At 51.6% G+C, this 278222-nt stretch overlaps 9 protein-coding genes and 1 long non-coding RNA gene across 24 annotated transcripts; 7 read left to right on the top strand and 3 right to left on the bottom strand.

Annotated features, from left to right (window-relative positions):
• Positions 1–66697: 66697 nt before the first annotated feature.
• Positions 66698–68321, top strand: POU3F1 (POU class 3 homeobox 1). The gene has a single exon (XM_074894332.1). The coding sequence runs from the start codon at positions 66698–66700 to the stop codon at positions 67829–67831; it is 1134 nt and encodes a 377-aa protein (XP_074750433.1). The 3' UTR covers positions 67832–68321.
• Positions 68322–99248: 30927 nt separating this feature from the next.
• On the bottom strand, positions 99249–104568 carry UTP11 (UTP11 small subunit processome component). Its single transcript, XM_074894476.1, has 8 exons — positions 104446–104568; positions 104300–104361; positions 103684–103786; positions 103323–103436; positions 102476–102569; positions 102046–102176; positions 100141–100251; positions 99249–99537 (listed from the first exon to the last, which is right to left on the bottom strand). Exons 1-8 carry the CDS (start codon positions 104506–104508, stop codon positions 99454–99456), a joined length of 762 nt encoding a protein of 253 aa, XP_074750577.1. The 5' UTR covers positions 104509–104568; the 3' UTR covers positions 99249–99453.
• Positions 104569–105400: 832 nt separating this feature from the next.
• On the top strand, positions 105401–135199 carry FHL3 (four and a half LIM domains 3). Of its 7 annotated transcripts, none has more exons than XM_074894736.1 (6): positions 105401–105560; positions 130609–130790; positions 130870–131044; positions 131651–131820; positions 131988–132174; positions 133290–135199. In XM_074894736.1, the coding sequence occupies exons 2-6, from the start codon at positions 130635–130637 to the stop codon at positions 133439–133441; spliced, it is 840 nt and encodes a 279-aa protein (XP_074750837.1). In that variant the 5' UTR covers positions 105401–105560; positions 130609–130634; the 3' UTR covers positions 133442–135199. The 7 variants fall into 7 exon arrangements, with proteins under 7 accessions (XP_074750837.1, XP_074750836.1, XP_074750842.1 ...); XM_074894735.1 differs by having other exon boundaries at positions 105439–105560; positions 130606–130790; XM_074894741.1 differs by lacking the exon at positions 105401–105560 and adding an exon at positions 105691–106029.
• Positions 135200–137926: 2727 nt separating this feature from the next.
• On the bottom strand, positions 137927–140360 carry LOC141954592 (uncharacterized). The gene is made up of 2 exons (XR_012632214.1): positions 139054–140360; positions 137927–138378 (listed from the first exon to the last, which is right to left on the bottom strand). It is a non-coding gene; the product is annotated as an uncharacterized LOC141954592 (long non-coding RNA).
• A 367-nt stretch (positions 140361–140727) lies between these two features.
• On the top strand, positions 140728–149058 carry SF3A3 (splicing factor 3a subunit 3). The gene is made up of 17 exons (XM_074894272.1): positions 140728–140878; positions 140989–141036; positions 141226–141278; positions 141775–141880; positions 142350–142422; positions 142822–142913; positions 143325–143407; positions 143792–143930; positions 144275–144343; positions 144701–144768; positions 145105–145212; positions 145531–145600; positions 146299–146463; positions 146575–146685; positions 147127–147217; positions 148138–148193; positions 148764–149058. The coding sequence occupies exons 1-17, from the start codon at positions 140783–140785 to the stop codon at positions 148839–148841; spliced, it is 1506 nt and encodes a 501-aa protein (XP_074750373.1). The 5' UTR covers positions 140728–140782; the 3' UTR covers positions 148842–149058.
• An 8617-nt stretch (positions 149059–157675) lies between these two features.
• Positions 157676–174400, top strand: INPP5B (inositol polyphosphate-5-phosphatase B). Of its 8 annotated transcripts, none has more exons than XR_012632222.1 (22): positions 157676–157801; positions 157925–158004; positions 158450–158547; positions 158921–159007; positions 159419–159529; positions 163039–163132; positions 164498–164668; positions 165380–165481; positions 165888–166002; positions 166659–166775; positions 167635–167822; positions 168398–168509; positions 168670–168779; positions 169660–169795; positions 170365–170475; positions 171113–171275; positions 171434–171669; positions 172237–172350; positions 172734–172841; positions 173131–173314; positions 173570–173681; positions 173979–174099. XR_012632222.1 is itself a non-coding variant. In XM_074894384.1 (22 exons), the coding sequence occupies exons 1-22, from the start codon at positions 157745–157747 to the stop codon at positions 174101–174103; spliced, it is 2592 nt and encodes an 863-aa protein (XP_074750485.1). In that variant the 5' UTR covers positions 157676–157744; the 3' UTR covers positions 174104–174400. The 8 variants fall into 8 exon arrangements, 6 of the variants coding, with proteins under 6 accessions (XP_074750485.1, XP_074750484.1, XP_074750483.1 ...); XR_012632221.1 differs by having other exon boundaries at positions 173128–173314; XM_074894384.1 differs by having other exon boundaries at positions 158921–158950; positions 163042–163132; positions 172734–172818; positions 173187–173314; positions 173979–174400.
• A 906-nt stretch (positions 174401–175306) lies between these two features.
• MTF1 (metal regulatory transcription factor 1) lies at positions 175307–197206 on the top strand. Of its 2 annotated transcripts, none has more exons than XM_074894766.1 (11): positions 175307–175392; positions 175755–176219; positions 183834–184072; positions 184475–184606; positions 185131–185204; positions 185728–185861; positions 186664–186741; positions 187789–187891; positions 188481–189037; positions 189912–189978; positions 191033–197206. In XM_074894766.1, the coding sequence occupies exons 2-11, from the start codon at positions 175755–175757 to the stop codon at positions 191419–191421; spliced, it is 2238 nt and encodes a 745-aa protein (XP_074750867.1). In that variant the 5' UTR covers positions 175307–175392; the 3' UTR covers positions 191422–197206. The 2 variants fall into 2 exon arrangements, with proteins under 2 accessions (XP_074750867.1, XP_074750868.1); XM_074894767.1 differs by having other exon boundaries at positions 191083–191297.
• Positions 197207–197976: 770 nt separating this feature from the next.
• Positions 197977–198621, bottom strand: C25H1orf122 (chromosome 25 C1orf122 homolog). Its single transcript, XM_074894765.1, has 2 exons — positions 198513–198621; positions 197977–198429 (listed from the first exon to the last, which is right to left on the bottom strand). Exons 1-2 carry the CDS (start codon positions 198585–198587, stop codon positions 198085–198087), a joined length of 420 nt encoding a protein of 139 aa, XP_074750866.1. The 5' UTR covers positions 198588–198621; the 3' UTR covers positions 197977–198084.
• A 26-nt stretch (positions 198622–198647) lies between these two features.
• YRDC (yrdC N6-threonylcarbamoyltransferase domain containing) lies at positions 198648–202033 on the top strand. The gene is made up of 6 exons (XM_074894764.1): positions 198648–198795; positions 198929–199124; positions 199345–199459; positions 199792–199911; positions 200620–200762; positions 201087–202033. The coding sequence occupies exons 1-6, from the start codon at positions 198648–198650 to the stop codon at positions 201148–201150; spliced, it is 786 nt and encodes a 261-aa protein (XP_074750865.1). The 3' UTR covers positions 201151–202033.
• Positions 202034–235495: 33462 nt separating this feature from the next.
• On the top strand, positions 235496–276634 carry EPHA10 (EPH receptor A10). Its single transcript, XM_074894274.1, has 17 exons — positions 235496–235632; positions 236486–236550; positions 237714–238383; positions 252882–253037; positions 253715–254056; positions 260508–260632; positions 262862–263024; positions 264389–264497; positions 264753–264808; positions 266203–266328; positions 268119–268304; positions 269085–269146; positions 269247–269450; positions 271193–271342; positions 271542–271735; positions 271813–271977; positions 272507–276634. The coding sequence occupies exons 1-17, from the start codon at positions 235521–235523 to the stop codon at positions 272619–272621; spliced, it is 3000 nt and encodes a 999-aa protein (XP_074750375.1). The 5' UTR covers positions 235496–235520; the 3' UTR covers positions 272622–276634.
• The last annotated feature ends 1588 nt before the right edge of the window (positions 276635–278222 follow it).

Below are 278222 nucleotides of genomic sequence, written 5' to 3'. Positions count from 1 at the left end.
CACCGTTCTTCACTTTTTGCTATACTTTCTTTCTGTCTCACTCTTTTTTTTAAATATTGCCAGGGAAATGTCTGTGGACACCAGATGCCCACCAAAGCTGCTCTATTACTCCCCCTCCTCGATGGTACAGGGGAGAGAAAATGTAACGAAAGGCTCATGGGTCAAGATAAGGACAGGGAGATCACTCCGCAATTACCATCATGGGCAAAACAGACTTGACTTGGGGAAACTGATTTAATTTATTAACAATCAAATCAGTGTAGGATAATAAGAAATAAAAAGTAAATCTTAAAACACTTGCCCCCCCACCCCTCCCTTCTTCCCCGGCTCAACTTCACTCCCGTTTCTCTACCTCTTCCTCCCCGCCAGTGCAGGAGGATGGGGAATGGGGGTTGCGGTCAGTTCATCACCCATTGGCTCTGAAGCTCCTTCCTCCTCACATTCTTCCTCTGCTCCAGCATGGGCTCCCTCCCACAGGAGACAGTCCTCCATGAACTTCTCCAGCAGTTCATAAACTACTCCCGCGTGGGCTCCTCTCCACAGGGCCACAGGTCCTGCCAGGAGCCAGCTCCGGCGTGGGCTCTCCACGGGGTCACAGCCTCCTTCGGGCATCCCCCTGCTCCGGTGTGGGCTCTCCACAGGCCGCAGGTGGATTCTGCTCCACCATGGACCTCCCTGGGCACAGGGCACAGCTGCCTCACTATGGGCTGTGCCACGGGCTGCAGGGGAATCTCTGCTCCGATGCCTGGAGGACCTCCTCCCCCTGCTTCCTCACTGACCTTGGGGTCTGCAGAGTTGTTTCTCTCACATATTTTCACTCCTCTCTCTCAGTTGCTGTTGCGCAGCAGTTTCTTCCCCTTTCTTAAATGTGTTATCCCAGAGGCGCTCCCACCGTTGCTGATGGGCTCAGCCTTGGACAGCAGCAGGTCCGTCTTGGAGTCAGCTGGCATTGGCTCTGTCAGACATGGGGGGAGCTTCTGGCATCTTCTCACAGAAGCCATCCCTGCAGCCCCCCGCTACCAAACCCTTGCCACACAAACCAAATTCAATGCTTGATTTCAAATGCCCTCATTATTTAGATTTATTCATGAGATTCCTTTCCCACTTGATATTTCTGTATCGTAAAAACAGTTTGTGAATAGTTTGTAGTAATTTTTTTATGTGAACTTTTGAAATTTACTTCCTATTAATTAATTACTTAACTTCGTAGAGTATGCTTGTTCCATGACTGGACAGAGGAATGTAAGTCAACAGCACAGTATGAAGTGTAAATGCCAATTTTTGCCAAATACTCAGCTCAGAACTTGGTGACAGTACATAAATTAATTCTCTTAGTCATGCATTCCCACTTAAAATATATGAAAATGTCTTTTGCAGATCTTGGCTCAGATATCCACAGAAAACAAATATGCCCCAGAACTACAGACTTGATCTTACTGCAAAACTGATCTTTAAATTCAAGTAAATAGTTGACAAATAATTTTATCCTATCTGGTCAGCACTAGCCTTGAGTGGACAATCCTTAAGAATGGAAAATTCCACAGTGTAGACAGGTAGATTACACTATAGCATGGTTGCAGAGAGACTGAAAATGAACCAAAAAACCCCCTTTCTTCCTCCATTGTTGGAGAAGAATAAACAACAATCCAAATTTCTAATTTAAAATTTGTTTGGCAAAGAAAGCCCGGGGACCACCCTTCTATCACCATAGTGGTCTCTTTCAAACCAAACTCATGAGTTCCCTACTGGGTATTTATCACCTGAATTAGAAAATCACAAGCCCTCCTCCACCCAGTGTCTGCAGCTTTCTCAGCACTCAGAGGATCATTTCCCACATGTAACAACTGCACCGCTCTCTTGCCCCGACTGAGTCTGTAGGGCCCGTGTGCCTGGGAGGGTCAGCTACTCTCGCAGCCCCAAGGCACATTATTCCTCTCAGATACAACATTTCATTTCAAGATTTGTGTTTTTTCCTAGTGTCCATCTACCAGCCTGTCACACAAACAAGGATTTAGCTCTTCCCCATGTTTCCCACACTGGACTTGTGTGCTGCTGGTTTCAGTCACTCTTTCACTCTCTGCACTGGCAGGAGGCCAAAACAAGCTTGTAGCAGCCTGACTTCTGTGTTGGCCAAGGAAATCAGCACAGTTCTGTGCAGCAGGACTCTGCTGCAAAAAAAAATGCACTCTTTTGTCTCAGTGGCAAGGTGGTAGTGAGCTGTGATCTGACCTTTCTTCCATGGAGGCCTGGATTCAAACTCTGCCAGCAACGCCAGTGGGAGAACTGCCGGCAAGTGGCTCCCCATCGGCAGTTTTGTCTAAGGGGAAGCAGGACAGAAGCAGCAAAGGGTGACGGGGACGAAGGGGAGCCGCTCTGCAGGGGCGATGCCGGGCCAGGTCCTGCTGCAGGGCTGGGTGGCTCGGCTGCACCCGCTGGGTGCTGGTCTGAGCTCAGCACAGCAGGGGTGTCTCCCCGGCTTTGCCGGTCCTTGGCAGCGTCTGCGGGTCGGCACTCGGGATCTGCAAGGACAGAACACGGTTGCTGAGGTTTCCTGCCTCTTCCTCGCAGCTCCGCAGCAATGGCTTCGCGCACAGGCAGAGCACAGGACGGATGACGCTCCTGGAGCAGAATAACAAGGCAGCTGCTGGCTTCTCCATTTTTTGCAGGACTGGGGCTGGAGAGCTGTGCTTACTAGAGGCTGTTTGCTCTCCCAATCCCATCACCAGAGGCAGCTGCCCTGTTCTGGGCAAAACCCTAAAAAGGGTAACATAGGAGAAAAATCCTTTCTTTGATTACTAGTTTCAAGGTTCTTTCAGAAAAGTGTAAGATAGAACGCTGAAACTGCTCTTTAAGTGTCCTGTTTCTTCCCAAAATGTGAGTTTGCAGATAGCTGAACAAACAGGTCTGCAGTGACCTGCTGCTGCTGGGATGTATGCGTCTGAGTGCCTGTCGGGAGGCACTGTGCCTTGTGTGATGTGCTGTATGTGTTGTAGGGTAGTTTTACCTCTATTTTTCTCTATTGAATAGTACAATAAATATGCTCCCTGACCTTGTTAGTGCACAGGCTAGAGTACCCTGAGGCTCTGCCATAGCATACACTTTTCTTGTCTTTTTAATTGAACTGCCAATTCTATATTTCAGTGAAAGAACTAGAAGTAAACAAGCCACAAATCTGGGGAAGGAAAATGGTCACTGAAGCCACATTTGCTAAAGCACGTATTTCCTCACCTTTTGTTATCTTTCTCTGGTGTTTATAAGCCTTTCTATGGGTTTTCTATACCTACTGCAGCTGTGGGAATTCCCATATTCTTATCCTACTTTCAATTTGTTCCTGTCATCTGACCTGGCCTTCAAATACATCTCTTTAGCTGGTCTCTGCAGAATAATTGTTGAGTGCCTCTGCTTTAGGCGCACCTCCGCAGTGCCCTACTGTGTATCCAGATAGCAAGTCCTGGTTGGGATATTTGTTCTGAGTGTGTAGAACTTGCAAGAAAAAGGCTGGGAATGGACATGGGCCCACTTCAGAGTTCAGGGAAGGAGAGTGCTTCTGACGAAGTTGTATGGGAAGAATGCTAGCCAAGACCACTGCTCTGGGCTGTGCTGACCAGGTTACCTGGATGTATTTGTAAGCTTTAATTTGTCTCAGTATATTTATCTGAGGTAAGGACTTGATAGTGTTGTTCAGTATGTCCCTCCTGACAAATACTCTCTTAGTACAGTGTCTGAGCAAGCTGAAGTTCCCAAAGTCATGAAGGGCAGCATTAAAGGGTTAATTGCAGTTCAGGCTTAATATAGATCTATCTTAACTATTTTGATAAAAAAGTTTTCAGTGTCTCTGTCCTGACATACACCAGATTCATATCTCAGAGTTCTGTACAGCTATCGGTAGGCAAGTGGAGTTCCTCTACAAGAATATTAGAGGTATAACTTTGCAGGACCAACATGCACATACATTATGTATAGTGCATTGTGTCATTCCAGAGGGTGCAAACTGCCATGCCACATCTCTTTGAGGTGTCGTACCATGGAATGCTTCTTCCTTTACAAGTAGAATATATTTGAGCTCTGAAGTCCAGCCTGAAAAATGGTGTGCTATACTAGAGAAAGTGATGGTGGTCCCTTGCCTTTCGTGATGGCAACTCTGAACATAAAAAGGGGAATTCTGTCTATTTGGTGCTTTGTATACAGCTGGGTATTTTACAGAGTATTTTACAGACTTCACAAAAAATACTCGAGGATCACTCACCTGTCATGGCATTCATTCTGCAAGTGTGACTAACCACGGGATAATATTTGTTATCATCTGCATAATATCACTGACAGCTTGTAGTGGTCAAGCGTGTCTCTTCTGGGATAAATGCTTCTGTTCTTGCTAAAAGAACACCCAGTGTTAATGTGATTTAGTTCTTTCCCTGCCTGTTATGTTGGCAGGAAGCTGCAAACATGCTCAGAGGACCGTAGAAAAAGCCTAGAGGAAAAATCTTGGGATTTTTTTGTAAATTGCCCCAGAGACCACATTTTCAAAAGCTAGTTTCTGGACTCTGTTGAGGCAGAAGCTCCCAGGAAAAGATCTGACACCTCAATTACTGTTCCTGCTTTCTACCATCCATCTAGCTCTTCATGTGAGTTCTCAATACTTAGGCTGCAAGCGTGCCATACTTCAGTTCAATACAAGGACCTTCCAGCTTAAGCACGGACATTGTCCAGTTCTCATTTTAAAATGAAAGAGAATATTATTTGCACATCAAATATAACATTTTGCACAGCTACTACTTGGGTAATAGGGAAGGGAAAGAAAGGGTAACAAAGTCTGCCTAGTACAGATTGCTCGAATCATGAATATTCATCAACAAAAGGGGAGACCTGGAGTTTTCATAGCAACTCCACCCACCAAATTGAAATAACTGTTACAGCCTTTGCCAATAAAATGCCAAATGAAATGGATAGAAAATGAAGCAATGTAGATTATGTGAAGTGGCTTTTTTCTACTCTGTGTATTTAGGGGACAGAAACAAGAGGTCTCCAGCAGCACAAAGCAGCTCTAGGTCTTGTGATCGAATCTCTTTTAGCAGACACTAAATGTGAGAGTGTGCGTGATCTGGACTTGCACTGCTGTTGCCTGCACCCATACACTGTGCTCACCAGCACCACGCGGGCACTCCAGCACAGGCTTTTCCTGGGGCCCAGTTGTTTTACGTGACTGTAGTGATCCCCTCCTGCTAGCTCTGCTTGCTTTCCATGTCGATTCTCTTGTATCAAAACACCTAAAAGTCCTCCAGTGCTGGTTTTAATTACAAGCGTGTTAGCTGCTTCTCCCCATGTAATTACTAAAATGAATGGGGAAAGCAGAGATGAGAGCGTGTAAATGCTCTTCACACAGAAATGCAATTACATCTGTGGGCATCTTTCCAGCTACTCTGTATGTTATGTAAAGTTTTGTGTATGTATGTATGAGTTAATGAGGATATTTATGTTTTCCCTTCTTACCTTCACAATGGATTAATTTCAGACATATTTTATAAGGTATTTGTGATTGTTAGGTAGACAGATCAGTATCTCCTTCAGGTACAGTCATATCTGCCTCAAAAACCAAAGAAAAGAGATTACATGATTATTGCAGCATACGTGCACTATAGGCAAATATCTGATCTTGTGTGCTTAGTGTGCTGCTAATCTTCTAAAGTCAGTCTAAGTGCAGAGAGCCTTTGGATAGCCTCCTGAAACACTTACACCTGTGCATCATTTCTTTGAGGACTTGCCTTCACTGTGAAGTTAAGTCAAGTTGTCTGCACCTGAGTTTCTTCTCCCCAGTTGGCCTCACTGGAAAAAAAGTGACTGCAGTTAGCAACTTTAATTCTTTGTCCTGAGACTGACTCATTGTTCTGTGAGCTGTTGTTAACTCTTCTTTGTCCTTTTAGGATGCATGATAGGAGCCAGAAGAAAAGCCTGGGGTACAATGGTATGTGAGTGTACCTACCCTGCGTGTGTGTGGTAGAGTGATTGTAACAGACTCTGACAAATGGCATTTCGTCAGGCTTTATTGGGTGTCTCCTGCTAAGGCAAATAAGCTGGACTGCGGCCACTGTGTCCAGGGTGAAGAGGTTCTGTGTATGGAGAGCACTCGCACAAGGATCGGATTTGTAGTGTGGCTGAATTCATACAGCTGTTGTTCTAGGACCTGCCCCTCCCTGCTTGCTCTCTGGTCACTACAGAAGTTTCGGGGAGAGGCGGTCGTTGCCTCCGCTGCACTTGTGAGAATCTTGGCATCAGAAATGCACTGCTGAGTCCCTTGTGAATGACGGAAGTGTGGGGTTGCTGCAAGCAGCCTTCTCATCTGGTTGTTCCTGCTAGGAAAGTCAAAGGAAGTAATCCTAGAATACTCACATGTGTTTCTCGAAGGTACCTACTGTGGCAGTGACCCGATATGAACACAGGAGTGAGTGAATTGTAGAGTTAGCTAAGCAAAAAAAAAAAAAAAAAAATATTTTGAGACTTACGAGAAAAAAAAATAAAAAGTTGAGTAAATACTTTAGGGGAGAAAAAAATCACAGATGCGTGTGATAAAAAGGTTTTCTTAGATGTGTTTGACTTAAATTTACATAATTTTTGCAATCCTTTTTTGAGTAGGATTTTTTACAGTACTTGCAAAAATGAAGTTAAAATAGCTCTTTCAGGACGCATTTGAACCTGAAAGCCTTTGATGCCTAGTAACTTGGAGAGAACTGGAGTTCAGGAATGGTGTCATGCAGCTCATGTGATCCAAATGGCAACTTTAGCTGTGGACCAGAAAGTAATTACAATCCACAGAGGGTGTCATAACATCATTAGAAATACAAAACAGTTTGTAGATAGATGTGTCTCTCTGTCTAAATCCTACAAACAGAGATGAAGAAAAGTGTGTGCATCACATACATTATTGTTAGAAGTCATTTTAGTAGGTTTTTAAAGAAATGACAATTGTCCTTTTACTGAGTTGATGCAAATATCATGACACACAGGGAATGCTGAAATAAGTGCAAGATATATTTGGGGACCATAAAATCACAAATCATTTTTATCACTCAAGACAGTGAAATCTAGCTTTAGTGAAGTCAGTAGCAAATTTCTTTTTGCTATGCCATTCTTTGAGGAGGCTCCGAAATAGAAAAGGAATTGGGTTGTGCACACACGGAACATTGTAATGATATTGTACTTACTAAAACATTCCAGAGCTTAATATACACTAACATTCCTTTTGAAGAGTGGAATATTTGAAGAATATTCCATTTGAGTGGAAATCAAATGAAAACTGATTTCATTTTAAAGTAAGTACACTATAAGATCCATGATAATGTGTCAAAAATGGGGAAAATATACTTAATAAAATACAGGAAGTTGCTACCATAAAGCAATTAAGATTTTTCAGTCAAATATGCTGTTTGTGCTGCCTCTGTTTTCCATGCTAGAAATCTTTGTTTCTCATTTTTGTCCTAATTTTTGGTTTATGTCATCACTCCTCAGGAGTATCAAGAGGAGGTTTTTATGCAAGACAGTGGTTTCTGAGATTTGTGTGACAAGCCTGGGTAAAATTCAAATGACTCTGTGATTTAATCCATTTGGAGCTGTTGCACTAAATCACTGTAGCTGTTGCTGACATACCAGCCCACAGAAACCTGGAAGCCGATGATATAAGTTTATCTGCGTATCTACAGGTGAAAACTCAGGCAGCCTTGAATTGCAGTGAGAAGTGTTTGCCTCTGTTCTGAATACATTTGGGGAATGAGCAGGGTCTGCTTCTCTGAGCACTCTGTAAGAAGCCTCACTGTGCTTTTCCCTGTGAAATAAATTGTCCTCAAGGTCATGCTATCTTTCAGAATATACAGTAGGAACTTTCCCTTTTATTAACCATGACACAGGCCACAACCTTATTTATTCAAGAAACACGGATCAGGGAGCCAAAAATATTCATAAATTACCTATTGCTAAAGTAAGTGTCCGCTTGAGAAATTTGTAGCTGGCCTCAGTCTCCTGCGAGGGAGGCTTCAGTTAGGATGACTGCAGGAAACTCAAGTTCCCATCTGTGTTCTCTCCTGTTTGCAGAAACCACTGACTTTCTGGGGTAGGACTCAGCTTACAGGTAAAAGGAAACAGAGAGTGAGGGAGGCTTTAGTCATCTGTATAAACCCTTTTGTCACGGCTTTGGGAAAGTGAGCAGTAGCATTAACCTTCCGCCGTTCTGATGCCCATTTCACATCTGCTGTTACTTTATTTATAAACTTTGAGGTCTCAGCCATACACCTTTAAGCTGATTGAATGTGTTACAGGACAGTTGCAAGATCAACAGTGTTTAGAGTTGCAAGTTATGAATTGCAAGAAATAGTTCATAGAAGCTAAGATTGAGAATATTAGAATACAACAGAAAATAAGATCAAACCAGGTATGTCACTTTCTAAATGAAGAAAGAAAATTTAGAATTTTCCATTCTTGGTTTTCCTCTCAAGAAAGCAATTTTTAACAAGTCCTGGAAGGAATGGGCATGAAGATTAGAGCATTTAGCTTGTAATGGATATGAAAAGTCTTGAGTGGCGGAGCAGCACGTGCAGGCAAATCACCCAGTCACCTGTTTCTGGCCAGAGAATTTTTCACTTCTTCAATCAAGGTGTATTTTATTTTCAGTTAAGGTGGTGTTTCAGAGGCTATCAAAGTGGCATTGCTCAAGCTGCTCCTTTTCAGGAGAGCGTGTGACTGACATCGTTGCTCACAACCCGGGGGGGGGGGGCCTCTGTCAGCCTCTGCAGAGCCTCGCGGGGACGAGGCCAGGGAGACCGTGCTCCTTCCCGTCCCCCAGGACAGAGGGACACGACCACACGGTGTGTCTGTGCTGCCTGTTCCCTGTGGGCAAAGAGGCAATTTTAGATCCAGAGTTGTCAGGCTGGCACCTGAGGCACCTTTCAGAATCCATTACAGTGACTTAAAAATCTATATAAAGAAGCAAAGAGGAAAAGCTGTGTTTCATGCAAATCGTCTGCAGAGTGATACTTTGTCCCGGTGGGGTTTAGCTCCTGCTTTGCTTTGGGTTTATCCTCCAAGGTTAGGAACATGGTGTATGGACGTTGTGAATAGGAAATGGAAGTTTTTGTCAGGTCTCTGTAAGTCACCAGATACGGATTCAGGAACTTGAGTTGCAGTATTTACCTGCCACACAGGATTATGCACAGGAGGCTTTTGGCTGGAAGAAATATGGTGTAATGTTAAGGTTCTGTTCTGTTCTTGAGTATATTCTTTCTGGCAGCTGCACTGAAGTGCAGCTATTGAGCTTCCCACCTTGTGCCAGAATCTCAGGCGTTCCTTCTGGCACAGAGGAGAGGACTGCAGAGACAGTTCTACTCATTAAACATATTTTTCTCTTTAAATCCATTTTCATAATTTTATTTTTGAATGAACCAATAAATAAAGGACTCTATTATGATAAACGAAGTACTTGTAGCAGCTATAATGCTCAAATTAAAGTTGGAGCAGAAGGTTTGAAATGTTTCCATATTTCATAATGAAGCTTTAGTCAGTTCTGTCATCTCTGTGCTGAGCCAGATAATGTCTGGGAAGAAATACGTGAGAGCTTCCCTGTCCTGTTTTGGGATAGAGGAGAGGGGAGTGCCAAGTTTGAGCAGGTGGAGGAAGGTTATTGCTGTTAAAACATTCCTGAGCCTGAGTGCATGCGAGGAGAGCGCAGCCCAGGCGTGGTGCTCCGGAGAGGTTCTGGTCACAATTGTAGTGCATATGCAATGGCCATTACATCATGTGGAGGGCAGCTGGGGAATGAAACTGGTGTTTGGACTGGGAGTGTTTCCAAAACAATACCAACTTCTTTCCCTTTGTCCTCTCAGTTATACCACCTGTGTGCCTGGGAAAGGCAAAGCCTGTGGAAAGACTCCAGTAAATTGTAGGTGTGGAGTGAAATGCCTGGAGAGCACAGAAAGGATAGGCAGTGCCAACCCTAGCCACTACCTTATTAAATTTAAGATGAAAGGCCTCAACTCCCTTCCAGTCTCTTTTCAGACAGCCCCAGATTAAAATTTTTGGAATCCTGCAAGCTACTCCGCTTTGCTTAGGAAAGTTAATAACATTTTCAAATACCTGCTTTATGGTGAAGGGACCCCTGAGAGAATTAGGTGGTTGGAAATAGATGCCAGATCAGGAGTGAACCAAATCCAGGCTGGCATAACTTCTTCCAAGTGTGAAGTGTCTTTCGGGATCTCTCTTGCCATACCCTGCAGAACTGGCAAGTAAAGAGAAAACCCAACCTCTGACTTTTTTTCTTTCTGTCAGTGGATATCCTCCTGAAATGTGCACAAATTTTCCTTTCTTTCCTGCATTACGTTCATCAGCTCCTATTCAAAAGCCACATCTTTTCTCAAGAGATGTGCAGCATCCCTAGAAATTCCCATATTATCACACTGTATGATTCTGCTGTAATTCCCATCTCAGGTGAGCTCTGCCAAAACAGGACCACAGTCAGAACAGGAAGATTTTTTTCAAGACAATTTCTTAGTAGCTGGCAGAAGTAAGAAGGTGAATTTTGTTTTGTTTTCCTCCCAGCCCCTGTGCCTTGGCCTTGTGCAGCAGCCTGCCATGAAGGAGAGCACAGGGCAGAGCTGCCTCAGGTGGGTCACGTTCTTGGAAGGGTCTATCGCATCACCTCCCCCTGATCCCATCAGCATCAGAGCAAACGCTTATTGGCAGTTCCAGTGTAGTCATGGCTGAGGTCTCTGCTCGGGAGGTGATAGCTGATGAGGGGCAAGCAAGTTCGCTAATGAGCATGCTGATTGGTCTACTTTGTAGAAACACTTCTTAAGCTAATTGTAGGGCTCTGAGGTAATGGTTAATTTCTGCCAGATGAAATAATCTGCTCTCTGGCATGGATTTGAGGTGATCCACCTCAGTCATATCCTACCTTGAGAAGGGAGGGCCAGGAGATGGGAGATTATTTCTGCCTGAGACTTGGTGTGAGGGGCCTGAACAGTGCTGGCATCCTCAGCAGTGTGGAAACGAGCTCATCCCAGGCTCAGGGCAGACACTGCCCCCCAAAAGTTACCTCTCCTGGAACAGCACTCAGAGGGGAAAAAAAAACATCTGGTGATCCTTTTTCCATGGAGTATTAGAAGATTCTGTCCCATGTGTCAGTTGTGTGAGCTGTTAAAAACTGTTAGCTTTTTTCTAGAAAAACAAAAATATCTGAGCTCTTACTGCAGTGAAATGGAAGACTGTTTTCCAGTGGAAGACCATTTCTGTGTTCAGTTCTCCTACCCTGGCTTTATGTGCAAGGGAAGCTCTGTTAAGAAAATCTTTCTACTGCTCTTTTTTGCAAGGAGATTTGATTTTTAAAATAATTTTAATTAAGAATGGAATAAACTAGATAGAAGAAATCTAGTGCCTCCCCTGCCTGTTGTGCCTCCCAAACCTGAGATCATTCTCATTTGAGTGGCAGTTTGGGTATTTTTGCTCTCCATGGTGCAAAATGCATTTTTCTCTTCTGCTCTGTCTGACAATGTATTTGCATCTCGTGCTAAACAAGTGAAACAAAGCCCTCTTTGAAGTGCATAAAGCCATTTATTTCAAAGGGGAAGCATGGAGTGTGGCATGTTGGCAGTGTGCTTGGCTTGAATTTATCTTGAAATGCTGAGATGTCTTTTGTGTGTTTTTATAATTACATCATTAGCACCTTTAGAGTCTATTTCACTATCTTCTAAATGTTCTGGGTAGAAATTCAGAGATGGAGAGGAGTATCTGAATGAATGGAAGAAGAAAATCAGTCATACTTCACAGGCCAATTTTCTTGAGCCATTAGACCAGCGGTAGCACCCAGCCCTTTGGAAGATAGAGCTGTCTACTAGTCTGCTTCACCCACAAGCACCATGTGCTTTTCCCGCAGGCTATTTCTTATACATACATAAGGGAAACTCCCTTAAAACAGTCACTTCCTTAACCTTCTTTAAGGCCCTCTGAAGACTCATCTTTGATGCCTGCAGATCCCTGCCAGCTGGCAATGCCTAGCTGTTGCTGAGCAGAGAGTTCTGCTTAATGTGCATAATGCTGCTTGCTTTTCCACTTCCTCCTCCTCCCTCCCCTCAAGTTTGTCTCCTCCACCTGCTGCATCTTGTTCTAATCTGGTTTGTGAGCACTGTGGGGCAGGGACTGTCTGATTTACAGCGTGTCTGCATGGCCCCTAGCACAAGGTAAAAGCTATTCATTCAAATCACCCTATACTTAAAGAAAGCTTTATGGGATCAATACAGCTGTGCTATAAATAAATAACACAGCTACGGTGTAGTAACTTCATACTGTACATCACCTTAGAATAGCCCCATAACCTATTACAGAAAGAGAGTAATTTCCTCAAAGCTACGGCTGTAACCAGGCTTGGGTTTTAGTCCTCCACTGAAGTATTTGTTGTGCCTCAGAATGCTAGTCACAAAGAGAGACCGGGCTGGGCACTGTGCTGGCAAAATTAATTTGATCTTTAAGAATTCCAGAAATGCTGAAAGTGCTAAGGATACTTTCTCCTCAGATCGCAATAAGACTGCATTACAATTTATTTAAAAGCTTTCTTATTTTCTGCTTTGAAGATGTGACTCATGTTTAACATTTCTGTGGTGTCTTTCAGATTAGAAATGATTAGCAATGTTTGCTCAGATGTTTCACTTGTGTTTTTTTGAAAATTCCTACACAGGTGTTGACTGAAGAAAAACAGTTAGAAAGAAGTAGTGTGGTACTTGCTTATTAACAGTCTTACCCTGGCGCTTTAGAACATAAGGTGGCGTGTGGCTGGCAGTGTGATGTTCCTCCTTGGCATCTATGGGGGTGAATCCTGCCCCAGCCAAGCATTTGCCCTGTGAGTGCTGCAGGCTACGGCAGGACTCCTGGCAAGTGGTCGTGCTGGTAGTCGGGGCAGAGGGGCAGCCCGTGACCGTGAGCCGGGAGGTTTCGGCTGTCACTTGGCCACACGAATCAGCGGCTGTGGGTTGGAGAAGGTACTTATCATTTGACCACTGAAAGCATTACCATAGCAGATCTGTGCTTCCAGGCTGCTTGTCGTATTGATTGGTACTATGCAGCTGTGACACGGTATCGTATCTTCTCAGGTTATTTTTTGCAGACTGCCAAAGGCTGTCTTGGTGTGACATTATATCTATGTTATTAAACGTTTGTACCCCAAGACAGTATTACAAAATGACATCCTCTGAGCACTGAATTCTAAGACAGCCCAGACAAATACATGAAAACACGATGCTGTAGAGCTTTTTGCGGTGGTGCTAGGCCCTGGACCTTGGGCGATGTGCCCCCAGACTGTCACACTTCACACCAGGAAATGAGGGTGCATGCAATTACACAAATGCATTGCTTTAAAGCCAGTAGGTGCTAGTGAGCTATCTGTGCAAGAGGCTCATTTACAGCACTCTAAAAGAGAAGGCATTTGTCCTTTGCTTTGACTCTCTGGAGAAGTCAGTCCCATAAAGCTTTAGCAGCATATGTCTGAGCTTTTAAGCTCTGCTGGAGGCCCTGTGGGTATTTGTGATTGCTGGACCGATACCTGCTCCCCTGCAATGTGCTGCACCCCGAAGGCGGGGTCTGGGAAGCCAGTGGATCTCTGTGCACAACTCTGACTTCCTGCCAGGTGATTTTCATGTCGAAAGCTCTTCTCCCATTCCATCTTAACTGTAAACTCATCACAATGAGGAAGTAGAAGCACATGCTTGGTTTGATGTTCCTACAATGTGATTAACTGCCTTGGAGAAACTGGCTAGGACCTATTTTCCTCCTGTGACCTCTTTCTTCCAGGGCTTCACAAAGCTTCTGGCACAACTTTGACATCCAACCTGAAGAGTCGGGGAGCTTCTGAGAGTGACAAAAACAACTGCAGAACTCTCGAGCTTTCCCTTGCTCCTGATGCTATGCAACCAAATCAAAAGAAAAAGAGGCAGGGGGAGTCCCTTTATGTCCTGGCTTCAGAGATTACGAGGATGGTTTTGCTTTCACGGTGTTTCCAGTAGAACTGGGAATATCTTGGCAATTGACAATTGATTTTGAAGGTGTAGTATAAACAATTGACCATTTAAAGATGAAGGGGACATTTATCCTCTGTGCGTTGCTGCTACCCCTTCCCCAAACATTATCTGAGACAAATCATTCATGTGTGTTAAACGTTTTGTTGGATGTGTTACATCAGCTGCAACTGATGACTGCATGTAGCTGTGCATACCAGCTGCACGTGTAGTTCATCTTTAATAGTTTATTTATGATTCAAACTGGGGCTTTCTGTCTTTTTTTTTTTTTTTCCCAGGTTATTTTTAAGTTGCTCAAATGGCAGGGCATGCATTATTTCCGCTAGATGATTACATTTTTTTGTTCCCTAGTAGATGTTTGAAAAAAGAGTGCAGTGGTTTACTGTCTACTGAAAGTGGCTAATTAAGAATTGTGTTTCTCAGATTAGTAGTTGGAGCAGTTCTCCTGAAGACTGTCATGGGAAGAAAATTATTTTAGTAATTTTTCCAGAAGGTGATAAAGCTGTAATAGAATGTAAACTTTTCCTATAGTTTCCTATAGGTGAAAGCTGTTGACAGATAAGCCTTGCTTTGTGGTCTATGCTTCAGGAGCACCTTTTTGAAGATGACTGTATGTATATATATAAAAAGATTGGTGTGATGCAGATTAAGTTTTCTGTACTTGGCTGTACTTTCCTTTTGGTTTCTGTATCCCAGGTATAACTGGCCTGTGAATGAATTTATTTTTTTAAAAAAGTAAGCACAGTCCATCCCAGCTGAAGAATATACATTCCATTTCAGTGTTATGAAAACATGTTGTGAACAAACTTGTGTACAGAAGAAAAGCATGGTGTGCTGGTGACTGAATAATGATTAATGTGTTGACAAAATCACTGTTATTGGGTAAAATCACTCAGTAAAGGACTGCTGTGTTTAACAACAATCTTAACAATGGAATAAACAGATCATAGTTTGGCTTGCATTATCAATGCCTGCTTTTCTTTTCACACTTTGTGATAACAAATATAGAATATCGTTCACCAGATGTAACTGTTATTAGACCATTGTGCATCTTAAGCTGCTGTTTCCAAACCGTTTCTGTAGTATGGGTTTTGTTAGGCAGATTCTGCAGCGATAGAACTTTTCGGTGTTCAGCCTTGGGGGTTTTGTGACTGAGGCTTTAAGTCAAAACCTGCTGAAGTCACTTCTGGCGCTTTGTTGTTAACAGATTATTGTGAAGCCCAGAAACGCAGGTGTAAATACTGGGCATGTGTAGGTATGAGCTGGAAATGCCATCCCGTCTTACGTGTCCTGTGTCATGCATACTGCCTTGAACAGAGATGTGAGAGCTTTCCTTTTAAGGGCAAATGTCCAGAGTTACTCTGCAGATGAAAGAAAAGACCAGGAAGTGGATGGCTAGCATATCAGAAACTCAAGGCCTGCATCTTGTGTCAGCAGTTACTGTCAGAGATGGTATATACAGTGGTGTTCCTCAGGTCTAATAAATACTTTTTCTTTCCTGGTCTCTCATATGCATTAGTAGGATAAGCAAGAACGTGGAAGCGTCTGTTGGCTTTCTGTCTGTATAGTCCTGGGACAGTGCATGTAACTGGCCTATTCTGATGTTTGTATGCAGAAGTCAGTTGAAATAAGATCACTAAAGACAAATTTTCAAAGTATCTACATCATTAAGAAGCCTAGTTCAAGACACTGTTTTTTACAGATGTTTAGCAATCGGTATTGCAAAGACAGAGCGATTCAGGAACTTGTGCTGCATTCTTATGAATTGCTTCCAGCTTCAGAGGCTTTAGATACACAGTTCTTCTGGAAGTCCACCTCAAAATTTGGCTGCAAAATGTAGTGGAACACCTGGACCTCAGCTATCCGTGTCATATTGAAAGTCACTGTGACCTCCCCTCTGAAGTGCCTACACTGTCTTTCAAGATACAAATTAAGACCCGGAATTACACAGAAACTCTTGAAGTGTTTGCACTAAGTGTCCATTTCATTCCACACTTTATTTGCTATCACACAAAACCTTTTCCTTCTGATCTTTACTTGTTAGACTTTCTGACTGACAGCCCTCTCTTGAAAGCAAATCATTTCCTCTGTTACATGAGGGGAGAGTTATATAGGGAACTTTACCAGATGAGCAGGACTCCTCCTGCTGCTATACCCTTCTTCTCTTGAAAAATAAACCACGTTTCTTCAAACAAAATGGTAACACTTACGCTTCCAATTCTGCTTACCCCCTGGCCTGGGCTTTGTAAATGTAAGTGCAGATTATGAATGCATGTGCAGTGTCTGATATTTCTAGGAAGAATACTTTATAACTGAAATCTCTCTTCTCCTGGGGATGAAAGAAAAACAAATTTAAGGATTAAATCACACAGAGGTATAATCCCCAAGGGAAACTTACTTTAGTTATTATGATTATATTACGATGTACGCCTCAGTACAGCAGAAGCTGTGCGAATACCATTTCAGTGGGGAATAATTTTTAGTCTTACAGCCTATAGTACATTATAATGCATTTCTGGGAGCCTGATGAATCATAACTGCAATCCTCAGACTTCTTTGCTTTCTTCAGTTATTTTGATACTCCTAACCTTCTCTAAAAGAGAAAGGAAAACATGAGATTCTTAAAATAAAAACTTACAATAATTTAGAGAAGTTTAATCATGCATTAATTGCACATCTCTATCTGTATTTCATGGTACACAATGTTTATACTGCTTATGGAAAAGTACAGGGTGAACCATTTCAAAGAGTCTGGTGCTGCTTTATGCTGGTGTAAGACCCAAGTGATCAAACCAGGTAGACTTCTGTGCTTTGTCTGTGGAAGTCAACTCTGCAAGGTGTAAGATGTGGGAAATGAGGGACTTCTGCATATAGTAGTTGCACACTCTTGCATATTTTTCACATGGTGCCTTGTGGCAGCAGATTAACAACACCCAGAGCCCACTGTGGACCTGATGTTGGGGTACGGCGCTGTACCAATAGCTTTATTAAGATGTAGCATTTTGCATCCCACTGTACCCTATAAAGGAAATCTACAATTCAGTTGTTAGAAAGCAGAAGTTTTAGGATTTCAAATCACATTTTTTTGTAAGATGCAACTGAAGCCTGTCCTGATGTTTGAATGAATATGCAATAAATGACTAGCTAAAAGTAAAGCAAAACGATGTTATCACAATATAGGAAATGCTACAAGTCACAGGTACAATAACTGACAAGCCACGTGTCTGGTACACTTCTGTCTGGTGTTTACCTGTACCGAGGAACAGCCAGATGTACTTCCACATCAATAGTGAATGAACTACACTAGAAAACTATTTGTTCAAGTGTTTGGTGTTTCCTGTCTACATAGCCAGATCCTTATCCTGCCCCACATACCATCATATTTCACTGTTTGTGTGTACCAAACAACACACTGTTTATAGATGCTTAACTAAAGAATGGGCTTGACCAAGGTACACACAGAGTCTCTTGGAGCAGGAACATGAGCCCAGGTCTTCAAAACCTAGGCTGGTGTCCTTACCATTAGATCATCCTTCTCGTGAAGACTGAAAATCCATATTGCTTGCATTGTTGCACTGTATACAGCTTCAGGACAGCTGCATCTAGAATACTGTGCTCCTTACAGAGCACTTCATTACCAGGAAGATATTGATTGACACATTGGAGGGAGTTCAGAGAAGAGCAACAAAAATAATTAGGCAGTGGAGAGATTGACTGGAGAGATTGATTTATGAGGGAAGATTAAGTGAGATAAATATGTATAGCTTGGCTCACCTGCAGCTGAGGATGGTACATAAGTCTGCAAATATTTAAAGGGTGTAAACAATCAGAGAAAGAATTACCAATACTGGTCCAGTCTATTCGTAATTTGGTGGTGCCACATGCTGTTGTACAGAGCTTTCTCACAGCATGGCTAGGCCACAGAGCCTGTCTCTGAACATCCTTCAGGGACAAAGTGGCTGTTGGAGCTATGGGGTTGGTGTGACAGTGCAGCAGGGATGCTCCTCCGGGGCCACAGCAGGGACTTGGGAGCACGCAGTGGTTTCACTTAACAGGGTCACAGACCCTACCTTGAGTGAGTTTGGAGGATGATTCCTGATCTGGAACAGAGGATCTAAAGCCAGGCCCATACCAGATGTGTGATACACTGTAGAGGAAATAGAATTGTAGCTAGTATCACTTGCATCAGTTAATGTCAGTTGCCATGGTAACTATGGTACTTGATTATTATGGAATAGCAGAGCAAGAAGCCAGGTAAAGCTTGTGGAAATTGTTAGTAAATCTGGATTGGATAATCCCAGTCTGATCAACCATAGAATGCGTTGGAAACAAGCTAGCTCAAATAAATCCCAAAATAACACCTGAAATTCAATTTTTCAAGTAGAAAGTGGATTTCATAATGATAAACCCTCCCTGACCCTGTAGCTTTAATAGTTTCAGGTGACATTCGCTGACTGCCATCAAATAACCACGGTCCAGATCTTGCTGGAAGCATTGCTTATTCAAGACAACTTCCATGTGTCATTCCATAAATAGAACAGGCAGGTCTCTTAGGTCGTTCTTGTAGCACGACAGTGCTGAGTGTTCCCGTGTCCTGGGGCAGCCTCTCTCCTTTCTGTGACTACATTTCATCACAAGCAGAAGTCTGGGGTCTGTTGGCTTATCAAAAATATACCCTGAAGCAGCACAGCTGTTCCTTATTTTTATGTATGTCCACTCCCTTTTGTAAAAGAGAAAAAAAAAATCTCAAAAACATTAATTCCCTTTGTTTTCCAAGTAGGTGGCCTGCTGCAATCAGGGAGGCGCACCCGAGCCTCAGGTACACTGTTATCAGAGAGCTGTTGTCAGATTAATTTTGTGATAAAAAGACAGAAGGGACGGGTATGTAGGAGCAAATCAGAAAGGAAAGGCATTAACAAAATGAGGATGGACAAAGACCATCTTGTTGCTCTTTGGAGATTGTGAACAGCAAAAGTCTGCTGAGCAACTATGAAGGCGTTGGCTGTATCAGACGTCGTGCGCCCTGGAGAGATGCAGAAAGGTCTTCTGCTGTTCCCCCTTTGGCTCAGCGATCAGCGTAAATCCTGTGCTGTCCTTGTAGCTTTGTCGGCTTTGATACAAAGTTCAGTAAGTTCTGCCTCCTGTGTATGCAACAGTCTTTGAAGGATGCGATGGCCGTAGTTCTGGCCACGTGCTGCTGGAGCAAAATATGGGAAAGAGGATCCAGGGCTCTTGGGTCCAAGGTCCAGAGTTACCTGACAGGAAGTTGCAGCCCAAAGCTGAAATGAGGTGACGAGGATGGGAAGAAAAAAAGTCTTTGCTATAAAAATTGTTCAAGCATGAGCAAGCAGCAGAAGGCCCCCGAGATAGGGACATTCTCCAGGGATAGGTCCCTTAGTCAGAAATACTGGGTGGTCATGGAAACCTTCCTGCATTATGGTTCTTTACTTGTTTCTTTGCACAGTGAAAACGGATGCTCAGGCAGACCCCATACCTTTCTTGGGCTTCTCAGCCCACGCTTCAGAGAACTGCTGTTCTCTGCGTGAGCAGCACCCGCCCTTGAGCAGCAGTTGGCAGGACCGCAGCGATCGCTCAGCCCGTGGGGAGAGCGGGGGCAGTGGACGGAGCCTGCAGCTCTGGCCACAGCAGGGAAAGGGAGAAGGCAGAGACCTGTCAGAAGAGGGAAAGGGCAGTGCTGCATTTTGCTTTGGATAAAGGAAACCAGAAATTTAAAAACAACAGAACCTTTATGGTGCTTCAAAATAAGTGCTTAGCAAGGTGTTGTTTTTCATGGGAAATGGGTGGTTTGCAGCATAGTAGGGGACAAAGGTTTCAGTGGTAAGATCTTGAGGAAATGAATAGCAAATGATCGTGGTTCTGTAGGGACCTTTAGTTATCTTTTCACTACTGTAACAGAATATATCGTCCTCGCTGTAAAATTCAGCAGAAAGGAGCCTCCTGCTCTGTGCTCAGGTCTGTAGCTCTGTGGCATTACCTTTATGAACCCTGCTGATACATCTGTGGGGGACTGCTGCGTGTCTGTGAGCAGACTCTTCTGCAAGGGACTTTTTTCCCAAGCTTTCAAAGAGTTTTTTGGGATTTAGGTTTTGTTTTCATTTTTTTCTTTTGTCTTTCCCTAGGGTTGTGCATATGTGCTAAAATCTGATCAAACTGAGAAGAGCCTCTTCTCATATACCGAAGTTTTCACTTCAGTATCATCACTCTGGGCATAGGCACAGGACTTGTGTCATGGACCCCACTTTTCAGCATACCTGGAAAATCTAGGAGGTTTGAAATTTTTAGGCCCAGCTGTCTGTGAAAGTATAAAATTTCACTGAAATCTCTGAAGATTTTCTACTGTGTATTTCAACAGGAACTTTGTAAAGGAGGACACAGAATGTGCTTAGCCCATGCCAGTGAAAATGGGGTTTTTTACCTGATGTTTTTAAATTGTACGTGTTAATGTAAAGGAAAAGTAGGCAAAAACTGCATTCAGATGAAGTCAGCAAAGGGATTGCTTGGTGTTAGTGCACAATAAATAGATTGGGGGCGTTGTTGGAGGTTTGGGTTTTTTAAACAGTGTCAGTTTACAAAGACTTAAGTATGCTGCTCTGTGAATATGTATCTGGGAATTAAGCATATCTACAGCAGAATTGCAGTGATGCGTGCGGCTGTGAAAAAGAAAGATGTTAACACATAGTTGCATGTACAGAACTTCTCAGGTGAGCTTTCTTGACACTTGTCTGCCCGACCTCTTCCTTCTGTGCATGTGAAAGAAAAGCCCACGGCTTGTGCTCCCATTCTGGCTACTGACTTGCGCATTCTCATTTTCTTTTCATTGCAAGCTCTGTTTGTAGTTATACAGTCAGGTCTCCACAGAGTAATTTACTGGCAGAATCTCTCCCAGAATCCAGCTTGAAACCAAGCTGTAAAAACAGCTGAGAGTGTAAATAATTCATGCAGACAATATGACTTTTTTATGTAAATTCGGTGCATTAACCCTCTATTATAATGATGGACGACAGATATGGGCGACGTTGCCTTGGTAAGAGCTAATGGATGGCCGCCATAAATTCACTGCACATTTTATTGTGTTGCTGGAAATTGTGCCTTCAGGCAATGCTGTTTACTTTTATGTAAAACTCAGGGTTCCCTAAATATTACAAATATTTTACATCCGACTCCTCAGCATTTGGGCACAACACACAAATCAAGCTTTCTTCATCTGAGTTGTAATTAAAGGTTTGGGTTTTTTTCAGGGACAATTATCTAAAACTATAAAGAGAAATATTTTTTCCCCTTTAGATGTTCAGTTGTTGATGTATTAGCAAAACCTTTGAAGAAAGATATTAAATAACTGCAACATATAACTTTGCATTAGGCTATATGTTGTATGCATACATAACAAATTTGGAAATAGTTTCTTGTTACTGGTTTTTATTTTTTACGATTTCTTGTGCTTAGTTACACATAAAATATTCTTTTTTCCCTGCACATATGCTTCTCTCCATAATTCAAATCTATTTCATCAAGGTAATTCTCTGAACTGTGTCCTTGAGGAATTCTGTCTCGGTAACACAGGAACTTCAGTTCATTTCAGGGTACCTTAAATAAAGAGTTTTTGGTTACTTTTTGGTTTCATATGTTACTGTTTTCCACAGACCTCAAGTAAATTGGGATGACACAGGTGATTTTTCTCACACAAAATGGTTTCAGCAAAACAGATATACTGAAGTATAATGTTTTCTCTATAGATTTTTTTTTTAGTATATAATTATTATAGTAAGTATACGATTAATTCACCTTAATCAGACCTTCAATTTAATCTCATAGTACACTGCAGCTTTGGAAAAGGAAAACAAGAAGAAAAGCAGTCATATGTAGAAAAGGATACTACTCCTTCCGGCAGTGTGAATTGAATCCCACTTGTAACAAAGGTAGTTAACATCAGGAATAACGGTGTGCTCGTCCCTTTGCGTGTTTGCCCAACACCAGTTGGCCAGAGGACCCTAATGACTAGAGCAGTCTCTTGGGATGCACCTGTGTAGGAGTTCATTGAAAGCTCTGTTGGATTTCTGAGGGTAATCTCGTAGATTAGTGGTGATAAAGGCATGTTCTCTCAGTCTCTTTTTCAGTGGAATGTGCCATTTTCTCAGCAGTCTTGTTTTGATACCTATATGAAAAAATGCTGCACAAAGTTGAATATGAGTGATTTCAACTGAGCAAGCTCAAGTGGAAATACATTATGCTTTCCAAAAGACCCTAATTTCCTGAAGACTAAATAGAAAGCACACTGTAAGAGAGGTAAAAAACACTGAATAAAAAAGGAATACAACAACTAGGGGGGGAGGGGGAAGGGCTAATTAAATCAGTCTTGTGAATCACATGTAGTATTAAGCAAAGGCTAACAGTTTAATTGCACATAAACCTATTTAATAATTGGATTTATTTTGTGTCCTGGCTCTCCATTCTCCTTTCAGTTCTATTAGGAATGTCACAAGATAGAAGTGCATAAGCTATAACCAAAGGCATTGACTTATTTTTTCAGTCTTTAATATTGACTGAGATTCCTAAATTTGGACTTTCAGATTTTGCACCTTATTCTTCTGACGTGCTTTACTGCCCTGAAGCCACTTTGTAAAATTCATAGCGGCTTTCACATGCTCTGATGCTTCTTGGGACCAATTCAATCTTGAACAATAGATGTGTGTGCAGTAGAGCCAGGAAATGTTACACAGGAGATCATGGGCTTATTCCCCAATAACATTTTGATTTGTAAAGTATTCCACTACACAAAACACACACAGGAGACAACATTAAAAAACATTAGAGACCACAGCCAGCAAGACAGAAAGGTGGCTTAAAATACAGATTGACAGCATGGCCTGGGATATAGGCAGGACACACTAAATAATCAGTGGAAATGTTATAGAAAGCGTTTCCAATATTTACGTTATTCAGCCGTTTAACAAATCTCTCCTGGGACAGCATATTGCCTTTTAAAAAAAAAATGACTAGTATCCAGACAATTTTTTTCCTATTGTTTAAAATAAATGTGTTTTCTGTAATTCACACATCCAGAGAAGACCGGTTTTCCAGTCTTGTTCCTTGTCCAGTACATTTCCATGCGGAGCAGGCACAGATGTGGAGCACTGGGAGGAGGTATGGGGCAGGTTTGCTTTTACTCCCACACCGGTTTGATCTCTTTGAAGGCAGTTTTGTCTATAATCCAGGACATACAAATGTTCAACAGGATCCCGTTCATCTGTTCCTTATGTAGAGCAGAGTATTCCTGGATCCATGGGTCAGTACCATGCTCTGGTTAATGATATGCAGAGCATAAGGCATCATTCTGTCCAGGTATGCAATTTAAAGGTCAGATGTTCTGAACTCTTGAATATTAATATATGGCTGTCACCCTGTCTTGGACAATTTGCTTTTATGTAATTCGTTGCAAGCATTTGGCTGCACTGGGGAAAAAAGCACTTTTCCTCTCAGTGCTGCTGGACCAGCTGCGTGGCAGTGTGTATCTCAGAGGTGATAAAAGGAAAGGAAGACGTATTTTGAGGTGGAAGGAGGGCTTGAAAGTAGATGGGCTGCCTTGTAGGATTGTGAAGGGAACACTTCCTAGGGATGAACAAATCCTTGGGTCAGTCCAAATACAATCTGCAATTACAGATTACTACAGATCAGAGTAGTCCAGATAGGACTCATCTATGGAAATTAAAGACCCTTTCTTAATAATTTGCTCCAGAATAGTAATGTTCTTGTATTCTTCACTGGGTGTTCATAGAATCATAGAATGGTTTGAGTTGGAAGGGACCTTTGAAGATCATCTAGTCACACTCCACTGCTCTGGGCAGGGACACCTTCCACTAGCCCAGGTTGCCCAAAGCCCCGTCCAACCCGGCCTTGAACCCTTCCAGGGAGGGGGCAGCCACAGCTTCTCCGGGCAACCTGTGCCAGGGCCTCACCACCCTCATTGTAAAAAATTTCCTCCTTATGTCCAATCTAAACCTACCCTCTTTCAGTTTAAAACTTGCCCCTTGTCCTCATTACAGGCCCTGGTAAAGTCTCTCTCCATCTTTCTTATAAGCCCCCTTTATATATTGAAAGGCTGCAATAAGGTCTCCCAGGAGCCTTCTCTTCTCCAGGCAGATGAACAACCCCAGCTCTCTCACACTTTCTTCATAGCAGAGGTGTTCCAGCCCTCTGATCATTTTTGTGTCACCCCTCTGGACCTACTCTAACTGATCCATGTCTGTCTTGTTCTGGTGCCCCCAGAGCTGGACCCAGCACTGCAGGGGGGTCTCCTGAGAGCGGAGCAGAGGGGGGGAATCCCCCCCTCGCCCTGCTGCCCACACTGCTGTGGGTGCAGCCCAGCACACGGGTGGCTTTCTGGGCTGCCAGCGCACGTTGCAAGCTCACGTCCAATTTTTCATCTACCAGTACCCCCAAGTCCTCCTCCACAGGGCTGCTCTTGGCCCATTCATACCCCTGTCTGTATTGATACTGGGGGTTGCCCTTGGCCTCTAAGAGGCTGTTTCATATCAGCTGGTAGGTCATCAGCCATGGAATCAGAGTTCAGAGGAGTTTGGGGTAAAGCTCACAGAGAATGTTTAACCCTGAAGACAGGGAGCAGAGCTGTAGAGCTATGGCTGCCGTTACAGCAACAGTCAGAGGAAACACAAACCTGTGTAGTGGGAAGGTGAGACAAGAAGCTGCAGCAGTGCACCTGAGAGCTGTCAGCAGGGCCTGGTGCTTCCTGAGCTGGAGCGACAGTGGGACAGGGGACAAGTTCTTCAGTGATGCTTTCGTAGTGCTGGATATACTCATCCTGCAAAAAACAGCAGACAACTGATAAATTGGGGCTTCAAGGTCAGGCCTCCACCTTCACTGTGAAATCAAAGAAACCTTAAAAATTGGGGTGCTGTCTTGCAGACAGCAAGAGTTGTTCACAGTTTTGTAGACGGGGAGGGACTTGAGTGCCTCTGAACTCTCTGGAGCAAAGCAAGATTTCTGCCCTTCCATTTCCAGAGCCAGCCAGTGGGTACAGTCCCCTCGGGCCTTGCAGCCGTCGCTTGCTGCTGGACAGACAGTAATTGCTCAGGGAGTGCAGCCTGCAACTTCAGGCCACCTGTACTCTTCCTCTCCTTGCTTGTCTTGCACAGATTTCCAGATTTTGCTGCTAGTTTGAGGTTCCTTAGTGATCTCACCTCAACAATGAGGAATCTTCAGGTTTTTGCCTTGTCAAAAAAAGATACAGAATTCATCCCACCCTTTGTCCAATGTCATCTGTCAAACCTAGAAGGTCTGTCCAACCACAAACGCAACCTAAACTCTGTCTCTGCCTTCTTTACATGAGTGTGATGGAAGTGAGGACCTCTTGGAAGGGTGCTGGGAGAATAGGATGTCATCTACTGTGGGAGATGAATCACTCGGGTTAATTTAGGGGTCATGAAGAGAATGACACCCAGGCTGGCCCACCCATTTCTCATCTCTAAACGCAGCATCGTCAATATAGAGTAAAGGTTTTTGCTAAACCTCTTCTTCTCTGTTTAATACATTTAAGTACTGCACTCTGCATATGAAGAATAGTAATGTTATCAGAAAGCATTCAAAAACATATGTTTTAATGAAATGTGTTGACAACTGCTGAAGTAAAGTTTTTGTTAAGTCTCAAGAGTTTAGCCATGACAAGCAGTATTAATGAATTGAATTAATTAAAAAGCATTTCAAGATGAAACAGGGCCTGTTCTATGTAAAATGCTCTATACATTAGACAAGCATTATGGAAATCACTGCTTTGTACTACACTGTAATGCAGCCATTTATAAAAGCTTCTCAAGATCCATGGATAGCAGTAATTTGGGTTTAGCGTGTCTTTGAAATTCATTTAATACAGCATGTGCTATTTAAAAGCATGAAATCTGGATGGTTCCACTGCCATCAAAGTTCGTATGGCTTGGAGAGGGAAGCGGGAGCCGAGCATTACTGGAACGAGCGAGTGGGCATAGGAACAGGGTGAGCCGAAGGCAGAGGCTGGTGCTGGTGCCTGTCAGGAGCAGGCTGGCGGACTAACAATAACCCGGGGTCCCGAGCCAGTCCGAAAGGTGAATCATTTTACTGAAAGAGTCATTTCTGTTGTCTCTGCTGTTCCTCTGTTTGTCTGCCATGAACTCCCTCCTTTACGGACAAGACTTGTTCTTCAGCACATCTTCTCCTTTTTAGGTTATTTTTGTGCCCTCTCTAAGAGTAATATCTTTAACTGTGACCAGTGGCATTACAAAAACTCCGTATTCCACATCAGATACCTCTGCAATGGGCAGAACAGTCACATGAGTGTGTGCCTGTGTGGGACCCTTCTCTTGGTGTGCGATGCTGTTAGCGTGAGCATCTGGCCATGGGCCTGAGAAACCAAGCATGAGTAAGGAAAGGGCAGTCCTGTAGCAGGCCCAAAGAGACGGGTGTCCACTGGCAGCCTGGAGCAAAGGGCAATTCTGCCTCACCTGGCTAAAACCAATCAAAATGAGAGTCCTTTGCAGGAAGCTTTTCTCAGTGGGAAATGTCTATATCTGTTTGCACACAGAGAGAAAACTTACTGGGTTGAGTTAGGATTGTGACTTGGATTTGGATGAGTAGGGTAGCAGCTTCAAAACATAACACATTAAAAGCATGTATCTTTAAAATATTATTATATATCTAACATCTTCACGATAAAAATATAAAGGGTGAAAGATGAGAGAGAAACTGTGAAAAACACATGATTTCATACACGCCTAGTGAAGGTTGTTTCATTTTACATCTTTTAGGATTTGGCTTGTAGCAGGTTATTTCAAATGGATGCACCTTTATCTATCTGTTTTGTAATTTGTCTAGGTCTTAAAAAAGGAAATTACATCCTTCAGGGAGAACTTGCCACAAAACTGTTGGTAGATTTCAAACGTTGTAATATATTAATACTGACCATTCAATCAAGAATATGACTCAGTGGAAAAGAAGAAAAAAATCCTAAGTACGAAATGGTAGTCAGGTTCCTCAAGCAATGTAGATAGACAAAGAATAATAAAGTTTGCTAAACACAGCTACTGCACATGCTTCTGAAAATTCATTTGAGACATTGCCTGGAATATCGGTAAATCTGACAAGCAGCCTAGTTGGTTAGCACAAGGGGTAGTTCATTTGGCCCTTGGTGCGTTAGGAAAAGAGCTGCCAACATTGCATCCCAAAACGCTTAGGGAGACTCATCCCATAAGCAGGTATGATTCTGCTCTGTAGAAAAAAATGAGAGCTTGTTCTGCTACTTCACTAAAACATGAGCAATGTGTTTGCACTTGTCACAGTTAACATTTGCATTTAGTATCTGCATGGTGAGAACTTCTAAGCTTGCTTATACCTGCTGAACAGGCACAGGTAGCGTTTGTGTCTGACCAGAAGAAGTCTCTCCCCCCGGCTAGATGCTGTGCCACATGTGGAGCGGTATCTGCCGAAACGAGGTCTAGCATGTTCTATTTCCCTTCAGACTCTGCTTGCTAACTAGACTCTAGAAAGGACCTGAAAGCCTTTTCTATGCAATCATGCTGTTTTTAAGGGCTGAAGCAGCCTGGCCTTGATTAACTGACTAATTACTGCCGAGTCATGCTGGCGGGTGGTACCTGTGAGAGGAAAACAGCTCACAAAGGTGATGGCACCTTTCTCCTTGTGTACAAGGATTGGTGGGGGCAGGTGGAAGAGTGAAATGGTGGCAAGGGTTTGTGTGGCTGCAGCAGTAGGTTTGTCGCTCCGATTCTTTACTGAGTTTTATTTAGTAGTGCAGGTAGTTTCTGTACAGGACAAGGTACTGCTGCAGGTCTGTGTGCTATTGTGGGGCTGGGTTTCTGTTCTGGTATAGCAAACTGTCTGTCCGGCGGGGTGACGGGGGAGACAGCCGGTGCACGGCACAGCTAGGGTGATGAAAGTAAAGGTCTAGGGTGCTGGGCCAGTGCCTGTTGCTGCTGACTGATGGTTATCGCTGAAGTGTCCTGTGGTGGTGCTGGTTTTGAAGAGCTTTACATTGCAAAACTCTATCCATGGGGGACCTACAGCTCAACCGAACCTGAGCTCCCAGAAGATACAGATGTTAAACCAGCTACTTACATAGCCAAATGGTCATCTCTAGCATTCCTTAACTAGCTGATCCTATAAATTATTTGAAGATACAAAGCTCAAGATAAATGCTGACTGATTCTGTTGCCAGTAATATTTGCTAATTTTCAAGCGATCAGTCTGTCTGCATACAGGTATATGTTTTCTCATTGTTGCTTTTGAACTTATCAATCTGTTTCGACTGTGGTTCAGCTCAGTTCTGTGCTGTTGGACCAGCATGTTCAAGTCAAAATGTCCAGTTGTTTCCTAATCAAATTGTTACAGCATTTTAAAACCCAAATGGTAACTTAGTCTGTGCACAAGTGGGGAAGTAAATAAAATAGGGGAGGTAGATACTTTTGGGAGAAACAGCAGTCAGAAGGGCAGAAAGACATGGTGATAATGGAATAAGAAATATCACTTGTACCATTTCATTACGGAGAACACTAAACATCTTGAACCCAGCCAAGATCAGCTGTAATCAGAAAGAAGGGAAGAAAATTGGTGTTAAGACTCTCTTCTTATTGCCAGAACCTCAAGGTGGAATTGTAGCAGCCCTGAGACAGTTGGCCAGACACAATACCCTGTATTGTCATTTACTTTTAAGAGTAGCAGAAGGAGTCTTGTCAATTGAGAACTATTTTCTCTGACTCTTGGGAAGGATGGCTAGCTTTGAAACAGTTTCTAAAGCATAAATTGGGGAACAGTTTCTTAATGCACTTGATTTTTTTTTTTTTCAGTCAGTCACAGCTGAGAATAGCATCTGTAATAATTAAATGAACATGAGCAGTAATCACTTCAAATGATGTGACATACCCAGGCTATGTAACAACTACTATTTGAATAATATTTTGCGAGGAGTGATATAGTTGCAGTTCATACTGAAATCCTGGCTGAAATCTGTATCTAATCCCAAGTGAAGTAGTTTTGTATTCTCAGTTCAGCATACAGTGGAACAGTAATCAGAATTGTGATAGCATCACAGAACGGCCTATAAGACACTGGAGTTTAATGAGCATTTTAAAAAAAATACATCCTTGTAGTCTTCTCCAAGGAGAAATTGTTGTATATAGTAAGGCAGAAGGTAACACTTCAAAACTGAGGGCACCAGCCAACCTTCTGTGTTTGTGAGAGGGCAAGTGGGCTCTCCAGACAGACACAGTCTCTCTCACACATATGCAACGTACTACCTGTGAGAAGAGGGAAGTCTGAGCACTTGCTGAAATAATGACAGGGAGGGTCATCTTGAGTGCTTTTCTGATCTTTAACCTCATGGTGCTGCTATATGCTTCTTCAAAATAGCAAATAAGCAGCAGCCTTGCCACACAGGCTTGAAGGTAAAGCCACAGTAGAGGTACCAGTTCTAAATAGTTCAGAACCTCACAATAATACAGCAAAAGTCTAGTCAACAGTCCCCAAAACAGGGATGAAGATATTCATCAAATCTGATGAGGCTCCAATTAATTAGGGCTGTTAAGTGGTAGTTACACTTTTGTTAGTGTTACCATTTGGAGATTTAACTAACGAACCAAATGGGGCTAGTCCTGCAAGATGTTAATTAGATATGGCAATTCCACTTACCCATGCAGCCTCGGCACACAACCATTGCATATCAATATTTAATTTAATTACTGATGTTGTGGTGCAAGTCACATCTGATTTAAGAGATAAATATGCTTAATTAATAATGAGATAAAACACATACAGTATGTCACTTTTTGTCATTTGAGCTTTATTAGGTATAGTAAGAAAGACAAATGTGAACATTGGAGAGGCCATGACATGGTGCTCTGCATCTCCACATGATCCTTGTCCTTCAAGTTACCTGAGCTCACACTGTATTATAAATAAGACAAACAGCTGCAGTGTGCAGGGCACCATTCTACATAAAGATGCACTTGTGTCTTGAGTAATTAATCATTTACTTCATTTTTTTTGAATTAATAAAAAAGTGAACATTCATCTTGGACTCTATGTAGCATCTACAAAAATTAGTTTTATCAGGTTTGATTACAATATTCTAATTTGTGTTGATGCAGCCTGGTACAGCGGCCAGGTGTGCAAGAAGTCATTCTGCAGCAGCATCCTTTGGAAGTTGGCCTTTCCATTGGCATTGGACATTTTCTATTCAGAGCTTCCTACAAGAGGCTGTTGAGAACAGTTTCCATGATTGGCATGCCATGAGGCAGAGTGCTGGAAAGGTGCATGCAGAAAGATTGCTTACCACTGTGTAAAGTATGGGAGGGAGAAAAGGACAGACAGCTAGGCCTTGAGGCTAGTTATGATGATTAACCGTATTAAAGCAGCTTCCAGCCAGGACTGGATCCCTATTTCATAAGGGGTCTTATAACCTGGACTGCCAGTTTCAGCCCCAAAGACTTACAGTTAAATACGAAACAAATGAGTAGACAGGTACCATACAACCAGTGCACCAGATCTGGTGAAATTAATTAAACTTCTCATGTTCATTTTTTTATGGAGGATCAAAGCCTTAGAAGGTCCCCCTCTATACGCAGTGTCCTTTGTAAACCTGTGCTTCCAGGGGTTCACAAGCTAGCACTAGAAGTTTGTGTGGGTTGAAACTTGCTATGCAAGATCTTTGCCTGGGGGCCATTTGGTTTGATGTGTTTGACAAAATTTTAAGAGCTCCTAAGTTAACTGTGCCAAACAAATAGTTTCCTAGAGGCTGAGAAGGTTTTTGGAACTTCCTCGAGGGAAAATTCCCAATTGGCAGACAATCTGTGAAAGCAAAAGCAACTCATGACATTGTAACCTACTGAAACATATATTGCTCTCAGATCCATCTGTAATCATTCTTTCTCTATTGTATGTAACTCTTCTAGCATTAATACTGGGAATAGCTAGTGTAATGGGAACCTGTTGGGCCATCAGGAATGGTTAGGGAAGGAGACCATTCCAGTATGGTCTGAGAGCCTCTCAGAAACAAAAAGAACCAGCCAACAAATCAAGACTGGGAAAGCCTTCAGCTGTCCAAGCCTGTTTTAATACCCACTCATCCAAAAGAAAACACATGGAAGAATAAGAGGGAAAACACTAATGCACAAAGCATAAGTGGAGCAATAGACAGGGAATAATGGAAGTACCAGTGATTGCAGTGAGGGAGACTCTTCTTCAGGGACAATGAAATAGAACTGCTGTTTTTTCAGCTCCATGGCCCAGTGCTGTAGGTGGTCACCACGGCTGGCACTGTGATCTATTGGTATGATGGATGTACTGCAGTTTCCAAAGGGTGTGACTGAGGTGTGGAATTCAGCAGTGCTGAGCTCACACCTTCTGTCAGCTGCCAGAAGTGGGAGAGGCATCCTGGGACCTGTTCCCTCTAATTACACTCCCTGGTCTTGACAAGTAAACGCATCCAGAATCAGAGAATGGGGGATGGAGGAATCTGTGGAACCCATAGCTCCACCAGCCAAACCTAACATTGAGGAGTGGTGTATTAGGAACGCTTTCCCCTGAGACCAGCAGCTTGGATGAGTAGTCAAGAAATGTATGGGAGACAAGAACTAAGCCTCTTTGAGAAGAACCTGTAATATTCCCCCAGGAGAGAAATAGTGCTACAGCTGGAAGGACAGGGTAAGAGTAGCACTGCCTCTAGCTCTGTCTGAGCATACTGCATATCTACAGCTGGCATGGGAACACTGAGGCTGAACATCGCCACAATACACGTAATAGTGTGTGTTCATTTGAAGAGAGTGGAGGAGGTAATAGTATAGCTCACCGTGATGTAGCTTTTGGAGAATATGCAACACCAGTTACACCAATACCACGGGTATGCCCTGGGCAGAGACAGACTGTGGTAGTTTTACCAGGATCCGAGCTAAAATGGAGGTTTAGCATAAAATTAAGCTCTTGTAATGAAGTTGCACAGGTTGATGGAGGCTCTGTCCTGCTGTGTGTTTAGCAGCTGTGTTGGTTTGTGAGGCACAGGAGAGTCCCATTCCATCTTCCTGTAGTGCTGCTTTGGTAAACATTTGTTTCTTCCCTTTTATTTCTGAGAGCTTGCAGTCTAATCCTGAGGTAGTCCTGAATGCTCCAGTTTTAGACCACCACGGGGAGATTTTAGAAGTACTCCTGTGGCAGAATGTGGGCTGTGTGTGCCACAAAGTATACCCATGAGCTGATGCAGAGTATTAGAAAACTGCCTGATCCTTCATGGAGCCAAAGGCATGCAGGAAAGTGTTAATATTCTTTGTCTCTTCTTTCCTCTTCTTCCTTCCAAATTCCTACCTGTCCTCACTGGGGAAAAGCTGATCACAGTCTGGCCCAGACTGATGATTCCAGCGAGCACATGTAATGCCACTAGCGCCTACATGTGTGAAATCCCCCTCTCACTCTTTCTGCAGAGCTCTTCCAGAACAGGGCCTGGGGCTGTCCCTTATGGTTCAAGCAGCAGCAGCCGCTTAGCACAGGCAGTTGTAGTACTTCTCACCTGCCCAGCCTGCCTGACTTTTCCAGGCTTGCTAGTGCCCGTGGGAGATGAACTTGATCCTCCAGCTCTCCTTGCCATTCGCATGCTTCCTAGAGACTTGCTCGTGTATGAAAGTGCCTGAGTCTGGTCTCAGGATTCGGGAAGGCAGCATGCCACTGATGATTACTGATAGCAATTACTGCAAATTAGGATATACACCCAGATGACATCCATCAATATAGGCTGAAGCAGATTAAAGATTAAAACAGTCATTTGACAAGGGAATAATAGTCACCCTCTCCTTTCAGTGGAGAACTGTTGTTTCTGGACTCTGCACTTTAGAGTACCTGCCCGATATTCTTACTGTTCTGTTCATTTATACTTGGACATGTTTCTGAGAAGCCACAACTTACTTAGACCTCCTTTCCTGTGAATGAGTAGTTTAAAATTGTTTCTTCCAACGTTCATTAGTTTGCACTTGTCTATACTAGTAGCTAATGGAGTTGTGTTGCAGAAGACTCACAGCTGGATATGACAGTCAGAACCAGATGTTCACACCCTAGGCCAGACACAGCTGTTCCTCTGTAGCTGGCAAGGGACGTAGAACAAGTAAATGCAGAGACAGCAAGTCTGAAAAAAGTCTAAGGTAATCAGGCTGAATATGCCTGGAGATTTAGGCCATCTGGAATATTGCCAGAGGGCTATTTATTTTGATGTCTACACCTGCTGAATGGGAATGCTTTGTGTGAACTCAAAGCTTTAAGTGATACTGTCTCTCTCCCTTTTTCAGCACTCCACTCCCTCTAGGCAGTGTTGCTTGCTTGATAAATTGTGCTCTACAACTTAGGTTTGTCTTTTTTTAAAAAAAAAAACAAAAAAACAAAAAAACCCAAAACTTATCTTGTTTCCTGGCTATTGATGAGGGTAGAAGGAAAGTGCTGCAGCTCTGGAGAATAGAAAGGGAACACAGTGTCATAGGCTGCCCCTTGGAGCGTTAAAGTCTGTAGGCAGTGTAATCTGCTAGATGTTTTGTGAGCCACTGGAACAATTTTCTTTGCCCCGTTTATAGTGAATTGGGAGAGATATTCCCATAAGCCTTTTACCTACTGTTCTGTGCATGCTACACCTTCATGTGCTCAGTGTAACAGATTTATCCCTCAGTGCCCCATCTGGCTCAGCCCTGCTGGCATGCAATCCCATCTTTACAGACAGCGTGTGCCTGCCGTCCTGTCATCTTGAAAGCTCTTGGGATTTTTATTTTACAAAAAGTTTTGGTGTTGATAGTGGTGATGAGCATGCTCCTACAGTGACAAACATTTGATTAGGATGATTTCTCAGGGCCAAGGCAGGATTTTTGAACAAGACAAAGAGGATCAGAGATAGAAGGACCACTACCTTGAAATTGCTTACAAGGTAGAGGTCTCTCAGAAGATGCTGGTTTCCCCAAGTCCCTGTGCTACTACTGTAAGGAAATGAGACCATCTCACAGGTGAGAGAGCAGTTACCTTAAGGACTGATCTCCACTGCTGCGATAGTAATCTCTTCTAAACACACACAAATCTGTCTTCTCTTGTATTTGATTTTTACCAGTATTTTCCTGGTCACTGTTCTGATGCATTCAGCATAATTCTCTGAGCAATCTTCTAGTCTCACACTCTCTGCAGCCATTAGCAACGGAGATTTTGCCGTCTCCCCAGCATGTGCTGAGCAGTAACCCTGTTGTAGTTGACATGCAACGTATGCAGCTGCACTGATGACAATTGTGCCCGCTGCTGTCAGTACCGTTCCTGGTTCTCAGATGTGCAGCAAACAAGCATTTTCTTTTTCACTCATTCACGTGACAGTTCTTCATGTGTTGTTATTGTTCTGTACTGGTTTTGGCCGGGCCAGTAGCTTCTTCATAGTAGCTCATATGGTGCTGCCTTTTGCATTTGTGATGAAAATAGTGTTGATAACACACCGATGTTTCAGTTATTGCCAAATGGTGCCTACACAGCACCAAGGCCTTTTCAGCCTCTCACACTGCTCTCCCCCAGCAAGTAGACTGGGAGTGGGGGAGAAGCTGGGAGGGAACATTGCTGGGACAGCTGACCCTAACTGACCAAAGAGATATTCCACACCATATGATGTCATGCTCAGCAATAAAAGCTGTGGGGAAGGAGGAGGAAGTTGGGGACATTCAGAGTTATGGTGTTTGTCTTCCCAAGTAACTGCTACATGTGGTGAAGCCCTGCTTTCCTGGAGATGGCTGAGCACCTGCCTGCCAATGGGAAGTAGTGAATGAGTTCCTTATTTTGCTTTACTTACACACGCAGCTTTTGCTTTACCTCTTAAACTGTCTTTATTTCAACCCATGAGTTTTCACACTTTTATGATCCCCTGCCCCATCCCACTGGGGCGGAGTGAGTGAGCAACTCTGTGGTGCTGAGCTGCCTGCCAAGGTTAAACCACGACATATCCCAAAGGCAATAGTCAATTCAGTGGATTATCTGAAAGTGCACCATAGTTCTCCCTCAGTTTCCTCACTTCCGACGAAGGATACAGTGGATTTCCCAACCTTATTCTTATGGAATATCTTGTTTCTTAACCTGACCCAGATAGTGGAAAACCTGATGTGTTATGCTATGATGCTTTGGCAGAGGAAGAAGATAGTTTTTGTTTGATTGTTTGGTTTTCATTAGCAGATAGGTGACCTGCAAAGAGTACTCGAGCTGACACCTTTGAAGGACACCAGATTTAAAACAAATAAAAGGAGATCTACTGTGTGTTATAAGCAATAATCAATGATTAAAAGCCTTGTTAAAGCATTGCTGAAGAGTACTTCAGAAGAAAAGTAGTTACACTGCATTTCATGGTTAATTCAATGTCAATTAGCTGATTGTTAACTTCCCTCCAGCTAAATCTTGTTCAGCACAGAGAAGAGAAATCAAAAGCATTCTAGCTTTAACAAGCCTAGTGTTTCAATCATTCATCTCTGCCCGCAGGCTCAAAATCAATGTCAACAGACGTTTCACTGCAATTTTATCAGCCGTTTCTGCATGTCACTTTTCTTGGCTGCCCCGATTGTCCCTGAAAACGGTCTGTGGAACTCGGGATCCGTCGGGAGCAGAAAGCTAAAGCTGGGCAGCTGCGCGTGCTCTGCCCCGTCTCGTGGCCGGCGTCCCCTTCGTCCGGGTGACAGCGAGCGCCGGTGCTCCCCGAACTGCAGCCGGGCTCGGGGCGCGTCCCCCCGCGGGGCCCGGGGACGCCGCCCCCCACCCCCCCGAGCGGCCGCTCAGCACCGCGGACAGCGCCAGGGCGGCCGCTCAGCACCGCGGACAGCGCCTCGCGCCGCGCCCGGTCACGTGGGTCTGGCGCCGCGCGGCCCCGCCCCTTGGGCTCGGCCGCGTCCGCGTGCGGAACGGACCGGGGGGGACCGGGGGGGGGGACCGGAGGGACGACAGGTTCCGCCGGCGTGGGCTCGAGCTGCCCGCCGGGGGCCGCGCAGCAGCGGGTCCCCACGTGAAACCCGCGAGGTGCCACCGACGCGCTCACCCGCGTCACGGCGGCCCCGTTGCAAGAGTCGCTGCCGTGGGGCGGGGCTGGAGCCGCCGGCGCCGGGGCTCGGCGCTGCTCCGGCCGGTGCCGAACCCGAGCTGGCGCCAGGCCGCTTCCCACCCGCCGTCGGGGCTCCCGCGCCGCGCTCCTGCCGAGCTCGGTTCGCGGCGAGTTGCGCTCGGGACCGGCGCAGGGGCGGTGTCTCAGAGTTGGTGCTGGTTCCAGACCTGGCCTGCGGTGCTTCAGCTTCACTCCTGTCTTACAGCGGTGTAGGCAACTGAGCCACGATAATGTTTTTCATCTTCTGTGACCAATGTGGTGGTTGCCTCGTCCGACAAAACAGTGGTTTGGGTTTAGCAATGCATGCCATTTTCATCTTCTGGCCGTACAGCATCAGTATTCTCTATCTGGCGAAAAGCAACCAACCTGCAGTAAGCTTAAAATACTACTGCAGCCTGGACTACTGCAAACGCTACAACAACATTGTCTTCTGGCCTTTGTGCTGGCTTTTCATGCTATTAAGTGACATTGTGCCCCAGCCAAGCCCTCAGTCCTGCTTTTAAAGGTACTCTACCCCATTTGCAACTCTGGGTTGAGGACCGGTTGTCTGCTCTTTAGACCAGATGAAACCATCCATCACAAGGCAGAGCTTCTGTCTTCACAAAGTTTTTAAGGTTCGGCTCACACTTTTGGGTGTTGCTTTCCAGGAGATGCAGACAGGTAGCATTTGACTTGGAGCTATGTCCACCGTTGCGTCTCCTGCCTTTCGTCTGTGTCGTAGAATTCTTTCTGGAGCATTGCATTATGTTTTTGTTCATTTAGATTCTGTCTGAAAAACCTACTGTTTTGGCACCCACAGTATGATATTCAGTAGTAGTACTGCCTGTTCTCTTGAATAAAAAATATAATTGACAAAACCAGTTTGTATCTGTATGAGTCACCTACATTTCTAGTTGCTGTAACTCTTTTATTCCTTCATTCATTCTCTCTGTCATGACTAATCGTTAGACAGGGTGTTGGTGGGTACGTGGATCTCTAGGACATGCCTACGAACTGTGCATCAGTTCATTCTAAAAGGAAATATATGTGGACTACCAGAACTGGATCTATATGTGTCTCTTCCCTGTTTTGTGGGGGGTGGGGGGGTGTTTATTTTTTCTCGGCTGTTTTGCCCCTCTTCTTTTTCCCTCAAAAAATAAGTTCATAGACAATACTGTGGGTATCAGCTTTACTTGTGTGATGTATTTGAAAAATAAGTTCTATCAACATTGTTATAGATGCTTAAATATGTGAGGGTTATGAAATTACTACCCTTGAAACAACCTCTGATTTATGTTCAGATAGGGGCCTGATTTTTCAGTGCTATTCTAGATAATGTTTTAGACATTAGATTTGTTCCTAACTCACAATGACCCAAATCAATGAATGTTTAGTTCCAGGCACTCTTGCCCTTGTCATTATTTTTGTGGTTCTCTTAACAGTTTTTTTCACAGGGACCAGTAGTTGGCCATGAAGAAAAGGCTATGTCATGCTAGCCTGCTGCTCATTAACAGTGAGTTAGTGTGAATTTGTAAGCGAAACCTTTATTTTCCCAGATGAGATGTCTTTCTTCCCCATCATTTTATGATTAATTCTGTTCCCTTGCCCCCATGGTCAGTTTAAAACTCTTGTCATCAAACATCTACTAGGCAACCTAGCACAAGCAGACCAAAGGTGGGATTGACCTACTCATAGCTCAGTTCAGAAATAACTTGGCTATAAAAATCTCTATCAGAAAGTAAGACAGACTACCTGAAAAAATAAAACATTGGCCCTGTAGGATAGAATATACATACTCCTAGTGTGTATTATACTTATTTTGAAAGAACTGATTCACTTTTGGCGTGTGTGGCTTTCTGCCTGCTTGCTCCAGGAACAGGGTGTCCCAGCCCAGCACCTGGTGAGAAGAGTGGAGTCACCATTGTAACCCTTAACACACGGATTGGTTCTTCAGCCGTTACCCTCATTCACCTTGGACGAAGTGACTTAGTGAAATGATGTGCTCTAAATCTGCTCACCAAGATTAAGAGAAACTTGGAATGTGTCCGGGTAGCATTTGGTCGGTGTTTCTACTGGGGTAAGTGGGAGCCAAGCCAACAAAATTGGGGCTGTTTCCCCAGCTCAGAGGTGTTTGCTAACACTGACACAATGCCTGCGGATCAGATAGAAGTTTCAGAAGTTCGTTAATTTTTATAATGGGCAGGAGGCCCACTCTGTTGCTCCAGTTTGTGTCCTGTTGTTGGGGAGGCATTTGCAGACAGGCAAAATAAAGTACAGGTCAAAACAAGCCCACACTGTTATACCACTTGTGTCTGAAGAGCTGAATTCTACAGTTGATCTTCCAACAGTTTCAAACAGACTTGCCTTAATGGCTAGCACTGAATTTATGATTCTGTTTTCCCAATTTTGCTGCAGGTTTGATGATTGCTTTTATGACATTCTGTTTCAGTGGGGTCCCTGATAACAGTGATGCAGAGGGAAAGTCCAGTTCCGGTACCTGCTACTCAGAAGGTACTTCATCACGGAACTACTTTTCTCTACTTCTTTCTTTTCTTTTTTTTAAGAGAATAGATGCTTTCATTCCTGTTGCAGAAAGGTAGAGTACTGTTGCCATAATAAAGCTTTGCTTTTGTGCTACTGTTCCATGCTGCCTTTCCTTTGCTTTTGGATGTTTTGCTTGACCCCCTCTTAGATATCCTTGTCCTTTCTTCCCATATTAGAATCAGTGGTAAGCACATACCATGAGAATTCCAGAGCAAGGATGCTTTATGGCTTCAGAATGCGTAATATGTAAATTCACATACCAGTGTCTGACCCTAGAGTCAGATAGGAGTTCAGAATGGGAAATAGGAGAGATAGGCTTCTGATTGCTTTGGTTCAAGAAAAATCCTCTGTAATAGAATTTTTGTAAATTACATACAGCTAACGTTAAAGGTCTAAGCTAAACAATGCTGCATGATATCAGGGATTAGAGCTAAAGCAAAGTTTCCAAGGACCTATTCCGTTGGGTAGCAGATTTCTTTCAGGCTACAAAAGGTCAAGTTCATGTGTTGTGCTGGGTCTCCAGTCACACAATACACATGAACTAGGCTTACTGGTATTCAGCCTTGCAGTGTGCCTTTACAATTGCGGGGGGCAGGGAGGACGACACGGACTGGAGGTGAATCAGAGGTTACTATTTCCTCCTTAGATTGAAACAAGATGCGTGACATGACCCCTCTCTGCCTGAAAACATGAATTATCAAGGTTGTAACAGCAACAATAATGGGACAGGATTGACAGGGAGGGAGTGAGCATGACCCATGAGGCAAAGGCAGGGGTGCGGGAAGAATATGACTTGACCAAATGCAGTCCTTGTTTTTTGTCTTCTTGAAACAGATATTCACTAGGTCATTTTACAAACATTCCTTCACAGAAACAGTGTTGCACCTTAGCTTGATCCCATGAGCATGTGATACTTCCTTTGATTTTTCTCATATGTTTTCCAGTGCAGCATCTCAGTTCAAACTGTGGTTGCGTGATCTTTGTCAGGAGATGCTCCTGGTGTTTGTAGGACCTAGCTATCAGGGTGGGAACTGGATGGCTGGGGCCTACAAGTTCCACCAGAATCCCAGCAATACCAGTGAAGTTATCCAAGTTTCATTGTCACGGTCCGTTTGACCTTGATTCTGTCTCAGAAACAGCTGAAATCAAGGCTTCTGTCAAGAGCTTGTGCTAAGAAAAAGCTGAAAGTGCAGGAGTGCAAAAAAAAAATATGAACACCCAAAGACTCCAAAATTTAAAAATGTTTTTCCTCAGGAAGATACCAGTCTTGCTGCCATCCATGAACCAGCAGTTTGCCCTGAACTTGATACTGCATCGACCTCTCTGTGGGCGCACATCTCTATCTTCATGCAGATATATCAAAATCAGTATTTGTTTTTCTAGTATAAACTTTTAAAGAAAGAGCCAGTCCCTTGTGGAAAGACGTTCATGTGAGCTGACAAGAGCCGTCCTCTCTTTTCAGGTTCTAAGAAGTGGTGTTTTCAGTGCAGGAAGGCAATTGTTGTCTCTAAGGATCTCTTTCTCTCAGGGCTGCAAAAACAGCAGCCAACTTCTTTTTAGCCTAAATTAGCTGAGGATAAAGAAAATGAAACACTCTGGGAAAAATTCTGAGGGAAACAAAAAGGGGGGAAGAAAAAAATCTTCCTCTGAAAAAAACTGAAACTTTTTAGAATACAGTAATATTACCCTATTTAGATTTTCCAATTTCTGGGACTTTAGGCTAAAAAAAAAAGGTGCCTTTCCCTATTAAGAAAATTGCTTTCACTTTCCCGCAATGAACATAGTTCTGTTTCTAATGAAGGAAGAAGTTGAGTGTAGCTGCTGAGTAGCTGGAGTGGGGATCCGACTATCAATGCGTCACTAGCTAAATGTGATTTGAGATGCAGTTTGCTTTTCTATATCTCAGATCTCGGGGCTAAACCACAAACTGTACATGACACAACTAAATTAATATTTAAAAATAATTACTTGCTGCCTGAAGGTAAACAGAAAAAGGGTAAATAATTGATAGCACTGGGACTGCCACACTGTAAGTCTGCTGAGCATTTATGATGTGCTGTGAAGGTTCAAAGGGATTGCTCATCTGCTGCCTCTGAAGGAGGGTTTTTGCTAATCATTCCAGGGCTTGTTTTGTCAGCCAGCAATGTTTTCAGAGTTTGAAGCACCAGAATAGAATGCCAGCTTAATTTAGGCGAATCTCTAACTTAATTTACTAACTTTCCTTCCAAGATTTGCATTGTAAATGATAAGGTGATTTTCATATATATAATTTTTTTTTTTATCCCATCAACATCTGAAGGGAAATTTCATGTGGTCTGCTGCCAAGAATGTAGAGTAACTTGCATTTAAGGAGTGCTTACATAACGTGCCACCCTATGACAATACCTGTCTGCAGAGCCTGGCGATGCCTTGATAGTTGGCAGCTATTCACTTCTCAGTGGTAAATATCTCTTCTCTTATAGCCCAACGTCAGAATAACCAGTGTTCAGAGTGGCAGATGGCCATAAAGAAAGGTCAGTTGATTTCAGATTGGTTCATTTTACTGCACAGTCAGAAAACTTCTTGCACTGATTACTGCATTGACAGTTTAAAAAAAAAAAAAAAAAAAACCAAAAAAAACAGCAAAATTGCTGCCTCCGCACAGGACTTCACAGTTTTCTGGTGCTAAAGCAAAGGATAAGAGATTAAACTGGCTGTATATGTGGAGAGTCAATAGCTACAGGTCTACAATGTCTTTAAATAAGGTGCCATACACCCCTATGGGGCAGTGATCGTTAGATAAAGCTTTTAAAAAGAAAAGAAGAACCAAGCAGATGTTAGGATCTATCAGCAGTGCCAGCTGGGCCGCATGATCAAATGACTCTCAACATGTTATTTGCAATACATATTTTACTCAGTGCCGGGGGTGGGAACAGGAGGTCTTGTCTTTGTGCCCAGTCAGACCTTCAGTAAGGGCAGCTACTTTAACTCCTAGCCCTGCACCACGCTTTACTTTCATTGCTTGAAAATGCAGTCTAAGCTCTCATTTGGCTTTTGCAAAAAAAATCAAATACCGTACTAAGGTGTACAAGCATGAGTGTAATTTGAAGATGCGCGGTAATTCTTACAGTCTGTTGAACAGCAGTAAGGCTTTACGTGGAATTTGTGAGACTTTTTTCCAGCTGATCGACATCTGGAAGTGAACAATAAGAACAACTAAATAGAAAACATGATGTGCGAAGAGGGACTGACAAAAGTATGTTTTGTTCAGTCCAGAGAAGACAAATGGGAAACAGTAGAGCAGCCATCATGTATGTAAAATGTTGCCACAAAGAGGAGGGAGTACTCTGTTCTCCCATATGTTTCTTATAATGACTTAAACTGGGCTCTAGAGGGGGGGAAACAGGGAAATGCTTCTGATGGTAGAGACAGGTCACTGTTAGAGGAGATTGCTGGGGGACGGGGCTGTGGGATCTCTATTACTAGAGATTAGCAACATGTCAAACACATACAGTCTATAAGGGGTGGTTTTAAGATAAGTACCTTAGTCCTGTCTCTCTTCCAGCCCTGGCAGTCCAGGGCTAAATAATTGAGACACAAAGAAGCCGAGCGCTACGTCTCAGGCAGGACATACGGGTCTGTGTATATCGGTCCAAGCTCAATGTTTGTGTGAAGCATTTTGTGGGGAGTGAGGTGGTTAGTTTTCATATCTTATAACTACTGTTGCAGCATTTGGATATTCCTATGTGTCCTGTCTCCAGAGGTCCTTACCTGAGAATCCTCATTCTCATTAATAAAAATAATACTGTTTTTAGTCTTCATGGTTTCAGAGGAAGGCCTAAAAGTGTTGCTGCCTACAGCCAAGAGGCTCAGAAAGCAGAAGGCGGCACATCTCTGAAATGCTTTCATTATAGCACTGGTGGGGCAGGGAACTCCTGCTTTTTCATGCTTGGGGTTCCCAATGCAAGGAAAGGCAAAACAAAAAAAGTCTACTGTGAACTCCGTTCCAACATTCAGGTCACCACCCTTCTTTCTTCCCCACACCCAAGACCACACACTTGCACTTGCACCTCCAGGCGTGCATGTCTGCCTGCCAACACAGAGGAGGTTACCGATCTCATCGCAGTTCTGGTTATCTTTCAAAGAAAAATGTCCTGAAAGAAACCCCAAGAGCGCAGTGGTGCAGCCCCACCTCTGCCATGGAGCACGGCCACACTGAGCTGCACACAGGCTGTGGAGAGAAGCGCATGTTTTCTTGTCGGGGAGATGGCCAGTGGGTTTTGTAGGAAGCAGCAGCTGGAGGCAAGTTGTTGTTGTTGAAGGGTTTGCTGCTTTAAGGGAATGTGAAGCACTGAGACAGACTGGGGCATCTCTGGCCAGTACAAGAATCATAGGGGGAATTTAATTTTTCTGACCTTTCTCTGAGAAGTTATTTTATGTTATTTGCAGGAGTGTTTTATGAGACCCAGGCCTTCATTGTATTACCAGCTTGAGGAATAGGAAAATGGGGATTCTTTCTTGAACACTGATGTGAACAAGCACAGGACAGACCCAGGATCTAATTACAGTATCTGCTGATAGCCGGATGCCCACCCAGGTGCTCTAGCCCTCTGTTCTCTCTGTGAGAGCTTGCTGCTCCAAGTAGGATGTCAGTTTTTAGCTTATTCATCTTTTCTGTTTGATGTCTCTAGAAAAGTGGCTCATAAGGTGTTCAGAACTGCTGCTGAGTCAAACCAGAGCTTCAGTCCATGTTTCCAGCAACAGGCCCAGCAAGGTCTGTGTTTCAAACACCTGTAACGCACAAGACGGACAAGGTTTGGCAGATACTGAACAGCTAAAGCTTCCCCGGGTGCCAGGATACAGTTTACATTTATTTCCTAATATATTTTACCTCCCACATGGGCAGTAGCCCCCCCAGTAAGAGCCACCCTGCTGTAGCTCTATCTTGCAGAATACTGTAAGTGTAGATAAATTCACTCGGAATGGGACAAGAAGGGGATGTTTTCTCCTTCTGTTTAGCAGCAATGAGGAATGATTTTCTAAACTGCCCACTTAGTACTGGACAAGACTGATCCTTCTTCAGCAAGTTCCCATCTGATCAGCCTGCTGGATGGTGAAGGAAGAGCCTGGAAGGATCCCTTTATTGTGAGTAGGTCTTGAATATAAGGAACACTTGTTAACATTTCCATCAATTGCCAAAATAATTTCCCCAAAGAATTTCAGTCTGAAGCAGTAAGGTGACGTTCTTGTCCTTCTCCAGCTCATAAATACAGATATTTAAAATTCAGTCTTTTCTGGGAACTCATTTTCAACACTGTTTTAAAGAAGGCCTTTTATAAAGGATGTGCTCACTCATGGTAAATATTAGACACACAGAGGAAATTATGCTTTTCATAAAAAAAGGGGGAAAATTTGCAGAAAACATTAGGTTTTTAAAAAAAATGCTCCATTTTGCAGAATTGGTAACATTATTTCAGTCAACAAATAAAATCTCTGGGAGTAGCTACTGGACTAAACAGTTTAACAGAGAATAAATTGGCATTTCTACACAGTGAATGGTATTGCTAATGCGAATCTTGTTTGACTAGCTTTCTGCCGGGGTGGTAATTTGGTGTATGACAAGGTTAGTCCTGTAGAAGGGACAGTAGTGAAAATAGCTACCAGCGTTGATTGAATCAAAAACTAAAAGCTATCACCTTGAAAAGAACTTGCCTCAAAAACCTTGAGGCTTTCGCAGGTGTATGCCAGCAGCTGTAAAGCCAGCAGTCCCAGTGAAGCTTCTCAGAGAATGCAGTAATACGTGCAGGAAAGAGATTTTGCTAGTGAAATACCCACTTGTGAACTGTTCATGGGTATAAGAAAAATGGATCTGAGGTCTTGCCACCTGAATTCCCTTCCTCTCCCTCAGTAGGTTATCAGCATGAAAACAGGAAATGAATTGGACACCATTAATAAAACATGAAGCCTTCGTGTTCAGGCTCTGTGCTCTGTCGTTCAAGTGTAGAAGACACTGTGTGCGAAGGAGACAGAGGAGTCAAATCCACAAGTTCATTTACTCTCTTTAACTACACAGCAAACTTTGGCTCAGACTTGGAACTAAACCTTTCTTTTCTTCCCCTGAATTTATTGAAAAGCTTTTAAACCCTCATACAGAAATCCTGAAGGATTGTTACTGAACTGTGAGTAGTCTTTCAGAACATAGAAGATTTTCCTAATAGATTTCACCAGTAGTTAGATATTGCCAATACTGTTGTTTACGCAAAAGCATCTTTCACTGTGATGTAAATTTTTAGACCTTGTTTTCATGCATTTGCTTTTGGAGCTGTTCACATGGCACAGATTTTTTTTACTGTGATAGATGCCCACTTTTTGCCAGTTGCTTACATTTGTGATTTTAGGAATGTCCCAAGATACGTACCTTGCTCTCTTTTGAGGGCTCGTTTTGCTAGAGGGGAATGTATGATTCAACTGCTCCATAAAAATGTTTTTTTCCACCAAAGAGCAAAGGATTAGCCTCAAAGAATAGAGGTCTATATGAAGTAGACTGAAAGACCCCCCCCACTGCCAGCACCACCACCTTTTCTGTCTGTGTTTTAAAACCATCTCATGAAAGCTTATGGTCACAGCAGTGTGCAGCCCAAGGATGAGAACTCACAAACCTGTTATGAAAAAGTCATGGGAACAAAAGTAGAAGACCCGGTTCAGCCAGACAGAGAGGCCTTCTGCAGCTATAATAAAGGCTTGTTTTGCTCTATGGGGGAGTTTAATTGCAAAATACTTAGCATAGGTGAATCATAAGGAGCCTAACCATAGGAAGAGGTTAACCACAGTTATAGGAAAGATTCATCTGAGGCTACAATAAACAAGTTCTTGGTGGGAAGAAACCAGAAGACTCCTCAGCTGTGGACAGTCCCACTCCTGAAACTCAAAGGTCGAGTTGCAAGTCCAATGCAGGAATTCTCCTCCTGGCCTTAGACAGTTCTTTTAGGAAATAACCAAGTACAAGGTCAGGTGGAAAGATAAGGTGTTTATTGCTAGTGGGAGTTTTTATCATTCTGCCATGGCTGGAACCACCAGTTCACCTCCCATGGGAGACAGTGCTTCGCAGTAAGGTCTACCACAACTGTAAGTGTAACCTGGGGATTATTAGACTTCCATATTTTTGAGGAAACTGATATATTCTCACTGTTAAATAAATGTGGAAGCACTGCTTCCTGGATCCTGACAGGAGCAAGAGGCTTCAGTCTCACAGAGATTTTAGGCCAGGTCCAAATTCCTTCAATTATTTCTGTTTAGCCTCTCTCGAAAGAACCTGTTTGCTAGATGTGCCTCTTGCTTAATTCCTGAAATGCAGAAGTAAAACCTCAAACTGGGTGAGAAACCTGGACAGTGAGACAATCCACATTCGGCAAAGTTACAAATTCAGTGTTATAGTTCAACTCAATTAAACATAATTCTCTTGGCTGCCATCTACAAGTTTGATGATAGGAAATTGGATTTGACTCATTACAATACAAAGGGGCAGTTTGGTAAATGTATGTTTTCAGCCAAAATCATTAGTCAGCTAAGAGAGTAGAATTATGTTTTCATTGAAGTTTATGTTACCATTTGGTTTACTTGGTTTTGCTGTCTGGCTCCATCCATAACAAGTGCAGCCAAGCTCTAATTCTCAACTGTTTGAAGTTACTCAGTTTCATGAAAGATATGCCAGACAATTCATTGGACAATATTCAAAGTATTAGTGAGGTTAATCCTAATTGCACAGAAGGATCTATATTAACATTTCTATTTCAACACATTTTTTGTTACTTGGGTGTTAGGTTATATGAATTGTTTTTCTACACGATTGCATTTCTGTTGTCAGAATGTCTAAGTATGAAACACTAAAATTGCTGTACAATCAGTTCGTATGCCAAAGAACTGATACCCGTTGGTTGTGTCAGAATATTTCTGGAAAAATTCTGAGCTCTCAGAATGAATCTGAAAAAAATCTGTGAAACGGTTCTTTTCCCTCTGAAAATGCCCGTTTCCAGTGTTCCCATCCAGCTCTAGCCCGGACTTGGCCCGTGGGCCACAGCAGCGCTTGAAGAAGCCGCGATGCTCAGGGTCGTCCCGGGGGGGGGGGGGGGGGGGGCACGCGCGTGCCGGGGGCTGCGCCACCCCAGGACATCGGGGTGGGGGGACCCACAGCAAGGGAGGTCCCCCTAGAACGGGTGTGGGAAGAGCTGCAGGGCCAGGTGTGAGCTCCAGAGAAAACCTGATCAACGGGCTCTGGGTTGGTGTTGCTCTGCGCACGGGCGTGCTCGTCTGCCACTGCCTCGCGCGTGGCTTCCACCCGCGCAGAGCTTCCACTTGGGACAGATGGCACCGCGGCAATGAAAGAAACGGGTGGGAAGGGAGATGCCGAAGGCGGAGAAGCACTTCTCTGAAAAACCTCTTTTGGACAAATCCTTCCTATCCAGGATCCTCTGTCTGTTTGCAGTTTGAGGTTATTGGGAATAGAAAGTGGAAAATTCTGTGAACAGTGAAGAATAGCACAGCTGAAGCCTTGCTGTTTGGGATCAGCTGAGTGGAAGTCTGAGTGAACATGATAATTATGTGGACGTCTAACTGGATGTGTTCGTGGAGGGGTGCCTTAATATGATGGAGGGGATGTGGGACCAAGCATGATTTATTGAGAGTAATCGAGTATTCAGTACTGGAGTAGGAACAGGGGTCACTTAACTTAGATTAAAATACAACAGCACCTGGTGTTTGATGCAAATACATTTTTCCTACAAAAAGAGATAGTTAGAAATAGCTTTCGTTACCTTTTTAGAGTAACGAAGGCTATTTCACCCCTTTAAACACCCCTTTAGAGTGTTTTCTAAATAACACATGTCTTGTTGGTTTTGGAATATTAATGTGTTAAATGTCTGAACAGTTCTTGCTGAAAATGATGCCTCTGTTAAATTACCAGCGTCCACTCATTTTCCAGGTAGAGGTACTAGGTACACAGGGCCATTTGGAAACCACTAGCAGATGACTAACCAGCGGGGAAGCCTGGGAAAGACCCTTGGTCGTGCCAGAGGGTCTGAGCCAGGCAGTCCCTGCCGTTGCAGTCATTCATTGCAGCTTTCCTGCTAACGCTGCACCTGACTTCCTTGTAAGTATTTCCAGTGACTAAGTTTTTAGCCTCTCCCTGTAGGAGTCTGGTTTATGCCAGTCATTTTTTATAGTATAATTTTTTTTTTTTTTTTTTTTTTCATCTAGCCTAAACTTTTCCTTCCCTAGCTCCAGGTCAGTGCTTCTCATGCTGGTGTCTCCTGCCTCTCCCTCTCCTCATCCTGCTGCTCATTCACATTAACTGCAAGATAATTAGAGACTGATCCTGTCCCCTGAGTCTTTGTTTCTCCAGACTGTGGCTTAAATCCTACCCTCCTGCAGCAAACCCCACTGAGATCCTCAGGTTTGGTCCTTTTGGGGCTGCTCTTGCTGTTGTATCTAGTTCTCAGCACAAAGTTCTTTGATATTATAATGTTGTAATGGCAGGAGACCCTGGTTAAGCAAAAACAGAACCAGCCCTCCCTCCCTCCCTCTGGGGGTTGCAGGTTATTAACAGCTTTCCTCAGCTGAGCAACATGGAACTGTCAGGTCTCTGCCCGCATTCCTGTCTTGCAGCTTCAGAATTCTCATACTATTTAAAAAAGCAGGAACAAAGCAGCTTATATGGTCCCAGCAGATCCTCATCCTGGCATTGCTGCTCATCTTTTGAAGTCAGAGGCTCACAAAATCCTGCTGTCCATCTCTGTTCCCCAAGAGGAACAGGTCAGGAACTAGATCCTCTGCGGGGTTGGCTTGCAGCCCGCTACTGGCTTGGCAAAGCGAGCTCCAAGGGGCACACACCCCCTTGGTGCCCATGCCCATCAGGGAGTCCTTGCTGTGAGCCCAGACTCCTGCCTGCTTGCCAGCCAGCCTGCCAGCCTCCACCTCTGCTCTGCCCTAGGGAGACTTTTTTTCTGCTTTCTTTAAGTTCATTATGCAGCAAGTGTTTTATTGGAATAGAAATTAATTTTGTCATCTGCAAAATCAGTGTCTTGACTGAAGAAGTCTTTTGGACTTGCTTGGCACAACCTACTTTTAATAAGCCCCTGTTACACAGTCATTGTTAGACGTTACTCCCAGGTGTTTCACACTGTTTGCTCCACTGTTGTGTGGAGCTGATATCAGGTTGGATGGTTTGCAGTTTCTTGCTTCTCTCTTTCCTGGTCATGCTGACAAGCAGCAAAGTTGCTTCATGTGCTCACCACAAACCCTCCAAAACTCATGCTGGACTGTTCCCAGTGCTGGGAATCCTGCCAGAGCTTCGCCCCCACCCTATGCTCTCCTCTTTGGGACGTGGACTGCTCTTCAAGTCACATTGACAAAAGGCACCAGATCTGTGACGCTTCTCAGCCCTGTAGTGGGGACAGGCAGCAGTATCAGAGCCAGATGAAGAGTTTGGTGCTTTAGAACCAGGTCTTGTTGGTTTGGGATCTTTCCATTTAAAGGCCTCTGGCACACTAAGAGCCCTCCCCTGAGTTTTTCATGCTCTTTCAAGCTGCTGTAATAACCCTCCTTTTCAGCTGGCGCAGGTAGCAGTCTGTGGTGGGTCTCCTGCGTTGTGCACATGCGTGCCCTGAGACCTGGGCTGAGCATCACCAGACTCATCTCGCGCACGCCCTGCCGAGAACCTGCTGGCCCACGGTGTGCTGCCGAGTTCAGGGGATCTGGCAGCAGCCTCTGAATGGCTGAAAGCTTTGTGTCACATTGCAACCTGCCGTGCACCCTGCTGTGCTGGAATTACGGCTCTGTGCAGCGCCTGGCATTTGTCTCCAGTAAAGCAGGCTGCGCAGCAGGGCGCGTTTCACCTCGCGCTCAGCGTAGACTGGGTGCAGTCCAAGACTTCCACATCTGCAGCTGTAGCATAACCAAGGGAGAAAATCCAGGAGGCTGCATCTCCCTGAACAACAGCACCACTCACAGCCTGGTCTCAGATGCCAGCCTGGGGCCGAAGCCACGGAGCAGCAGACTGCCAGCACCACAGAGGAGGCTGGTATCTGCTCTTTCTGTGTGCCCAGGATCAGTCCCCTCAGCTGAGCGTGTCCAGTGGCGTCTGTGCCTGTCTGTACACAGAGCATCTGCACCAGCCTATGCTGAGCTGGTCCCTCCTGGGGGGCTCTACCTGCCTGGGGCTGCGGGTGGCGTTGGGCTCCGCAGGTGCCTGTGCCCTGGACGGAGTGAAGAGTGGGCCAACGATTTGAGCAGCTGCTTAAAAACATCTCCTTGGAAAGCTTCTACCTGCTGCAGCAAAGAAGGCACCTAACCAACAGGAGAAAACAGCATTGACTGTGTCTTGGTTTGCTGTAGTCCAGGACAGTGGCCTGCCCAACTGTTACCTGGACATAATTTCTGGCATGAACTTGAGATAACTGGAACTGAGGGTCAGACTTCAGCCTCTTCCAGACAGTCCCAGTAGCAGAAAGTATCTGAAGAATCCCACAAACTCACACCCAGTGTTCAAGGCCAGCATTTCTCCCAGCTCACACAACCCTGCCCAGAAGGCTAGCAGGGTTCCATTATCTGGAGTTTGAATCTGGACATGAGGAGGCAGGTGCTGGAGAAAACAGGCAGGCACATGAGCAGTCAAAGGCAAGAGCAAGCGTTTCAGGTCTGCACACTCAGCACATTGCATCCCATCCAGGCAGAGCTGGGGATGTTGAAGTGAGACAGGGAGCAACCAGGGATGTGTTGCAGGGCTTCTGCCAGAAGAGCACCAGGAGTAAGGCAACATCGGTGCTCTGTGAGAGAGGGGAAGGGAACTGCCTAAGGTGAGATTCGAGGATTGAGAGGAAAATTATTGCAGAAAAAGCAAAGCATATTGGGCTGCAGTTCCTGAGGGCTGTGATGAGAGACCCTCTGGGCCCCTCAATGTGTTTGCACCATTGCTGGAGACGCACGAGTCTCAACAGACCAGCGTGAGGGAGGGCAGTCTCCCTGGAGCAGGTGTCCGCGGGGGACACTGCCAGGAGGTTGGGCAGGGCAGTCCCTCACGAGGGCTGCTTTTGTGATTGTTGTTGCTGTAAGTCATCTGCTTTACAGGAATGTGTAGGGCAAAGCACAAAGCCATCGGGCCTTGGCGTGTATGCGAGCAGGAATCCTCCAGATTCAGTTTCAGCAAAGAGAAAGCTGATGCAATTTAAACGGAGGCTCTAAGGGCTGCGCCACACTGGGAGGGGGCTCAGGCCACGGCTGGGGAAACGTCAGGTGAGTGGCAGAGGAGACGGTGCCTGCGCTGGGAAGCACAGCCAACACAAATCTCTTAATAGTCTTTCAGTCTCTGCAAGGCCTTAAAATCAATCAGAGGATTAACTAAGCAAAGCTGGTTTTACGATACATGATCCAGCTTTGTGCAATTGGATCTAACTTTGCTCGGGCCCTCCTTTGCCAACGTGCCGCCCACAGCCCGGGAGCCTCGTGGAGGAGCAGCAGGAGCCCAGAGAGCGGGGAGCCCTCCCCGGGGCGGCCTGGGGGAGCGGAGGGTCCCATGCCCTGGCATAACCTGCCCAGGAGGGATCCCAGCGAGCAGCAGTGTGGCACTGCTTGTGCAAGCCAGTCTTTCCCTCTCACTGGTGTCTTCTCTTAATTCAGCATTTCTTCTTGCAGAAGCTCTCTGAAGCCACTGACCCCTTCTCACTAGCTACCAGCTTCGTGTGGCTTCTGTGACACCTTCCAAGGAGCAAGGTATACGTTGCACTTGCCCTTTTCTCTTGCGGTAGCGGCTCCTGGGTGTTCAGGGCTGAACTGAAGCCTGCGAGCAGATACTCCCTTCTCCTGCCATGCGCACGGGTAAGCCTCATCCTTTTGACCACTTTTGAGATGTCACCAGTGAGGGGGATGACAAGCCTCCCTTAACACACACTCTGGCTCCTGGCAGATCAATACTTTAATTCATTTGATAACAACAGGACCCATTTGCCCAGCCGACACCAGGCAGCATCTCGGTTTCAAACCAGGTGCAGGAGTGTTTGTTTAGCCTTTTCCAAAGCAGTTTGCTTTCTCTCAGGCTGAAAGTTAGTCCTGGTGATATGTGGGTGAGAGCTCTTGTCAGGTCCCTGGCAGGAGTCCGAATCCCCCTGAACACGCTGTGGCTGCACAGCACGGGCAGATCGGGATGTTCCCACTGTACCTGTTAAGCAGTCATAGTACCAAAGTGATGTGAGGAATAATGAAATATCCCCTCCAGAACCGAGCAGTCTGTTTTCTACCAAAATTCTCCTCTGCCCCTTTTTTCCAGGCTGGCTGCCGCAGTCTGTGGCCACGCTAGTTTGATGCAGAGGTCGTGATGCAACATAACACAAAGTGATGCCCGGCTGCTGAATTATCCCACTCTCCAGTATCTGCGCTGACTTGCGAGCCTCACAGCTTTAGGCCTGTCAGCCACCAGGAGTTCATCTATGCAAATTTGCTACAACAAAATGAGGTCTATAAATAATAGACACCTTGGGCCTGCACGTCAGTACAAGGTAATCCATTGTCTTGCTTGAAATGTATCCGGTTGTATTTCATGCTTCTGTATGAAAGTTACAAGGAAAGAAAAGTACCCAGGACAAAATCCAACCTTTATTCACCTTCTGACCTAAAAAAAAGAGTGGAACTGTAAGAAACACTCCTGCTTCTTCTGCCTCCTTTGCAGTCGTTGCCTCCCTCCTCTATGTTTTTTTCAGAAGAAATGTGAGAAAGCTTATTTACACCATTTGCTTAGCAAAGGCCTACTTTAGATGTTAACAAAAACCAAACTGTTCCTAAGTTGTACTTGTTTAAATCTTTCTAAACTGAACATATTCATCTCACAGCAGTCTCAGCTCTTGGGAGGCACTTCTCTCCCAACTGCTGCTTTGGGTGGCCCAGTGTTCTTGGGAATATAGGCCACAGAAATCAGGTGAAATTATTTCATTCTCTTTCTATCCTACTTGTAGAAGCATTTATATACCTGGAAAATATTCAGAAATGTGCGGTAAGGCTGATCAAGGGTATAGAAGAGCTTCCATGGGAGGCAGAGCTCCATAGGCTGTGATTCCTCAGCCTGGAAAGTGGTGACTGCGGGACAAAATAACAGTCTCTGAAATCGTGAGTAGCATGAAGAAGTCACCCAGAGGTGATCTGCTCACTGGCTCTGGTTCTTCAAAGAGAAGAAGGTAGTTCTTTGCACAGTGTGTCATTAATCTGCAGAAATCTTTGCTGCAGAATATTGTGGATGCTGAAGGTTTACATAAATTTAAAAAAATTAACTGGACAGAGTCATGAAAGGAAAAAAAAAACCACCTAACAGCTACTGAATAACAAATCTCACTTCTGTCATGGGAAATCTCTGCAAACTGTCAGACTCTGGGACAGTATTCTGGAGATGCATTGCTGCGAGCTTTGTGCTGTTCTGACAGTCTTCCCTATGCCTCTGTTGCTGGACACAGGGTATCTTTGCTCTGACCTCCTATAGGCATTTGATGTATGTTTCTGTGCCTCTCCTCCCCCATGATTTCCACCCTATCACCTTTTTCTAAAACTCACAGATTTAGCGTTACAATTAAGTTCTGCACTGAATATATTTTTGCTTTGAGAAGCGTCCAAACAATTCTTTGTGAAAGCGCCTTCTGGCTGCCTGTGTAGCATTCTGAAAAGGACGAGCCTTTAGATAGGCTGGCAAGTCATATAAATAGTAAATACATGGTTCTGAGAACTGAAGTTTCCTTGGGAAGCCTGAATCTCTAGTTCTGTAACGGCTTGGTTATCAAACAGATGATTTACATCTTATTAGGTATTTCAATCTGTTGATAGAAAAATGCTCTATTGCGTAAGTGCCTTTCGCTCCTGGTTCAGTGCTCACCATTGCCAGAAGCGCTTTTGGGCCCCCAGACCAGCCTGTTTAAATAACTGGCTCGGGGCCAGTGACTCTCTGGGGTGCTGGGTCTGGTGGGCGAGCAGGGAGGGCCAGCGGCGAGGGCCTTGGCAGAGCCACCCGCCCGTGGGCCGCTGCCAGCAGGCAAGCTGGCTGCGAGCCCCGAGGACGGTGTCTGCCCGCGGCCCTGCCGCTGCCTGCCGGTGCAGCTCTGCAGCACCTCCCCCGGGGCTCGGTGCCCACTGGGCTCACTGCCACCCACTCCTGGGAACGGCTTTTTCCAAGCCTGGATGCAAATCTCGGTCGCTGCTTTTTCAGCATGTGTAAGGCTGTTCGCGTTTGGTCAGGCCTGTCCGACGGACAGAATGCTGAGTCGCGGGGGGACTTGGCTGTCCGGCGGTTTGCAGAGCTCCAGCGTTCAGCCACCAGAGAAGGACGGTGTGTGCAAACCCGGAGCACGTCTGGGTTCCTCTCTGTGCCCGTTCCACTTTGCCAGTCTGTATGTGGACCGCTCTGCTTCTGGAGGATGAACTGAAAACTAGTAGTGCATTTGTTTGGTGATACGAATCCTCATCTCCAAAGAAACCTGAGAACTTTGATTACTCCGAAGTATCCCAGAATGCTTTGCTTTGTAGCAGTCACTGGGAATATATTATTGTTATGTGTAAAACAAAGAACCTGGAAACTGTATTCAACAGGCAAGCAAAACAGGGAATATTTTAATCAGCAAAATGAGGGGAGAGTGCTGAGATGAGTGAGGAGAGGAGGCAAATACTGGGCTGAATGCCTCATTCCTAATCCCTAAACTGTTTTACTGTAGTATTGTGAAAGCCAGGAGGAATAAAACTAATACCACAGCTTCTTGCCATCAAGAAACTATGTATTAATACAGTACTGCTAAGGTAATTAACCAAATCAGACTTAGTCCAGTGCTGAAAAGGATTTCTTCCCCCAGGGATAAGCAGATGTCTCAATCTAATTATACAAGTTATTTAATCAGAACCAGAGGTTGGGTATCTAATGAAAATACTACCTAATATGGGGGAGAGAGGTTGTAACTCTGAAGCAGTGCAAGCAGAGGGAGGGATACAAGCTTCCAAACTGGTGCAGTTTCTAATGCTCTTCTGCCTTATTTCTATACACAGCTTTAAGATCTCAGGATAGGAACTGGGAAAAAAAAAAACGCACTTGTGAAAAGAACACATTCTAGCAAAAGTTCGTTTCACTGCCTGGTATGGAAGGAAAATTCTATAAATGTCATCAGTGCTTCACACCCCCCCAGTACTGACACAGGAATGAACAGCTGTGTTCTGTCTGAGGCAGTTGAGAGCTGTAAGCGTTACCATTTTCTTAGCCTTGCCTCACCTAGGTAAAAACTATAACAGATGCCTAAAACCTGCCAATTGTCTGTGTGCGTGTAGCTGACAGCGGGCGCAGCTGTGAACAACTGGAAAGCGCACACTCTGCGGGCTCGCAGGAAGGGCACTCACTGTGTTCTTGGGGACGGGCAGAGCCCCCGAACCTGTGATCCTTTTGATATGCAGGTGTCTGAAAAGCAAGTGGAGAGTCACTCGCAGCGGGAAGGCCAAGTTGCTGTCGCCAGGAGCCAGCGTGGGGGCTTACTGAACAGCCGCAGGATGGGATGCGTGCATGCTGCTGCCCCGAGAAGACAGAGGAGCTGAATTCCTTTCATTTTATTACAGCTGAAACCCAGGTACTCCTAACAGTTGTCAGTAACTTCACTGCGTACGAGGACCTTTCCTGCATGCTTGGAGGTAGCAGCTCCCAGGTGGAGCCGTGCAGTCTCCGAGGAGGGGCACGAGGCTGGGGCAGGACCCCTCTGTGCTGGGGGAGCACCCAGCTCCAGGCTCCTGCCCATCTCTCTCAGTTGAGCATGTTCCACAGATGAGGGTCTTCTCTCTTGATTTCTCCCCGACAGCTTTGCATGTCCACCCCTGCGGGTTCCTGATGCCAGCCGGGGCGTGCTGCTCCTCTTGCTGGCTTGCCAGCCCGCACCGTTTCGGGGCCAGGCTGGCCAGCAGTGCCACGTTGCCTAGCGATGTATTTCTGGCTGTCCCATCTCATTAAGCTGTGTGAGCTGCACGCACCCACGGGGGAGGCAGGGGGGAGTGCCGGGCCTGGCTGCTTTAATTGGCTTCTTGCGTGTGCATGCACATGCGCTGCCGACAGTGCCGAGCCTTCCCGGGCCATCACTGACGGGCAAGAAGTTAAAATGTGCGGCCCTGTGGCCAACCACCAGTCACTGCCTTGGAGGGTCTGTAACTGAGGGAGTGTGGGCAGCACCCCCAACGTTAGGATTCTGCCCTTTTATCATCTCCAGGGCTCTCTTTCCCCCCTACTTCTCCCAGTCGGTTTCAGCAGACTCAGTCCCACCGACACTGGGGTGGGTGTGAGGAGGCTCCAGCTCCACATCCTGGCGGTGAGCACTCGCGGGCTCCTCTCCCACAGGCAAGAGCCCAGCTGCTCCCCATCGCTGGGGTCCCCCCAGCACCACACTCAGCCAGAGACTCTCAGCCTTTGTAGGACAGGAGGGTGGTGCAGGCGCCCAGCGATGCCCCTGCACGTTTGCAGCCACGACAGAACCCAGCCTGGCTGCGCTGAGCCTGCGCGGGTACGAGTCCTGCTGAGCGCAGCCCACCAGCCTGTGCAGCCCCAGGCTGGGGGCTCATGGCGGATGTTGCCCTCTCCCAGAGAGGAAGGGAGAGAAGAGGAACACCACATCCATGTATTTTACTTTCAATTAAGTGAAAGTCTAGAAAGATCCAGAAGACTTTGAGTTAGCTGGCCATCTGTAAGGTTGTCGCGTTGCTGTTGGTTTTATGCTGCCACCTAAAAAATTGTCCTTCTGACGCATTAAGAGTTTAAAACAATAGCTGATGTTCACACTGACTAAATGAGGACAGAGGGAAAATGATGTTCAGCTGAAGGTTTCCTTCAGTTATTTAAATTTATGTGTATCTTTCTTGATTAGTTTCAGTGAATCTTAACCTTATATTTTGTCCAGTTTGTGTTTTCTCTGCTGTGCATATGTATGAAGTGACCTGTGCATCTAGAAAAAACAGGCAACCTTGATGCACATTCATCGTTCTGAAGCATAGAGCATCTGTTTGTAAGAGCTGATCTGAAGAAATACAGCATTTCTGAACATGTAAGTTGTAGACAAATGGGTTGTGATATGCTGTGAGACTGAATGAAAGAAGGGAGGAAAGCACAGGCCGTTTGAGTTTGCACAGGTATCCATTCCATCCTTTAAGAATCTGCTCCACAGAGACGTGTCTGCAAAGCGTGGTTTCTCTTTGTTCATGTAGAAATCTGCACACAAAAACTCAGGTGCAAAACTGGTCTGCTTTTCTACTAGCACCTACAAATGGCAAAAGTACAAATTGGGGGGTGGGGGTGCATCTTAATTTTTTTTCTGTGAGTTTATAGCTGTGCAGAAGCAGCTGAAGCTGAGGTGAGGCACTGCAGTCACTGAAAATCTGACCTTGGATATTAAACGACCCCCCTGTGAGGTAGTGTTCATCTGGGGGATTTAAACAATTCTGAAATGCCAAACCACGGTGCCCCGGAAGAGAATTTACTAGACAACAGGAAATGGATTGACAGAAAAAGAAATGTGATATCTGTTTAACCTATTTTTCTTCACTTCCGTACTTTGTTACATATTCTGATTTCTTTAATCAATATCTTATTGAGAACTCTATTTTTACATCCAACTTGAATGACTGAAACCCTGTCTGCCTTGCAGGCTCCCCCGCTCCCCAGCCCACTGCCCTTTCCCCGGGAAGGACAGACGTGTGCCTCGGCAGGCAGACCTGCAGCTGAGCGTCCCCGTGACGTGCCCATCTCTGCATTACCACCTCTGCGGGCTACAGCAAGAGTATGGCAGGTCTCCTGCGCTGCTGCTAAGAATTTTGTTGATGAGGTTCTAGAAGATGTTGACCCAAATGACCGGGACTGGGAAGAAGAGTGTTCAGTAGTAAGAGTGAAGAGGTGGCACAGTGCTGCAGCATGGCTCGAGAGAAAGCCCAGATCCTGAGGGCCGCTGACTGCAGTTGACTGCAGTGGGTCTGTTGGCCCACAGTGCAGCCAAACACACCACGAGCGATACAGGCTGTGGCACAGACCAGAGCTCGGACAAGACGGTCCTGTAACCAGTCTGAGAAGTGCTGGGCCCTCGCCAGTGAGCTCCCTGCAACACACAAGGAACAAAGAGAAATTTGACTTTGAACTATGCTGTCCTATATCCAGAAGACTAGTTGCATTTTCATATGCTTTATAAATAATACGCTTCTTTTATCACCTTGTGCCTGTTCCACACAAATACCTAAGAAATCTGCCTGTGAATAAAAAAACCAGCTGGTTATGCATTGTAGAGTACAAGGCATTATGGCATCGGACCCCGTGCAAAGACATGTCTGCAGTGTTGCACCAGGTGATGGCATTTAGCTTGTTCTTGTAACAAAGCAGGATCCGCTCCTGCCTTGTCAACTGTGCAGTCCAGTATGACACAGACAACCTGCTTTCAGTCCCATGACTTTGAAATGCAAGTAGTTTATGAAAAGGAGATTGAGGAATCGTTCTTTTCTAAGATTTGCCCACTTAAAACCAGCCTTGTGGAGCTGAGACTTAGTCCCTGCTTCTTCTTCTAGAAGGAAAACTGTAAGTGTTAGGGAATGACCTGAAGTCTGTCATTTCAGATGTGATGATCAGTCTTTGAAAATCAAATCAATTAAAGTCCGTTCAGCTTGGAAAGTGAAAGGCTCAGGATTTTTCTTTATAGAGAGCAGCAGAATAAATGATTAAGGTAAGACACAGGAGCAAGGTTTTGATGGTAACTAATACGTATGGCCTCTGGGAGGGTGGCCACTTGGTCCGTCGTCACTGGGACCAGCAGAAATCACTCTGCAGACAATGGATCTCCCTAAGGCAGGTGCTGATGGGGAAGAGGGACTGTGTTCAGAGGGACAGCGTTCAGAGGGACAGCGTTCAGAGGGACTGCGTTCAGATGGACTGCGTTCAGAGGGACAGCCCTCCTGGCAGTGGCACCAAGTGTGGTCATGCTCCAGGCTGAGAGCAGACGTGGAATTAATACCTCCTCCCATCCAAGTCTGTGGAGAGCTTTTTACTGGCGTCAGTGGCAACAGGATCAGAGTAGAGTCTTAAGGCTCTTCCCCTGGAGCTTAGAGGAGTTTAATGGAATAAAGTCTAAGTTGTAATTAATTGGCTTCTGCTTCTCCTGCAGGAAAGAGTTAATGAAGGCAAAGCTTGTCTGGCCAAGGGGCTGGTATGGCTCCAGTAGAGCGATGACTCACAGATTGAACATCCTGCCAAAGCACCCAGGCTCCTCATCCTCAGCTCCTCCTATCCCAACAGTAATAGTGTGAATTGGTCCAGGTTGTGGCTGGAAAGGTTTGTCGCTTACAGCACCTGCTCTTCCCACTCAGTTCAATACTATTTGTTTGCACAATCATTGTCTGCCAGATAGGACCTTACACGTCTGGCTGTATTGTGTTGTTTCTATGGTGCAGACACCCACACCCCCACACACACCCCTCAGTGATCTCGTAAGGGCTCTCTACAGGACTGAAGGAAGTAAAGGTTAACTTAAAATAGTAAGGAAATGGCCAAAGGGAGGACAGAAACAGACTGCTGGGAAGCCACACAGAAGGAGAAGGTACTGGGTGAGTTGGTCAAAGGTGAGTCTTGGAACTGATCAAGTTTGATATTTTCATCATTGAGCTTGGCTCAAAAAGAGGACTGGAGAAATGAAATTTATTGGTGGCATCATCCTTACAAAACAGCCCACACTTAGTGATGCGCTGTCCCAGGCGTGATCCTCTACCCCGATTGCTCACCACTTCCCTCTCTCTGGAGAGAACGAGGCCAGCAAAGAGCCACCAGCAGCGTCCCCTCTCCCCACTGCCGAGCTTCCGTCTGTCCTGCCAGGCCCCTGCTCCCACTGCGGAGGAGCACGGGGGGCGGGGGCCCATGTGCTGGGGTAGAGGCAGGGAGGCGCAGAGACGGGTGGTCTGAGGGCTGATGCCCGATTGCTGCTGTCCAGAAGCATGCGATCACCCAAGAAGTGAATTTCCTTAAAAATGGATGTTTTCCTTCCTTCTGAACTCTTGTCCTCTGCCTCAGTTATCACAACAGGGCTGATGACGAGTCACAAAAAGTGCAAATACGATAGAGTGATGGTGCAGACAGAAGGTAGGGAGGACTCGCGGTCTTGACAATGAGCTGAATGATACTGCCTTGAATCCAGGGTAGCAAGGCATAAATATATGGATTAGCACCAGTATAACAGATCAAAACCTGAGGTGGAGAGTTTAAACAAGGCATAATTTGTAGTAACAATAAAATTATAGGGATTCATCCCTTCGTCTCCCAACCCTCGCATCTCAGCCTTGCCACAAAGGCAATTTCTGTCTCCCCGTCCTTCTACATCTGTACGTTTTCCAAAACATCCCATTTTGGGTAGCCAACCTGGAAAGCGGATACTGTCAGTATCGAAGGACCAGCTCTCGAACTGTGCATCGTGAATCAAAGTGAAGTGGAGAGAATGAAGGAACACACATGACCTGCACCAAATATGTTTGGAAAATGAAAGAATGAGCCATTCTCTGTGCAATTCCCCTTCTCAGCAGTCGGACTTTGCAGATTGCTGTGCTGGCTCTCATCACCACTGGCTGGCTTTGAGGGACGAGCACATGAGAGCTCCTGAGTTCGACCAGCTCCAGGTGTGGCGATTCCTGAGATCCCGTTACTCACCACACGACAGTAAAATAACGGCTGCTTCTCCTCCATGTTCGAGTTGATATTAGATTGACAAGATCAAGTGACGGCACAGCCGTAGACACCTTTATCTGCTGTATGCATAATATTCCTTGCTGAACCCCCGCCAAACTCATCCCCAGGTCTTATCTTTTCTAAACTGAGTATTTATTCATGTGGTTGTTTTATGTAAACTGCAAAGAGCCTCATTAAATGGAAGCCTTAACTCAAAAGCTTCATTATTAAGGTGGAACAGAACTCTGAAAGCACAGAGTGAAATTACCTATCTTCTGTGTTATTTTGGGAAGAAATGCTTAGTGCTTCAGGCACCTGATGCAGTCCAGTGCTGAGCCCTTCTGCTGCCCCGTCCTCACTCAGGGAGCAAGTTTTAAGGCTTTAAGGTGAAGAGTTTTCCTGGCCATTACGCAGGAAGGTTGCCCAGGGCTGAGGAGGGCAGACCCCATCGGGGAGAGGCGGGCAGGGACGCCCGGCACTGCAGCTGGCTGCCTCGGCCCCTGCTGAACGAGACGCTGAGGGGACACGGGACCCTGCCCTCGCCCGGCAAACCTGAAGAACCCCCCTTGGCTCCTGAAGGAGGGCTGGGCCGGGTGGGGTGGTGGCTGGGGTGCAGCTGCGCATCTGCTGTTGCTCCCGTTGTTGCTCAGCGCTTGGTGCCTGCAGCACCTTCGCCGACAACCGGGAGCTCTGGGAGAGGATGAGGTTTTTGCAGACAAAACTCCGCATCATTCGAATGCTGGCATTGACTGAAGGTAAATACCAGCATTTCTGTGCTTCCATGTTCTCGTTTGTATTATAAATGCTAATGAAAGAGTTTGAAATGAAAGACACACACACATGGTTAAGAACATACAGGCAGTGAAGGCATTTCTCTGAAGCTGGAAATTAATTCTGCAGTGTTTTCCCTTTCTTGCTTTGACTGAATCCAATATATACTTTGCCCAGCCATCAGAACTGCGAAACTGGTGCTTCACCAGACAAGAGTAATAGCATTTTGTTCCTAAACAAGGGGCAGTTGCTAAACAGCATAAAATTAAAGAAGGTAACAAATCGGTATCCAAAATTTGCATTTCTTCAGGAGAATCAGCTTTTCAGGGACAGCTTGTTTTCCACAGTAAAGAACAGCTTTTTTTTTTTAATTCAAACCCTTCAGCAACATTAACATGCTTGGTGCGGATCTATACCCTGTCATACTTCTTATCTCAAGGACAGCACCTCCGACAGCAAAATGCCGCATCCATCACATGGGAATATTAGCAAATGTCCAGTGTCTTGAGCATGAATAAAACGCGTGACCTGCTGGCTTTGTGCCAAGTCAGCGGCTGCTACCTAAGTCCTGGAACATCAGCACAGGCTGTGTTTTGTTATGGTAGTGGGCATAGCCGATTAACCAATACTGTATTTTTTTAAAAGGCTAGGAAAGCTGAGGGACAGGGTGTGCAGGGACACTGCGGTATCATGCCCGTGCTCCAGAGCACGCGGAGCCACTTGCGGGGTTGTGCGTGTGTTCGTGCCTGTGCACATGCACAGACACTGTTGGGGGGTGGTGAGGAAAGCTGGCATCTCACCCCTACCTCCCGTCTGCCAGACGGCGGTGTGTGTCTGTGGATGTATGCATGTGTACCTTTTACTTCCCTTTGTTTTGTTTGGTACTTTTAATCCCCTGGGGCATATCTCTGAGCTGAAGAACTTTAGAGCTGATACAGCTTTTTAAAGTGGGGATTATGTAAATGCATATTATGGGGCTTTCATAAATAGGGATTATTTGTCGACTGTATTTGAGTGCTTCCTTTGGAGCCATTAAGGTCTGTTGTGTAAATAGGAATTTAGTGACTGCCTAATCTAAATTTCATTGATTCTATAAAAGATCACAACAGCATTTTTTGCATTCATTTTGGCCTTGTGAGAACATATTTCTGGACAATTCTCAGATAATTACAGGACCATATATGACTAAAGCCAATCACAGTGAGCACACCTCACACATCTGTATTAAGTGTTCTCCATGATTCACTCTCTATTTCTCTTCCTCTCTAGTTTTATGGTTAAAATCATTGTTGTCCCAGCCACTAACTTGATAATTGTCAGTCACTAAACTAAGAATTCTGCAAGTTGAGATGACCAAAGCAAAGAGAATATTTTGCCAAAAGATATAGCCATCAAAAAGTTGTAAAAATTTATTATCTGTGCTCTAGTCCTAGATGAAGGACATTTAGACGAAATGCTAAAGATGTGGGGAAATGCTGCCTCTCCCCAGGGGACTTTCACACTTACAGAGTTTACTCTGAGAAGACTTGACTGCTCGACTCCTTTCAGCTGACAAATAATGCCGGTATCTTTCCTTGCTGCAGAAATGGTGCAAACCCACTGATCCAACATTTGATCGAGTTGTTTCAACTGGTGTCTGAGGTGAGGCCCGGGCACTAACGGCAGCTGGCTTCAGGCAATGCTGAGCTGCAGGAGACCCAGACCCAAGGCACGGTCCCACCATGACCAGAGGAGCTGCAGCACCCCTGGAGACCCCCCCCAGAGACCCCCGGGTGTTAATGTCGCTTACAGGGCAATTGCCCTTCCCAAGAGTCCCCCTGGCGTGCTTGGAACTGGGTGACTGCTGAAGAAGTGGCCTAATCCTGTTCAGAGAGAGGCTGCAACCAAAGAGGACTTTCTCTCTTGATCAAAGATTGTCGGGGCAACCATGACCAGGTTTTCCTAAATGGGTGGCTCAAGGCACGCGGTTGCAGGGTGAGAGCCTCTCCCATAACTCTGTTGTTTGGCACTTGCCATATCTCCTGCACCCAAAGCTCACAGAATCCAGCTCATCTTCTTTTTTCAAATTGATTTTTGTCTACCGTGTGGGAGTCTTGTTGGCCTGGAGGTAGAAGCAGCGACGTCTTTGTTGTTTTGCCTTAGAAGAGGAAGCAGTCCTAACGCCAGGCCGGTTAAAGCCCCTGCAACACGTTTGACTTCACTGGGTCAGATGGGGCTCGTCCAGTGAGTGAGGACGTTGCATGCTCCCTCCGCAGGGTGTTGGTAGGTACATCGTTCTGCAGTGTAACTCCAGAACAGCCTCCCAGCCTCTACCAGTGCAGAAGAGAAAGCTGGCACCGTTCAATCAAACCGGAGGCTGGAGGGAGTCCCCCTGCTCCAAGCCCCTCCTGCTCCAGTGATTCTCCTACTGCACAGATGGCTCTGCAGGGTCAGGTGTTGCACCTGCTTTTGGCATTACCCGCTGGAGCTGAACCTAAACTGGGATGGGGCGGTGGGGGAACTGGCATGCCCGTGCATCCAGCGGAAAACTGATGGGGAGGATTCCTCCAGCTCCTCCGAGACAGGCTTCCAGCCGTGGTGTCCTGACACAACACGGCCCCTTGTCGCAGACTGTCCCCAAGCAGCGGCAAGCCGGCGCGTCCCCATCACCTGGACCTGGTCCGGGGAGCCCAGCGTGCACTGCGTGGCCAGAGCCCCCGGCCACACACAGCGGTCCAGGCTCCACTTTCCTGCGCGCAGAGCTCGCCTCGTTACCTCAGCCCTCCCACCAGCCTCAGACCCAGCTGCGTTAGGCAGATTTTGGTGCTGTCACAGTCACACAGAGAATGAATCATATCGAACGCTGCCCATGGAGTTGTTTATTCCTTAAAGAGGGAATGGACCGCATGCCACTGTTCCTGGTAAGGCGTAACGAAGGAACTGGCTTTTGCGGGGAAACCTGGATGCTCACCGACAGGGATTTGCTGGATGATACAGCTCTGGAAAAGCTATGTAAAAATAATAATACATACAATAAAAATAATTTTTAAAAAGCAAAGACACTTTCAACTTGATGAAGTATTGACAGGGTCTTTCAAGCAGCACACCTCCTCAGTAGCACACCTCGGTGGAGACAGGGGCACCAGGAACACAAATGTGCACATCCAGCTCTTAACCCTTCCTGTCTACTTTGCTTCGGGTCAGCACTCTCCTTTGCTCTTAAGTCCTTCCCATTGTTTTACAAAAGAGATACTTTGCCACCTGGCTGCTTCTAGAGTTGGAGTTGCTGAGGAAGGTGTTAAATGGGAATTTCTTGTCTTCCTCTGCTCTTTGCTGTTTCCAGTCTCTAAATTCAACTTTTATTAAGCAAAAGAAGCCCAGAGCACAATGCCTTGGTTTGAAAAGATCATTTGACTGAGCATAAACCAATACTCCTGTGTAAATGATCTGTGATAGGGACCTAAGTTGTCATGCACAGTGTGTTTTTTCCTTCGGTGGCTTCTGAAATACATAAACAGATAAAACTTTGAAACGCAATCCTGTCCTCAGCCTTTGGAAATGATTCATTTCTATTAATGATTTACTGATTTACACACAGCTTATTTTGCATAAAGTTAGAGCTGGGCACATTTATTCATTGTGATTCCCTTAAAACTGGATATAAATATCAAAAGCAATTGGCTACCAAAAATTTGAATATTATGGCACTGCATCATGGACAGTTGACATGAATATGAGTCTAGGTCAGAAAAAATATACAGAAAATGCTTAACAAAGTATGATATTTTACAGCATGTCACTGAATCATTTGGAAGGGTTCTATTCATTACAAACGTATGCAGTGTTTGCAAAGGATTCCTCAGGAAAAAAAAGGAGACCAAGTTCACCGCCGACACCAAGCTGTGTGGTGCGGGGACACGCTGAGGGGAGGGATGTGCCATCCCAAGGGACCTGAGCAGGCTGGAGAGGGGGGACGGGCAAACCTCATGGAGTTCAACAAGGCCAAGGGCAAGGTCCTGCCCATGGGTCGGGGCAATCCCAGGCACAAACCCAGGCTGGGCGAGGAGGGGATGAGAGCAGCCCCGAGGAGAAGGACTTGGGGGTGTTGGTGGGTGGAAAACTGCCTGTGAGCCAGCAACATGCGCTGGCAGCCCAGAAAGCCACCCGTGTGCTGGGCTGCACCCAGAGCAGTGTGGGCAGCAGGGCGAGGGGGGGATTCTCCCTCTCTGCTCTGCTCTGGTGAGACCCCCTCCTGCAGTGCTGGGTCCAGCTCTGGGGGCACCAACAGCAGAAGGACACGGACCTGCTCGAGCGGGGCCAGAGGAGGCTACGAAGATGCTCGGGGGGCTGGAGCACCCCCCCTGTGAGGACAGGCTGAGAGAGTTGGGGGGTTCAGCTGGAGAAGAGAAGGCTCTGGGGAGACCTTAGAGCAACCTCCCAAGACTGAAAGGGGCTACAGGAAAGGCGGGAGGGATAGGACGAGGGGCCATGGCTGGCACACCGTCTCGGGAAACGCCCCTCAGGAGGCGGCAGTTAATGTCCTCAACGGCCGAGAGTCGCCCTGCCCGGCAGCTCCCCTCGGCTGGGAGAGAGCAGGACACCCGCGCGGCATCGACATGTTACACTCGAACACGTATTGATCCGATGGTTCATTGTTCACCCGAGCCCTTGGCAAAGGTCACCGGCTCTGGAGCACAGCGGCGGAGATTAATTTTCAGAAGTGATTAATGTTCCTGGTGCCCATCCTGATTCACCTCGGGCCCCGAGCTCCCAGCCAGGTCTGGAGCTGGGCTAAGGAGGGCGTCGCTTGCCCCTCTCGCGGCACTGCCACGCACCCCCGTTCCTTGGGGTCCCACAGACTCCTCCCTCCTACCCGTTATCCCGCCCCAACCCTCCCCTCGGCGTCCAGACGCCCCTGGGGCCGCTGCCGGGCCCCACGGTCCCGCGATGCCTGGACGGTCCCAGGCCCGGGTCCGCCGGCCCGCAGAGCTCTGCCCCGCGGGGGGTTTAGGACGGAGCCCCCCCGTCCCCGGAGCCCAGGGGCCGAGTTTTGCGGAAAAGGGAAATCGGGGCTTTTGACGCCCGAGGGGCTCCGGTGACCGCAGGGTTCCGGGACCAGCGGCTGCCCCCGCGCTGGGCACTGCGCTCCCCTCCCCGCCGCGGGGCACAGCCCTGCGCTGCCGCTCCGAGCCGGGCCGGGCCGAACGTGGCCGGGCCGGGCCGGGCCGGGCGCGCTCGGCATGAATGGGCCGCGCTCCGCCAATGGGCGGCCGGGCCGCGGCCGGGCGCACGCGGGCTGCCCCCGCCGGCCAATCGCTGGCCAGCGGCCGCCCCGGCGCCGGCCAATGGCGGCGGGGGAACGCGGGGCGGGGCCCGGCGGGCGGCGCTGGCCTATGGCGGGGTGGCGCGGGCCGGCGGCCGCGGGCGCGCGGGCCAATGGGGCGCGGGGGCGGGGCCGGCGCGCGGCGGCCCGGCGCCCCGGCGCGCGGCTCTAAAGCGCGGCGCCGCGCGCCCCGGCGCAGACGGGCCATGGCCGCCGCCGCGCAGTACCTGCCGCGGGGCTCCGCGCTGCTGCATCCCGACGGCGACCGGCTGCACCAGGGCGCGGCGTACCGCGAGGTGCAGAAGATGATGCACCACGAGTACCTGCAGGGGCTGGCCCCCGCCGCCGGGCACGCCGTCGGGCTGGCGCACCACCAGTGGCTGCCCAGCGCCGGCACCGACTGGGGCAGCGGCGGCGGCGGGGGCGGCGGCGGCGCCGGGCACCTGCCGCCCGCCGAGCACAAGGGCGGCCCGCCGGGGCCCCGCGAGGAGCTGCCGGCCGCCGCCTTCCACCACCGGCCGGCCCTGGTGCACCCGCCGCCGGCGGCCCCGGCGGGCGGCGCGGCGGGCGGCTGGGCGCAGGGCGCCGCGCACCACCTGCCCGCCATGTCGCCGCCGTCGGGGCAGCCGCTGCTGTACGCGCAGCCCTACGCGGGCCTCAACGGGATGCTGGGCCCACCGGCACCCGCGCTGCACCACGGGCTGCGCGACCCGCTGGGCGCCGAGGAGGCGGGCGGCCATGAGCTGGCGGCCTCGCCGCCGCCGCCGCTGGGGCCGCCCGAGCCGTCGGACGAGGACGCGCCCAGCTCCGACGACCTGGAGCAGTTCGCCAAGCAGTTCAAGCAGCGGCGGATCAAGCTGGGCTTCACCCAGGCCGACGTGGGGCTGGCGCTGGGCACCCTCTACGGGAACGTCTTCTCGCAGACGACCATCTGCCGGTTCGAGGCGCTGCAGCTGAGCTTCAAGAACATGTGCAAGCTGAAGCCGCTGCTCAACAAGTGGCTGGAGGAGACGGACTCCAGCACGGGCAGCCCCACCAACCTGGACAAGATCGCGGCGCAGGGCCGGAAGCGCAAGAAGCGCACCTCCATCGAGGTGGGCGTCAAGGGCGCCCTGGAGAACCACTTCCTCAAGTGCCCCAAGCCCTCGGCGCACGAGATCACCTCCCTGGCGGACTCCCTGCAGCTGGAGAAGGAGGTGGTGCGGGTCTGGTTCTGCAACCGGCGGCAAAAGGAGAAGCGCATGACGCCGGCCGGGGTCCCGCACCCCCCCATGGAGGACGTTTACGCACAGGCGGACACGTCGCCGCTGCACCACGCGCTGCCCGGCGCCGTGCAGTGACTGCCCGGCCCCGCCGCCGCGGCCCCGACGGCGGCGGAGCGGGCGCGGGCGGCGGGAGACGCGCTTTAATTTATTCCTCAGACTGGGCCCGGCCGCGCCCGCTCCGCGCCCGCGCTGTATTTATTCGCCCGCCACGGGCGCCCTGCGCGCCGGAGCCGCCCGCGGCCGCAGCAGCAGTAGCCAAAGGTTTGCGATCTCTAATTTATTCCCTCCCTCGCGGGGCCGCCGGGGCCGCGGCGCCCCCGGCCCCGCTCCGCCCGCCCCGGCCCGGGCCCGCCCGGAGGACGCTTCCAAGTCACTTCCCGGCCCATTTCTATTTATTTTCTAACCGCGCGCGGAGCTCTCTCCCTCCCCGTTGGTGGGTTCGGTCCGGTCCATCCCCTTGGGTTTCGGTTTTTGTTTGTATCTTTATTGCAAAACCAATGTAGACTGCGAGGGTACGTTTCTATTTATGTTATAGTAAATATTTTATTACTTACATAAACCATTTACCCAGGAACCGGTCTCGTGTCGTCTTTGCGGGCTGCGGCGCGGAGCCCGGCGGAGCCCCGGGGACGGGAACGGGGCTCGCTGCGGCGCTTCGCCCCCGGGGCCCCGCCGAGTCCCCCCGCGCCGCTCCCGGGACTCCCTCCCGGTGGCCGCGCGGTTGGCACCGGCGGGGCTCGGCGGCTGTTGCCTGTCCCGTTACCGGCTTTGGCGAAACTTCGTGGCGCTTGTGCTCTGTCCGCGCACTATAAACGGCCAAAACCCGACCTTCGGGACCTGCGAGCGCTGGAGAAGCGCTGCAGCTCCGTGTTTGGGGGACTACGGTAGTTTACCGATCTTAACGTAACTTTTTGCAGTCTACAGCGTGAGCGGAAAACGTTCTAAACGTAACTTTCCTCCCGCTTATCGCAGAAGTAATAAATGTACACAGGACAGCCAAGAAGGTTCCTTCTTGCCACTCAAACCACACTCGGGTTTTCTGAAGTCACCAGTCTTCCCTTTCATGGTCTCGTGCCCTGATACTTTGTGGCTATGCCAAGAAAGGCTGTAAATGTCGTTATTGCATTCTCTGGAAGAATCAGCTTACATCTCTACTTTAAACCTCTTCTCTTCCAGCATATGTCAAGAAAAGTCGGCGTGTGAGCGTTGCGTTTGCTTTCACAGGTCCTTTGATTCCTGCAGCATTTTGTGTGTTGGGAGAACTTTGGAAACGTGCCTATACAGAGCTCTTGCACTGATCAAATACTCAGTCGAAATCTGGTAGTAAAGCACCAAATTCTTTCTTTGTATTTGGCGGAGAACTTGCCAGTGTTCTTGAACATCTGGCACTTGCTAGTTTCCCTCCTTTATTCTTGGTACAAATTAAATGCTGTGAACACAGCAGGCTTCAGAGGGGTTTTCTAGTGATAGCACTGCATCCTGCATAGGAATTTGTATATGATTGGTTTTATACGTATATAATTTTTTAATATATCAAATGTAACTTACACTTGATAATTTATATATGAAAATTGTCTTCACTGCAGTTTGATTTTGTTGCATTTTGTGCCTTTGGGGGTGTGTATAACACTTGTCTAAGCGAGGATGCATTTGCAGTAATGTTACAAATTATCACATTCTCAATGTCTCTTAAAATGTAGCTGTTCTGCATCAGCTAACACAAAACTATAAAGTTCTCATTCAAAACCGTAGTAAACCGTTTTTTGAGATTTAATAAAATAAAGTAACTTTGAGCAGTTATTTCATTAAATGCTATGTTTGATGCTCATAAGTATGTGAAGAAATGGTTCACTGTGGTCCAAGTAAGCTAGCAAATGCTGCAGTTTAGTGTATTAATAACTTAATAGAAAGGTCTCTTAAAGGATCCAGTGTGCATTGTATGTTTTGTCAGCTTTTGTCACAGACTTAGCTTCCTTTTTTGTAATGAGACTGGTTTTTATGGAAGAGCACAGAATTTTAGGGCTGTTGTAGAGATCCTGAATTCCAAAAGTTTTGCTGTATTTACTAAATATTTACGAATTTCTAAAGCTGAGCATCTGTAGTAGCTTAGATGATACATGCCAGTAAAAAAGTGGAGCATGATGATTCAAGGGTTTGAGTCAGTGTATCATGAAAGCATTTAAATTAATTTTCAACTCTGAAAATCTTTCCTTAGCTACGCTTTTGCATGTTTCGCACATGTGCCACCGTGTTTAATGCTTGGTAACGCACTGACTCTGCAGCCTTTACTGTGTGGTTTTTCTGTGTGGTAGCCAGGCTTGAAGGGAAGAAGAAACCAAATCAGAAATTGACAAAAGAGATTTATTTTTTTGTTGTTTTTTAAAGAAAACAGACCTTGTTTGCGTTGAATGATTAATTGTATTGCTTTTCCATACCAGGAGCGATTTCCGTAGCCTCTTCGTTGTGAACTACCTGGCTGGCAAACAGTATTTCTGTTGATACTTAGGAGGGAAGGGTCAGTTTTCACATTGCGTTCTCATAATGGATGAGATGTGCTGGGAGTGCTGGGGAGGACGAGCACCCTTGGGTTGTTTGGTTTGTCAGATTGTATAAGGCGCTGGCAGCCCCACTGCATTAGCTCTTTCATGCTGTTGAGCAGCAAAAATAAAATACACTTTATATATCTTATTTCTGCAGTGCCGCAGTGCTCAGCCATTCTAAAAATCAAATGCCCCAAAGGTTTGCCTCTCTTAGAAGAACTTGTTAGTTTTCTTGGTCAAGGATTAAATAGCAATTACCGGAGGGAGACTTGATTTTTTTATTTTATTTTATTTTTTTGCTGGTGGTTGTTTCTCATTAAAGTGAAAGTATGAGTCATACTACTACATCGGGGTAAAGCACAGGCAGGTAGGTCTGTGATGCTGGAACATTAAAGAAAAGCAAAGGTATGGATAGTTATTTAACAATGCACAAAGTATGTAGTAGAATATGCAAAGTAGGAAGCGTAGCTAAGGAAAAGGGGTTCTGAGCTTTGCCAGTATCAGAGGGGTTTAGGTCTGCCCGGATGTGAAATCCTTCCTTGTCACCCCAGGACAGAGGGAGCTGCGGGAGCTGCTGGGCACTGCCTGGCCCCAGCTCTGCAGAGCAGCGTTGCTTTGGGTCGTGGTTGGACCCCGACAGCATCAGGCTGCACTGGCCACGCTCTCCTCCAGCGTGCCACCTGCCCCCCAAGTGCCCGGTGACGTCCCCTGCGCCGGGTCCCTCAGACCGGTGGGTGCGGTGGTGGCCGGGGCTCTGGTCAGCTGGGGCAGTCGCGGCCCTGGGCGAGCTCAGCCCTTCCTTGGCGCCCGCAGACAAGGCTGGGCCGTGCCCTGGTGTGCTTCGGCCGTGCGGGGAGCGGAGCAGCCTCCCTGTGCTCCCCCGGCACCCCGGAGGGCAGCTGCGCTTTCCAAATGCTTATAGATTTCCAAAGTCTTATAGATTGGTTATTGGCAATTTTACGAAATTGCTGTTTTCTGTAAGGCAGGCAATATTCAGCAGAGTATCGCTTACTTTTTTTTCCTTTTATTTTTAAGAAGGTGGACGGTTGCTGCTCAGCTTTCCTGTGTGCTAAGGAAAAGGTGGTGGTGTTCCAGTACCCAACTTTCTTTCCAGATTTCGTGTCTTAGACTATTAGTGCTGCCACTTGCAAGGGCAGGGAGTGCTGGCTCTGTGACTGCAGAAGTGACTACAGCCCAGCGGTTTGCCTCGCTGGGCACAGTCACACGTAATTATTGATGCTGTATTCATCTTTCGCTTTCAACAGAATCCGGTCTCTTCTGCTAACTGCCATCCCCTCGGAGCCTGACCCCGGCGGCGCTGCAGACTGTCCCCTAACTAGCTAAGGCAGCAGCGGAAACACTATTAGCTCTTCTCATGTAAATTTGGAGCATCAGCGTTAACACCTTGGAATCTTGTTCCTAACTCTGCCCATCCCTGCTCCCTCCCTCTCCCACAGGGAGAGATTTCAGCACTGTCTGGTTGAGCATATATTTTAATTCTGTGCTAATGTTCTTTGCATATATTTTAATTTTATGCTAAAGATACCGTTGTTTGGTTGGAGCTGCATCAGCCGGGGAAAGCTCAGCGTTGTTGGTTCACAGGTATTGGAAACAGGCTTGGGTCGTGTCCCCAGGGCAGAAGTCCACAACTGTGGAATTGCTTTTCCTTCGCTGCCTTGTATTGTATCTCACACTTGGGTGGTTCACAATCAGCACATCCTGGCCAACAAACTCTAAGCTGGTGCTTGTAGCTTGTTGCCTGTGCTGAGGACAGGAGTGCAGCCCGGGGTGTTCCTGCAGCGTGCCCTGCCCGCAGCGGGGGATGCGTGCGGCTGGCTGCCCTCCTGCAGCTGCAGGCAGGGCCAGGAGACGTGGTGGGGGCTGCTTTGGTTTTGTTTTAAAATGTTAAATGTCCATAGATGAAAGTGTCTGGTCTCGCTAAGATTTATAGTGCTGCTTAGAGAGACCTGGCCCAACAGACGCTCCTGAAATGGGCAACTTCAAAGAACAGGATTTCTCCAGGAATACAATGTGGGCTCTGATCAGCATCATCCCTCTGTTTTACATGTATGTGCATATATAGAGAAAACACAGAGAAGGAGCTCATTAAGTCTTTCATGTGAACTCCCACTGCGCTTTGCAGAGCTGATTTATGGACATTCAGCATCTCTCCCACTTGTAATTTGTTGGTGAGTGTAACTGTGCGTGTGTGCACACACAGCTCTCACCTGGGCACAGCTACACTTAAGCAGGCGTTTTCCTTTGTGATCCATGTAAACTCTGCCCACAAAAGTTCCCCCTGGTTTCAATTTGAACTAATAAGACCGGGCTCCTCCGTGTAACCCACCATGCTGTGCGTGGGAATTAGAAGGTTGCGAAGGCAGCATTAAAGCATATAATACTGTACACAGGATAGAATGTCCATGTTAGATCTGACCTCATGAATATTTCATGTTCCTTGATACATTATTTTTGGTGTTGGTCAAAATGAGTGTTATTTCTTGTAAGCCTTGCAAAGGTGTTAGAGTTACACGGGTGCTCTGGCTTATAGACTGCTGAGAGCGCTTGCTGCAGAGGATGGTGCTGTCCATGCCAAATTTTAAAGACATTTTTTATTGGTTTTCCTCTTTACCACCAGCATTCTGCCCGATAAAGACATCTGTGCAACACCTCCAGCACCCAGGTCGCGTTTCCCTGTGGACACATTGACTTCTCGCAGCTCCACAGGGGGCAAGCTGCTTTTGATCGCTTTGCCAGATTATCATTCTTCCCAGTCTCCTTGCTTTTTAATCCCTGCAGCAGCTGCTCTAGGGCCAAAATGGACAGCAGTCACCACAGCCAAAGAATAGTATTTCTTTCATAATGTTTCCAAGCTGGCTTTTCTGTCAACACGTTTAAGAAAGGCGGGTGGCTGCTCGGCTCCATCGCAGGAGCTGTGCCCATAACAGCTGAGTGCCTTGAAAGTAAATGAATGAACAAGTGCACAGAAATCTTCTCGCAGATGTCACGTATATGCACAAGAGTTGTCGGATGCTCCGTGGAAGTGCCTGCTCCTCACTAGGGGATCGATACAAGGTATGAGAAAGCCAATGGGCATATTTTCATTTCACTATTTTTTTTTTCTGTGGAAATTTGTCCTGTGGTTTTCCATTACCTGGAGCTCAATGTGTATTAGTACCTCTCACTCACCCTGGAGGCTGTGCGACTTTGAGATTATTCTGGACCTTAATTTTGTAGCTAGCCAAAGCTCTGTGAAATGAATTTGATTTACATGTTTGCATCTTTTTGCAGGATTGGTTTTAAAGAGTCAGGCCATTGCATCAGACATCCTTATGTTGTTTTTTTTTAAATATATAATTAGTTTTAAATTGAAGAAGTTTTTTCAGTCATGTTTAAGACTAACCTGGTTAGAGACAAAAGAAGTAATGGCTTTCCAAATGAATCAGCAGAAGTACAGGCAGTGAGAGAACTGTAGTACAGAAGGGTGGTTATCAGATTTCCTACAAGGGAGTCTTTCCTCTAAAACAGTATCAGAGCTCCTCTATTTTACTCCCGGATCTCCTGTTAATTTCCTTGAGGACTATGAGAAATGTTTTTTTGTTTGTTTGTTTGGGGTTTTTTTTCCCCTGTGTTTTTACTTCTCATGAAGTGATGGAATAAGTCTTTCTTTAAGTTGCAAGGGTTAATTTGTAGGGAGTGCTGAGAGGACCTCAGCAAAAAGAGCTACAGGGGTGGGAGATGCTCCCTGGCTGGCCGTGTGAGTAGTGTGGGCTTGCAAATCGCTTGCTCGGTGGCTCCAGGGCAAAGAGCATTTCCCTGTGCTGGACTCCAAGGTGCAGCCAGGGACGCAAGAGCTGCTCTCCTGCTTCCCTCTCTCTCGCTGCTCTGTGTATGGGTATTTTCCTGGTCTAGGCAAAGTTCCTGACCCTGCTGCCCCAGGGCTGTGGAGAGCAGGACGGGCTTGCTGCATGCTTTGAGAATAAGTGCTGCAGAAGGGCATCGCCCACTGCTGAGATGGTCCGTGCCGGCTCGGGAGCCCTGTGGAGCTCCGGCTCGTGGTGACAGGCACAGCCGAGTGCCGTCTCTCCGGCTCCCGGCTGACTTGCCCCAGTGCAGGGGTATTTTTACTCACGCTGCCTGTGGTGTGTATCTGGTGGAGCACTGATGTGCCATGGTGGCTGGTCCTTATCCCCTGCCCGCTCTTTCACCCAGGTGGGGGTCAGGGTGCAACTTTCAGTTTCTCTTCTTCAGGACCAAGGTCCGTGTCCCTTACACCTTCCTGTCCTCTGCAGGGCTCAGAGTGCCAGGAGCTGGCAAATACTTAGTGCTCAGAACAGTTTTAACCACATGTCTTTTCTCACACCTTAGCACGGTCTCAGGTGTCAGAGCATTATTCAGGAGCAAAGGGATGAAAACTGTTGCTAAATGTGACCTCACGTGTTGCTTCCCGTGTCATCCCCCAGTGGTGCTCTCCCGAATGAGTCCACGAACTCGCGTGGCAGAGACTCGCAGGATCCGCTCTAGCGGTGAGGTTCAGGGGTCTGACCTGCTGTGCCTCAGCCCCTGCGGCAGCAGGAGGAGCCCGATGAGCCCGTTACAGGTGCAGAATTGCAACAAGCATGGGAGCGATCTAAAACCCCTCATCACAGAAAAGCCTCGTATCTTGTGGTTCAGGGTACAGATCACCACGGCACCTGGGGTTTTTTCTTTCTTTAAACATTATCACTTTAGAGAATGGAGCTGGAGTCATCTGCAGCATCTAGTTGGAGGAAGAGAGGGGTTTGCTGAACCCCAGGAGAAGCAGGCCAAGCAGCCCACTCGTCAGCCAAACCTTGGTGTGAAGGATGTTGATTCTTCAGCAAATAAGGGCAGGCCAAATGCAGGAGGCAGCTGCAGCGCTGGATCCGTTCTGTCCTGCACTGCTTTCACATATGTATGAGAATTCCCAGGAGGGTTATGACACAAAGGGGATTTGCTCCCGATAGGAGGATTCTTAGCTCTTTGTTTTCCTACAATTACTTCATTTACTCTCAGCAGCAACATGCCATTTTATTTTCAAATGAGAATATAGAACAACTTAGCTCATCACTAGCAGACCTTGCCGCTTCTGACTGCAGCAAGTCTGGGAGAGTCTTTCTTCAACAAGCCTCTTAGTGGCGTATTGAAGAGTTTTCTCAGCTTTCGAAGCATCCCACAGTTGTCCCTCACTTTCTTAGTCTTACTGGCTGCTGGATTGTTCTGCTGCTTGTGTGGCACCAGACACTTTCCAGCCCCTGGGTCATGAAGGTCAGTGTAGGGCCAAGCAGCAGTGCTGTCCCGCCAGCTGAGCAGCATCCCCATCTCCTTGCCTCTGCCAAAGTTGCAGCCAGCGGTATCTTCTGTTGCAACCCAGAAAATGGCTACACTCACCAGAAACAAAAAACCTGAAATTGTCCCCAAAGTCACTGAGATGCTTTTGCTTGTCTCATGGTGTGTTTGCCCTAAATATGCTTTTAAAGTGCAGACCTGTGTGGCGTTTGTGAGCCGGGGCTCTGCAGCACGGCAGCGATGGCTGGCATGATTGGTGTGCGCACCCCGACACTTGCCTTGCATTTGCTTTCCTGTTGCTATTCATTTTCAGCCATCACTTTCTAGGGCAGATGGCAAAAACAAAGCACTCAGCGATACTTTGCTGAACGTATTTGTCATCCAGCGTGCTCCCCCTCCATAGGTCACCTCTCCGTACTGGGTTTGGGGGGAACTAGCAGTGCTGGGGCATGGCGAGGGCTTGGGGGAGCTGGGGAGCGGTTGGCACAGGCAGGTGCCAGGGGTTTGCCTGGTATGGCGTTGCTCCTGGCCCGTTTGGACCCTCCGCAGGACACGGGGGAGCCAGCCTGGCTCTGTCCCCACGCAGCCTGTGGCAGCCGGCACTGCAGGGCAGGGCTGAGAGCCCGCAGCAGCACTGAGCCAACTTGCCTGGCCAGGAACTGGCCAGCCAGGCTGCTGCCCATGGCCACGGCTGCGTGTGGGGCTGGGTCTGCTCAGCTGCTCGGGACGGTCAGGGTCGGACTCAGGAGGTAAAAACCTCCTGACCCAGAGCCCTCCCGAGGGTCTGCACTGCGGCCGTGCTGCCCGCGAACGCCCGGGACAGGGGCTGGTGGTGCCCCCGGACAGGCGTCAGCTCTGGCCCCCGGGAGGGGACTGGCTGTGCCCCCCAGGACTGGGGGGAGCGGCCTTGCAGGCTGGCCCAGCCTTGCTGGTGTTGGGGACAGGCACAGGTCAGTGTCATTAAGAGAGAGAGTATCAAATCGATACCTGGAGTGTTTGATATTCTGCTTAGTGGAACACTTGTTATGTCTTTAATTACTATTTCTAAAAGCACCACGGGATGGAAAGCAAAAGGCAGAAATAAATAGCAAGGGGTGATCAATTGGGCATGAAACCCTTGTTATTGATCACCTTTAACCTCTGCTTAAAGTAATGACAGAGCTACCATTTAACTGTCCCCAGGCACAAAGCACATCAATTGTACAAGTGCCACATAAATCATGGAGGGTTGCAGTGCATGGCCGAGTGGCCGGCCTGCCCGGCGGGGAGGGCGAGGGTCTGCTCCGGAGCTGCAGGGGGGCACGTCCTTGTGCCAGCTGCTGGAGCACCCTCAGCCGGGTTTTGCAGGTAAGCTGCTGCTCCGTGAATGGATAGTTCACACAGAAAGGCTCCCAAGAGCAGAGCAGGGTCACAGCTCTGTAGTGCAGGGCTGCAGAAATGACAGTATTTCCCCTGCCTGCCTCTCTGCCTAAAGAGCTAAAAAAAAGATCCGTGCTGTTAAAGATCCCATTGACGCCTGCTCCTGACCTCCAGGTACCACAGCTGGGGGATGGTTCCTGAAGCACGGTGGGTTTGCAGGAGGAAGGGCAGACGGGACTTGGATGAACAGTGATCCCATATCTAAGCAAATATTCAAAGCAGCAGAGTTTGAGGAGGGAGTGATGTAGGCCAGGCGCAGAAAGGATCAGCTTTTCCCACATGCCCTCGGCGGGCTTCCCGAATGATCAGCTGTGCTGGAATCACCCTTTCTGTTTGGTATACGGGTGAAAAAAAAAATCAAGATGTGCAATTGGCAGCAGAGTGAAGTCAGCACAGCCTTTCCAGATAACAACAATAATATTCATTAACATTCAATCTACAAATTATCCCTTGAAACCCCAGCCTGGAGATTTGCCAGTTTTCAGCAGAAAACAATGTTGTCTGTTACATTTCCAGCATGGTAGCATTTCCGAGGCTGTGCCTGACATATGGCATCACCGAGCCATCAGCTGTGCATCCTGCCATGTACAGGGCGAGGGGCTACACCCTGTCTTTTGAAGGGGATGTTTGTGTTTCATTAAAACAGGATGGCTGTTCTGCAAATTCAGGTCCCCAAAGAATTAGGAGGTGATTTTTTCCTTGATGTTCCCTACTCTAAGTTGTGGTGAAAGCACTAGGCTTTTTCGGCAGCTTTCAAAAAGCTGTTTGTTTCCAGAACTGTTTAGTAAGCATTCACACAGCCCTGGGCAGGGAAGGGGGGGGGAAATCTCAGCGATTTGGAAGAGTCCCATTGAGCAGCGCGTCTGCGTGGTCATCCCTCTCAGAAAACTCTCAGGATTACTCCTGTCTCCACGGGGGCAAGGAAAAGGTCCCTCCTGTCTGCTGTTAAATGGGCCGTCCACAGCACGATGCTGAGCACATACTCTGCCTGCACATCCCTGGAGGACTTCCTCAGGAGACCTGGATTAATACACGCTTTGCCTTTGTGCTGCCATTTGGAGGGTTTCTAGTGAAACCTTAAAAATCATTTGGGTGTCCTCATCCATCAGCTATTGGAAACATTATCGATAATACAATCATTCCTCCTTTGGTCCCTCTGTTTCCCTTTTTCTCTGCTGCAGATGCTGTAATTTGTCACTGCTGTCCCCCTGGAACGTTGAGAGATTGGAATTTGCCCAGGTGCAGCAGGGGAGCATTGCAGATGCAGCGCAGGGAGCCCTCCTGCATCTCCCACCGCCCGGGGCTGCAGCGTGCCTGTCTGCAGCTGGGGGACAGGCGGGTATGGCCCCGGGGAGACCGAGCACCCCTCCCGTGTCTGGGGCTCTGGCTGGGCTGTGCCGGCAGGACCCCGCTCTGGGGTGTCATGGGTTTGGGTCTCTGCAGAGCCCGGTCCCCTCAGCTCTGGGTGTTTTGCGGGGACATGGCTGACAGGCGGGAGCCCAGGGCCACCCGCTGACCCGTAGAAGCAGCCCAAGCCAGCAAAGCTCCGGCTGGCACCGAGGGCAGCGCGGTGCCCCTGTCCCAGCCCACATTTTGGCCAGCACAGAGGAGCCAACCTGCTTCCTTGCGGCCAAGCGGTGAGCTGCTGGCTGCCAGCCATGGGGCTGCCAGATCATTTCGGGTGGGACGAGCCCGGCCCCCCCGCACCCCCGTGCTCAGGTCTGGCTGCTGCAGAGCTCCTGCGCCCTGTGCTTGGCTGGGCTGGCCCTGCGGGACTGCGGGGACGCCATCAGCACACGAGGATGGAACGGGAAAGGTCCTGCCCTCAGAGCCCTTCCTACTTCTCCTAAGACAACTAGTCTTCTCCTAGGGCTTCCCCGGAGTAAGTGAGCTCCATGTGCTGAGAGTGCAGAGAACTGGTGTCTCCGCTTCGTTCTGCCCTGGGACTAAAGGCCCCTCCGTGCCGCCCCGTTGTACTCCCTTGCTGTGAGGGTCTGTGTGGTGCCCAGCGTGATGGAGCCCTCACAGAATTGCTGCAGGCAGGTCCCTTCTCTGGGGAAGCTTCCAGCGGGGCTGACAGTGCATCTCAGCAGCCAGCTGTGATGGAGCCGAGACTGCAGAGGCCCCTTTTCATAGCATCGTGTAACAGAATGGTTTGGGTTGGAAGGGACCTTAGAGATCATCTAATGATCAACCCCCCTGCCACGGTCAGGGACACCTCCCACTAGCCCAGGTTGCCCAAAGCCCCATCCAACCTGGCCTTGAACCCTTCCAGGGAGGGGGCAGGTAGTACTCTCCTACTTTTCTCAGATAGTACTTTGCTTTCTGGCTCCCATCCGTCTGATGCTGGAGGGGTCACTGTCCCACTCTGCTCCTGCTCTGGAGCCCAGGGCTCCTTCAGGTGGGTCACCCTGGGGGTTTGCTTCAGGTCCCCAGGTTCCTGTTGGCTGCTGCTCTAATCACTACAGACAGCTATTGATACAGGCAGCGCTGCTGCTCCTCTTATGGTCGGTGAAGGAACGAGCCGTAGGTGTCCTTGGCTTTAAGTGGGTGCCATCCTGCAGAGCCCCCGCCCAGCCCCGCTCCTTGTGCCACACTGCCGGGGAGGATTCGCTCCAGACGCCTGCGGACGGCAGATGCAGGCACGGGGATGCGGGTGGCTGCATCCCTGTGCAGTGAGCGGCTGCGGCTCTGGCAGAGGGAGCGTCTCGGTGCACAATAAAATCTTCTTACATGTCAGTCCAGAGGGGCAGAGCTCCCCGCTGACAACAGCTGCGTGGAGAGCTTGGCATGGATTTGCATAGATGAAATGATTTCTCCTGCCATTCATTCAGTCTTTCTGTCTGCTGGCTTCCCTGCTCCTCTGTGGAATCTGGGGTCCACACAGGGAGCATTCAGCTGGCTGCGAGCTCTTTGCTCTGCGTTGCTTTGCACAGATGTCCCCAAGCAATTCCATGAATTGTTGCTCTATAGTCACTAAGCTGTTTGGGAAAACATTTCAGATAACTGTCCTACGCATTGGGGTGACTGAATTAATGGCATTTGAATGGTCAAAAAGATAGTGTGAATTGGAAACAATGCTGTCCCTGTAACGGGCAGCAGGAGAATTCCAGCTGGTATTTTCATTGTTAATGAGCAATCCCAGGGCACTGTGCGGCCTCGCTACCTTGAAAGGGGCTGGAGAAATGCACAAACCAGCCCGTCACTTCCCCTTCTGAACTTTTCAAATGCCAGGAAAGGAATGCTTTTCAAATTGTCTTTTAGAGCCCCTCAAGTGAGACACCACACCTCGGCTGTGAGAAGGGGAGGGCAGGACCGTGGTCGTACTGCCCAGGTGAGCACTGCCCGAGCTCTGCGCGGGGCCACGATGGCACCGAGGCCAGGAGCTCCTCTGCACCAGGGTGCCAAGGCCGCGCCTCTGACAGAGGGTGCCCAGGAAGGTGGGAGCGAACTCGGCAGCACCGTCACCCTTTGCCCAGTCTCACACCCCTCCCTGGTGTCCCCCACTGACTGTTGCTGGAGTTGAGGCTCAGGGCAATGGGGAGAAGAGGGAGCACAGCGTGTGCTGGCAGGACTGTGTGGGCAGCTGAGACTCCACAACCGCCGTGGTGGAGCCTGTTTCCCCTCAGAAATAGCGTGTTGACCACAATCATTATTTTCAAATACACTGCACACTCCCAAGCACAGCGTTTGCTGCGTGAGTTGACCGTTGGTGACAAGATGTCCTGGTGAGACAAGAGGTGCCCTCTGCGGCAGGAGGAGGGGCGAGCCCGCCGGTGCGTCCCGTGCGGCGGCAGGCACTGCTCCGAGGAGGGTGCTTGGCAGTCAGGAGATCTTTGTTGCATCTGGGCTTGGCAGAGCACAGCGATCCCAGCCATACATCATCGGGAAGAACGTGCGCTTGGGTAACACATTAGAATAATACATTATTAGAGCACTGTTGCTATGGTGATGTATTAGGGCAATATATCATTAGATACCTTCCATTGATGATGTATTACTCCAAACATGGCTCCTGCCAGCACCAGCACAAGGGCCACAGGGGAAGTCTTGTCTTTTTTGTAGAAACTCTACCACTTCCTTAAGGAAAAAAAATCCAAGTGTAATGGCTTCATTAAGGTGATATGGGGCAGGGGCTGGCCTGGGACACTTCTTCCTCTCTCCCAAGGCCCTTTATGGTGAGGCTTGCTCCATGCTGAGCCACTTGCTGTGTTGCCTGGGGACCCAGTACCTGCGTTTTAGTGCATCTGGGCAGAAGGACCTGCTGGGGTCTGCCGGGCAGAGGGACAAGATCTGCCCAGGTCCTGTGCTGAGCTACAGGAGCAGAGGCGTTAGTGGGTGCCTCCCCAAAACACCCACCGAGACCCTCCAGAGGGGGCTGCTCCAGGTCCTGTGGTCCCCGTGTCCATCACACTGCGCTCTCACGCAGGGCCCAGATCTGCTTGGGGCTGGAGCACGCTCCAGAGAAGCTCATCCTCTCCTGGTCCCCAAACATGCTGGTGGTGTGTGCTGGTGCCCCAGCCTGTGGCAGAGTAGACAGATGGACCCAAAACAGAGCCCAGGGCATGGATGACTGCTGCTGCTCACCTTCCCATGAGCCGCACCACTTGCTGTCAGCTGGGCTCGGGTCCCTTGGGCTCCCTCTTCCCATGCGCACGCTGCTGGGTGAACTGCACCTTGCTGGGCCGGGTCTGTCCCTGGGTAGAGGGTGCGGGCAGATGCTGCCATTTGCTGGCCCAAGGCAAGAGGGGCGTGAGCTGCAGCCATCGTGCCATTTGCAGGTCTCTCCGGGCACGGGTTTGTCACCCACTGGAGGAAGGAGCTGGCAGCAAAGACGTGAGGGCTGTGACACCGGCAGCAGCCGTCTGCTGCACGCAGCAACATGCACCTCCATGCCCAGCAAGCAGCACTTTGCACTCATGGGGCCACATCCCATTCACAGCACGGAGCGGAGAAGAATTAATGACCCGCTCAGTGCCAGAGGGTGGTGCAGGGAGGCGCTGACACAGCAGACTGGGGCTCATGAGGGTCCACTCTCCTCCCTGCTGTGCCCCCAGGTCCCTTTGGGCAGGCTCCTCCTGGGGCTGTGGGGCAGCTGGTAGTCAGCGCTGGCACTGCACGGGTGGCTAAGCATGGCTGGAGATCTGCCTGGGCTCTCGTGGCCCTTCACAGCCTCCGCTAACACCAGTCATCACCTTCCCAGCTGCTGAGAGCCTCCCCTCCCTGCCAGCTCAGAGCGTGGCTGTTTGGGTGCTGCACTGATGCGCTTCCTCTCGGCCCTGGGGGACCCCGGCCCCAGCCTGGTATGGACCCAAGCGGTGAGCTCAGGAGGGGCTCCAGCCAGCTGGGTCCTCAGACACCCCCGTGCTCTCTGCAGGGCTGCACTCTTTTCAGCTCAGCGGGCTAAATAAATTGCTTCGGCGACAAAGGCTCCAGAGAGCAGAATGGGAAAGCAGGTTGCTTTCACTGCAAAGCATGCAGTGTGCATCAGATATAATTTGATTTTAATTAGTGGAGAAGAAAGTAGCAGAGTTAATAAAGTATGCACTGTCTTTTGTAGGGATCTCAGTGCTGAATGCCTGAAAAATGCAACCAAATCAGAAAGACAAACGCAAGATGAGTGGAGTCTGACCATGCCTGGGCAGTGGCATGTTAACAGAGCACCAGGGGAGATTTCCAGCCCCTGTGATGTCCCGCAGTCGGGCTCACCGCAGAGAAGCAGTTCGTGGAGCACACGCTGTTACTGGGCGTGAAGATGCCCCAGCTCTGCAGCCCCGAGCGTTGTGTGTCAGCTGTGCCCAGGGACTTTTCACCTGGCTGCCAAGAAAGCGTCGACTCCTCTGCCCCGCACCACGGTGCAAAGCAGCGGCTGCTGCTGAGGCCGAGCGGGTGCCCAGCGCTCCCCTCCCACCCTCTCCCCACGCCTGCGGGGACCTCGGTGCCTGCCCCCCTTCCCTGGCCGGGAACAGCTGTGGTGGGGCTCCCCCAGATCCCCCCTCACCAGCACTGCTCGGGGTGCAGGTTTACAAGCAACCCTGGATGCAGCTGCTCATTCGTGCAGGCTTGTGTTTGGGCAGCAGGTTTTCTGGGCTCCATGCCCAGCAGTGTGGGCTAGTGGTTAGACCACTTAAGAGCCAGGCTGCCCCCACTCCGCCCTGCAGATGCACACTTCCTTCCCTTGAAATCCCTGTGGGAGCAGAGCCTGCCCACCGAGGGCAGAGGGGGCAAGAATAAGAGGTTGTTTGTGCAGACTTGAAATATAATAAATAATGTTCCCCTGGAACTGCTCTGCTGCTGCTGGTTCCTGTTCATAATAATGATGTGTGAGACACTTTAAGAGAGCAAGACTGTGTCTGCCCTTGATGCCAATGCTTTTAAGGGTTCAGCATGCTGCCCTGCTCCCAAGCACCATCTGCAATGCTCTAAGCCAGGGCTGCTTTTAGCTTCTCAATCAATTGGATTCAATTAAGTGATAACGTGAGCCCGTGGGTAGAAAAGTGATTGCTTATCCCTTAATCAGCAAATTCTCCCCAGGTAGGGCAGAGTGGTTTGCCACCCAGGGTCTGTGTGGTTTTAGGGCAGATGTCCTCTGCACGGGAGCAGGGGAGGAGAGTTCCTGGCTCCAGCTGGTGGTGGGGACAGGGGTATCAGGCTGCCATGGGCTTGCCTGGCTTTGCCTTCTGAGGGCAAAGTGCTGGGCCCCGAGACTGAGGGTGAACCCTTTGCCATCTGGGGTTGCTGACCCACATTCCCTGCGAGAGAGGATGAGGAGCACAGAGCTGAGGCTGGGGATGCTCAGCACTGCCCACACCGACAGGAGCGGCTGCCTCAGGAAGCAGAGGTACATTTATTTAAAGCATTCTCTTTTTTTCACTGTCCTCAATGCCATGTTTGCACTGGGAGATGCTGCCAGCGTCCACCCTGACACATCTGGGAGCAAGAGTGTGAGGGAGGCTGCGGGCATCTTGGAGAAGCGGAGCTGGCTCTGCCCCTCTCCCTGCTCCTGCCCCATGGCCACAGGATACGCAGGGCACCTCGGCTATCTGAGGCCAGACCTGGCTGTAAGGGATTTCAGACATCAATAAACATCAGTGTCAAAAAGGACAGGAAAAGGTTATTTATCAGAAAACAGGCCAAGAAACAGGATTGCAGCAGGGGTGACATGTGCTCCAGCCACGCTGCCGGGGCCTCATCCTGTGACGGCTCAGAGGGGTCAGAGCCACCAGCCCAGTGCTGCTCGCACCCCTGCACCAGCTGATAACCGTGGCCGGCCCCGCAGCCCCTGCGCTGTGCCTGGGGCACGGCTGTTGCCACCAGCCATGGCAGCAGCCCGATATTTCTCTCGCTTCCCCCAGTGTAATTAGGACTCTGTCGGAGTGACAGTCTCCCTGGAGCAAGGCAGGCTCAGAGGGGGCTGAGGTTTCAGCGTGAGCTCTGCTGCCCCGCGGTGCTCTCCCGGCTGCTGGGTTCCCCCGGCTTGGGGAGCTGCTGCTTCTGTGCAGAGACCAGGGGCTCTTTGCTGCAGAAAACTGTTTGTGGGTGCATGATGTAACATGGTGGAGATTTAGGAGAATGATGTTGTACAAAACAAGAATAGAAGAGGTTATTAATTTTCAACAGGAGGAGAATACTGAGTTGCTGTTGAATTGTTGATTGTTTTCTGGTGACCCTTGTGTGCCACGTGGCCTCATGTTTCTCCAGTGCTGGTGCCGGGGACGTGCGGGCTGTGTTGGTGCTGTGTGTGGGGCTGACAGGGCTCCACTGACTCCTTCTGGGTAAGCCCCATGGGGACGGACCCCCGGGGGCCCGGTGCTGAGGACTCTGGCTCAGGAGCAGCGCAGGGGACGGGCACAGGACGTCTGGTGGTGCTCCTGGTGCTAGGGCTGTTCCCGCGGGAGCACATAACGCGCCGAGGCCTCAGGAATGCAGTCAGCACATCCCTGGCATGGCTGGGAGGTTCTGCATCCTTCAAACCTGTCCTCATGCTGCAGTTCAAGGTACAGCCCCAGTGCGGTGCCCTCCCTCCCCCCCATCACCTACCTCTGATTAGAGCCCTCAGAACAAACCTGCTAATGCCTTTCCCAAGCTCTCGCCCCCACACTTTTGCCATATAAATCACTATAATTAAAGTGTTTGGAAAATGCTTTGGGAGCCCAGACAAGCATCCCCACATGCTACACACCCAGCTCGGCAAGCCCGACTTCCTGCTGCACCCGCCCCGCCGCCCCAGGCGCTGCATCCCTTCCCTCGCAAAGCACCCGGCAGGACAGGAGAGGGGACCGTTCCCAGGCTGTGCTCGCCCCGGGCTGCGGGCCTGCCCCCGACGCGGCTCCCGGCTGGGGCTGTGAGCTGAGCAGCTTCCTCCAGCACAGAGAAACTTGAGAGACAGGGCAGGACCCCCGCGGGTCCCTGGCACTGGGGGGGGGGCAGGGGGAGCCGTGAGGGCAGACAAGGGTGCTGGGGCTGCTGGGGAAAGCGCCGCTGTTCACGTCTCTGTTACAAGCTCAGAGAATCAGTGCTTGGCACCGGCTGCTGGCACCTGGGTGCTGAGGAACCTGGGGAGACAGCCCGGTCGAGAGGGCACAGAGGGCATGCCATGGTCCGCCCTGCACTGGCCCTTCGGCTAATTACAGGGAAATGAGCCCCAGTGGCCCATCCGCAGACCCTTTCTCGCCGACGCGGAGGAGGCAGCGGCGGTGAGCCCCGGGGGTGCGGGCACGGCTGGCAGGAGCCACCGAGTGCTGCAGCCTGGGCAGGGTGGGCAGGGCTGCTCCGGGGACTGGCAGAGCCTGCCAGGACAGCCTGGGCACCGTGGCACGGTCACCGCTTCCCCCGCGTCAGCACGGCTCTGCGGTGCAGGAGCAGGTCCCATCCTGCCCCGCACTGAGGCACGAGGAACCCAAGAGGGTTCGTCCCCATCTGTTTATCTCGGAGCTGAGCAGTCCTTCAGGATTTGGTGCGAGCCACTACCTGGGGGAGAAAAGCCATTTTTCAAGCCATGGGCAGCAACATCCATGAAACATTAATTTTTAACAGTGAGCCCCTGGAGTGAAGATCAAAGCAATTACGTGAGGAGGCAAAGGCAAAGGGAAGAAGCGGAGCGGCAGGCGAGAGCTGCCTGGGTGGGAGTGGTGCGGGCGTGCAGCAGCCCTCTGGCAGCCCCTGAGCGCGGCCGAGTGGGGACGAGCAGCCCCTGGCAGGGGTGAACCTCCCGGGACACCGGTGTCCACGCGCAGGGAGGTGGTGTTCTGGGGTCGACTCAGTAATTGCATCAACATGCCCCTTGGTGCAGGACGCGCTGGCCGGGGCGCAGGAGGACTCGGGGCTGGAGTGAGCCATCGGTGCCCAGCTGGGCCCCAGCATTTGCCAGGGCAGTGGGGGACATCTGCCAGCAGGAAGGTCCCTGACCCCGGGGCAGAGTGTGGCATCCCAGGAGCCATTCACTTGCTGAGCCTGTCCACAGGGCTGTGGGCAAAACGGAGCAGTTCAAGTCTCTCCATTCTCATGCAAAGTCCTTTTCGTCCTGCCTTGTGAAACAGAAACAACTGCAGCTCCTGATCTCGCTGCCCCTGGACCCGCCATTTCTCGGCGGCCTGGGCCCCTCCTGGCCTTCCCCCAGTGACCCTCTCAGACCACTTTTGCCCGGTGTTCCCAGGCCCCTTGTCCCTGCTCCTCAGCCCCACTGTTTTCTGCCCAAACTCCTCCCCCTTGTCCTCCTCTCTTGTGCTGTGCTCGGCTGGCACCAGCTGTGCCCTGTGCCAGGAATCTTTGAGTCACCCAGACTTTCCTGTTCTGTTCCCAAGAGCCCCACTGCTCCCGGGTGCCAGCACCGCCAGCCCTGCCATGGCAGCCCAGGTGCCGCCCCGCTCCGAGGGCACCTTCGCCCCAGCACCCCGGCGGCTACCGTCAGGCCGGGCTCAGTTCTCCCCTGGGTCCAGCTCCAGAAATGGAGCAGGTTCCCTTCCAGCCCCATATGCTGCTGGTGGCCGCGTGGCTGACGGCACCACCGAGGTGACAGTCGCGGTCCGAGGACTCCGGGCCCAGGCAGGTCTCAGCCGTCCCGCTGCCTGCCCCAGCCCCTGCCCACCCGCGCTGGGATCGCCGTGCACGGGCTCTCCGGCATCCTCTTCACCATGACACTCCCTCTCAGCTTTCCCAGCCACCCAACAAGGCTGAGACCCGCATGCGAGGGGCTGTGGCTGTCCTTGAGCAGTAGCTGTCAGCGGGTACTTCCCAGGCTGGCAGAGCCCGTGACTGGGTGAGGGTCTGGCTTTTGCTGCTCCCAGGCAGGAAGGGTTCAGCAGCCCAGCTCTCCGTGCAGGCGGAGCTCAGCCCTGCTCTCTGCTCCTGCTCAGCATGTATTTTTCACCTTTTAATGAAAGCAACCGAACTGTCTGAAGTTGCCTCTCAACTCTTCTCTGGGGCTTGGATTGCCAAGAAATGATTGACGCATTTAATAGAGGCAGTGGGTGCAGAGGAATTTGGCAGGAGTCCAGCCCCACCATACACAAAGGACACTGCCTTTCCTGCGCAGGTTTTCCGAGCTCCTGCTCTCTCGGAACAAGCTGTCCTGCGCGGGGATGTCTCGCACTGCCTGGGTAGCTCTGTGAGCTGGGAACAGGGCCCAGCCGAAGCCGTGGGGACGGTGTGGGGTATCCGTGCGTGTGCAGATGTTTTGGGCAGGCAGGGCTTTGTGGGTGGCGCAGTGCACAGTGCTGAGCGCAGCCTGGGGAAGCCGAGCCTCTCTCAGTGCCTGTTTTTATCACCACCGCGTTGAGATGTGAGCAATCGCGTACCCACACAGAGCGTGGATGTGTATGGCAGATACTTGCGTGGTTTTGCATATACATGCTCATGTAAGAACCTGCATGTGAGTTTTTTCTCACATTTCCTGCAGAGAAACCCCCCTGCCATGCACAGACTAGTTTGGGAACAGCCCGCACAGATTGCGTTCAGCGTAGCTCCCACCGCACGCGTACTCCTAAAGGCGCTCGTGTGCACACGCGTGTGCTCACACGCACGCGGGTGTTGGCCCCGCACGCCGTATCCCTGCAGACGGAGCAGCTGCCGCGCACTCTGCGGCTCTTGCAGGCAAGGCACGTGTCAGTCTGAGCTAACCCTTTGCTTAGCAGCAAATAATAGTCATTGCTGGACTCAGACGGCCTCCCCGCAGCAGAGGAACACTTTGTCAGCCAACGCCAAGGTTTAGGCCAGTACAGGCTGAAGGGTTTCGTTTCTCCAGCCTTCCTGGGAGGTATCAGAGCGTGACCCTTAGCCTTTCCTTAAGCTCAGGAGCAGAGTTAGGAACAAAGCCCCCTGTCAGTGCCTGACCACAGTATCTGACCTCGGCTTAGCTTTATCCCGTCGAAATGCACCGTGAAGCCAGTGCTGCTATTACTAATACCTCTCTGCAGCAGAGGGGGCTCCCTTGGGTATTTTCAGAGGGGAACCCATTTCAGATATCCCTAGAGAGGGACTTCCAGGAGCAGACTAGACAACGGGTTTCTTGTGCACTCAGCGTGCACATTGCTCACCCCCTGGCGCTTCCCATCTCCTACAGACATAAAGGGCAATTTGTGAAGCTTACACAGACTTATTAAAATATCATTGTGAAAGGGTGACATAAGTATCTGAACAGAAAAGAATAGAAAAGGTTTGTCATGTTAACCAGAGACTGATAAGTCTCGTTTCCTCTTCCTTGTGTCGTCTTCCCACAGGAGTGTAACAGTCGTTTATTATGATGCATGGTAAAAACCCCTTAGCTCTTTGGAGGACGTGCTGGTTTCTTGCGGAGAGCGAAGCCACTGTATCTGACTTGTGATCTGACGCAGGCAGGCTGGCGAAGCGAGCGTGCCGGGTGCTCAGATGCCTGGCACATTCTTTCAAATAATGCCAAATGAGCAGCATTATCCTGAAAGCAGTGCAGCCTGAACCTTGTTTGTGTGGCCATGGCAAGTGTGGGCTGGAATACAGCTCGGGCTATTATCATGTAATGAACACAACAATTACCCTGTAAGGGGGGAGAAAGGGTTAGGGCCAGATAGAGTCTTAAGAATAAAGGCTTGTTTGGAAGAATTATTCACTGGGTCCCTGCTGTAGGTGGACGGCAGCAGATTAGAAGGAAACATTATCTCTCAGGGCAAGTTCAGAAGGACAAATGAAGCCAAACTGGCACGGGCTGAGAGTCTCAATACATTATTCTCTTTGCTCTACAAATCTGTGAGAACAAAGTGCTCAGTGTAAATGCTCACCAGGGCCTTTTTTTCCCCTGTAGGACCACAAAAGTTCAGCATGAGACGAAGGGCCACGTGTTGGCTATTAGTCCACTACAAAGGGCATTTGAGTTTAGAATTTAGAGTCTCATAAAAACATTATTGTCTGCATCCTGGGACATTTGTTTGTTAGGGCAACACGGGCTGCAAAAATGTGACCCTCTGTGCAGCTGTGTGCCCCACCGCTCTTGTCATCGTTGGCCCACCTAAGGGGCTACCTCAGGCCAGCCCCTCCCCGCCCAGCTTCACCCCACAGATGCCCCTGTCCCCCCGCTCTGCCCCAGCCCTCAGGGACCCTCCCTGCTGGGCATGCCGCTCCTGGCCTTCCTCTCCCTGGCTCCTCTTCGCTGATACTTCTCTGTCCCAGGACAGCTCTAGCTCAGCTCCAGGGAGAGCCCTGAGGGGCCGCGCAGTCCCGCTGGTGCTGAGTGTCTGGTGCACTGCACCGTGGGGAGCCAGCGTGGCCGTCGGCCAGAGGGACACCAACCGCCGGAACAGCTCATGGGAGAGGCCGAGCTCATCCTCCCTTGGGTCCTCCTGAGACAGGTCTGACACCTGCTCCTGGGCAGCCGCAGTGGGAAGGACAGCCGGAGTCGGAGCAGTCCCTCCTGGCCAGGGACCCCGGGTCCTCCCCCACCTCTGCAGTGTTGGAAGGGAACAGGAGCTTTGCACTGCCCGCAGCAGGCAGGGAATGTTTGCAGCTTGTACAGGCTCATAATCAAATCTCCTGCTTTGAGGCTGTGTCCTGTCATCTTCAAAGGTGAAGGATTTTTGCCCCAAAGAACAGTTCACAGAATCACAGACAGGTTTGGGTTGGAAGGGACCTTAAAGCCCATCCAGTCCCATCCCCTGCCCTGGGCAGGGACACCTTCCACTAGCCCAGGTTGCCCAAAGCCCTGTCCAGCGTGGCCCTGCACGGTTCCCAGGAGGATCTGCTCTGTGATCTTGCTGGACACAGAGGTGAGACTGACTGGCCTGTAGTTCCCCGGGTCTTCTTTTTTTCCCTTTTTAAAAACGGGCACTGTGCTTCCCCTTTTCCAGTCAGTGGGAAGTTCACCAGACTGCCACAATTTCTCCAATATGATGGACAGTGGCTGAGCCACTTCACCCGCCAGTTCCCTCAGGACCCGCGGGTGCATCTCATCAGGGCATCCCGATGCTTTTTGCTGGGGCAGGTGGTTGCACCTCAGCCAGGCCTTTCACACGACGTGGGGCGAGGCACAGGACGTGCGCTATGGAGGGGTACCCTGAAGCCTCTGTCGACATTTCTGGCTGTGCTCTGCTCATCTATGTCTGTGGTTTATATGTGCACCAGGTTTGAGGCAAGGAAGAAGTTTAGGTCCAAGTGAAAATGCCAAGGACTATAGAGGTCTTGCCTTCCTCTGCCCCAGGGGTCATGATTTTGCTCTCGGGAACACCCAGGCAGCTTTACCCTCAGCACTTCTCTGCTGTCACCTGGGCAGGGGTGAACCTCCTGCTCGAGGCTGCTGTGGCTCAGCCTCCTCAGAACTAAAATGCCAAAGCCCAGCTGGAGCTGCTGGACTCAGTTTTGGCTCTCTGAGTGAAATGCAGTGGGTGGCAGCGTTCAGGCAATCAGAACACAGGATCTGACAGTCCCTCCCGGACTTGCAGTCTGGAATCAGCAAAGTTATGGACAAACATTTGCGAGTACATCTATGACACTTCTGGGTTGTAAGCTGCTTGCTGCCTTCCTGGTTTAGAACAATTTTGACAAAAAACATCCGTATGATTTTGATATAGTTAAGCCCACAGCCAGGCTTTATAAGATCATGGGACAGTTTTTAGAAGCATTTTGTTTTGCATTTGGGTTGCTTCCAACTAACAAGATAATCAGCTCTGGGCTTAGTGCTGGGAGGAAGGTTTTACAGACTGTCTCTCTTTTGCAGCAGGAGACATGGGACTCAGCAGGGCCACTCCAGGTCTGCGGCTGCTCGAGGATGCTGCCGGACGGTGCCATGAGCTGGAGGCAAGTGAAGGCAGTTCAGAGCAATCTGTGTTCCCCCCCAGGTCTGTTTGTCCTCCTCGTCTTCCAAGGCAGCCTGCACGCAGCAGCCACTGTTTCCTCCGACCGCGCTACGAGAAGGAGCATGTGCTTTTAAAAGGCTAAAAAAAAGGTGGAATATATTATCTGTTCACAAAGTCAGTGTAAATATTAAAGAGCCTGTGAGGGGAAATGTCTCTGATGATGTCTTTTCAGGAGTGTGGGAGAAAAATCCATCCAAAGGCTCTATTGAGGGGTATGGCCAAAAGGCAAGCAATGCTTTGAACTTGTTCAAAGCCACAGGTCAGCAGTCTTTCTGGGACTGCAATGGGAGGCAGCTGCCCACCTCTCCTCGGAGTCAGCTAAAAGGTCACTTCAGCAAATCCACTATTTAAATAAAAGAAAGTGAATCCCAGAGAGAGCCATTTGAAAATGAAAGGCATCAAATGTGAAGATAGATGCGGTACATCTGGGTGGCAGAGGACCTGGAGAGCTCTGGCTTAGGGAGTGAGTGTCTGTGCGGTCTGGGAGAGGACAGGTACCCCGGGGCTTCCGAGGGGTGCACCAGCAAGCACCTGCCCCACAGGGGTGGGGAAGGAGCCGCCATGCCCCTGTCCACGGGGTACAGTGCCGGGCTCCGGGGGACCCTCCCGCCGTGCCCCCCCAGAGCATTCGGCCTGGGGAACCTCATCCCTGTTGTCACGGACCAGAGCCACAGCCGGGCTAAAGGGTGACTCCAGAGAGTCGGGGGCTTGGGGGACTTGTCTCCTGTGCTCCCGAGCTCTACCAGGGAAGACGGACAGCAGGCCACTAAAAACACTGAGGAGATACTTTGATTGATAAAGGCAAGCAAAACAGTCTGTGGTGTTATGTAACGCGGCTCTGTTGAAACAGTGCAGGAAAGTTGCCTTGTGCCAATAAATCAGGTGGCGGCCACGGAGGAGCAGATGTGAATCACACCTTGCTTCATATGCCCTGCAGTGTTTTCACTTATTGTTCCAGTTTTAAAGATTAATGGCACTCAGAGATGAGTATTATCTACACTTCCATTTCATACTTGTTATCAGAAGGGCTTTTTTTCAGCATAATTAGCATGGATCACATTTTCCAAGTGGCTCGGCAGACTTGCTGCTGTACCTTGGCTGCCCAGGACACCTGGGACATCCCACTGCTGCTGCTGGGCACGCCGGACCCTGACTCCCCACAGCGCCGAGAGCAAAGCCAGGGCGGGGGCAACCCCGGTGTGCGGGAAGCCATCCCCCCACCCGTGCTGCTGCCTCGCTCCTCACGGCTCCAGGACTGACATCACCGTTGGAGGGGCAACAGGGCAGGGCGGTGAATGGCAAGCGGTCCCCTCTGCCCGGCCCAGCGAAGCCGAGCACCCTGCCCGCACCCTGCCCGCACCCTGCAGCCCCACAGCCCCCGGCAGCCCGCTGCTTGGCCGACCCAGCACAGGCAGAGCTGCCAACTCCGGCCACAGCAGAGCTGGTGCAGGCACAGCTCTGGGCCCTGGGCCAGGACATCCCTGAGGGTCCTGGGGGGTGAGAGCCGGTGGCACATCTTGCCTTGGGTCTGAACAGGGTGTAAACGTGGAGAGAGAAAGGTCACTGCCATCGCCTCTGTCAAGCAGAGCTGCTGCAGCCCACAAACAAGGGTTCCCTGACCTGGGCTGCCAGGAGCCCTCACGTCCTGACACAGCCCCCCTGCAGAGACAGCACTGCCAGGGGCTGACGGCCTCTCTGCTTCTGAACAGGAGGAGAAAGGGTTCTTGCTGTGGTGGGTGGACGCGGGGCAGGTGCTGGTGCTCACCCAGGACCGCCGGGGAAGCTGGCCAGCAGCTCTCCGCTCCAGGCTGCCTTTCGCTGTCCGGGCACCGCTGTCGGGGTGCGCACCAGAGCAGCAGGGCACGGAGTGTGCGATGCCCGAGGGGTGATGGAGGCCGGATCCTTGTCCCGGGAGCCTGGCCGTGGAGCAGGAGGGTCTGGAGAGGGCGGAGGTGGTGTGGGGGGCTGGAGGGGTGGTGGCTGGGGCAGGGAAGCCCACAGGCATCGTTCACCGGGCTCATCGGGTCAGGGTTCAGCACGCTGCCTGTGCTGCGCCGTGCAGGCAGGCGTGGGGGGGTGCAGGGGGTGGGTTGGTGTGTGCTGCTCTGCCTGCATGTGCAGGTGCCGGCCGCGTGCTGGGGGATTGGCGGGGAGCAGTGGGGCTGTGGGGTGCTTGTGTGGGGCTGCCACGGGGCTGGAGAGACCCAGGGAGCACAGTGCTGAGCTCCCTGCTACATACGATCAAGCCGTGATCGTTTCAATCATGAAGATAAACTGGCCATTGTTGCCAAAAATAAATGTTAGTGTTCCAAATCCACACTTCAATAGCACCAGCTCATTAGAGATGCATATCATTTGGCTCCAGTCCCACACCTTCCAGCTCGTTATAAATATGCAGTTGCTGCTGGCTCTACCCCAATCATCTCTGCAATCAGAGCTTTTAATTAGGTTAATTAAATTGTATCAAACCTCGCAGGGACGCAGTTCACTGATGCTGATGAGGCAGCCAAAACAGACCTTAACTCTAGCTCTAATGAAGGCCCTGCTGCCTGCTACAGCTAATGACAATGCATAATAAATTAGAGCTTCCCTAGAAAGGTGCATCAGGGCTTGTGCTTCAGTAAATGATGATCTATATGCACTAACTTACTATTTCAGTCTTTAGGTCTGCCAAGCCAGGGACATCTCGGGAATATGTTCTCACTAAATAATGGGCTCCTACCTGCTCGAAGCAACGCTGCTCACCTTGGTTCTCTCGAGGCACTAAAAGTTTTGGGTATGTAACTGCAGAGAGGGCAAAGCAAATATTTGCCGCTTTCACCTTGCACAGCACTTGGTCTGCTCTGCTGCTTGGCTTTGCCCAACAGAGGCGGCAGCAGATATTTATTTATTTGAAATCCTCTGTAATGGAATTTGGGCAGGAACATCTTGTTTGGAGGGGAACGGGGGGCTGTGTCCAAGCGTGCGGCGGCGGGGGGGGGGGGCAATTCCCTGTGCCCAGGCTGTTCCTGGCTGTTACCAGCCCCCAGGCTGCTCCCAGCCAGGTGGGGAAAGGTCCGGGTGGCCGAGGAGCCTGTGAGAAGAGGTTTAGGGCAGCTGTGTTGAGTAGCAATTAGTCATTCCTGATTTACATCCTGCGCTTTCAACTCCCTGCTGTAAAGCTGCTCTGGCTTGAGTGGAGGAACTCCACCACCCTTTTCTCCTTGGTGCCCTTGGGCGAGTCACCCCAGCTGAACCTGGCTGCGAGGACAGCGGGGTCCCAGGGACGGTCAGAGCCAGGGCAGCCAGTGCTGGCAGCTGGAGACGCCTCCATCCCATGCCAGGGCCACCGTCTTGCTGGGCTGTGGGACGGTGGCATCTGGAGGGTGAGCGGGAGCTGCCGGGACTCCGGGCTGTCCGACGCCAGGCTCACGATGAGTGGACTCAGCGCTCGCGGGCACGGCTGGCGGGATGGGGGGACCAAAGCCTCCCTGCTCCGCTGAAACAAAACAACGAGGAGGGCTCTGGGGGTTCCAAGTGTCCCTCCGGCTGCCGCAGACCCAGCAGCGGCTGCCTGCGGGGGCTCCGCAGCCTCCCCCAGCATGTCAGCTTCTGTTGCCATGCCCCAGGGACGGGGTGAGAGATCCCACTGTGCTGGTCTCCATCTGGTTCAGGCTCGGAAAATGGGGCCTACAGGAAACCACTCGTGAAGCCTAAGGGCTGGTGATGGTTCTCCTGCTAGTAGTATATTGTTGCAGTTGCCTGGAGATAATCCTGCAAGCATTTTAATGTAGCCTGCTATTAACTTTTATAGACAGTCATTATCAATTGAGTTTTTCAGCTTGAACAAGGAATTACATGAAATTATTATACGGCACAATATTATTCTGAGTCACCTGAAACCTGAGCTGTGAATCTGTGGGGTATTTTGATATCTGTATCTTGCAAGCTGCAGGGAATCTCCTTGCTAAAGAACCTGTTGGTTCAGCCTTTGATACTGTAATTATCACAAGCAGAAAATAGCTGTGAGCTGTTTCTCTCTGTCCTTCCCCATGAGGGCCCAGCTGGAGAATGGCAGATCCCACCAATGTCTCTTGCACTGCAGCCGAGTGGGCTGGGTGTTTTGCTCAGTTATAAGGTATTGACTCTTCCCAGACCCTTGCAGGAACATTTCAGTGCTTTAGGATGAGGAAACTAAGCTAGGGAGTCAAACCAAGAGTGGGGTCTGACAGATGAACTGGAGGGAAGGGTTTGGCCTTTGCGATGTGCCTGGGGGAGCTGCTGGGTCTGGTGATGACCCACAGGGACATCGCCCTGCACCAGGGCCACCTGCTGCCGTGCAGTGGCAACCGTGTCCTATAACCCTGGACACAAACAATGTTCGTTCTTAAATATCTCTTAGAGATAGAGGCTTTTCCAGAACCTCCTGCAAAACATCATTTCCAGCCCAAATTTGTTCCTGAGCAGTTCATACACTGTTGAGTCTGTGCCAGCACTTTTCCCTGCCATAAGGATTTTCATGCTGTTTGCTGTCTGGAGCTTTTGAAGGCACCTGTACAGCCTTTATCTTGCTAGGCTGAAGGAGCCAAGACCTAGTCCTGTTTGTAAGACACTCAATTCCCTTCTGCATCTTAGAGGCTCTTTCATCTGTCCCATTGTGAACTAATCTTTCTTGAATCTTGGTGACCTGCATATCATGTTCCAGATGAAGTGTCATAACAGTCCTGTAAGATATTTCCAGTATTGCCTCCCTGATATATCGGCTTTTTTCCTGTCAGCCTGAAGTCATTCTGTGATTGCACCCACAAATTTTGCTTCTTGTTTAAAATGTGGAGTTAGCATTGACAAGGATTTGTGCAAGTGCACAGATAACTGCTGTATGAATAAGCACCCAACTTCCCTATTAAAGGTTAATTGTGAAGCTGAGGGGAGAGTCCAATGCTCTCCGTAAAACCCTCCTTGTCCCTGTTTGTTGCCTCAAATCCTTAATTGTTTTGGAGTGTGATGTTGGATGTGGGAAGCTGTTTTTGGATAGCTCCTGTCCAGTTTCTTTCAAGATGTGAAATGGGACTGGGGATCTTCCTGAGAAATTGCCAAACAGAACCTGGGCACCATTTTTGCTGCCCACACTTTCAAAAACGCACTGGCTTGTCTGCCAAGGACAACCAGCGCAGATTCTCCCTTCCAGCAGGAAGCCCGTTTCCCGTTCGTCTGCCCTGCAGAGAGCCGGGTCTCGGCACCAAAAGGTAGTGTTTAGCCTGTGATGGCATTTTCAGCATTAACTGCCTGAATGTTTCTCTGGACATGGAGCCACAGTAATACTGTGAAACACGACAATGGATGTTGGTCAGATAAAAGAACTTTGTTTGGTTTTGCTCTTTGAGATGGTGTGATTTTCTTGCTGGGAGCTCTGCAGGGCAGTGGGCGTGAGCCAGCCCTATCTGCTAAGGTGGAAGTTCAGTGATCAACACCCATCAAATCCTTGAACGCTGCAGGCAGGAGTAGGTGAAATGTGTTTGTGCACGAGAGCTGGCACCTCCTTTCAGTCTGTTGTGGCCACAAGCTGATAAACCACTCCACAGCTGACTGGGTTTGTACCTGGGCTTTCGTGGTCAGGGTCCAGCAAGAATTCTGCTCGATATAACACCACGGATGTAACACCACGTGCTCTGGTTTGCCTTTAAGACCTTCGTGGTTTCCTGGGGAAAAGTAACTCAGACCAGGCACCACTTTTGCTCCTCATACCCTGTACAGTGAACACAAAACTGTCGAGTCTTCACTGAGAGCCTGCAGCCGCCACGTGCCAGCGGGCAGGTGAGAACTGCCACCAGGAGAGCAAGCGGTGCGGCACTCGACCCATAATTTTCCATGGTGAGAGCACTGACCACTCAAAGCCTCGCAGCTACCTACTGCATCCCATAATATCTTGCTCCTTCACTGGGAGACATGGCTCTCTTCCAGGGATTAGGTCATTTGTGCCCATTGCAACACTTGACCTACCGATGGGCTCAGAGCCGCACCAGGCGTCTGCAGCATCGGGCTCAGGAGCTCTTCTCCTTCGGGTGTCGCTTCCCAGCGCCCGCCGGCCGTGAGCCCACCGGGGTCTTCCACCGAGCCGCCGCTCTCCTTCCCCGCCCTTTCCAGTAACTCTCGCCTCTCGATGCAGGTGAAATTAATTAGGGATAAGGATCAGCTGTTCACCCATTTAAATCTCAGTCTAAAGGAGATTGCTCTTCAGACACCCAGCCAGTGGAGTGGGGACCTTGATGTACATCTTAAAAACAGTTAAAAGGTCCCCAAAGCCAGAGGTGAACTTGGCAGTTTTCTTACAGCCTGGCTGGCTCTCCCTGCCTCGTGCTTTCTGCCTTTCTCTGACTCTTGCCAGCGCAACCTCTCGAAGCCAAGGACGGGGCCTGGAAAACCTCCAGGTTCTGTCCCCGCGGTCCCGGCGACGCGAGGCTCCGCGGGACGGGCTCTGCCACCCGCGCCCGGCAGGCGGCAGCGGGGACGCGCCCAGGACCGCTCAGCCGCAGGCCCGAGCTCACGGCGGGCCGGGCCCACCCTGGGCTGCGGCGGGGGCAGCACCGGGCAGCGGGAACGCGCCACCGCCGGAACCGGCCGAAGCCCTTTCCCGGGGAGACCCGGGCGCGCGAGCAGCGACCGCCCCGCCGGGGCCGGGACGGCGGAACCGGCCGCACGGCGCGAGCCCCCCTCCTGGCCCCGCTCTCGGTTCGCCCCCCGGCCCCGGCCCCGGCGCGGCGCTCTGCTGCCCTCTGCCGGCCGGGCTCTCCCGCCTCTCTGCCGGCGGCTGAGACGGGATTTTCACCGGAAAACGCTGTTTTCAGTCGCGCGCGTTTTCCCGAGGAAGGAAAAGGAGAGACTCTTCCCACCGCCGCGTGTTTATTCCCCCGCGGCCGCCCGGCGCTGTCGGCTCTGCAGAGCGAAGCCCGGTGCCTCCCTTCACCCTCCCCAGGAAATTCACCCCGCGGGCGTCAGCTCGGGCTCCCTGCAGGGGCAGAAACGTCTGAAGCTGCATTTGAGCACGTAAGAAGTCGTGGTCTATCTCAGCGAAGCCTGGAAAACTCCCAAAGTGGGAAGAGCGTCTTTTTTTTCCCCCATCCTGCAGGGGCATGTGCTGCTCTTGGCCCTGCACCAGGGAGATAAGAGGAGGAATGTTGACGCCCAGGCTCCCTTGACTTGCCCGAACTGCTCCAGGACACTCAAGGATGCGCCTTCATTGTTCTCCCCCTTCCAGCTACCAACGTTGCCACAAGCACAATATAAACAGAGAGGACAAACTTGTGTCCCGCCCTTGGCTCCTGTAGCGTCTCTCCCCAGACGGGATTTCCAGCATCGCCTCTGTTGGGACTTGGTAGGCGACACTGGGAATTCAGCGTGGCACAGGCACTACCCCCTTGTGTGGGAGAAGACAGAATAAGCACAGACAGCTTCTCAGCTATGGAAATTATTCATAAAGGTGAAGTTTTCTTCCTTTTTGTACAGTGGAAGAAACAATTCCCCGCTTCCAGCACCATTCCAGAATAGGCTTGGGCTAATACGGTGCCTGAACTCAGCAACGCGCCCTTCGCAATCCATCTCTTGTTTTAAAGTGAAATACTGCGTGCAGGTAAAGCACAACGGGAAAATTAAAGAGGGATGGGGGGGCGGTGGTGGGGAGTGATATATTAAGACAATATTTCAACTTTAACTTGCTTGAAAAGATAGCTAAAAAAGCTGACCTGAAATCTCTTACGGTTTTGGACGTGTCACGGTCACCGGCCAGCGCTGAGCGTAACAATCCCACAGCACCTTCTCCATCCACGTGCTGTGTGCGACCCATCTCCCAGTCTCTGACTTGACCTTGACTTTTCAAGGATTGTTTATGGTGTGTATTACTAGGATGTTCAGGCACCTCTTGTGGCTTCCCACTGTAAATACCAAGAGAACAAACTCTCTGATTTATTAATCAATTCATTAGATACAATATATTTATGGCTACCGCAGGCCCACAGTAATTTGTTTTAACAAAGTGCTAGGCTGCAGTGAAAAACAGACACGGTGTATCAGTCCTTCTTCATGAGGAGAATCCTCTTTCCTTCTAATCAAAGACTGTAACAATTATTTAACAGCACGGCTAACGTTTCCGCTGAAATTTGAATTTGTAAATAGCTGGACCATCTGTTGTCTCCTTCTTCACCTTTACTTTATGAGTTTTGTCCTGGAAAAAAGAACAAGAAAAAAATATTTGCTGGCATGTAAGAAAAAACCCCAAAATGTCCTCATATAAATAAGAAAGTCCCTGTCTGGGACTGACAAGGCATTAGTGAGCAATGGTCACTTCCACTGTTTAGGTGGGAATTGTATTTCCATCCGCTCTTTCCACCTTTAGGCTGTCAGGCACAACCTGGTTTGTTCACAAGCACCAGTGAAGGGTGAGTCCCACTCAGACAATTTTTTGATCACTGGGATTTTTAAGGTCTCCTTGTAACCTACAGAAATGGGTCCTTGCCTCTGCTACTTGAAAGTATTAATTTAGTACTTGAGAGATGGCAACAGTATTTTAGAAAAGACTTGTGAGCACCATTTCAAAGCTGAGTCTTTGTCCTTGCTGACATGTTAAGACTTGGACTAGCAGATAAAATTTACTAGCCATGGCACAACTGGAATGCTTCATCTCCTCGGTTTTTCCATACTAAAAGAGGATTACTTATGTTCAGGACTTATCTGGAAGTGTCAGTATAAGATCAGGGCTAAGAAACACATACATAGAAGACTAGACCTAAGCAAAACGAATTGAAAGAACCAGAACTAAATCCCTCACCAACAGATCTTTACGTGTCTGGATTTTCTGTGCAACAACAAACATGGCCTTTTCTCTTTCAATGCGCTGCTTCAGGAGGTCATACTGATTCTTCCTTTGCTGGGCTAATTTCTGGAGAAAAAAAAAAGAAGCTGTTTTAAGACAGAGAGGAATAAGACACTATGGTCTGTAACTAATATATTCTGAGGCACTTGGACCTCACAAACATCTTTTACATTTTTAAATCATAATCATATTAAAGAATGCTGCTTCTATTCTGTGGCTGGATTCCAGAGAACCATTTTAACATCTTGATTCTCATACTAGAGATTTTCTAGTTAGGACTTAATCCTTTGTTCTTGATTTAATTTCCTAAATCCAAACATAAAAAACCCAAACTACTTCTAGTTTGGTGGATGGAATTTTATTTTTCTAAGTCCTCTGGATTTCAGAGTTGAGTGCAAGAGAACATTTAATTCCCTAACAAAAACACAGTTTATCCAGAGGAGGGGGGAAAAAAAAAAAACAAACAACAAAAACAGACAAGTTCCTGAAGTGCTTAGAAACTGCACAGAGGCCTCCCAAAATGCAACTTGTTTCATCACGTTTATCTACTAAGAGTGGATGGCTTTCCCAGCACAAAAATGGTATTACTGCAGGTGTGATTTAAGTAATTAAATTAAGGAGAACAGATCCCAACATGCTTAAAATATGACTCAAGACATTTAGAGGAGAAAACTTGTCAGTCTATGGTTTGTCCAACTGCTTTACTGACAAGCCAAACTGAGAAAGCTGGCAAGAAGAAAGGGACCACAGGGTGTTTGTTATCTGACATCTGATTCAGAAAAAAACAGGTTACAAATTTACCAATTGGCAGTTTTAGACAACTTTATTTTTACCTTATACATACCAACTCAAGCTCACAGGACTGTCTAATATATCTAAAATAATTAAGCTGTATTTACAGTGTTAAAACTGAGTGTAGCTACTTCTAGGACAGAAGTGCTGTGATATTAAAATATCAGAATTGAAGTTGATTGCATAAGCAATTCATCCTGAAGGATCATGAAACGCTTGAAATTAGGAAGTGAGACTATAGCTTAAATGTCTTTAAGAAAACTGGGGAGACAAATCCTGAATCTCAAGCCACTTCAGGCTCAGAACCTAACTGAAAAATACCATGAGATCGGAAACCCAACAACAGACCCATCTATGTTGGAATAAACTTCTTCACATCTCTATTCAGGGGGTGCAAGGGTTTTTGGGGAGGTGTAAAGGGAGACTTAACAGTGGATGCTGCAAAAAAATCACACTTAAAACTGCAGCAGTCTAATGAAAAGATAGTCCCATAGGTGTATGTTGTGTAACAGAGGAAAATATATCAATTTTGCCAAGGAAACTGCCTAATCAGATCCATTCCCTTCCTTTCAGGCCCACAGGTCACAACTCCTGATTCATTCTCCACCGTGGACCAGGACACAAGTGAACAAGCTAAAGGAAGCATTTCTTTACAGAACGGGTTGTTAGGCGTTGGAATGGGCTGCCCAGGGAGGTGGTGGAGTCCCCATCCCTGGAGGTGTTTAAGAGTAAAGTTGACTTAGCGCTTAGGGATATGCTGTAGTTGGGAACTGTCAGCATTAGGTCAATGGTTGGACTGGATGATCTTCAAGGTCTTTTCCAACCTAGATGATTCTGTGATTCTGTGAAGTTCTCTACGTCGGTCCAGGAGAAGATCTGACTGTAGGCTCTAGGCACTGGATGATTAACAGACATCCACTACAGCCTTGAGTCACCAACAAAGATGTTAAGACAACAGAACAACTCTGTTCTCCTCCACAACAGTCCAACGAATCCTCTTGAGTGCTTATTATATAAGATGTAAAAAATTAAGAAAACTGTAATACAAATAGCGGCACTACAAACTACCTTTAAGTGGGCGGGGTCAGTAGCTCCTTTCAGCGTCTCTTTCTGCAGTGTTGCGATGGTGGGTCGGTTGTACACTCTATCTACGAGCTCTGGAACAGTATCCAGGTGAGTTGCAATATCAAACTCCTGAACTGTAGATAAAAAGAAATTTAGGAATAAACTCACAGGGACTTCTTGGACTAACACTCAGCAAACCTTCCAAATGTGAAGCTTAAGCAGAGTCAGCGATGGAAGCCCCAGCAACACAGCTCCTGCAGAACTGAGGTCCTACCTAGTAATCAAGAGATTTCTAGAGCACCTCAGCTATCATTCCTGAAAAAAAGAGGGTTTTTTAATGATAACAGCATAAAGAAAGCACGATACTATATTAAACGGCCATCAATAAAACATCACAGAACAAGTTTTCTGATAAAACCTATTTAAATCTTACCTTCTTTTTTGCTATCAAAAAAGAACACGTGCTTGCTGGGATTCTTCCCGGCAGCGTCCAGCAGATGGAGCTCCGACTTCAGCCTCTCGATTTTCTGCAGGTAGAAAAGTTAATCTGTTGTGCCAAACATCCGGAACAAGGTAAATAATGTCTCCCCGAGGTGAATTCCTGTTTCTCAGGAGCTTCTCAGGCATCTGAACTCTTCCTTCCTTTTTAATCTTTGAAAATATATCTAGTCTATATTTATGTCATGTCTTCATAACCTTTTCGAGTAGAGGTTAATAGTAATTTCCAGTATTACCCAGGCAAATATGTACAAATCAATATTCAAACCAGTAAGTTATCTGTATGGCAGACAAAGTAGGAATGATTACCATGAAACCACTAGCAAAAGTATGAAGGAAAATTCAAAGCTGACTTTAATTTTTTATCTGCAGTGATGCTGTGTGGATCAACATCAGAGCACAAAACATTTTCAGAAGTGGGTCATATTTCTGTTGATTGCCTGCCAGCCATATTCAAACAACCCACTTCAGTAACAATAATCCTCAATTCTTTATAAACACGAGATGCAAGAGCACAGGTTTAATGTCTCAAATTTACATAAGAAATTGCCATGGTTTAAAATAATGCATAGTATAGTATCATTATTCAGCATACCTTTAGGTTCTACATACAGAGCTCCACCGGCACTTACATCTATCGTTTCCAGTATTACACAAATCAGATTTGTGTAACTAAATAACAGTTACTAAACATAAGCACAATAGCCAACAACAACAAAAAAACCCACAATAAAAAGAACCATTCTGAGCAAACTGGAAACACTAAAGAAGTGAAGCATTACCTTGGCTTCTGCCACTCTTTTCATTTCCACATATTTAATATCCTGTGTCCTCATCAATTTCACCTGCTCCGGGGTCACTTCATCCTTTGGCTGCTTTATTTTATGGACTCCATCCTGAAACCAGACAAACACAGCACTTAGATGCTGTTCCAGCTGTAGTGTTCCATGGGTCCTAATAATAAAAGCAAAAGAACCTTCTTGTCCTTTGCCCGTTATTTTCTTCAAAGCCTTCTGCAGGCACCAAACCAAATCTGCTAATTTATTTACTAATTCATAAATTAAAAACAAAATGGTAGGAAAAAAAATGATGTTACTTAGAGCACAGAGTGTAACCCTGCTTGAAGGCAATTTAGATTCTCACCTGGAGCTCTGCACGTATCATTTTAAAGTAGAACTCATCAGGATTCTTCTCCAGAGCTTTCTTCTGAAGTGCTCTGAGGGCATTCTGTTTCTTGTGATAGTCACTGGGGAAAAAAAATTAAAAAAACAAACCAGAGAGTTGTTCAGCGGTTTCTCCACATTCACACTCCCTGATGAGATGCTGAGTCCTTCAAAGTGATGCTCAGAGCTTTGAGACAGCCGAGAAGGCTCCACACGTAGAGATGGACATCAAGAAATGTCTCCAGCTTTACAGGTTATTCCTTAACAAAGCTGGAAATGAACAGCGTCCCACGGAAATGTTAGAGGAGTGATGGAAACACGTTCACCCGTTCTGCAAAGCTCCCCGAGCTGCTTGGGCCTCCCAGATCTTCTACGGAATCGGCCGTTAAAGATGGAAATGGACACTTGTAAGATTCGTATTAATCACAACGATAACGATTTTGCGGTGCCTTCGCCCTCGCGTTCCCTCTCCCCCCGACTCAGCCGCAGCGATCCTGAACCGCCCGGGCACGTTCCACCCGTCCCTGGGGGCTCGGGCGCCGCAGTTCCCGGCTCCTCCGCCGCCCCCCGACCCAGCCCGGGGCCCCCCGACTCACTTGGCGCGGAGCTTGTAGTCCTTCTTCTTCTCCAGCAGGCCCAGCTTCTGCCGGCGGGCGGGCTAGGAGGGAAGGCAGAGAACAGCATGGGCGGCCGCCGCCACCGGCCACCGGCGGCGGGGCCCGGCCCGGCCCAGCGCACTGACCTGTGCCCGCTCGCGGTGCGGGCGCTGCCCCGACTTGGCAGCTTTCCTGAAGGCGGACGACATGGCGGCAGCCTCCGCTCGCCTAGCCCGAGCTGCCGGTGCCGGTGCCCCCCCCTCGCCGCCCCCCGCCCCGCCCGGTGCCGCCGCCGCGCTGTGACAGGCCACGCGCCGCGCGCGGGCCGGAAGTGGCGGGTCTCGGGGTCAGAGGTCGCGCGCGAGGCTCGCCGGGAGATGGCGCCGTCTCCATGGCGACGGCGGCCCCGGGCGGCCCGAACGGCTCCGCTCGGCCGGGCCCCGTCGCCGCGGGCGGGGGGCTGGAGCGGCCCGGCCTGGCCTCCCCCGGGGCGGCCCCGAGGGCCCGGCCGGAGCGCGGGGGCCTGCGGCCCTGCCCGAACCCGCTCGGGGGACTCGGGCCGGGGCTGCCGGTGCCCCGAGCCCTGACAGGGCCCCGCCGCCGCCGGGGCCGCGTGGGCCGGGCTCAGCCGCGGCCTCGCTGACGGGTGCGGGACGCGGCCAGGCCCCCGCCCCAGCTCCACGCGTGTTTCGGCCGCGGGGTCGTCGCGGCTGCGCGGGGGAAGAGCCGGCGCCCCCAGGAGGGGGAGCCGCCGGGCTGCAGCAGGGGCCGGGCCGCAGCCGGGGCAGAGCCGCGGGGCCGCCTCGTGTTCCCCCGCCGCCCGCTGGCGGAGAGGAGCCCGCAGCCGGCCGGTTCCCCCGGGGCCCGCCTGGGCTGTGCCGCGGGGACGCGCGGCCCGGGGCGGGCGGGCTCGGCGGTCGCCGGGCTCCGGGGTGGCCGCTCGGAAGCGAAGGGGGAGGCGGAGGGGTTAGCGCCGAGCCGGCGGCCGCGGGAGGGGGGGTCCCCGCGGAGGAGCATCCCGCGGGGGTCGGGGACGCCCGGGCTGGCGGGCGCGTCCCGCTCGCACCCGCCGGCGGCGGCGGCGTGACCCGCTCCGGGCTCTCGGAGCGAGTGGTTGTGCGGGGCGGGCACCGGGCGGCCCAGCCCGCCGGCCCCGCCCCGGGCCGGGCTCCGCGCCGCGGGGCTGGGGAGCAGAGCCGCGCCGAGCCTGCCCACCGCCGGGCGAGCAGCGAGCGGGGCCGGGCCCCGGGACGGCGATCAGGTGGGTCGGGACGGGCCGGGACGGGCGGCGGGAGCCGCCGCTGCCGCCCGCTTCGGCCCCCGCAGCCCCGGGCAGGTCGGGGCGGGTCGGCGGGGCTCCCCCGGGGCGCGGTGTGGAGCGGGGGGAGCTGGACGGTGCCTGCGCGGCCGGGGTCGGGCGGTACCGGGGACGGGGCACCCCCGCGGCACTCCGGCTGGGTTTACTGTGTCGCTACTGGGGATGTGGCTCGCTCGGAGAGCTTCGCTCCGGTTTGTTCTAGGAAGCACAGCCTGCACCGTTTTGTAAAAGAAAGAGAGGAAAAAAAAAAAAAAAAAAAAGTCGGCCGTGTCTCTTTCCCAGACTGTAAAGTTGCAGCGCTTAAGCTCTATTTTATTAAGAAAGCTCTGAAACTTCACCCAGCCAACAAACTCGGAAGTAAACTTAAACCAAATACTCAAACGTAGCGTTGCTGCTTCCACTGAATCCCAGGGTAGGTGCGGGAAAAGACTCCTCAAGGCCTTGCTGTCTTGTGTGTGTGTTAAACAAAGACTCAAAAGTCACACTTTGAATCTTGCTATTGAAAAATAGCTCAGCATCTTTTCAAAATGTTGGTTTTTTTTTTTACTGAACACAGTTTTGTTTCAGATTGCTATGCTTTCTTACAGGTAACGTTTTCTTTTTTGGTTTCCAGTTTTGTCGGTATTTTGTGGTTACATTCATCGCTTTGACTCTTTCATGAGAACTGGTGGAAATGCTGGATATGGTTTATAGTTCGCCTGGGTGAGGCGTGTTAGTAGGAATGACTTTCCACTGACTCAAAGCTCTTCGGATGGCATGTGATGGTGGTAACTTACCTTCACAGTGCAGGCTTTGGTGCTGAGCTCTCTATACTTAGGTTTAATATGTTCACTGTTTTCCAGTTTTGAAAATCATAAAGGAAATCTTTCCAAAGTGGAAAGCCTATCGCAGGGGCGCAGGAGAGGCTGCCCTGGACCAGGCCCACAGTCTAATGGACGCAGCGTCCTGGCAGCAGCCCAGGCCACTAGTGAACAGTGAGGGAAGGGTGCGGGGAGATTTATTTTACTTTTCTGACTCCTACTGAGCATTAGAAATCTGTGGCTCTTCTAGCGACTACGAATGTGTGATTGTCAAATGTTCCTTTACTGTTAATTTTTGAGAAGTGTTTTCTTGGACATTTCCTTAGGAGTCTTTTCATATTTAAATGTTTGCCTTTGGCATGAGTAATATTTCTCTGGTGTTCACAAAGGTGTTGAAGCTGCCTCATTTCCCTCATTTGCTTTGTCAAAATGTGGTTTAACTTCCTGACAGGCAGGCCATCAGCAGGAAGGGGGAAGTCTGACATCTCTCCTGTCTTATTTTTGTGCCACTTTCTTTCCTTTTCCTAGGATGGACACCATATGGTTCTCTTGCTGGCCACTTCCTTAGAGGCACAGAGTTGTGAGCGTTAGTTTAATTCTTACCCGGCTGGGTCTGTAATTTTGTATAGTTTTAAGACTGGTGGCATAGCACAGGAGACAAAAATATCGGCAATATAGTTAGTTGTGGGCACTAATTATAGTGGATGCTCTACAGCAAAAAGTATGTTTTGGAATGACAACTCCTTAAACCTGCACATAGGGAGTGGTGGGGACAGACCAAAGGCAGGGTGGTGGTTGGAAGCATCCAGAATTCTGGAGCAGGAAGCCCTGTGAACAGCTCCAGGGTCTCACTGGATCTCCCTGTTGGGTGTCTTTGAGGTGCCTCCTAGGGAAAATCTGTGCGTCTTGCCTGCCTGCAGAGCAGCACCCACAGAGCTGAGCAGGGACTGGCGTGCTGGACACCAGGCTGGCTCCTTGGTCTCTGGGAGGACGGTGGGTCACTGCCGTTGCCTCTGCAGGATTTGCAGCCATCTGCAGCACGTCTGCTGTCAGCTCTGCTTCCTGTTTACACTGCACTTTGGTTTAGAGCCGGCTCTGACACAGCCGTGCTGTCCGAGGACACGGTGGCAGCTGGGGGGCTCAGCTTTCTGGGATCATCGTGGGGAAGAAAGGCAGGAGCCTCTTTCCTGGCCCGTGGGATTGTGGTTGCCCTGATGACACGTGTGTTTTTTTCTGTGGAGTACCAGCCTTGTGTGGCTGTAGGCAGCGTTCACTGGGCAACAGATTTCTGAGGGGTGTGAGCTCAGTGATGCTCTTTCGGGTTTTGGACCTAGCAGCTTTAAGACGGAGGTGAACCCTTAACTGACGGAGCCAGGAAAAGCTTCTCTGCGGGCAGGTTACTGAAATTCCCAGTGCACCAACTCTGGAAGCGCTTGGTTCTGTTGACAGCCAGGACTTCTTTGCTCTAGCAGGTAGGATGCTTTCTACTGTGCTCTTAATTGCAGCTGAGCTGATGCTGTTGCATGGCCTGCTGTTTTTTGAAATGCCAGCAGGAAAATTGAACAAATTGATCACTCTTGGTGCTCAAGTGATCCCCACCCCCTCTCCCTGGAAAAGGACTTTTATGGTAATCACAGCAGTGATACACAGGATTTTCCTGGTGGCCCTCGGGGGCCCTTGTTCGTGTCTGTGGGATTTTCCTGTCCTTGGCTTGCACGAGGTCATGCTGGAAGAGCCCTCAGTGCAGCAGTAGCCTCGGGAGTGAGGCAGGAGTGTAAACCTTTTCGCCTCTGCCTCACCTTTTGTGTGAGAAAGTTTCCACAGACAAAGCTGTTTGTGGAAAACTGGGGACTGGCTGGCTGGTCTGAAGAAAAGCCAAACTTCTTAATTGGACAAACAGCTTCATTATTTCTTGTAATTGCTCAGTAAGGAAACTGTTTCTCCTTCAGTGTTCAGTATCCCTGGTCAACACCCACTGTTCTTGGACTGCTTGTGCCCACCATGGAGCACCCACCTTGCTCCAGCAAGAGGTGGTGTGAATGACCTTTGTGGTTCTGTTCAGTGTTTGACTCCAGAGTGCAAGCTGCTACACCTCATTCCTTAGGGGACTTTGACTATTTCTGCTGAAATAGGTGCAATTTTGATGGCCAAACTGGAAAAATTCAGAGAGAACTTGACAATGTTTTGCCTGGTGATGTCATGAAAACAAATGTAAGCATTTCACTCTATTTTTAAAAAAAAAAAAAAAAAAAAAAAGGACAGCTATGACAATAGATAACAGCTGCATCTAGGAAAGGGAAAAGACTGGTTGTTAGGGGACAGAGAAACTTTACCAGTATTATTTAGTCTTCAGATGACTACCAGGAGTTTAGGATCACCTTTAAAGGACAGGGCATTCAGGTGTGAGGGCTGAGAGTCTGCAAGAGAAGGGGTTCAGCTGCACATGCTTTGCTGGGCTTGGGCCCCACAGCCAGACGACAGCTCTGCTCCCCGGGAAGCTGCCGCAGCGTTCTCCGCTCTGCTCATTCGACAGGGAGGAGGTGGCACTTCCCGTGAGGCTGCTATCTCGTTACTAGACTTTGTCCATTCAGAAGCAGTGGGTCTTTAGCTACAGTTGGAAGGAAAAATGCTCCGTTCTGTGGAGATGTAGTTGCTGAGAAAAGTCCTTGGTTTTTGTTCCTTCTCTTCCTTCCGTTTTGCACTGGTTTTGCCAGGTGTAAAATACAATTGTCAGCAGTTTACAGGGAGGGGGAGTGTCGGTTTTCCTGTTGAAGAAAATATCAAGGGTCTGATTGTGAAAGGAAAGGGGAAATTGATGAATGCCACATGGCTTCCACCTTCCTGTATTTCATCCTAGCAGAATTGCCTCTGCTGAGTGACTCACTTTGTGTCTGTTGGTATTTGCTAAATGGAGAACAGTTTTAACAAATGATTCTGCCCTTACTGAACAGGAGCCCACTGAGAGGATAATATTACTCTGGGAGGAATCAGAAAGACATGTCCATTAGGGCTAAAATCAAGAGTTATTTAGAAATGTTTTAACACAGAATCCAAATAGCAATGGAATAAAAATCCTGAAATTTATGTTCTTGTTCTTAGCGTCTTGTTCACTTTGGCTTTATTTGGCCTGTGGTCATCTGACTGTTAACTCATGTCATTTTTTATTTGCCTCTGCATATATTACCGTAGGCTGTCCTAGGCTTGCAAGTTGCAGAGGTCTTTTATGTAAAGTATTTCAAACCTTTCAAATACAAAAAAAATAATTCTTAAATCAGCACCATGGATAAATATTAACTCCAGATGTTTCTGATCGGTGTCATTGCTGGACAAAAGTTTATGTTTATGCCAACTTGCCCAGTGCCAGTTCTGTTCAGGAATATAAATCATCTTTCAGCACCAACCTGGTGGCTGATGCCAAGGACATAATCTTAAACTGCTTCCTAACTTAGTTTTGAACATCTGAGCTGTAAGCCAAAGGAATGTGCTGTACCTAACCTGGAGCTGTTAGCAGCCTCCAATGTCATAAATCCAGCGAGTGGAGAAGCCGGTGCAGGTGACTGGACAGCTGGAGCTGTTTTCCCTACACAGGAGGGCCAAAGGGACCTCTGAATAGCTCAAGGAAATGCTCGGTGTTGTTGGAACGGCCGCGGATCTGCTTCCCTAGTGCTTCCTTCAGCACATGTTACACTTGACCCTGCCAGTACTAAACGCCAATAGGAGTCAAGTCATTGTCCCCAGTGGCAGATTAAACTGCTTGGCCATTGTTGAGAGTCCAAGATTTTCCTCTCTCACCCTGTTTAAATGACTGCTTGGATGTGCAGCCAAAGTAAACATGAGCTAGTAAAAAATGTCGAGATAACATACAGACTAGCTGTTGTGGATTCAACAGGCATGCTGTAGCACAAAGATGTGTGAGTTTTGCTTCCATCTTTTCTGCTTTAGTTTTGAAGCTCAATAACCTGAAAAAGAGGTGGTGCAGTATAACTTCCTTTCTACTGTGCTAGGGGAGCTGTGTTTATGTGTATCCTTTGAATAAGGAAGGGGTCTGTCAGGCTGCGGGGGATCTCACGCCTGCCTTGCAAGGTATAGTGCGGAAACCCCAGGCTTGGCCCTTCCTCACTTGAGAGCTGGATGTGCCGTGGCAGTCCATGCAGCCTCGGAATATCTTCCTGTATTTCCCCACGGTCCATTTCCTTGTTGGCAATAAATGCGTTTTCAATTGACTTTTTACTTTTTCATTTACTCAGTACACAGCCTGTGAATGAAGGTCATTGTTGTGAGATAACATTGAGATCTGTAGTCTGCAGGGAGTTGTAAAGAGGTGAGGTATCTACATGGCTGTCAGGAGTGCCTAAACTTATGGTAAAGGAAAGAATGAGATTGGGAGGGGATCAAAAATCTTTCTGTGTGTGAAGACACTGTGGAGCGGTAGGGGTTGGGTTGTCCCTGTATTCCTGTGACGCAGTGCTGTTGGATACTGTGTTATGGTATAAAAGCTGCTGAAGCGAATAGCAGGAGAGGTACTAGAATTGTTTGGATTTACAACTGGTTTAAGTGCTTGTATGCTGCTAGCATACGTAACCGCTGTGTGTCTGAGGATGGCTGACCTGCCGAAGTCCTTTTGCAGTGGCTCTCTTTGCTTTCCTCTTGTGGGGTTGGCAGGCCTGTGGCTCTGGTGGGATGGCGTGGTCTTGCACTCTGTCCTCCAGCCTCTTCTGTAGCAGGATGGCAAGCGGTGATAAAAGGTTATAGAGAAACTGAGGGCTGAGAGTGTGATATGACATTAAAAGTTTAAAGGCTGCTGGGCAATAATTACCATAAATGATGCAGACAAGTCCAGATCTAGGAACAGTTTTTCCTCTTTCATCCCAAGCCAGTCATGGCTCATGCTGACAGCACACCTGGAAATGAGGTAACTGAATACTCTGCCCACACTGTTCAGATTTGCTGGGGCTTGGGCACAAGCGTAGCATGTGTTTTCTCTGCTCCTGGGCAACCTTTGTTCTCCTGCAGCCCGGAAGTCTTACTGATGAAATGAGACAAGACAGGGCGCTTCTCTTCCTTTCTCGGGAAGGATGCTCCTAAGCCACCCGTGGTGTGACTTTCCTGAGAAATGCCCTTTCCAGATGCAGAGATCTTGCTGCTGTTGGAGTATGAGGCGGAAATACTTCCAGTGCTGCCCGAACATGTTATTTAGGTCAATTGCAAGGAAGATGGCAACATGAATCAGAAAGGGAGTTGGAAGAGGAGGAAAGTCATTTGACAGCACCTTGACATCTGCTGCCAGTGCAGGATTTTTCTCTGCCAGCACAGAAGCAGTTAGAGATCACGTTCATTGCCTTCTGTGCTCTCTGTACGCTCCTGTAACTGAGTAGCTGGACTGGAAATGAAAGAGGAGGCTGCAGACAAAAGCCTTGCCTTTATCACTCTGCATCAGTGTACCTGTTTCCTGGTGTATAAACTAATCTCTCTGAAACAGAGAGATAGAGCAAGGTGTCCTCCTTATCCCTCTGGAAAACAAGATACATCAGAATAATTGTTCTAACTGCATTCATTTTGGGTGAATGAGTCTCCAGAAGATGCTTTTGTGGAGGCAGAGTCATCACATTTTTGTGGCAACTGCTCGCTGGCGGAGCGCTGGCCGAAATCACTGGGATGATTTTCCCACCAGGTAATGGGCAGGCGGTGCCTGGGGCCCCACGGCAGCACCCAGGAGCGCAAGGGGTGCTCGGGGAGTGAAGCAAAGCCAACAGCCGGAGTGTGCTGGGCCGGCTGTTGGGCCGAAGGGATGTCAGCGATGGTGGGAAACCTCCGAACAACGTCCCGTTGGGCAGGGCTTTGCCGAGCACTCTGCTTCCCTTCCCAGAGGAAGCAGCCTGAACTTACCCGTTGCTCTGTAGAGACCTGTAGGCTAAAACAAATTATTCTTACGCAGTAGAAAACATTGGGACCAACCTTAACTGATGAAGCAATTTGCCAGCTTTTAGCCTCAAGGTCCCTAGTCCCTCAGGGCTTTCCAGCGTAATGACTTGGGTCGGTTTCCCAGAAAGATTCTCTTGGATATGTGCTGTTGGCAATGCTCTGGCTCATTACTGGCCATTTTATTTTTCCAAGAGCCAGCTCTTGCTAGCTTCGTTCTCACAGTATTGTTTTCTTTCTAGAAGAAGCTTTTGCTGGCTCTCCTAAACTATCACATGGGAATTGCTTACTAGCTTAGATTTATTTTTTTTTTGTTTTGACCCAAAGCTGCGCTTCGCTCCCCTCTGTAACACTGCCAACATCATTTCCAGTCTCTTTTAAGCATATGTTTTGCAATAATATCTAAACTCTTGGCTCCAAATAACTGCCTTACAGAGAGATTAGTATCTTTTAACAAAGGAATTGAGAAGCAAATAGTGAGAACAAAAGCAGTGTCTTGAGAGCCTGTAAGACTGTCCTGACCTTTCCCGAAGGCCTCAGCCTAGACTTCAGCATTTAGCTAGCAGATGGCAGAAATCAGGGTGGACTTTAGTTTGAGCAGTCCTCTGCCCAGTCACTGTGTTTGCTGGAAATGTGCTCTGCACATTGTTGCCATCTGGTCTTGACTGTACTATTCTTATAATCTCCAGGGAGCCTTCTCTAGCAGAGCTCATCTCTGATGGAAGTCCTCTTTGGCTGACCTTGCACAGGGGCTAGTATTAGCAGTGTGGATTTTTGAGATTTGATAGCAGCAGTCTTCATAGGAAGAAAACTGGCTTGGGAAATGTTTTGTCCTGGCTGAGAAAGAAGGTCTGCCACTTGCCAGCTGCATTCTCCAGGTATCCAGCTAGGTACATGGTATTAAACTAGAGAGTAAGTCAATATTAACATTTTTAAAACGTCAAGAGAAAGTGCTACAGGAATGCAAAGGCCTTCAGAAACCCAGCTGAAAAATTGCCTTTGCTTTAGATGAGAGAACTAGAGGTAGAGGTGGGAAGGAAGTTGTGCAAGGCCACTCAGGAATTAGCAGCCGTGGTGGGAGTATACCCCGTATCTTCTGATGTTCAAAAGCTCCTCTTTGGTTCGCATCAGCGCGTGTCTGGGAGGCTGTGTCTGATCCTCAGAAATAAAGACTGATGGTTACAGAATTGGTGTCTTCAGAAGTGACATTTCTCTCCTAATTAGCACATTGCTCAATTTGGGTTACAGGTGAGTTGAGTTCCAGTTGCTCTGAGCATTTTTATGAGTTTGTTGCTTGTTAGTGCATATGACTATATATGAGTGCACAAAATAGCACCGGGATTAAATGTATTTGCTTTTGTTGAGTCTTTAGCTACAAAGTTTTGGGGCAGAATAGCAGAAGTGTGTAAAGCTGATGCTCTGATGGACGTTAAACGAGACTATCTACACTTACATTTCTAGCCTCATTGATTCTTCCTTTGTACTGCAGCAGTATCACAGATTTGGAGGTTGCAAATTTAAATTAAATTTGCACAAAATTACTTTGGGGCAACTTCTACTTGGGAATCTTTGGTTTTGTCCTTGTGAGTATAAAACCTGATGCACCAGACTAAAATAATGCAATCAGAATGGGTTTATTAGAAATGTTTCCTAATCCCTCTGAATTGTGATTCTTAAAATTTATATTCAAATGTCTTCTGCCACACAGGCGGAACGAGGGCTCCAAGTGGTATGAATAACTGCTCTTGGCAGCAATATTTACCAAAGTAGTAGCTCAGTTGCATCCTGTATGTTCTGACCTGCCTGGGTCACAGGTCGTCCATTTGTACCAGCTGCTGCAGCGTCCCAGAGAATTTCCTGCATTGCTTTTTAAAGATTTATATATGCAGGGACAAAAAATAGATCAGAAGACTTGCCTACACTGTGAAGATCCTTTCCTGCTGTTATGTGCTGTGTAGCCACCTTTTCCTCCAAGCTCCTTCCAGCTGGCCTCATCTCTCCGTGCTGTTGCAAGGTTTTTACCTTTATTTGCGTGAGTGAGCCTGGAGTTGTGGTGGTCTCTTCTGCTCCGCTTTGGTAGGACAGGCAGTTGAGATGTGTTGAACCTGGAGCTGAGAGTCAGAATTGCAGGGAGCTGGCTGACAAGTGGCTGCTTGCAGAGGGAGGCAAGAGGCGGGTGTGGGGGTCCCAGCACGAGGCAGAACCTTCACCTGAACCTGCTTTTCAGAGGAAGTGAGCTGGCTTTGCCAGAAATTATGAGAATGGGTAGGTGCCCAGCATCCCTGGAATTGAGAGGCCAAGATACAGGCTGCCAAATACAAAACCAGGGCAGGAACAAACCAACCCCCCTCCCAACCTCTGTTCTGAGGCTGTCACTGCTCTGGCTTGCTCACAGCGTTTCCGGGGTGGAAGGGTGTATCCCGGTGTGCGCGCGCGGGCTGTGCTGTCCTCTGGGAGCAGGGTGTTCCCCTGCACTCACAGGCCCCTGCTCCCTTCTAAACCACACCGCTCTGTGCTCCTGACGCTTTTATGACGGATTGCTGAACACTGAACCTGTGGCACCCCTTTGTCTTCTGCTCCCTCCTGCCTGTCCCCGTCCATCCTTAGTGAAAAGTCTTGTTCTTTCCTTGGCCTTTTGCACTCTCCAGCCGTGCACCATTTGGAGCTCACTTGAGGCTACTTTTGATACAAACTCCCAGGAGAATCTGTGCGATGGTCCCACAGAGGCTCCTCTCCACGTCTGTCCCATTGCAGCTTTGTCCCTTTGTCTCCCAGGCGTCAGGGACTCCTGCCTTTTGCAGCCGCCTCCGGCTCAGCTGGCCGGCCCTGGTTCAGCCACGCTCTTGAGAAATCTTAGTGGAGGGTTAGACCTGGCAGATGGAGGCTGTTACCTCATTCCACAAAAATGCTTTGTTATTGAGAAAATGGAAACTGTCTGAGGTTTGGGAGCTGAATAGAGTCATTGGTGTCTGTTTTAACCGCAGTTTGGTGGTGACTGCTGAAAGTTCCCCTTGCTGAGCATTCCCTTTTCCTACACCCATAATCTTCAAGTCATTGGAGAGCTGCAATGATTTAACTCATTAGCTGAGCAAGTGCTGAATACTGTTGCATACTCTGCACAAACCTTGTTAAAACCTCAGTATCTTCCAGCAAACAAAAAAAAAGCTGGCCAATAAATAACCCTTTGCAAACTATTGGCCAGAGAGTGATCCCTGTGGATACTAAGCAAAATTCGACTCTGTTTTTACAATCTCAGCTATGCCTCTTGTTTACTTGATGTTTTAGAAACTGTATTATGATTGTGCAGGAACTTCTTGGAGAGAAAAGGCATGCAGGGAAGCTTATGTTTTGTAATTCTTTAACACAGGTATCTGAATCCCAGTTCTGAAGAGAAATTTCTTTTCATCTGTGATTTTTAAAAGTAGATTTTGGCACTGGGGATTTAGGAGCATAGGAGAAATAGTTCAATCCCTATTTTTAGTCTTTGCAAGCTGGTTTTCATACTGCTGTGAATAATGACTTGGGTTAGTGCAGAAGAGCATTAACCTAAATACAAGACTTGTTTTAGTTCACAGTATTTGTATGCATTTGTGAAATTGAGGCATCTGATACCTCCTGCTAAGAACATTGCATAAGCATTATTCACCAAGCACCCTACTAGAGCTGAGAGCAGCAGTGTTAGCTTTTTGGAAATAAAATGAACACTTCATTTATGTATTTTTAAACTAATGAATCTTAGCAGGCCAAATGAATGTCTTCCAGCTGCTACAGATGGTTTTTACATGACTAAATATTTTGGTGCCTAGAAAAACCTAGAATATTGGAACCACAAGGTATTAAATATTTAATTATTACCCTGGAACATAAATATGACCTTGATATTTTGAATTTGCTTACCCAAATTTTGAGTGTTCACTTAGAAATTCATCATTTAATACGGTTCTGATCTTGTTGTGTGGGAAGAAGAGTGACTACTCAACATCTTCCCAAATTTCTTTAAATATCAGAGTGGGTTTCAGTAACAGGAATTTGCTTAACTGGAGAAATAATTCCAGCTGTTTCAGGCAGAACCCAGGATTAGTATTTTAGTTGTAATGAACTGTTTCCGTTCTAGATCCCTGCTTTCTGTGGGTTTACAGTGTAACCATAAAAGCCCTTTCCAGGCTGAGCTCTGCCTCCTGAGGTCTTTGGGAGGTTTTTTAATATAAAATGCAAATTGTAAAAACAATTAGCAGTTGATTTTCAGACTGTGTTTTACCAGTTTAGAGCCCATTCTGGACATGTGTTGTTCCTGTAACTGTAAAGCAACCTTATTTCTTGAATGATCCAAGCCCACAGGATTTCCCTCACGTCAGTGTATCAGAGGTTGGGTAATTTCTGTTGTAGTTCTGTGTGGCTGTGGTTCATGCCATTTTCCACTAAAACAGCGTGTATACTAAGTCAGTACTGCTGCTGAAAACTGTCTGGTTTTTAAGGCTCTTCTAATGAAACAAAAGCAATTGAATAATAATATAAAATGTCTATCTGAAAGGCCTAACTTCAGCATGGTTGAAGACAAAAATTCCTCTCCTGAGGTCCACATCTGATGGCAGTATTCCTGGATATTGCTTAGGATGTGAAGAATGTGAAGAAAGAACAGGATCCACTTTTTTTTCTTGCTGAACTTAAAGCGCAAGGACTACTTTTGTCAGCATTGTGATCCCACGTACTAGCCTAAACTGCTGACTGTTGCCAGGCTTTTGACCTCACCTTGGAATTCCACTGCCCTCATTTAAGGAAAACATGGCTTTTTCTATTCTTAAGAACTAACACAGTTTGAACTGGTGCGTAGCTCCTGGTGCTGCACTACTCCAGTGCCTTCTTCCAGCTCAGCATGCTCACTTTTAAACCCAAAGTTTAAATAGTAGGAGTGACTAGCAAAGGCATGGTGTTACTTGGTCGAAAGATCTGCAGTCTGGATTAACTGTCCCTTGTAACCGCGCAGTACTGTGTCTGTCTGTCATAGAATGGTTTGGGTTGGAAGGGACCTTAAAGATCATGTCCTCTTCTGTCCTTTTCCCCCTGCTTCTTACAGAGTTCAGTTTGTGGAATCTATTTGAATGTAGGTCTGTAACCTGCGTTAGTGGCTGTCAGAGTTTCCAGGCTGACGGGAGTATGTGCTGCATCTCAGAAGGAGAAGATGGACGGGGACTTGAATCTTGGTTCCATTTTTAGTTCTGCCAGGCTTGCCTTGTGCCAAAACCCTCCGAGGTGCAAATCCCAGGAGGGAGATAAAATATCTCCCTGCCCTACAGGTATTATACGGGTAAATAATGTTTTTGCTGGTGACAGCTGTTAGGGAATTGAGGAAACAACAATCCTGTGAGAGGTACAGGATGTCAGACCCGTGGAAACTGAGCGCTCTTGCATTTATGGTCTTGCACTGGATCATCATATCTATTTGCATTATTTGCAGTAGGGAGTCAGGGAGCTAAACTGCTTTTCAAGTAAAGAAACTAATCTTTAGTTTGTGTCCTTAAATGCGGATCAGTTATTCTCATCTGCTTCTTTTCTCAGCACATGGGAAATTTCAAATAGGAAAGTCAGCATTTAAATTTTAAGACATTTCAGTGGCTACCTTTAACTCAGTGAACACTTTGTATGAAGAAAATTGCTGCAGTGCCTAACTCAGAGGGTTCTGGAATATGTAGAGTAAAAGTGGTACTTACTAAAGAGTCATTAATAGCAAAAAGTACACAGTGTGTTGCATGTAACTCGGCCAAGAGAAGTTTTATTTCTAGTATTTCTCAACCCTATGCAAACATCGTGTAACTCACAGGAAGATTAAATCTGGCCCATCAGGCTTGTTTAGAAGTGTTGGATGTGTTGCTTTTGGAGAGCCCAAAGAGCTGTGTGTGGAAAATCACAAATTCACTTCAGGCTGGTGGAGGTGTTAGACCGTATGCACAGACCGTATCACGCTGCGTGCTCTGTCAAACAGTGACTCAACCAAAGAGTGGTGAAGTAAGTGCTCTCGGATCCTTGATAGCTTTGAGTGTTAATTTTAGAAGACACAGAGCAGAATTTTGAATAAGAGTGGAAGAGGGCAGTCCAGAGATTTTCAATGGCCGGGCCCCGAGTAGATCATGCTGTTGGAGTAACGCTGGCCCTTTACAGTGGAAATCAATGAGTTCTGCTGCTCACCTCATTAGCACCTGACTTAGTAAATCCGGCTAATTATGATGTTCATTAGCTTCTCTTTCTGTTAGGAGTTTTGCTTGTTACATTTTGGGTTTTTTTCTGTCATTGTGATATTGAGAAATAGGAGGGGTTTGGAAGTGAAATATATCTACACAAAATTGGAGTCACAATTCTTATGTGCCTTACGAAAATTTAGAGTAACTTGAATTGTAAATGTCCAATTCCCAGTCACAAGTAATGACATTTAAACCTCTGTAGGAAATGCAATCCCTGTGCTGATGTCACCCTCTGGTTTATGATGGGACTGCTTTTGTTTCTGGGCAAGCACTCGAGTGTTTTGCTAGTGAAGCGATGATTTACTAGCGAGAGTCTCTTGCCGGTCGCACCTGCTCGAACTGTCTGCGGTGTGAGTCACTGGGAGAGCCACGCTCGCGCTGCTGCTTCCAGCGCTGCTGCTGCTGGGACTTGGGTTTACTGGTCCGTCACGTTCAGCAATGCAAGGTAACAGAGAACTGGTCTTGAGTTTTTGTTTCTGGGGGGTTGCCAGTTTGGGACAAATAGCTTGTAAAGAGAGCATTTCTGTTCTGGTCGGTTAGAACAGAGGGAGGGTTATTAGGGCGTTGGTGGTGTCTTGTTGCAGTGAAGCCCATCATCCTCGAGCTGCCTGAGCATGCAAACAGCTTTGGAAAAGTCTTGCAGTCCGTCAGAGAGCAGGTTGCTGTTGCTTCCTTCGGTGAACGGCTGCGGAGCATCTTCTCTGTAGCAAAGAAGTGGGGCACTGCTTCATATCTGCTGCCTCAGGGGCTGAAACATCAACTCTTCTTAGTCTTTACCTGAAAGTCATCATGAGAGTAGCCTCTGTTAGTTAAAATTTTGACCTTCTGGTTCCTTCTTAATCTGTGACAAATCTGTTTCATGTAGGCTCCCTTGTAAATCTTAGATTTGAATGAGAGAATGAGGTTCTGTAAATGAGCCACAGGCCTGGATCAGGGGCTCTCTAATACCGTTGTTGCTTTTCTGTTCATGTGGGAGTTTTTCTGTATAGGAGCAGTTTTCCTCTCCTTGTGAGTTTTTAGGCATGGTCAGCACATGTGGGGTGCCATGCTGCCCGCCAGCAGCGTGGTGAGCTGGTCAGAGACAGGCACGGCCCCGGGCAGGGGCATAGCTGTTGGAAACTCAGTGTGTAGCTGCGTGACATAAAGGCATTCATGAATTTTGTGAGCATTTGTGCCCCTCAAAATAGCTGCTTGCACTTAGTCTTTTGGATGTGGCACGGGTTTTCCCTTTCATGGGTACCACCAAAGACTCTCTCCAAGTGTGGCAGCATGGCATGACAGAAGTTGGAAAGCATGTTGCATGTTCCGGATTTCTTTTCAGTGCTTGCAAGGTGTTACTTCTCAGAGATTTTACATAAAATATGTGACAACTGATGGCTTCTGTTGTTTAAAATGTGCAGTACTTAATTCACTTCTAAAAGTGACTCTTTACTTAAGAGTAATTTTTAAAGGAGAAATGCTTTAACAAGGAGACTGGTTTGAAGATAACCGGCTCTGTATAGTAAAAGTAAATGACACCTGATGACCAGATCACCTAGCAGAGAAATCTTCAGCCACAGAAGGGGGAAACTTGTTTCCCTTCCGTGTTGGGCAGGCAGTGACGATGCCCTGTCTGTCCCTGCTCTGTCTCTCGTGGGCTCGGCTGGGCTGTGCTTGCAGAGCCCTACCTTGTTTCAGGAGGGCTGCAGCTGGCACATACAGTATCTCCCCGGTAACAAATTATCTTAGTTTTGTTTCGGACCACAGGCAAGCAGTTCTTGGCATGGTAACCCGAGACAATTTGTCTTTGCCAGGATTCAGCCCTTCCCCAGATTTAGAAGCTGCTCACATGCTGCGGGCTCCAGAGCTGTAATTGCCTGTGCTTGCAAGGGACACCAGCAGCTGTAGAAAGTACTTTAGACTGAGACTGTCCATACCGCTGGTGCAAAGAGCCAGCACAGGTGGAGAGGCCCGCAGTCAGTGATCGGGACAGTGGGAGACATGAGTGTCATTGCAGTGTCTCCCCCGTCACCTTCCTGGCTTTCTCTTGACTCTATTGATTTTGCTGATTTTGGGGTGGAGGGCCCCAAAAGGCACAAAACTGCCTTTGGGCACAAATAACCCACAATGTGGGTTACCTTCCTCAGTATGTCTGCTTGTGTGCAACTACAAATGCTCGTGTTTGGGAGACAAAGAATCATATCAGAAAAGGGAATATTTTGACCAAATTTGGTGAAAAAATTCACTTTGCCCTTTAAGTAATAGGCTTGCATTAAATAAAACATATCTGGTTTATATATCTTTTTCTGCTACTGTAAGTCAAAATTGTTTATTAAAAAAAAATTGCAGTTGAGGAGAATTGGCACCAGAGCTGTCAGACTTTCTGGAGAAGACAGTTCACAAGGGGTCGGGCTCGGGCCGCGCAGGTTTGCTTTTCAGCATGTGCGCACAGAAGATGCGCGCTGTGACTGCGTCTGTCCCTGCAGCCTGTCCGCGGGCGCACGTGTGTCCTTGTTCAGAAGCAAGCTTGAAGCAGCCCCTCGACTGCCTTTGTGTGCAAAATAGAGGTATAATCTCATAAATCCCTGTTATTCAGGGACTACAAAAAGCTTTGTAAGCACCAACTTAAATTAGGTATCACCTCAGAAATAAGAATGGCTTCGTCCTCAATTTAAACAAACTAGCTGCCTCTAAGGGAAAGAGAAGTGAAAACTGCAGCATTAAGGCTAGAATTGTAAGAGCACTTTAGGGAAATAGAGCGAAATTCCATTATTTTGCAGTGACATCTATACTGAGATGTACAGACCCCAAGAATTAGCAATAGAGCAGTCAGATTATTTTTTCTGCATATAGGCTGTGATGTCTGTTTGAATTGCAAGATTCTTGTATGCTGAGCAGATCGAAGATGAAGGTAAATTGGCCTCAGTGTGCAGTTAGGTGTTTCCTGTCATGCTTTCATGTTTGAATTCTAGTGTATTGGATATGACCTTTATTTCATGGGGCAGAGAGATTTTGAAACGCTACTGCCAGAGCCCTGGGTTTGTGCAGTTGGGTAAGCAGTTAGGCATTTATATACGGCTGTGGGCCAGCTTTGCTGGGTTACATGGGCATAAATCAATTCCGTCCAAAATTAAACTTTCATTGCTAGATTATAATACAACATGGTTATTCTTTGGGACTCCCTTTTTCTTCCTGTAATAGCCAGGGCATTGTAAAGATCTTGCTGGCTTTCTGCATCTGGAAGGTTTAGGACATCCTAGGCTCTGTGCAACAGTTCTGTCTTTTGAGTTTGGGGCATGGATGCGTTTTCCCATTTGATCTTTGTGGTCACATGTTTGCTTCTGGAGAATACTGACCTCATGCAGGTGCCCTGTACCTCGCTGTAACTGCAATGGTGTGTGGTGTTATGAGGCTGTAGCAAAGAACGAGAAAATGTACACTGCAACAGCAAGCAACGTGCAGCACCTTATCTACCAACTTGTAGTTTCATGTACATGTCTATATACTCTCTTCAGGACTTTCTTGACAAAACCTCATCCATTTATGATCCCTTCTCACCACCTTTACTTGTCCATCAGTTCATGCAGAGAAGGTTCACAGATAAATTATACCACTTCTAAGCAATGGGCATTTCACTGTCCTAGACCTGGCGTGAAACCTGGGCCCTGGAGGCCAGCCACTGCCCATTAATTTGTTTTATATGGTTGATGACTATCTAGGATTTGTTTTGTGTTCTTGCATTGCTGTTTGTTGCCAGTAGACTGATGGTTAATGTACGGTCTGCTCAATATGTCTGAAAGGCTTGTTCAGCCCTGCACAAGCAACGAGTCCTCATTCTTGCCCAATTTTCTAGTTGAAAGAGGAAAACTAAGGGAACTTGTGGATTTGACATTGGCAGACTCTCATGATGCAATTTGTCAAGCACCCACTAGCTGATGGCATTTTTACCAGGGCTGTTGAGGCTGAGACACCACGAGCAGATGGGAGTTGTGTATGTTCCCGTGTTGGGGAAGTAGCGTGAGCTGATGGTGTGGTCCAGCCCTGGCAGCCTCTCTGCAGTGGCACTGGGAGTGCTGCTGCTAGGCTGGTGTGATGCCCACTGGCTGTCCCAAACGAGGAGAGCCTGGAGATGGTATGTACTCGCTTTCAGCGTGCACTCCAGTGTGTTTGGTGTCACTGTTCCTGTAACTGAGCGTCTCCTTCTGTCTTAACTGGGATGACTAACGTGCTTGAGAGGAGGAGGGAGTGAGAGTCCAGAAAGCAATTGCACGCCTGTTCCTTGCTCCTTTTTAAGAATTGATATGAGCGGCCATTTCCCTGGACTGTGGCTCCTGCTCCTCCGATCACACTGAAGCTCCTGTGATCAGTCACAACGCCCTGAAACTTGGCGCCAGCATCTTTCTCCCTATTATGGTCACCCTGGCCATGTGGCAGCTGCTGCCCAGCAGCCAGTTCCGAGCTGCTTGGTGCAGGCTGTTGGCTCCTGCCCATGGCAGGGGAAGGTTCCTGCAACGTGGGGCTTGGGCCAGGCTGTCTCTTCTCCCAAGCCTCTTCAGAGACTGGCCAGAATCTCTTCCGGCACATTTTTAAGCCACAGGTTTCTTAATCATCTGGTAAAAGGGACTTCATTTGGCTGGGGAGAAGTTTCTGAGGTGTTCATGTCTTACTCCTCTGCTCTTGGACTTCCTCCCTCAATTAAGTGGTCTGTTTGAATCATGACAGGTCCAAACTGCCCAAATGGTTTCAATTCCCGACTTCCTATTGAGTGCGCAGAATTTACTTACTTTGTATACATTTTGAGTAAGATTAGGAGCTGATCTCTTGAGCAAACATTTGGTTCTTGAGCAAACGTTCGGTTTTAATGTCAGCAGAATGGCGCAGGCTGCTTGTTCTGAATGTGTCCGAAGAGCTCTGCTGCTGGTAGCTGCGCCCTCGGTCGAGCTGCCCTCTGCAGAGGGAGGGTTTTGTTCAGAACCTGAAATAGTTAATTAACCCTTACAGGTGTTCAGAAATAAATTTTAAACTCTGAAATCATTCCCTCCTTTCTTCCTGGGCAGAGTTTTTCATTTTATGGTTGTGTAATAGGGACTCTTAGGCTTCTTTCTCTGGCCCTGGTAGAATTAACTTTCCCTAAAGAAAATAAATCTAGAGCAAGGGCTGAATTGTCTGTTGCCTTTCTCCTTCTCAGCCTGCACGCTGCTGTGCCTCTGTTGGGGTTTTGGAAGGTGGGTAGACACGGGATTGGCATTTCTCACTGGTGGTGTTTGAACAGATCTTCTGTTTCTCTTCCTCCAACCACATATCTTCGTGCTCACTGCCCAGATGCTTCAGCTCACAGCTGGATTCAGGGCACCTGCTCGGATAGGAAGGATGTGAGGAGGAAAGGGACAGAAGTAGCTGAAAACCAAATGCAAAGCAAGGTCTCTGCCACAAGAAATTACAGTTTGAATCTCAGATGGGCAAACCCGCTTGGTTTTCCACTGCAGCATGGAAAATTGGATTTCCCTGCAACTGCGGCCTCATTAAAAAGAGATTCTTTCTTTAAAGGGTAGAGAAGGGACAAAAGTCCCAGTGTGCACAAATACTGGCATAGAGTTTTGTCCCTTTACCTTGTATGGGGATGCTGCCTTGTGAGAGCCTGACTTATTAGCAGCAGGTTTTCCTTTCACATAGGAAAAGTTTTGTTTTGTTTCCTTATCTTAGGAGAAAGAATAAGGAATTTAGTACTAGAGGAAAAAGGTCTATGAACTCACTGGTGTTATGAAACCAGAGCAAAGTTTTGGAGTTCCTTAGGACCCTGAACTTCCCAACAGCCCTGTGCCCCCAATCCTAGGCACAACCGCTCACGGCCCGGGGCTGTGGAGGTTTCTTGCAGACCCAGCCGTGTCTACTGGCGCGTCTGTGAGCACATCAAGGCCAGAACTATTTCCATGTGCAGGTAGCTGACTCTGCGCATGGTCTCGCTAAGGTTTATTGGCCTTCCTGAGGGACCTGGCCAATCATTTATGGTAATTCAAAAATTTGATTTAAACTTTAAAAAATCATTGCTGCTTTCCAGATCCAGCAGGTACTTAGACCAGGCGTCAGTGGTCATTTTCCTCCCAGAATCAGTGTTACTGGTGTTACAAGGAAGCATGAAAGTGAGCCTGGCCTCCTGGAGATGCATCCTGTCACCTCCTCCTCTGTAGAATTATGCTGGTATAGAAAATAAATATTAGCATACCTATTGTGCCATGTCACTAATGTGTAAAGTGATAAAGATGCTTCCTGTCTCAAGCTGTGTGTCAGCTGTTTGAGGAAGAGGGCACCTCTTACTGTATTTACCAGAGTTGGGCTTCGTCTCTATTAGGTCTTCCAGTGCTCTCAAACACTTGTGACCTCCCTCCTCCTCCTCTCCTCTCCGTGGTGGGACGTTGCCTTTGGGCAGGGCTGGGCTCTGCCTACCTGCCCTTAGCAGCACCCTCCTGGAACCCTCTTGCTCCATGCAGGCAGTGCTGCCTGCGAAGGCACCGCTCGCCTTAGGCGTGCCCGCGCCCCTGCCCGTGCTGCCAGGTCCTGGTGTGGGTCCAGTGCGGTGGTGGTGGCCATGCCCTTTGCCGTTGCTCACCGTGGACCAGGCGCGATGTCTCGGTCATGGCTGTGCTGACAGCTGGGCTCCCTGCAGGGCGCCTCTGGGCAGGCTGTGGGCTCACATCGGGCGAGATTTTCTCACATTGGTGGGACATTTGTGCTTTTAGCACTTAATCTATATGCAGAGCTGTCAGGAGGAGTCCATGTGATGTGGTTTTGCTCTTTGGATGGAGGGCACCTCAGAGATCCCTTCTGAACATTAGGAAACCCTCAATTTGCTGTTCTAAGACTGTATTAAAATCGCGCAATGATCTAGGTCTACCTTGTGATTTGTCAGAGGCTGTAACAGTTTCTCCTTCCTCTCCAAGTTGTGGGCATTTTCAGGAAGCTGCCTACCTTGCTGAGCAAGGGTGACTGACAGCACTTACCTCATTTGAAATGCAGGGTGTTTCCTTACAACTGTGACAGCCATTTTGCTAAATCTGTTGCGTTTGGAGTTGGTCTGCCTGTGCTTGGGGATTTCCCTGCACTGCAGCTTGCTCAGTGGAGCTTGATGTGTGGCCTTACACCCAGCTGACTCTGAGAACCAGATTTTCCCTTCGTGTTGGAGAAATGGCCTAGGGCATCCTCCCGTTGTGCCGGGGGGGAGCTGCCAGGTGAGGCCCGTGACTGTGCTGATGGTCCCTGCAGGGACTCTGCTCCTCGCTGCGCCAGAGCCCCCCGAGCAGCCCTTCATACTGGAGATCTCCGAGCTGTCGGGGGAGGCGAGGGCCGAAGGCAGCGTGGAGGGGAGGTCTGAGGGCAGGAAGTGACTCAGTGGTGCTGCGAGCAGGCGGGTGAAGGTGTGATGCAACTCCTGAGGGTGCTCGTGCAGGCTGGGTCACCCTGATGAAACGCTCGGCACCTTTGTGGGAAGCTGCCCCCAGCCCTCCCCGAAAGCAGGGTCCGCTTTAACAGCGGGTGGGGACGTTGTTCCCCCTGCACCAGGTCTACAGCTGCGCTCGTGGGTTTGGGTACAGAGAGAGGCAGCAGCGTAAGGAGGTGCGGGAAACCCGTGTGGTGCCCCATGGGGCTGGACCCCCTGGAGAGCCCGGGCCGTGCGCCATGACCCAGAGCGGAGCCGCGGGAGCGGGGTCAGGAAACGTGGACCGAAAATGTTCCCGGCCTAACGGGGGGGCTGGAGCTGCTCCTCAGCAAGCAGCTGGTTTCCCTTTTAGGGTCGACGGCAGGCAGAAACAATTTCACACAGATTCCAGGACCCATAATGGTTCTGGAAAGCCAACGGGAACAAAAAGCGTTCTTCTCTTCTGACCTTGGAGTGTGTCAAGGACTGTCTTCCAAAGCCTTGTCCCTGGACGGTTTCGTCCTTACATGGGGAACGCTCGCCTGTCCCAGCGCGGTTGAGCTGTCTCTTCTGCGCGTCTCTAGGTGCGAGCTGCCGCTGCGCGAGGTGTGCTCAGGGCAGCCCAGGGAAGACGAGAACAGGCAGGGACCTGACAGACGGTCAGAGGCAGGTCTATTCCTGTGTCCTGGGAAGATTAAGTGTTTCCCTAGGAATAGCCTTACGGGTTGCTCTGGGATCACTTTGTGGAGCAGCTGGTTGTGACCTGACAACGAACAACAAACTGGTGTGAAGTTACACAGGGTTGTAGGTTCACCCTGTACGTGAGACCTCGCGCTGAAGGAGTTCATTGTAGCAGGAATCGTCTCAAAAGGCCAGTTAAACCCTTAAGTGATTGTGTGCAGCAGGAAGCCTGGCCCTGGACGGTCTGTCCTGTCTCCTTTGCATACGAGCTCCCTAGTTTATAGACACTAAAATTAATGTAATAATCTCCTGGGGCTGTTGCTAAGCCATCTGCTGTGTTGCTGCGGACAATGACACGGGGTGGTGTTAGGTGCATGTTACTCTCTAATTAGAAAGTGGGCTCTGCTGTGCGTCCTTGACAAATTGCTGACCTTTCTCATACGTGAAGCTATTCTGAGCTCTGTTCCAGACTGATCAGATTTGCATCCCGGAGCACTCTAAATGTTGTTTGTGAGAGGAGCTCTTGTTCCCAAAGCTGTTTGTTCATGGGCACAGGAGAGGAACTGAACTTCCTTTCCTCCGTGAGCACGACTATATCTGTCAAAGGGAAAGGGTAGGCAGCTGGCAGGCATATATCTGTTGTTTATTTTTGCCCTCAGACAGCCAGCGAGACAGCTGAGAGAAACCCCCCCATCCAGCTCCACTGTCCCCACGTACGAGGGACCTGCCTCAGGAGACCCGGTGCCCCAGGGACCACCGCCAGCTGGTAATGGGCAAGCAAACGCTCCTGTGGTTTCAGGGTAACACCTTGGTTAGTACTTGAAGGCTGTTGGTTCCCTCAGCCTAGCACACAGCTAATGTTTACAGGGTGGTGCAGCCTGCAGAGTGTGAGCACATGCTAATTAGCACGCATAGTGGCTGCCTATATTGCGCCTTCTAAATCTGAGCCTCAATTAAAGGGTTTTTTTAATGCATTTTAAAATGCGTTGAGACTCCACCTTTTTTCTTCATGAATGGAGACAATTTCCAGGTTCCTCATTACAATCACAGTAAGAACTGTGGGCTTTTGTACTGTTTCTTTTACGCTCTTTCTTTTGTCCCACCTTCCTCTTCCCTGTGCACTTGGTCTCTGGCAGTGCCATGTCCTCAGGGGTGAAGATGCAGAGTTTGCTTTGGCGTTGCAGAGGGCTTTGACACCGCTGCCCAGCGCTGCGTGTGAGACCAGAACAAAGAGAGCAAACAGCTTATCTAATATAAATAATCCTGAGCAAACTTCCTGGGCCTGTTCTTTTTTCTGTGGAAAAGGCAGCGTGGAGGCTGTTCTCGGAGCAGTCTCGGCCACGTGATGCTCCCGGGCCTCGCTCCGCTGTCAGTCCGTGCCTCTGCCAGCCCACCCGGCTGCCGCGGCCCGGGGAGCAGGAGCTGGGCTGGCGCAGCGTGCGACGGCCACGGGCAGACTTTGGGGAGAAGCTACTCAAAGCAGAGGCAAGCGTGGCACGCTGCTTTAGGGGCTTCCTCAGTATATAGTTTTCAGAGGGTTTATGCAGTTTTCACTTCCCCCCTCTGCAGTGTTGCTCAACGCTGCGGGCTCCCGCCAGTGCTGCCACGGTACCGCCGGTGAGCTGCGGCCAGCACAGGGCTACCTGTGGGTCCTGGTGGGCTCAGCAGGGCCAGCGGCCCCTCGCTACCAGGAGCCTGGGTGACAAACAGCATTTGGGATTGAAATGTTCCTATCCTGTCGCTATTTTTTTCGCTCCTCGTTTGGCTCATGGCGACCCCTCAGCCGCCTCAGGGGAGCGGGGCTGGCTCTGCCCATGCCACGGCCCCAAGCTCTTGCTGTGGAGCTGCTGCTCATGGGGTCCCAGGGGTGCCTGTGGGGCCGGGGGTGGTGCAGGCCCGGGGCAGCAGCACCTGCCTCGCGGGGTGTTCAGGGGTGCGAGCGCCCCGGCAGTCCTTGGCTAGGTTTTCCTTCCCTCATGTTTCCTGGCGTCCTCTGACCCCATGTTACAGGACCACAGAGATAAAGCGCAGCCCGTTGAGCAAACATGGCAGCTCTGGCGGTACCCTGGCTCCCAGGGTAGGAGTGCTCGTTAGAGGCCCTTTTATTACAGACACACCTTGGAAAGTTCCCTTCAGCAGGGCTGGGAGGAGGAGGGTTAGTAATTTGATTTCACTCTTTGCCAGAGAGAAAGGTCCCGGGTGGCTTCAGGGCGCGAAGGCAAGTGGGGTGGCAAAGGAGGAGGCAGTGGCTGAGGAGCGGCCAGGAGCCGCGTGGGGTGCTGGGGGGGGCACAGGAGCTGCTGCCCGGCTGGGCAAGCGCCTCGTGGGGTGCCCGGAGTGGGGGGTGCTGGAGGCCAGCAGTTTGGCGCCCTGGCACCCACCTGGCTCCCCTGTACAAACCTCCCCGAGTGCCTGCCCTGTCTCCAGTAACAGACTGGGAACTGCCCAGCCTGGTGCAGGCAGCAAGTCTGGGGCAGCCGGCTGGGCTCTGGGGCTCGGTGGGCTGGTGGCCCCAAGCCCGTGCTGCTCGCAGGGACGCGCCGTGGAGCCGCAGCCACGCGCGCCGGGCTGCCGCGCTGGGGGCATGGGGCGGTCAGCGGGGCAGGCAGCGGCCAGGGCAGCAGCTGGGTAGCGAGAGCGTCTGAAAAGAGACTTTGTTCCCCCTCTGTTGGTCACGTAGCCATGTGGGAACACTAGATTTATTCACCGGCAGGCCTATCGCACATACCAGGCTTGACAACAGCTGGGAGCTCTGTGGCTTGACCAAGAATAGCCCTGGGGAGCTCGCTGCCCTGAGTCAGAGCTGTCTGGATCGGCTCCTGCCCCGGAGGGAGACGGCCGCTGCGGCCGGGGAGCCTGCGAGGAGGGAGGCGCGGAGGCTGGCGGTGAGCTCCTGCCCCATTAAATGCTGAACTGGAGATTGAGCCACAACAGCTCTTTCTGAAGTGGGTGGGTTCTTGAAGAAAACTGCAGCGTGCGGCGCTTTGCAGCTGACGGCTTACATGTAATTCCATGGGCTTGTCTACACTTGATAGCAACCTGTATTAAAGAAGGGTGTGATTCTGCAAGTGGAAAACTCCATATTTAGGAATAACCAGGTTAAACCAAACAGAAGGAAGATACTCTTCTTCTGGAGTTAGTGCTCCAAAGAAAGCAAAATTGTTCCACAAACCTCTTGTCTGAGAGGAGACAGGGGGCAGCCGGGGATGTCCAATCTGCATGTGAAACCCCAACACCTCTACTGCTTGTAGAGCACCCACCCCCCCAACACTTTCTCCCTGAAGAGTGTTTGTAGTTGGACAACATGTGCAAAACAGCTTGCTGGGACGTGGCTTCACAGCCGGGCACGGTGTGGGGTGCCCGATTTCTGCTTCCCTGGGGAGCAGCTGCTTTAAAGTTCTGGAGAAATTCCAGAGTCTGGAGCGCTGCAGCCCCAGCAGGCTCAGAGGCCGTCGGGAGGAATCTTGCTGGTGGTGCAGGACCGTGCCGGTGGCTGAGCGGGGGTCTCTGCAGCGCGGCCTCAGGGTGGCTGCCTCTGATGTGACAGGGGATGTGCACCCGCGTGGCGTGTGCATGGTCCTGTTTTCGGTGCCAAATCAAAACTTTTCATGCAAAAAAATTCTCTCTTTTGGTCATCCTTTACACATTGCTTCCCAGCAAGGAGGCAGGCAGCGAGAAGCTCAGCTGCCTGCTGACGTGTCTGGGTTACTCTGAGTGGTGCCCCAGTGCTCCGACTGTTTGAACTGGAGCACAAACCTGAAGCACGATTCATTGCAGGCCCCGGGTGTGCGCAGGCTGTTTTGGCAGCACGTATGGCCCCAGAGCAGGTGCGGCAGCTCGGGTCTGCGTCCTGCCCTGATCGCAGCGGTCGCTGGCTGGGCGGGGGACGCGTGGCCCCTGGGGATGGCGGGGCCGTGCAGGGGCATCTCGTGAGCGGCTGCTGACCCAGCGTCTCTCAGCAGGCGAGGGAGGCCCTCAGACCGGCACCATGACGGAGTGCTTCGACTGCGACAACTGCAAGGAGTCCCTGTACGGGCGCAAGTACATCCAGATGGACAACGGCCCGTACTGCATCCCCTGCTACGACGCCCACTTTGCCAACACCTGCGACGAGTGCAAAGAGCTGATCGGCCACGACTGCAGAGTGAGTACGGGACCCCGCGGCCAGGCAGGGCGGCTCCTGGGGCGGTCGGTCCCCTCCTCACCTTGGCTGTCCTCCCCAGGAGCTGTACTATGAGGATCGCCATTACCACGAGCACTGCTTTCGTTGCTTCCGCTGTGACCGTTCCCTGGCCGACGAGCCCTTCACCTGCCAAGGCGAGGAGCTGCTGTGCAATGACTGCTACTGCAGCGAGTTCTCCTCCAAATGCATTGCCTGCGAGAAGACAGTCATGCCAGGTAGGAGCGGGCAGGCTCGCGAATGGCAGGTTGTTCCTGGTCCCAGCAGCGTCGGCTGGGGCTGCAGGGTCCAGCACCAGGGCAGCAAGGAAAAGCCGAATTTCTGCTCTCCTGCCTCCCTGGCACTGCCTAGAGTGGGTCGGGCACGTTGCTTGTCTAGCAAGACAGCAGGATCCAGAGCTGCAGTCACCACAGCAGCCCTGTCTGTTCCCCTTTTTCATGGGGAAGGAGCTGGGGAGGAGATAACAAAAGGTTTCCTGGGCATTTTCTGGTGTGTGCTGACGAGAAGGGAAGGAATGACTGAAGGCGTGTGAGCGTCTCTGGAGATGGCCCGAGGCAAAGGAGTGTCTTTGCTTGGCCATTCTGGCACTGTCTTCAGATGTAGGTTACGACAGGCGTCGGTGCTGGGCGCGTGTTCCCGCAGCCCTCCCCTGGCAGCAGTGGGGTGACCCTGGGGCCTCCCCTCTGCAGCTGCCTGCAGCCCTGTGCTGCCGTGGGTGCACCCCCTGAGCAGCCGGGGGTGCAGCTTGTCCTGCGCAGCCTCCTGTGTTCCCCGTGTGTGCCTGTGCTGCGTCCTCCTGTCACAGCCAACGGCTCTCTCCGCAGGATCCCGTAAGCTGGAGTACAACGGACAAACCTGGCACGAGCACTGCTTCATCTGCAGCAGCTGCCAGCAGCCCATCGGGTCACGATCCTTCATCCCAGACAAGAAGGATTATTACTGTGTCCCCTGTTATGAGAGCAAGTTCGCTCCTCGCTGCACTCGTTGCAAAAAGGTATGTCTGGACGGCCCAGAGCCCCCGCGGTCTCTGCTCCAGGACGTGTTTGCTCCCCGCTCCTGCCTGAGCCCCAGCAGAGAAGGGTTCAGGTGCCGGCGCCCCGGCTCGCCGCTGCGTCCCGTTTCCCCGTGCCCGCTGTCACAGTGCGCCCTCTCTCCCCGCAGACCCTGACCAAGGGAGGAGTGACCTACCGCGACGAGCCGTGGCACAAGGAGTGTTTCGTCTGCACAGGCTGCAAGACCCCCCTGGCCGGGCAGCAGTTCACCTCCCAGGATGACAACCCGTACTGCATCAAGTGCTTCGGGAACCTCTATGCCAAGAAGTGCAGCGCCTGCACAAAGCCCATCACAGGTGAGCAGAAGGGCCCTGGTTACGGGGCGCTTTGCGGAGTGGGGCACAGCCCCCCTGCCCTGCTTCCGGACAGGCAGCTGCCCTCTTGAGTGCGTGTGGCCCCAGGGTGCTCCCGCCCACTGCCACCCCGCAGTGCTCAGGTGTCTCCGGGCACTTCAGGCCTCCCCAGGACAATCGCTGGGTGGTGCAAGGTGCCCTCAGGCACATCCCCCACAGAAACAACTGCAGCCGCCTTCCGAGAAACCCCCTGAGAGAGGAGCTCTCTGTGGCAGTGCTCCGAGGGCCACTTGTGACCCTTCCTCTGCACCTTTCAAAGCAGCGACCTGTGCCCCTTGGGAGGAATTCCCTCTGCCCAGGGGAGAAGGCTCCTGAAATGACCCCTCACAGCATGATCTCCTGTCTCCAGCTTGCCTTGTTTGGGACAGGCTCCATGTCCTGAGGAGGGATTGCTGACAGACAGGGAAGGCCAGAGACTTCCAGCCGCAGCTGGAGCAGCAGCTGCTGCAGGGGAGTCCAGACTAAGGCAGGGGAAGCCGGGGGTCCTCCTCTGCAGAAACCCCTGAGAGGGTCTGGCCTCCTTCCTGTCCTCCCCCTCTGGACCTTTCCCTTTGCCACTCTGTTTCTTGCTGCTGGGAAGGCAGAAAAAGCCCTGACTCAGCTGGTGACTCAGGGGATGACTCTGGCTGAGGACAGGGCAGCTCCCGGGCACCCCCCTTCCTGTCTGGTCCTTATCAGTTTGTCGCAGTCCCGGGGAGAAGGGGGTCACAGCCCACAAGTCCGGCCGCTGCCAGCGGAGGAAACAAGCTGCCTGCTGTGATACAGCGCTGCGATGGTGCAGCTCCGCTCCCTGCTCCTCTCTGGGGAGAAAATGGTGATTCTGGTCTGAGGATCTCAACCCTGCAAAATCTGGTGTGAAATCGTTTTGGTCCTCTCCCCCACCATGAGTGGAGATTCGTGTTTCAGACGTGTTCGATACTGGGGGGTGTTTGGGTGCCGCAGCGCAGTGCTGCGTGTGAAGACCTGACTCGGAGATGAACAGGCCAAGACTTGGTCTGCGTGGAGAGCTCATCCCGGTTTCCCCAGGGTTCCAACGCTGCTCTCTGTCCCTCCCACAGGCTTTGGCGGGGGTAAATACGTCTCCTTTGAGGACCGTCACTGGCACCACAATTGCTTTAACTGCGCCCGCTGCAACACCTCGCTGGTCGGGAAAGGCTTCATCCCTGACAACGATGAGATCCTGTGCCGCGACTGCAGCAGCGACCTATGAGCCTCCGAGGACACCGCGGGGCAGGCGCTTTCTCTATTCTTCAGGGCCTTTGTGCCAGATGCCCCGACAACATTTCAGGGGCAGGGCACGAGGCACAGGAGATGGGGGCTGACCCCGAACCGCGGTGTGGTCAGGGGGTTCCTGTGCCCCTCCCTGAAGGCTAGAGTACGCTATGCTATGGCTCTGTGCAGAGTCAAAGCTAAATAAATTTGAAAAAGGAGCTTCAAGACCCCCCCATTATTTACTCTTTCCTTTTGCTTCCTGTCTGACCAGGCACGAGCTGAGCCCAGGGCCCCAGCTGAGCAAAGGGCAGGAGCAGCAGCTTCAGTGTTGGGCTGCTGGATCTGCACGCTGGCAGCACGTGTTTGCTCCCCCTGGCACAGCGCTGGCTCTTCTCTCTTCCCCAAGTGCTTCCCCTGCTCCGTGTGACACAAGGCAGCAGCTCCTGGTCGGTGTGGCCTGGCCCGCATGGCGGGCGGCTTCGCAGCGCAGCCTGGCCGGTGCGGCTGGCCCGTGGCCACCCGGGCGCGACGGGCATGCTCTGCCCCGTCCGGGAGGTCTGGGGACACCGGGCTGGAGCGTGGCCAGGAGAAGAGCAGGTGTCCTGCCAGAGAGGATCCACCTCCAGATTTCTGTAGCCAGCGGTCCACAGGCCAGGCCCTTTACTCTGCAGAGGTGCTCTCGCTCCATGTGGATGAGCAGCTCAAATCGCTCGCAGGTACGGTGCGTTCTGCCCCCGCCACCTCCCCGCCCCGTTCCCGGCTGCCTGTGCCGCGAGCTCCCGCAGCTGCCTCTGCGTTCCCTGGGCTGGAGCCGGTGGGTCCTGCCGCACTGGTGGTGCCCCCCGGTGTGCACCTGGCTGAGAGCACCGAGGGGTTTATTCCTGCTCCATCCCTCTGACGGGGAGCCCTGGGACGGGGGCACAGGTAACACCGAAGGCCTCCCGTTAATTTGGGGAGGGGAGTGTCACCCACAGGCTGTGGCCGTGCTGGGTGGCTGCCGGGGGGTCTGCGGGAGCTCGGAGATTGGCCATGGGGCACTTGGGGTGTCCACAGCCTGATCCTGCCAGGGCTGAGTGTCCCCCACCCCGCCGGGCTGAGAACGGTGGCTGCCCCCGCCATGCTCGTCCCTCGCTCTGTCCCACATGAGAGGCAAAGCCAAGGTGGCACCTGGGCTGCCCTAGGGAGGGGCTTGGCATCTCCGCGTGCCTGCATTGGCCCTGACTGTGCAGAATAGGACACCTGGAGCCATCCAGACTCGCACGAGGGCTTGAGCCGTCCTTGCCCCGTGGCTGAGCTGGCTCTGGGCCCCCCTACGGCCCCTCTGCGGTGGGGTGCTCGTGCCTGCCTTATCTCCACCTCCCTTTTGCTTCTGTCTCGCTGGGGCACTTATGCTGACCCTGCTTTCCTGCTTAGACACCCACGTGCTTTTCTGGAAGCATCTTGTGGTTTTTTTTTTCCTTTTGTACTCTTTCGTTATGAATATCTGTCATTTTGTAACCAACTACAGGATGAAGGGGCTAGCTCCCCCCCCCACCAGGCTTCACTTAGGAACAGAAAATGTTATGCATGTTGAAGTGTTATTAACTCTGTATGCAGATCCTTGTTGAACCCTCATTTGAAAGCTTTGATGCAGGCAAATCAGAGTTTGTGTGTTTGCTATTCTGAGGAGCTTGGAGCAGTCTCTAGAAGGAAGTGTCCTAAACCTCAGCCTCCTGTGTATTTCCTACGGCTTTATATAATAAACCGTTTTAGTGCCGCTTGCTCTCGTGTGTTTCTCGACCAGCAGGTGCGGGGCAGAGCGCTGTCGGTGTCGTGGCTCCGTGCTCAGCCTCGGCCTCGCCCCTGACCCCGCGCTCGGGACGGCCGATCCCCACCGGGCTTCACGCCTCCCCCTCCCCAAACCACTGGCCCGGCATCAGCCGTGCCAGTCCCCTGGGCCTTGGCAGAGGAACAGCAGCTCCCTCTTCCTGCCGTGGAGCTGCGGCGGGTGCCCGGTGCCCAGGCTGCCTGTCTGTCCGTGCCTGCCATCTGTCTGGGCAGGCTCTTCCGCAGGACGGGCCTGAGCAGGGCTCGGCCGGTGCTGGTGCTGCACGGGGCGATGCCTCCGGGCCAGCTGTTGGGTCGGGCTCGGCAGCTGCCGCGGGAGCTGGTCTGGATCGCTGCGATACTGGGTCGCATCCCACTGTGCAGACACGCTTCCTTCCCCCGCGAGACGCGCTCCCCAGTCCGCGCATGCAGGCTCTCGGGAGGAGGTTTGGTGGGGAAGTTGCTGCAGTCTCCAGTCGGGGTAGCAGTGGTCTCCTTCTGGCAGCCTTCCCGGACCGCTGTGTGCTCATTACTCACTTTTATCAGCCGGGGAGCCATTTATTCCCCTAACATCTGAAACTATTTTCCGCAGATTCCTTTACATTTACTAACAGCTGCCACGACTTCCTCTGGGCTTGCCTGCCTGGCCCCAGCGCCCCTCCGTGCCCCCTGCGCCCTGGCTCGGCTCCTGCGGCTGCTGCTCCGGCGGCACGACGGGCACAGCCTGCGGGGCCGGGTGGGACTGCGGCGCCGACTCTGTGCGTGCACCTTCCCGCTTCCTTCAAAGACTCCTGCCCTGGCGGCCAACGGGCTTTTCCAAGTCAGATTTTTGTTGCTGTTGCTGCCCTGTGACCTGGGCAGGGCTCTGGTTTTGCTGCTGCTCGGCCCCAAAGGGTGAGCAAGCGGCTCCAGGCCTGGAGGTTTCCAGCTGAGCCTCTCCTCCAGCAGCAGCACCACAAACCCTTGTTTCTGCAGCGCTGTTTCCAGGGATTAACCACAAAAGGTTTCTGTACAAAGGGCCCCCGGGCTCCTCTTTCAGTCAGCCTCAAGAGCCTCACGTTTTTAGCCAAAAAAGGAAATGACCCAGCTGCACGTAGCACTGGAACATCTGGATTTTATCCCTGTCATGAATGGGTCATGGCTATGCACGGCCCCGTGCCTGATTTACGGGAGGGGGAGGGTGATGTCATGCACAAACATCCCCCAAGACTCCCAGAGTGTGGGTCTAAAACAGTCATGAAAATATTATTAAGCACAGGCGAACGGTGCAGGGGGGAGGGCAGGGCCGGGGCTGCTGCGTGGGGTGAGGCGGGAGCGGGGAAACTTGCTGGGAGTCCAGGGCAGCACTGGGGGTTTAGAAAGAGGCCCCAGCATTACCCAAATGTGCCCGAGCTGTGCTCGCCCGCACCCCCAGCACAGGACCGGGGACTGCGTTTGCAGCCCCCGTGGGCAGAGCCGGGTCCAAGCCACTGCCTGCACCGGCCCCAGCAAGGTGTCCGAAAGGGCTGTGGGCCCCAGGCCAGGGCGAGGGCCGGGGCGAGAGCAGGGCCCTGCCATGGACTCGCCAGTGCAGCCGCAGGGATGGGGACAGGGACGGGGACACAATGCTCCCCTGGTCCTTGGTGCCTGGAAGCAGCTCCGTGTCACGGCCTGGGGCGCTCAGCGGTGAGGGCGGCAGCTCGCTGTGGGCCAGGCAGCGGTGCCCGTGCAGGGTGTGCGCCAGCCGTGTGCTTCCTGCCCTGGACACGGACACGGTGGCTGCTCCTGGCTTGGGCTCCGCCGCCGGCAGCGGTTTCACTTCCCGGGGTTTTGTTCTCTTTCCAGCCAGAGTTTCCCCGAGGAGAGCTGAGCTGCCGGTGTGTTGGGTACAGCCTGTGCCGGTGTCCGGGGGCTGATGGGAGATGCAGAGCCGGGAGCGAGCTCTGCCTGCTCCTGCCTGCAGTTGGGCAGGAGGGAAGGGCCGGTTTCAGCTCCCAGCTGCCGTCTGCCCCTTTTCTGGCTGTGGCTGCACAGGTTCAGACAGCGTGTCAGATTCCTGTGCCTTGTCTGAGCTCCCCGAACTGAGCATGAACCTGCCTTGGCTGCCCCTGCGTCCCCCCAGGTGACCGCTCAGGGGGCCACGCTGGGGCCAGGGCGGGGCTGGAGGCTCGGGCTTGGCCCCACAATGGGAACAGGCAGGTCCCAGGGCAGTCGCTGCAGGGCCCAGGGCTGGTGGGAGAGCCAGTGTTAGCTGCCCTTTGTCTCTGGTGTTAGGGTAGGAATGTGGTTACAGCCAGGCTGAACCCCGCAGGCATCCCGTGAATCCCCCCCAGAGGTTGTCCCTTTGTCCCCACCCTGCCAGGGCAGCCCTAGTGAAGGTCCTGGGGAGGTGGGGAAGGAGCCGTAGCTCAGCACAAGTGGGTTTGCCCCCATCATCCCACCTTCCCTTCCTGGAAAAGTGCCATGTCCCTCCCTGGTCTGTCCTGCCACCACGGGCACAAAGGCTGCTGCTATGGCACCGGGCACCGAGGGGGCTGCAGGGGCTGTGCTGCTGCCCGGGATGGAACGGGACCTCCCGGAGCAACCGCCACCCTCCTCAGGCCAGTGGCCACACGGCTGGGTGGGACATTGCTAGATTTCAACCCCTTCCCTTTCCAAGGATGAAGTTTCACGCAAAGGGAAATGGAAGAACACTAAGTTCAGAATCTTATCTCCATTTTTATTTTTAGACAGGCATTCATGAGGAAGAAATGACATACTTTGGGGCTGCCTGTAGTGTAAGAGAGTAATTAAAGACAATATTCTTACCGCCAGTATCATTCTCCCCTCAATGAACTGGCTGTTCCCAGGGCAGGATCATGTTTGTCTGCCACAATGAAGCCAAATTTTTTTGTTGTTGCTTTTGGCTTAAAGTAATTTACCATGCATGGTAGAAAAATATGAATAATTTATTTGTGTGCTAAAATCTAATTATAACTTTGCATTTGGCGAAATGGGGGCAAAGCCCTGGCATGATCTCTCCTTGGTGTTTAGGGTGGATCTGAAGAAGGTGATTAAAATCCAAGTGAAAGTGGGAGGTTGCAGCCACGGTTTCCGTGGGCCGACTCTGCCAGGATCGCGTCATTCAAGCGCAGTCACGTTGTTGAAAGCCTGTCAGGAAACAAAAGTCTGCGCTTCCCAGGTACCAAAGGCAAGAGCTCTGACCCATGAGAGACAGCGAGGGCTGCACACCTGATCCTACCTGCTTCCTTCTTCCAGGCGTGTTCCGGTCATGGAACGCTGCTGACGCCGTCGGCTGCGGCAGCCGCTGGCGTCCCTCTGGCCGCAGGGGCTTGTGCCGCGGTGGGGCCCGGGGCAGCACCCAGGTGACGGGGGCACCCGGCAGGGCCAGGCCTGGGCTCTCTCACCTGTCCCGCGCCCAGCCCTCACCCCACGCCCAGCCGCAGGAGGGGATTTACCAGCCGCGTGCCGTGGACAACAACCGTGTCCGGGCTAAGCGACCGCTGTGAGCGAGGCCCCTCCGTCCCCCTTCCCGGGCCTCCAGAGCTCCCGCAGCAAGAGGAGGTGGAGGTGGCCTGCAGGTAGCTCGGAGCCTGCGCGCCCCTGCCCTGGCTCTCAGCACACGGCGCGCTGTGGGCTGGAGCCCCGCACTGCCCCCGCGCTGCCCCTGGTGCCCCCGCGCTGCCCCCAGTCCCGGGGCAGGCCCTGGACTGAGCAGTCGCTCCCCAACAGCTTGGCCACGGCCCCGCCGCTGCCTGCGGCTGCCTTCTGCTGCCAGAGAGGTCCTGGAGCGCGCGGGGCGAACGTTTACTTGAGCAAGCTCACCGTAATTTTGATAAGGTGATTAAAGCCATGACATTTTCCAAGTCCTTCTCCCTGTTTTCTCTGTCCTTGTTGCCTGCGCTCCGGCGCCGCAGCAGAGGGGTGGGTGCGTGCGGGAGGGCGGCTGGCGCTGGATGGCTGGGGGGGAGGGGGGGGGGGGCGCGTGCCCCGCGCTTGCACGGGGGTACGAGCGAGTTTTGGAGCCGTTGTCCTTGGGGGGACTTCAGGCACGCGTGCGACCAGGCCGGATGCTGCGCTGAGTTTCCGGGACGTGCCGAGGCCGTTCCAGAGCACACACAGTCTGTCTGCGCACACATAACGCCCCAGGGAGAGCCCCGCTGGCAGCTCCGCACTCGTGGGTATCTGCTCAGCCTTCCCCTCCGCCATTCCCCTCTCTCCCACCTTCTGACACCAGCCCAGCCCCTTCCCACCCTCAGGACAGCCCGAGGCTGCTGCCCACCGAGACGGGAATGGTTTCGTGCTGTCTCCTGCCTTCAGCTTTGCCTTCCCCGCTTTGCTGTCGCTTTTTGAGAAAGGTCACGGTGCCTCCAAGGGCCGCCCCTGATCCCAAACCCAGTGCCAGCATCTCGGGGCAGCCTGTGCCACCAAATAGGGCCAGGGCTGGGCAGAGCCGCGGGCAGGGCTCCCGCCTGCAGAACCCCCCGGGGCTGGGGCCGGTCGCTGCCGGGAAGGACCGGCAGGACTCCCGGGAAGGACCGGCAGGACTCCCGGCAGGCGGGCAGGGCTGTGCAGCCGCGCCGCTCTCGTGGGCTCCGGGCTCGCCCTCCACTCCCGGCGGCTCCGAGCCCGGCTGCTCCACCCGGACCAGCACCTCCTCGGTGGCTGCTCCGTGACCTGGGCTAACGGCCTCACGCCACGCACCGCTCTCCTTCGCTCTGATTTACTGGTCCGGAAGCACAAGCGGTCGCCACGGCGGGCTGCCTGCCCCTCGCCGGGGGTCCCTCGCCAGCCCCTTTTCTCTCCTGACCCCAGACGTGTGTCCCCTCCTGTGTGTCCCCTCCCCAGAGACGGGCCCTGGGCTGGGGGAGGCGGGGGGGCACGGCCCGCACACACCTGCCCGGACGGGGCTCGGGGCTCCGGGCTCGGGGCCAGCGCAGGGCACGGGGTGTGCTGCCAGCGCGGGGCACGGAGCCCGCTGGCGACAGCGCTGGTGGAAATGGCGGAGGAAGGGGGTGCTGGGGAGCTCCGCCAGCCCCCCCGCGGGCTGCAGTGCCCACATTCTGTCCAGGTCACGCTGTCGGCACCTTTGGTTTTGTCGCTGCTTTCCTGGCACTTGTGCAACCACCTGTCCTGGCAACGAATCGTCAAAGAGCCGCTCGCAGCCGAGGCCTCGGGCCCTGCTCCAGGGGGACTCCAGCGCCTCAGGCCTCCCCGGGCCCCGCCGCCTCCCCGGGCCCCGCCGCCTGGGTGCAGCGCCCGGGGCCCCCCCGCGCCGTCGGGCCTCTCGCGGCGTCCCCAGCAGCTGCTCCGGGCGCTGACACCCCGCTCCTGCGCCCCGGCCCCGCTGCCGTGTCCCGAGCGGGCAGAGGGGACAGCGACAGCGGGCGGCTCCGCCGGGGGCACCGGCGGCCTCGGGGCGCCCCGAGCCCAAAGCGGAACCTTCGCGCCGGGCCGGAACCTTCGCGCGGGGCCCCGGGGCCGGGCCGGGCCCGTCGCGCCGGCGCGGGCGGGAGCGGAAGGGGGAGCGCGGCTTCCGGGCGGGCGCGGGAGGATGGAGACGATCCTGGAGCAGCAGCGGCGGTACCACGAGGAGCGGGAGCGGCTCATGGACGTGATGGTGAAGGAGATGCTCACCAAGAAATCCACGGTGCGCCCGGGGCCGCGGGGGGGGGGCGGCGGGCCGGGACCGCGCCGACCCCGGCCCCGCTCCTGACCCCGGCCCCGCTCCTGACCCCGGCCCCGCTCCTCTCCCCGCAGCTCCGCGACCAGATCAACTCGGATCACCGGACGCGGGCCATGCAGGACGTGAGTGCGGCCGGAACGGGACGGGACGGGACGGGCCCCTACCGCGGCCCCGGGCGCAACGCGGGCCGGGCCAGGCCTCGCCGAGCGTCCGGGGCCGGCCGGGCCCCGCCCCAGGTGCCCCCCGTCCCTGGTGACTCCCCCGTCCCTGGTGCCCCCCCGTGGCACTCGGGCGTTTGTTTTGTTTTTTAGCGGTACATGGAAGTGAGCGGCAACCTGCGAGACTTGTATGACGACAAGGACGGGTGAGTGCCTGCAGGGACCCTCGCCCGGCGCGTGTCCGCCAGCGCGTCCCGGGGTGTGTTTTGCAGATGAAGAGCTTGGGGGATCTTTTAAGTCAGTTGTAAATACGCGAGAAGCGATGCCAGTGTCTGAGACCAGGAGCCCAGTTCTGGGGACTAAACCTGCTAGAGCAGGACCCGGGTTGCGCGCTGGATGCGCCCGTGCTGGATGCGCCCGTGCTGGATACGCGCATTCGGTTGTTTTCTTGGTTTAAGTCACGGGGGGAGGCTCTGGGTTGCCTCAGAGGTTTGGAGACAACAGCCTGTCCGGTGGGAGACATGCCCCGGAGCCTCAAACCTGGCAGGTTGTGAGATCAGATGTGACTTTCTGAGGGTTTGCAGTCCGTCCTACCGGAGCTTTGTGTGACGGAAGCACAGCACTAGGCCTGGAAGAAGGTTGTATCAGTGTCAGCGTGTTTTCCTTTCCGCCTGTAATCTGTCCTTTTTCATGAACTTGTAGCTTACGGAAAGAAGAACTCAGCGCCATTTCAGGGCCAAATGAATTTGCAGAATTCTACAATAGACTGAAACAAATTAAGGAATTTCACCGGAAGCACCCAAATGAGGTAAGTAGTTACCTGCTTCATGAGAATTGGTGATTTGTGGTCTGCTGGACCTCATCCCTACAACGAATAGACTTTATTTTCCAGTTTAATTGCCTTAATATACAAGTATTAAGTACACAAAAGCATCAGTTGAGAAGAGAAGATGTCCGAGGCTGGGAGGTGCTTCGGGGCAGGGTGTAAGCTCCCGTGCGGGCGGTATGAGGAGGAGGAGGTGCAGGACATGAGCCCTGTTCTCCACGTGCTGCGCGTTAGCTCGGGAACGTTCTGCTGCTGAGCTGGGCTTTGGTCTCACCTTTCTCGTGCTGGCTAAAGTCAGGCTTTTCTTCTGTGCAAAAGTAATGGTGAAGAAATGCTTTGGATGGCTTTTCAGTTACCAGTTTTATTGTTTGCAACCTATTGTGGTTTTGTATTATTCTGGGCCATTAGCTGAAGTAATAATTGTTTCTGTAACTTCTGTCTGTTCTTAAAGATCTGTGTTCCAATGTCAGTGGAGTTTGAGGAACTGTTGAAGGCCAGAGACAACCCGAGTGAAGAAGCTCAAAGTAAGTTTGTAGTTTTTCTCTGAGGCCAGTTTAAATGAAAATATGGTGCTTACTTGAGAGGCGTTATCTAAGGAGCTGTTTGATCCGTTTTGCATGTTTCAGAGTTCCGCCTCCCTTTTAGTAAATGACTTCTGAAAATTGTTCTTTTGTCATTTAAATTCCTCTGAACTACAGCCCACTGGAATATTCCACAGCAGTGGTGCTTCTCTTGAGGAACGTTCTGGTGGTGCTTACGCAGAGCAGCACTCAGGTTGATCAACGAGTATCCCACTTCCACTGTAAACATCTTCCCTAAGGATAAATTAGTCCACAGTTAATCCTTTTCAAGTTCCAAAGCGTATGTGTAACAAGTAGGGAAGATGAAGCCCATAATAAAGCTCTTCGTGATCTTTCCTACAGATCTGGTGGAGTTCACGGATGAGGAGGGGTATGGACGATACTTAGATCTGCATGATTGTTATCTCAAGTACATTAATCTAAAATCATCAGAGGTAAGTGGCTGCACGTGTCTGGGCAGCTTCAGTGCTTAAGGCCGAGGTGTTTTTCTTTGGCTGATTCATGGTTATTTGGGTTTTTTCCTTATGTAAATAAGTTTATTTCCAAATAGCTATTTCAGAGTCACTTTGCTGCACATACAGGTCGGCAGCATCTGAATTCTGCTTCATGACTCCTCTTTTGTTCTCTTCAGCTGATGCCTCTCTACCGTTAACGTGACGATGGAAAAAGCCTGTTTGCTGCTGCCGGGTGTCTCAGGGCGCGTGTTAGCGCACGGAGAACCCCGGGCTGCTGCAGTCCAGAACCATGGCTTGAGCTAGTGCTCTCCTTTTGGTCTGGCAACTGCAAACTGGATGTTTATTGGGCTGCATGTGTATAAAGTCTGACTCTAACTTTTTTGTTCTTAGAAATTGGATTATATCACGTACTTATCCACATTTGACCAACTCTTCGATATTCCTAAGGAGAGAAAAAATGCTGAATATAAGAGGTGAGCCTTTTTGCCTACCTGCTTCTTTTATGACAGTTGACAAGAAGGCATTTGCTTTTTAAGTGTACAGCTGCTAAGAATGTAGTTAACAGTCAAACTTAACTCATGCAAATTGGGTCACTGAGCTGTGGTAACTCAGTCACATGTCTGAGCCCCGAGGAAACACGCAGTGCAGCAAAGGTGTGGAAAGCCACACTCTACTCTGTGGAAGGACCTTACTTTATCCTTATAACTGCTGCATCTAGAAACCATGTGTTGGAAACTGTCACCATCTTGATGACTTCCCTGTGGAGTACTAGAGGGTAATTACTTTGCAAAGGTGTGGTTAGAGAAATCTGTTAGAGGTTGATACTGAGTTACCTGTGCTCGTGATTACTCTGCCAGGTACCTTGAAATGCTTCTTGAGTACCTGCAGGATTACACGGATCGAGTGAAACCGTTACTGGACCAGAATGAACTTTTTGGGAAAATTCAGACTGAGTTTGAGAAGAAGTGGGAAAATGGAACGTTCCCTGGCTGGCCGGTGAGCAGTTGTTAAGCCCCTGTGAATGCTTCTGTAATTTGAGAGAGATTTTCTGCGAGTCATTTGTGTAAAGTCATCACTGGGGTTAAGCTGATCGCAAGGTGTGCAGCTGTGTATCACAGAGATGCAATTTCATACTAACTTGAGTTCGAAAACCAACGCAGCCAGTTTGAAACTAGCCCTTTTTAAGGTTTGCTTATTTTATATCTCTTCTGTTGTTCTATTGCTCAGTTTAGTGAGGCTTTTTCTCTGTGAAGTAACTGCTTTTCTTGAGGCTAGAGCATTACATTGCATGAAGCGTTGTAGGATGTCACAAAGATCTTGCATGTGGTTTTCCTCGACAGAAAGAAACCAGCAGTGCGCTCACTCACGCTGGAGCCCACCTGGACCTCTCAGCCTTCTCCTCTTGGGAGGTATGTTTTCAGTGCTCTGTGCTTACTGCTAAATTTTAGCAGGTAGAAGTTTAGTCATTTTGTTTCTTTTCATAATTTTACTTGCCGTGCTTTCACCTCTGGCTCTGTGCTCTCTGAATAAAACTTTGATTGTGCTGATGACTTACATCCCTCTAATGGGAGAAATTAATGTCAAAGATCTGTGTGGATTTGTCACATTCCTCATTTTTCAGTGACGCCCTTGATAGTCCTTTCTGGAATGCTGTTCGTTGTTTATGTTTTGTTTTTTTTTTTTTTCCTTGAGATAAAACAGACATGCATCTATATTGTATTTGTTTAATAGCTACTCTCTTATTGTGATTTACTTTAATTGAACAGGAATTGGCCTCCCTGGGACTGGACAGGTTAAAATCAGCTTTACTGGCCCTGGGACTAAAATGTGGCGGGTAAGGTGCAGTCTTTTTATATTTTCTTTTCAGTTTTTGAGGTCTTCCTGTCTTGCATTCCTTTATGGGATACTTGTTTTGTCATCTCTATTGTACAAGAATTACTTTAATGATGTTTGAAAGACAAACCTTGAGAAGCAGTCAGGGGGTGCTGCGATGTCCTCTACTGATGTCTCTTGTATAGAAGAACTTGGCTTAAGCAACGAAGGCAAAGATAATAGGAAATCTCATGATCTTTTTAAAAGATAAATTTAGAATTTTGTTGCATGAATTCAGATAGTTCTTGGGAAATTCAAAACTACGGTTTGGACTCATCTCCTCTGTGCTTCTCCGTAGGACGCTGGAGGAGCGTGCCCAGAGACTTTTTAGCACTAAAGGCAAATCCCTAGAAGCACTTGATCCCTCCTTGTTTGCTAAGAATCCAAAAACAAAAGGAAGCAAAAGGTGAGTTCCTGAAGGTCCTTCTGAGGTTGGTGGAGTTCTCACTTGGATGAGAAGTATTCTACAGGCGTGGCTCTATACAGTCGGGACGGATTCTTAGAGTATTAGAAGCTTTTCACCCTGGACCAAATAGTCCTGAACCAAATGGAGGATATCAGAGCTGGATGCGTGTGTGTGCACCGTCTAGTTTACACGAGCTGTTTGGTATTTTTTTCTGTTTTCTTGCTGTATACAAGTCAAGTTTCTCTTTAGGAGTTCAGTGTACACATGATGTTTGCAGTTCTGGAATGGACTTCATGAAGTTTCTTTATCTATTTCCAGAGACACTGAAAGAAATAAAGATCTTGCGTTCCTGGAAGCTCAGATTTATGAGTATGTAGAAGTTCTTGGGGTAAGGATTTTATTTGGTCTTTGAGCTTTTTATTTCAAAGCTATCAGATAGTGACTGGAAGGTTGTCCACATCTTTACCCCGTGCTTTCATAGTCAGCATGACAAGAAGAGTTACTGTCATGTCCAGAGTCATAATGTTTTAAAGTGCATGTTAGCAGACAGCTTTTTCTGTCAGTAAGTAGAATATAATGGATTACCTTTGTATTTCTGTTAGCTAATTATTTGGCAGGCTTTTGTGAACAGGCAGACCTTGTGTCTGCCCCAGTCCCAGATACGGAGGCTACATGTTCCCTTGCGGAAGCCTGTTTTTTTTCTTCTAGGCACCACATCAGTGTAGATAATTTCTATTTTATGCCTAAATCACAGGGTATCACAGACCTTTACTTGTTCTGCTTTGATGCTTGCCTTAAGTCCTTGCTTCAGTTTGGGGCGATTGCTTTTAGCAGGGTGGCTGTTGCTGTTAGCTTGTCACCTTGGAAGTGCTCATGGCAGTACAAGTTTTCAATTCTTTGGAAGTAGGAAATGTTATACTAAAAAGTTAAGTTGTTGGGCTAAGTAAAATGAGAGTTCTCTGTTTCGTACTGGTCTTCCATTCCCCTCCCTCTGTGCACTGAGGAAGTGTTTCATGCTGCAAGAGTTTGCCCTTATTTTGTTGCTGTCATATTTTGTGAACAATTCCTTCTCTTCTCACGCTCTAGGAGCAGAGACACCTCACTCACGAGAATGTGCAGCGTAAGCAAGCACGGACAGGAGAAGAGAGGGAGGAGGAGGAGGAAGAGCAGATCAGTGAGAGTGAGAGTGAAGATGAAGAAAATGAAATCATTTATAATCCTAAAAATCTGCCTCTTGGTTGGGATGGCAAGGTAACTGAGATTGCCAGGTCTGGGAAAGTGGGGGATGTCGCTGACTCCACACTATTCTGTTTGAACCTGCCTTGCCATTTGGCCTAATCCTTGTCTCTCTTCGCTTGTCAGCCAATCCCATACTGGTTATATAAATTACATGGTTTAAACATCAACTACAATTGTGAGATTTGTGGCAACTACACCTACCGAGGGCCTAAAGCTTTTCAGCGTCACTTTGCAGTAAGTAACGTTTTTCTACAAAAACGTCAATACTGTGTTCAGATAATCTTTATAATAAGTAACTAGTAAATCACCAGAGTGCCCAAGGGGCACTTCTTCCACTTCTGACATGTGGGTCTGGGCTGATGCTGCGGGGCCGGGCGGTTGGAACTGTAAATGATGTAGGAGGTGCTGAGGTCTCTTCTGCCGGCTCCTGTACGGCCTCTTGTTTGGACACGAATTCCACTATCCAGGCCTGACTGGTGCAGAGTGCCTGTTGGCTGCCAGTGGTTTGTTACCGTCTAAAATACAGAAAAAATATTTGTATAGAGGTCTTTAGGACTGGTAGATTTGTATGTTGATATTTGTGTCATCATGTCCGGATGTTAGTACGTCTTTTTGGCGGGGGGCGGGGGGGGCGGCGTTCCCTGCCTACGCTGACCTCTCCCCTCCCCTCCCCAGGAGTGGCGACACGCTCACGGAATGCGGTGCCTGGGCATTCCCAACACGGCCCATTTTGCCAATGTCACGCAGATTGAGGACGCAGTCTCGTGTAAGTACTGGTGGCAGAACGGGGAGCGGGTGGCATGAGAACGCTCATATTGGCTCTTGCCAAAAATATGTCTTGCGCTGTGACAAGAGACTAGTTTTGGGAAAGAGAGTAAGAAACACGGTGCCTGTGGGACGATCCTTCCTTGGACCATCCCTCCCAGCTCTTAGAAGGAGAATGGCCTTTTTTCTTTGGACGCCTGCAGGAGCAGATGCGTGCTGGGATTGCCAGCGAAGCGTTTGTTTGTTGCTGGCTGTTTTGTCGGTGATGCTTTGTGTATGAAATCTCAGCTGAGGGCAATGGGCCACCACTTCCTCAGGCAGAGTGTGGCTACATCCTCCCGTGTAACTCTCACTTAATTGATGTTCGTCAGTGTCTTCATGGGGAAGCCAGAAAAACCTTCATAAATGGTGGAGCCTATAGGCAGATGTTGAAAGCCTACGGTACTTAGGACTTAGAGTGGTTATAAATTAATGCAGCTAATCTGTGCTGATGTTTTGAGGAGGCTGCCTCATGCAGAGGCGGTTTCTTAGACCTGCCCTGCTTAGGTTAACAGATACAGGTTATGGTTCCTGGAGCTAAATTAATTCTTGCCTAGAAGAAACCAAAGAGGTAAAGCCTTAATTTCCCAAACAGGCTATTATTACCTTTGGAGCTGTATGTCTGAAGTAGCAGTTTTAGACCTTTGTCTTCTGTGTCCCATCCCGAACGATCACTTTAAAGCCCTGTTTGCTTTAGTTCTGTGCCTTTTGGTAAACCATGCCGAGGAATGATAAATTTGTAATGGATATTAGATACATTCCTGGACTGCTGAAGTGACGGCATTTAAAAGAAAAAAAAAGTTCATGTGTATATTTTACTAGATTAAAAACTAGTATCTCCAGGGAAATGGCATCACATCCTGTATGACTTTGTAATTACAGTGTGGGCAAAGCTGAAACAACAGAAGGCTTCAGAGCGATGGCAGCCCGATACAGAGGTGAGATGTTCTGGAGGCCTTTGGGAGTAGGGGGAGCCCCCTGCTGACCTTGCACGAACTGTCTGGCTCTGTCAGAATTCCTGAGTCCCTGCTTGCAGGAGAGACAGGCAGGAGCCTGCGCTGCTGGTCACACAGCTCCTGTTAGTGGCCAGGTGTGAAAAGCACTTCCCATGCTCTGTTGGAAAGTCGTTCTGCTGGGACAGACTCGGCCCTTTGTGTACGAATCCTTTGACACGCTGCTTTACAGTGCCCACGTCGTCTGTTTTGTGGGGGGAAAAATGAACTGTTGTGAGCAGTGGGTTCGTTGTACTGGTGCCTTTTCGTGAATGTCTGTCTCAAACCATTTTTCCACAGTATGCAGGGCAACTGTGGGAAATACAGCCTGTAGTGGAGCTTGTAATTATCCTGACTCTGAACGAGCTCTGCTCCTGGAGCCCGCCAGAAGATCCCCTGCGTGCGAGGCTCCTCGCAGGACGGTCCTGTTCAGTGGGTGCTGCTGGGGCTGCAACTCGCAGTATGGCCCGAGTCAGGCTGTGTCCGGGTGGCTCTAAACTGTTTGTTCCGTTCTAGGAGGAGTACGAGGATTCCAGTGGGAACGTGGTGAATAAAAAGACCTATGAGGACTTGAAACGTCAAGGCCTGCTGTAGCTTTTCCCAAGTGAAGGATTTCACATCTGAAAAGCAAGTGGAGAAGCATCAGCAGCTCTGACTCCTCAGTTTCTGGATTTTCTATGTGCATGAGTATAGATTTCAAGGATACTTTATAGATTCACTTTCTAGTAAGCCCCTTGTGAAAAACAGACTTGTGATGTTATTTTATATCAAAAAAAACCCCTTGAAAAATAAACCGATTTTAATTTAGGAAGTGCTGAGAAACTTGTCTCCTTTCGTATGCTGGAAGGAAGAGATTTGATTTATGGTGTTTTTAAAGCGCTTTTTATGCGGTTTGAATTCTCAGAAACAATTGTCTCTCTCTTAGTCCCATTCTGATGGAAATTCCTAGGATGAGGATTGACTTTCTGTAGAGCACACGTGAACGTTGTGTGCTGACAGCGACTAACAGTCTGTACTATATCTTGCTGTCAGCATTCGGTTTTCTTCGGGCTCCTTTGCAAAACAAATTTACTTGGCTTGCATTGCTGCTTTTACCTCAGGTCTGTCTCCCTGTGGAGCTTTGGCCACTGGGATTTTTTTCAGGGCATTAATTGAGCTTGGTTTAGGTTGGGCTGTGTGGGCGGCTTGTGGTAATTTCTCGAGCGTTGTTGTTGACTTGAGAGCTGCGGTAGATTCTAGTGCAGATCCCTTTGGTGACTCCTGAGCTGTGGCGCAGGAGGATTGCGGCAGGAACACACGATGCGTTTAGATGTGGCCGTTGTGACTCCAGGAGCGTTCTCGGGGCTCCTCAGCGCTGTGCTCAGAGCTGCCTGTACGTACCCCACGACGTTCTGCTGCCACACGCTTCGCGAGTCCGGGGAGGAGGAGAGGCATTGGGGGGGGCCACGCGTGCTTGCGCCCCTGCCAGCCCCTCGGGGTTTCCGTTTTGGCATTGAGTGGGCCTATGTGACGCCTCTGGCCTCGGAAAGGCCCTTTCCCCGTGGTCGCTCTGCGGGGCCGTTGGCGTCTCCAGCTGCGGAGGAGCAGCAGCAGGTAACCGCTGCTTCCCCGGGGTGCTGGTTTGCACAGCCAGGGGTTGGCAGGGGAGGGGGCTGGCGCTGGCTGCCAGCCTCTGCGGCGGGACAGCGGCGGCTGCCGGCGCTTGGACCCGCTCCTGGCTGTGGCGGCTGCAGCCTTCGCTGGGGCTTCGGGGAGTGGACGGACGGGGTGAGTCAGTGCCCTGGGCTCTTTCCTTTCCCTGCGCCGGGGGAAGGTCGTTCTTGGGGTGAGGCTGCGTCTGGTGGGCGCTCAGCCCTGGAGCAGCACCCGGCGTGGTATGGCCCAAATCCGCTCTGGGTGGAGGCTGCTCGGGTCTGGAGGTGAGAGGTGCCAGCCCGCGCCGTCTGTCACCCTGAACGAGCTGCCTCGGTGGCCGCAGTGGAAGCTTCAGCCACTCCAGGTGCTTGGGGAACACCAACGGCCTGGATCATGAGACGGGGGGGTGTTACAGTTCTCCTTGGGGAACTCGTCCTCGGAGCCCACGTGGAGTCATGTCCCCGCTGTTTGCCTGGCTGAGCCGGTAAAGATGGTGAATGGGAAGCAGAGAGAGTCCCACGGCAGAGAGCTGGGTGTGTGGGAAATGCCAAAGCGGGTAGAACCTCCCAAACCACGGGGGCGAGGGACGGGGCGAGGGACGGGGCGGTGAGAGGCTGCGCGGACACCCCCTCGTAGTCAGAACGTGACAGCAGCGTGGAGGCACGTGCAAGGACGTAACCAGGAGCTTCTTGGTGGAAAACCTCCGTCCGCTGAACCTGCTCCGTGGCGAAGCCCTGCGGCCGCTGGCAGAGCCCCGTCCTGCCCGCCGTGACACAGCAGCAGCTGCTGTGCCCGCGCTCAGGGGGAAGCCGCGGTGCCCAGGCCAGGCAGGTGGGAGACCCCGTGTGAACGGGGTGTGTGTGCCGCTCTCCTGGGCTGGGGGCTGTGGCGCGGCTGCAGGAGGGGAGCAGGACAGGTGGGGAGGATGCAACTGTTTATTGTGAGTTGACCAGAACTTGGCAGTGCAATGGCTGTTCATCATCCAGAGCATTTCCACCCCTTGCCAGGGAGGGCTACTGTAGCTGTAAATGTTCCTGTTTGTGCTCCACATGGGTTGTGTGCCAGAGCTAACAGGCCTGTGTGTTGCTCTCTGCCAGGTCCTGAGGGCTTGTTGCGTTGGCATGTCTGGAAACAGGCGTTTTTCACACCAGACTTTGTCCATCCCCAGCAAGAACTGCTGTGGAGGGTCCCCTGCTGTCCTGAGCTCTGGGGGCTGCTGGGCTTGGTCCCTTCCATGACGGGCGCTGCTGCCAGCAGGTCGCATCTTCATTTGCAAACAGCATCAGCAAACGGCTGCCTGGTGCCAGGTGTCGCCTGTAACCACCTGCCCCCGCGCTGCCTGCGAGCGCCGGTGCGGGGTTACCACACCAACGGGAGCACGTGGCTTCCTGGGGGGCTCCGCTCACCCCTGGGCCCCGTCAGCGGCAGGTGGCTGCGGCAGCCTCGGTGGCTTTGGGGAACCTCTCGGGAGGGAGCGACTGCGGGTGTCCCAGGGCTGAGCCCGCGCGGCTCAGAGCCTGTTGAGGCGACCTGGACTGCAGTTCTCAGAGGTGCTGTTGGTGGGTTTTGCTTTTCCTGCCTGGAAAGCATGTCCTGCCACTGCAGGGACCAAAACCAAAGCACTGAACAAGCTGGATTTCTCTGGCATCCAGAATAAAGGCTGCAGAATTTTCTAGGAGAAAGGTTTCTTAAAAAAAACCCAAAACCTTCAATGGGAAAAGTCTTTTTTATGTAACTTGTCCTGATGTTGTTCCTGCTACCTCACCCCGAGCCGTGGGCCGGGCAGATGCGGGGAGCACGTGCTAGAGCGACCCTGGGCTGTCCCCGCCCGTGCCCAGCTCTGACTGTGCCTCTCCCTGCCAGGTCCCAGGCAAAGCTGCTGGTGGATGAAGATGGGAGGTGGCCGATGGCTCGTCCGCCCCATTCAAGGTAGCGGAGGCTCTGCCGCAGCGTGGGGAGCAGTGTCTGTCCCGCCGAGCCTGGGACACCCGTCTCTGCCCCTGCTGTGCCAGAGGCTCCCTGGGGAGAGGGGGGTCTCTGGGCGGGTGGGGGGGCCTTTCTGCTGCGGGGCTGGTCCCCTGCGGCCAGCACGTGTCCCTGAACTCAGGTGTGTCTGTGGGGCTCCTCACGCCCTCCCTGAGGGGAACTGGCCGTTGCCCTGCTCCAAGGAGGCCGGTGGGGGCTGGATTTGGTGTTTGAGGGCAAACTGCCCGTGCTGCTGGGGGGGCTCTTTGGGCTGTGGTGGTCTCAGTTGTCCCTGCTCCGTTCCAGGCCTGCTGCTCTGCATCTTGGCTCTGCACCTCTGCGTCCAGGACCCTCTTGCCACAGCAGGTGAGCTCTGCACCCCAAGGGAAACCTGGGGGTCCTGTGGGGAGTGGGGCAAAGGCAGCGTGGTGCAACAGGGACTTTGTCCCTGTCCCCTCCAGGCTGCATTCTGTAGGATGGAGCTGCGCTGAGGAACCTTTTCTGAAGGTTCTGACCCCAGAAAAGCCTGTTCCTCACATGCAGCGTGGCTGGAAGGGGGAGGGAGAAGCTGTTGCAACATCTGTCCATAGTGCTGCTGCCGTGGCCTGTCTGACCTGTTTGTTGGGCTGCCCGGTTGCTGGCTGCAAACAGACCTTGTTTGGGACATCCTGGTGCTGCCTGATGTCCACATCCCCACAGCAATGTGACCGACGCTTCCCGCAGATTCCTTTGGACCGTGCTGTGGCACAGGAGGGGATTGCTGGGCTTGCTGAGTGCCAGGTTGCTGTTTCCTTCACCAAAGGGGCACTTTGTGTCTTCCAGAGCACAGCAGAGCCGCCAACGCCTCGGTGGCCGCCAACGCCTCAGTGAACCGTACAGAAGCAGCACCGGTAAAGAAGGGGGTGGAAAGAGGGCCTTTGGCTGGGCGGTTACAGATGTTACGAGCCCAGCTGGTCTCTCATGAGACTGGGAGCCCGTGACAGCATCTCTTGGGGTGGAAGGGGAGCACCTCGGGCATGGCGGGGGGGCAGCCCCTCCAGACAGCAAGGCCGTGGCTGGGGACAGCGCCCGGTGCCGTGTGAGGAGGTTCCGCTGCAGGGTGACACCCGGGTGTGTTCTCCCTCCAGCTCACCTGCCAGAGCTTTCAGTGCTCTGGGGAGAGGTGCTACCAGGATGATGCCCATGCCAACGAAACGGTGACCTGCCATAATCAGACTTACTGCGAGGTACGGAGGTGCAGGGGGGCTGTGACAGGGACAGTCTGTGTTCCCTTTCTTTATATCAGGAACCCACAGTACTCTATTAAGTCTGTGTCAGTCTCCTGCTTCTCTCTCTGTGGCAGTCTATCAGTTATTTTTGCTCCTTCGTAACGGCATCTCTTCACACTCCTAGCATTTTTTCCTTTGGCTCTGCTGTTCCAGCTTTATCGTTTCTCCAGCACAAACTACACAGCTGGGTGCAGCAGTGCCTGCGGCACGGAGCTGTGCAGGCCCAACAGCAGCGTCAGCACGCAGCCCTGTGCCCTGGACTGCTGCGACTCCCCCCTCTGCCTGCAGCTCAATGCCAGCTCCTACGGTAACTGCCCGTGGGGTCCCCAGCGGCGGTGCGAGGTCTGGGGTGGATCCTGCTGCACAGGAGGGAGATGGGTGGGCAAAACCCGCTGCAGAGGGCTGGCTGTGGCGCGTCACTGCATCCCCTCTGCCCTGGGGCTCTGTCTCTCCCTGGGAGGGGGGTGAGGGGCCACAGCGTGAGCCACGCTGGTGAATCTGTCTGGTGTGCGGCTGTGGGGGGCTCCACGCGGGCTGAGTGCTGGGCACAGCCTCACAGGGCTCCTCGTGTGTCTGCAGGTGACCTGCCGCCCGCCGCTGCGCCGCCTACGACCACCACCACCACCCCCCGAGCTCCCCCCCGAAACGTAGGTACCGGCCGGGCAGATGCTGCTGCGGCCACGGGCTCTCCTGGGGCTGCAGCCCCCACCTGAGGGGGGGGGGAGTGGGAAGGGTCCCTCCTGCACCTGCGTTACAGGGTCAAAAGCTGCCCCTGGAAGGGGAACAAATCCGTAACGAGCTTTGAAAGAAGAGTCTGTAATGAGTCCTGTCAAATGCGCCTGTGCCCACGCCCCGCCCTTAGATGGGTTCGAGCAGTCGGAAGCAACTGGGTGCTGAGCCTTGCTCGCAGCCGCAGGGAGGGCACTGCAGCCTCCTCAGCCTGCCTGGCGGGGAAGGTGCTGATCTTTGCAGAGCCCTCTTAAGAGGAAGGAAAAGGAGGCTTGAAACTTGTTTGCTGTGCGGGTGTTTCACTGAAGTTTCCTGCGGTTTCAGATGGGGTGCTGTTAGAGTTTGTATCTAAAACGCCTGAGATGGCACCAGCCAAACACTGCAGAACAGAGGGGGGTTGGAAAGGAGCCCTCAGGAAGGAAGGGCTGTCTGAAGTTCAGTTCTCGTCCTGGGAGTCCTGCTCTCCAACCCATGAACAGACGGTGTCTCCTCTGGCCCTCTCTTGTAGGGGAAAGTGTGCGCAGCGTTCTCCTGTCATGGGGATGGATGTTTCAGAGGCAAGAAGACTGTTGCTAGATGCGTTGTTGGGCAGGAGTTCTGTGAGGTATGGCCTTGGGCTAAAGAGCAGGACAGCCCAGGAGCTGGGGAGTGCCCAGGGGCCTGGTGGTTCCTGTAATGCCAGTAGAAAGGTTTGGCAGGAGCCTCAGGCTAATGTCTCTCTCCTCCTTCCAGATGAAGAAGATGGGCTTGAATTATGTGGCGGGATGTAGCAAAGCCTGCAAGGCTGCCAAACCAGTCTGTGCCGGGGGGATGAAGGCTGCCTGTTACCAGGAGTGCTGCCCAGCGACCCTGAGAGCCAGCTGTCTGAAACTGGACGGCAAAGTTCACGTCAATAGCGCTGGGCGGGTGACTCTGGCCCCGCTCTTGAAGGTCCTGGGGTGTGGGGTGGTCCTTCTCCTGAATTACAGGGTCTCTGCTTCCCTCGGGGGGTGAGCAGCCGTCCAGGTGCTCCACAGTGCTCCTTAGGATCCCTCTTGCTCTCTGACTTCAGCCAAGGCCGCTCTCAAACACCCTCTGTTACGTCCCCATCCCAGGAAGGAGGTGGCCCAGCTGCGGGTGGCTGCTGCTCCCCCTGCCCGGGCGCCTCTGGGCCTCCGAGTGAAGCACCGTGGCTGCAGGTTTCTGACGGGCTCCAGGCTCCGTTCCCGTTGTCCTGCAGCACAACGTTCCTGTTCTGCTTCGAGAAGAGGCCGGGGGCCGCCTCCTCCCATTTAGCAGCCGCTTGGTGACTGGCAAGTCCCGGCTGCGGGTGGATGTGGGGCTCCCCCTCGGCGTGGCGAGCTGGTGCTCTGCTCCGTGCCTCTGGGCACAGCGATGACACTGGCTCCCTGCCCAGGCTGCCCTGGGGGTGCCCTCCTCGGGGCTGCTCTCCCCTTTCCCCCTGCTTCCCAGTCCCAGTTCAAGCCTCTTCTGCATTACAACTGGAGAGGACGAATCCCAGGCGCTGCGGGGCCTTGTTGCTGCCTCGCTCACACGGTGTGAGCCGCCCTTTGGCCCCTACGCCCAGCTGAAGCATAGGGAGAACGCCAGATCTCCTCTTGTGCCCCTTTCCTGGGTGACTATTTGGGCAGGAAAGCCCTTTCATTAGGACACGTCAGCAGCAGCAGCTTTCCCCCCGTCTTTCCAACAGCAGCTCAGCAGCTGCCCTAAGGGCTGGGCCCCTCCCGAAGCCCTCGAAAGGAAAACTTTCCCCTGGGGATGCTCATGCGCCATGGTAGCACAGGACCACCACTCTTGCCCAACTGGCCAAGGGCCACCACCGTGGCTCCCTGGGGGTCTGCTCGTGGGCAGCTGCACTTGCTGCCCTGCACAGGTCCCTGCTGCTGATCCCAAACCCCACCTCCCACCCCCAAGATCCACTCTAAATCCTGCACCTTCCTGGGCCGGGCAAGTCCTGGCTCCTGTTTGGTGTCTCACATTTCAGTGAATTTTAAATACTGTAATCGAGACTCCCCCAGTGCATCCAGAGGAAAAGCACATTATCTATGAGCTGAGGAAGCTACAAGGAGGTATTCTTCTTCCCTGCCCTGCCCAAAACCTGTAGCCCTGGGAGACTTGCAGCTAATTACTGAGCGCTGCGGCAGCGCGCGCCTCTGTGCTGCTGGGACTGCAGATGCTGGAGTGAGTGACCTCAGGGGCAGGAACAAGAGGGTGTTAAGCCTGCTTAAAAACTAGAAAATTCTGCCTTGACTGAAGGCACAGGGCCTGCTCTAGTTAATAATCTGCTTGCAGTGCAGCCCTTCTGGGCACCCTCCTACTTGTTAGTTTAAAACTGCTCCGGTATTGAAATATCTCTTGTCTGGGTAGGTAGAATCAGTAACCGTGTTTCATCTCCAATTTTTAGGCAGGAAAATGGGATTAATGTAAACGTGTTGCATGCATTAGATGATCCTGTTTCCCATCTGTGATTCTCTGCTGCTCCAGGCAGAGCAGAGACCGCCCCCGGTGCTCCCCCCAGCCCGTTACTGCATCACCCCAAGCCGCCGTGTCACTCCTCGGGCAGAATTCACCGGTGCCAACGTGCCACTGACCCTGCAGACGCACCGCTGTCCTCTGCCGCTACTGTCTCTTGAAAGAAAAGATTGCAAAAATATAAGAACGTGTGTGTCAGGCCCCTGGCTGGTGACGGGGTGTCTCAAGTGCGGCTCACGGGAAGGGGAGGGAGAGCCCCGTGGTGCGGGGATGAGGCACAGCGCTGGCCGGCCCTTGGGCCCCTTGTGCGGCCGCCAGCCCTGCGGCTTCGCTCGCCAGCCCGGGCCAGGGGCTGTGGTGCAGCTGATGAGGGGCTGGATGAAGCCACAAGCCAGAACGTGACAAAGCAAGCCTGGCTGGAACCACAGCCGGCCCTTCCACGTTGCAGGGGCTCAGCCAGCCCCTTTCCGGTGCATCGAAACCCCGTGAAGCGTTCGGGGCCTGTTTTTGTCTCACGCCATGATGTCAGCGTGTCCCTAGCGAGTGAAAACAGGATGAAACCCAGGGACTTGCTATCTCAGAAATACCATCCAGTACCACCTTCCTTGTAAAAAGAGAGGTTTAGCGTTTGAAGCAGATATTTCGGGCTGTTCTTTCGTTTCCTCTTCGCAGCCGGGTCCGTGCTGGCGGCTGCGGCGTGCAGACACCGGAGCGGTTGTTTAACAGACCGCTGTCCTACTCTTCGTCTCCGGGCTTGGCTGCCGCTCCTGTACCTGTGAAGCAGCTGATTTAAGCCAAACTCTCCTCTCCCGCCGTCCAAGGCCAACCCGCGGCCCCGCAGCGCTCCCGCACCCCGCGGCGGTTCCTGCTCGTACCCAAGGGGCGGCGCCGGCCGGGCCCCGCCGGCTCCTGGGGAGATTCAACCGCGAAGCGGTTCAAGGTGCTGCTGAGCAAAGAGCCCCCCCCGGCCCCCCCGGGGCGTTCGCCCCCGCCGCGCCCCTGCTCTGCCCTGCCCGGCGGGAGGGGGCTGCGGGCGGGCCCCGGCCCCGCCGTTCCGTGCCCCGCCGTTCCGTGCCCCCTCGGCCGGTCGTGAGCCGCTGCCCGGGGCGAGTCCCGCTGCCGGCTTGTCCCCGGTTATTTCCGGGGGTGCCCGCGGCTCCCCCCGGCCCGGCCCGGCCCCGCCGCGTCATTCAGCGTCCGGCGCCGTCCCGGCGGGCGGCAGCGCCGGGCCCCGCCCGCGGCGGGGGGTTACCGGAGCCCGGCAGCGGCGGCGGGGGTGGGGAACCGGCCGAGCGGGGCGGTGGCGGTGCCGGGAGCGGGGGGGGGGAGCCCGGGGGTATCCGCGGGGCGGGCGCGACGCGTCGCGACATCCGCGCTGAGCGGCCGGGCCGGGGCAGCCGCCGCCGCGGCCCGGGGCCGGTGCGGAGCATGGACCAGTCGGTCGCCATCCAGGAGAGTCTGGCAGCCGGCGCGACCTGCCGGATTGTATCCTTTGCTTCGGCCTCGACGGGACCCCCCTCCCCCCCTCCCCCTCCCCGTCCCCATCCCCGTCCCCATCCCCCCCGCGGGCTCCCGCCTCCCGCCGCAGTTCCTTGACCCGGGCCGAAGGCGGTGCAGGGCGTCCTGGCCGGCGGGCAGAGCCTGGAGAGCCGGCTACTGGGCCTGGTGGAGAGCGGCGGGGAGCACGCGTGGGTACCGGGGAGAGCTGGGCACCGGGGAACACGCGTGGGGACCGGGGAGAGCTGGGCACCGGGGAACACGCGTGGGGACCGGGGCCGGGGGGGAGGAACCTCCCCAGGAAAGGCGAGAGCTCTGCGGGTCTCTGACAGGCCTCGGAAACCGCCTGAAAACTCCTTATGGCAGAGACTTGGTGCCGGGGGGGTCCGGGAGGGATGGAAGTGATGCGAGGGAGTTGTGTCTCCGCTCTGTCCTGGGCGGTGCGTGAGAAAAGCCCCGGCCCTCGAGGTTTTGGTCTGGTGCGTTTTGCCGGTAACATAAATACATCCGGATTTAAGCGAGGGGCTGAGCAGGAGGGTGGGCTCCGGGGGTCGCGTGGGGCTGTGCTGGGCTGGGCTCTGCCTGTCCCTGCGGAGGGGCCCGAATCGCTGCCTCCACCTCTGCCTCACCTTGCAGGATCCACGTGTACACTCACCGGCGCATGGCCATCGCGGCCGAGGACGTCTGGCTGGAGAAGGTTATCCCCATCACAGAAGGGTTTGCAGTGGAAGAAGGTACTAATGCACTTCAGTGGCTGGGGCCCCCTCCAGAGAAGGGGGTGAAGGGGTCTGGAGTCCATATTTTGTTGTTCTACTCGCTGAGGTTTGGGATCTATTCAGCCTTCGCACTTTTTCTTCAATTTGTAACGCCTGGTGACGCTTATGCGTCACATGGCAGAGCTGGAAGGGCCCTGCTAGATTATTGCTCTGCAACCCAGAGCGCCCTGCGTCCCCCCGAGCACCAGCCGTGGCCTCCTGACAGGTTTCTCCTGTCTCTGTTTGCACAAGGAGTATTTGGGGTTGGAGGAACTTGGCCAGCTCAGAGTGTCAGCGCGGTCTGCAAACCTGTCGCTGAGCTTCGTAACTGAACTTTGTTTTGCTTTTACAGTTGTACTTGACAGTGACCTTCGTGTCATCGGTGAGTTCCGTTGTCGCCTGTGCACGGGCGTCCCGGGCCTGCACCAGCTGCACTCAGGTGGGAGCGGGGGCTCCTGTGACCCGGCCCGTGACGGGGGGGACTTGTCCTGCAGCTGCTGGGGAGCCCGGCGTGCTTTTGCCGTGATTCCAATCATGCTAACGAGTGTTGTCACCCGGTTCAACCAAAGGAATGATTTTTCCAAATGCTTTTAAACTGAGAGATTTAAACTGAGCTACTGAGAGATTAATTATTGTCACTGAATGAGCAGGATAAAAATTATTATAACCGCTGACTCTTAGATTTTTAAATGGCATTCTGGTGTACACGGTGGAAAAGGGTCGCGGTAAGAAGGCACGGGGGGGTTTGTTGCTGAAGTCTGCACACATGCACCAGCTGCTGCAGAGTGGGGAAGATGCTGGGTTTCTGAGGGCTCGTCAGCCCTGACCACGAGATCTCTTTCGTCTTTAGGCTCTGACGTGACTATCCAGATAACTTCAAAGGACGATCGGCTCACGGTGCGGCTGCCTTTTGGCTCCCACACGCGCACGTTCCTTCAGGAGGTCGGCAGGTGCAGGCCAGGTACGAGCTCTGGCGGGTGCAGGAGGTGGCCCGCAGGTTGGGGGGTTGGGCAGTCTGGCCTGTCACCTTCGCACGTTTCTGCTCCGTGTGGAAGAGCAGCATCGGCCTCTTTGTGGCTGAGACTTGCACGGGACCGTCACGGTGACGGTTCCCCATCGCCAGACAGCGCAGCGGAGGCCGTTGGCGTTTTGGCTGAGCAGACGCAGGTGCTGCGACAAGGAACCTGCTGCCTGCGCGGTCCAAAGGCCAAATGGAAATTCCTTTGGGCCGGGGCTGAGAAAGACCAGGCAGAGTTCTGAAGGTGGCAGCTCGCTTCGTCCCTGCTCGCCCTGTCCTCGCGCTGTTCTTGCTGCCTCCCAGCTGGGCGCAGCCCGGCACAATTTTCACAGGGGGTGGCTGGCGCTGCCTGCTCGGTCCTGCCCCGACCATGCTCGGCGGGGCATCAGCCTCCTCCTCTTGCCAGGTGAGTGCTTTGCTGCACACCCCACGTCTCCCTCTTTGCAGAGCACACGAGAGCTACAGCAATTCCTGGAAGTCAGTGTGGGATTCAAAACCTGAATTGTACCATTTCTAGTTTGCCCACCTTCATTTAGGCTGGGCTCCCCTCAATTCATGAAGGCACAGTTTGGTGTTGCTGGCATTCCTTCTTTTGATTTCTGTGTTTATCAGTAGGGTATTAAAAACAAAAAAGAGAAGGGATGAACTCTGGAGCTCTGTCGGCAGCGTGGCAGGGGTTGAGCCAAGGTCAGGATCGGGGAACATCCCCTCAGATGTGGTGTTTTAACTTGTAGCTTACAACTGACTGGGGGCGACTTGGGCATATCTACGTGCTTAGGAGGAAAAACAGGCTGGATGAAACACAACCCTGGCTCCTTTGTTGGCGTGGTTTTGTTGTATCTGGAGCACAGGAACGCTCTTTGGCTCCTTGGGAAGTAGGTCTCCTATCAAATCACGCCTTTGAGCTTTGACAAAGTTGCCTTTTCAAGGCTTCATTGTGTTTTTCTTGAGTCAGAGGAGTCTAGGGATCTTTTTTTTCCCTTTGGTCTTGTATTAGCAGAAGAAAATGCTCTCTGCCATCATTTGGGGTCTTTTGGAACATGAATTGATACAGAATGAGGTTTTGTCTGCCCTTTTCCAGGAACAGCTGTAACTCATTCTGTCCTTAAATGAACATGCTCACTCGAGTCAGCACCTTTCACGCGCAAATCAAAGGACATTTAAATACTGTGTAAATGCTACGATTTGCTGGTAGAGTGACATTAGTTCATCATATCTTCTGTGAATTAAGGCTGGCTAATGAATGGAGCATCTACAAAGGGATTTAAACGTGCTTTAAATGTGCTTTACCTTGTAGTTTATGGTCACAGTTTCGGTGAAGACCCCGACCTAAAGTCCGACCTGTGTGCCTGCGTGTGCAGGCACAGTCTCGGCAGCTGTTGCTCCATTTGGAACCCCCAGAAGAACAAGCAGACTTCCCTCCAGGCCGGGGCAGCGTCGTCCTGCCTGGACTGTTGCTTACACCTCCGTTATGAAACGAGCAGGCTGGCTAAGAGTCAAATAACTAAAAATGGCAAGGCTAATTAATTCTCCCTTTTGAACACTAAGCATGGATCCTACTTTATCCAGAAGACATGATACGTTTTTCTGCTGTAGAACAGTACTATAATGTCACTGCACATTTTTAACAAGAATGTCTTTATTACTGCTTAAATCTCTTTTAACTGCAAATCCTGTCTGATTCAGGCCATACATATTCTGCTCTTCTGTAATCTCTGCGCACAGCTCTCTAGTTCTGTGCCCAGTTCAGTTATTGAACCAGGTCATTATCTTGCTAAAATATTCCGCTTCAGGTTGGTGACATATAGATCCCTCTGGCTAGAGCCATCTGTATCTAGATATAAATTTATCTAAAGGAAACAGCCCTTTTCCAGGGCTAATCTCTTTCTTGGGAGCATCCTGCCTAAAACTGATTTCCACCAGTGAGGTTGGAGTGCAGAAGTGTGATGTGTGACTGGGATCTTTGGATCACGTAGCGGCGGTGCCAGCAGCACGGAGCTCTGGCCGTTCTGGCACCTTCTCCGTGCTGGCAGGTGCCATTGTCCCGTGTGGGCCGTAAAGCCGGAGCTTCTCCCTTCCCATTCCAGGTGCAACAGTTGTCTGGTAAAGTCTGGTAAAGTGAAAGTTCCAGTTGGTTCTTGTTGCTGTCGAGGTACATTGCGTGGTCTCTACCGGGAGAGCTGGCAGAAGCGCAGGCAGAGGCGCGGGCAGCACTGTGAAGTCCTCAGTGCCCGTGGAGAAGAGGTGCGGCTCTGTCCCAGCTCCCCCAGACCTCGCTCCGCAGCGCGCTGCTGGCCTGCACCCGTCCCCGGCCAGTCCTCCCTGGCTGGCTGTGATCCGTAGTGAGTCTGAGCCACGTGCTGCCTCCGGCCACCCTCCCATAAAGCCTCTTATGCAGTCTTTATTCTCAGAGGGCTCTTGGGCAGAAAGGGTTTTCCAAGCTGAGAATGGGGCCACTTCTTGTCAGCTTGTTTATGTTCTGAGTGCTTAGGTAAAGTACTTCAAGTTCTGTTTCTGGTTTGCGCTCTCGTCCTGGACAATGTACTGTGACAGCGATAACATTTTAATTTTTCTGGATTGTGCTTACTGAAGAAGTCCAGCTGAATGACTAGAACCTTAGAATTTTAAGAACAATTTCTATATCATCATTAGCTTTATGTGCTAAGTAGCATAATCTGGAGCTTGCTGTTTGTGCATCTTAAACACGGAGACCCCCCACAGAATCCGCTTTTTTTACTGTTATTTTTCCACTTGTAGAATGTTGTAACTGAGACAAAATGCTGAAAGACTGGTCAAATTTTGCTAATGTAGTGTGATGTGTTTAGTGTCACACCTGTATTTAGTTGTACTTGCATGGTAGCAGCCCTGCATTTTTTTAGGAATGCGCAGTTTGGACTGAGGCACTTGTTTCTGCTGAGGTACAGAGGGCTCGCGGTGGCTCCGTTCTGTGCTGCCTCGAGAGGGGAGACGCTTGTGCTTTGCGGTGTATTTGCAGATAGGTAGAAACTCTAAATGGCAGTGTGGTGGGGTTTTTTGTTTGTTTTTTTTTTTTTTCCCCCCCCATTTACTTCCTTTCTTTGTACTTCCTGTCTTGCTTCAGAAAGGAAAAACCTGTTATTAACGTACATTTTTTGGATTCCCAGGATAACACCCTGGATTTTGTGCTGCTAAATCCTGGTTTGGCTTAGCAGGCAGGCAGCACACCGCAGTTCTGCTGCTCTCCGTGGCTGCACGGCGTGCTAGTGTCTGTTCTGCTCTGCCTCGTCACACAGCAGTCCTGTCAAAATAAGCTAAATCTATCAGATACAGAAAGAGAGACTGTGGGGCACTCTGTTTCTCCACACAAATCTAAATTATATTTTGCTCACAGATTTTTGCCAGCGTTTGCATAAGTGTGTTGATAAATTAAAGTACGCTTTGTGTTTAGTGTGAAACTTTCTGTTTTTTTCCAGAAGCAGTTGGCTCTGAAGGCGTCAAACAGAACGGAAAAAAGCTCGTAGTCAGTCAGAACCGGAGCCACGACAGCACCGATAGAAGTGCTCCCAGGTGAGGTATCTCCCTCGCTTCTCATGTAGGTTTGGTGAAGCAGTTGAAGGGGGGGGTGTGCACATCAGCTCTTCGTGGAAGGTCTAGTGAGGAATAAAAGTGGTGGCAACGTTTCTGTGCCGGTTTAGCTGTGCCTCCCCGCCATGGAGTATCTCTGTAGTGACAGTAAATATATACAGCACCAAAGCTCTGGGTGCTTCTGGGTGACTGCGTATGGATGGAATGAACTGTGGTGGGCAAATTGTCGATGCTTTGATGTCTAGAGGAAGAAAAAGAAAGTGCAGAGAGCTTTCTGTCTGGGCTGCCTGATTTTCAGCTGGAAACCGAGGGGGGAGGCTGGTCTCTGAGGTCTGTGCACACACCAGGGCTCAGCAGCCTTGCGGCCGCATTATCTGGTTCCATCTGCTGGCGACCGTGCCGGCTGCAGTCCCCAGGGGTGGAGGGATCTACAGCAGAGGTTGGCAACTTTTGGAGAAGAGAATCTGCAGATTCTAGTCAGGAGAGAAAAAAGTTCAGCGTAAGCACGCTGTCAAAACTTCAGTGGGAGTTTCAGCACAGTCTCTCAGAGATAGTCCTGCTAGTCCCCTATTTGGGCATATTTTTGCTGTTCAGTGGGACAGGACCCGCTAGCGTTGTTTATTTTGAATTCAGAGAGCTTTGGCTTAGGGCCACCGTGTCTCATAGATACACTCTTAAAATGTTGCAGTTTAATTTTCCAGTTCCCAGGACTTTGTGGACCCTGCTGCATGTCCTTCAAAGCCTGTCTGCGTGCTGTCCTTGGCACTGCTGTGCAGGTTGTTGACCTTAAATTTATACCATCCGCTTGCTTGTGGGAACTCCCAAGCTGTGGCATTATTACTGTTGCAAAAGGAGTTTGCAGAGCCATGAGATGATACTAAATAAAACCATCTCTGCTTCCACCCACTCTGTGCTGCCTCCTTTCTAGGCAGAGCTGGAGTTTTCCACTCAAAAGCTTTTTAAACACACACAGTTTTTCATTCTTCTGCTGAGGTCAGAAGGGCTGAGTGGAGGCAGCGGGAGATGAGATTGGCATCTCCTTGCTCCAGTAAGCAGGAGGGGTGGAGAGGTTTTGTATCGACACCCAGGTGTGTGTAAGGCCTGCTCGGAATCAACAGGCTGCACCAGGTTAGTGAAAAACGTTTGCTATTTCAGTTAGTTAAACTGTTTTTATCTAGAGATCTGAACTAAGAAATGCGCATTTCAGTCTTGTTTGCTTATCCCAAACACTGATTATTTAGTGAAACAGACTGATAAGTGCCAATCAAGGCCTCGGTGGCACAAATAAGCTGTGTAGGGTGTGTGTCTATCCTGAGTTCCATCCTGCAGTTTTGCTTTCATTTGCAGGCAAACCAAACTCAAACCTGAAGTGACAACTGAAATGGTGCGGTCCTCCAGCGTAATGATTTCAAACAAGGCTTCAATCTTATCAGAACCAAAGTTTGGACTAAGAGATACTATTGTTAAATCTCAGCTTGTACAAATGGAAGATTCCTACACACACATTCAGAGCTTCAGGTAATGATCATTCCTGAGAAGAACTGATTTTTGCGAGGAGTAAGTTAGCATAAGCTGTCAAAATAACTCATGTTCGTTATTTCATCTAGTGTCCCTGCAAATAGGTAATTGTAGAAGAGTATGATCCATACTTTCCAGAACAGCTTTCTTTCCTCATTTAGGCATTAGCAGAGAAGAATTTCATTCATGTCTCTGTCAAGGCTTGCCTTGTGGTTCTTGTTGAGAAAATGGCCTTTTTGAAATGACGTTTTCCTGTGCTTATTTCAGACTGTGTCTGGAAATGCATCAGTTCTGCGCACCTCTGCCTTCTCCCTCACTGCCTCTGTTCACTACTTAGCCATGTAGTTTTCCAATAAGCTCATAAAAGCTTGGGTGAAATACATGATTAGGACCAAAACTTTACTGTGGTTGAAATGCTTTTATGCATGTCATTCTATGAATTTATCATTTCAAACTGCTACTGCACAGCTCTAGCCTTCTTTTTTTTAATACTTCTGTATTTAATACTTCTGTAAAACATGTCTGCAAAGATGCTACTGTAATTAGATAATTTTAGGGATTTAAACTTTGTCACATTTTCCTGATTGCCCCCTGGAACATGTTACTCCTGAATAGCTACATGTAGTTATATTAAGTACATGGTTCAGTAATAGCAGTATTCCCACCAGCTCTACAATTTGCAGCTCTGGGATTTAGTTCGTTCCTTTGCAGATTTTTTGTTGGGACGTACAATGTGAACGGTCAGTCACCCAGGGAAAGCCTCCAGCCCTGGCTCAGATGTGACGCTGAGCCTCCAGACATTTACTGCGTGGGGTGAGTGTCTCTTTCTGGCCTGTCCTCCCAAACCTTCACCGTGGGGGGGGTGCTTGTGACTCTGCAGCACGGGGGTGTTCATGCAGGACCCCCCAGCTGAGGAGTGTTTGCATTGCCTCACCCCGTTGCACAGCCTTGGACTCTGTGTTTGCGTAGCCTGGGAGGGCTGTTGTTCTGGTGGTGGTTGGACTCTGGCACTGTAGTGTTACAAAACCTTTAACGCCATTCACTTTCATACTAAGAGTAATTTAACTTTACATTTAGCATAGCCCTAAAATCAGCATAACTGAATTTGAGTTTTCAGTTATAAATTTAGTGAGTATGAATTGATCTAGTTCTTTCCCAGAGGAAAGGGCTGGAGAGTTATAAACCAGCATGAATCCATGGGTTCCTTCCTCTAACACAGTTTCCAGGAGCTTGACCTGAGTAAAGAAGCCTTCTTTTTCAATGACACGCCGAAGGAAGAAGAATGGTTTAAAGCTGTAACTGATAGTCTTCACCCAGATGCCAAATATGCAAAGGTAAAGGTGGCTTGTGGGGAGGTTTGTGTGTGGAATCATTTTCCACTTGGGCCTCTCTTCCCTTTGTTTTCTCTTGCTCTCAGTTGCTGTGTCTCCCAGAGGCTCATTGCAGGCTTTGGCTCAGTCAGAAGGGCTCTGCAGCGGGTCGTGTTGCCGTGCAGGGTGCCGAGGCAGGGGCAGGACAGCAGACCAGAGCTGGGCATCCACACACAAAGGAAGCTCCCGCTGTCTTGGGGGAGGAGAATAGGAGTGTCTTAGCTTCCTCCATGTCTGTCTGCACAGTGTGTGGTGGAATGAGTGGTGAAGGTGTCTTGGCAGGAATGCTGCGTGTGTTTTGGCTCCTGCTCCTTAGGTCTGCTTTGTCTCTTGTCGCTGCTGTTGAAGGGAAGCTCCTTCTGAGGGCTGGGCCTGTGCTGTAGGTTTTGCTTTGGGCTTCAGCGCAGTTCTCTGGGGTGTTGGTCCCTGGCTCCTTCCTGTGCTGTGCTGCTGGGGTGCCTGTGTGCTGTGAGCCCAGCTGGTCCATCGGGTGAGCCTGGAACCCAGAACTGTCTTCACCTGTATTTTGGTGACCCCTGTTCTGGACTGGGGGGCGATGTGCCTTCTCTCACCAAACCTCTCCCGTTCTAGTATTTAATGGAACAGGATCTCTTTTTCAGGTGAAACTTGTGCGGCTTGTGGGAATCATGCTGCTGTTGTATGTGAGAGCAGACCTTGCTTTGAACATCTCCGAGGTGGAAATTGAGACTGTGGGAACTGGAATCATGGGCAGGATGGTAAGAATGGCAACTGTGCATGAGAAGGGGTGAGGTTAGAGGAGCCCTGGAGAGCCCCTCTCCTTAGGCCTAGTGGTTATTCCTCCAGCTGAGGGCTGCAGCTGCCTCTGGAAGCACACGGTCCTGTCCCTGTGCCAGCGCAGGGCGGTGCTCGAGGGAGTTGCCATGTGCTCGCAAAGCCTCCCAGACCTTGAGGGAGTATCTTCTCTGAGGGCTTTTTTTTCTGATAGCATGTGCTGGGCTGCATGGTGCCTTGCTCTCATGTGATTTTTGATGCTGGCTGTGATTTTGCCCAAATAACACAAGGAAACATGAGTAGAAGAAACATGTCTATTCACAGTAGTTTTCCTGAGGGGGACTTCCTGGCCTCTTGCCATTCCACACCGCTGGAATGAAGTCTGTGCCCTTTGAATGTAGTTTCTGTGAACATTGCAGCTATAACTTGTCAAAGGGATTTTTGACCAGCTAAGTCATGTGCTTCTTCCTCCGTTTAAAGTATTTTCATGGTTTGTGTTGAAAGATCCAGTTTGTTGCTAAATAGGTTTCGGGACTTGCTGAAGTAACTGACCAGCAATCTTACTGATGATTTTAATATCCTTTTGTATTAGCTAATTCCCGAACTGCAAACTGAGTCCCATGTGCTTGCTTGCTGTGTTCTGTCGCTGTGTGCAACCCTCACATGAGTTACTGACTTGATTTCATGAAGTAGTTCTCACTAATTGGTGTTTTCAGCCTTTTCCTTCCTCTGGAATTGTGGTCTGCCTCAGCATCTTCTGGCTTGTCCACTGCTAGTAACTCATTTGTGGATTCATCTCTTGTGTAGAAGCTTCTGACCAATATCTTTGTCTTTATCTTTCAGGGTAACAAAGGTGGTGTTGCCATAAGGTTTAAATTCCATAACACTAGCGTGTGCGTTGTGAATTCTCACCTTGCAGCTCACATGGAGGAATATGAGCGGAGGAACCAGGACTTCAAAGACATCTGCTCTCGGATGCAATTCTGCCAGTTGGATCCCAATTTGCCCCCTCTCACTATCAGCAAACATGAGTATGCATCCCGTCTGACCGTGTGATCGCTGCGGGCAAGGAATAACCTTATGAACGTCCTGGGGGCGGGTTCTCTCGGCAGGGATGTGAGGGGGGGTGCCCAGTGATCTAACCGTCAGCCTGGCAGGGCCAGAAACGCGTCACCCTAACCTTGGTTGTAAGAGTGGTCACCTATGCAGTTCTGACAAGTCACTTGCCTTCTTACGCTCTTCCAGGCCTTGTTTTATTTTCAAGCATGAAGTGGGAATGGGGCAATAACATGCATCGATTTCCCCAGTCGGTGGTGGGCTTTAGTCCGTGTGCAATATTAAAAGCACTAGTTATTAAGAGGTAGTGACAGACATGCAGAGCAGGAATTAAAAACAGCAAAAGTAGAAAATATAGCTTCTCTTTCAAGTTTTTGCTCTTGTTCTCTCTGCTGGAGAAGCAGGCCCAGCGTCCAGCTGGTCGAGGTGAGAAGAGCCCGTGCTTGCGCTGGCTGGTCTAAGGCACTGCTGTGCCTCCAGCTCATCGCCCGCTCACCCTTTGGACACCTTTAGGCTTCTGTGCAGACCTCTGGTGTACGTTCTCTTTCAGTGTGATCTTATGGCTGGGTGACCTCAACTATCGGCTGGAGGAACTGGATGTGGCGAAAGTGAAGCAGCTGGTCGATGAGAAAGCGTTTGTAGAGCTTTGCCAGTATGACCAGGTACCGACGCCTGCCTGCCCGCGGGGTGCTGAGGGTGCCACTTGGAAACTGCACACCTACCCCTTGGCCCTCAGTGCTGAACATCCCCCTTCTAGCTCATATGGGAACTGTGCTTGAGCTTATTTAAAATTACATTTTTTGTCTTTTTTTTCTTTCATAGCTGAAGAGGCAAATGAATGCAAATGCAGCCTTTGAAGGCTTTACAGAGGGAGAGATTTCTTTCCAGCCAACGTACAAATATGATGCTGGCTGTGATGACTGGGACACAAGGTACGGTGATCGCCTCGTACGTGATGCTGCCACTGGCTCATGTTATTGCTGAAGGGAGTAAAAACAAAGCTAAAAAGAACTGCAGATCTAACGGCTATAAATAGGAACAGTTCTGACATTATTGCTGTTCCTCTCCCTTGGCTCCAAATCCATCTCCAGTTCACTTCTATTTATGTTGCTTTTCTTCCACTGCTGTTTGTCAGATATTCCTAATCTTTTTTCCAGGAATAACCCACTGGGTTTCCTCTTAGTTAGAGGTGGAAAACATTAAGAAATAATTTTAGTTAGTTTAATTCTTTTGGTTTGGTTTGGTTTGGTTTTTTTTCCCAAGCAAAATTTTTAGGATCTTTTATTTGCTGACACCTGCTATACCTACTCAGGTCAGACCCGCTGGGGTTGGAAATGGAGCATCTGTCCAGCGTTCTCCAGGAGACTGCCAGAACCACCATCCCTCTAACGCACTGCACAGAGCGGCCGGCCTGTTCTTAGTAAAGTGGGAACATCGGCTCCCAGTGCGGGAATTAAATCTGTGCAGGAGTCAGTGGAAAAAAAAAAAAGTGAACTTTAAGTGTAGTGCCTGAGTTCTTAGTTTTCATGGTTCTTGTGGTCAGAAGTATCTCTGAGTATTGCTTTGTATGTTAATTGTATCAAAAGAACAAAACAAATAATTGCATCTTTGAAGAAGTAGAAAGCATGATATAGAGATACCTAATAGTAGTAGACTTTATAACTACTCAAAGAAACTGGAAAATACAACTTTGACAGAGAACTAGCTCCAGGGCGTGTCAGAAAAACAGCCTCTGGGAGAGCAGTATTCTGCCTCGCACTGTTACTCCCCCTGAACTGTGCCTGGGAGCTGTAATTTTTACCTCTGTTTCAGTGAGAAGTGTCGTGTTCCAGCATGGTGCGATCGGATACTCTGGAAAGGGCAGAACATTGCTCAGCTGAGCTATCGCAGCCATATGGCTTTGAAGATCAGTGACCATAAGCCAGTTAGCTCTGTGTTTGATATTGGGGTAAGTACGGCGGTGCTGGAGGAGAAAACTCTGCTGGCCTCTCCTCCGTGCGGGGAGAGGGGGGAGGAGGAGGGAGCTTCTCCTGCTGATTTCCCTCTCCTCCTGCTTTTATGGCATCCCCAGAGGACAATGGCTTAAAAGGTGGGCTAGATAAGACTGAGATAGGATTGTTGTTCATAGTAAGCTAGGGTTGTGTTGATACTTCGGTTAAACAGAATAATACATGAATACCTGTAGATGTTTCTTCAGAGGTGTTCTTTTGCCTTTTTTCTTATTTTCCTAATTTCAGAGAAACTTCCAGTGCAGGAATGCTAGATCATTGACAACACAGTAGTGTGTTGTCAGGCATTTTTAGGAAAAAAAAAGCTGATCGAGTCCTGACTGGGTGACTCTTGCTAGTTATGGCAAGGTCCTTTGCTGTTGCGCGCTGAGGAGATGGCTCTGTTTGTCATGTGCTGTGCACACTCGTGTGCTGCTAAAATCAAATCACCTCGCCCGTTGCTGGCCGCGTCACGGCTTGCCTGCGGAGGCCAGTAAATGCCACTTGGTGCAGTGTGTGTCCTTTTCAGGTGAAGGTTGTGAACGAGGACCTCTATCGAAAAGCCTTTGAGGAAATAGTCCGCTCCCTGGATAAGCTGGAGAATGCCAACATTCCCTCGGTGACCCTCTCCCAGAGAGAGGTAGGGTGTGTTCGTGTGCTGTGACTCGCTGGAGAAACTGAGCAACCCCAGACCCTAAAAGTGTGTTCCCGCTGTTCCAGACCCCGGGGTCTGGTTCCAAAGTAGAATGTTTTGACTCCAGCTGTTCTCTGTTTACAAGCCCTAGAAATACTTGTTGCTGTTTAGATGCAGGTAAATTCCATTCACAGTACCAAGCTGAAAGACAGGGCGTGTTACTCCCTGAGGTGGGGAGAGAGAGTAAAAGGGTAGTTTGTGGCCCTTGCTGTGACTTGTTTGAAACATAAAATGTAAAATCTGAAGGATTTGGAGAAGGTCACAAAACTGGCATTTGCTTTGTGTGTTGGGGACTAAAAAAGATAAGCAAATGAGACATTTGAGGCTACGGCTATCTTGTTCTCAAGTTGCTTTGAGGTTATTTGAGGGGAGCATTTGTTTTAAAGGGCCCACTGATGCAAATGACTTCAGCCTACAGAGTAAGCAAATGTAGTCCTTTGTAATCTGGAAGAGATGGGGTGCGGGAGCAAGAGGGTTAATCCGGGTATCTTGGTGCTTAATGATTAAACCACAGGACGGGAATTGCTGCTGGTGCTTGGCAAGGTGGAAATGGCTGATGATGTTGACTGACATTTGTTCCTAGTTCCATTTTGAGGATGTTAAGTACATGCAGCTGCAGGTAGAGAAGTTCACAATCCGCAATGGACCAGTGCCCTGCCAGTTCGAGTTTATCAGCAAACCAGACGAGGAAACCTACTGCAAGGAGTGGCTGATCGCTAATCCCAGTAAGGGCTTTCTGCTGTCAGGTGAGCTCCTCATTGTTCATCTCATGTTAGTGAGCTAAAATTGGCACCTTCTGACTTAGTTCTCTCTGCTGCTTTGACAATGTTATGCCTATTTGCAGGCTTACTGGTTTACTACCTTTTTTTAACTGAGTGTGGGTTTTTTTGTCATCTTTTGGCAGATGCTGAAATCACAATTGAGTTGGAGGTGTTTGTTAATAAATCAACAGCTACACACTTAAACTCTGGAGAGGAAAAACTTGAAGACATCTTGGTCTTGCATCTGAACAGGGGGAAGGATTATTTTCTGTCTGTAACAGGCAACTACTTGCCAAGTTGCTTTGGGTGTCCCATTCATACACTCTGTTACATGAGGGAACCGATCCAGGACATGTCAGCAGAATCCATTCGGAAACTTGTGAGTTAAAGGCAAGATTCCTTCTGAACCCACAAGAACCATTAAAACTAGATGTTCAGTCCTGTTTATTGCTAGAGAGCCTTCTTCCGCTTCCCCGATCCATAGTCTGAGAATGCTGATACAGCTCGTGCTCTCCTGGGCACCACCTTCACACCTCTTCACCCGTTTCATGTAGAGAGCACTGCAAGTAAGATCCCACGTGCTCTGCCTGCACATTTAAAAAAGGTGTGCAGCTTCCATGTGTAGATCTTTTCCCCAGAGCCTTTGGCTTTCTCCGCATTGAGCGGAGATGCGTGTGTATATGTGAGGTTTGATGGAACATTTCCGTAGAGCTGAGCGTAGGTGCAGCGTGTTTGTCAGAGCAGCCTGTTTCTTCTGTCTGGACTTTTGATTGAAATGTGCCCGTTGTACTAGTCTGGTGTGAAGACTGGTGAGTGAAGCCGCAGAGTTTCTTAACAAGTCTTAATCCTCAGGTATAAGCTCTGTGAAGCATTTTTGCAGAGCTGAACGAGAACTTGGCTACCTACCTTTTTTCTTCTCCCCCCTCCCCACACCTCCCTCTCTCAGACCCTGATGCCAGTAGAAATGAGTGATGACGATGTTGGAGCTGAAAAGCCTATGGACATTCCGAAAGAGCTGTGGATGATGGTGGATCACTTGTACCGCAACGCTTCCCAGCAGGTTGGCAGAGTTTCTACTGGAAACACAAAATTATTTGCCTGTGTTAGGTTTAGTTTTGAAGAAGATACTGGTAATGGCAGTCATGGCTACCTGTGGATGTTTGGCCAATGGTAAAGAGAGATAAAGGACATCTGTGATAAGTGACCCTGGTGCTGTGGGTGCATTGTTCCGTGACAGTGACCTTGTCTGTGTGCACATGCCTCAGCATGTCCTGCACTGCTCGCTACAGCAGTGCCGCAGCCGAACGAGAGCTGCTCAGGGTGGGATTTCTGCTGATAAATACCCATTTGGAGAGATTTTTACAGCCAGATTATGACAGCATTGCTCTATTTACCCAAATAACTTTTATCTTCCTCGAGACTGACTAATGGTTTGCTTTGCAGGAGGACCTGTTTCAGCAGCCAGGCCTCAGATCCGAATTTGAGCAAATCCGAGATTGTTTGGACAAAGGAATGCATGATACCCTCCGTATCCTTCTAGACTGGTGTCTGGTAAGGCTCGCTGCACCTTAGTGATCAAAGCTGAAAAAGATTTTACCAGTCTTTTATGCTCTGCCATGGTTTATAAGTTCCTGTCTCTCATCTCGGGGTAACCGAGATCTGCAGAGATCTCACTACTCCTTGTAACCAGTACAAATCCTCCGCTGAGTCCTTGCGATGTTGATGAGTTACCCAAGTGTCCAACTGCCAGCTTGCTGTGCGGGGTCAACTGATCTAACTCAAAGCTGTGAACAATAGGAGGAGTTCTCGGAGACCTGAGCAAAGATTAATGTTTCAGCAGAAAGACGACCAAAATAGATCAGGCTGTGCTTGCCCCTTCCTTAACCTTTGGATCAGTTGGCAGCAACCACTCGGTAGCAGAAGCCCTGCTGCTCTTCCTGGAGAGCCTGCCGGAGCCCGTCATCTGCTACAGGCTCTACAGCAGCTGTTTGGAGAGTGCCAGCAACTACCCGCTGAGCAGCCAGGTACCGCCGGCTTACTGAGACCGGTTCTCAGATTTCGGAGGGAGGGGAGGCCACCTGGTTTATGCAGTAACAGGTTTTTGCTCTCAGAAAGTTAATGATCGAAAGGACCTAGAACTGGTGCTTCTTGGTTATTAAGAGCTGTTAGTATTTGCAGACAGGGTGATGTTGGTAGTAGGTAAAGCTGCTAAGCCATTGCCACGTCTACAATATAAATGTTGTGGTGTTTTGTTTTGTTTTGTTTTTTTCTCCTCTCAGATTATCTCTAACCTGCCAGGGTGCCATAAAAATGTGTTTGAATATCTAATGGCATTTCTACGAGAACTACTGAAAAATTCAGGGAAAAACCATTTGGATGTGAATATTCTTGGTAAGGCGAGCAAAATAACCATTCTGGTCAGAGGGGCTTTGCAGTTTGTGTAACAAAACACATTGCTCCGAAGTGAGTGCAGTCACAGCTCTGCAGTTCTGAAGCCGTTGATAACGAGCAAACGGTCCCTAGAAAAACAGTCATTGCAGTAGCCAGAAAAAAATCCTCAAGTAGCTCAGCGATCTTACCCCCCAGACACTCTGTTTGACTGATTGGGGTTGGTGGAATCGCCCTTGATAACCTGCTGCTAACGGGCTCTTATTGTGTGTCTGTGGCTCTTTTTCCATTGAAATACAGCGAGTACATTTGGTGGCTTGTTACTTCGACCTCCTCCTGGACATCCTACACCTGATATAACTGAAAAGAGGAAAGCTCAGCAATTTATCCATCAGTTCCTCTTGAGAGAAGACAACTTACGATGAATTTCAGATGCAGCTAATCTTATTTTTAGATATCAAATTACTGTAAAAATATTTTTTTGTATAGTGGCTTTTTAAAAATATCACAGTATTTTATACATCTATTGCTTTTGAAGGCACAGCGGGCAGTTTGAATCGGGTGTCACTGTTTTAAGCTGTAAAGTATATCAGATTTCTAAATAAGCTGTATGTAGACAAGCAAAAATATAAAAGCTGGTATTTACACTGTATTTTATTTAACTTGTATTTAAACTCAGAATTTTTAAGTCCTTGTTATTTAAATAAAAAGATCTCAGTGTATTTTTCCAGCCTATCTATAGCCCATTTTCAGTGTTGGCTGGTTTAGGCTGAGGGCCCGGAGCAGCCCCTGCCACAGCTCAGACGTGTCTCGGGTGGTGATACGGAGGCGCTACAGGAATTGCTCTGGGGTCTTCCACTCCCCACCCCTGTAACTCTTTGAGACGGTGTAGCAACAGGGACTGGAGATCCGATGGAGGTGAGGGCCTGGTCTGCAGAAATGGGTTATTTTGAAAACAGGCGCTGGCTGGTGCGTACAGGGGTGCCTGGCAGATGGTGGGAAGGGTGTGGGGGAGAGGCAGGTGCTGCTGAGAGGAACAGAGGCCTCCACCCCAGGAGAACCCTGACTTTGAAAATACCGAGTAACCTGGGAAGGTGTTTGCTGTCCGTCGCAGGGTGCCCGTGGCCGGTAGCAGCTGCCGTGACCTGTCCAACGGGGACCCTAAGACTTATTTTTGAAAATGCTGAGGTAAAAGGGGAGCACCGAGGGAAACCCATCTTAGCTTTGTGTGCTCTACTTTGAACTTATGACAGTTATTGTAGAAATGGCTGTTTTTTCTACCGTGTAACTGCATTTTGACACTATAAATCCATTTTAACACTGGCTGGGGTGCATGTGCGGTGCCTCCACCACTGCACCGCTGCCAGGCTGGGCCGCAGCCCTCGCGGCCCGTTCCCGACCCGGGGCCTGTCGCTCTGCACCACCGCTTCCTTTCCCTCCTGGCGCTGGTAACGCGCCTTTCCATGCCCGGGGGGCCGGTTGTTTCCCTTAGGCCCGGCCGGGGGCGGTGGGGACGATCCGGACCGGCACAGGCCCCAGCCGCCGCCGAGTGCGCACGCGCGGCCCCGCGCCCGCCTCCCCCCCTTCCCGTCAGGCCCCGCGGTGGGCGCGGCGCTCCCGTCGGGCCGCGCGCGGCCGGAAGCGGAAGTGAGTGTGCTGGTAATCATGGTGCCGCCGGGGTGGGGAAGGAGGTGCCGCCGCTGCCGGGAGCTCGGTGAGCGCGGCGGGGCCGGCGGGAGGGCGGCGGGGCCGCGTCTCGGTGCCGGTCCGGGGAGCGGCGCGGTCCGGCGCGGGTCCCGGTAGCGGCTCCCCGCAGCGGCTCCCCGCGGGGCGGCGCGGCAGTGCGGGGCCGGGCCGGGCGGCGGTAGCGCCGCGCTCGGGGAGGGGACGGCGTCCCCGGGGCGGAGGCCGCGGCCTGGCGCCTCCGACACCGCTCGGGCCGGCGGTGGCCGGGGCCGCGGTGTCCCTGCCCGGCCGCAGGGCGCTGAGCCCGCGAGCGGAGCGGGGCCGGGCCCGGCCCGGCCCGGCGGGGCAGAGCCGCCTGACACCCCCCCGCCGCCCGTCCTTGTGTTGCAGATGAGTCGTTACAGTGTAACTTCACGATATCGCACTGAGAGGCGGTGTGCCATGGGGGAGAACAGTCCTGAAGGCAACGTTATCTACTATGAAGTGGAGGAATATGATTTAGCCCAAGATGACAATATGATGAGGTTTGCTGATAAAAACGGGCTGGTTTCTTCATCATCTGGGATGGTCTATGACAGGACAACTGTTCTAATAGAGCAGGACCACAGTGTGCTGGAAGATGATGAGGATGAAGGACAGTGTGGTGATCACTTGCCTTTTTTACCAGAGGGTCATGAAGAAGGATTTCATTTAATAGCAGATCATGAAGGAATGTCCCAGGGTTACGTGCAACATATTATTTCTCCAGATCAGATTCATTTAACTATAAATCCTGGTTCAACTCCTATGCCAAGAAATATCGAAGGAGCAACGCTCACTTTGCAGTCTGAATGCCCAGAAACTAAGCTTAAAGAAGTAAGTAGCTAAATACGATTCTGAATTTTGTGCTTATTGTGAGTGCTTTTTGCCAGATGACCTTAAATGCTTTGAAAATGTGTTTTTCTAAAGCTGTTTGCTGGGCGGCAGACAGAAGTTTCCCTTGTTCTTATAGGTTACTGTGTAGTGGAGTGAATTGCAATCCATTAAATCTGCTGTTACTTTTAGGGATAGTAGTGTTTTGTGATGACAGGCATAATTGTTCCCACAGTCACTTAGTGGGTCAGCAGCAAAGCTGTGAGTGTCCTCAGTTTTCACTCTGATATCCTGCTGCCTTCTTGTGAAGCAGCCGGGAAGCGCTTTTTGACGTCTGGTAACACACTAGATAGGAAAATATGGCACTGAAAATGTGTTTATATTAGTAGCATATGTGATTTCAGTGGTCTTTTTGTTTTTCTTTTGGTTGGGCAATTATTTCCTGAGTTCAGAGATAACTAAAAAGAACATGAACTCTGTTATTCCGTAGTTAACCACATTCTTGAGAAAAGCGTGTCCAAGTTACAGATTAAATTCCAGACTGTTGGCGGCAGCTAAAGTGTGAAACTTAAGATGCCAAACTTTAAATTACTTGTAGTTTTATCGTGTCACTCACAAGGAAACTATGAGAAAAATATAAGGGAAGCTTTAAACTACCTGTTTGTTCAATATCTGTTGTATTCTGAAAGCTTAAGTCAGCTTATGTATTAAAAATGGCAATTACTTTTAATTCTGTTCCCGTAATGAATTCCACCTGCGTGCAAAGTGGTGAGGGCTTGTACAGACTGACTTGGGGTTCTTGCTTTTTAGCTGCAAAAGCAGCACAGAGTTGACTGAAATACCAACAGAGTGACAACTTTGTGCTCCTTTTGGCCTGAGTTAAATAAGGGATGATCTGTACAAGTGTCTGCTAGTATCAGTGGTAGTAGTATCAACTACTTGTGTAACTGATATTCAGTGTAAGAGAGAATTGCAGAAATGAGCCCTTGCTGAGAAAGGAAGCTGGGTTTGAATGCTCTGAATAATTTAGATTAGCAGGGAACCTTCATTATGGCTTGCTCGGCAGTGAGGAAGTGGTGCTGTAGGAGGTCAGCTCTGCAATTATGGAACTTGTGGACTGAGGTTTGTTCAATATAAGCCCCTTCAGGTCTGTCGTGGTTTAGGCCCAGAGGGCAACTGAGCACCACGCAGCCATTCACTCACTGGCGGTGGGAAGGAGAAAAATTAAACAAGAAGGCTCAGGAATGGAGGTGAGGACAGGGAGGGGTCTCTTGCCCATTTAAACAGTCACAGGCTAAAAGACAGACTCTTAGTTAGGGGAACAGAAACAAGAACATCACTTTAATTCAAACACTAACAAAACCAACACTTAACAGACAGAATGGGACAATGAGAAGCCTTATGGTATCTTAAAACACCTCCCCCCCCCCCCCCCCTCCCTGCTGCTTCTTCCCTGGCCCAGCTTTTGTTCCCGGGTCTGACTTGGAGCCAGGGGAGCTTTCGAGAAGCTTCTCACAGGGGCCACCACTGTAGACCCCTCCCCTCTACCACCGCCCAAGCCCAGTACGTGGTCAAAGGAACTCCTTTTGCTCCGTTGTTATTCATATTACCAGCTGCTCTATCCTACCTTCTTAATTGCTAAAATATTTAATTTTTGAATGTAAAAAAATATTTTCTTTTTGTAAGATAGTAAGCTTGCAATCTGTAGTGTCTGAGAACAGTATGTACTAGCTAAACAGGTGTTGATGACTGCATATGCAATTAAACTGACTTTATTTCTTCATCCTCCCTTTTTAAAAAAGGCTTGCTTATAAGATCTCGAATTTCCCAATGAAATCCTTTATCTGAATTTATTTACCATCTCTTGAATTAATTTTCTGGGCCAGGGGGAGTTACACTATAATTTGCGTGCAGTGGAAATAAGCCCTAAGCATATGTAACACGCTTCCCTCTTGTCAAAGCCCTTCCTGTCCTGCTGCTCCTGCTGTTCCAAATGCTGGGGAAGTTGTCTGGAGATGGGGAGGGGAAAGCTCTAAAACCCCTGAACATTTGACTCATCTCTGAAAGTCAGCAGTCCAATTCTTTGCTGCTTCCGAAACATCTGTAGCAGTTCTAACACTGAGATAACTCTTAAATTAAGTCTTAAATTTTCAGGTCAGTCTTTGACATATATGAAGCAAAAGAGGGTTTTACACTTCATTAATTACTTTTTAGCTTTCTCTTGTTATATTGTACTTCTCTCACTAATTCTGTCTGCAGGAATAAATGTGATTATAGTCTTGTATTTCAAATTCATTAATTTTTTTGCTCAATGATGACACAGAAAAAGTAGCAATTTAAGGGGTATCTCATAAACTCAAGATGAATTAAAAGCAAACTGAGCAGTTTAAGTAGACTTCGGAACAGTGCGTCAGGCTCTGCTTTTGCCAGTCTTGTTGATTATTGGACAATTAGTTCCTACTTCTGAGGTAGATGCTTAATTAAGACTCTTTTAGCTTCCCTCTGCATCTTGGGAGAGAGTGCACGCTGTCCTTTGCAAAAAGCGTGTGTGATGCAGCCACAGCCTTTGTCTTCAAGGCAACTTGTTTCTGTACGCTTCGTATCCTGGCCATCTGTGGCTTTTCCTGTTGCTGCCATGTTTCTTTTTTGTTGCTGCTCGCGTATGGCGATCGTCTTGAGTACTTGCTGCTGTAACTGCAAGTCTTTCATGGTCAATATCTACATAATTTTATGTGTATAATCAGTGCTTATTTGATGTGCTAATGTTCCTAATGTGAAAAGAGAATTAAATGCTTTGCTGCTTTACAGAATGTTTTATTTTGCTTAGAACATGGTGGTAGTATTGCTTCTGTCTGCAGTATCCTTCTCATAATAATTAGTGGAATAAAGACTTGGCCTTTGGGAAAAGAGGGAGTGCTGCAAGGCCTTTGTCGTAGTTCAGGCCCTTAAACCGAAAGTGTTACTGCCATCTTCCTTTAAACACGTGCACTGGCAGCTAGGAACCAAATCCTTTTCTGCAATTAATATTCTCCTTTCACTTTCTAGACCTAAATGTAAACACCTAGAAAGCTTGACAGACTCCTCATGTGATATTTAGGTAGTTCATGCCTGTGTCAAGTCATTTGTGTATTATGGGAAGTGCTGTGGAGAATGTCCTGTAATGCAGTAAAATGCTGATTTCCGGCTGCCTTAAAACTCTTAACGGGGAACATTTACTAATACATAAATTGTACTGAATCCGATGATCCCTGAGGAGGATGATGTACCCCTTCTTCTCTAATGAAGTGTGCCTTCTGACCTTGTGTCTGTGTTACCAGTTGTGCTGTTGCGTTTTGGCTGACTCAGCACAACCAAACTTCTTAATTATGTTGTAACTGCATTGTAACGCTTGGATATTTATTGATAACTTTTACCTGATTTGAGCTGTAAATTAAGGGCAAGTTGCTTTACAGTGAAATTACTATTTCCTTCTCTGTATGGTGCTTCTAATAATGCAAAGTGACTAGATAAAAATGTGAAGCCCTCCAAAATCTCTTTCTCTGTGTGAGCTGACACAGGCAGGACCAACCACAAAACCACGAATGAAATGCAAAGAGTAAATTTGTTCTCGTTACCTCGTGACCTGGGGGATCTTGGCAGCAGCACCCGGGCAGAGGCACACGGGCAGGGACCTGTACAGGCACCACGGAGCTCAGTCCTTGCTTGCCAGAAAGAGGAGAGAGGAAAGATCACGAACCTGCTGCTTTCACCTGTCTATATCGGGGATTTTCGCAGGTGTAGTTTTGCACCGTGCTTTGATCCTTCCCCCAGAGGGCAGGAATCTCCAGGATGTTCCATAAGGTGCCTGCGAGTCCCTCGCAGGCCGGTGTTAGCGAAGCGCAGATGTTCCACCGAGCCACAATGAGGGAGATAGGTGTGTGTTTTGACACCCCAGCCGCAGGTCACCTGAGCGTGTTTACAATCCTCCTCGCCAACCTTCCACTCTATTCCTACACTCTTCCCGTTGCTGTTGGTCGTATCCTCCAGGTACTTTGTTCAACTTAAACACTTGATGTTTTTCATCTTTCCTCTTCTTGCTGTCTTGTCCAAAATCAAGGGAGAATCAGACACAAAGGTTAACAGCTGGTTTTGGTCTAGGGGACCTCTTGCGTTGCTTTAGCACACGTGTATTTCCTGACTAGCACATCTGTAGTAAGTTAAATGCCTGACAGTAAACCTTGGATCACAGGAGGAGAAAGGTTTAGAATTTGCTCGTATTGTGAATTTCATGGTAGGCTGTCAAGTCATGAGTCCAAACATGACATTTTCCTACATGTTTTTGCATGAATTCATTGTGTTTCCTGTACTTAAGGCAGCCTAGGTAGCTAGTGTCTTAGAAATAAAGAGAAAAAGTGTATTTTACATAAAATATAGTATCAAAAGAAATTGAATTAATATCTCCTAACCAGCTTTTTTTAAAACATTATTTAAACATGTTACAGTGAACTGTAGAGTAGGTCCTCTTCCCCATCCTTTTTATAAAAACAAAACAAAAAGCCACAAACAAATCCACAGTCCTCCTTGTTAGATGAGAAGGTCGCGAGGATTGGAAGAAGTGGCCCTTCAACAGGGCAAGATATTTTGAAAAAGGAAAAGTGTTTGCGTTTTGGCAGTAAGACTACTGAACTTTTAATAAGCCCCTTAGTATTGGTAATTTTCTCTCAATCTTACTGGGGCAAAATGCTTTTTTTATACTTGCTCTTTCTCCACCCTCTGTCACTTCTTTCCACTATTCTTTCTTCCCCTACTGTGCTTGGCAATAGCTAAATGTTTTTCATGGTAGTTACAATTCTATGGGATAATGTTGCTTCTCATATGTCGTGTGAAATTGGAAAAGCATGGAGAACTGGTTCCTGGGTTTGTAATTGTCTGTTGAAGTCTGCATTTGAGAGTAAAGTTTCTCCCTGGATTAATGGAGTAGTAAGATAAGTGTTAATAATAAATAGCTTGGAAAACTCATCTCCATTGAGCAATTTGCTGTTAACAACGAAATGCGAGAGGCAGAAACTGAATTCAGCACTAGCCAAAATGAAAACTACTGCTAGTTATTTTATAGTCTGGATTTATTGTTATGATAGTTCTGTGCTCTGCGTAAGGATCTCTTGTATGTCGAACCTGCTTTAATATTCTCCAAATACCAAGGTTTTGTCACAGGAAGGTGAAGGTAGGTGCCAGCCTATTGTGGTATCAAGAGACTACAGACTGGGACTACACTCAGCTCCTATAGACTCAGATTTTATAAAGCTCCCTTAGAGGGGTCCTACTGGCAATTTTGTCCCTAAAAATAGGTTGGGAGTAACTGAGACTATTTATTTCTCTTTCCTCATGGAGAGCCATCTAGAACCCAAATTACACTGGGTAGGAGTTCGTGCCAGGGCACTGTATGACCACCGTGCTTCCTGGGAGGCTGCTGGGTTTAGTTAACCGAGATCCCGCTCCCCAGGCCACCCTTCTAGAGGGATCTTCTGGACGGGTGGCGCCTGGGGCTGGGTGACCTGACAGTCGCAGCCCTGGGGTGCCTGCCTTCGTGCTGTAGACCCTCGTTCTGTAGTGCCTGTTCCAAAGGCCTTAAACCTGTATAGAGAGAGGAGTGAAAGCATGCAGCGAAACACCCGTGGGGTGCCTCCGTTCTCCGGTACGCGATGCAGGGTCTGGTGGGCCTGTTCTTCAGAGGAAATGCTGAGCGCGTGAGGCTCAAGTTGGCACCGCTAAGGGCAGTTACTGGGACTATTTGAGAAGGAGAACCTGAAGGTGTGTACCTTTCTTTGGACCATATAGCGCTGATATGGCCTTCAACAGTGCCAACACCTGCCTGCATAATAAATAAAGTGTTCCAGATCCCTGTGACTGTCCTTATCCTTGTGCTGTTGTAGTACGTGAATGGGAGACAAGTTTTGGACAAAACACAACTGTGTTTCAGAAAGCCATCTACAGATCTTATAGTGGTTTTACTGAGGGCCCATTGTTTCTTTCATTTACGTGATACTACACAAAGCATTAATCAGGTTAGTAATTTTATGGAAGGATTAAAAAAAAAGCTCAGTTCTTAATTAGGCATACCAAGAACAATGTGGTTTTGGTGTTACTCCTACTTAACACATCTACCTCAATTCCCGTTGTTCTGAGAGGAGCATGACTTCAAATAAAGTGATTTTATACTCACCTGACTATAGGTGAAGGCATCCCACGTTATTCTGTTCTCAGCTTCCAAGCTGTGGTAGTGAAGACCCGTGATTATCAATTGCTCTTTTCTGGTGACTGTATATAAAGAAAAAAAGAACAGTTGTTGGGTCATGAGTTGGGTAGAAGTCCGTAAGTGTTACACATCAGTTATGTATAGGTTATGTATAGGTTGATCAGGTTCTCCTGGTATCAACCCACAATCAGTATCTGTTTTTTGAAGGCAGTCTGCAGCCTTTTCTAAGCAGTAATACTAAGTACTGGGGGATAGGTGCTTTGTGCCTTGGAAAAGAGGAAAATTACTGGCTTATGTCCTGCTATATTATCTTCCTGACTAGTTGTTAGGAGACTAAATCTGCAAGTTCCTGCTCCTCTGTTGTGAGTTTGCATTGCCTTTCTAAACCTTTCCAAATCAACATCTTTTGGAATACTCTTCTGCTTCTTGCTGGTCAGCCATCAGGTCCTCTCTTGGGCTCTATAACCACTTTTAGATGTTAAGGTTTCTCAACTGCAACAGTCAAATAAAAGCCGTCAGTCTGATAATTAATGTTGAAGATAAATTTATTCAAGCATATCAGATGGCTTATTCCTTCTACTTCACAACAGAGAACGAGATTTAATTAAGCGTTACAGCTTGCACACTGGAAGCTTCTACGTGGTCTCTTTCTGCCTGTTGCAGAAGCTGGGAAGGTACCAAATCCACTTCAATGTGAAATGGTTCCTGGTGATCTGGGTAGCTGGCTGAGAGATCTCTGACACTTGCCTTTCGATGCAAAGCACCTTGTTTGATTCGTTACACTTCAGCATTGACTGTTTCAGTAAACGCAGAAGAGAACAACAAAGCACAGTGAAGGCTGCTTTTGAGATAAAATGAAGTAGTAAGTGGACTGATGGTTAGACCACAGGAGATGGTGAAAGCTGTAGTTCTCATTCAAGGTGTTAATGGGAATTCAGCGCACAGGGCAGTGCTTCTGAGGGTCAGGTTGTGAAAGTACGTTTTCCCTTGTCTTCCTCCACAAAGAGGTAGCTCTGCTAGAAGCACCCGAGTGAAAGGCAGGTGCTGCACGTGGGAATAGCAGGTAGCTTTGGTAGCCTCTTGGCGCCTTTTCCAACTACTTTATCAGATTTTTAGCTAGAAACATTTCAAATTGTGTTCTTCCTTTTTTCCCCTCTTCTATAAGATTACTTCTATGAAGTCAGCCTGTTTTCCAGTGTGTGCCGCTCCCTCCTCACATAGGGCAGCAGAAATATTAAACTATCTGATAATTAAATGGCGATTTTTTTTTTCTTTTTCTTGGACAAAATCTATTCCATTGTCTTTGATGTTTAACTGCCATTCTACCCTGTCTGGATTCCAGAAATGCTTAAAAATTAAGTATGCAGCATTTTGTCTCATAGGTTAAGAGATACCAGTGCACCTTTGAGGGCTGTCCGCGCACTTACAGCACTGCCGGAAACCTGCGCACTCACCAGAAGACACATCGTGGGGAATACACTTTTGTCTGCAATCAGGAAGGCTGTGGCAAGGCCTTTCTTACCTCCTACAGCCTCAAAATCCACGTTCGAGTGCACACTAAGGAAAAGCCGTTTGAATGTGATGTGCAGGGCTGTGAAAAGGCATTCAATACACTGTACAGGTAGGAAGTCTGCCTATTGCCCTTGCAGGTGTGGCTGTTGCTGTTTTGCAAGTTGCATCTACTTTTTCTTTGTGTCTGAATACAGTTGTTGTGCTTCTTCCAGGTACAGGTATGAATATAAACCCCCCAAAGTGTGTAGAGTAGGATGACAGAACCTGTGATGACATACTTGGCTTATTTGTATTACAGTAGTATTGAAAACGGTTCGCAAACTCAGGGGGTTCTCAGATTTGCTCGGGGACTTCGGAAGTGATATCAGTTACTTTCATAAGCTGGTTACCTTCAATTCAGACTGTGTTAAGCCTTTGATCCTGTCCTGCACATGGGAATGAATGGCTCGCCTCAGGCAGGGGCTGTCTTGTCCTGCAAGTCATAAGAAGGATTTTTTGGCGTGCTTTTTAGGTTGAAAGCACATCAGAGGCTTCACACGGGGAAAACGTTTAACTGTGAATCAGAAGGCTGCAGTAAATACTTCACAACGCACAGTGACCTGAGGAAGCACATTCGAACACACACAGGAGAAAAGCCATTTCGGTAAGTTGCTGGATGGCAGTTTTGATTTCTGTGGGACTTGGGTAATGGGCCACCTGTGCCAAAAGGCAGCTGTTACTGTCCTGAATGAAAAACTATTCTCATGAGAAAAAGTGAAAGGCAGCTAGCCTTTGAGCATGTTTGTTCTACAGCTGCCTGTAACAGTGGGTGAAACTACTCCCTTCAAAGACAGTAGTCAAGCTGTTTTTTAAACATAAACACGTGTGCCACCGTGAGCATGTTTTTAAAACCTGTTGCTGCTTCTCTGCTGTGATGCAATGTTCGTTCCATGAAGGAGGCCCCCCCAAACGCTGACTTCAGACTTGAATTTCAAAGTCCTGTTCAGAGCCCTGCTATAGTCCGTGTAGCGTGCACAGCAGCTGCTGGGGGATACCTGATTACTAATGCAGATCAGCATTGCATTGGGCCTGTTCTTCAGTCCTGGGACTCTTGCAAAGCATCATCTAGGGTTTTAGCTAATGCATTGAAGAAGCCTGATGCTGACTCTTCTGTGGTGCCTCATTCAGGTGTGAGCATGACGGCTGTGGAAAGGCTTTTGCTGCAAGCCACCACCTTAAAACCCATGTTAGGACACATACTGGTAAGTCCCAAGGGTTTGTTTTTTCTTCAGTTGAGCTTACTCAGTTTATACTAACTCTCAGAATCCCAATATGTATTAACACTTACATACAATACGCGGGTGACACTGAGCTGTGGTGCGGTCGGCGCACTGGAGGAGGAGATCCATCCCGAGGGACCTGGGCAGGATGGAGGAGTGCGCCCGGGAGAACCTCCGACCTTCGACGAGGCCGAGGGCAAGGTCCTGCACCGGGGTCAGGGCAATCCCCAATATTCCATTTATGCTTGACAGGTCTTGAATTTCATCAACATGTTTCACGAATATATCAATAATGATTCATAAAAATGAAATGTTGTGTTCTTGTGTCAGTTCATGGGGTAAAATGGAAGCTTTTATCTGCAGGGCTCCCAAGAATGCTGAGCGCGTGAAGTGGCATTAAACAATCTTGTTTCTATAAAATACTGTTACTCTCCTAGGCACTTTAAAAGTCCGTGTCTGATATAATGTTTGTAAGCTTGTTATATGTGTTTTGTGGTGCCTGTAGGGGAGAAACCCTTCTTCTGTCCCAGTAACGGCTGCGAGAAGACTTTTAGTACCCAGTACAGTCTCAAGAGTCACATGAAGGGTCATGAGAAAGGACATTCCTATAATGCACTTCCCAACAACAATGTATCTGAGGTTGGTAGCACTTCTTCCTAATACTTCTGTGTTAGATGGAGATAAAACCAAAATGATTTGGTCGGTGCCTTGTTCTAAAGGTATAACACTTAAGGCTGGGATTTTCAAAGGGATCTGTAACTACTTGATGCCCTGTCTCCCGTGAAGAAACCCACAGGTGCCTGTTTTGAACCGAGAATTCAATTTCAATTCTGAGATTGCTGGCGTTTGGCCTGGCAGTGTAGGGTTTATTCTCATATGCTGTGTTACAGTGTGCTGATAATGAACAGTGGGATCAGTATTTCTGAAACTTCTAGCATCGTATTTGGTTACCAAGTTTTATTTAGAAAAGCTGATCTAAATTTGTCTATTCAGTTTAATCGCATTAAAATTAATGTTTGGGCTAATGCTGCTTCAACAAGTACGTGACGTATCGACACAAGTTTATAGGCAATTACATATATTATCATGCGTTCCTTGTAGATTCTTATGTTTTAATCAATACTGTGTAATAAGCATATGAAGTAAAATAAATACTAATGGTTAAGGTTTAAGGTTTTTGTTTTCTATAGGCTGATTTGTTCCTGTGCTAATTTAAATTTCTAGCTTATTAAGTTCTTGGAAGTAATGGGAAAGATGTTAAGAGTCCTTGATAGCTACTGAATCTCCTCTGCTTAGTAATACTGATTTGAGAACTGAGACTCGAGTCACAGGTAAAAAAATTCTGTGTAGGCAGAATTGTGTGGACACTAAAAAGTAATTTAAAACACTTCTGAAACTATTTTTTTTAATGTATAACTCAATTTCTTTTTCTTCTTTACAGGATACAAGCCACTCACTTTGTCTGAGTGACTTAAGCCTCATATCAACAGATTCAGAATTGCGGGAGAGCTCTAACCCAGTGAGTTACTGTGCTGGAATTGCCTCACCCCTAATTTGAGTTTTGCTTTTTTCTGGCAATGTGCTTGTCCTGCCAACTAGAACACAGCAGATTAGATGTGTACGGCTGGGGGCTTCTGCTTCGCTTGTTCAGGCCTCCAGCACACTCTGCTTCAGGCTTCCATTGCGCTGGTGGAGGCGATGCACTCTTTCACAGAATGGTGACTTTGGATAGAATTGCTTTCGATGTACCGAATATGGCTTTTTTGTGTGTCTTGTGGCAGTGTGCAGGAGGCTCTCTCTTGACAAAAACATGTATGTTTCTTACACACCCTATCGAGCCTGTAAATATGACATATTACTGCTGTCTTTTTTGGAATATTGGAACAAAAAATAAATATTTCTGTCTAAAAGCAGAATAACCAAGTGAAAGAGACAGATTTTCCTCCAAAATATGTAGTGCTTAATCCAACCTGTGTTTAAAGGCTCTGCGTCTGATTTTACCATGATAATGTTCTTGCTTATTGATAACTGTTGACTGAGCTTAAATTTTACATAGAGGAAAATGATATATTGATGGGACTGTGTCATTCTTTTGTGCCTCCATGTGAAAGCAGTACAGAGCTTTTTAATACATTCTGTTCCTAGAGCAGTGTGGGTGACAGTAGTGCATAGTCCAGGATATAATCTATGCGGAGCTGTTTTGTTTCTGCTCCAGAAAAGGTCTCACAAACAGCCAAGAACAAATTAATATCTGTTTCTGTTTCTAACAGAATATTACAAGAAATAATGGTTAAACAAATTGTGGATGCAGAAGAATAGATTTTACTTTTGAAGGACTTACTTGTTTTTGTAAGGATTTGCTCATTATGTTAGTAAATTTGATTGTGGGTAATTAAAACTAAGTGTCATTTTACACTAGGTAAGTGGAATATGTTGCCTTTCCCAAAGGTGGCTGGTTAATTGAAGAGGTGTTTCTGACATTCATATGCTGCTTGACGGGGTTTTGTGCAAAGTTTGAGGACCTGAGATGTAACGTTATCCGATGTCTTTATTTTCTGTTTGCCAGACACACGGACAAGACCTTAGCACAATCTCACCAGCAAGCATCTTTGAGTCTATGTTTCAGAGCCCAGATCACACTGCAAGTCAGGACGACTCTCAGCAGACAGGTACAAACTGTATCTGCGCTATTTTGAGAAGGAGCTTTCTGACCGTTTTCCCGCTCTGCATGCACATACTTAATTCAGCGTTTCAGACTGAAGATTACTGCCCCACCGAACTCTTAAGTAGCAAACAGAACTTTAACCTCACTGTTGAAATTCTTTTGTCTTGCAATGCATCATACTCGGAGACGGCGTAACCCTTGGACAGTGACGGGGAGCTGGCCGAGGGTTTCCAGCACGTTGTCGTACAATGCTGACACTGATGCTCTTGGACTTTCCACATAAGTGTTGTTTTCACGCTTCCTCTCTTGATGTAGCTGCGCAACCCGCCTGATAAAAAGGCTTCTTAGAGAGGGCTAATGAGGCTGATCAGCTTGTGTGTAGCGTTCAGTGTTAGCAGCATCCTGAACTTGGACCTAGTTTTAGATTTCGCAGTCTAGTGTCAAATGTTTTTGAGCACTAGTCTGAAGATGCGAGAGTGGTGATGCTTTACCTCACAAAAATCTATCAGTCTGCTGATAAGTTCATTGAAAAAGTTTATTTAGATCTTGTGAGAACTGATGTATTTATATTTTTTCCTTGTTTCTTTTGGCAGCTGCCTTGATTGAAGGTTTCAATGGCGACGCAGACTCGGTCACTGCTGTTCCGCCTTCTGCAGGAGACTCGGCATCGTTGTCTCTTCCGCTTGTTCTGCAGCTTGGCATCTCTGAGCCTTCGCACTCAGCACTACAAGCCTCAGCAGCACCCGCTGCTCCCTCCTCCGTAGGGACCAGCTCACAGCAAGCTGCGTTTGGAAATCCTGCAACTGTTTTACAATCCCCAGAAGTGCCTGTTCCTCACAGCACACAGTTTGCAGCCAGTCACCCCGACTTCCTGCAGCACACTCAGACACCGCCGCAGCCCATCGTGCAAGGACTGTCAGTGGTGGCTGGGGCGTCTGCCCCGGCAGCGCCGAGTGCCACTGAGCCCCTGCCAGCTGTAGTTCAGACTGTGCCTGTGGGCGCCAACCCTGTTCTGACCAGTAACCCAACCATAACAATTACTCCTTCTCAGAGCACCGCTATTCTGCAGTCCAGCATTGTCATGGGAGAGCAAAACTTACAATGGATCTTAAATGGTGCCACTGGTTCTCCACAAAGCCACGAACAAATGGTTAGTATCACCAGCACAGCTTTGAAACAGCTCGAACCATCTCTTCCTCCTAGAGCCCTTGCTTTTGAAAAGGAAGGGGATCAAACCTGTAATTGTAAGATACAAAGCAGGATGCGGTATTGTATAATGCTTATCATGTTAATATGTACAAACGTCTCACCAATGCAACCCCTAAAACAGATAGAGAAATAAGTAGAAAATAGATCAAGAAATCCAGGGTGCAGAAGAATCTTGCTTTCTTCATTTTCCCCCGTGACAGACTTCTCACAGCAGGTATTGGCTTGGTTTATCCAGGACATAGCCTGAGAATATATGTGGGTTCTAGTCTCTTATTTTTGACAAACAGAAGCACAAAAGACTCTGTAAAGTTTGTGTTTAGATGTTTTGTAAATTTAGCCTGATGAAGATAATGAAAGGTTTTCTGGGAGAACAGAATGTTTCTGGTTCTCCGGTAAATCTGGAGAGCTGAGCCTTCAGGTGTTTTATCTTTAAGAATCCTGTTGCCACCTCTGGGCTTACCCAGCTGCAGATGGTCGGAGTGACCGGCTGCAGGTACAAGCAGTATGAGCAAGCACAGCAGGTTTTTAAGAATTCAGTCCTTCGGTTGTCAGAAACCACAAGCTGTGTTAACAGCATGTAGTACTGAGGGTGGTTATTCCCCGTCCTTGAGACTGAAATGATACTCTGAGTTTTGGGATAGCCGGAACCTAGCCCAGAGCCAAGCTAAACGTTCTAGTTTTTTATTAGTTTTCCTGTGTGTTCTCTTTGGAGTACATGTATAGCTGTTTCTTTTCATTGCGGCTGTTTAGAATTTGAACAGTAGCAATTTGATTGGAATCCACTCACAATTTTTCTTTTTTTTTTTTCTTTAAAGCCACAAGTTCCAAAAGTAGTAGAAAAGGTTTTTTTTACCACTGCGTTACCAGTAGCTGGCAACACAGGTAAGCCTGATGCTGAACGTGCTTTTCTCTCTTTCTCTGTTTGTTTGTAGTACTGTTAGCTTGGCCAGCATTTGTGGTGATTTTATTGCTTGCAATTTATTTACTACAATGCCAGCTTTGTTGAAGAAAGTCCTTTCATTTTTTTACCTTCCCGAAGTTTTAAGTGCAGTCTGCTGTAGACTTGTAGGTTTGTGCTGAGATCTGCCCTGTAGTTGCTTCTCTAACAACTTGTAAGATAATCAGGTTCACAGTCAGATTCTGTATTCATTAAAATGGTATTTTAATGGAACTTACATAGAAGAATAAAAGACGGAAATGCAGGGACATAATGTGGTTTCTGGTCTTTTAAATGAAGACATGAAACAGGTAGTAAACTAGTAAACTTAATCAGTTCTTTAGCAGTTGTGTTTGGTAAGCACAATCAGATTCATCAAAATGATACACAACTGTAGAAGTTCTGTTCCATAACGTGTCTTACACAGTGTTGTTGTATTGCAAAGATGAATCAGAGTCAAGAGAGATCAGGTGAGTTTAAAACTTAAATTTTAAAAGAGAAAGGAAGCCAGGCAAGTAGAGCCGCATAGGAGGAGTAAGGAGGAAGCACGAGAAGCAAGATGGGACGAAAGCAGGCTGGAGAAAATGAGCAGGAAAATACCTGTGTTGGTGTCAAGGAGTAGAATTGCCAGCGTGATGTTGCATCACCATCTTCAAAGATCGGTGTGGAGGGACTGCGGCGTTTGAACGCCACTGTATGGGATTTGATGCTGTAAAAGTTACAGTGGTTGTCACAGAAGAGACATACTGTGCTGTGTAAAAAAAATTTAGATCAGACTTCTAATGCCTGGGTTCAGCCTGAACAGGTTGCTCATCAGCAGAGAGTACCTGCCACTTTTTTCTTATTTATCATCTGCTAGAGATACTCATTGTGCCTGAACAAAATAACATGTAACCGCTGCTGCTAGGTCCATACGATCTAATTTAACAAAGATGATTTGTGTCTCCCTGCTGTGAAATTATGTAGTTCTGTTGTGTTTTGTCTTTGTTTCACCTTCAGGAAACCCTGTTCAGCAGATTGGTCTCAGTGTTCCTGTCATTATTATAAAGCAGGAGGAGGCCTGCCAGTGTCAGTGTGCCTGCCGAGACTCTGCCAAGGACAAAGCCACAGTTAAGAAGGAATGTTCCTCACCTGAATCAAAAGCTTTGGAGCAGCCAGCTCCCCAGCTGCAGCCTCAGACCTTTCCTTCCTCTTCCCCTTCTCCTTCGTGTGGGCAGAGCAGTCAGATAGTTAACCCTTCAGACTCACAGACTGAAACATTAAGTGCCATGGATGTATCGGACTTCTTGTCCCTCCAAAGCCCTGAAACCCCATCCAATATAATTCCAATTGAAGCACTACTGCAGGGTGAGGAAGAAATCGGTTTGAATAGCAGCTTCTCTAAGTGAAGATGTTCCAGATTTTCCTTTGCACCCAGAGGGTAAAACCCTTCTCCTTAGAAGCAGAAACTGAAGGATCAATTATTTTTCCTTCCTCTTTGGAAGTTTTGTGGCTTATTTCTGCTTCACAGATGTCATCTTAGTCACGTCCCAGGTACATCCATCTTTGAGAATCTATCTAAAAAAAGAAAAGGTAAAAAAAAAAAGCTAAGTTATATATGAACTGTTTTGGCTGCACTGTCTGTCACTTTTGCTTGTCATATGTGAACACAGAAGTTAAGGTTACTCGTGTGCAAAAAGATTTTAAAAAGAAAATGGGGGGTTAGTTTGTCTCCAATTGCACATCACTTATGTTTGGGATTAAGGTACTGGCAGCAAGTGGGTCTTTGTTACAACTCCTTGGGTCTGTAATTTTCTTCTGTCTCTATGTCTGATACTAACCATGCACTATAAGGGGAGCCCAGGAAAGGAATTTGCTGTAGTAGAAAATGGCATTATAGTAGAAGATGATTTATCCGCAATTTTACTGCAATGCGATTGTCGCATCGCTGAGTTGGGAGCTGATGCCTGGGTTTGCTTTGTACTAACGCTGTTACTAAAGCCTACAGAAACTTTTGGGGAGTTTATTTCTGTGGAGCACAAGTACCTTGTGCTCCTGATGGATCTGATCACTTAATTTCATGAGGACGTAAGCGTGGTGATGGCAGACGCTGTTTCACAACACGGAAACGCAATCAGAGCCCCTGCCTGCGCAGGCTCGAGGGTGTTTTCTTTGCCTCTTTGAAGGATGCAGTGAGTCCCAGGTGTAGTCAGGTCGGTGCCTGCTGCTCTCTTGATTTACTCGGCTCTGTTCAGAAGCAAGTCATCCTCTTAACCCCCGTGACTGTTTAATCAGGAGCACGGTGCCTTTGCTGGTTCCTCTCATCTTTTGTCAAGAACGACGCTAGGACAATTTTCAGAATGATTCAACATAAATTCAGTTTGAATTCAGTGAGTCAATCCTTCAGATGTCCATAAATGCTTCCTTTTTTTCTGTTAAGTGATATAATTTCTGCCTGAATCTGCCTCCAACCTACTGCAATGCCAGCTTTTTGTGCACGGGGCTATTTCTTGACTAAAAGATGTTACGCAACATAGTAGTTTTTCGTATCAAACTGAAAGTCTATATTCTAACCTACTCAGGGTAAATAAAACACAAACCCCCCCTTCCACCAAAAAGCCTGTAATGTTGCAATAAATGCAGTCTCATTCTAAATGGTTTATTTATGCTGCATTATTTTAAAAGATGTAATTTTATAGTGTTTTATCCATCTTTCTGGCTTTGGCTGTCAGTCTCTTTGTGTTAAAGAAAAGAATATTAAATAGTCTTTATTCAGTTTACAGTGTTGTCATTAGTGAGATGCAAAGATGATGACTGCAAGCCAATTAACGTGGAGTGTCTCTGCGCACTGACCTAGGAATGCGAACTCCTTGTGGACAGAGACCTTTTGCTCTTTGCATTCGATCCCAGCTGCTCCCTGCACCTGCTGGGGGGAGGATGGAGGCTGCAGCCAGACCTCCCGGGATGCTGGAGGATTAGCGGGTGTTGTAGCCCTCCTGTGACGCTCTGTGTGGCCTTACCAACACCGCGGTCACAGCCTTAGCCGAGACAGTGGCTTAAGTGATCTTGCGTGCCGCTCCCGTGCGAACGCGCTGCCGCGGCACGGATGGGGACGGGCTGAAGGGGAGCGGCTGTTCCCCTCTGGGACAACTTGCTTCCAGCTGTGAAGTGTGGAAGGGTGGAGCTGTGTCCCGCTGGGGCGAACGCGGGGAGGAGAGACTGTGTGAAGGGTGCTTGTGCCTGGGGAGCGTCGTGTGGCCCCAGCAGGGCAGAGCATCGGGTTGGTCATTGCAGCGACGAGCTCGGGGGCGCCGGCTGCGCCGGGAACATGCTGATTGTGTTTCCTCTCCGTGTGTGTTGGCGCGTGGTGTGGTGCCGTGCGGCGCTGTCGCAGCGGGGATGCGGGTCCTGCAGCAATAAGGTTTATTCCGGAGCGTGGATTAACAAAGCGTTTTAGGTTTTGTTCTCCTAACAGTGATCCCCAGAGGGCAGCGAGGTGGTGGCCCCCTTTGTTTTTCTCCTACAGCTTCATTTTGTGATGCAGTTTGGCTGCATGGCAGCAGGAACTGCTTTGAATGCAGAAGGAATGGTCTCAAGCCTGGGTGGCTGGGACTGTCCTCAGAGGGCCGAGTCCCCTCAGCTCCCTGGCGCAGAGCTCTGCTCTGGAGGAGTGCAGGCGGTGCCGGGGGCTACGGGGGGTCCCGGGCATGGGCTGCTGCCAGGGCCCTCGCGCCTCTCCCGTGGTGTTGTGCGGTCGTGGTGTTTGAGGGTGAGTGGATGTGTGTGCATGTGAGACTGCTCGTGCCGGAGCACGTAGGTTCCCCTGGAGCTGTGGGGTTTTCTCCGATGGGGACGAGGGTACCAGATGTGGCCTGAAATGTGACAGCTGGGGGATTTAGCAACCTCTTGGGAGCCTTCCCCTCCTTCAGGGAGGTGTTGTTCCATGCTACTTTTGCTACTCATGACTTAGTCCACCTAAAACATGCTTCTGGTTGGACCAGATAGCATTTTCAGAAACTCTTTTGTGACAGAAACGAGTAGAAGAATCTACCAAAGGCTTTGAAATTGGAAGCTGATTGGGAAGTGTGGTGACTGGCAGCAGGGCGGTGCTGCACGCACCCTTTCGGGGTGGGGCAGAGGTTGACCTCTCTGCTGTTTCTCTTCACAGCTACTGTTTTCTATTGGTGTTTCCTAGCAAAAGCAACGTGCTCCAAGTGTATGCTGACTTTTAGGTGCATTGGGTTTGCCGTTACCCTCTTGTATGTGCATCAGGTCTATAACAATAAGAGCTCGTAACGAGGCAAGAGCAGCGTGGTTCTGTGAACGTACGAGGCCGCTGCGCTGTGGACCTGCGTCCCACCCGGTTGCGTTGTACAGGTGTGTGCTTTTGTTGTTTAGTCGTTGGTCTGCTTTCCGGAGTGTTCCGTGCTGCATGTATCTGATACATTTCACAGTGGACATTTGCATCTTCGCCAGTGCTGTGTGATCAAACCTTGTGCTGCCGGGGGGGTCGTTAACCCGCGGGGGTGGGAGGGGATCTGTGAGCAGCTGGCAGGAGAGGGCAGGCGCAGCAAAGCCCTGAGATTCCTCGATGCCACAGAATTTTCTGTCCTTCTCCCCTTGTTGCCCCAGCATTTAGCATATTCACAATTACGTGTTTAATGAAGGGGAGAGTTTCTACTGTTGCAGATCTGGTAAGACGCTGGATTCCCTAAGGGAAGCACGTTCTGTTAATACGCTGGAGCCTCTGAGAACAGCGTGCCCTCCTGCCGCGAAGTCTGCGTGTCATGAACCCCTTTAATTATCAGTCAGAGAGCAAAACTGCACTGCTCCGGGTCGTTCGGTGTTAAAGGTTTTGCTGTTTTCTGGCTTGTGGGGATTTTCTTGGTTGCGTACAGTTTCTAGATGGGTGCAGAAGCTTAGACATGTAGAACGGGTCAGATTGCCAGCGTCGGTAGCTCTAGCCGCCAAGCAGGGACCCACGCAAGCAGACTTGGCGTGAGTCGAAGGCTGTAGAAGTTGCTTTTCACGCTTGTAGATGGTAGAGGGGTGGAAAATCAGCACTGTTGAAACGCTGGTACTGAATTATATAGGACAAAGTACGAATTGGGCACTTCTGTAATGCTGACTGTGTCCAGAAAGACTAGTTCGCAGAACCTCATACTGGTATCTAAAATGCACTTTAGGTTATTTTATCTTTAACCCAATTGCTGCAATTTCTTTTGTATATACTTTCACAAAGTTTATTTTTGCTCTGAGTAAAAGTTAACAGGGGTGTGCAAAGATGAGCACTTAACTTGGTGCAATACTTGTAGCTAAAGATCCTTGTCCCGTGTGGTCAGTCTGTCTGTGTCTGTCTAACGGAATAGATGTAGTAGCTCAGCGACACGCTGCCCTTCCCCGCCTGTCCCCGACAGGGATTATGCACCATTAGTGAACGTCCGATCTATGCAAATACTCCACTGAGAGCACTGTGCTTTCGCAGGCCTTTTCTCTCACGCTTTCTGGCGGGCTGCTCGTCACTTCCGTTGGACACCGCCGTGTTCTTGGGGTGCGTCCCTTCTCCCGGAGAAGCGACAAGCTGTTCTGAAACGGGCATGTTGCACCTTTAGAATTTGTCTTCGCGAGATCGTTTTTGATGTCATGTTCTCTGCCTTACTTCGTGGAGGATGGCGCTTCTGCAGCCCTCCCAGATATTGTTTTTGCAACTGCAGCAACGTTGTTAAACTGTTTACAGTACTCTTCCTGCACCAATTATAAACAAGGCTGGGGTGAGCTAACGACTGGCCTGTTGGTCGCGGAACTGCTGGGGGAGATCAGTTAAGGTGGGATTGACTTTGGAGATGAAAAGCTGTTCCTGATTTGAGGGGGAGCCCAGCTGGCCACCGAGATGAGAGGCAGCCAGGTCTGTGATGTAGAGCAGACGGGGTCTTGGTGTCACATCCTTTGTTCTGCCACTGGCTGGCTGTGAGACCCTGGGCGAGTCACTTAACCTCTCCGTGCCTTGGTTTGCTACCTGTGAAGTGAGGACAGTGAAACTTGTCTTTGTAAAATGCTTTGAGACCTGTGGGTGACAAGTCCGTGGCGTTAGTGATCTGAGCTGGCTGGGCAGAACTGCTAGAGTCAATTTGGACTGCAAGGCAAAAAAAAAAGGCATGTCTTTAATAAACCCTACAAATTTCTGATCGCATAGTTTTTAATTGTACACTATTTTCTCCGTAACATATTTTGGAAACAATGTCAAGTTTTTATAAATGTTACCTGTAGTTGATACTCATGGACAGGGCTGAACTTTTAACTTTTTTGCATCTTGTCTTGATATATATCATATGTTCTAGAAGTTGGATTCTGTGTCTGCACTGAGAAATGCAAATTAAACTGGATATTTATGTAGTAGTGTACATAGTCTAAGTGTGTGTGTTCTTGGAACTAGTTTAAAAATCCCACACCATGCTTTTGGTGGTGTGCAAGCTGGCCAAAATTTGGTTCATTATGCAGTGTACACTTTCTCAAATAAATGCAGTTTCTACTTTTTCTTAAAAGAAATTTTTTTCATACGATCTTTTTCAGCAAAATCAAGGGTATGTTTTTGCAGTACCGTAGTTACAGTAGCTGGTATTCCTTGCTGTGTAGCTTTGTGTCCTTCCACTTGCTTACGGAGCCGGAGCGTCTGTCTGACCCTTGTTCTGGGGCGCGTTGTGGTGGCGGTTCTGTCTCGCGCGGGCCGGCGGCGGGGGGGCTGCGCAGCCCCCTCAGACCAGGAGCTCTGGGGGAACAGTGGTTGTCCGCTCGCGGCGTGTTTGGTGTTCGGCACGTGTGGGGAGCTGGGCGGCGGTCTTGGAGATGGCAGAATAAAAGAACCCCAGTTTTTCAAGAATGTGTGTATGGTATTAAAGGAGTTTATTTAACTATGAAACAGGGGAACAAATGTGCTTACATTGAGCAATGTGAAGATGTTAGTTACAGGTACAGTACTTCCAAAGGAAGAGCATCTCCAAAACCCAAAAAAGAGTAAATATGAATTTGTATTTTTTGAAGAATGTAAAATGTGAAATAATGGTGTTTGCTTAATTGCTCATTTTGTATGAAGTTAATATTGTACTTTGAAATATCTGCAAAGAAGTGGAAATTAACTTTTTTGGAATTGAAAGCAATATTAATACTAATGGAATCCTAATTAAATGCTTATTTAAACACTGTGTTATAATATTCTTTCCTAAGCATATTTTAAATTACTGGGGAGGTGAGTGTGACGAGTTCCCCTGAGGAACAGATCAGGACCTGAAGGTATTTCTCCATCCTGACAGACACCAGCACTTGCCTTGGCAGATGCCAGTGGGGACCTTCACTCTCTTTCTCTCTTCAGGCTCCCGTGGGTTGGGATGAGAGTTGGAGCAGATGCTCTTCACGCAGAGTCAGAGCACATTATTCTTCATTTCTGAAAGTGTAGTCCCTTTCATGCAAACACCAGCTGTGTTCGATGTCGAGCAGCAGCAAGGCCCTGTAAGCCATCTGAGGCTGCAGGGGAAGGAATTTCCTGGGGTAGAGATGGTGGCTTTAGCATCCCTGATTTGAGAGTTTTAGGTACTAAGTACTTTCTAATAAGGAGAATGGGAACTTAGGGGAAAGCTAGTGGCAATAATGAGAACAGACTGAATCCCCACGCTGAATAAATCAAGTTTTTAGTATGGCAAAACATTTCCATGTGGCAAAGAACTGCCCCCAACAGCTGAAGGGCCTCACCCAGCCCCAGACCTGTTCCTGCATCGGCCTCGGGCGCAGGGTTCTCCGCAGAGAGGGGCTTGCTGCCCACAAACCAAGGCACAGCCTTCCTGCTGCGCCAGACCCTGACATCGGGTCAGTCACTAACTAGTCCTGAGACCGTTAAGCATTGGAAACCAACGCGTGCAGTTTCTGAAGGCTGCAGCTGATCCCTGTGTAGGCAGACGGGATGAGACACAGACTAAGCAAATCTTGCTTTATTTTAAAGTGTAAATTTAGTAAGATAAGGTCTCAGTGCAACAAGAGAAAGCAAAGTCCAAGGCCACAACGGAGCTACATTCACTGGCTTATCAGTCTTTGGTTTTCCCTGGCGCGACCTTCTCAGGGCCTGTGACGGAGCAAACACCTTCGGTCCCTCCGGCTCGGGCCGCGGCCCCGCGCAGACCTGCCGGGGATCCGCAGGGCTTCGCGTCCCCCCCGCGGCCGGGCCCGGAGCTACGCCCGGCCGGGCCCGGCGCCTGGCGGGTCAGAGAACTGGGCGGGGCCGGGCCCGGGCCGGAGCTGCCGCCAGCGCCCAGGGCGGCGCGGAGCGCGGCCATCTCGGCCGTCAGCTGCTCGCAGGCGGCGATGCGGGCGCGCAGGTGCCGCTGCCGGGCCTCCAGCCGGCCCCGCAGCCTCCGCAGGTCGTCCTGCACCTGCGGCGGAGACAGCGGTCACGCCCGGCTGGGCACTGCGGGCCTCCCCCTCCCCTCCCGCGGCCCGGCCCGCCCGCACCCACCGTGGGCCGCCCCCGGGGCTCCGCCGCCACCTCCATCCCGGCACCGCGCGGGTACCGGCCGCCCCGCGTCGCCATGGGAACCGCCGCCCCGGATGTGCGTCACCGCGCCACCGCCGCCCGCCGGAAGTGACGCGCATGCTGAGCGCGCGGCGGGCGGCGCTGGCGGGTCTGGCGCGGGCCGGGGAGGGGGCGCCGGGCCTGGGCCTGGGCCTGGGCCCGGGCCGCGCCTGCAGCGCCCGCCTGCTCCTGCCGCCCGGCGGCGCGGCCCAGCCACACCCGCCAGGTGCGGGCGGGGTCACCGGCGGAGGCGGGAGGCGGGGGGAGGCTGGGACGGCAGGGCGGGAGCCCCGGGGTGGGGGGGCGCGGGCCCCGCGGCGGTGCCGGGGGTTCGGGGCTGACCCGCCGGTGTCGCGCAGGCTGGAGGGAGGCGGTGGCGGCGGCCGTCGGCGCTCTGCAGGCGGGCGGGCTGGTGGCGGTGCCGACGGACACGGTGTACGGCGTGGCGTGCCTGGCCCAGGACTCCGGCGCCGTGCGGAGCATCTACAGCCTGAAGGGGCGGAACGGGGGGAAGCCGCTGGCCATCTGCCTCGGGGACGTCGACCGCCTCTACAGGTGGGCGCTGCCGGTCCGCGGAGCCCCCCCGGGCTCCCGAGCCCTTGTCCGGTACCAACAGCCGGTACCAGCAGAGACGCGGCGCTTCGGGGGCCCGGGGCTGGCGGGGGGGCGGCTGCTTGGCGTTACCGGGCTGCGGAGCGTGAGGCCGAGGTGCAGGCAGCGCTGGAGCTGCCTCGGGGTGCAGGGGAGCTGCCCGTGACCGCCTCTCGCCGCGCAGGTACTGCCACGTGAACGTGCCCGACGAGCTGCTGCGGGACCTGCTCCCAGGACCTGTGACCCTGGTCTTAAAGCGTTCAGAAGAACTAAATAAAGACTTGAATCCTTTCACATCGGTAGGTCTTTGCTACAGGACGCAGCTCTGGTTTTGGGGGGCAGTATGTTATTTTTGTGCTTCTGCTGTAGCAGGTTTTATTCTCCCATCCGTGTTTAGCACTCTGAGCAGTGATGGGCGTTTTCCTGAAGCCGCTCCCTGTGACTTTGCTGAACGCAGCACAACCCCCGTTAGGGCCCAGCTTAAGGGAGGCACATCTGGTATTACTGCGAGTTCAGCAGGGGTTGATGGACTGATTCTCTAGAGTATCAGCTTTAACTCAGAAGGGCTTTGGGCAATGCAAGGTTAGAAATGGCTGCTGCCTGTGACACTCTGCTCTCTTCTTCCTTGTAGCTGGTTGGTGTTCGCATTCCAAACCACCCGTTTATTAGGGAGGTGGCACGAGCGTGCTCAGGACCACTGGCTTTGACAAGCGCTAACATCAGCTCTCGGGCCAGCACGCTGACGGTTTCGGTAAGGCTGGTTTTGCCACTGAGTGGCATTCTTGTGGTGTTTGTCAGGGCCCAAGGCTCTCACAGCTGGAGCCAGCGTTAGCAATAAAACAGGGATTTCTCTGTTGCTGCTATTTTTTTAAAACAATAATCTCTAGTTAAAGCAGCCCACAGATACGTGGTGTGGGGTAGCTGTCTTGCTGTGATCCTCACCGTAAAAAGTGGGGCGAGCAGAGCTGAAAAGTAACATGTAAAGGCTTATACACAGCTTTTGGAGCAGGTGCCAAATCTGAAAGCCAGAGATGGCTGCAGGAGGGGCGGCTGTGGCCTGAGACTGCTGCTGTCTGTGCCGCTCCGTGCAGCCCAGTGACTGTAGCTCACGGCGATGTCCTTTGGCAAAGCTTGTGACCCTGGCGAGGGTGTAGCTGGGCATGGCACGGGGCAGACGCCTGTCCTCGCCCCCAAATGTCTCAGTAGGTTTCGGGTCTTTTGAGTGCGCTCCGTAATAACCAGTGGTACAGCTGAGAAGTCTTCAGCCAGAGAATCCTTGTGGCTTTCCCATGTGTCTGGGACAAATCTGTTCTCAGAAATCAAACTGAGACGTGTTCATGGCAGAAAGTGAGCTGTCCTGACAGAGGAAGGGGAGAGCCCACCTCCCTCGACACCCCGACCTCCACTGTCTGTTACAACACATCTTCAGGGCTGTCAGCCACGTCTCTCTGTTTTTCAGGAATTCCAAGACCTGTGGCCTCAGTTGTCCTTAATCATCGATGGAGGCCCCATAGGAGATGTCCAGAGCCCAGAGTGTCGTTTGGGATCGACTGTGGTTGATTTATCTGTGCTGGGGAAATTCTCCGTCATTCGTCCTGGCTGGTGAGTGCTCTGAATGTAACTGGAGCTTTTTCTTGCTTTAAATGAAGCGAAGCTTCCAGATTAGGGTGGGTCATGCTTTGCTGCTTTTCCCATAGCAGTTGAACCTCCGCATTAATGTTGTCTAGCTTAGTTAACAGCACGCTCAGAAATCCTGAAAGAGCGCTCCATGTTCTGAGCCCAGGAGACCCCTTTCTGGAAGGTTCTATGTGAAACACTCTAGTTTCTGTCAAAATGCAGTACTGCATCTAGCTGATGGGTCTTTCCCAGAAAGTGCAGTTTAATCCTTAAAAACCTTTTATCTGACCGTTCTGTTTCACCCCACAGTGCCCTGACATCGACAGTCGAAATCCTGAGGCAGAAGTATGGTTTGATCCCAGAATCATCGTAAAGGCTCAGACTCAGGAGGCTCTGCAGAGCTGGGCACCGTGTGCCTGCGCGTTTAGGAGACGGGCGTTCGTGGCCTTGTTTAATAAGGTCGGCTGGTTACATCAGGGTTAATAAACAAAATAAAAAAGGGAGCAACAGTTGATGGGTATCTGTTAGTATCATGTCTGCTGTAGTCTGAAAAACCAACCCAGATATGAATGCTGACCTCGGTGTGCTGCTGGAGCATTCCCAGATACTCCTGTTTTATGAACGTCATTAGGCCTTTGAAATAGGGTAATCTGAATGTTAGACTGTTCTCAGGATGGGATGGTGAAGGTGGTGTCTGATCTACCCTTCCCTTAAGGCTTATTCCATGTCTTTGTTTATTGTATCTGCACGGAAAGAAAAGCAAAGATGGAAAAGAGGTTTTTTGAGCTTTCACGATGTTACAGCTGTGGTGTTCTCTGGTGGGTTTCCTCTGTTCTAAATGTAATCAAGCCTACTACTGAGCTGAAACTGTAAGTACTTTTGAAAATCAACAGTATTCAGATGGTCCCCATCTAGACAAGAGCTGCTCAGAAAGACCTGGCTTCCTCCTAACACACAGACTAGAACGAGCTCTCGGTGTGCTGGTCTTCGTGTCTTAAACGTGGACTCCCTCTTGTTGTTCTGGGAACGGTGCTAAGCTGAGGCAAACGGAATAGATGAAAGTTTCTGCTGGTGTTTATTCTGCATTGAAAAGTAAAGTTTATGGAGCTGCTATTAATTTAAAAACTGGTAAGCAACTTGTATGATTTTGTTGTAAATGCTTATTTTTAGCCGTTGTTGTCCATCACTTTTGACAAACTTAGGTGCTTAGCGAGAATGTACGGAGTTGTCATAAATAAAACCTTGTTTCACATCCAGAGCTGATGGATTTTATTGATACAAGTATAAATTCATTTTATGGCTAAGTTAGAAGGGTCCAAGCATGGCTAAAATCACAGAAAAAGGGGAAGCTGTGGGGAGCTGAACCTTTCAAAGCACTGATTAATGGTGTTTTCAGTTGCATTTTTATTGGAAGTATTTTTTTCTCCTTGGTTCTAAAAGGAATAAAGCAACTTCAGATCTAAATTTTCAAAACATGGAACACTAAACAATCAGCCAGAGCTTTTAGTGTAGATCATTGCCTTTGCCTGGTTTCCAGCACGTGCAGGAGTAGCAGTAAATAGTCTGTAGTGTTCCAGCTCTAATTATTTTTTGTTATTTGGATCCAGCGGAGCACAGTGTCAAGGCCCAACGCAGAACTTGTGTAGGAGAGGTTGGATAAAGCAGAGGGTGTGTAGTGGCATGGCTCAGTTTCACCTGCAGTGGATGGTTTGGAGGAATATTGACTCCTCTCTTGCATGAGCCGATAGAGAGATGCTCTGGTAGCTGCCGGCGGGGTGAGGGATGCGCGATGGCGGCCGGCAGCGGGCTGGGGCCCTGTGCTGGAACCCAGAGCCCAGCGGCAGAGTCAAACCTCGGAACACCTGCGGCTGGAAAAACCAGATCTCTGGCCCCAGGCCAGCGCCCGTGTGAATTCCAGGGGAGCCCCGAAGGGCTCAGGAACGTCGGATCTGACAGCTGCATGCAGCTCCCTGCTCCTGTGAGGCCGCAGCTGGGGCTTACGCAGGCCTTGGGCTACCTGCGGCCTGGCAGACCCCTCCCCGCCTGTCCCCCTCCCCTCACGGTGGGTCCCTGGGTGCGGGTGGCACTGGGGGTTGGTCCCCCTGTGGGGCCGAGGATGCTCCGACAATCCCTACCCATAGCTGGGACCGGCCGCGGCCCCACGGGGGGGGAGGTCGGGGGCTGCTCCCGCGCTGGGTCCCGGGTGCAGCCCCTGAGCGAGTGGTCGGCGAAGGACGAACCCGCGCTCCAGCAAACACCCGACGCGGCGGTTGGAGCTGTTAGAGGAAATATCATTTTAATTGGGTGAATCTGTTAGGCGCAAATGTTACAGGCGATAAAACTCTGCTAAATGGAAACCCAGTAATGAGATGAACCTGTCGAGGGAACAAATTGCCTGCAGATCTGAAACAGGCTTCCGAGGCGCCCGGCAGCTTTGGGGCTTCCGTTCTTTCGCTTGGCTGCAGCTCGTGCCGCCCCGCAGCGCCGGAGCCTTCTGGCAGCATTTCCTCATGACAGCCACCCGTGCAGAGCCGCACTCTGCGGGAGGCGTATGGGCAAGCGTCAGTGAGCTGTAGAGAGAGCTACAAGTTTGCCTTTTGGAGCTTTATGTGGTTTTTTTGGCTGGGTTAGTTGTGGGCTGGGTGCCAGGCTGGCAGCCCGTTCTGGGGGTGCAGCAGCAGAAAGGGGTGGTGGGAGGGTGTCCCGGTCCTAGCGGGCGTGCTCCAGCCAGGAGAGAGCCTGGCCTGCCCTGGTGGGACCCTCTGCGCGCTCTGTTGCCTTGTTGTGGCCTCAGATCCCTGTAATCGGTGCCGCCTGACTTTGCCAAAGGTACTTGGCAGACCCCTCCCTGTTGCTCGTGCACCAGCCCTGCTCTGGGGCGATGGCTGCCCCTCTCCCCGCGCACACCAGCCCCGAGCCGCTGTTTCGGGTCCTAGTCCCAGCTCTATTTCGTGCTTCACCCTCTGTGGCTGCCACAAGCAGCACAGAGCTGGTACTGGAAGAGCAGCGGGGAACATCCCCTGTTGTCGAGCAGTTGTTTGTAAAAAAGGGAACCTCATCTTTGTCCTCGGTCTCATCTGGAACCTGAACTCTGCACGCACAGGACTTGCTGGAGGAATCTCTGAACAAGCGCTGAACCCCGAGGAGTGGAGAGCAGCGCCCAGCTCTGCCCTCCCCGGTTTCTGGGTCTGTTCGATCAGAACGCAGATGCGGCTGTGCCTTCCTAAGGGGCTGCTGGAGCTCCCGACTGCAGGGGGAGGTCAGCAACTGGTGCAAATGTACTTTAGTGGTGCAGAAAGCGTAAGGCAAGAAAAAGCCTCTCCTGCTTCCCCTGTTTATTTTTCAAATCTCTTTAAGAACAGTGATAGTTTTGGAGACCTGAGCCCTGCCTGGGGGTGACGCCGCTGTGTGTTGATCCCTCAGCTCACATCTGCTTGGGCCCCTCAGGGGCCTGGTGAGCTTCCTTCGCGCCTTTGCCTCTCGCTTGCTGTCGCTTGCTGTCATCTGCTGGAGGTGAGGACGCTTTTTAATCTAATTTTGCGCTGCCAGTTGTGGGTGCAGTGAGTGCTGTGCTGAGCCAGCTAGCTCGCGAAGCCAGCGGGGCTGTGTTCAGAGTCTTTCTCAGAGTCATTTCATTGGCTTACACAAAGGACACTGCGGTCTGCGACCTCCCAGCTGGCAGACCCCGTGCCTGAGCACACCAGAGCCCCCAAGAACCAGCTGCAGGGAGGGGTCAGTGGGGCTAAATACCACTGCTGCTCGGTGAACAGTGTTAAATTGCTCTGTTCAGCCCATCATCCCACAAGTAGCTGCTGTCATTTTCTTTCAAATAGCTGCCTCCAGGCTACTTGGGGAGGTCAGGCTGCAGAGGGTGGATGCTCCAGGGAGGTGGGAAGAGCTCTCTCTTTCTGCATCTGGTGACAAGGACACTGGACAGAAATCTGCAGACCAGTGAATTTGCTGTCACTATTCTCCCTCCGTGAGTTCAATGCCTCTGGAAACTGTCCATGACATTTAATTTATGAACTGGCAGGTGAGGGAGCTGAGGGCAAGGCAGAACCGTCTAAATAAAAATCATTTGGAAGCAGTGAGCAGTGGTGTACGAGTTGGGCTCTTCAGGTCTAACAGCCACATCTAACTGGGCAGAATGGGGCGGCTCGGTCTGGGTCTCCGCGCCGCCTGTGTGCCATGCTCCAGCGGGGTTGCAAGGATCAGTTTTTGCTGGAGCCCCACCCCTGCGCCCACCTGACTCGACTGCCCTGTGGTGCAGAAAGCCCAGAAACACGAGTTCCCAAAAATTACTGCACCAGGACAGTCCTCACGGCTGCATCGCTGGAGGTGACGCTTGTCCTGAACGACTCCCACGGGCGTCCCCGATGCCTCCGTCTGCACAGGTTTGTTCTGCCTGGGCTGAGCTGGGCCTCCAGCCTTCGCGTCCAGTGTGGCCGAGCTGCTGGAGCCGCAGCTCCCACCACTAGATAGAGCCCAGCCACCACGGGGAGCCTGGAGCCGGCGGCCGTGGGCTGGTGGGGTGTGAGGGGCTCAGGAGCATTAATGAGCGATCGCTGCGCCGGTGGGCTCGGCGTGGGCTCGGCGTGGTGCTGCTCTCCTGCCTGGGCTGGGTCCTGGCAGAGCCCACGCCGGGGCGGTTTTTCCCGGTGTCTGAGTGCCGTGGAGTGGTTCTGTATCTTTATTGCTCGTGAGCAGCTGTCTCAGTCGCTGCTAATGGACTGTAATACACACAGAGCTGACCCCATAATGATGTCTTCACAGAAATTGCCTGTCTGTGGAGCTTCTGCCGTAAAAACCCAGAGGCACCAGGCTGGGTGAGTTACAGTCATCTGCAGAGCGCCTGCGTGAGGGTTCTCCGGGCCTTTGCTCTTACCTCCTCTTTCCAGTCCAGGTACCCTGCAGGATAGAGGGGCCGAGGGAAATAAGAGGCATCACTTCCCTCTCGTCTGCCTGCGCAGGACCCTCTCCCCTCCGCGATGGTCCCGGCTGTTGCTCTGAGCAGAGGGTGTGGTGGAGGGGACAGCGTGGGGCGTGGGGGGTCCCTCGCTGGCCGCTGGCAGGTGCCCTGTGCTCCACAGCCCCCGGTTCATGCCGACGCTGAGCAGAGCTGGACCCGGCTGCCCGGGTGCCCCCGTGCCGGCCCTGTGGGTGCGGGGGCTGTTCAGGGGCTCCCTGTAGCGTCTCCCGTAGCGAGCGGTTTCCCTTCCGAGTCTGCTCCCTCTGGGTTTGCGTGCTGAGCTTCCCCTGTCTCCTTCCTCAGCTCATCAGCTATTCATCGGTCTTTGCCGGGCTCCTCCAGCACCCATTCATCACTCTCCCGCCCGGTATCCCCTTTCCAAGCGTTTCCTATTTTTCCGGTGATGTATTTCCCTGTTCAGACAAGCTGATCCTGCGCCGTCCATGAGCGGGGTGCAGCTCTGCTCCGGAGCCCTGGGCTGGCCCGGGCACACGGCTCTGCCCTGCGAGGACGGGGCCGGCCAGGCCATGGGGACAGTGCGAGAGCTGCCGGGTCTCTGCCGCAGCGTCGTCCCTCCCCTCCGGGCCTTGGAAGCGCGGAGGTGGGGGCGATGCCCTCCCGGCCAGGAAGGTGCTCTCCCCATGGCAGTGGTCTTCCAGGCGGGCAAAGCCCTGGGGCAGAGCAGCCTTGCAGGAGAGAGGCTGGCTCTGGGGTCTGCTCAGGGTGCCCAGACCCTGTCTCTGCCCACTTGGCGTGGCCGTTGTGCGCAGCAAACGGGGGAAACGTGTCGGCGTCCCAGCTGGTGCCTCTGCTGCTGGCTCATTCCACGCCGCTGGCGTTCAGTGTCCCTGCAAGTGACAGCTTTATTTGTGCCACCAGCATCGGGAGGATGAGCCACACATCAGGCATGGGTGAACCGGCTCGTGCCCTTGTTCCCTTGCGGGGACTGCAGGCACTATAAATTTCTCCTTTCCCCTGGTTCTGGGTGCCCGCAGGTCGCTGTAGCTGTCAGGGTGATGTACTCGGCACCAGGCAGAGTGACCGGCCTTTGTGTCAGCAGCAGGGCTCTGTCAGCACTTCTGGAATGCACCAGTGCGGAGCAAACGCAGGCTTTGTGCCTTATTCAGGTGTTTTTGGTACTTTCCAAAACGGGGACTCTGCTGCTGTGCCGAGCAACGTTGTGCCAAGACCCGGTGCCGGGAGCGGAGCGTGCGGGGTGTGCGGCCGCGGGACCGACCCCGCGGTGAGTGTCTGGGATCTGCACGCTCCGCTGGGATGCGCTGTGAAAACACACCCATGGCCTGGCCCGACAAACAGCTTCTGCTGGAGGGGGCAGAGATGCCTTTTTAGATCTTGTAGGTGGAACTATAAACACTTCCATCAGCCAATTCACAGGAGCAGTACGGATCAGGGTGACTCTTGTGTTTGCAACCCTTGTTGAAATCACATCGGCATGAGCACTCCGAGCAGGAAATACACGGTTTGCATTTTGATTAGTGCTTGCCCTCCAAATAAAAATGCATCTTTAGAACCTCATTAGCAGAGTCAGTTCAAACTCATAGAGCCATGATTCAAATGAGCAACAGCAGACTGGGCAGGCTTCGTCTGTGCTGGTATCAGAGGTGAAGCTGCCGCCTGTCTGACCCTTTCGCCCCTGTTGGGGCCGTCGGGGGGTTGTGTTTGGAAGCCTTGGCCGAGTAATCGGGTCTGTCTGGTGTCGGGCAGTTGCTGGGTAACTCTTGCTTCTCACTGTGATCTTATCTACTGATGTTTATTAAGTGCTTCCCCGTGTCCACAGTGTCATTCTCGCGGCTGCAGTTGCTAAAAGCCTGTGGCTTTTCATACCCTTTTTCACTTTGTGCAGCTGTGACGTGGCAGCGGTGGTCGTGCTGAGAACTTTTCACAGCTGGTAGAGTTGGAGCACCCTTTATTGTGGGCTTCTGGTTATTGTTTGGAGTACTGTAGGAAGCAGGACGTAAATTGGAGTGCCCAGGAATAACTCCTGTTACAGGAACGTGCCTCAGGGAATGTATTTAATTGCTTTAATATTTTTTAGAGATTTTTGGCCATCTCTGTGATTGACACTATATTTATTCCTTGTCCTTCCTCGAGCTCTGCAGGTCTGAGTGAACACGTACGGCTTCACAGCACAGGCCTGGTCTGCCAGGTGCAGAGACGCCGCTGGTCCCGTCCTTGTTGGGGCTGTCAGGAAATGTGTGGCAGAACTGCCCCATGCCTGTGCAGGGGTGCGGGGCTGTCCCTGGGGAGAGGCACAAGTGCCCCCCCTGTGTCCTGAGGGCTCCGTGCCTCTCATGCCACCGATGCCCTTGAAGGCAAAGCAGCCAAGTCCTGGCCGGTGGGTGCGGCAGCGATGTGCCTGCAAGACGGGAGCGTCCCCCTCGCCGCAGAGCGACGCGGGACGCCACCGGAGCACCGCTCGTGCTGCAAACGGCCTCCCCCGGCGATCGGGCTGTCCGAGGCGGCTGCTAGCCCCGGCCTGGGAGGAGTTTTCCTCCAACACTGCAAACTGAGATCTGCAATGCTGCTTCTCAATGCCCTCGCTCTACTTCGCAATAGAGAGCAAAGAAAACCAGGCTTGGGCTAATTAAGCTGGAAACATAACATTGCAATTTGTAGCTGATTAAATCTTTCAAACAATATTTATGTTAATCTCCTTCTGATTTATTTTCTTATAATGCCTTGACTAGGAGATAGTCCAGTGCATGGGGAAACGCTTCCAGATGGAGCCCAGTCCGCCTTGCCAGATGCTTGAAGCTCCGAGTGAGGATTTTTCACTCGCTGTGGTTACAGCCAGGAGAGATGATCCTGTCCGTCTAGGCCATTTTTGTACGTAGAGGGGGATGCTGAGCTGCAGCTCTTGTTTTTGCTGCAGGAATGAGTCCGCCTGTAACAGGAGAGGGCTGTGAAACAATGCGTGGGAAGGGGCATCCATGAGACAGCCAGTCCTTGGCTGGGGCTGTTCTGCCTCTTGCACACACCTCGCGCCTCTGAGCCAGGGCTTCGCTCTCTCAAGAGGAGGCTGCTCTAAAACGCTCCTTTGAGTTTATCTCCAGAGATTATAGGGGCCTGTCACAAAAACCCACTTCCTTTTGCACACTGCGCATGCATATCCACTTATACTGTCCTCCAGCCCTTCCAGCTCCAGAGTTGGCAGGATGCCTGGCAAATTTCCACAGGGTGCTGATTTAAGGAATTAGTCTGTAGAAGCATAGACAGTAGAGACAGAAGGGACCTTGAGGCCATCTGGAGAGTCCGCTTCCCCAGACAGCAGCCCCTCTCCCAAGTCACTTCAGACACATTTGTCAGATTTGCTCTCAGCTCCCTTCTCTGGAGTAGATTCCACCCGGCTGCTGCTCATCTCCTTCCTATTTTCCAGTTCCTTAAAAAAATATTTATTTGGACTGGAAGTTTTCAGGGGCTTAAAGGTAATGCTGTCTCTGTATGTCCATCTCTTCTCTTTTTTTCTCCCTTTTTTAACAAGGCTGTAATTTACCCTTTCTGGCCCTGTCACCGTGGGGATGGCTGCAGGGTGGCTCCCCGGGGAGGGGGCTTGGGGCCGCGCGGGTCGAGGCAGGGACACGCCGGGGGTGCTGTGGGGTGTCACGGCTGCCGGAGCCCAAGTGCTGGAGCAATGAACAGCCCCTGCTTGCAGGGAGGATAGCTCCAGAGGTCAAGGGGTTTTCACTGTGGAATTGTTAAATTAACTATTCATTTAATTATATTTTGATTAAATTAGATCCTCTCTTTTTTTTTTTTTTAATTTCACCAGCAAATGATTCTCTGCATAATTAATGCTGGCTGATTCTGTTAATTCACTTACTGCTGCTGAGGGGACAGAGGTTTCGGCTGCAGTCTGACCCACGTGCTGGTCTCCAGGAGCCGATGCTGCCTGTGTTGTGCTGGGAGCTGCCCCGCAGGAAAGCCACGCCGCGGCGCTGGGCCCCCTGGAGCACTCCTGTCCCTGGGGCCTGGGGGTCTCCAGGACGTGCAAAACCAATCAGACCCTTCCTTGCAATGAAACTATTAATTTTTGTTCACGAGCCCGCTCTCCCCTGGGCCTGTGGCCATGCTCTGCGTTAGCTCTGCTCTCCGGGAGGTGGGCCGGCTGCAGCTCTCTCAAGTGCAATTACTTCATTACTCCGTGATGCAAACTGTCATTAGCCACAGCTTTTTTTGATGAGATATCTGGGAAAATGGGAACTCCTGAGCCTGCAGGAGCTTGCTGCCTGACGTGAGCCACCGCTGTGGGACGTGGCCACCCGCATGTTGCGTGCCGCGAGGTCTTGTGGCTTGTGTGCCCCAGGCCCGCGGTGGCCATCAGGGCTGGCCCCGCCACGGGACGTTCTTTCGTGGAGTGGCGACCGGTGGGGCTGGCTGGGCCATGGGGCCGTGGTGAGTCCGCAGTGTCTGCAGACAGGACTGGAAATCAAACGCAGCAGCGGTCCCTGGCCCACAGAGAGGGACCGAGATGGGGGAGCCCGCAGCCCCACACGGACCAGCCTCTCCCCGCCTCACCTGGGAACTGGGCAGCTCTTGGAGCCCTTCAGGGGAGAAAAACTGTGGCAAACTGTGTCTAGGAGGATGTGGTGGCCAGCAGCCACGTGTGGGGCAATGGCACTGCGCGGGAGCAGTAGCACCAGGGCTACCAGCTGCTGCCCTGGGTGCTGGAGCTCCCGCGGGGCTCTGCGAGAGAACCAAAAGTTTGGCACAAGTTGACCCTGCTGCTTCCTGGGGACAAACCCCAAAGCATCTCCTGCTTCTCAGGGACGTGCAGGAGCTTGCGGAGCTGTCATTACTGTGGGCTGAGCTGATGAGCTGTCTCCTGGTGAGAAACAAATTTAGTTAACCTCAAATTAGTCAGGAGAATGGGAGACTCTTCTTTGAAACGATGTCATTCAAACCATTGCACCTGAAATTATCCCCACTAGAAATGCAGCTGGAGGTAGTAATTAATTCACCGTGCTCCCATAGTAATTCTGCAGTCGCTCTGCTCCAGCATGACTTTGACGAGCCACGTCCAGCAGCAGTTCTGGGCAGGGAGCCCTGGGACGGGCAGCCTGGGCCCCCTCAGCTGCTGCCCTCGCTGACCATCAAAAGATAATTTTCAGGTTTTTCTCCTCGGTGTATAGTTGTATCCTTTAAATACCCTTCAGACTCTGACAAGCTTCCTGAGGCGTGGAGAGAGCACTCCCCTGCCTCCAGGTGTCTGAAGGCAGAAGAAGTGGTCAGTCTACAGGGATTTGGGGTTTTATTCATGAAAGAGCATCTTTTAAAAGCTGCAGTGTGAGCTGGACAATTGGTTTAATTATTCTGAGCATGTCTGGCTGAAATCCCGTGCGTGTTACCAGACGTCCCTTCCCCTCTCTGCTGGTGGGGGGGGGGGGGGCACGGCCCATTGCTGCCCTTGCTGGGGAGGGAGGTGCTGGAGCAGGGATGGAGCAGGGATGGAGCGGGGCTGCGGGCGCCTGGCCGGCCCCGGGGGCTGCGGGAGGAGCGGCTGGGGGGTCGGCAGTGCCTGGCTGAGGAGGGCTGGTTTTGACTGGAAGGCTGCAAGCCTCAGTGAAACGGAACTCAGCATCCAGTGCGTTCTGAGAGGCGATGCTGGTGTCGGGAGCAGGCTGGCCCCACTCCTGCCCGCACCGCGCGGGCAACGCCGGCAGCACCGGGCGGCTCGGCCGAGATGAGCGTTCGGTGCAGAGACCACGTGCGGCTCCACTTGTGCCTTCCGTGGTTAACGCTGCTGCGAATAACCTCTTAGAAATGATTCCAATTAGGCTAGCACATCTCTTTGTAATCTGGATCCCTGTTGTGCTGTCAGACTCAATTCAAATTTAATTTGCAGAAGGTGTATATCGGGCAGCTTTTTTACTTAGCACAAAACTGAGAGGAAGATAACATTGATGGAAAAAATAATACAAGTTCATATTCTTCTTACCTTAAGGAAGGAAGAGATGCCAGAAAACTTAGCCAAATTTACATTTTAATGGGAAATGTTATGACTGCCTGCTCCCAGAAACACAAATTGCTTTCTGGATGGGACCCTGACTTTATACCAAAGTGCAGGGAATTAAATCTAGCAGCCTCTGATGAGATGAAGGGGATGTCTAGAGGCGCAGCGGGCCGTGGGGCCGGGCTGGGCGCTGCTGGCGGTGGCAGGGTGCCCGCCCCCTCGTCCCCTCGCGCCAGGGCAGGAGGGCCTGGAGGGACGGGGCACGTGGCTCCGGACTGCAGGGGCTGGAGGTGTCGTGCGGGGGCCGGAGGGCTGTTTGCAGAGAAAACCTGAACGTTTCAAACCCTGGGGTGCCCCTGACCCCGCTGACGTCCCCCGCCCTGTCGAGTGCCGGCGGAGGCAGGGCTGGCAGCGCCCTGGCCTCGCCGCCCCGTGGGCTCCCCAGCAGCATGAACCGCGCTGGGCCAAGCCCCGCTTCAGCCTTCCCCACCCGCAGCAGGGCCTGGCTGAGAGCCAGGGGCAGAGGCAGCTGCTCTCTGGGGCGTTTCTCTGCCCTCTTGTCTGGTTGTTCCTGGTCAGAGCAGCTCAAGCCTGCAGACGGGCTCTGGCAGCGAGTCCCCGCAGCGCCAGCCTGGCGTCTCAGACCTTCACGCAAGGACAAAAGCTGTGCCCAGGAGAAGCTGCTGTTAATTTCTTAGCATCTTAAAGCTCTTGGAAGATGAAAACACGGTGCAGTGCTGCGTAGGCTTATCTCTCTGGCAGTGCCTGTCACCTGCAGCCGTTTCTGGCACGTTCATGAGTGCGGCAAAGCTCGTCCCTGCTGGGACCACGTCCGGGGAGCCACAGGGCTGAGGCTGGGAACGGGTCTTGGTCTCCTGCGGCTCTGCTGGGCTGGGGCACAGAGCAGCCCCAGGCTCGGGCAGGCGGCTGATGGGCTGTTGTCCAGCTCTTGCACTTGCAACCAAAGAATGCGTGAGCTTTCATCGGTGTCTCTGGGTCCCCTGAGTCTCCCGCTGCTGCTGGGATGTCCCAGCTGTCCCCCAGCCTGGTCCCTGCTCCCCTCTTCGTGTGCACAGTTGCCCCGTCCTGGTGATAATGACCTGGCCTGCACCAGGGCAGCAGCTGGGGGACTTGCCAGCCTCTGAGCTTGTTTTTCAGATAATTTCTCCATGCTTGAGGGTAGCTGGGTTTGTATATACATTGGATTTTTTTATATTGGCAGCATGATAGGCAAAGAGTTTTATTGGCATCAGATATTCTTGTTAGGTAACGACCAAGGTGTCTGAACAGTTGAACCGACCATTAATAATTCAAGCTGCTCATCTCACCAACTATTTATTTACTTCCAAAAGTTGCTGGTAATTTTTTTTCCTGCTTCTAAAGTGAGAAGTTGCAAGCGTGGCCTGGCAGGATCTTGCTGGAGTAGCACTTGTCCATGTCCTTGACTCCTCCCAGGCTGTGCTGGGCTCTCCCAGCCGTGAGAGAGGCAGAATTGGAGCCCAGAGGAGACAGGAGAGCCCCAGGGTGAAGGGAGGCTGGCACAGGACTGCCTGCGGGCCGGGGTCTCGGGAGCACCCGCGGCTGGTCAGTGGTGCAGGGTCGGAGTGGCTGGTGCTGCCCTGGCTGCCCGTCCGGTGGGGCTGGGCTTGTCCTGCGCAGCCAGCAAAGAGGAGGCTCTTCTGGTGGGGTCTTGGAGCCCCCGAAATGTTGCCAAAACCTCAGGGCACCCAGCCTTGGAGCTGGGGTGGGGATGCTCCAGCAGAAAGCAGAGCCCCGGGGAGGGGGGTGGCCCAGGGCAAGGGCCTGTGTCCATACCCCTTGCCAGGCCAGCCCTGCGGGTCCCTGAGCCACTGGGATCACACCCAAAGCTGCTCCTTCCCTCTGCGGTGAAGCTGTGGCCGCGTCCTTCACTCACCCCGCTGGGCAGTGCAGGGGGTGCGTGGGGGGGGCAGGCGGGGCAGAGCTCTCCCTGCCTGGGAGCCGCCGGCGGTTCCTGGAATTTGTCCTCTCCCCAGACGGTGCTTTTCCAGTTGTCAGAGCAGTTGTGCACAGTGGATGGGATGTAGATTCACAGTGTTGCATGGCAAAGGCATCGCTCAAACAAGAAGACAGCGTGCTTACTGGGGTGCTTCCAATCCAATAAAATAAGCAAAAATATCGCTGTTAGAGGCTCAACCACAGCGAATGCTCTGGCACCCACGAGGCTGCTTCCCTGGGTGAAGCAGTGTCACTGTCTGGAATCCAAAGCAGCGATAAATCATAGGTGACCTTCAGTAATTTATTACTGCCTTGTGCAAAACACTGCTGCTTCTCTGGGCCAGTTCCTGGGCATCTGCCTGGGATCACAGTAATTCCAATCTTTAGCGTTGTAATGGGTTTGTCATGGGTTCGATAGTGATGAAAGGCTGGGGCTGCAGGGGAGCGGCGGCTGCGGAGCTGCTGGAGGCAGAGCAGAGCGTGCACCAGCGGCGTTTGCCGACGTGGAAAGCACCATCCCGGGCTGCTGGGTCTGCAGAGCCGGGCGGGATCACTCAGAGGCACCAGTGGCTCTTCTGCACCGGACAGAGAGAGGTTGTTTCTAACATTTTGGGGTTCCAGCCGTTAGCAGGCTCTGGCCTTCTGCTGCACACTCTGTTCCGAGCGGTAAGACTAATGCTGTTAGTGGTTAAGTGATGGGAGAAGCGCTGAACGCTCTGCGTTGTTTGCAGCGTGGCAGATGTTCTGTTAATGATACGGAACAGCTCACGGCGAGCGCTGGGGGTTTGGATTTCACAGCAACGTGCTGAGCTCCTGCCCAAGTGCGGAGCCAAGTCTGGGGGCGACGAGGCAGAAGTTGTAGAGCTCGTTGGTCACAGACGTGGGCTGGAGCCGCATACCGAGGCCATGATGGAGTGGCGGGTGCTTGGTCCTTCAGAAACCTCGGTGGGCACCTCTTTGGGTCTAAAACACAGGTTTTGGTGCTTCAGGTTGGATAGTCAGTCTCGCACCGTTCCCCCCGGCAGCAGGGATGCTCCGTGCCGAAATGCAGCCAGGGCCTGGGACCCTTCCTGCCGGCGCTGCTCTCGCAGACCTGGCGGCTCTCGGGGTTTGCCCCGGTGCTGCACCAGCCCTGCAGCCCCCGGCCGGAGTTGCACCCCGCTCACTCCTGTGTGCTCTGCCCCTGTGTCAGGAGGACTCTGAGGACGCCCTGCGGTGCTCAAACCCAGGCCCAGATGTGGGTTCCTCAGTTTAACCAGCTTGTTTAGTGTCCACAAGAATAATAGGAGCTTGGCTGGAGGGAATGTTATTTCCCCAAAAAGAGTCACAGGGAAAGAAAAGACTTTCTAAAAGCAAAAACTTGCCCTGATACTTCAGTTGTGAGGCAAAATTTACATTTTGATTTTGGAAATCAATAGCAATTCACAAATAATTCTCCTGTGCTGCTGCAGGTCATCCATCAGCTTTGGATATCTGCTCGATAGAAGCCATTATTGGTTTTTGTTTGTTTGTTTGTTCAATATTAGTGGTTTGTTCAGCTGTTCTCCAGATCTGTATTATAATGACGAATTACACTCATGGGCTTTTTTTCCAAATAGTCTTAGAAATGCAGATGGGTGACATCATTACAGTGCCAGTGAGCCAGAACAGACCAGCAGCAGCTGTGAACATCTGGGATGAAATGGTGCTGAGGAGCACACGTCCCCGTGCGAGGAGCCTGGGCCTCCGGGAGAGGTGGCTGGGGCACGCCGCTGCCTCCGTGCCCGTTCGTCCTGCCCCGTGGCAGGCTCAAGGGAGCAGGGCTCCTCGGGTACCACTTCTGCTCCTGCGTTCCGCCCCATCCCTCGCCCCCGTTGACGTCCCGGCCGTGCTGGGGGCTCCTGCCATGACGTGCTGGAGGGGCCCGTGCGCTGGATGGCGGCAGGCGGCACCACGCTGGGGGCTCTTGCGTGGCGATTTCGGGGGATGGAGCGGCCGTGCAGAGCCTGGAACCTGCGGGGGCACAGGAGGGCCCCGAGCTGGGGGGGGTGTCACCTCAGGGAGCATCTGTGAGCCCAGAGCTGGAGCTGTCCCAGACCCGCCGGGCTCTGCAGGGACGGGGCTGTTTGCCAGCGCCAGGCCTGTGCTCGTATGGGGAAATTACCTGTGGAACGCCTTTTTAATACTGAAAGAAATAACTTGATTAGTAATTATTGGTGCAGAACACTTGGGGAGCCTCTGCAAAAGGCGAGGATGGGTGGTTTCACTGGAGCTGCCTGTCAGTTTTGTCATCTAATTATAAGACTGTTCTGTGCCAAAACTCTGGACAGATAGAGGAAAAAAACGCTCAGTGTAATTGTACTGGTCGTATTTTGTAGCCACTAATTACTTGCTTTGCAATTAATGTTTCTCTGGCTGGCTGGGGAGCTGTCATGGCCTTGGCTCGGGACAAATAGCTCGGTGCTTCTTGTTGCACAGCTTCCAGACCTTGTTAAACGTGGGACTGGGTGGGGAAGGGGATCAGCCCCCCCGCTCTGACCTCCAGCAGCCCCAGCCCTGGCTCTGGCAGCCCCACTGCAGCCGAGCAGGACGGTCCCCTCTGTGTCACCCGGGATGTGGGGTGGGGATAATGGTAACGACCATCGTGCTCTCACCCTCCTTATCAGGAACAAGGTAACTCCTAATCCGGGTGTCTTGCCTTTTCGCAGCTCATGTAGGTAGTATTCACTGGAAAAAGATGGGTCAGGGTCGGCTCTTTCAGGAGGAGACAGAGGGAGAAAGGCAGAGCGTGAGCCCGAAGGAGAGGAGCGACAGGCACTGAGCTTATTTATTGTTTACTGTTTGCTTCTAACAAGCATCATTTTCAGCTTATTAATTGTGGCAGGACATGAGCTGGGTGGAGATTGTTTTGGACCTCACCATCTAAGTGGTCAAACAGTCAAGTACCTATTTTACGCTCTCTAAACAGACATGGTAATTTTTCTGTTTTACACCAGCTTAATTCCAACAGTAAATTGAAATCAAATGAAAAGAGGCTTTCCAGCCCAGAAGGCCTTCCTGGCACGTGTACCCAAGACCAGCAGCTCCTGCCAGGGAGATGTGTCCTGAAGCACCGGGTAGCGTAAGCAGACCAGCAGAGCCGGCAGACGGACGGATGGACGGACAGACAGAGGAGGGCTGTGCCTGTGTCTGTGGTTGCTCACATGTCTTGTTTGTGTGAAGTTAATGGTGGAGCTCCTACCACTGCCACAGTGCTGTTACAAAATGAGTCTATCTTCAGCCTCACAGGCAGCCGAGCCATTTTTTGGTCTCTGCTGGTCTCCTGGAGCCGATGCCTCAGCATCTCTTGGCTCCAGCCCTTCTCCCTCCAGCCTGGCAGCTCCCGGCACAGGCCTGTGCCAGGTCAGTGTCCTGAGTTCTGTGGGAGCTCAGGTGGTCACAGCTCGCCCCATGCCAGTGTCTGTCCCCCCCCGGACCCTCGGGGGCGGTGAGAAGGGTGTCTGCAGCTGACCTCAAGAGAAAGAGAGGGGCAGGGAGAAGCACCACCTGAGGAGGACACGTTCGGGACAAGGGGGAGTGTCCTTCACGGAACAGAAGGAAAACCTCTCGCTGTCCCGGCTGTCTGCAGTGTGGAGATGGGGATGGCAGGAGCTGGCAGAGGAGGCAGGAGCTGTTGGAGCTCAGACCCAGCTGCAGTTCCTGGCCATGGTCCGTGGGGACCTCCGGGCCTGCAGCGCAGGAGGGAGATGGGGGGGCTGGCACTCACCGGGGTGCAGGTGAGGGACCCATTGGTGTCCAAGTCTGGGACATGGTGCTGGCCTGGCGTTGATGGCTCCACCTGAGCTCAGCATGCTCATAAATCAAAATCTTGATGTGAACTTTAGCAGCATCCACAAATTCTTCATTTATCATTATTAAAGATATGTCAACATTTGAAAATTGATGTATAGCTGGTAATTTAGATCATGGATTGTCTCTGATACAGTAAACTATTCATATCCAAAGCCCATCATGCAGTTTTCTACTTATTAGGAATTAATGACTCATAAAACAGGGCCAGAACAGGCTGTTAGTGTGAATGAAGGGAAGGCTGTGACTGTTGGGGTTTCCCTCCTGAATAAGGATGAAGGAACCCCCAGTATACAGCTAGCTGGGTCTGCACAGCCCTTTGAACACCCCCCGGGCTGGGCTGTGCGTTGAGGGGGGGTCCCGGCCCTGCTCGGGACGGCCGGGTCTCGGCGGGCTGCCCACTGCGTGGCAGAGCCGTGCCAGCCTGCCAGGCTGCACTGCCAGGTGCTCTCCTCTTAAATTTTACAATACATATGTTAAATCTCCAGTTCTCCTCTGCACTGGCAAAGCTTTGAAGTCCTTTATCTCCAGGAAAGACCATCTGCTGCTTCAACACCATGGAAACGGCTTTCGGCAGATAAAAACTTTAGTTTATCATTTTAATTCAGCACCAAATGCCATAAAGTCAATAATTTATTGTGCAGTTTGCAAGGTATTTCTCTAAGTCTCTGGTATGGCTGCTGTTTGTTTCTAATGCTGTAGCGATTTTGCATTTGTGTAAGTGCCACAGAATTGACGTTATATAGCGAGACAGATTGTCCTGTCTTAAACAGCATCTCATAGTAAACCAGCAACAGCTGCTAAATTGATATGCTGTGTTGACATACCTTCATACATAACATATTAAGTCCTAAAATAAAACTCTTCTAACATCTAAATTAAATGGAATCAAAGCTTAAATCATCAGCTAAATACGTTTGCAGGTGCCAGGCCTTCGCGTTGGGGTGGGTGGTGGGGCTGGGAGCTGCAGCTGGACCAGGCTCTCTGGGGCCACCCGCGAGCGCGAAGGGGACGGGACGTGTCGGGTACGAGTTCAGGTGAGGTTTGCTAACGAGGCTCGTGAAGCGAAGAACGTGTTCCCTGCAAACCGCGTCCCTTGGATGCCAGGAGAGCCGGGACCTGCAGACGCCGGCCGACAGCTCCCAACTCGCCGGGCTGCCCTGGCCGCGGCGGGACGGGGCTCCCTCGGAGGTGATGCCGTGAAACCGTCTCCTCTTTTCTGGGACCGCGGTGTTGCCAGCCCTGCCTGTCCCTGCCAGCACCACCGGGCAAAGCTCTTGGCTCTTTAGAGAGGTGGTGGCTCGTGCTCCCATGTGGGTGGCGGCTGGAGTGTTGCCCAGCGGTGTGGGCGGCCGCGGGCGCTCGGTGTGTGGCCGGGGCTGTTGCAGACCCTGGTTCGACAGGGCCGGGGCCTCCCCTGGGCGAGGGGACCCCGCTGTGCGGCTGCAGTGTTTCTGGAAGGGGGAATGGGCCTGAGAGGGGGTTTGTACCAAATCATCTATCGAGTTGTTGGTTTCTTTTGGCTTTGTAGAGGAAGTGTTGCATCCCAGTGCCTGATTAATAAAACCTCTGCTCACCCACTGTGACAAACTATTGTATTTTGGTTAAAACATTACGGAGAGATACTGGTGTGATAGAACGTGCAACATTATCTCTAATAAGCAATTATATTTCATAATATGAATTAATTAAAATCTTACACTTAAACCAAGTAGCTAATTACAGACCTTTTAGCTTAATAAAGATAGAGTGCGGAAAGGGATAATATATATGGTAATTATTGAGTTAAGCAGAATGTAATGTGCATCCGGGGCTCGCCTAGGACATTCTCAGTCAATACTTAATTACTTTAATGCTCTCTGAAGTCTATGTGGTATCTGACTGCTCTGCTCACACTCCCCCGCCCGAGCCATCGTCACTGCTGTGATTTACCTGTGGCTGCTCTTCTGCAGTGGCCAGTGGTGAGGGGACGCGTCTCGCGGGGCTGGTGTGCCGCGGTGGCTCGTGGCCAGCCCTCAGGCCGTGCCTGCGGCGTGGTGGACCTGCTCCACGCTTGCCCAGCCCATCTGTCCTGCGGCACGGGCCGGTGGCCCGGCTCTACCTGGCTCCTTCCCGTGACACCCCTGCGCGGCTCCGGGCTCCGGCCACGGACCCTGCTGGGTGCTGCTTCCCAGCCCTGCAGAACTCCCTGGGCTCTCCGCTATTGCTCTGTCCCGCAGGGAGGCCAACGCATTACAAGGTGCGGGTCTGGGCTGGCGAAGCCCCCCGGCCCCGAGCAGCCTGGCAGCGCATGTGCCAGCCTGCCCCGCGGAGACCCTTCGCTTCTCCAGCTTGCCTCGACCGAGTGTCGTTCCCGGCATTGCACAGCCCTTACGGTAACAGAAAAATTTATTTAGCAAGGTTTAAGGTCAGGTTTTGAGAGTTAACAGTCACAAGGTCGGGAACAGAGAGTTACAAGCGAACACAAGACATAAACCACAGTCCTGTGCCGAGTGCCAGGGCCGGGCGGTGCCACAGGGCTCCCAGCGTGTGCGGCAGCAGGAGGACGCGCAGAGCCCCGCGCCCTGCCCGGGGCTGTCTGTGGCCCCGGGGTAATTACGCTGGCTGCAGTGAAAGCAAAGGCAATGCTCCTCGTGCCTTCCTGCGGGGTGGGGATGGATGGGAAGTCATCTCAGACCCAACTGTCACATCCCCCTCATGGGGATGTTTGGTGAGGCCAAACCTTCCCGCAGGCGTGTAAACAACCCCAGAGAGCTGTCAGCACTGACCGCGGCCGTCCTGGCGCTGGGACGGCGGCCGACAGCTCCTCTGAGCTCAAAGGCTGGATGTGAGCTTAATGACTGGCAGGCAATGGGGCTCGCTGGCGGGGGAAATGGGAGCTTGACACAGAGCCAGAGGTGTCCGGCTGGAAAATTCTGGCTTGTTTGGGAGAAGCCACTGCGATGCCGCAACACTTGAGCTAGCTGGATCATGAACAGCTCAAAAAAACTATCAGTAAATGGAAAGTAGGGTGAGATGTACCATGGGTTCCTCGGCAAGTGATCCGGTCAGGCCGTCCCGTGCGCCCCGCGGCGAGGCAGGCAGCCGAGCAGTCACTTGCCAGAGAAGACGAGTGCAGGAGATGTCACCCGCACGCATTGCAGTCAAATGTGAGACAAACTGTTGGCTAAGACACAGCACGCTGAGATTAGAGCAAGAACGGTGAGGCGAGTAAGAACTGGGTAAAGAGGGCAGCCATGGGGCAGTGGCGTGGGGCGGTGGGGGTTCGGCTGGGAGCACCCCTTGGGGCTGGGAAACGCCCCGCAGGCACAGGGCACTGATGGCTCGGGGCGCTGGAACGTTCCAGGGGAAATTGCCGGAGTGAGGTAACTGGGATGGACTTTGTTATTATAAAGTGCAGTGCTGTGCTTCGGGCCTGGCAACACCTTCTGCTGTGAGCGGAGTCCATCAGCTAGAAACAGCTGCACTGGAGAAAGACCTGAGGTTCTCAGTGTCATAAGATGAGTCCCTCTGGCCTTCAATATCACCGTCCTCTGGCCTGCGGAAAATGGCCCAAGCTGCTTCCCAAGAGGGTTTCTCCAGCAGACGCGCAGTGGTCTCGCAGGGCTGCGCAGAGGGGCTGGAGCATCCGTTTGCCCTCTAACGCCCTTGGGCTTGCTGCGGGCGGAGGGCTGAGGGCTGGGTCCCGTCCCTGGGCACGGCCGTGGCCGGGAGCACGTCGGAGGGATGGTGGCGGGGGAGACCCACCTGCTGCTGACGGCCGTGTGGGCCCTGGCAGCACGGGGCCGGGGTCCTGCCAGCCTCTGTCCCACCTCTGCGGCAGGAGGTGGCACTGCCTCCACCCCTTGAAAGTCAAAATGCTAGTTTCTGCCTGAGTGGGAAGAGCCACTAATTGTGTGTAAGCCCCTTCCGTGATATTTGATTTGTGCTTCATGCAGCACCCCTGCAAAGGGTTTGAACGAGGATAAAAGCCCCCTTTTAGGAAGAGAGGCTGTATGATTAAGCAGCTCTCTTCCTTTTCACTCAAGTACTGTGCTGGTTGGCAGCTGCTCTGTGCCTGCGATAATTATGTCAAAGCCTGGGGTGCCATCAAGGGTCTCCAACCATCTGCAAGTGAAGAGCTTCTTTCCAATTACTAGCACTGGCATCCCATGTCCTCTTTGGTCCAAGCTGACGTTTGCTGAAGGATATTGGAAAAATTAGTAGATATATTTCTCTCTAATCCCGTCCCAAGCGGCAGCAAAATCAAACTAAAAAGCACCAGATCATGTGTTGTTGTTTTAAGCAATAGCCCAGTGGTATTAATGAAGGTTTTTATCATTCTAGGGGCTGCATTGATTTAGAGAACGAAATATCCAAGGTAACAAAGCTGGATGAATTAAAAGCTTAACAGCACAAAGAGGTGTTAGAGCATCACAAATTCCTCGAGAACTTGTCTGGGCTATCCCACCCCAGGGACCGGTGTCCCGGCCAGACAGCGTTATCCTTCCCCGGGGGCTGCTCACGCGCTCGGTCGCTGGATTTCTCTGTCTAGGAAGGAGGCTTTGGGGCAGGCAGGCCGTGGCAGTGCTGCTGCTCACCCCGCTCCTTGCTGCCTGCCGCGGCTCCCCGGCGCGGGATGGGACCTGCCCTTGCTGGTGGCCATGCTGCAGCCGGGAAACGGGCAGAGCGGCGCGGGCGTTGCACTTTGTATTTGGTGTATTTGGCAGGTGTGAGCGTGGTGGGGCTGTTGGGGGGTTCAAAAAGCCAGGAGACCATTTGTCACTGTCTGTGTTTTGGCTTATGTTTGATGAGCCAAATAATATAAATAAATGGACTGTATTTGCAAAGGTGATGCTTCTGCATTTCAAACTGGCATGAACAAGCATGGGGAAGAATAGCAGAGCAGGGATGTTTCTGAGAAGCTTCTTCAGTCTTTGCTCTTCTTTCCTGGCAGTAGCAGCAAGCTCTCAAGCACCTCTGCTCTCTAATCCAATCAGTCCTTGGGAAACAGGATTTGCCGCAGTGTCTGACCACTTAGGTACCCACCAGCAGAGTAAATGCCGGATATATTTTGTTGAGAACAGCCAAAAGCTATCCCAGCACCTTTTAGCGCAGCGACAGGGTCACCGGAACCTGGACCTCTCCCTGCTTTGTGCTGCTGCTCCGAATTCCACACTGCCAGCTTTGAGCAAGACCCTGGCAGGCAGGTTCATCGATGCAGAGGAGGATATGTACACGGGGAACTCCAGTCTGGAGAAGTAATTACTGTCCTCGCTAAGGCCCTGTGATGAGGACTGATACAGCAGCTCAACATGCAGCTCTGTGCCGGTGCTTGTGTGTTTATGGGGGTAAAGAGAAAAAGGAGGTGACACGTGTCTCATCCTCTGCTCTGCGGCTGCATGGATGCTGCTTCTGGGGCTGGGGGTCTCCCGGGCGCACGGAGCGGTCGGAGGAATCGGAGCGGGGCTGCGCAGCCCCTTCCCCCTCACGAGACGTGTGGCCGAGCCCGGCCGAGCCCCTCGGAGAGGAGCAGATGAGCTGAGGGATGGGGACGGGAGATGGAGGCTCTCGGCCAGGCCTCACCAGTCAGCTCTGGCTTCCAGGAGGCAGGGAGAGCCCTAAATTACAACTCAACTTCTTCTGGACCTGGTCCAAATACCCCTCCCCTGACCACACCGCACGTGTTTTCCAAGCAGCAGCCAGGTTGGGGAGACTCCATCAGCCCTGTTGATGCTCCATTATTAAAGCTCAAGTGATGGGGGGTAACGGTCCCTCGGGGCCCGTCTGCCCGGCGAGCGTGAGCCTGGCGAAGCGCCCGCGAGGCTCCAGCCCCTCGTCCCGGACAGGCCCCGCTCAGGGACGGCTCCGACACCTGCTGCTGCCGCGGCCGCGGCTCTGTGGTGTGAAAGTGTGCGCAGGTGCCTTGGCTCAGCGTGTCGGGGGGGGGCGGCCGCTGGGACAGCGCTGGAGCCGGAGCCGCTCGCCCTGCTGCGAGCTGCGGGGCTGGGGCTTCCCTGGGGAGGCGTTAGGGGATTTATGGGTGTCTTCCAAGGTTTTCTCCTTTGTGATTCTTGATTAGTAGATAAAAGGCCCATTTCTTCTTTTAATGGAGTCCCTGATGTTAATGGCCTCCCTCCAGTCAGATTAAGGTGCTTTGGCCTGTTTTACTCTAATAGAGGATGATTGAGAAGCGTCTGGCTGGGTCACAGTTGGCTTCCTTGCACGTCTTGCTGTGCCACGCCACTGCTGACAAGAAGTTTCCTGGAAATTAAAAAAAAAAAAAAAGGCTGGAGGAGCTCATCCCCTCCCTTCGCAGAGGCTCCAGCCTCCCTCCTCCCAGCCTCTTCCTTGCTGTGGACACGTCTCGGGACCGTCCCACAGAGCGTGTGGCCGTGGAATGGGAGCAGGGAACAGCTGTGGGGGCTGTGCCCACCCCGGCGTGCTGGGGAGCTGTGCTGCCTGCGCTGCCTGTCCTGCCTGGCCCTGCCTGCCCTGCCGGCCTCTGCCACATGCTGCCATCCAAGGGCAAAGCGAAGTGCTGGAGTCTGCAGCCTAATCAGAGCTATTAGAGGCGCTCGTGTGTGCAAGAGGGTGTGAAATGCAGATGGATGGAGGACCCTGGGGAGCAGGAGGGAACAAGAGGTGACTTGTCCCTGTCCTTGCTGAGGCCAGGGCGCAGGGGAACGGGGGCTGTGGGAGCCAGGATGGGGCCCCAGAGTCCCTGTGCCCTGCTCAGCCACGGGCATCTCTGTACCAGCACGGAGCAACTCCCCGGGCTGCAGTCCTGTTGTGTTAGTTAACAAGGCACCGTTTCTGCATTTTAAGTGCGTGCTCCTTGATGTTGTCCTGCCTCTAAATGATCCTGGAAATGTATCGTCTACTTAACTACCTTTTAATTAAAAGTCAGGGATATTAGAAAAGAGAAATCAATTCCTGTCACAATTAAGACTTGGTTTGAACAATCGCAGCGTGTTTCAGAGGATCCTCTCTGGACTTATTGATCTGTATTGTCATAATGTCTGCTTTATTACCATGGCTCAGACAGTCTTAAATGAATATTTCGCCTGAATTATGCATGTCATCTGGCAGGCAGAGGAAGCTGCCTGCTGCCAGTCAGGGTCTGCCGGGCTTTCGGGTCCCTGCGCCTGATGACCGGGGCTGGGGTGAGCAGCCTTGTCCCCTACAGGGTTGGGCCTGTCTGCGAGCATGATGCTCACACTGAGGGTCTGGCGCCCGCTGGAGCAAACCGGGGAGTCTCAGGGTTTGTAGCCCCAGGAACCGTCTCAAAGCCTGGAGGCAGCTGTGGCGAGTGGTGCTGGGGAGCAGAAATCAGCAACTGGCAGCACCTGCCGGAGCATCCCGGGCCCCCGCGATGCCGTGTGTCCCTGCTGATGGGAGTGGGACTGGGACTGGGACCAGGACCAGGACCAGGACCAGGACCAGGAGGGCAGCTGGCACCGAGGCTGGAGCCTTCCCGCGGCTCTCCCAGCCACAGAAACCTTCCTCTGCCTCTCCCTCTGCAGAGAGGGACTGTGGGGAGGTCTCCAGTGCTCTCCACTGTGGAAGTGACAGCAGAGTAGGAGCCTGATTAATCAAAATGTAACATGATGAAGGACCTTTTAAAAGGTGGAAGTTGTCCCAGTTACGGTTTCTCTGCCCTTTAAGAGTTCTTGAAAATTAGGGGGTCTTGGAGGAAAGAAAAATGATTTCTCATGGTTTCGTTTGTACCTCGGGGCAGAAAGTAAATTCAAAGGGACCCTGACATGAAAGGTCAGAGTCTCTGTTGCTGCAGCTGATAATGAGATCTCTCACAGATAAATCAAAACACCTGGATTTCACCACAGTTAAGCTACTGGTTTAACCTGAGATATTGGGATTAGGAAGAAGAGAGTGCACGTGCTCAAATCTTGTCTGCCGTGGAAGCAGAGTTGGCAGCGGGAATGTCGCAGCCCCGGTTATCCTGGGGTCAGGGCCGTGTCCTGCTGCCTCATGGTGCCCGGCACATCGGTGCTTCCCTGCAGCCTCTGCAGCGTCTGCCGGTCTCTGCCAACTCGCCTCTCGCGCCGTCGCTGCTCTCTCTCTTGCCGGGGTCCGCTGGCGGGGACTCCAGTAGCTGCTTTCTCTTCCCACCCGCGCTCCCCCCAGTCCTGCAAGCTGCCTGCTCGCCTGCAGCCACGTCTCCCAGACTTTGGTGCTGGGAAGGAGAAACGCCACGGCCTTGACAGCATTTCTTGTAAGCCAGTGGCTGCAGCTCCCCAGGCTGCAGCCTGCTAGATACCATTTGCTTTGTGATAAATAGGATTCACATAATAATTTCTGGCTCTTATTAATGCTTTTAATCTGCACACCCAGGAGCACTCAGGCAGGGAGAGGTGAGCCAGAGAAAACCAGGAGAGAGACAGATGCTCAGTACAAAAGGAAAGAAGCAGAGAAAAGTGAGTAGGATGAACTCTTTACCTCTCTATCCCATTAGCACATTCACCGCAGATTGCAAAATCCTGTTAGGAGCAGGCAGCTGGCGGAGCTGGAAGGCAGCACAGGGCGCTCGCTGCCGGGCGCTGGCTCGGCTCTGCCGGGCTCGGCGCGGTGCCTGGGCTCTCCCCGCTCACGGGCTGCGCAAGCCGGGGTGTCGGGGATGGCCCAGCCCTGCCTGCCCCCTGCCCCGCATGCCTCCCCCTCGCCGGGACGGCCTCTGGCTTTGATCTTTGCTCCCCTCGTCTGTGGGTTAAGTGACCCTCAGGCCCCGTGTTCGTGCCTTTGGTGTGTGACTAATTGGAGAAGTGTCTCATCTTGTCCTCCACCGATGTTACCATTACACAGCCTGTGATTAAACATGCTGTCAGCCACCACTGTTTACAGATAATAATGCTGCTTTCTCTCCTTTCCTACACTATCAGCCTCATTAGGAAGGTTTATGGATAAATTAGTCAGTCTGGAATTGAATAACGTCTCCAAATGCATCCACTGAGCACTGCACCCTCCGACTCCGGGCGGCCAGACGTGACTCGATGACCCCGAGCCACTGCGTGGGGCAGAGACCCAGCGCCTGCCAGGGTGACCCCCGGCTCCGGAGCCTTAACTGCAGTCCCCACGTTGGCTCTCTTCATGGAGACCCTTCCAGGGGTGCAGCCCCCCACTTTTGCTACCAGAGCGGAGACAGCAGTAAGTGTCTGGGTTGATAAAATTCTCTCTGATGCTTCATTACAGCAGAATCTGCAATACACGCAGAAAGATGCTCTTTTTCCACTCTTGCTGAATGAAACATTCATACGTTTCCAGAGAAAGCTCCTGGTACGGATGGTGCATGGCCTTTCAGATACAGTAGGAACAAACCGCAGCTGCAGATGGGAACAGGTTGTTTCTGCCATTTGTTATTCTTTCCCCTAATTATAATGTAGATTGGACGCTCTCTCCAGCATTTCCTCCCTTTCTGTTTATTCAAGCAGTATTTTTGTGAACCTACATGGCAATCTCGCCCTGGGATGCGAGTGCACTGTTAGAATGGAACCGAATTTATTGCTTCCCCGAGCTGCAGGCCCTTTCCCCAGCGCCCCTTCCGCTGAGCCTGGCGTGGGGCCGGGGAGGGTCCTGTTCTGCGTCAGCGGGATGGAGCCGGAGGGACGCCCACGGTGGGTGTCCCCGGGGGCAGCGTGGTCCCTCCCCGGGGCCACAGCCCCTGGCACGGCGGCGGGTGGAGCAGAGGCACCCATGGGCGCGGGGAGCCGTCCAGCTCTCGGCTGTGCGCCGAGCGCGCTAATTACCAGAGAGCTTTAATGGAGCTGGACACACGGTGCTGGGGCCTTATTTAGAGTCTGCCCAAGCGCCGAGTCCTGGAGTGCAAAATGCATCCAGGAATTAGTCCCAGCTGGAGTAAATTGCTAATTATCATTTGCAAAGTATATTACCCTCTTTTAGCACGGACAAATGAAAAAGATTCGCTCTGCATGACCTCCCTGCCACCCTCACCCCATGACCACGGATAATTGGCAAGTGCCTTGTGGTGATTGAGTTACAGAGCCGGTCCCGAAGTGTCTTTCTTCGAGGCGTCATGCAACTTGCGCTTTGATTGCCTGATGAATAGGAGCCAGAGCAGCGTTCACCCCAAGGAGACCCCCTGCAGCTCAGTGCCCTAAGCTCAGTGTTGTTAAGGGACATTTACTGCCACTTTATTGAGGGGCCAATAAAGTTAGAAATCTTGGTAATTGATTTTAAATGGTGATTAGCACAAAGACTTAAATATAAAAAAGCTCTTAACAAACAGGGGAAACGCTGAAACAGGAAAATCCACACCTGAGGCCTGCTGGCACGCTGGGGTCCCCCCTTGGGGGTGTGTGGAGGTGCAGCACAGAGCTGCGGGTCCCCTCGGGAGCAGCACGAGCCAGCCCGGCACTGAGTCTTCAAATTTACAAAGGTTTGGGTTGCAAATTCAGCACTGGAGCAGTGGAGAGAGGGCTGGGAAGAGCCGGGGCTGCGGTGAGGGCTCGGCCCTGGGGCGGCCCTCGAGGCCGGACCCTCGCCTCACCCGGGCGCATGATGAGCAAGACCCGTCCATCTGAAACGCGTCTGACCACGAGTGACGGCCACACGCTGCAGATCCCTCTGTAAAGCACAAACAGCCCGCTGTGAAATTATTCCCGATGCCACCGAAAATGAAAATCCTAATGACAGCACTTCAAACAGAACTGCTGCAAATCTCTGTAAGTGATTTTAATGAAACCAGCCAGGAATACAAGGAGAGCAAATCAAAGCTAGGACAACTCCTTTGTTCAAATTACATGTAATTGGTATCAAAATTATGATAATGGTTGTTTGCACCATTATACTTGCGGTATATCATCATTTCTATCACAGACCTTGCCTCTCAGAGCCCCAGACACCTGAGCTCTCAGTCTGCAGTTGTGTCTTCCACCCCGAGGAGGGGGAGCAGGAACAGAAGGGCTGTTTGAGCGTGAAGAAGACCGTCTGGCCAAGAGCGGGGTGCCGGCGTCCTGCCCTGACATCGGCACCACCGGTCTCTGCAGGGTGGGACCGTCCTCCCCGGGGGAGCTGGGGCATCTCTGGTCGGGCCCCCCAGCCCGGTTATAAGGGTGCTGTGCTCGCCTCCGTCGCGAGGGTCTGCGCGTGCTGCCAGCAGCAGAGGGGCCGGCGCGGAGGCCGGGACGGCATCGGCCGCGGTGCCCGGGCTGCTTGGCTGGGGGATCTGATCCTGCTGCTCGGAAGGGGCTGAGTGGGTGGGGCAGGACACAGCCCCAAATTCAATATGTTTACTTTAAGTAATTGGGCATTAATTAGTGCTAAATTACAGCTGGATTCCTCTGGAGCTCTAAATTACTTTTCCATTAGCACCAAATGGTTTCCTCTCCGTCAATACCACCCAGGTGTCGGAGCTGTGGGCCGTGGCTGGTCCGTGGTGATGGCCACAGCCCTCGGTCCCCTGGGGCAGGGTCTGGCCGGTGTCACAGGCTGGTGGCCATGCTGGGCGCCACGACCGGCTGTGCAAGGAGCTCCCCTGCCCCTCTCCTGGCAACCAGCAAACCCCCACCGCTCCGGTGAGACGCCACAGCCGCCCGGACGCCTTCGCCGCAGTTGTCCCATGTGTCAGCCGTTGGCGGGGGACGGGGTCGCTGTGCCGTCGTGCACTTTTCCGCGTGCCGGCCGAGCACGGCGTGGGCTGGAGTGACCTTGAGAGTGGAGCCAGAAGCATCAGTTTACTCAGAGAGGAGCAAATGAACGGAACCCTCCCCACACTGGGACTGAGCTGAGCAAACACAAACCTTTGTTTTCTCCGGGGAAAACTAAAGCGTAATTCTTTCTCCTCAGTGTGTTCCAGCCCAGCGTCGGCCCCATTCGAGGCTCTGAGTGCTGCTCGTTACTCCCTCAGCTCTCCCTACACCATTGTGTGCTTCTGACAAAAAACTCCTATCAGATAATTGATTCCCTTTGTTTATTTGTAATCCTTCGAAATCTCCTTTCTGACACTAATTCCCTGTCCGGGGCCTTTGCCCAGCCAGCCCCCCACTGCAGGTGGGTTTCTGCCCGGCCCCCCGTGCTGAGCTCGCTGATGGCCGTGGAGGGGCAGGGGGGGCTGGGGGAGCCTGGGCAGACCCCGGGAGCTGCAGGGGGGCTGAAGCTGAAGGAGAGCCCGGGGGTGCTGGGCTTGCCTTCCCCCAGCCGCCGGTGGCTTTGCCGGCCTCGTGCTCTCGTCCCCGGCCGCCGCTGACACAGAGCCTGAGTCTCCTGGGAACGGCACAGGGTGTCTAATTAGTGCGTGTAACAAACCTGCAGAATTTGGTGGCCCGTCTGCACTTGTGCACCCGCCGCTTCCTCCTCCACAGAGATAATTACATCAGAGAGCTCTTAAAATAGGTGCTTTTTCCCTTGCAGGGGTTTTGTGACAGGAGCTGAAGGCAGCACGAGGACTCGGCGGCACGGCCGGGTCCGGCACCACCGCTCAGCCGACACGGCGCTGGCCGGGCCAGGGGCCATGCGTAACCCTTGACGCCAGGAGAGGCGGGACCCTCGGCCTCTGTGAGAAGTGCTGCCCCTGCCAAAGCCACCAGAGCGACGGCGGACGCAGACAGACGGACAGAGCCGGTGTGCGCAGGCAGGACATGGCGGGTCAGGCTGCCGGGGGTGATGGAGCAGAACAGGCAGAGCTGTGGCACCTGATGCGAAGTGACGGCAAGATAAAGCATGGGACTGTCAACTCGCCCGCGTTGGGTGCCTGCGGGGTTTTGGGCTGCAGGCGGTGCGCGGCGAGCTCTGCATCCCCATGGGGAGTCGGGGACGGGGCTGTGCCCGGCTGCGTGTGGAGGGTCCTGCCCCCTGCGCCAGGAGGAGCAGGCTGAGGGCGGGAGGGGCGTGGGGCACCGCGGGACACCCGCTCCCGCGCGGTGGGCTGCACTCCCCTCGCCCTTGCCAGCAGCTGGGCTCTGTGCAGCAAAAGGCACAGCACGGCATCGCCCTCCGGGAGCCCTCCTCTGCTCCCAGGGCGCCTTTCAAGGTGGGGAGAGGGTGACGTTTGCCACACACAACCCCTGAGCTCAGTAAATGCCTTGGCTTGCCCTTCAGATTCTGTCACCAGATTGCAGCGCCTGGATCCCTCCTGTCTGGCTCTAATTAATAGCGTGATAATTTGTCTCCGGTTGAGTTGGAATTTAACGCTGAATGGATCCTTGCCCCCAGTGAAAGGCTGTGTTTCATACTGACGATGACAGAACGGAATATTACTTATATAAGTGCAATGATCTTACGCTGCCTGGAGCTCTGGATTTTCTCAGTGTATGACAAATGTGAGGCATTTAAAAAATTTAGACACTATATTTTACATTATTTTCTAGAACGTGGATCTCTGTGGGCTACCTAGAAATCCATTAGCAAGAAATGTAAAGATACTTAAAGGGATTTACCCAGATTAGCTGCCTTTATATAGTCAAGGATCTTTTATGTGATTACCTTAAAAGCTAAAGAGCTGCTGCAAAACATTTATAGTGCAGAGATCCTGAGTACACATCTGACAGAAAAATTAAGCCGTTAAAAAACCAACGTATAGCTCTGGTTGCTTGTATTTTCAGCCAAACAACATAGAAGGTAAAAGGAATTAATACACAGAGTATTTTCCTTTTGCAGCCCACGATCCAGGGCTGTGCAGCTTTGATCGTGAGATTTATGGGGAAGTGTTACATTAACTTTTATTTTCACTGTGATCTCTACCAGTTGGCGGCGAGGAGATGGTGCAGGGGCAGGGCGGCGCTGCGGGCAGCGGGCCGGGCAGGCAGCGGCTGCGGCGGAGCGTGGTCCCCCGGGAAGCGGTGTATGAGCCCTGGGGACCGGCCGGGCGCCGGTGGAACCCGGTGTCTGAGCGGCACTAACTCCACCGCTTTCCTGTCTGGGATATTTACTTAATGCCGGATGCATTTGTGCTGCTGCCTGCTCTGCTCTGACTCCGGCCTCATCCCAGCAGAAGCAGCAAATCTTGTCCTGGCGCATGTTTTTGTGACATGCCCAAAACAGCACGAAATTGCACAAATCCCTTGTTTTCTGTTGTAAGAAAATCCTTTCAAGTGTGGAAGGAGAGGTGCAAAAGCTTCCGTGAGGTTTCTGCCTGCTCCTTCTTTCTTCAAGGGCAGCTCTTACAGCACAGACCGAGGCCCGCATCCTCCTGGCTCCTTTGTCCTTTAGCATAAAGTCATTTGTCAGCAAAAGAAACAAAGTTTTGTTTTTCAGTCCGGATCTGCCTTCCTCCCACTGAGACTTTCAACTCTTTATCTCAGGAATTGATGGTCTCGGATTCTGATCCTCTTTCCTTGGTGTTTGTATTGATTTTTTTTTTCCCAGGAGGGTTATTTTCACTGTGGTTTCAAAACTATCTTTCTGTCTCCACTTACAGCAGGTAATAGCTCAGCTCAGCGAATTACACATTTCCTGGGCCGTGCTGGCCCCAGCTCTTTGCCGAAGCTCCCTGGCACTCCGGATCACCAGGCGTCTTCGCTTTCCCACCCTTGTCTCTCCAGGCTCATCCCGCGGCTGTGGTAGCACTCGGAGGTCGGGTGGGGGAAGCTGCCCGAGTGCTGGGTGTGAGCGACGGAGGTGACCAGACCTCCCGGGTCTATTCCTCTTCCCTCGCTCATGGAAACAGGCACCTCATTATGCCGCTGGTGCCCGAGGAGGCAGCTGGTGTGCTGTGGTGTCCCCGGGACCGCGTCCCTCTGCCCGGCTTGCTGACCTGGTGGGGCCCGGCTGTGCCACAGCCCGTCCGTGGGCTCCGAGGCCCGTCCCTGGTCACCAGCCGTACCTGGGGAGGAATAAATCCAACAGTTTAAAAGGCTGCTGTTCCCTTCAACCCAGCAATGGCTTTTAGTCATCCAGTCTCGCCAAGGAAAAATTCATGAGATCATTTCCCCAAAACAACATGATACTTCAAAATCGTAATTAAAATACCTCTGGCTGTTCTCATATTAAGCTTTTATAAGTGCTCGAAATAATATTTCAGATAAATGGAAAAGCTTTGTACTCCATTAGCATGACATACCCTTCTTCTAGTGAACCATATCTCTAACATCAAATCCTCCATATACATTGAAAATGCTCTTCCCTGTCTGGTTCTTCAGTGACTCGGATGCGTACACCCCCCGTGGGTCTCGGAGGTGAATGGAGCCATCCCAGGGGTCTGCGTCGATTTGCTTCGTGACATTAATACCTTCCAACGTACCAGCAGCAAGATCCTGCACATGAATACTAAACGGGAGCCTGTTGTGCCCCAGAGGCTGGCGAGCGAGATCCCATATATTACACCATGTGAGTTGTGTGTCATATTAGAGCAATCTAGTTTTAAAGGGCATCTTTCAAGCACAAACTAGCTTTTTCCCACACTTGACTGATCACACAAATAACTGTGATTAAAGGTCAAGTGCCTGGGTTTTTCTATTTTACTCCTTAAAAATTTATATGCGAAAGAAAACCCAGAAGTTAACATAGCATGAAATTGTTATGCAGTTATGGGCCTTTAACAACAACTAAAGATCACTTTTCTTCCTGGGTGGCTTGAAAAATCTCCGGTAATAATGGGTCACTTCTCCTGGTTTCCACTTGAGGAAGATTATAAATAAACCCTGTCTTTTGCTTCCCTGCCCTGTAATGTGATGGAGGGAGAGTTTTAATCGTACGAACTTGTGACCCCAGTCCCCAGGGCTGTACCCCGGGCTCCCCCGGAGCCGCGGCCGGGCTCAAGGCACCGGGGCGCTGCGGCAGCACCGCAGCAAAGCACCGGCCCCGGCTGAGCCCTCCCGGCCGGAAAGAGCCTCGATAAATGGACGGGGATTTCTCACTGGCCAAGTGAACACAGAGAAAAGGTAGCGGCCATGTTTCCAGAGGGGCTGAGAAATGGAGGGAGAGCTGGAAACACCCTCCGGCTTCGAGTGCCCGGCGGGGCCATCTGCGTCCTGCCACGGGTCCCTCCCCTGGGCTCCGGCTGACGCGGCAGCTAAGGAGCAGTTTTTGGGGCTGAGCTGGAACACGGGGGGCCGGTGCTTTGGGGTGGGCGGGGAACGCTGGAAGACATGGAGAGCAAGTAGAAATATTAGAGGTAGATATTGCCACATCCAATTGTGCTTGAAAAACGTTCCCTCCATTTCTGCGGAACAGCCGCAGCAGCGGCGTCTTCCTCTGAGCTGGCCAAGAGCCCCAGTTTTCCAACAGATTTATACTCAGGCAATGCCGCCCAAACCTCTCGAAAGCAAACATGCCTTAGGTGTTAAAAAAAAGCTCGGAAAGGCGAGATGCCTGTGGAGCAGGTTAAAGAAACATTGCGCCTGGGGTTTTGAGCTGGTACCTGCTCAGGATTCCTGATCCCGCGGGGACTTTCAGGTGCACGGGCGGGCTCACTGCCTTCAGGAGGAGGGTGCTTAGAAACCGGGGCGCGAGGCAAACGAACCGCAATCACCATGTCTAATTAATCTTATTATGCAACGTGCAAATCTGAGGCTGAGTGGCAGCAGGCTTCGGTGGGACACCCGCTCCAGTAACCTGCGGCGTGTGTCAGGCCCCGCAGGCCAGGCTTTGGGGTCTGACTTGCAGGTGTTTAAGCTCAGCGTGTTTGGGCAGACACTGCTCCTCCCCGCCGCGCCGTGCCCCCCGCCAGCTCCACAGGGGCACGTTTACAGGGGCATGCTCACCGCACCCCTCCCTTCATGCCTGGGTTTTGGTTTAGCCGGGCAAGTCCTGCTGCCAGCACGGCTCAGCCCTCGGCTCTCCGTGCCCGGGCAGGGCTCTGGGTGCTGCTCCCACCCTGCCCTCCCCAGGGGGGGCCCAGCAGCGACGGCGAGGGCTGGGGGGGCCCCTCTGCGGGCAGGGGGTGTGCGCAGGACTCAGCCTGTGGTCTGAGCACCCACCGCCGCGCACGGGGGCTGTGCATGGGGTGCCACAGCCCGGCACGGCTGTCTTAGGTGGAGACTTGGTATTTTTATTCCAGACTTGCAATGTTTTACATTTGACAGCACATAATCACACCGAGGGGAACATCCCACAGGAACAAGTGTTGCTACATAAGCAGGCTTTGGCGTCACGGTATCAGCCATCAGGTGGGAAACTGATGGGCGTTCAGCCTGACTAAATTTTGCAGGGACCTGCAACACCTACAATTAGCAATAATCAAACCTTGCCGAGTTCCTCCCCCGGTGCAGGAGGCTGTGGGCCTGGCAGCACACACCTCGCCTGCAGCCAGCCTGGAATTGCCTCCCCCAGCCCAGCCAGCCCCCCCGCAGCCTCCCTGCCCTATGCTCGCTGCCGCAGCGCTGCCCTTCGCGCTGGCCTGGCGGGACCCCCCTGCCCACGGCTGCCTGCTCCTGGGGTTTCTTTCCATTACGGCGGCCACTGGGCTTGAAGGACCTTGAGACGATGCTGGGAATCAAATTTAAGCCAGAAAGGCAGAAGAGAGGGCTGGACACAAAGCTGGCGTTCCTGGGCATCACTTGTGGGCGAGGGCAGTAGAGACCCGCCCCACGCTCCCCTGGGCCCAGTGGTGCGGAAATAAGGGTCTGACTCGTCACTGCCTGCCTGTTAACAGCAGCAGGGAGCAAATGTCACCTGGTGGGGGGCCCCACAGCACTCTTAATTACAGCTGCCACCACAAGGCTGCAGCGGCTCAGCATCAGCGGGGGCTGCCGGTGCCCCAGCAGCGCTTCGGCTTCCACGGGGCAGGCGGTCCCTGCCCCCGGCAGCGGCACCGAGCAGCCTAAATCTCAGCCCCGCTGCACTCAGCCCGTTCCGGTGGGAGCCAGCCCCACGGATCGCACAATGAGTCGCCGGTGGTGGTGGGGATTGGACTGCAGCTGCCGTCAGTAGGCTTCAGAGTGAACGGCGCCCCGTGCCCGCCCTCGCCCCGCCCCTTCCCGCCGATTGGCCGTGCCGTGCCGCGGCCACGCCCCACCGGCGGCGGTTGGCGGCGCGGGGCAGCGGGCGGGGCGTGGCGGCCGGAGCGCGGCGGCGGCGGCGCGGGGCGCGCGGAGTCGGCGGCGTCATGGCGACGGCGCGCGGCGGCGGCAGCGGCTTTCCCCGGGCGCTGCCGGTGCTGCTGCTGCTGCTGCTGCTGCCGCTGCTGCCGGGGCTGCCCCGCGCCGCCGCTGAGCAGGGTGAGCCGGGGCGGGGCCGGGCGGGGCGGCGGTGCCCGGTGCCGGGTCGGGTCCGGGCGCGCTTCCCCGTCCTCCCCCGGTGTCGCGGCGGTGGGTCCGTGGGGCGGATGCGCCGCCGCTGTCGGGGGAGCGGGACGGGGCGGGGGGTGGGGTCCCGGGGCGAGGGGACTCGCCCGTCCCGGTGCCCGCGGTCGCCAGAGGCGCTGGGAGGGACGAGCTCCGGCGGCGCACCGCTGCCGGTACCGGGCCGGGCTGCCCGTCCTGGCCTGGCCCGGCCCGGCGGGTCCGGGGCGGGGCAGCGCCGACCCCCGCCCTGGCTGCGCCCCGCACCGGGGCCCCGGCGTGAGGGGACGGAGCGAGCCCCGCGTCTGTGCGGTGCCGCGGCCGGACCCCCGTCGCCGCACCCCCCGCCCCTCGCCACCGGGACGCGCGTCCGGGAGCGGCCGCTCGTGCCGTGACCGGTCCCGGCGGCGAGACACGGCGGGGGGGTCCGGGAGCCCCTCTGGCCGCGAGGGTCGTGAGACCGGGACTGGGGAAACACCGCTCTGGGTGAGAGAACCGGCTGCTGTGTCGCCTGCCGAGGAAATCCCCGTTCCTGGGCCGCCGCCGGGACCTGCCGGTTCGGGTCCGTGGGGGGGGGCACGGCCCAGCGGCAGAGGGTGCCGGTGCCCCAGGGACCATCGGCAGAGTCCCTCGGGCAGGGCCGCGGCCTTCCTCGGGGCGTCATCCTCGCCGGGCCGGGGGCTGCCCGCCGGGGGCTGCGGCCTGGAGCGGGTCCCCGGGCACGGACCCTGCTCGGGGGGGCGCGGGGAGGGGGCGCGGGGGCCACTCGCTGACCGTTGTCTCCCTGCAGTTGTGCTGCTGGACTCGAAGGAATCGCAGGCGGAGCTGGGCTGGACCTCGCACCCATCCAATGGGGTGAGTGTGGGGGTGGCTGCGGGGGGCAGCCCCTGGGGGGTGCCAGTGCTCACAGGCCGCGCGTGTTGCCCCCGGGAGCGGTGCGCAGGGGAGCGCGGGCACGGCCGGCGCGGGGCAGCGGCTCAAAGCGGATTTTACGCCTGCGAGGAGCCAACAACCACCCACCCGTCGAGGCCTCGTGCCAGGGTTTGCGCCCAGCGCCGGGTGCTGGGGCGGGGGCAGCTCCGGGAGGAGCCGGGGCCGGGCAGGGGCTCAGGAGCGCTGCGGCGCGGAGGGTCGGGCTGCTCGGGTCCGTGGCCACTGCCAGGGTCGGTGTGTAGCTGCGCGCGGGAGGGCGGGTCAGGAAACTCAACGTTTCTTGCTGCTTTGGGTTCGTTTTCCAGATGGAAACAAAGCGTTCGGAGGGAATAGCGATAGATCCTGGAGTCATCTGCGTTGCCCAGCTGTTAGTCTGCAGAAGAAACTCTGTTTTGGGTATATTTGGCAATCTTGCATAAATTTACCCACAGAAAGAATTGCTTTGGGAAGTTGCCAGGTCATCCTTGAGGCTGCGAGGGTTGAATCATCGTTTCAGTAATCAGAATCTCTGCTGGTAACTTTGGGGAAATACTGTTTCCCTTGTAGTCAGAGGATTTGTCCCATTCCAGCTCAACTTCTGCTCACAGAGAAGCTGCGGTTCATGAAGACGTTTGTCCTGGTGTGATGCTGTGACTGGTGTCACACCTCCTGGGCCACCTTTGGCCGCTGTGGGTAGCCCAGCCCTGTCTGGTGTTACGCGGTGCGGTAACGCTGTGCGGACGCGCCTTCCCAGGGACGGAAAATCCACGGCACACGTGGGAGAGGAAGGCTCTGGCTTCTCAGGAGATGGCGTGTCCAGTTTCATACCAGACTTTTGCTTTAGGAGGGCTGGTGCCAGCGCCCCCTCTCTGGTTGTGTCCCCGTGTTTGCACCTCAGGTGCGAGGTGGTCGGGCAGCGCCGCCATGTTGCTGCAGCTCGTGGTTTTGGTGGGCTAAGGACTTGGAATGCTGATGATATAATGGCCTGTAGGTGGAGAGGCTTGTGCTGGTGATATTTATACCCATCGGTGTGTTTCTGCCGGGGCGGCTGGTTCTTGCTCACGGCAGCTCCCGAGCTGTTACAGCCCGTTGTGTTCTTTCCCCAGTGGGAAGAAATCAGCGGTGTGGATGAGAATTACAAGCCGATACGCACGTACCAGGTCTGCAACGTCATGGAGCCAAACCAGAACAACTGGCTGCAGACGGGTTGGATCGCCCGGCGCGACGGCCAGAGGATCTTCATCGAGCTGAAGTTCACCCTGCGGGACTGCAACAGCATCCCTGGCGTGACGGGCACCTGCAAGGAGACCTTCAATCTGTACTATGTCGAGTCTGACGCTGACCTGGGGCGCAGCGTCCGTGAGAGCAAGCACACCAAGATCGACACCATTGCTGCCGACGAGAGCTTCACGCAGGGCGACCTGGGGGAGCGCAAGATGAAGCTGAACACTGAGCTGAGGGAAATTGGGCACCTGAGCAAGAGAGGCTTCCACCTGGGCTTCCAGGACGTGGGTGCCTGCGTGGCGCTGGTCTCCGTGCGGGTCTATTACAAGAAGTGCCTCGCCACCATGCAGAACCTGGCCGTCTTTCCGGACACGGTGGCAGAGACGGCCTTCGCGACTTTGGTGGAGGTTAAGGGCACTTGTGTCGCTCACGCCGAAGTGGACGTGGATAATCCGCCCAGGATGCACTGCAGCGCAGAGGGCGAGTGGCTGGTCCCCATAGGGAAGTGCACCTGCGGTCCCGGCTTTGAGGAGAAGGACGGGGGATGCAGAGGTAAAAGTGGCCGCCGTGTCCTCTAGCAGGTTTTGTCGGTGTCGCTGCTAGGCTGCTCCAGTCTGCCTGGTGCCTGAGCACAGCTCAGACAAGTGGAACGGCCTTTTCTCAGCAATACGATTCCGTATCCAGCTAACAGCTGGATAACATCTCCCCAGCTAACAGCCAGGCCTTGACCTGAGGGGTGGCCGTCGGGGCAGTGGGCGCATTGCTGGTAGCTGCTCTGCAGCACGGCCTTGGCTGGGCGGAAGTGCCCAAGCTGTGAATACCGTCAGGCATTTCCCACAGCTTTATCTGTAACTATAAAATTACTCCAGAACGTTAATATCCCCATTGCCATGCTTTAGACACAACTTAGTAATTTGGTGACTTTACAGCTCGCAAGGTTACGTTTAATGACAGCTGTAAAAATGGCTGTAAGCTCTACCTGAACGGGTACCCTGCTCATGAGCCTGGTGCTGTGACCACTTCGATCTCGCTGTCAAGGCAGGCGAGCGCCAGGCACGGGACCAGCCCTGAGCGTGGGACACCGGCTGCCGCGCTCCCCTCTCGGAGCTGAGCAGAGAGGGGAGAGGTGCCAGGCTGATGCCTCCCCCGAGCACCTTCCCACGTTGGGCCATGGCCAGGCCCTAGTCCCAGCTCAGCGTGGGCTCAGCGGCCTCTGGGCCCGCACGAGCCGGCAGCGGTCCCGGGCGAGCGGAGGCCGCTCTGTGTGCGGCAGCAGGCGTGCGTCTGTCGCCCCAGGAGCGGCTCTGCCTCTGGCCGCCAGCACCAGGGGCTTTTCTTCCCTGGAAGGTGTAATTAGCTGTCGGTTATTAACTGGCAGCGTGTGCCGCTGCCCTGCGCGCAGAGCTGCTCTGGGGCAGAGGAGAAGTCAGGCCACCAGCTGGGACTGCGAGAGGAGATGTTCTAAGATGTGCCTCCCTAAGATGTGCCTGAAAAGACCCTTTGCTGCCCGTGCCTGGTGTCCAGGTGATACCTTGGACCTCTGTCTTTTCACCTGGTAAAAAAGAGGAAAATAGATAAACAAGTGCCAAACAGGTACAGCTCCTCCGTGTTGGAGGCGTGTGGTACGGTAGGAGAGGGAGCTCTTCCTGAGGAATCCGCTCTGCCCTTCAGGAGCCGCTGGGGGCTTTTCAGATGTAAGTTGGATCAACGGTGCCGCCTCCCTCCCGGAGGTGGGGAGCCTTCCTGGCGCTCCGTAGTGGCTATTCGCTTGGTGCTCTCCTTAAGAAGACCTTATTAAAGCTATCGAATTGAAATCTCACCGCTGTTCATTGCTTCAGTGCCTGCGTGGCAGCTTGCCATGCTCTCCCCATCTGTTTGGAGTGGGAATTTACATAGCGAGTCCCAGAAGGCTTTTGCTAATGTTTCAGATTTCTCTGTGTTGAGTTTAAATAATTCATATTCTCTAAGGAAAAATATTTGAAGTAATTTAATGGACATAATTAAGTTTTTCCCCCCTCTCATAGAAAGCAGGTCATTAGTCACTCTCTGTGGAGCAACGTCTGATGTCTGGTCAAATATCAGAAAATAGTTTTTAAGGGTTGAGTTTTTGGTTTGTTTTAGAGCCCTGCATTAGCATAGTGCTAAGTGAATAACTTTAAAAGATTTCTGATGAAAGCATCGAGGGCTGCGGAAATTCTTCAACAAGGACAGAAGCCCTTGAGCTGGAGGCAGGTAAATATGGTGGGAGTTTGGGGATGTCGGAGCAGCCAGGTGATGGCACAGCAAACCTGGCTCCACCGTCCCGTGGCGGTGGCTTTGGAGGGCTCAGCGGGTGTGAGTCTGCTGGATCCTCCTTGCCAGTGAAACTTCTTGGCCGCAGCCTCTTGCAGCGCGTGGGGCCATGAGAGGTTGGACCCTGCATTTGTTCCAGATCTGGCTGCGTTGGGGAGCAGGGGCAGCCTGGGGGCTGGCCCCCGTCCTCGTGCCAGGGGTGACTGGTGGCTTTCCAGGCTGTCTCAGGTGCAGCTTCGCAGCTCCTGGTCCTCTCCCTTATCCTTCCATCTTCTCCGAGGATTTTCTGGCTGTGCCTGCAGCGTGGGGCGTGCTGGCGTCTGCAGTCGCTCGCCCTTTGGGGTGACCCCGTGTCGGTGACCCCGCAGGGCTTGGCTGGATCCGGGGTGGATCTAGGGTGATGCTTAGGGCCAAGTGCATGGGGCAGCTTCTTGGGTCTAAAGCAAAAGGAAATGGGACGGCAGAAGCAAAGGAGAAGCGTCCCCAGGCCACCTCACGGCTGGGCACTGCCCTCCGTCCTTGTGCCGGGGCACACTGGGGTGTCCTGCGGGGACTGGCTGGTGCCCTGGGGCCGTTTGAGGCCCTTGGCCGGTCTGACCCCGGCCTGACTGGCCGTGGCGGGGGGGTCTCGGTGCTGCTGGAGCCCTCGGCGTGGTGCCGGGGGCCGCGGGCAGGGCTGTGCCTGGTCGGGGTGTGGGGGGTGTGGGCTCCACTGCGGGAGGTACGAGCTGTATCTCCCGCTGAACTGGGGAAGCTGTTTGAACTAAATCACAAAGCCAGTGTCCCTGTAACCGTGATTTAAGTGCCGAAATCATCCTGCCACTGAGAGAACATTTGTATCCTCACACTGAAATTAGGAAAGATGAAAAAAGACTAACAGGATTTATGGCACTGCTAATTAATGCTGCAGAAAGCCGAGCCTTTTTACTGTCCATCTCCCTGTATCGCACCGCTCCCCTGAAGCAGCCCCAGTGTGCCCGACTGCCTTCCGTGGGTGTGCACGTTTCTGATGAATCATTTTGGTGATCGTTGAAACGCAGCCATCTCTAGGGTGGAACCGAGCAGCTTTAGCATCTGTTTAACATCTACTCTCAAATAAGAGGAGAGGTTCTGTCACTGTAAATACGTTTAGACTGCTTTTCTTGTCTAATATGTATCTATAGCCAGATGCTGGTCTGTGCTTACTCTGATCTTAAAACCTATTTCCAGCAGATGCACGGCAGGCAAGTGAGAAGTCCTGTTGCACCGTGGGTGATCACCTGTCCATCCCTATTTTGTTTTCAGTAGGCTTCTCAGCACTGATGTCTTTTTACCCTTAATTTTACCAGGCATGAACTGTGGCCCCTTCATGCCATTTACTTTGTGGTGCATTGCAAGAGCTTTTGTGTAAATGAAACTGTGATGCAGAGGATCTGCCTGACATTTGCTGTAAAGTTGTCTCTTTCTGCTTCATCTTTTCCATCCAATCCCTTGTAATATCTGCAAGGAGAATTTCAACAAAGCCCAAGGTCAATATTTACCAGCCAGATTTGCTGCAAATGAGACAACTTCAACCAGACGTTGAATTAATATGATGGAGACCAGTTTCCAAAAATAGCTGTCAGCCACTCTTCTTTGACAGAAACGTAAATTTGTGCTGTAGCTAAGTTTCCTTCTCAATTTATTTCCCTCTGCTTCTGACAGCAGTGTCAGAGCCGGCTCTGCGCTGCCACTGTGCTGGGGAGATGCCCCGTGCTCTGCCCCCCCGGCCGGCATCGCCTGCACAGGGCAGCCGGGCACCGCGCTCGTCCCGGCGTGATGGTTATTTAGCGGCTGTATCCCTTGCCTACACAGGGATGACACTACTGAAACCAGTTTTAGGAAGGAAATAGTGTCTAGTGCTTTGTCAGTATTTTTAAACGATGTTTTAAGGTGAATTTGGTGTGGGTGGCCAGGCCAGGTTTGGCCTCTCCGGTGCTCTTGGCCGCAGGGGCCGGCTGGTGAGGGAAGGCCTGGCCCAGGCGGGTCTCTGGCCTGTGCTGCTTCTGTTTCATGGTCCAGCTGGACACGTGAGGTATTTTTAGTTCCCTTGTAATAAGCAGCAAGTGTTGCTGCTTTTCAGGGAAGGAAAACTTCACACAAGATCAGTGACTTGCTGTTTGTGGCAGCCCGTGGGCATGAGGAGCAGCCAGTGGCTGTTTGAAAAGAGGAATAAAAGAAATTCCCCCCTTCCCTGCATTCCTGAATGGATTTTGAACAGCATGACGGATTCAACATGCCATGGACAGGACACAAGGAAGATTTACCGTTTCTCACTTAAGGAGAAAGCTGGAGAAAATAATATCCCTTAGCCTCATTCTTTTGCACCTTTGCTTTTAAAGCATGTTGGTCTTCTGGGCTCTCCTGAAACAAAACTTGAAGGGTAGGGAGGGGAAAGGTGTTATGCTGTGGGATTTTTCCTTTTCCCACCCCGTTCCTGTACGTTTGTGATAAACCAGCACAAGTTGCCAGGCTGGGCTGGGCAGATTTCCACGTTTTGTCCCACTGTGCTGGGTATTCCTGGATGTTTTTTGCACAGATAACCTGCCAGCGGCTCTGCCCATTTGCTCATATGGCCTTGGAGGGCTGGAGGCGACTCTGCCCCTGGGGCCTTTCCCGGGAGGGCACGGGCACGCTCTGGGGAGGCTCCAGCACGTGGGGCCGTTGGCGCAAACCTGCGCGGCTGCCTCTGGGGTGTTTTTCTGTGGCTGAAGCGGATCGTCGTCTGTCTGTACTGGGTCATCCCCAGCAATGTCTGTGTGAAGGACTTTGGGGGCTTTGCAAGGCGAGCTGGCACGGCTGCCGGTCTCCAAACGTAGGGGTAAGATGAAAGGCACGAGTCAACGCTAATTAGGAGAAAGCTTTGCTAATGGTAACTGCTAGTGATACAAAATGTAACGCACGCCCGACACTGTGCAGTAAGCAAGAAATGGCTCCTCTGATCTACTGTGGCAGTCGCCAGTGGTCTGCTGAAAAATGAAGGACACCGAACTGCAAGTCTGCTCTGCTCATCAGGCTGGGGTGCGTTATTAATGGCTGTAATTGCCTGATGAATCTAACATTGTGTGTAGTATAATTATACTTTATGGCAGCTTATGATTGTTGCTGTTAATGAGGAGACAAGATTTGTGACAGCACAGCCTGGATTCTGATGTGGCCCTTTGCTGTTGCTGCTTTCCTACCCCATTTTCAGCCCCCCCAGTAATTCCTTACGGAACTGCCCGGCAGAGGCGGCCGGCTGGGCTGCTCCCTCCTCCCCGCCCTGGCTGGGGCTCTCGGGCACTCCAGGTCCCCCCGGGATCGGCTCTGGTGGGTGTTTATCCCCCTCTCGGAGCCCTCCGGCGATGCCTTTGTGCCTGCCCAGGCAGTCTGTCCCAGCACCTCGCTCTCCTCATGTCTAATGCAAATTGCCCTTGCAGTCACTTCAGCTTATAACTTCTTGTCCTGGTGCCAGCCAGCAGTGAGAACGCTTCCCTCGCAGCACATTGTGCCTTGCTACAGATACCTCAGCAAAGTCGGTATCTTTCCTGTGCTTGGCTTCTTGAATAGTAGGGGAACAACGGATAAGCAAAGCCTTTGAGAAGATCACCCTGCCTGTTGTGAGTAGTAGGTGTGTGGACAAAAACACAGCTGTAAATACTGTGAAATGGAGCAGTTTCCTCATTGCTGCCAGCCCTTACTCGGACATAAAATTGGTCAGTGTTTTGAGCAAATTTAAAAGGAAGGTTTTCTGTAAAAAAGAGGTTTTGGGTAAACTCCTTGATTTTTATTTTCCAAAAGGAAGTGCTATGATAGAAAAAGTGCTTGCTTTTTAAGAAAAAAGTCTTCCAGTTTGTGCCCTGTTGCACCTCCCCTTTCAGTGCTTGCCTTTTTGCTGCTGAGCACCACAAGTGGAATGTGGGGAGAGAGGTTGCTCTGGTGTCGGACCCGTTTGTGGCAGCTCCTGAGGGCAGCAGCAGGGCATGGCAGCACCCTCCTGCCTGCACCGCGCTGCCAGCCGGGGCTGCTGCCTCCTGGAGGGGACGGTGCCTTTTCTTCTGCCAGTGAATTGCAGACATCGACTTTAAAAAAAGAAAAAAATGTGCCAAAGCAGTGGCTTGGCCCTGAGAGCTCCTGACACCATCTTTCTCTTAATGACAGCAGGCTGGGAGCGAGGCTCGTGTCCTTGCAGTCCCTGCGCATGGGCAGCTCTCGGCTGGGCGGGGCTGGCGGGCAGCGATGCTCTGCCTGCGGCGGGCGGCTCTGGGTGCAGGCAGGGCCGTGCTCCTGTGGCGGGGGAGCCTCTGGGGTGGAAGTGAGAGGCCTGACACCAGCCCGCGTCCCTCCTGTTGCTCTGGGAATCGGCTGCTTCATCTGCCTGGTAGCAGAGGCGGAGGAAGGAAAGCACCTGAAGGCTCTATGAGCTGGAGACTTCCTGTGCAGGCTGTCTCCTTCGGGGGGATGTTGCTGGAAATTGAGTGTGCGTGTGCTCTGCGTGGCCAGGGCTTGCTCTTGCTGAGCAAAAGTTTGGGGCAGGACTGGGAAGTGGTATTGGTAAGACGCTTGTCCTGTGCGTTGTGTGTGTCCCACCAAGGCATCACGTCACTACAGTGTCCTTTGATGGAAAATAAATAGTTCAATTCAAAGTTAGAGAAATTTAGAGTAATAAATTACAGTACTTTGTCATTTAGTGTAAAGATACCTTCTGAAGCCTAGGGTCTGCTTTTGCGTTTAAATACAAAAAAAGATGGATCCAGATGTACAGGGCTTGGGGCTTTTGATTTGTTTCATCTTTTATACATTAGCTTGCAAACCTGTGTGTGCTTCTGGAGTTTACTTTATCTTCTGACTGATGCTTGAGTATTATGCATAATAAGTGTATTTTTTCTCCTGGGATTCTGTAAGTTGCACAAAGCACCAGGTTTTACTTTCATCGCTGATGCAGCCGCCAGCATCCCGCAGACAGCCGCTGCGCTGGCGGGGCCGGTGCTGACGCGCAGGTTTAGCAGCACTTGTCAGGGCTGAAGCCAGGCACACCACGGCCGTGCTGGGCTGTAGCGGGGTGGGGAACGGGGCTACACACCGAGCGGGGGCTGTGGGAGTAACTCTGGGCCTGTTGCTGAAGGAGCAATCACCGAGGAAATTTATACTTCAGTTTCCTTTCTGAATGATGGCTTGGCTTTCTCCTCTTGGGTGTGTGTTCTAGCAGAATGTGGCGGGAGCACCTCTGTGACCTGGGCAAAGCGACGGTGTGAAGGTGTGGGGAGCTTTGGACTACGTGAATTTGGAGTGCCCACCTCCATCCGCCCGTTAGCCTCCGTGGTCGCCATAAACGCCTTATGGTAGATGCTACTTCCCATCAGGCATGCACATGGAACACCACGTAAAATGTGCTTTCTCTTCAGTCTCTTTTTGGAGCAATGATCAGGCTTGGAGATATTTATTATTTGGGATTGGATATTATATTGCTGGTTTACAGTGTGTCTGAAATAATTATGGCTATGGAAATTGTGGCAGAGCCAGACACAAATTACTCTATGACACTTAATTTTAGAGCAAACTACTCAGAAAATTACAAGCGTCACAGTTCGGTTGCAGAATTCTTGTCAGGCTTAAGGTTACAGATACCTGGCTGCTAGGTGGACATGCTGGTTATGCTGTTGAAATCCCGGGGGAAGCGTATCTTGCCCGCGGCGCAGGGAGCCGGGGCGGGGCGGTTGGCAGGAGCGGGCGCGTTGGAGGCGCGGGGCAGTCAGTCCTTGCAGGGAATCGGTTGGTGGATGCATCAGGGAACTGAAAGAGACAACAGTAAATTGCGGTTGGCTCAGTGGATGCGCTGCTGTAGCGTGTCCTTGAGGAGCATTCCTGCATAAATAGCGATGAGGTTCTGTTCACTTCTGCCCTAGCACTGAATTCAAGCAAATGCATTCTTTTAGATGTTCCAGGACTGTCTTACTAAATATTCTTGGGTGTTTAATTTTCTTCTGGACCAAATCACTGAATTTAATTTCAGCTATTAAGAGCTCATTGTTGGGGATGCACAAAGATCTAACCTCTGGACATAGGTTTTCATCTCGGTGCTCTTCAAATTATTTAACAAGGGCAAAAATTATAAAGTAGCGTTGTCCTGAAGGTTTCAGAGCTGCTGGGAACGTGTTGGACTGTAGGCTGCTGAAAAGTATTATTGAAAACCAGTTATTAAAAAAGAAAAAAAAAGTTTGCGGAAGACAAGCTGCTTTTGAATTCTTTTGAGTGGCGCAGCCTGAAATACCCGTCCTGGCAGGCAAGGTGCCGAGGTAAGAGGGGCTGGAGACCCGATGCAGTGCTGGTGTTGATCGCACCCTCGCGCTGACTCTGTCCCCCTTGCACAGGTGAGGAGATTGGACACAATTTCTTTCCCTTCCTCACCGTGGGGCTCTGTAACGGCATTGCGCTCTGCCTGCAAGCTATTGATTACAGTTTTTGCACTAAGACAAGGCAAGATTGCAAACCCAGCGTGTAAGGGGAGGACAGGAGCCTCTCTGTTACCCGGGGACATTTGTTGACAAGGCTCTTTCACCAGCTCAGTACACCACTGAAACTTTATTCCATCGCTGTGTTTAGCACAAGGTGCCCTGTTTGGTTTTGGGCAGCTTGTCCCTGTCTTGGGCGCTGGCTGACACCCATCCTTCCAGGGTGCCCGCTCCGGTGACGACATTTCTGTTCCTCCTTGGGGCCCGCTGCCCCGTCCCTCCCGCTGTGCTGGCACGGGGGTGTCCAGCTCTGCATCCTGCCTGGCCGGGCAGCGGGACGGGGCAGACCCGCCTGCGCTTTGGGCACCAACGCAACTAAGACACTAATAAGTATGGTGTAGAGCTTTGCCATGTATTTTTTCCCCCCATCCTGTTTTGGTGGTTGTGGTTGCAGGTTTGACCATTGCTGGGTGAGGGTTGGATGCAGGTCTGAGAGCTCAGGGGCGCGGTGCTCCGCGTCTGCCCCTCACCGGAGGGACTGTTGGTCTGCTGGGGCGCCTTGGCCCCTCGGGGCTGTCGTGGTTCTCGCTGCGGAACCCCTCGGCACCAGCTGCTTGTTTCTCCAAGCTGCTGTCTTTCGTAAACAGCATTTTTATGAATGCCTACTTCAGCAGAGAAAATTAACACATGTTAAAAGCAGATGAACTTTGTCAAATACAATTTCATGACAAAAAATGGAAAGGAATTGATTTTGGAAGACAACCGAGTTGTAGTGTTAATTATAAATGACTGTATAGGCGTTTTGAGTGAAACTGCAGGCGTTATTGATTCATGCTGGCACGCACGCGGCTCTTCCGCTATCTGCAGGAGTTCAGCAACATGAAGAAGTTCAATAGTGCTAACGCAGGCAGTGTCCTTCGTGGTTTTTTGCTTTCTTCGAAGATATTTGCAAGGTTTGTGGGTCAACAAGCTGACCTGAGACAGTTTGGGGAGAAAAAAGAGGCGGAACCCATCAAAAGCGTTAAGATTAAATGCTGAGGAGGGTGTAAACAAACCAACAAAATCTGATATGTTGGGGGGATATCGTATCCCCTCCGTGGGGAGGGGGGTTGCTCCGCGGACAGTATCTTAGCACCGAGCGTCACCGCTCCGTGGGAGGACGCCAGCAGGAGAGCGCCCGTCCAAGAAGCTGCTGGAATAGGGTTCAGTCTTTGCTCTCATTTGCTTAAAAGCCAATTTTCTTTGTGTGTGTGTAAACCAACATGCAGAGCGTTTGCAGAGGAAAGCTGTGAACCCTTAAGGGTCAACTTCTGTCTCTGGCTGTCATCTGTGAGCAGGCTGGACCTCCGGAGACCTGAGTCCTGTTCTTGGTCCTGTTTGTCTTGTACGACTTCGTGCAAACCATGCGGTTGTTCTGTCCCAGTTTCCTGCTTGTCGGTGTGGTCGATGTTTCTGTACTTCAAAAAGAAAACAAAGGTTAACTTAATTGTTCGAGATACCCATCACTGCAACAGCTGACTATCGTAAGTGCACAACATAAAAGGCTGCTGACCAGCTGGTAAATACTGCCAGGGTGATTAATAACTTCATTTTACTGCTGCATGTAAAATCTTGGCCATGCTTGACTTGAACAATGACTGCGATCAACCCTGGAGCTTACACAGCCCGTGTCCTGCAGTCAGGTTATCCTACTTGATGCACTTAGTGAGTCACTTCTAATCACTGTTCATCGATTAATGAGATAAAGCTGCTCAAACTCTGATGCCCTCTTGCCAATTAATCAGGATCTCTTCCACCATTTTTTAAGCCAAAACTTGAACACACAGCTAACTGTGGCTTAGAAAATGTTGAGATCCTTGCTGGTGAAGGAAAAGCTTCATCATCCTTGGAGCTGGGCCTCCGAGTCCCTGGCTGGAGGGGAAGGTTATGCCTAGGAGCCGCTGGTGGGAAAATCTGGTTGTCAGGCATCATGGTGCTGTGAGATGGAGGTGTCTGAGCTGCTGGGGAGGGACAATTGAGGTGGTCCTGTGCCAGTTGGGTAGCAAACCATGCATTTTTCAACTCTGCATCCTCAGTTGCCCCTGCTGTCCCTGTGGCACAGGCGGGGTGTCAGAGAGGACGTCGCCTGCTCCTCTCGATAGAGCCATCCGCTCTTGTCCGAGGAGCTGCGGCAGACGAGTCAGTGAGAGAAACGCTTCCCGTGGGTGCATCATGCTGGGTAATCTGCCAAGCTGCAGTGCAAATCAATGTTGCTTGTTCTGCTACTAGTTTGATCGTGTGTGCATACAGTGTTACATCAAGGAGGGAACATGTACTCTCTCTGTCAGTGAAATGAATAAGGCACGCCTGGTGAACAGGGAGTAGCTTGTGTGGGCAGCGATGATGGAGCTGGAGAGAGGTGATTAATCTGTCTGACCCGTCCAGCTGCTTGTCTTTGGCTCTAGGAGAATATATTATTGAATTTTATTATTTAATAATTAAGTTGAGATAGTACCAGAGGACAAGGAATAGGATAGAAAATAGTGTACAAAACAGAGGATTTCGTTCTGTAAATTGATGGCTGGATCTCTTGAAAGCTGTCACATGCCCACTGCAAAAACGAGCACTGTGAAATAACAGGGACACCTAAACCAGCTGGGGACCAAGAAAAACACTTGTAGGATGAGGTGGAAGAGGGTGGGAGTTTATCTGAGAAAAGAAATGGAGATGCACACATGATGCATCACATGTGCTGGGCGCTTTTGTTCTTCTCAAGTGTAAGATTCAACCAAGGAACAACATTAACAAGTGCGTGCCCCGGCTGAGCTGCGCCGAGGCTCCTCGTGGGACGTGCTCACGCTGGACCCGGGTGCCTGTGTTTCTGGGAAATGCAAACTGAGGTGTTTCATCCAGTTATTACGGACCTACCTTCTGACAGGCACTTCTGTAAACTTACTTCCAGCTATTAGAAAACAGAGAGAACGGCCTGAGAGATGCTTCTAATTGAAAACGTTCAGTGTCTTACGATGGGACGTCAAATTTACGTGACTGTCAGGCTCACCTTTAAATCTGAGGAACGGCGGGTGGATGCTCTGTGTTTAGTGCTCAGGTCCCATCAAGTTTGTAAACAAGATTGATTTTTCTGTTCTGCCTGACAGAGGGTGTGAGCAGGAATCTCACACCAGCATTCGGGCTTTGTCGGCGTAACGAGATGGGCTTCTCCCCGCGGGAGGGATGAGCTTCAGCCGGCGCCGCAGCGGACAGAGGCTGCAGTGCTGTGCAGCGCCGAAGCCCGCGAGCCCCTGCCCCGTCCCGGCTCTGCTCTCGGGGCGTGCGTCCCCCCGTGTCCCCCAGCCCCTGGGAGAAGGGCCGGTTCTGAGGCTCCGGCCCTGTGCTCGGGTCACCGCTCTGCAGAGCCGCGAGGAAACGCTCAGGTGTTCGGGGAAGGTCAAACCTTGTCCTTGGCGTGTGGGACTGCGGGATCCAGGGCTCTGCTGTGTCTCTGCCTCTTTGGGCTGGGCGCAGCACACGTTCGGCTGGCTGTTGGGGGCTTTTACCCCCAGGTGCTCGGTGCTGGAGTCTGGCTGCCCCCTCCACTGGGGGAGGATGTGCTCTCCGCCTTCTGCTCTCTGACCGTGGCTTCACGCTGTGCCTGCGCGGCGTCGGGACCTTTAGTGGGCCGCTGCTGATACTCCTGCCCTGAGCTGTGGTCGGTGCTGCCTGACTAAAGGAGAAAGCAAACCGTGCCTCCATTATGTGAACGTAACATTAGTTTTGGTTTGGTTTCTCAAATATGAAGAGGAAGCTGGAAGTTTTGGAAGTAATTTAAACATTTGCTAGTTTTTCCTGTTTTATCTAGCACCCTAGGTAGGGAATGACATTTACTGTGAATTGTGGCTCGCTGTCGTAGCCGTACTCCTCTGTCGTGTTTGTCCAGCCCGTGCTTGTAAAGGTTGGCTTTATCTGGTATTGAGGCGTGCAAACTGTGAGACAGGAGAGGTGAGCACAGAACTGCAGGCTCTCCAGTCCCATACTGGCAGCAGCTGTTGCTGAGAGTTTGCAAAATCAAGGAGCAAATGTTGATTCTTCCTCCTAGAAACACGTATTTGCCTAGAAGCGCCTCCTCCAGCACCTCTCAGGAGAGGGTCCCAGCTGCCTGGTGGCACTGGCAGCCGGTGAAGGTCTCTGGGCTCCCCTTGCAGCCAGGAGAGCGATGAGGGTTCCCGGCGCGGGGATCGCCTCAGCCCCCCGCAGCATCGCGGGCAGCTCAGGCAGACGAGAAGCGCCTGCGCGTCTCCGGTGTCAGTGGCGGGGTCCTGATGTCCAGCTCGGTCACCAGAGCCCGCTGATGAGGCTGCCTTTCGTGTCTGGGCAGCGCTGGAATGCTTTGTCTTGTCAGGTTCAGTTAGGAACCGCAGCCAGGAGGAGCCCAGGAATAATCCGCTAATTTTGGTTCCCTCATTTTTTAAGTTTTGGGCTTTTTGATTCTCCGTTTTAACAATTTAACTCTTCAGTTTTGCTATAGAGATGTGGTGTTGAGTCCACACCAGTTGGAAAGTTGCAGTTGCCATTGCAGACACAAGGCAGCCTCTCTTCAGTGCTCGGGCCTGACTGCAATGGGCTTGAGGAGGCCAGATGCGTTGCTTTCTGCAGGCTTTGCTTGTGTTGGGTGACACGACAGCACAAGATCTTGTCTGGCAAGGAGCAAGGCTTTTAGGCAGCTCTTGAAAGGCTGTATCTGTTATGTAAGAAAAGCGAAAATATCTGATGTGTGTTGCTGCTCTCAGCTCTGCCGTCTGTCGTGTGCCGGTGGCCGGGATGAAGGGACTGTTGGGAGTACAAAGCTCAGCCGCGGTGCTGCGCTCCCTCCCGTGTGTGACTGCAGGGCACCAGATTTCTAAAGGCCTTGGTAGGTGAAATAACCTCCCTTAAATGTTCACCCATTCTCAGCATCCCAGGCAAGGATCCTCTCCGCCCCGTGCTATGTCTAGTGCTTTGTCCTCAGATCACAGCTGGAGCTGCCAGTTTTATGTCATGCTAAAAATTAATGAACCAGAGTGCGCTGGAATAATCTGCTTTAAAAGGAGCAGTCTCAGCAGCCAACTCCTTAAAAATGATAAGAGAGGGGACTGCGCTAGTGGAGCTGTTCATCTAGGAACTTTACAAGTGATTAAGTTTAAATATTCAGGGAGCTGATGAAGGGATAGCAGACAGCAGCAGCGCATTAAGAAGATGAAGAAGCCAAGCAAAACAGGAGTGCTTCTGTTTGGCTGGGAATCCAGCTGAGACAGACTCCTGCCCCTCGGCTGGCCCTGGCGGGGGTCACCCCTCGGCGCGGAGCGGCTGCCGGCCGCGGGGACCCTGAGCTGGCAGGCAGGAGCTGTGCACGGGGCACGCCTGCCCCATCCCTCAGGGCTGGGACACCCAGCAGCGACAGGCACGCACCGCTGTGCAGGCTGCTTCCTTTTCAGATACTTCAGGGTCAAACTGAAGCTGTTGCAAGCTGCTTTATGGAGTTTTGCAGCCCTTTTTGCTGTTTTTGTAAAGTGATAAGTCTTCCATGCAAAACTAGCTTCTGGGTGTCCTGCCAGGAGTATTGTTTGTAGGCTGCCTGCTGCTCGTAGTAAAGGTCAAGCAAATCCTTGACCGGTCTGAGAATTACTTATTTGTTTGTGTATCAAAGGTACTTTTCAAAGGATAAGGGAAGCCTTTGCGTGACCTATAAAAGCAAATTTATACCAGTGTTGTTTAACTTGAGTACATACCTCACTGCCCACAGTGGTAAAGCTGTAGCTGCCAGTGACATGGCCTTGACTTGGGTTTGTGTATGAAGCTCTGGTGACTGATGAGGCCTCCCAGTTCTCCATTTTCAATATTCTTCTCCTTTTGCAGTTGTTGCTGAGTCCTGCTGTGGCTCCCATGTCGTTTCTGCTCTGCTCACCTGACTCTAACCCCTAAGCCACGTGTTTTCCATATCCTGCACCTTTCTGCAGCCACCTCGTCCCCCAGGTCCCTCCAGAACCTCCAGCTCCCTTCACGGGTTGCCCCAGCTGATGTCTGACCACTTCTCCAGTCCCTTGAAAGAGTCCCCCAGCCTGGAAGTCAGTGCAGAGCTACAGCATCCAAATGTCCCTTCTGGGTCCAACCAACGGCACATCTCTCTTGGTGCCAGGATCATGCAGGTGCTCAGGGAAAGTAGCTGGAGGGTGATGTCTGCTGGCCAGCGGCAGGCAAAGGATAGCCCCGGAGATGGGGAAATGCAGTCATCAAACGTGTCTCCCATTCACCTCGTGGTGTTCTTCCCGTAACTCCCCCTCTCTGTCTTTTCAGCTTGCCTTCCTGGATTTTACAAGCTCTCCCTCCGTCTCCCTCTCTGCTCTCCTTGCCCTGAGCACAGCTTCACGCATGAGGAAGCCTCCACGTTCTGCTCGTGCCAGAAGAACTACTCCAGGTCTCCGTCAGACCCGCCATCTGCCTCCTGCACACGTACGTCCCGCTGAAACGGCAGCTCTTCGTGAAGCGAGGAAAGGGGGGTGCAGACGCCGTGTCTGCGCTGCAGCGCGGAGCCAGGCGGGTGCCCGGGAGGCTCCGACACACGCTGGGGCTCACGTGTCCCTGGGAGGCCCTGCCTGCGCCGGTGCTGCCTGGGCAGGGGATGGAGGAGCTGCGCCCACGCCGCGGAGCTCGCAGGCTGAGGCTGCAAGCTGATGAGGCAGACGTGCAGCCGGGCTCACAGACTCCCTGGTAAAACTAGGGCGCAGTCACTTAGTCAATATAGTTCACAGATTTTAATTAAATGGCCTCTAGTTAATTGGATTGGACCTTAGCTCCTCCAGTGACGGATGCCGTACAGCTGCCGGCACAGCGGGGAGAAATCCTCCCGCTTTGCCCGAGCGCGCTGGCAGGGTCCGGCCGGCGGTGTGGGGTGCCTGGGCCCCTCGCACCCAAACCCCGGGGAGGTGCCAGGTCCAGGCGGGTGTTTGTCACCTGCTGGCCCCGCTGCGCTGCTTGCGTGGGTGCCCCCGTGTCCCCTGGTGCTGCCACGTGCTGCAGCTGCCCGGCACTGCGCGCTCTCGCTGCGCCGCCGCCGCTGCTGCTCCCGGGGTCCCGCAGGTTTGCCCGGCCGTCCCGGTGCCTGCGCACGGACGCTATTCTGCTTCCAGGTCCGCCCTCCGCCCCAAGGAACCTGGTCTACAGCCTGCGGCAGTCGTCGCTGGTCCTGGAGTGGAGTGCCCCCGCCGACGCGGGTGGCCGGAGCGACCTGACCTACAGCCTGTGGTGCGGCCGGTGCCCGGCGGCGCTGCGGGGCCGCTGCGAGCAGTGCGGCAGCGGCGTGGGCTTCGTGCCGCAGCAGACAGGGCTGGTGGACCGGACCGTCACCCTGGTGAACCTGCTGCCTCACGTCAACTACACCATCCGCGTGGCAGCTGTCAACGGCGTCTCGGGCCTCAGCCCGCTGTCGGGGCAGCAGTACGCCGAGGTGAACGTCTCCACCGGCCTCGCAGGTACGGCCGCGGCGCTGCGCGCGGAGTGGTGCCTTTGCACCAGGGAAAGGGCCGCCCGTGCTGCTCTTCGCCCCGGGGGGTTCGGGTCTGCTCAGCGGCCTGTTCTGCGGCTTCATTGCCGGGAGGACGCGGGGGCTGGAGGTGGCGTGGGCAACGTCCTCGGACTCTGCCCGCCCCACGCCGTGGCAGTGCCCCGACTCCTCCTGGCTTGCTCCTGTGGCACAGGCGTGGTGCTCGGCGGCGGCGGGCTGGAGGGGGAGATGGAGACCGACCTGCCACTCTCCCAGGGGGGTTTCAGCCGGTGCTGTGGGCAGGCGAGGAACTGGCTGTACTGGAGGAGCTGGTGGCCCCGTTGTCTCCCTGCGCTGGCTCACAGCCCGGTGACAGCCTGGGCTCCTCCAAAGGGACGAGCCTGCTCTGTCATCCAGCCGCAGTTTGAATTTATGAATTACAAAAAAGCAACGTTTTCAGCCCATTCACAAAAAACCCTCCTTAAAATAGGTAATTCAAATATTGGCTGTTCTTTGGAAACAAAGAAAATGATTCAATCTCTCTCTCTGTGCTGGTCTGTGGCACAATTTCTTACTGTAAGCGTCCCCTTCAGTTTACGTTTCGCCCTTCTGTTCCCCGATGTGAGGGGAAGCGAGCAGCCAGCCTGCCTGCACGGACGGGGCCCCTGGCCGGCCGGGTTTGATCCCTCCTCAGTTGTTGGCTGTGCCGAAGGAAATCAGCTCTGGCTTGTTGTGTCCTTGTCCTCTGTGGTTACATTATTAATTTGCATGAAAACCCTTTGCCAAGCCACAGTTAATAGAGACAGATGATCCTCAGATACCTCTTGGCAGGAATTGGCCAACAATTTCATCTGAAGAGATTAAACTTTGATCTCGTTATAAATAATTTTCCCACCACTTGATCAAATGTTTTTGCGTGTGTTGTTGTTTTCTCTTCCCTCATATAATAACTCTGTGATTCCGTTGGGTGGATGCTGTGCCGCAGACTGCTCTTCAGTGGAGGTGTCATTCCTCATTAGGATCTTTGCTGTTCAAGGATGGATTTAGCTCTGGGAAGATCTTCTGTCTCCTGAGCTCAGGCTATTCCTGAGCCAGCGTACAGCTAGGGAGGGGCGAGCTTAACGAGGTCTAATAACGAGCTGTTCCTCCGGAGGCCCCTGCCTGGTGTGGGCAGAGGGCAGTGGGACTGGTGCTCAGGAGCTGCCTCCTCACCTGGAGCTTCAGGTCTGAGCTGGGGACGAGGCTGGGAAAGGGCAGCAAGTGCCCCGTCCTCTGTAGGGAGCGAAGCAACAAGTCCATGATACCAACCCCTGCCTTCGCCGCTGGCCTGTTTCATACAGCTTTTCCTCTGGGTAAGTGGGAATCTTGACCCCTTACTCAACGCTGTGTGCTCCTGAAGGAACTGAAATATGCCTAAAGAATATGGCATAATTAATCTTGTAATCTGTTCAAAATCAATGTCTCTTGTCAAGCTGTCGAGTCTCCGGATACAGATGGTGGCTCGGAATTAGCTGAGCAGCTGAGGCTCAGGAAGTTTCTTGAAACACTTCTATTTCTTGCTGTGGAAGGTGTCTCCTCCTGGGGCAGTGCCCGGCTGGAGCCGCAGGTGCCCGGGCGGCCCAGTCCCTCGGAGGGCAAGAAGTGGCGACTAACCTGGGACTACCAGCAAAGGGGCAGAAGGTCATCCCTGGGGGGGCGGCTTCTCAGGCTGGTTTGCCTGTAACACCCTCTTGGGCGAGAGCCCCCACTGCGAGGAGGCCTGTGTGGGGTGGGACGCGGAGCCACGGCTGGCACGGACGGTGCGTGGAGCCGCTCTGCAGAGTGTGCCCCGAGCCCTGAGCCCTGGGCCCCTCAGCATCAGAGCCCATCACAGAAGTGCCAGGGGGGCTGGAGATAAGGAGAAAGGAGACTTCGGGGGTGCCTGAAGCAGCGGGTGACTTCCTCTGCAGCTGCGATGCGATGGTCTCGGGGAAGTCATTTGCAGCAGCAGGGAAGCTCTGGCTGCAGATATGCAGATTCAGAGGAAAAATTAAACAAAGAAACAAGACCCCATTTAGCTGTCAGATCCCTGCTCCTCTAAATATAGCTCCGAGTGCATTTTCGCACTGCCCTTCCCCTTCAGCAGTCACAAGAGGGAATTAGCAGTTGTTCACTGTATTTGCAGGGAAAAAGAAAAGATGCTATTTAGTCTGCAGGAGGCAAAATTAATACTGTGTTTTTTCTAATCTGGCACCAGCATGGGACTAAATAAAAGTGTTTGAGGAGGGAACGGAGCTGTTTACCTGCAGGAGTAGAGCTGCATTAGCTATGTAAATGTACACTCTGGGACGATGTCATTTAAATTCCCGGCAGGGATCAGCTCCTACCTTAAAGGGCTTTTAAATCTGTTGCAGATTAATAACGCAGCCAGTGCCAAAATGCTTTCTCCTTTCCGAGGCTGGAGAAGCGGTCTGTGCTGAGTTAGGTCCTCCGAAGTCACCTCCTCTGTGCCCGCTTGGTGCTGGCGCGGCAGCACCAGCCCAGCCGGGAGCGGCGGTGGGTCCCCGGGATGAGCCGACCCTGGGGCGAGGGGTCTCTGCCCCCCGCGCAGCCAGAACCCACCCGAAGAGCTGCGTGGTAACGGGTGAGGCTGCTTCTCTGCTTTGGGAAGAAGGACCTGGGGCAGGAGCTGCCTGGGACGGTGCCCAGCGCATGTTCTGCGTTGGGGTGTTGGAGCTGGTGGCGGAGCGGGGACGGTGGCTCCCCCGGCATGAGCGGTGCCGCGGTGTTGGGGGGCGAAGGCGGGTTCTGGCCGTCCCGGCACAGCTCACCTGCTGCGGGGAGCGGCGGACGGGCACGGTCTGTTCTCCCTCGCTGGGTGTCTGCTCGGCCGCCCAGCTCCGGGAAGGTGTGGGGAGCGCTCCCGGGGCGGCGGGGGGGCCCGTCCTGCTGCCTGGCCGGCCGACGCTCTTGGCTCAGCTCCGTCTCGGAGCGCTCGTCCTCGCCCTCCCGAAGGGCCCCCGTTGGGCGTTGGATGCAGCGGGTCGTCCAGCGCAGGGACACACTGCCCACACCTAGGTTTATGCTTTTGCTGCCGGTACAGTGGTTAATTAAGAGGAGTAAACCCACATACGGCGGGAAGGAGTTTATAAAATCAGGCAGGGTGCTGAATAATTTAATGTTTGCTTTTTCAGAATAGAGGCAATGTTAGGGCAGCTTAAAATATTGATGGGAAACACATTTTTTTTCCACAGTGTGAAACGCTTTATAGTCTGTGTGGTTTTTTTTAATGTCTTTTAAACATGTTTGAGGCTAGTGCCTGCTTTTCTGGCATGTACCACGAGTTCTGCTCTACAGCCATCACTAAGTGAGTGTGATTTTTCGTGACGACTTTAACAGTCAGGACCACTCGTCCAGGTTTCTTCAGTCCATTTGCTACGTTCTGAGATGCAGGAGGGCACCTGGGCGATATTTTATTGATGGGCATCGTATAAAACAGCAAGGAGCACTTAACTTAGTTTACAGGAGCAAAACCCAGTTAAGTGTCAGGGCTGGCCTCGGCCACCTGGGTCACTTGTTGTTTCGTAAAACATGCGGCGACGTGCACTGGTGAGGAGGCCGCGGGCTCGTGGTGGGGATTACCCCGCTGTCCCAGCGACGCGAGCTGCGATCGTGCCCGTGTGCGCTCCTGTTTGTGCGTGTGGGTCAGCCTGTGTTTGTGAGACTGAAGAAAGTCGAGAATATTTAATTTTTTTATCTTGCTGAAACACTTCTTGCATATGAAAATCACTCTCACTACTCCACCCTGACAGCAAATGCCATATTACAGCTTGTGCTAGCCTAAACCTGGCTCAGGTGAAGTGGGAACAAGGAGCAGTTTGCAAGGTTTGGGGCAAAAGTGTGATTGTACTCGTTATTGGTGCTTGAAGTGTCCCGAGAGGATGGGGGCTTCCTGCTGGTCCCGGGGGGTGGAAGGTCTCTGGCGGAGGAGCGGAGGCTTTGCCGCGCGTGGGCGCTGCTGTATGGGCCGGCGTGAGGGGGACGGCAGCACCACGCGCCCGTGGGATTGCCGGGCGGGAGGGGTGTGAAAAGCGTGGGCAAAAAATGCGGGAGACCCGAAAGCGGTGAGGTGTTGGCAGGCTGCCGTGGGCAGGAGAGGTTCGCTCCGCGGGTGCCTGTGAGGATCCGTGGTGCTGCCGTTTGTGCCGATCCCCGCGGAGGCGGCGAGGCCTCGGCGTGTGTCTGTGCCGCGGGCACGTCCCGCTTGGCCTGGCGGGAGCGTTAATAACCTTTCTGCCTCGCTTCATGCTGCCGGGGCGAGCTTGCTCCCCCTCCTTTACACGTGGGCAATTCACTGTCCTTAAAGGTCAGCTCAGGCCAGTGTGTTTGGAGAATTTCTTCTGAAAAGGCCAGAGGCGGCGCAGCCAGGCTGCGAGGAGGAAGCTGTGGGCTCGCACGGCGTGGGGGCTCCCCGCTGCCCTTCGCGTCCTCTCGCTCCTTCAGCAGAAGGGACTTGGAATCAAGGAGCAAACCATCATGAATAAAACATCAGGTGGACTTTTTTCTTCAGCAAAGATTAATGAGCTGAGTAAAAAGTACAAAATTCCACAGATACTTAGGTTTACTTTCCAGGGGCTTGTTCTTCTCCACAGGAGTCTCTGGCGTAGCCAGGGTCCAGCAAACGTCCTGATTTGATGGAAAAGTGGGAGAAGCTGGAAACAGCTGATTTCCCCGTGCGGCTTCCACTGTGCCCACTGCAGGGCCGCTGGTGTAAGCGGGCGAATCACCGCAGCCTCTCCACCCTGCTGTGTTCTGGCCCCTGGTGCTTTCGGGATGAGCCTTGAGCCAGGGCAGCCCACAGCCGTGGTCGTGGGGGCTTCGCTGCCGCTCCCTGTGCTCTCCTCAGCTGGAGAGGAGACTTCCTGCCCCCCGACCAGGGCAGCTTGTGACACTGCCCCGGCAGAGCTGTGAAGGCCTTACTTGGCATGTTCAGCCACTGGCGAGGTCAGTTTGTCTAATCAATCCTAATCTTCTCTCTAATCAATCCAAAGCAGAACAAGGGACTCCAACAGAAGCTTTTATCAAGGCATCAAGTGCCAAGTTTATTTTCCCTACTAAAATATTTAGCGTCTTTCTTGAATAGCACCTTTGCAGCACAGACACCGACGTCCTGGCCGGTGCCAAGCAGCCCCGTCCTCCCTGCTCTCGGTGGCGAGCGCCCCGGCCGCGGGCAGACCATCCCGCCTGAGCCGCCGCTGCCGTGTCCCGGGCGGGCTCTGGGGGGGCTGCAGACAGTCTGACGGGCCTGGCTGTGGCTTTCAGCTGGCGCAGGAGGCAGAGGCTTTCGGAGAGGCTGCGGGGATGCTGCCTGCAGGTGGGGAGCCCGGTCAGGCAGTGCTGCTGCCTCTCAGCTGCGGGAGCCGCGCAGGGCCGAGCACAGCACAGCGGCACGAAGGCAGGAGAAGGTGGTCGGAGGAGGAGACGGCACAGAGGAGGCTCTGGGGAGGTGGAGGTGGGCGCAGCGGGGTGAGGAGGGCAGACCCTCCTCCAGCGAGCCCGCGGGTGGCTGGGACTGTGAGCTGCCAGCTCGTTTGGAGCCAAACCTGGTTAGAACGGGAATAGTTGGCAAGTGCATCTTGCGTAGGGAGATGAACTAAACGGGAGCACACATGCCAGGGAGGAAGATTCAGCGCGGAGCATGTGCTGACTAGAAATAACCAGCCAGCTCCTGGGGGGCTGCGCGTTTGGCAGCGGGTGGCGCGTCCTCCCGGCTCTCCGGGGCAGCGCGGGGCAGAGCCTCTGCCAGCACGGCTGGAGGTGAAGCCTTGGCATGTCCTACAAGCCCTCCTGCTCCGAGACTGTGTTTTGCATCTCCCAGAAATCCTGAGGAGCAGGTTCGGAGCACTGGACGTTACCTGGCACTCAGTCCCCTCTGCAGCAACGTGGGTGGAGGGTGCCTTTAGGAATTTTTGCTTGTTCTCAGGCGGAGCGTTACTAACTGCCCACAGATTACAAAGCCGTTGTATTTTACCACCATCTTCTCCCCTCGGATGATCACCAGCTTGGAGTTTTCCCTATTTCAGTCCTGGTTCAGAGAGAGGGAACCAGTGTCTGCAGAAGCAGCACAGTGAAGTTTTTACTGTGGCATCACAGGGCAGGAGCAGAAATGAAGTTACCACAACTGACACGGGACTCGCAGCCCAGATGAATGCTGAGAGGGTAGAGATAAAATTCCTTGTAACCTCTGATCTCCTGGTTGCGCTCTCTTGGCTGTTCAGAACCGAAGCGTCGCTGGCTGTGTCCCGGGGCTCTGCCCAGCCCTGGCTGGCTGTGCCGGGCCGGTGCAGGGGGGTTTGGGTGCTGCTGGCCGCAGGGAGGCACAGGGTGCTGCTGGAGCAGGAGGGGTGCTCTGCCCCCGGCAGCGCCGCAGTCACCCGCGGCTTTCCTCTTCGCTTTTTCAGCGCCGACTCCTGTCACCGACATCCGCACGGATAAAGTTGAGCAGAAGAGCATCTCCTTGTCGTGGCAGGAGCCGGGCTTCCCGACCCCCAACGGCACCGAGTACGAGGTCAAGTACTACGAGAAGGTAGGCCCTGGGGACCGACTCTGGCTCGCCGTCGTGCCCCAGCCCTTCCCCGCCGACTGCCGCCTACTTCCCTCAGGAGCTGGGGTGTTCCGCAGGGGGGTGTGTGTGGGTGTTCCGCAGGGGGGTGTGTGTGGGTGTTCCGCAGAGGGGGGTGTGCGGGTGTTCCGCGGGGGCGGGTGTGCGGGTGTTCCACAGGGGTGTGTGTGCGGGTGTTCCGCGGGTGCCCCCACTCCCGGTCACCGTTGGCCACATGAAGATTGAGCAGTGGGACAGGGCGAGGGTGCGCGTCTGCGGCCGGTGCCGTTGTGAAGATTTCCCTGGCACAGGAAGTGAGAGAAGCGCTTCAAATGGGGACCAGTAAGGTCTTTTCTTCTCCAATGGTGTTATGCAGTCTGCTTATGCAAGTTTCAGGAAATTTGGATTATTTGTAGAGTTTATGTTAATTAGTGGTTCTTTTCCCCCATCTGTGCAGCAAGATTTCATCCAGTCGTAATGTTGACATCTCCCTGGGAGAAAAAGTAAAGCTAATTTTTTTTTTTTTTTTTTTAATGCATTGGATGGCTTTTTTCAAGGACATTAGAAGTCTGAGATTTGGGTGCTTGCCATTAGCCAGCTAGACAGGGCCTGCTAGGCCATACTGGGTTTCTAAATCTTTGACGAGGTGACACCTGTATTCCTACCCTGCTCACTGGGAAAGGGTTGGACCTTCTGTCTTCAGTGGTTTAGGACTGAGGGCCACTGAACCCGTGACTTTGAGCTGTGAATGGCCTCCCACGCAGGAGGGGACGCAGGCAAACGTTTTCGTGACAGTCTCTTAATTTTAAAAATAGCTGTTATTTGACAGGTGTGGTAGGTTGAGAATTTTAGAATAAATACTGGTGGGCAGAGAGCAGGGACAAGGCTCTAAATCAAAATAAATGCAGTTTATGACACAGTTCCACAAATTACCTTATCTGCATGTGCTCAGGCTCGTTATGAAACTGATGACATGTCAAGCAAACTGTGCAGGTGACATGTTGGCGTTCTGTATTTAGAAACAAGCTACCTTGAAGCTGATTCATATTAATGTGATTTTCAGCATCTGATAGATTTGAAAGGAGGAATCTGTGGGTGAGGGCGAACGCTGAAGCCCGAGACGGTAATTCCTGTGCAAATGGGCTGCAGCAACAAGATACTCAGGGCATGTGAAATGAGGAAACGTCCTGCTTGGGTAGAGAATTCAAACGATAGTTTAGCAATTATTCCCTGAAATGGGGCTCTTGATGCTGACATGAAGATCAACTTCGTTCCTAATCTTTGCTTTTAAAGCCACGCTTTAGCTATGGAGATTCAAGGGGAGAAGCATATCAAATGGCAAATGCATTTCGCAGCGCTGTCCCTGGCCCCGGAGCGCGGTGTGTGGCTGCTGCCGGCGCTGGCCCACGGGGCTGGGACCTTCCTGGGGCTGGGACCGAGAGAGGCCGGGACTGAGGCCGCAGGACATGGCCTGGCCCCGCTGCTGGTGGAAAGTGGCCTCAGACAAGCCCAGTCCAGGACCGCACAGAAGTACCCGACATGGCTGAGAAAACCATCTCCGGTGGCGGCTGGGCAGCAGCGCGGGAGGTTCTGCAGGAGCTCGCGGGAGGGCTGGGGCTTGTTTTGCTTTGCAGCCGCGGGAAGCAGAGACACGGGGATCTGCTGCTCTGGCACGTAAAAGCGGCGCGAGTCGTCCCCGGAGCCCACCCTGCCTTCGCCGGCTGCAGGAGCGGGGCTGCCCCTCGTGCTCTTCCTTGGTTGAAGCAGAGGGGTCTGTAGGTCGCTGGGCAAGGGAATAAAATCCCGGGGAGCAGGACTGGTGACTCGGCCTGTGCTAACACACGTGTTTGCTCCAGGCCTTGAGCGGCCGTGGCAGGGGAGTGGGAAGCAGCCGGAGGGTTCCAGCAGCCAAGCCCCAGCGCGGGGCAGGCAGGAGGAAAGGAGCCATGCGGGGTGGCACAGCTGCTCCCCACCGCCACGTCCTCTGCCTGTCTCTGCAGCGATCATCTGGCTCCATCTGCCATTTCATGTGACCTTTCCGTGTAATTTCTATTAATGAGACATCTAGTAAATGTATTCTTTCTGTTGAAGGTTTTATGTTTAGATAGACTGTCCTGATGGGACCCGGAGGCGAGGCGAAGATAGAGCTGTGCTGTGCCTGCTCCCCGGCGCAGCTCAGTCCCGCTCGATCTCGGGTATCTCATTATTTCACAGGATCAGAGAGATCAAAGTTACTCAACCGTGAAAACCACATCAACAGCCGTGACGGTCAATAACCTGAAGCCTGGCACCCTCTATATTTTCCAAATCCGGACATCTTCCTCGCCGGACTACGGGAACTACAGCCCTAGTATTGAAGTGGAGACGCTGGCGGAGTGTAAGTGCGGGCCAGGCTCGTCGTCGCGCACCCGCCTGCGGATGTGGGGCTCCGTGCGCTGAGCCGGGGGGATGCTGCTGCTTGCGGGTCCTGCCCCAGATGCTCTCGGTTTTGTGGAGCAGCGGCTGTTCCTCTGGTTCTGCCGCTCCGGGTCTAAGAGCAGGTACTTCCCAGGACTTGCTTTTAATTGCATTTTGCTGTTTGATTTTAACAAGGTTGCTCCTGCCAGCCTGCCTGTCCTGAGGCGTCTGTCCTCACTCGTCTCGGCGCAGCGTCAGTGAGGGCGGCCGGGCTCTGGCTCCTCGCTGGTGCAGAGCCTGGGGATGGGCTGTCTCTGCTCTTGGACTGAGCTTGCCCAAGGACGTGCTTGGCAGAGCCATAGTGACTGGGGGTTGTTTTGCCTTGGCGTGATGTTGGTGCTGGGACAGATCTCGCCAGGTCCCTTTTGTGGGGCCACCACGCTGGCACTGGAAGGGAGCCAGCCTTGGTCCCTGCTGGCGTAACTGCCGAGGGCAGGACCCTGCCCGGCTCCGCAGAGCAGCGCAGCCCATGGCGAGCCTGCGCAGAGGCAGCGAGGCCGGCCCGGACGCCCCGCTGGCCCTGGACACGTGCGCCAGGTGGGAGACGGCTGCTCACCCCCACTGCCGTCCTGGCTCGCGAGGCACTTGGCTTGTTAGCCGCGTGGCTGGATAAGGTCAGCCAGCATCAGGGCTGTGGGCTGGGGCTTTTCCTTTTCGGTTTCCATTCATAACTATAGTCCAGAAGCATCTTATTTCACTGACTGAAAGAGTGCTTGGAGAGATGGTAGGGCTTCAGCTTAATAACCCACTCTGGCTGGAAATGAAAGCTCTGAGATGGCTGGCTCAGTACGACTCTCACAGATTGTGTTTAACAGGGCTTTAAATTGCATCCATTTGCCACACAGAAGACATTTTCAGAATGAATTGAAGCCAATAAAAATTTTATATAGAACGTAGCTTTCTAATACCCCTGTTTGCAAAAGCAGGAAGGGAAGGGATTAATGTGATGAAGGAAAACTATTTGTAAGTCATAAATTTTAATATGTCCCTCCGATAAACAGGAACCTTTCCTCAGCGCTGATTAACAAAGCCAGGAGGCTGGTGTGGCAGCGCGGGGTTTGCTCCGTCCGCACCTGCAGCGCTGCCCTGCGTGTTGGTCTGACTGCAACAGCTCGAGCTTTTAAAACTGAACCAGAGTGTGAATTGCTGTGAGGATGGTGAAAAGTAGCCTGGCGCTGCGGGTGAATCGTTCCACAGCCTTGCTGGAGGACGCGGGCTGGGGCTGCCCCGTGCCCTGGACCTGCCCCGGGGCGCGTTGCTGACCCACTCTGCTTCCCCCCGCAGTGACAGTGGCCTCCAGCGAGCAGAACCCCGTCCTCATCATCGCAGTGGTGGCCATCGCGGGGCTGACGGTGCTGGTGTCCATGGTGATTGGCGTCATGGTCTGGAGGAGGTGGGCAGCGCGGGGCTGAGCCGGGGCTCGGGCCGAGGGGGTTTGAGGCTGGGGCCGGGGAGGGGGCCGACGCGAAGCCCCCGCAGAGCTGCCCCCGGGAGCGGCGCTGGCTCCGAGTGCGGGACCTGGGTTGAACCGCGAGCGGGATCCTCGTGCCGTGGGGCTGGACTCCGCTCCCGAGCGCTGCGATTTCAGGCTTGTATCTGCAAGAGGCTGCTGCCCAGATAATGGTGCGTGTCTTCCTTCTTGTTGCAGACAGTGCGGGTACAGCAAAGCCAGCCAGGATGGGGACGAGGAACTGTACTTCCACTGTAAGTGAAGCCTGGCCACTGTGTGGGGATCCCTGTATTTACTGCTATTAATAACCCTGCTCCTGATAAAGCAGCCCCGAGTCCTTGCTTTTGAAGCGCTGTCATCCTGCATTATCCCAGAGCAGGGGCTCGGCACAGCGAGGCTCTCTGGGGGCAGCGGGCTTGACAGCTTCATAAGCCAGTGTCCGTCCTTCCCGCACACAGGTCACTGCCGTGCCGAAGGAGTCGGGGATGCTTTCAGCTTTCCACAGGGCGTATGAATTATTCTGTCTGCTTTTCACAAACGGCTACATGAGAATACAGCTTTGTTTTCTGGGGCTACTCTTGATTATTGAGCAGCAATAATTTTACAGACAACAGTTGTCAAAGGAAGTTCAGATGTCAGGATTGATGAGTTTATTTGACTCCTGAAATATGCCTCTGAAGCGCACACATGCTCTTCAGCTCCCTGAAGCATTTCAGAAGCAGCAGAGCCCACGTGCTTCTCGGGTGCAGCTCGGCTGTTTCTCCTGGCTTTGCAGGGCCTCGCGCCGCTGAGCTGCCCTTGGGAGTTTGCCGAAGGTTTTCTGGGCAGGGCGAGGGGAGCGCAGCAGCCGCCTGGCCCTGGGAGGGCGGGTGGAGCTGAGGTGGAAGGGGGAAGCCTTGCATGGTGTGACCCCCCCCAGGGGCAGCAGGGCTCTGCCGTTTGCCCGTGTGCTGGTCCTGGACGGGCCAAGCAGCTCGTGCAAAACATCCCTCGTCCTTCTTGCCTTGCCCAGGGAGAGGAGGAGACGCTGCAGCGCTCTCGCAGGGGCTTCGGCTGTTGTTTTGGCTGTTTGTTTTCAGGAAACGCGAATTAGGGTTTTGAGGAAGCCCTGGCAAGCGGGCGGCTGTTTCTGCTCCGGAGCTTTGCGAGGGCTCCCGTGAGCGGGTCAGCCTTGTCTGTGTGGTCCTGGACGGGCTCCTGGGCAGGGTTGCTCGCTGTGCAGCAGACATTAGGTGCCTGTGGGTGGTATTTTGGGAGGTATTTTGCTGCCCATGCTGCAAATTGAGGGGACCTGGAATATGGCAGCTGTTCGTGAGTGTAATTCTCTCTTCTAGAGTTCTTGGAAATGGAGATGATTTGGATACTTGAGGATTAGCACGGGTGGCAGACAGGCTCTGGCCGGAAGGGAGCTGCACTAGAGTGAAAGAGCTGCTGCCCTTTGACCCAGGGGTTGTGGCAGTGGAGCGGAGGAGTAGGTTCATTTAATGCCACAGGAAATTTCCTAGGAACCTTAAAGCCGAGACTTTTGCTGTCACGTTAGTCATGCCAGCAGACCTGGAGGTGGATAACCTGCGAGGGTGTTTCCCAGGACAGGCAGGGGGGAGCTCTGCTGAGCCTTTCTCACACGCCCTTTCTGCCTTTCCTGCAGTTAAAATACCGACGAGGAGAACGTACATCGACCCCGACACCTGCGAAGACCCCATGCAGGCCGTGCACCTCTTCGCCAAAGAGCTGGATAACGCCAGTATTAAAATTGAGAGGATCATTGGGACAGGCAAGTTCCCCAGCGGCGGCCGTGCCGCGGTGGCCGTGCCCGGGCTGTGCATGCCCCAGCTGGAGCCGTGGCAGCGCCGGGCACGCGGGGCCATGGCGGGGCCGTCACCTTGGTGCTGCCCGAGCCGTGGTGCCGTGGGCGCGTGCCGGCCCCCCGCTCTGCCCGCGGGCTCTGCCCGTCTTGCCGGCGTCTCCCAAAGCTGCTCCTCATCCTCTGGCACCCTCAGTGCTGCGACCTTTGCTCTTGCCCTTGTCCCGGGGGGCGGCGGGGAGATGGGAGTGGGGCTGGTGAGTGTTTTGCTCAGGAGCTTGATTTCGCATTCCCGGCCGGTTTTCTGAGGCACTAAGTACAGCCAACCGAGTGAAGCGCAGACCAGAAAGCATCAGCAATTATCTGCATCTGGGCAGTTTGACAGCAGCATGAAAACTATTTATAAATATGTGAACCTAATGATTTATTGATTTTCATCATCTTCACTGCCTAAAACTTAAAAGCAAATTAAAATCCCCTCACTGGGCCCTAGAGCCTTAATCGCTAATGTGTGCCAGAACATGGGAAACACGATTATTCTTTGTCGTTTCTTTTCCTAAAGATAAATTCAGCTGCAGAAAAAGAAGAGGTGGAGGAAGGGAAGAGGGAAGGGCTTGCCCGCCAGCTTAAAGGACAGTGTTGAAGGGAAGAGGACACTGAGGAGAAGAGGAGGTTATCTTTGTAGCTGCTGAGTGAAGCAGCTGAGAGTAACCCCACATACCTTTCAGAAGCAAATTGGTGTTTGAAAAAATCAAGAAAAATTAGTCAGGAAGACATTTAAATAGAAGGAATTTGGGAGTGCATTTGTCTCACTGCTGACCTAACAAGTAGCTGGCTTTCAAATCAATAAAGCTTTTCATAGCTACACATTTTTTGCTGTAAAGCCAATATTGGCCTTTTATGTTATGAATTTGGTAGCTGCTGTTGTCAGGCGCGTGGCTGTGCAGAGCGGGATGTTCTGCAGGAGCCCTCCTGGCCACGCAGGCTCCGTTCCGCGGGACACAGACCTGGCCTGTGCCGAGCTGAGATGCAGAGGGGGCCAGGCCCAGGAACGGGAACTCGGTGGCTGGGGGTTTATCTTCTTTTCATGGGAAAAAGTGCAACATGCGCTTGAGCAGAGTGTGGAGAGAATGGCTTAGAGGTGTAGGCAGAGGCAGAAGAAATTACAGTGCATTATCACCCATTTTTAGTATCACATGCTGATACTAAACTTGTTTGAAGGGTTGTGTGCTCAGCAAAGGTGGGGGAAGGTGGTGAAACAGGCTCTGCGGGGGAGCTGCAGCCTTGCCGGGCTCCGCGTTCCCAAGCTTATGGACTGGCAAATCCTCTGATTAACGATGGGAAAGTCTTGCTTGTCTCCGCAGCAAGACACACCAGTCATGCTACAGAAATGCACGTTACGGTCCCAAAGCAAAGAAAATATACCCTAAAGGGAAGCTGACTCCCCAGAGGAGGACTGCTGCCCTTTGCTTTGTAGCAGTTGTGTACATATATATATATATATATATATACACACACATATATAAAACCTGTCTTTATAGTGCATTGCACCAGCTCAGTAAAACATCGCCCTTACACAATGGTACCGAAAGCTGTGAGGAAGCCTGAGGCCAGCTGGGAGGTCGCTTGTTCCTGCATGGTCTGGAGGTGGCAGAGGGATCTGGGCGATGGGGGCTCCTCTGGGGAGGCGGGGTGCAAGCAGGGGGCTGCCAGGGACGTCCTGCCCAGGGTGCGGTTTAACTCGTGTCTCTGCTGCGCAGGAGAGTTCGGAGAGATCTGCCGGGGGTGCCTGAAGCTGCCCAGCAAGCGGGAGCTGCCGGTGGCCATCCAGACCCTGCGGGCAGGGTGCTCGGAGAAGCAGCAGCGCTCCTTCCTGGCAGAGGCCTGCACCATGGGCCAGTTTGACCACTCCAACGTCATCCGCCTGGAGGGGGTCATCACCAGAGGTGTGGGGGGTCATCACCAGAGGTGTGGGGGGTCATCACCAGAGGTGGGGGGGGTCATCATCAGAGGTGGGGGGGTCCCAGGCTGGACGACACGGGGCAGTGCGCTTCAGCTGTTGCTTTAGAGTGATGACCGGGTGCCAGAGCTGCAGCACTGTTGGCTCTTTGGAAATGGGGTGTTTCCTCATGTGTTGGCTATTTTAGCGATTTGGTGATTAACAGAAGGCTTACAGCTAGATTAATAAATCCAGGTAGTAGGACTGGCTTAGCTGCAAAACTGTGCGCTCTTAATAAAAGCAAATTGAAGTGAGGCTTTGTTGGTAAAACAGATGACACTGGCTGCTCCTGGCTCTTGTGGGAGTGTGCGCTGAACTAGTCTGCAGATGCTGTAGTTAAGTAGATATTCATGTAAATCCAAAGAAACGTGAGCACACATGCTGATTTTAACTGGCCTTTTTATTGGGTAAGGAAGTATTTATCCTGAGTCTTGGGCTGAGCTGGTTGCTCTTGCTTTCACGGGGCAGTGCTGTCCTCCTCTGTGACATGGTTCAGTGTCCTGATAAAAGGACCATCTGGTTGGGATCCAGTGGGATCCCCGCTGGGAACGACGGGAAAGCCTCGGACCCGCTGCTCGTTGCAAACTGAGCTAAAGCCCTTGTCTCCCTTGGCAGCCCGGCAGCGCAGGCTGACCACGCGGGAGGTTGGCACCCGCGTTTCTAACAGCGTTAGAGCTGCCCGGGCGATGGGCAGGACTCACGCGGGGCTCCTTGTCTGTCCGTGCAGGGAGCACCATGATGATAGTGATGGAGTACATGGGGAACGGCCTGCTGGACTCTTTCCTCAGGGTGAGTGACTGCGGGGCTGCGCCGGCGCTCGGCTGTGCCAGCAGTGTCCCCTCGGACTGGGTGTTACTCACCGCTGGCTTTTCCTCCTCCTTTGTTACAGAAACACGAGGGACAGTTCACGGCCACCCAGCTCGTTTGCATGTTGCAGGGGATTGCCTCTGGCATGAAGTACCTGGCAGAGATGGGCTACATACACAAAAGCCTGGCTGCCCACAAAGTCCTCGTGAACAGCAGCCTGGCTTGCAAAATCACTGGTTTCAGACGGCCACAGGAGGATAAGATGGAGACCATCTTCTCCACCATGGTAAGCTGCATTTCCAAATTCTATTTTCAATATTCCCTGAAAGCAAAATGCTGACAGAATGGCTGCAAAACCCCCGCAGAGGTGGATCTCCCTGGCTGCAGCGCACGGCCGTGGCCAGGAGCGCTTGGGCTGGGGCTGGTGTCACTGGAGAGGTTTGCAGCCTGCTCCAAATGCTGAATGAGGATCAGATCCAAAGCAGGGAGCTTCCACAGGTGGAGTTAATAAGACAAGTAGCAATTCTACTCCAGAACCAGTATTTTTCTTAGGCTCCCATTTCCTTCCTCATGTATGAATGCGGGCTCTGCATCTTAACAGCTCCTTTCTCAGCTGGAAATCAGACCGTTCAGCCGGGGAAGCTCGCAGCAGCTGCCCGGCTCCGCTCTCCCTCTGGCCGCAGCCCTGCGCGAGCTGCCAGAGAGGCGGTGGGTGGCTGGAGGCAGCCCTGGCAGCCTCGGGCTTCCTTACGTCGTTTTATCACTTGTAATGAAATTCATGGTTTTCAATTAAGAATTTAAGTCCTGCTACATTCACACTTATGCCTCGTCAGCTCTGCTAGCCCGTTCATCTCCTGAGCGCCTGCAGAAGCTGCCTGTGGGCGCGGGGGCTGCCCCTGCCCCCCGGGCTGGGCTGGCACCCCGAGACCCCCCACCCCTCGCTGCAGCCTCCCCCTCCCCGCTCTGTCACACACCACTTCAGCGTGTCTCACTTGAGGGCACGTTGATGCATTTTAAAGTGCAGAGCAATAAGACGTGTTTTGCTCGGTACCCTGCAGTCGCTCGGTATCAGCTGGGGCTGTTAGCGCATCGCATTAGCCAGGCATTAATATTTTAAAGAGCATTGATTTCTCAATCCAGTGAGCACTTAGTGTTTGCAGGGAGCATTGGGCAGCGCCAAGGAGGCAGCAGCTGATGTGTGCGGGGACCTGGCGCCCGTGTCCTGGTGCGGGGTGTGGGCGTCCGGGGCCAAAGAGCCTGTTTGTGGGGTTTGGCCACGCTCTGCCCGGATCTGCGGTCGTTTGCCAGCTCCGAGCGGGCCGGTGGCAGAAGGAGTCTTGGAAAACTCGGTCAGCCCTCACCACTAGTGGCAGGGAGGCAGGCTCAGCACCACCGGCCCCAAGAGTCCTGCCGAAGCGCACACCCCCTCGCCGGACGGGGCGAGCGCTGCCTGGGGGCCGTGGCTCAGCCGGGGCTGCCGTGCCGGGAGCTCTCGCGCAGAGCTGCCGGCTGAGCCGGGGCCGTGGGCAGCCCAGCAGCAGCCCCGGCTTCTCCCACCATGGTGCAGCGAGGCCGTGGCTTTGGGGTCAAGGTCTCCCCGCTGTTAATTACAATTAGCTGCGGTGTCTGTCACCTGCTTCCTCTAGTGCATCCAGAGGGCTCTGCAGATGCCGAGACGGGGATTGCTAATTAGAGAGCAAGCCAGGGTGCAGGGACTGTGTGTTTGAGCAGCTCTGAAAGGGTTTTCATTAAACATTAATTATGAAATTCATCAGCTCTTCCCAGAGACAGTCTCCTTTCCCATTAATATTTCAGGACTCGCGCTCCCATGTAGCATACAGTTGCATGGCCATTTTAAAACAAATTGAGGCAAAAGTTTTCTCTCAGTACTAAACCTGCACGTGGCACGTGGACTTGCTCGGTGTCCGCCCTGCGGTGCCGGGCAGGGCAGGAGAACACCCGGGAGCCGCGTGCGTGGGCTGCGTCCCGCCGTGCCAGCATGTCGTTTCTCCCCCTCTGCCCCTGCAGCGTGGGAAGAGCCTGGTGCTGTGGTCGGCCCCCGAAGCCATCCAGTATCACCACTTCAGCCCGGCCAGCGACGTGTGGAGCTTCGGCATCGTCATGTGGGAAGTCATGTCCTTCGGCGAGAGGCCCTACTGGGACATGTCCAACCAGGACGTGAGTCCCGGCGGCCGCGCGGTAGATGACGACGGTGCCATTGCTAACGGTGTGCAGGTGGCTCCGCAGTGCGCGGAGGAGCTGCTGCGACTCCCAGGCTGGGGATGAGGAGGGAGGTTTGCCCCAGGGCTTTGCCTGCGACCTGCATCGCGACGCCCGTCCCTGTCCCCTCACCTCCTCCGCCCTCCCACCACTGCAGGTGATGAAGGCTGTGGAGGACGGGTTCCGCCTGCCCGCCCCGGTGAACTGCCAGCCACCCCTCCACCAGCTCATGCTCGACTGCTGGCAGAAGGACCGCAGCCAGAGACCCAAGTTCTCGCACATCCACAACGTCCTGAGCAAGTTGGTGCAGAGCCCAGAGCCCCCAAAGTGCCCCAGCTCCACGTGCACCAGGTGACCACCCTCTCGCTCCGCCGGTCGCCCCCTCCGCCGTGCCCTGCTCCGTCCTCACTGCCCCGTTTTGTCGGCAGGTCCCACAGCGCATCCATCCCCCTCACCGAGCGGACCTTCTCGGCCTTCCCGTCCTTCAGCTCCGTTGGCGAGTGGCTGGAAGCGATAGAAATGGGCAGGTACAAAGACAACTTCACTGCTGCGGGCTACTGCTACCTGGAATCGGTGGCCAGGATGACAGCCCAGTAAGTGAACTGGTTTCCTGGCTGTAACCTCGTGTCGCTGGGCGCAGCGTGAGCGAGCTCCACTCTGCAGTCGCGGTCAGGCCTCACTGAACGGGACAGACCTTCCAAAGCCCATCCGTGAGAGCTCGCGGGCGCGGGTTGGGCTGCCTGTGCTGTGTGTCTCGGTTGCTGATTCTGGAAGCTGAGATTTAAACCTGGAGTTTGTGACTTTAACCTCTCGTTTCTGACAGAGTGGTGTTGTCTGTCCCTTCCAGAACGCAGAGCCAAATCTAAGGCAGTTCCCTGACAGCCCGTAGTGGGGCAGCGCGGGGTGGCGGGGCCAGGGGCCGTCTGGCACCTAGTGTGCTGTGGGCTCCTCTTACCCCTGGGTTCCTGCTCGGGTTCCGTGTCGCTTTGGCTGGGTCAGGAGGTTGGGGACTTCGTGCTGGCAGGTCGGAAACCTGCGCTGCCCTTGCCTGGAGCAGTTGGTGTCGGGACGTTTTACCGCTCGGGTTTGTTTTTCCCGGCTGACATGGGGCTCATTTTGCAGAGACGTCCTCAGCCTGGGGATCACGCTGGGGGAGCACCAGAAGACCATCCTGAGCGGGATCCAGACCCTCCGGGCCCAGGTGATCCAGATGCATGGCCGAGGCGTGCAGGTGTGAAGCAGCCCCCCCGCAGAGGCGCGGAGCTCCCGGGGAGGAGGCGGCCGGCCGGCCCTGCCCGGACCAGACCCCTGAGACCACGTGGTTTCAGGTGGGATGTCGGAGTCACTGGGCTGCTGCCAGACAAGTCATTCCACATGGCAAGAGAGCAGGGCCTCCTGTCCCCTGTGCCGGGGAAGCCAAGGATTCCTGGGACGCGTGCACATGCCTAGGTGGATGTGGCTCTCCCTAGCACTGTTTTGTAAGATGAGTCAAACTGTAATGATGCCATTTCACGTGGTAATTAGGTTAACAGGGTGGACGGACCTTTGCGCACTGTCTTAATCCAGAGCTGACAGCATTTTCGTATCTAGCGTCCTGCTGGTGAAATCCATCGGTATTTTTATACAAGCTGACATGTTCTAGCAACCCCTCAAGGAGCTTTTGTTGCTTTTATTTTTAGAGACTGGAGCACAGCTCACGCCTAGTGCCCAACTTCTGGAAGGTGACTTTCCCCATCTGCTGTGCTGAAGGAAACTCTTTCCCAGCCACGTCCCTTCTGCTCCAAGACTTACTTCCCTCAATCTTGACACCACAGTTGGTGAACAAAACCAAATATTCTCCACTAAAGTGCAGAGCAAGTGGTGCTGAATGTTTCTAAGGCTCTCTTGACAAGACCATTTCAGAGAAAGAAATGAAAAGCTTTGAAGAGAGCCGTGGCCAAGAGAGGTCAAGCAGTGGAGCCCTTGGGCTGCCCTGCTGATGCTCTCTGCCTTCGCTGCCTTTTGTGCAGGTCCCGTCCCTCGTTTCGCTGCTGGAGCCCTGCAGTGGGTGGGAACTTGCAGACCGGAGCAGCAGCAGGCAGCACGCTGCTGCCCACGTGCCGGCGGGGCCCACAGCCCCGTGCGGGACTGATGCTGAAGCATCTGCTGCTGCTTTGGCCTCTTCCCTGCTTCCTGTCTTGCAGTTCTGTGGGCAGAGCATCCTGCATCTTGCCTTCGCTGCCTTCGGGGGCAGAGCCTGGGCTCTCCCTGCTGCCAGCCCCGCTGAAGCATCCCCCTCGGCAGCGTCCGCTCTGACCGTTGCACCTGCGGGACCCCTGAAATCCTGCCGTGCAGTCGGGGCAGACCTGGGCATAGCAGCACTTTATTTTGTTGCACACTGGCAGTTCCCTCTGATGCAGGCCTGGTCCCTGACGGAAGACATAAATAGCATCAGCTTAATAATACAAGTTTCCTTGAAGTTAGTTAATTAAATGGGTCTTTGAAGCCTTGCGCAGTTTTGTAGGCCTTTTATTATCATCTGTAAGTATTGCAAGTGAATTATTAATGATGAAAGGCAGATTTACAAAGGGAATGAATACTGTGGGATGTTCACAGTGCGGCTAAAAATCTGTTTGAGTCAGACGCTCCTATTAGCCTGCTCCCAGAGGATGAGGATCTCAATGGCGATGGAGCGAAGGGCCCTAAGGCAGCCTCTCACGGGGCCTCCTTCCGCTCTCCCGGTGCCGTGGCCGGGCAGAGCGGCGCGGCTGTGGGCGCTGGGGGCCGTCCTGGGCGCCTCCGCAGGACACGTTGCTGTAGGGATCCAGCTCCTGCCTAGTGACGCCTCATCGCAGTGGTTTCCTTTTCACCGGCCCTTGGGCTCTTCTGGCTCGGCTGCTTGGCCAAGCTGGGTCCAGGGGTGCTCAGGACTGATGAGATTTCATTTCTTTCAGATATTTTAGCTTGATTGCATCAGAGATCAGAACTCTGCCTGAATTTCACCAACCAGTGGTCTCAAGAAGGTGCCAGCTGATGTCAGTTTATCAATTTTCTGCCCCGTGCCGGTGTTCCCAGGCAGTGCTGTGGTGAGCACCAACATGCTCCCAGCCTCTCTCGGGTCCCTGCGTGGACAAGGACACCTTCCCCCTCACAGGTTTTGAGCTCCCGGGAGCGTGAGCCAGCGCAGCCACGCGTGTGCAGGGCTGGAGGCCAGAGCGCTCGTCCTGCGGGACCCGGAGCCGCTGTCGCTCTGCGGGCACCGATGGAGCCGCCCTGGCAGCAGGGGAGTTTGCTGCTCCCCAGGGTAAACAAGCTCTCTCCTTTCTGCCACCTCAGCCATTTAAACGACATTCCCCAATGTCACTTGGTTAGTTTTATAATGAAAATAATTTGTCTTCAAGTTTGGCTCTTGTCCGGTCTGGTGGGTCACTTGCCATCTGCTGTTTTACACCCAGAAGAGTAATAATGGTGAACCGAACCCTTCATTTGGTAGAAATGCCAGATCCCAAGGATCAAGTGCAATTTGTTACGCTCTTTATGTTTACATTTTATCTATAGAGAAAGTCTGTTCTAGTTCTCTAGGCAGGGAGTTGAACCAACTTGATCCCGGTCCTCCCCCCCGGCTCTCGTCCTGTCCGTGGGGACGCAGGGAGCTGCGCCGGGAGGTCACTGCCGAGGGGCTGCCTCCAGGTGGGTGCAGCTGCTGTCAGGGAGGTCTGGGGAAACCCAGGGCTTGGTGACAAGGTGACAGGGTGCTTCCGAGTCTGGGAAAGAGACCTGGCCGTGAGCAGGCAGCAGCACGTTCCTCTTGAGCCCCCAGAACAGACCCTGTCTCCGAAGTGACGGGTGTGAGGAGGGGCCGGCTGTGGGTGCCACCCGCGGCCGCTGCTCCTCAGCCCCTCTGAACACTGAGCAGCTGGAGAGGGAGAAACCTCGTCCCTGGCTGGGGAGAGATAAACCTCAGCGCAGCTTATCTCGAGTCAGGGCAGCTTCTCCGGGGCTGCGGTGACCGGTGGCTCGCCGGGAGCCGTGCGGGCAGGGGTCCCTGCCCTCGCCCCAGCTTCCTCTGCCCGTCGCTCGTGGAACCGTGGTGCTCGCTCTCTGCTGGAGCGCTGCAAGTGAACGAGACCATCCTTCAATCATTTCTTTAGTGTTTCCCCACTGAATTGGGCTCCCATAGTACCTTCTCCAGCACAATCAGAATTGAAGGTGTAATTTCTTTCAGTCTCTCTCGCTGTTCCCAAAAGAAATTCAGTGTTTAATTACTTTTCTGACTTGCTCTGGTGAGGGACGTGGCTGTGGTGTTTCAGAAAGCCGTTTCTTTTAGACGGTGGTTCTGGGGACGGGACCATGCTCTAACTCAGCAGAAACGAGATATTTGCTCTCCTGGCCTCTACTTCAAGAAAGAAAAGTCCATAATGGCAGTATGCTTTCTAGCCTAGCTTGTTGCAACAATAAACACTTTTAATTGAGCTCCTCATCAACACTGAAGACAATAAACTGAGCAGATTAAGCTATAGATAGTTATGATTTTAAAATTAGCTTACATCCTCTCAGCACCTCTCTTTGGGGAAGTATTCAATGCCTTATAATTAAATTAATTAGCAACACTGTTCTGAAGCTGCTTCACAGAGGGAAATGCCTCAGAACTCTTTCAGTCTCTTTGCCCATCCAGCCCCTGTGATGGTGGAAGGCTCCTGCCTCCTCCCTTGGCCGTGGGGAAGCCCCGATGAGTTAGAGGAGCAGAGTGCGTGTGTCTAAGCCGCTCTTACATGGCAGGGAAGCGCCCGGAGGCAGCCCCCACCCCTCGGCGTGTCCCGTGGCCTGTCGGGGCCGTGAGCCTCTAAAGCCAGAACAGGGGGAGCTCCGGCCGCAGCTCGGATGGGGCAGGACACGTGGCTTTGTGATCCCAGCACCTGCAGCCCCCCCTTCCCGAAGCCAAAATGGGAATCAAGTTGGTTCATCTCCAGATGCGTTTTGATATTCATTAACCACATGTTATATACTGTAAATACATACTTGAGAAGTCAATATATATTTTTATAAGCTTGAAACAAATGTAATATAATATCATAAGGGACACTGTGTACATTTCATGTTTGAACTATAGTCAGACATCTCCAGGGAATCACAGTTGGTTTGGAATAGTTAATAATAATAATAATAAATGGTAATAAAGATCTATTGACATTTTTGTTAATTTTGTATTTATTGAATTATGTTTGAAGATTGCAATAACGAGATATCTAAATACCTAAGTAAAAACAACCACTCGTTCTGCCCTGGCTTGTCTGTGTGGGTCATTTCAGGGGTTCTGATGAGAAGTACCGCTGCAGCAAGGGCGGCAGGGAAGGACTAGTTCTAGTAGCAGCGAGGTGTGAAATGATGCAGTTTTATTAAAAAGCACGTGTGTGAGGATGAGAGCCTTCGCTCCTGCTGCAGAGGTGGCAGCAACAGTGGAACTCAGGATGGTGGTTTCTTGCTATTGACACTTTGTTAGGGGGAAGAACCCGTCACTTCACGAGCAGAGCGTGTGTGTTTTGTGGACAGAAGGGTCCATCGGTTGGACCGTCGGGCGGGCAGGAATCCCTCCCGTCACCCTGAGGACCAGATAACCTTGGCAGTGGGGCTGTCAGTGCACATGTGTTGCTGTGTAAGTGCGGGGACGCTGCTGAGCAGAGGGAAAACGCTGCAGTTACTGTGCTCAAGGCATGCAATTAATTGTTTAATTGAGGAAATGAAAGCAGTGTATGGCCAGCATGTTAAATGCAAACACTGCACAAACAAAAATATTTAGAAATGATTCAATGTGACTCTCACTGGTTCACATTTCTTCTCTTTTTCTTTGGCTGCTTAATGCCAAAGAACATGTACAAAGGCCTCGTTTCGCTGTGCTGACAGCAGTGACAGCTGCTCGGAGAAGGGAACTGAATGGGTGCTTAAAATGGGTGAAGTCTATTTGCCTTCTGTCGATCAATTAATTCAGCCAGTCTTCACTAGGAGCCCGGCCAGGGCTATATTGGCACTATAAAGAAATAATTAGAGCTCTGAAGCGGGGTTATGAATAGCGGATTGCAAGTCACAGCCAAGCAGATGTATTTTTTGCCCAGTTATCTGCACTCGTGCCTCCTGTGGTCCGCGGGTGATGGTTTTACCTCCCTTCAGTGACGTTCCTGGCAGGGTCTTGGCTGGGGACGGGGGTGCCAGGGACCCCTGTGCTGCTGGGGGCTGGTTACCCGTGGGAGCCGGCAGCTCTGGGCCCCCTCCCAGGACTAAGCCTTGGTCCCAGCTTTCAGGCTCAGGAGCCCTTCTCCTGTCTGCCCTGGCAGGTTTGAGCTCATCTCACTTGATGCCTTGTGTGTAGAGTGAAGAAAAAATAAAAATAAGGAAGGTAATTGCCCAGAAATGAGTTGTTACACACCTGTATAATTAGCTGGCATTAATTAACGGCACAAAAGGGGCTCCTTCCTCTCTGCCACACAGGGAGTGGGTTCCCTGGCTGTCCCACCACGGGTCCACATGTGAGCAGTTCACTGCGGTGCCCACCACGGAGGCAGAATTTCTGTCTTATTGGGTCAAGCTGCTGCTCTGAGCGGTGTCAGCCCCTCCCTGCCCTGTCTGAGTTCAGAGCTTTGTCTTTGTAACTCAGTGCTCACAGTTTTACGACTGCCCTGTTGTGGTGATGGATTGCACGGGCTGACATTGAAGCTGCTGCTCCGTCTTCCCCCACCCTCTGCTGATGCAGCTGACCAGACTGTGAATATTTTCTGCACAAGAGAAAATCTCTCTCTGTCTAATTTGACTTCCCTGATCTGGAGGTTTGAGGGGAAAATTACAGCCTGGTCTGCAATTGTACATG

Source organism: Strix uralensis, chromosome 25 (genome assembly GCF_047716275.1).
Source record: "Strix uralensis isolate ZFMK-TIS-50842 chromosome 25, bStrUra1, whole genome shotgun sequence".
Taxonomy (NCBI): domain Eukaryota; kingdom Metazoa; phylum Chordata; class Aves; order Strigiformes; family Strigidae; genus Strix; species Strix uralensis.
Note: the sequence above shows the minus strand (reverse complement) of the source record. Positions and strands in the feature narration are given on the sequence as shown.

Excerpts from the sequence above, each read along its gene's own strand:
- POU3F1 (XM_074894332.1), top strand. The coding sequence starts at position 66,698 with ATGGCCGCCGCCGCGCAGTACCTGCCGCGGGGCTCCGCGCTGCTGCAT.
- UTP11 (XM_074894476.1), bottom strand. The coding sequence starts at position 104,508 with ATGTCGTCCGCCTTCAGGAAAGCTGCCAAGTCGGGGCAGCGCCCGCAC. Across the intron at positions 102,177-102,475 it reads TTTTGATAGCAAAAAAGAAG|TTCAGGAGTTTGATATTGCA; the intron begins GTAAGATTTAAA and ends TTTTATCTACAG. Across the intron at positions 99,538-100,140 it reads AGACACGTAAAGATCTGTTG|GACAAAACTCATAAAGTAAA; the intron begins GTGAGGGATTTA and ends TCTTTTTTCCAG.
- FHL3 (XM_074894737.1), top strand. Across the intron at positions 131,045-131,650 it reads CGAGAAGACAGTCATGCCAG|GATCCCGTAAGCTGGAGTAC; the intron begins GTAGGAGCGGGC and ends CTCTCTCCGCAG. Across the intron at positions 132,175-133,289 it reads CTGCACAAAGCCCATCACAG|GCTTTGGCGGGGGTAAATAC; the intron begins GTGAGCAGAAGG and ends TCCCTCCCACAG.
- SF3A3 (XM_074894272.1), top strand. The coding sequence starts at position 140,783 with ATGGAGACGATCCTGGAGCAGCAGCGGCGGTACCACGAGGAGCGGGAG. Across the intron at positions 143,408-143,791 it reads AAAAATGCTGAATATAAGAG|GTACCTTGAAATGCTTCTTG; the intron begins GTGAGCCTTTTT and ends TTACTCTGCCAG. Across the intron at positions 144,344-144,700 it reads CAGCCTTCTCCTCTTGGGAG|GAATTGGCCTCCCTGGGACT; the intron begins GTATGTTTTCAG and ends TTAATTGAACAG.
- INPP5B (XM_074894381.1), top strand. The coding sequence starts at position 157,745 with ATGGACCAGTCGGTCGCCATCCAGGAGAGTCTGGCAGCCGGCGCGACC. Across the intron at positions 158,005-158,449 it reads GAGAGCGGCGGGGAGCACGC|GATCCACGTGTACACTCACC; the intron begins GTGGGTACCGGG and ends CTCACCTTGCAG. Across the intron at positions 172,351-172,733 it reads ACCGCAACGCTTCCCAGCAG|GAGGACCTGTTTCAGCAGCC; the intron begins GTTGGCAGAGTT and ends TTTGCTTTGCAG.
- MTF1 (XM_074894766.1), top strand. The coding sequence starts at position 175,755 with ATGAGTCGTTACAGTGTAACTTCACGATATCGCACTGAGAGGCGGTGT. Across the intron at positions 176,220-183,833 it reads CAGAAACTAAGCTTAAAGAA|GTTAAGAGATACCAGTGCAC; the intron begins GTAAGTAGCTAA and ends TTTGTCTCATAG. Across the intron at positions 189,038-189,911 it reads CACAAAGCCACGAACAAATG|CCACAAGTTCCAAAAGTAGT; the intron begins GTTAGTATCACC and ends TTTTCTTTAAAG.
- C25H1orf122 (XM_074894765.1), bottom strand. The coding sequence starts at position 198,587 with ATGGCGACGCGGGGCGGCCGGTACCCGCGCGGTGCCGGGATGGAGGTG. Across the intron at positions 198,430-198,512 it reads AGCCCCGGGGGCGGCCCACG|GTGCAGGACGACCTGCGGAG; the intron begins GTGGGTGCGGGC and ends TCTCCGCCGCAG.
- YRDC (XM_074894764.1), top strand. The coding sequence starts at position 198,648 with ATGCTGAGCGCGCGGCGGGCGGCGCTGGCGGGTCTGGCGCGGGCCGGG. Across the intron at positions 198,796-198,928 it reads GGCCCAGCCACACCCGCCAG|GCTGGAGGGAGGCGGTGGCG; the intron begins GTGCGGGCGGGG and ends GGTGTCGCGCAG. Across the intron at positions 199,912-200,619 it reads CCAGCACGCTGACGGTTTCG|GAATTCCAAGACCTGTGGCC; the intron begins GTAAGGCTGGTT and ends TCTGTTTTTCAG.
- EPHA10 (XM_074894274.1), top strand. The coding sequence starts at position 235,521 with ATGGCGACGGCGCGCGGCGGCGGCAGCGGCTTTCCCCGGGCGCTGCCG. Across the intron at positions 253,038-253,714 it reads GCCATCTGCCTCCTGCACAC|GTCCGCCCTCCGCCCCAAGG; the intron begins GTACGTCCCGCT and ends TTCTGCTTCCAG. Across the intron at positions 260,633-262,861 it reads AGGTCAAGTACTACGAGAAG|GATCAGAGAGATCAAAGTTA; the intron begins GTAGGCCCTGGG and ends ATTATTTCACAG.